Raw genomic sequence first — 288358 nt, 5'->3', positions numbered from 1 at the left:
GTACACATCAATTAACATCAGTTATTTCAAACATTAAACTTCTCATTATCTTTGCTCTCAGCACCATGGACATCATCATCCTGGGGGCAGAAATGGACCATGAAGTCCCCCAGAGACAGTGACGACTGAAGAAGAAGAACTCCAGGGACGGAAGTGGACGAAGCTGACAGAGGACCATAAAGGCAAGTACACATCAATTAACATCAGTTATTTCAAACATTAAACTTCTCATTATCTTTGCTCTCAGCACCATGGACATCATCATCCTGGGGGCAGAAATGGACCATGAAGTCCCCCAGAGGCAGTGACGACTGCCGAGAAGAACACCAGGCATAGAAGTGGACCCAGGAGGGAGGGAGGGAGGGAGGACCACTCCCACGAAGCCGACAGAGGACCAGGGAGGCAAGTTTTTCAATCTTTTCATGTTCACCATGACGTCATGTGCCCGTTAAAACATGCATTTCAGGATACAACTTTTTCCATAATTCTGTATACATATATATACATACTTTTCGCTTTTATTACCTCTCTAATCAATATGAATGATTTGAAACATGAATTTATTCTTTATGTATACAATTAGGACCATGGACATCATCATCCTGGGGGCAAAAATGGACCGTGAGGTGCACCCAAAAGGGAGGGACGAAGGACCACTGCCACGTAGCTGACAGGTGACCATAAAGGCAAGTAGACATCAATTAACATCAGTTATTTCAAACATTAAACTTCTCATTATCTTTGCTCTCAGCACCATGGACATCATCATCCTGGGGGCAGAAATGGACCATGAAGTCCCCCAGAGACAGTGACGACTGAAGAAGAAGAACTCCAGGGACGGAAGTGGACGAAGCTGACAGAGGACCATAAAGGCAAGTAGACATCAATTAACATCAGTTATTTCAAACATTAAACTTCTCATTATCTTTGCTCTCAGCACCATGGACATCATCATCCTGGGGGCAGAAATGGACCATGAAGTCCCCCAGAGGCAGTGACGACTGCCGAGAAGAACACCAGGGATAGAAGTGGACCCAGGAGGGAGGGAGGGAGGGAGGACCACTCCCACGAAGCCGACAGAGGACCAGGGAGGCAAGTTTTTCAATCTTTTCATGTTCACCATGACGTCATGTGCCCGTTAAAACATGCATTTCAGGATACAACTTTTTCCATAATTCTGTATACATATATATACATACTTTTCGCTTTTATTACCTCTCTAATCAATATGAATGATTTCAAACATGAATTTATTCTTTATGTATACAATTAGGACCATGGACATCATCATCCTGGGGGCAAAAATGGACCGTGAGGTGCACCCAGGAGGGAGGGACGAAGGACCACTGCCACGAAGCTGACAGGTGACCATATAGGCAAGTAGACATCAATTAACATCAGTTATTTCAAACATTAAACTTCTCATTATCTTTGCTCTCAGCACCATGGACATCATCATCCTGGGTGCAGAAATGGACCATGAAGTCCCCCAGAGACAGTGACGACTGAAGAAGAAGAACTCCAGGGACGGAAGTGGACGAAGCTGACAGAGGACCATAAAGGCAAGTACACATCAATTAACATCAGTTATTTCAAACATTAAACTTCTCATTATCTTTGCTCTCAGCACCATGGACATCATCATCCTGGGGGCAGAAATGGACCATGAAGTCCCCCAGAGACAGTGACGACTGAAGAAGAAGAACTCCAGGGACGGAAGTGGACGAAGCTGACAGAGGACCATAAAGGCAAGTAGACATCAATTAACATCAGTTATTTCAAACATTAAACTTCTCATTATCTTTGCTCTCAGCACCATGGACATCATCATCCTGGGGGCAGAAATGGACCATGAAGTCCCCCAGAGGCAGTGACGACTGCCGAGAAGAACACCAGGGATAGAAGTGGACCCAGGAGGGAGGGAGGGAGGGAGGACCACTCCCACGAAGCCGACAGAGGACCAGGGAGGCAAGTTTTTCAATCTTTTCATGTTCACCATGACGTCATGTGCCCGTTAAAACATGCATTTCAGGATACAACTTTTTCCATAATTCTGTATACATATATATACATAATTTTCGCTTTTATTACCTCTCTAATCAATATGAATGATTTCAAACATGAATTTATTCTTTATGTATACAATTAGGACCATGGACATCATCATCCTGGGGGCAAAAATGGACCGTGAGGTGCACCCAGGAGGGAGGGACGAAGGACCACTGCCACGAAGCTGACAGGTGACCATATAGGCAAGTAGACATCAATTAACATCAGTTATTTCAAACATTAAACTTCTCATTATCTTTGCTCTCAGCACCATGGACATCATCATCCTGGGGGCAGAAATGGACCATGAAGTCCCCCAGAGACAGTGACGACTGAAGAAGAAGAACTCCAGGGACGGAAGTGGACGAAGCTGACAGAGGACCATAAAGGCAAGTACACATCAATTAACATCAGTTATTTCAAACATTAAACTTCTCATTATCTTTGCTCTCAGCACCATGGACATCATCATCCTGGGGGCAGAAATGGACCATGAAGTCCCCCAGAGACAGTGACGACTGAAGAAGAAGAACTCCAGGGACGGAAGTGGACGAAGCTGACAGAGGACCATAAAGGCAAGTAGACATCAATTAACATCAGTTATTTCAAACATTAAACTTCTCATTATCTTTGCTCTCAGCACCATGGACATCATCATCCTGGGGGCAGAAATGGACCATGAAGTCCCCCAGAGGCAGTGACGACTGCCCAGAAGAACACCAGGCATAGAAGTGGACCCAGGAGGGAGGGAGGGAGGGAGGACCACTCCCACGAAGCCGACAGAGGACCAGGGAGGCAAGTTTTTCAATCTTTTCATGTTCACCATGACGTCATGTGCCCGTTAAAACATGCATTTCAGGATACAACTTTTTCCATAATTCTGTATACATATATATACATACTTTTCGCTTTTATTACCTCTCTAATCAATATGAATGATTTCAAACATGAATTTATTCTTTATGTATACAATTAGGACCATGGACATCATCATCCTGGGGGCAAAAATGGACCGTGAGGTGCACCCAGGAGGGAGGGACGAAGGACCACTGCCACGAAGCTGACAGGTGACCATAAAGGCAAGTAGACATCAATTAACATCAGTTATTTCAAACATTAAACTTCTCATTATCTTTGCTCTCAGCACCATGGACATCATCATCCTGGGGGCAGAAATGGACCATGAAGTCCCCCAGAGACAGTGACGACTGAAGAAGAAGAACTCCAGGGACGGAAGTGGACGAAGCTGACAGAGGACCATAAAGGCAAGTAGACATCAATTAACATCAGAGTAGTATAGGGAATGATAGTCCGAAAACACTTTTCAAAAACCCCTCTACAAAACCTCATTTATTAAATGAGGCTTTGGTGGGACCCTTAGCTCTTGCTATTATTACCCCTACTACAAAGCTACTCCATCACGTTTACCGTGCCTTGGTAGGAGGTAACACTGTGCCATACGGTACGATCAATAATTCTTCTCTTACAAACCCCCTACCCGGCCCACCCCTCAAGTAGTACAAGTTAGGTTCGTCGGTTTTCATATCCACTTTATCTATGTTGTAAGTTTTGACTGACCATATAGGATCGGTGGCTCGCTTACGGCTATCACCCTCGTGTTCCCCAGGCTGGTACAGATACCTCACTAGGGCCCTATCCGGTATCTGTTTCTCCTTCCCACGCAATGGAGCGGCCGACTCTGCAACTATTGATTTTAGTTTGATAGCGTCTGCCGGTTTCTTACCGGTGAGACGGGTGACTTCATGGTTGATTGCCGACACCACATTGGGTAACCTCGTGACCCATTCAGTCGATCGTTTTCCAGGGGTGGCCATCTCCCTAGCATACTGATAGCCGAACAAGCGCTCAGCCAAAGTCCTATTAAATCTCTCAACTATGGCTTGGCTGCGATGGGCTCCGGCCGTGCCACGTCTGACCTTTGTATCGTGTTTGGCTAGCAGTTGTGACACGGCACCCATGAACTCCCGTCCGGGGTCAACTTGCAGCTCTGTTGGCCACGTCAGCGGGCTGCGTTTGTATATGCGTTCGAATCCTCTGGCTACCTGGGCCGAATCTTTCGTGGTCAAGGGTTCGGCTTCCTTGTAACGACTGGCTATATCAACTACGGTTAAGGCATACTTGTACCTCTTGTCGTGGGGTAGGAACAGTAGGTCTGCCTGGTGAACGCTATTAGGTATGTTAATACCGAACCTCCTTCTAGGCACGTAGCGTGGTGCAGGCAAATAGATCTGCCACAGGGCTTGTTTTTCAAGCCACGCTTTGGCTTCCTCCGGGGGTACTCGCGCTATTTTAGCTAGCTTATCTACTGCGCTAGCTCCTTTCCAGTACCCACGCGGGCTGTAGTAAATAGCCTCAAATTTTTTCATGTCCATACGCGTATGTGTTTATACCATCAATAGCTATCCAACGTTTCGTGTCCATAGGTGATAGTGACGTCTTGTTTATAGTCAGTCCGTATATCTTATGTCCATCACTTCTAAGTGTGTTCATTTTATGTCTAAAGGTACGGGTCTTGAACAGGGCTTCCTTGAATCTGGCGTGTTTGATGTGTTGTTTCACCACATACTTCTTAACCCCCTTAGCCTTCCGGATCTCACTATTGTCGGCTTTCAGTATGGAGTACATCTTAGGTCTCAAACCTATGTACTCGGCTATGGGCGTGCCAGCACACTCGTCCTTCATCTTACCTAGGACCTTTTTATTTACCGTACTGTGTAGGGTATGGGTCTTAGGGTAGTCGCTGGTGTCGTATAAATCAAGGTGTTTTTTCATGTCCTCGTACACGTCCTCGGTTCGAATCTCCATCAGCAGGGAATCCGTGTCAGTGTACAGCACTTCACACCTGTCGCCGTACTGTTTCTTGAGCTCGTTCTAGTAAAAGTCGTACATCAGGTGTTTGGATAAATCGAGGATGCTCATCCCCACGTAAACAGGCCGGTTGAATTTTATGTGGCTTTTCTTCATGTGTATGGCAACCAGGTTGTCTGTGAATATTTTATTACGGTTGAATGCCGGACTGGCTATCAATTTCCTGAGCTTGTCTTCCTCACTAGATCTAACCAGCTTCACGGTCACGCGTTTCCTCAGGTTCTCCATAGTCTTACCAAACACCGAGTTGTTCATGAGTTTGTAGAGATTTTTTTCAAAATCACTGGTGGCTTTTTTTCGTAGGTCTGTGTTCATTCTGATGTAGGGCTCCATCCATGGGCTCTGGTCGAACATGAGCACCCTGTGTATTTTGGTCAGCCTCATACCCAACGACAGGTACAGCTGTAGGTTGCGATAGTGAACGATGTACTTGGTCTTATTCATTAAGTTAGGCACGAGTTTCTCAACGTCCGCCACACGACCACCTGATAAGTTATGTTGGTACTCAGACATCCAGTCTGTGTTAACCTTCATACGTTCGGGTGCAAGGGGATAGCTGTTGTGCGATGTGTGTAATTCCTTGGGATACTCTAAATCAACTTCGAGGATATACCCTTTGTTCGAATCTGGTGCAATGCTCATAATATCAATGTTTGGTACCCATTCGAATCCTCCTGTAGGTAGATACTGGCTCATGGCCCAGCCGTACAGGTTATTTGCGTCGAGGTAGAGAATGTGATTGGTTGGTTTGTTAGGATCGTAACCTTTCATGTATTGATTATTTGCTTTCGCGTATCGTTTGGATACCATGGAAATCCCACCTCGCAAGCCTTTCTCAATGAATAGGTGCATGTCGTAATCTGTGAGCAATTCTAAATTAACTCCTGTCTTTTTAAGCAAGGCGTCCCACGACAGACCTGGGCTGGTGTAATACCATGCGGGGTCGAGTTTATACTGCTTGAAACATGTTTGCCGAAACGTCTCGAACACGTCGGCTAACAGCAGTACATCTGTCCTCAAGTACAGGTCGTGATAATCGCCAAGGTTCTTACAACCAAGTTTATTCCATACGTTAATCGCGTGTGAGTAATCATCTCGTGAGACGGACGCTTCATTCAGCTTGCTATAAAAGCAGTCGATAGGAGGTAGTCTGGTCTCTGTGAACTTAGCCCAGCTATCCATGTACTCATATGGGTATACGCCCTTCCTCATGAGCAGGTGTCTAGTCTCGGCGTCTGTGTATCGATCTGTGATAGGGAAGGTATTGTTGGCCTTGACCAGACTGTCGAGTGACGACAGGAGGAATTGAAACGAGTCAATGAACCTAAGTCCGTTTAAGCTGAAGGAGATGTATCTCTCCATGTTGTTTGGGATGCACGATATATTACCATCGATTTTCGCGATGGCCTGCATGATCAAGTGAGAGTCGTATCCTCTCAAGTTGTGAAAGACAACGGGGATGTTTATTGTCTTAGGGTTGATTTTAAGCTTGAGGTTGCACGCGTTGTGAGCGGCGCCTCTATACTTACCAGTTATGTGACAGTGATCTCTCACCGAATCACCGTTAAGCGGTGAGTCACACACGTGACACTTAGTGCTACTAGCGTGAGCTAGCCTGTCGGCTCGGGTCATACGCATGGGAGCGATTTTATACAATGCATTCCTAATAATTTTTTCTTCCTCCTGCAAGCATTTTAGAAACCTTTCAGCCGCGTCAGGACCCCTATACACTACCGGAGCTTTCGTTTCCCCGTCACAACGGACGACAATGTATCCAAACGAACAGGCTTTATGCTCTTGTGTTTTGTGTGTGAAACTCCCACTAGTGGGTGTGGGGGAATCCCCACCCACAACTAAGGCTTCGAAGTCGGCGTATATGATATAAGGCACAGACATTTGATTCTTGTGATTATCGAATTTTAGGATATTTTCACCTTCCTTAGGCATGTCGACTCGTATGGCCGTCTGCCCAACACCTTGGCAATCCTCCAGGTGGGATTCTAATAAATCAGCCCGACTGAAACAGTGTAGGCATCGTACACAAAAGTGTTTTTCCCCAACGTGTTTCGACTGGTCGTGCAACAACCGGCTGAGATGTTTTATCCACGTGTAGTGATACTTTTCACCTTTTTGAATCATGAATAAATTAATAACTTGACAATCCTTCACCGGGCTGACCCTGTGTACTATTGTTGTGTTACCTTCGTGTCCAAAGACATTTATAGCCAGATTATTCTGTTTTTCTACTTTAGTGATCTGGGATATTGGGGTGGGTTCATCTATACCATCCCAGTTGAGCCCATCGTCCTGTGGATAATTAGAAGGCCTGTTCGGATTAGTGGCAGCTGGAAATAAGGCTGACCTGATAGATAACCTCAGGCAATCGTTTCCTCTATTCTTAACGTTTACTATGGCTTGTTTGTTCTTATAGTAGGGAGGCAAGGCTAGGTATGACCCACCTCTGAACGGCACGTATTTAGCTATATCTAGATAGACGTTATCGATTTTATCTACAACCCACCCGGACCCTAAGTGTGTGTAGCGTTCTAGGTATTCTCGTATCTGCTGAAAACTTGTATCGATTGATGCGTCAATGGTCTCTGCATGTGTGACGACCTCTTGTTTACCTCGGAAGTAAGGCTGAACATACTCAGTGGTACTCCCAACCTGCTTATCGAGCGACATTTTCACTGTGATCTGAAACTTGATACTTCCTAGATTATTTAGTTCCTGGTTGGCCTTATCAGCTATCAGAGGCTTAATATCTGTAATGTCTATGTTTCTATCAATGTGCATGCGCCAACTTCTCAAATAATTGCCTACGGCGTGCTCAGTGCGCACGAACTGCAGGTCAACAGCTCTATTCTGTCGTAATAATTCTACAAGCTGTGGTTTTCTCATACGAGAATACCCGCCTAAACCCAAATCGTGTGCCTCGGCTTTCAGTTGTTTTACAGTTGGACGTGCTACGGGGGTATGTGATAACAATGCGGTTAACCCGGCTCTCCCCAGGTTTGAATAACCCGTGTATCCAAGCTGTTTTGCTTGAGCTTTTAATTGTTTTACTGTAGGAGGGGCTTCTAAACCTAGTAATCTCAACAATGCTGGCTTCCGCATTCTAGAATACCCGATAACACCTCTCTGCTTTGCGGCCCGCTTGAGCTCGCGCACAGTAGCCATAGTGTTTACACCTAAGAGAATCAATGTCTAATTGGTCGGCAGTAAAGGGGAGGTAACTCTTAAAAAAATATTTTCTGGTGGCCGGGTACAATTCTAGACATTCTGTCAAATCATCCCACGTACCTGGTAAAATATATAGTGTGGCTGTTTCAATCCAGTACTCGCCTTGGGTATAGTATTCCTTGTATTCACTTATACTTGAAAAACGTTCTATATGGTATTGAGACGCGATATCCCGCTCCCATTCGAAGGGGTGAGTATACTTAACACCCTCTTTAATCCATACCACGTCCACTATTATCTTAAATCTGAAGCTGCCCCATAAGGCCAGTTCATATTTGAATATATTTTCCACAGACATAGCTATACGTAGGTGTGTATAATCTCTAATTGGAGTCTATCTTGAGCAGTCGCCTACGTTCTTTTATGTAGCCTTTTTTATTCTCGTAGATGAGTTGATGTCTGACTACGTTCGCTCCGTGAGCTTTACATAAACAGTAGTGTCCTTTAACCCCGATACCACACACAGAACACGTGTAGTTAGGACTTCCCATATGGAAACAACAGAACCCCTGATTCCTGCATTTCCTACCACAGGCCTCGGTCTTCCCCATAAGTATATATTCGCATCGGTATGGAGCGGGTCTCATGTTTACTTATATAGGTATTTTAGTTTAATTGCTTAGCAACCAACGCAGTAGTTGCTATACCCAACACTATGAAGCCCAGTTCACGATTCATTTGCCCATTGGATGGTGTGTAGTACTGAGCGAGTGTGGGTTTATTGAGCGCTTCCAATCGTTTACCAGTTAGTAGGTAGTATTCTTTCATTCCTTCATCGACATCGTAGAATGTTTTAATAGCATGGTTTTCACGCTTGAGTTGTTCGTTAATAAAATCGATCCTCTGGAGGCGTTTTTTAACGTACTCGGCCTGTGCTCTTTGTAATTTCTCAGTAGCGAGATCGTGTCGCTTCCTTTCTTCCTGTATTTCAGCCGCGTGATCATCTCGTAGTTTAGAGAAGAGGAAATTACTCCCGGAAAATGCCAGGGCATTCACTAACGCCCCACCGACCATCATAGCTATCGTGGCCATCCTTATATTTATTTCATTATATTATCAGGTATTATTCCTTGTTTTACTAGGATGTCTTTTGTGGCCATCGCCATACCAAGGTTCATTATGAGCATACCCATATCCTGCAGGTTGAAATCTAGCTTGATAGTTGGTTGTTTAAGCACCATTTTAGTCAACCGAGCGTACCCTACTGCTAGACTGGCTACCACTGTGGCGTGGTATGCGTCGTTGACGAACGTTTTCCCCTCAGACATTATGTATATGATATAAAATATTTTAAATTATAACATGATATGCGGGTCTACCATGGGGGATACCCCCATACCCCCACTGTTGGGGGTTACCTCACTGTTGGGTTGTGGCTCACTGTGGGAGGTGTATAACCATGTTATAACCACGGCAGCAGTTACACCTACAGCCAACAACAGTCGGGTTGGGTTAGTCACTTTATGTTGGTTACACCACCGTTTTTTACCGGCAGCTACTCTCTTAGGGTTCTTCTGCCTGGTTACTGTGGGGGGTACCACCACTGGGGTCTCCACCGTCACTGGTTCCTGTGAATCCACTGGGGTCTCCTCCTGTGCAGCATCCATCTATACTATTATTATTATTCTTTCTCTCAAATTGACAATGTTTTGCCGTGATAATCGCCGCCGTCACTGGGGCCAACAACATGCCATATTTGTGGTACAGCCCGCAGCTGATAGAGCTCACGGTATGTTCGATAAAAGGGTCTTTCTCGAGGTCCTCCCACAGGTAAAGTCGGCGCTCTGGTGGAATGGGAAGGAAGTGTGATACAATACCGGTGTATATCTGGGTCATAGCCGATCCTATTGTCTTTGTCATTTCTGCTCCGAGCCGGGACTCGTATCTAGCGTACAGCTTATCGATTTCTTCGGCTGACATTTTGTTAATTTTATCTGGAGTGTAGTCTCCAAAGTAATGTTTGGCTTTGCCGCCAACAGCCAACGCCACCAGTTTCTCTCGCTTGTCATCAGTGGGGCCTGCGGGCGACAATTGTTCGAGCAATTCCTCACACTCCATCTTATAATATAACAAGTAAGATTTAGTTTTAACTATATAATACCCGATACAAACAAAACACAGAGAAATGAAGGTTAAGTTGCACACGATAAATACTTCAAATATCATAGCTATGCTTAGCATTTGCTTAGCTTTGCTTAGCTTTTACTTAGCTTTGCTTAGCAAACTATATATGCTACTGGTTGGTCGGTCTTTAGAACGAGCTTAGCGTGTTTAGTTTCAGCGAGCTGTTTCTTCACCCGTTCCCGTTCTAATTTACTCATCACATCGTTCTCTCTCAAACACTCCTCGAACGAATCCCTGTCCTTGCAGTGAAATAAGGCCACCCATCGCGTCTGCTCCCTGAGGTCTTTCAACACCGAGTTGAACTTCTGTGTTAGCACCCAGACGCTGTGATTTGCATGCCGGCCGGAGAAGGCCAGGTACGATAGCATGTCTCTCTTTTTTGTTATCTCGCGATTAGCGCTGCAGTCGTCCAGTATAAACAGCGTCGGTTCCCCTTTAAATTTCTCGTGAAGAGCTTTCAACCAGTCCTGCAGGCGTGTTCCAGGGTCGATTTTGTGTACGTCCGGGTCCGTCATCACCCAAGGTCGCGCGTACGTTTTATTCATGCTCAGAGTAGGGCACATGATAACGATGTTATCGAACACATCCTTGTAGTAACCCTCCAACATATCCAACACGAAAACGGTCTTCCCACAGCCAGTCTGCCCGCATATGATAGCGCAGTGTGGGTCAGTGGGTAGTTGTGGGTACCCCTGGGGGGTGTGGGGGTCTCCCCCATCAGTAGATGGCTTGCACGAATCTCCCATTGTCTATATTAAGTTGCGCGTCCATAATTACGTACAGATATAATTTCAACTTACCAGCGGTTTGAGCCTTCTTAGTAATCTGGATGGTTATCCCTTCGCTGCCGTTATCTATACGGCGTCCGCTACCGTGCAGTTTATCATCATCCGTGGATCGCATGTCCAACCATAAGGCGTACTTGGTGGTCAGGTATTCACCGATCTGCACGGAGCCTAGGTCCAGGTCCTTTGTTATGTAATCCCCCACTGGTAGCTTTTTTATCTCATCCCACTGCTGGTGTGGTCTCATACCATGACTGAACAGCTGGTTGGGCACGCCCTCGATGGTAACTTCCACCTTTTCAATCTCGGGGTTGAAAAACTTCTCGCTGTCCCTCCGGAATGGCTCATAATCTTCCACGGGGACGACCAGGATACCTTTCATCGATCGCGCCGGTACGTTCAGGTTGATATTCCATACAGTGTCGCTCTTATCTCGCATGACTGATCTATGCCTCAGTACGCGATCGTACAGGATAGCCATCTTCCCAGAGTACTGGCTTCGAACCTGCCTGGCCAGCTCCGGGTTAGTGACCATGTCGAACTCCAGAGAGATGTTGTCTATGGCATAACTGGCCTCATCACCGTTCGGCGTACGCACTACTTTGCTATAGTCGTTAAACGTGAGCTCGTATTCGAGCCTATCACCCAGCGCGGCCTGGTAAAACGGCGCGTGTCCCGTGAGCAACTCGAAGTCTAGCGGCACGCAGAATCGATTCCCGTATGCTAGAGCGATAGCCTTTTCACCGTCCGATAGCTTGTCTTGCTGGTCTGTCGTGAAGACGTATCCTATGCGCGCCCGGGTTGATTTGCTGATACCCTGGTACACATCATTGACTCGTTCTCTCTCGCTTTTCCAGAGATCCTTGTAGCAGTGAAACACGTCGCTGTCGTCGATGCTCAGTACCTCGTTACCGCTGATCTTGACGGTCGTTTTCTTGATGATAGCTCGACCCACGTTCCGCACTAACTCGCGTTTGTCGTTGTCGGAGGTCAACGTGATATTGAACGCCAGTCGAACAGTGCCTGGTACAATGAGGTCATTCTCACCAAGGTTTGGAAATCTAACCAGCAGAGTTTGATTCTGGTCTATCTTGCTGGGGTTGTTGGTGATGGTCACCGACTGTCGCACGGCTCTGGCACCTAATGGCTCTCTCAATCTTCTGAAAGGATCTAATTTTCTACCGTACATTGTTATATAAATGAAATATATTTTTAATACTAATGGATGAAGACATACCTATGGATGATATGTGGGACTATAGTGCCCAGGCATTCAATGATGACCAGGAGACCTCATTCTCGCAAGGTGACGAGCTCCTTAAAGGCGCCGTCGACGGTTATTACGACGTAGTTGAAAATAAATCCAAACTCAAGTCGTCGGGAAGGAACTATTCCGATTTTACCCTCGATAGTAATGGCAAGCTGCGTTTGAAGGCTCACCCGGATATCGATCTCATGCATCAACACACGAGAAAACCGCTTGCCTTATCAACATTGGCCGGTAAACATGGAAGTAAGTTTGTCCAAGATGAACTAGGCTTCACAGATTACGGTGGCGCGCGACCTAAGATTCCTCCGAAGTTAGTTCAAGGCCTGGAAGGCATCAGGGACGCCACATCAGATCAAAACATGACTTATGATATTAAAAAGGTGTTGGCCGACTACGAGAACAAACCATTCCCAGGGCTCGAATTTACCGTTCGGGAACTGCGGGGGTTGGACTTGTTGATGCAAACCATTCGTGGTCAGCTCTGGAAAAGCACAGCCAAAATAAGTGAGATAGACGACCACATCGCCTATGAAAAGAAAAAACTCAGTGAAACTGAGGATGAGTCTATAAAAGCCACCATTGAGGAACGAATACGTAATTTGGAAGATGAAAGGCAGACCTGGTTGGAGACAGCGTCCGGCTACAAAGAAAAGCTTAGATCCCAGGTCAGCCGTATACGGGACACCATCAATCAAGTCCTCCACCGAGACACCACGTTAGCAGACAGGATTCGGATATTGTTCAGGGAGCAAGGGATCACCATCGCCAGCATTCTGACTGCATTGGGTTTCATCATATCAACCTTGGTGGTGTCACTGGTGGGGGGTGCCCCTGTTGGGTCTATAGGAGGCGGCGGAACTCCAAGTGGCGGTGGTGGTGTTAAAGACTGGATTAAAAAACTCGGGGAAGGCCTAGCTAAACTGGCTGGTAAAGCCGCCGAAGCCCTTCCCGGCATCCTGGGTAGCATCGTCTCGTGGTTGTTGGGCGCTCTGTCTAAAACTGCCATGTGGCTCAGTCAAAACCTGTGGGCAGCCATCGTCGCCGTGGCGGGTCTGGTGTACGTAGCGGCTAAGAAATCTTTAACCAAATAAGTCCCAAAGTTACCCCACCAACCACTAGGGTTGTTTTATTATCAATATGCTGCTGAGCCTGAATATGAGAGTGTGGGGGGGGTACCTCCACATGAATTTTAGGCCCCGGGGGCGGCGCAACTATACCCTTTTCACGTGGTGGGATGTGTGGGATATGTGGGGTGTTAATATCGGGGTTGATACCCAACTTTTGGTCCGCCGTGGCTATGACTATTTTGTTGTTATAACCCACCACTTTTTTTATTCTCAGTTGCATATCACTCGGAGCCATGTACAACCCCACGCCGAACACGTAGTTGACTTTCGATCTGGCGTATTCTAACACGTTTTGGTAACGGTTGATGGCCCGCGGGAGATCAATTGGAGAATTGATAGCATCCTCAACGTTGGAAACGAATTGTGTCTGAGCGTCGAAAGCAGTTCCCTTACCGATAATGTTGGAACGCGTCATCGACTGAGCACCCAACAGCGCCCACACGTACGTTCGAATCGAGTCGTTCAACCTGACTACCCCGGCACGAGTGAATCCCTTCGACGTGTCCAGCATGAACATTTTCCACCCGTCTGCGTTTGACTGGTCCTGCTCCACTTTCTGGATTGTGAAAGCAACACCACCTTTAAAGTCCATACGATCATCCCTCCATTCATTACTCGACAAAGCAAAGTCCTGCCTAAGTATACCTCGTTTCAGTAAATCATCACTGGCATCTTTCACTGGTTGTGGTCCATATTTGGTAGGTTTAGGAACAATATCATCTAATGCATGGAAAAAATTCTCAGTACTAAACATTTTTCGTTTCATAAAGTTTGCTATTAAATCTTTCTTAAATGCTTTTACTGAGAGCCCATCGCTGTAAGGAATACCCAACCCGTGGTTCAGCCCCGGCAAACGCCAATCCGTCTTAGGGTTTATTTCGAATTCATTGCAAATACGTTCGTAGACCAGTCTATCGTACGGGTTGTTTGTTGCGTCCCACGCTTTGTCCTGTGGGAGGGGGGCGCTGATCTCTTTAAGGATACGTCTGACCTGGTAGTACACGTGGAACTTGAACACAGACTGACTCAGCGGTCCACGCCGAGTGTCGGTCAATGTCACACCACATCCCGTTGTAGCGCACCACACGGCAAAGTTTAATTGATTCTGCCAGAACTGCATAGGGTTGTTGAACCAAGCGTGGACTACCTTGATGTTAGTCACCGAAAGTTTATACTTATCGAACACATCTAAAAGCTGGGCATTGAAATACAACTCAGGAGCAACCACGATCTTCATGGGGGAGAAATCTACGTCCAGTTTAGGGTAAAACACACCAGGGGAATACATTTTAAAACTATTATATAAATAAATATATATGTAATATGTACATAACACTTCCAGGAATAACGAGCGGTGAGGCCGTTCAGCTGACGCACGCGATCGATAACACGTCAGGTCAACTCGAAGTCGCACTCTGCGATATCACCTACCTACCGCAATGGACTAACATTAATATCAGCAACAATAAACTGTTCGTCAGTGGAACTCGCAGTCAAATAACTGACGGCTACTACAGCGTGTGCTCGCTAAACGACGAGGTCTTCAAACCCCTGGGAGCCGAACTCAAGATGAACGACTCAAACGGCACAGTGGTGTTAATCAACAACGGAAGAACCTCCTTGAGGCTCGGCCGACCATTAGCGAGGATACTCGGTATGTCTCCTGACGAGATAAAACCAACAACAACCGTCACAGGCACGAAGTTACCTGAACTAGTACCGTACCGAGAGCTATACATTCATCTCGGTCAGGTGAGCACAACGTATAACATTCAAGGAGGCCACCCTTCCACTATACTGAGAGCAGTGCCGGTGAAAACTGAGAAATTCAACGACGGTAGAACCGAGTCATTTTCACCACGGCAGTATAAGAGATTAACCCAGGGCAACATACCTGAGCTGACAATATCGGTGTTAGATATAAATCATAATCCTGTAAATATAGGATACCTCAGCTTAACGCTTCACGTAACATGACCAGCGCACAAGGGCCCGGAGTGAAAAAATGCGTCAATATCGGGATCTCCGACCTCGGAGACACACGCGGTTTCGACGCTCCCGGAGTAGATGGTAAATCATACGCCTTGCAACTGAAAAACAACATTTACAAACGCGTTGAAATCCCCTCCGGTGGAGCCCTAAGTGATATGATAGATACCACAGGAGCAACAGCCAACACTAAGTACGCCCTCGTCAACACCGGTGATGACAACTGGAGAATATACCCATCATTCGGAGGTAAACTGTTCGACTTAGACGATGTTGAGAGCACTACCGTCGTCAAAAACAAACCATATAGACTCGTCTCCCCTTACGTGTTCACGGATAACAAAGACAACCACCTAAACAAAGTCGTAAACAATGGAACCCTGCTCGTGGCTTACGTCCCAACTCAGAGGCGTAGCATAGTCGTCAGCCCAGTCAACACTATAGCAGCCCACATGCTATCGAGTAAACCAGCCATACAAAACGTGAAATTGCAGTTGGTGTCTGAATTCGAAGGCGTGGTCAAGATACTAGAGAGTCTACCGGCAAACTCAACACTATTCATCAAAGTCTACCTAGGGGAACCATCGGTGAATGATGTCGAGATTGTGAAGGGGATCAAACTCGGGTGGGTGAAACGACACCAGTATCAAGTTTGCAACGTTTACGTGCGGGTGGGTGTCGACTCCAAGACCAGTCTGCAGGGGGTCAACGTGATCGTGGAAAATAAGATATCACTAATCAATATCTTCCTGCCTGACAACATACACTTCATGGGTATAAAGTTAACCCCTGAATTATTATCAGAAAACCAGTTGGAAATTATATCGTAATAGTATAATAATGACCAGTCATCACCCCAACACTACGCTTAACGACCTGGGAGATACGGAGGGATTCGATCAGCCTGGTGAGGAAGATGAATTATACGTCCTACACTTCAAAGACAACGTGTACAGACTGGTGCTGTTATCAGATTTAAAAGAGCCCAAATGGCTGATCAACTTAACACTCGCCTCACCTTATATCACAATAGATACATATACAAAATATGTCACTAAGATTAGGAACAACGGTATCTGGACCGGGGATTTCGTTCCGGATAGGGTATTCATAGCAACTTCTGAGACTGAAAAAAATAGGTTAATGCCTGGAGAAGACAATAAATTAGCATTTATAAATTATAATCCTAACGTAGGTCTTAGTATAGCCGCCCCTTACACACTCATCATAGAAGTCTTCTTACAGGTTTTAGATAATGAAAACACCTCAAAAGTACACCAAATTTTACCCGGGGTGTCAATACACTGGTTTGATGAACACTTAGATCAATATTGCCGTATTATTATACAACAGGATACCTACGGGGGTCCTATAAACCGCTTAATAAATCTCAGTGGGGTTTTTATTACAACAGAAAAGTTTATTAGCCTCTCACCTATTACCCTGAATACTAGTATACAACTTGTAGACTTCAAATACATTGAAGAACTATTAACTGAAACCCAATTAAAATATCTTTTTAAATATATATTATAGGATGGGTCTGTACCCAGTTGTAGAGGAAGTAGCTAAGACGTTGGAAACCGTAGATGGGTTCCGCTTGAGGCAGTTATGTGATGTAAAACGTCAACTAGAACAAGACCGTGACACGCGGAAAGCACTATGTAAAAAATACAATAGAGCTTTCAATATCGTGGATGGGGCTGACACTACCCTTATGGCAACCAGCATGGGGTTAGGGGCGGCAGGCGTTGGGTTGTTAACCACCATCGTGGCTGCACCTATAGTGTTAGGTATTGAAATAACGGCTGGGGTGACAGGGTTGGTAGGGTTGGCGTTTAAGTTAGTATCACGCAGACTTAATCGTAAGGCATTGAAACATGACGAGATCAGGGTTCTGGCCGAAGCAAAACTCAACACAGTGAGTGAGCGAATTTCCACGGCACTCTCTGACAGTAAGATCTCAGAAGAGGAGTTTAGTTCAATCCTCTCTGAACTCAAAAAATATAACGGAATGAAACAAGATATTCGATCCAAGTCTCGTAAGTCTGCTATCAGCGAGGACGAGAAAAAAAAGTACATAGCACAGGGAATACAAAAAGCCCAGCAAGCCTTTATTATGAACACCAAAGAGATCGTAGGCGGTTCACGTTAAACTGTTTCATCGATATAAATATAACATAGCCGTAAGCGAGCCACCGATCCTATATGGTCAGTCAAAACTTACAACATAGATAAAGTGGATATGAAAACCGACGAACCTAACTTGTACTACTTGAGGGGTGGGCCGGGTAGGGGGTTTGTAAGAGAAGAATTATTGATCGTACCGTATGGCACAGTGTTACCTCCTACCAAGGCACGGTAAACGTGATGGAGTAGCTTTGTAGTAGGGGTAATAATAGCAAGAGCTAAGGGTCCCACCAAAGCCTCATTTAATAAATGAGGTTTTGTAGAGGGGTTTTTGAAAAGTGTTTTCGGACTATCATTCCCTATACTACTATCAGTTATTTCAAACATTAAACTTCTCATTATCTTTGCTCTCAGCACCATGGACATCATCATCCTGGGGGCAGAAATGGACCATGAAGTCCCCCAGAGGCAGTGACGACTGCCGAGAAGAACACCAGGGATAGAAGTGGACCCAGGAGGGAGGGAGGGAGGGAGGACCACTCCCACGAAGCCGACAGAGGACCAGGGAGGCAAGTTTTTCAATCTTTTCATGTTCACCATGACGTCATGTGCCCGTTAAAACATGCATTTCAGGATACAACTTTTTCCATAATTCTGTATACATATATATACATACTTTTCGCTTTTATTACCTCTCTAATCAATATGAATGATTTCAAACATGAATTTATTCTTTATGTATACAATTAGGACCATGGACATCATCATCCTGGGGGCAAAAATGGACCGTGAGGTGCACCCAGGAGGGAGGGACGAAGGACCACTGCCACGAAGCTGACAGGTGACCATATAGGCAAGTAGACATCAATTAACATCAGTTATTTCAAACATTAAACTTCTCATTATCTTTGCTCTCAGCACCATGGACATCATCATCCTGGGGGCAGAAATGGACCATGAAGTCCCCCAGAGACAGTGACGACTGAAGAAGAAGAACTCCAGGGACGGAAGTGGACGAAGCTGACAGAGGACCATAAAGGCAAGTAGACATCAATTAACATCAGTTATTTCAAACATTAAACTTCTCATTATCTTTGCTCTCAGCACCATGGACATCATCATCCTGGGGGCAGAAATGGACCATGAAGTCCCCCAGAGGCAGTGACGACTGCCGAGAAGAACACCAGGGATAGAAGTGGACCCAGGAGGGAGGGAGGGAGGGAGGACCACTCCCACGAAGCCGACAGAGGACCAGGGAGGCAAGTTTTTCAATCTTTTCATGTTCACCATGACGTCATGTGCCCGTTAAAACATGCATTTCAGGATACAACTTTTTCCATAATTCTGTATACATATATATACATACTTTTCGCTTTTATTACCTCTCTAATCAATATGAATGATTTCAAACATGAATTTATTCTTTATGTATACAATTAGGACCATGGACATCATCATCCTGGGGGCAAAAATGGACCGTGAGGTGCACCCAGGAGGGAGGGACGAAGGACCACTGCCACGAAGCTGACAGGTGACCATATAGGCAAGTAGACATCAATTAACATCAGTTATTTCAAACATTAAACTTCTCATTATCTTTGCTCTCAGCACCATGGACATCATCATCCTGGGGGCAGAAATGGACCATGAAGTCCCCCAGAGACAGTGACGACTGAAGAAGAAGAACTCCAGGGACGGAAGTGGACGAAGCTGACAGAGGACCATAAAGGCAAGTAGACATCAATTAACATCAGTTATTTCAAACATTAAACTTCTCATTATCTTTGCTCTCAGCACCATGGACATCATCATCCTGGGGGCAGAAATGGACCATGAAGTCCCCCAGAGGCAGTGACGACTGCCGAGAAGAACACCAGGGATAGAAGTGGACCCAGGAGGGAGGGAGGGAGGGAGGACCACTCCCACGAAGCCGACAGAGGACCAGGGAGGCAAGTTTTTCAATCTTTTCATGTTCACCATGACGTCATGTGCCCGTTAAAACATGCATTTCAGGATACAACTTTTTCCATAATTCTGTATACATATATATACATACTTTTCGCTTTTATTACCTCTCTAATCAATATGAATGATTTCAAACATGAATTTATTCTTTATGTATACAATTAGGACCATGGACATCATCATCCTGGGGGCAAAAATGGACCGTGAGGTGCACCCAGGAGGGAGGGACGAAGGACCACTGCCACGAAGCTGACAGGTGACCATATAGGCAAGTAGACATCAATTAACATCAGTTATTTCAAACATTAAACTTCTCATTATCTTTGCTCTCAGCACCATGGACATCATCATCCTGGGGGCAGAAATGGACCATGAAGTCCCCCAGAGACAGTGACGACTGAAGAAGAAGAACTCCAGGGACGGAAGTGGACGAAGCTGACAGAGGACCATAAAGGCAAGTAGACATCAATTAACATCAGTTATTTCAAACATTAAACTTCTCATTATCTTTGCTCTCAGCACCATGGACATCATCATCCTGGGGGCAGAAATGGACCATGAAGTCCCCCAGAGACAGTGACGACTGAAGAAGAAGAACTCCAGGGACGGAAGTGGACGAAGCTGACAGAGGACCATAAAGGCAAGTAGACATCAATTAACATCAGTTATTTCAAACATTAAACTTCTCATTATCTTTGCTCTCAGCACCATGGACATCATCATCCTGGGGGCAGAAATGGACCATGAAGTCCCCCAGAGACAGTGACGACTGCCGAGAAGAACACCAGGGATAGAAGTGGACCCAGGAGGGAGGGAGGGAGGGAGGACCACTCCCACGAAGCCGACAGAGGACCAGGGAGGCAAGTTTTTCAATCTTTTCATGTTCACCATGACGTCATGTGCCCGTTAAAACATGCATTTCAGGATACAACTTTTTCCATAATTCTGTATACATATATATACATACTTTTCGCTTTTATTACCTCTCTAATCAATATGAATGATTTCAAACATGAATTTATTCTTTATGTATACAATTAGGACCATGGACATCATCATCCTGGGGGCAAAAATGGACCGTGAGGTGCACCCCGGAGGGAGGGACGAAGGACCACTGCCACGTAGCTGACAGGTGACCATATAGGCAAGTAGACATCAATTAACATCAGTTATTTCAAACATTAAACTTCTCATTATCTTTGCTCTCAGCACCATGGACATCATCATCCTGGGGGCAGAAATGGACCATGAAGTCCCCCAGAGACAGTGACGACTGAAGAAGAAGAACTCCAGGGACGGAAGTGGACGAAGCTGACAGGTGACCATATAGGCAAGTAGACATCAATTAACATCAGTTATTTCAAACATTAAACTTCTCATTATCTTTGCTCTCAGCACCATGGACATCATCATCCTGGGGGCAGAAATGGACCATGAAGTCCCCCAGAGACAGTGACGACTGAAGAAGAAGAACTCCAGGGACGGAAGTGGACGAAGCTGACAGAGGACCATAAAGGCAAGTAGACATCAATTAACATCAGTTATTTCAAACATTAAACTTCTCATTATCTTTGCTCTCAGCACCATGGACATCATCATCCTGGGGGCAGAAATGGACCATGAAGTCCCCCAGAGGCAGTGACGACTGCCGAGAAGAACACCAGGGATAGAAGTGGACCCAGGAGGGAGGGAGGGAGGGAGGACCACTCCCACGAAGCCGACAGAGGACCAGGGAGGCAAGTTTTTCAATCTTTTCATGTTCACCATGACGTCATGTGCCCGTTAAAACATGCATTTCAGGATACAACTTTTTCCATAATTCTGTATACATATATATACATACTTTTCGCTTTTATTACCTGTCTAATCAATATGAATGATTTCAAACATGAATTTATTCTTTATGTATACAATTAGGACCATGGACATCATCATCCTGGGGGCAAAAATGGACCGTGAGGTGCACCCAGGAGGGAGGGACGAAGGACCACTGCCACGAAGCTGACAGGTGACCATATAGGCAAGTAGACATCAATTAACATCAGTTATTTCAAACATTAAACTTCTCATTATCTTTACTCTCAGCACCATGGACATCATCATCCTGGGGGCAGAAATGGACCATGAAGTCCCCCAGAGGCAGTGACGACTGCCGAGAAGAACTCCATCGACAGAGGTGGACCCAGGAGGGGGGGAGGGAGGGAGGACGAGTGCCACGAAGCCGACAGAGGACCAGGGAGGCAAGTGTTTCAATCTTTTCATGTTCATCATGACGTCATGTGCCCGTTAAAACATGCACTTCAGGATACAAATTTTTAAATAATTTTGAATACATGTATATACATACTTTTGCCATTTATTACCTGTCTTATCAATATGAATGATTTCAAACATTAATTTATTCTTTATATATACAATTAGGACCATTGACATCATCATCCTGGGGGCAAAACTGGACCGTGAGGTGGACCCAGGAGGGAGGGACGAAATACCACTGCCACGAATCTGACAGAGGACCATAAAGGCAAGTACACATCAATTAACATCAGTTATTTCAAACATTAAACTTCTCATTATCTTTCCTCACAGCACCATGGACATCATCATCCTGGGGGCAGAAATGGACCATGAAGTCCCCCAGAGACAGTGACGACTGCCGAGAAGAACACCAGGGATAGAAGTGGACGAAGCTGACAGAGCACCATAAAGGCAAGTAGACATCAATTAACATCAGTTATTTCAAACATTAAACTTCTCATTATCTTTGCTCTCACCACCATGGACATCATCATCCTGGGGGCAGAAATGGACCATGAAGTCTCCCAGAGACAGTGACGACTGAAGAAGAAGAACTCCAGGGACGGAAGTGGACGAAGCTGACAGAGGACCATAAAGGCAAGTAGACATCAATTAACATCAGTTATTTCAAACATTAAACTTCTCATTATCTTTGCTCTCAGCACCATGGACATCATCATCCTGGGGGCAGAAATGGACCATGAAGTCCCCCAGAGACAGTGACGACTGAAGAAGAAGAACTCCAGGGACGGAAGTGGACGAAGCTGACAGAGGACCATAAAGGCAAGTACACATCAATTAACATCAGTTATTTCAAACATTAAACTTCTCATTATCTTTGCTCTCAGCACCATGGACATCATCATCCTGGGGGCAGAAATGGACCATGAAGTCCCCCAGAGACAGTGACGACTGAAGAAGAAGAACTCCAGGGACGGAAGTGGACGAAGCTGACAGAGGACCATAAAGGCAAGTAGACATCAATTAACATCAGTTATTTCAAACATTAAACTTCTCATTATCTTTGCTCTCAGCACCATGGACATCATCATCCTGGGGGCAGAAATGGACCATGAAGTCCCCCAGAGGCAGTGACGACTGCCGAGAAGAACACCAGGGATAGAAGTGGACCCAGGAGGGAGGGAGGGAGGGAGGACCACTCCCACGAAGCCGACAGAGGACCAGGGAGGCAAGTTTTTCAATCTTTTCATGTTCACCATGACGTCATGTGCCCGTTACAACATGCATTTCAGGATACAACTTTTTCCATAATTCTGTATACATATATATACATACTTTTCGCTTTCATTACCTCTCTAATCAATATGAATGATTTCAAACATGAATTTATTCTTTATGTATACAATTAGGACCATGGACATCATCATCCTGGGGGCAAAAATGGACCGTGAGGTGCACCCAGGAGGGGGGGACGAAGGACCACTGCCACGAAGCTGACAGGTGACCATATAGGCAAGTAGACATCAATTAACATCAGTTATTTCAAACATTAAACTTCTCATTATCTTTGCTCTCAGCACCATGGACATCATCATCCTGGGGGCAGAAATGGACCATGAAGTCCCCCAGAGACAGTGACGACTGAAGAAGAAGAACTCCAGGGACGGAAGTGGACGAAGCTGACAGAGGACCATAAAGGCAAGTACACATCAATTAACATCAGTTATTTCAAACATTAAACTTCTCATTATCTTTGCTCTCAGCACCATGGACATCATCATCCTGGGGGCAGAAATGGACCATGAAGTCCCCCAGAGACAGTGACGACTGAAGAAGAAGAACTCCAGGGACGGAAGTGGACGAAGCTGACAGAGGACCATAAAGGCAAGTACACATCAATTAACATCAGTTATTTCAAACATTAAACTTCTCATTATCTTTGCTCTCAGCACCATGGACATCATCATCCTGGGGGCAGAAATGGACCATGAAGTCCCCCAGAGGCAGTGACGACTGCCGAGAAGAACACCAGGGATAGAAGTGGACCCAGGAGGGAGGGAGGGAGGGAGGACCACTCCCACGAAGCCGACAGAGGACCAGGGAGGCAAGTTTTTCAATCTTTTCATGTTCACCATGACGTCATGTGCCCGTTAAAACATGCATTTCAGGATACAACTTTTTCCATAATTCTGTATACATATATATACATACTTTTCGCTTTTATTACCTCTCTAATCAATATGAATGATTTCAAACATGAATTTATTCTTTATGTATACAATTAGGACCATGGACATCATCATCCTGGGGGCAAAAATGGACCGTGAGGTGCACCCAGGAGGGGGGGACGAAGGACCACTGCCACGAAGCTGACAGGTGACCATATAGGCAAGTAGACATCAATTAACATCAGTTATTTCAAACATTAAACTTCTCATTATCTTTGCTCTCAGCACCATGGACATCATCATCCTGGGGGCAGAAATGGACCATGAAGTCCCCCAGAGACAGTGACGACTGAAGAAGAAGAACTCCAGGGACGGAAGTGGACGAAGCTGACAGAGGACCATAAAGGCAAGTACACATTAATTAACATCAGTTATTTCAAACATTAAACTTCTCATTATCTTTGCTCTCAGCACCATGGACATCATCATCCTGGGGGCAGAAATGGACCATGAAGTCCCCCAGAGACAGTGACGACTGAAGAAGAAGAACTCCAGGGACGGAAGTGGACGAAGCTGACAGAGGACCATAAAGGCAAGTACACATCAATTAACATCAGTTATTTCAAACATTAAACTTCTCATTATCTTTGCTCTCAGCACCATGGACATCATCATCCTGGGGGCAGAAATGGACCATGAAGTCCCCCAGAGGCAGTGACGACTGCCGAGAAGAACACCAGGGATAGAAGTGGACCCAGGAGGGAGGGAGGCAGGGAGGACCACTCCCACGAAGCCGACAGAGGACCAGGGAGGCAAGTTTTTCAATCTTTTCATGTTCACCATGACGTCATGTGCCCGTTAAAACATGCATTTCAGGATACAACTTTTTCCATAATTCTGTATACATATATATACATACTTTTCGCTTTTATTACCTCTCTAATCAATATGAATGATTTCAAACATGAATTTATTCTTTATGTATACAATTAGGACTATGGACATCATCATCCTGGGGGCAAAAATGGACCGTGAGGTGCACCCAGGAGGGAGGGACGAAGGACCACTGCCACGAATCTGACAGAGGACCATATAGGCAAGTAGACATCAATTAACATCAGTTATTTCAAACATTAAACTTCTCATTATCTTTGCTCTCAGCACCATGGACATCATCATCCTGGGGGCAGAAATGGACCATGAAGTCCCCCAGAGACAGTGACGACTGAAGAAGACGAACTCCAGGGACGGAAGTGGACGAAGCTGACAGAGGACCATAAAGGCAAGTACACATCAATTAACATCAGTTATTTCAAACATTAAACTTCTCATTATCTTTGCTCTCAGCACCATGGACATCATCATCCTGGGGGCAGAAATGGACCATGAAGTCCCCCAGAGACAGTGACGACTGAAGAAGAAGAACTCCAGGGACGGAAGTGGACGAAGCTGACAGAGCACCATAAAGGCAAGTAGACATCAATTAACATCAGTTATTTCAAACATTAAACTTCTCATTATCTTTGCTCTCAGCACCATGTACATCATCATCCTGGGGGCAGAAATGGACCATGAAGTCTCCCAGAGACAGTGACGACTGAAGAAGAAGAATTCCAGGGACGGAAGTGGACGAAGCTGACAGAGGACCATAAAGGCAAGTAGACATCAATTAACATCAGTTATTTCAAACATTAAACTTCTCATTATCTTTGCTCTCAGCACCATGGACATCATCATCCTGGGGGCAGAAATGGACCATGAAGTCCCCCAGAGACAGTGACGACTGAAGAAGAACTCCAGGGACGGAAGTGGACGAAGCTGACAGAGGACCATAAAGGCAAGTACACATCAATTAACATCAGTTATTTCAAACATTAAACTTCTCATTATCTTTGCTCTCAGCACCATGGACATCATCATCCTGGGGGCAGAAATGGACCATGAAGTCCCCCAGAGACAGTGACGACTGAAGAAGAAGAACTCCAGGGACGGAAGTGGACGAAGCTGACAGAGGACCATAAAGGCAAGTAGACATCAATTAACATCAGTTATTTCAAACATTAAACTTCTCATTATCTTTGCTCTCAGCACCATGGACATCATCATCCTGGGGGCAGAAATGGACCATGAAGTCCCCCAGAGGCAGTGACGACTGCCGAGAAGAACACCAGGGATAGAAGTGGACCCAGGAGGGAGGGAGGGAGGGAGGACCACTCCCACGAAGCCGACAGAGGACCAGGGAGGCAAGTTTTTCAATCTTTTCATGTTCACCATGACGTCATGTGCCCGTTAAAACATGCATTTCAGGATACAACTTTTTCCATAATTCTGTATACATATATATACATACTTTTCGCTTTTATTACCTCTCTAATCAATATGAATGATTTCAAACATGAATTTATTCTTTATGTATACAATTAGGACCATGGACATCATCATCCTGGGGGCAAAATTGGACCGTGAGGTGCACCCAGGAGGGTGGGACGAAGGACCACTGCCACGAAGCTGACAGGTGACCATATAGGCAAGTAGACATCAATTAACATCAGTTATTTCAAACATTAAACTTCTCATTATCTTTGCTCTCAGCACCATGGACATCATCATCCTGGGGGCAGAAATGGACCATGAAGTCCCCCAGAGACAGTGACGACTGAAGAAGAAGAACTCCAGGGACAGAAGTGGACGAAGCTGACAGAGGACCATAAAGGCAAGTACACATCAATTAACATCAGTTATTTCAAACATTAAACTTCTCATTATCTTTGCTCTCAGCACCATGGACATCATCATCCTGGGGGCAGAAATGGACCATGAAGTCCCCCAGAGACAGTGACGACTGAAGAAGAAGAACTCCAGGGACGGAAGTGGACGAAGCTGACAGAGGACCATAAAGGCAAGTAGACATCAATTAACATCAGTTATTTCAAACATTAAACTTCTCATTATCTTTGCTCTCAGCACCATGGACATCATCATCCTGGGGGCAGAAATGGACCATGAAGTCCCCCAGAGACAGTGACGACTGAAGAAGAAGAACTCCAGGGACGGAAGTGGACGAAGCTGACAGAGGACCATAAAGGCAAGTAGACATCAATTAACATCAGTTATTTCAAACATTAAACTTCTCATTATCTTTGCTCTCAGCACCATGGACATCATCATCCTGGGGGCAGAAATGGACCATGAAGTCCCCCAGAGGCAGTGACGACTGCCGAGAAGAACACCAGGGATAGAAGTGGACCCAGGAGGGAGGGAGGGAGGGAGGACCACTCCCACGAAGCCGACAGAGGACCAGGGAGGCAAGTTTTTCAATCTTTTCATGTTCACCATGACGTCATGTGCCCGTTAAAACATGCATTTCAGGATACAACTTTTTCCATAATTCTGTATACATATATATACATACTTTTCGCTTTTATTACCTCTCTAATCAATATGAATGATTTCAAACATGAATTTATTCTTTATGTATACAATTAGGACCATGGACATCATCATCCTGGGGGCAAAAATGGACCGTGAGGTGCACCCAGGAGGGAGGGACGAAGGACCACTGCCACGAATCTGACAGGTGACCATATAGGCAAGTAGACATCAATTAACATCAGTTATTTCAAACATTAAACTTCTCATTATCTTTGCTCTCAGCACCATGGACATCATCATCCTGGGGGCAGAAATGGACCATGAAGTCCCCCAGAGACAGTGACGACTGAAGAAGAAGAACTCCAGGGACGGAAGTGGACGAAGCTGACAGAGGACCATAAAGGCAAGTACACATCAATTAACATCAGTTATTTCAAACATTAAACTTCTCATTATCTTTGCTCTCAGCACCATGGACATCATCATCCTGGGGGCAGAAATGGACCATGAAGTCCCCCAGAGACAGTGACGACTGAAGAAGAAGAACTCCAGGGACGGAAGTGGACGAAGCTGACAGAGGACCATAAAGGCAAGTAGACATCAATTAACATCGGTTATTTCAAACATTAAACTTCTCATTATCTTTGCTCTCAGCACCATGGACATCATCATCCTGGGGGCAGAAATGGACCATGAAGTCCCCCAGAGGCAGTGACGACTGCCGAGAAGAACACCAGGGACAGAAGTGGACCCAGGTGGGAGGGAGGGAGGGAGGACGAGTGCCACGAAGCCGACAGAGGACCAGGGAGGCAAGTGTTTCAATCTTTTCATGTTCACCATGACGTCATGTGCCCGTTAAAACATGCATTTCAGGATACAACTTTTTCCATAATTCTGTATACATATATATACATACTTTTCGCATTTATTACCTGTCTAATCAATATGAATGATTTCAAACATGAATTTATTCTTTATGTATACAATTAGGACCATGGACATCATCATCCTGGGGGCAAAAATGGACCGTGAGGTGCACCCAGGAGGGAGGGACGAAGGACCACTGCCACGAAGCTGACAGGTGACCATATAGGCAAGTAGACATCAATTAACATCAGTTATTTCAAACATTAAACTTCTCATTATCTTTACTCTCAGCACCATGGACATCATCATCCTGGGGGCAGAAATGGACCATGAAGTCCCCCAGAGGCAGTGACGACTGCCGAGAAGAACTCCATCGACAGAGGTGGACCCAGGAGGGGGGGAGGGAGGGAGGACGAGTGCCACGAAGCCGACAGAGGACCAGGGAGGCAAGTGTTTCAATCTTTTCATGTTCATCATGACGTCATGTGCCCGTTACAACATGCACTTCAGGATACAAATTTTTAAATAATTTTGAATACATGTATATACATACTTTTGCCATTTATTACCTGTCTTATCAATATGAATGATTTCAAACATTAATTTATTCTTTATATATACAATTAGGACCATTGACATCATCATCCTGGGGGCAAAACTGGACCGTGAGTTGGACCCAGGAGGGAGGGACGAATTACCACTGCCACGAATCTGACAGAGGACCATAAAGGCAAGTACACATCAATTAACATCAGTTATTTCAAACATTAAACTTCTCATTATCTTTCCTCACAGCACCATGGACATCATCATCCTGGGGGCAGAAATGGACCATGAAGTCCCCCAGAGGCAGTGACGACTGCCGAGAAGAACACCAGGGATAGAAGTGGATGAAGCTGACAGAGCACCATAAAGGCAAGTAGACATCAATTAACATCAGTTATTTCAAACATTAAACTTCTCATTATCTTTGCTCTCAGCACCATGGACATCATCATCCTGGGGGCAGAAATGGACCATGAAGTCTCCCAGAGACAGTGACGACTGAAGAAGAAGAACTCCAGGGACGGAAGTGGACGAAGCTGACAGAGGACCATAAAGGCAAGTAGACATCAATTAACATCAGTTATTTCAAACATTAAACTTCTCATTATCTTTGCTCTCAGCACCATGGACATCATCATCCTGGGGGCAGAAATGGACCATGAAGTCCCCCAGAGACAGTGACGACTGAAGAAGAAGAACTCCAGGGACGGAAGTGGACGAAGCTGACAGAGGACCATAAAGGCAAGTAGACATCAATTAACATCAGTTATTTCAAACATTAAACTTCTCATTATCTTTGCTCTCAGCACCATGGACATCATCATCCTGGGGGCAGAAATGGACCATGAAGTCCCCCAGAGGCAGTGACGACTGCCGAGAAGAACACCAGGGACAGAAGTGGACCCAGGTGGGAGGGAGGGAGGGAGGACGAGTGCCACGAAGCCGACAGAGGACCAGGGAGGCAAGTGTTTCAATCTTTTCATGTTCACCATGACGTCATGTGCCCGTTAAAACATGCATTTCAGGATACAACTTTTTCCATAATTCTGTATACATATATATACATACTTTTCGCATTTATTACCTGTCTAATCAATATGAATGATTTCAAACATGAATTTATTCTTTATGTATACAACTAGGACCATGGACATCATCATCCTGGGGGCAAAAATGGACCGTGAGGTGCACCCAGGAGGGAGGGACGAAGGACCACTGCCACGAAGCTGACAGGTGACCATATAGGCAAGTAGACATCAATTAACATCAGTTATTTCAAACATTAAACTTCTCATTATCTTTACTCTCAGCACCATGGACATCATCATCCTGGGGGCAGAAATGGACCATGAAGTCCCCCAGAGACAGTGACGACTGCCGAGAAGAACTCCATCGACAGAGGTGGACCCAGGAGGGGGGGAGGGAGGGAGGACGAGTGCCACGAAGCCGACAGAGGACCAGGGAGGCAAGTGTTTCAATCTTTTCATGTTCATCATGACGTCATGTGCCCGTTACAACATGCACTTCAGGATACAAATTTTTAAATAATTTTGAATACATGTATATACATACTTTTGCCATTTATTACCTGTCTTATCAATATGAATGATTTCAAACATTAATTTATTCTTTATATATACAATTAGGACCATTGACATCATCATCCTGGGGGCAAAACTGGACCGTGAGGTGGACCCAGGAGGGAGGGACGAATTACCACTGCCACGAAGCTGACAGAGGACCATAAAGGCAAGTACACATCAATTAACATCAGTTATTTCAAACATTAAACTTCTCATTATCTTTCCTCACAGCACCATGGACATCATCATCCTGGGGGCAGAAATGGACCATGAAGTCCCCCAGAGGCAGTGACGACTGCCGAGAAGAACACCAGGGATAGAAGTGGATGAAGCTGACAGAGCACCATAAAGGCAAGTAGACATCAATTAACATCAGTTATTTCAAACATTAAACTTCTCATTATCTTTGCTCTCAGCACCATGGACATCATCATCCTGGGGGCAGAAATGGACCATGAAGTCTCCCAGAGACAGTGACGACTGAAGAAGAAGAACTCCAGGGACGGAAGTGGACGAAGCTGACAGAGGACCATAAAGGCAAGTACACATCAATTAACATCAGTTATTTCAAACATTAAACTTCTCATTATCTTTGCTCTCAGCACCATGGACATCATCATCCTGGGGGCAGAAATGGACCATGAAGTCCCCCAGAGACAGTGACGACTGAAGAAGAAGAACTCCAGGGACGGAAGTGGACGAAGCTGACAGAGGACCATAAAGGCAAGTAGACATCAATTAACATCAGTTATTTCAAACATTAAACTTCTCATTATCTTTGCTCTCAGCACCATGGACATCATCATCCTGGGGGCAGAAATGGACCATGAAGTCCCCCAGAGACAGTGACGACTGAAGAAGAAGAACTCCAGGGACGGAAGTGGACGAAGCTGACAGAGGACCATAAAGGCAAGTAGACATCAATTAACATCAGTTATTTCAAACATTAAACTTCTCATTATCTTTGCTCTCAGCACCATGGACATCATCATCCTGGGGGCAGAAATGGACCATGAAGTCCCCCAGAGGCAGTGACGACTGCCGAGAAGAACACCAGGGACAGAAGTGGACCCAGGTGGGAGGGAGGGAGGGAGGACGAGTGCCACGAAGCCGACAGAGGACCAGGGAGGCAAGTGTTTCAATCTTTTCATGTTCACCATGACGTCATGTGCCCGTTAAAACATGCATTTCAGGATACAACTTTTTCCATAATTCTGTATACATATATATACATACTTTTCGCATTTATTACCTGTCTAATCAATATGAATGATTTCAAACATGAATTTATTCTTTATGTATACAACTAGGACCATGGACATCATCATCCTGGGGGCAAAAATGGACCGTGAGGTGCACCCAGGAGGGAGGGACGAAGGACCACTGCCACGAAGCTGACAGGTGACCATATAGGCAAGTAGACATCAATTAACATCAGTTATTTCAAACATTAAACTTCTCATTATCTTTACTCTCAGCACCATGGACATCATCATCCTGGGGGCAGAAATGGACCATGAAGTCCCCCAGAGGCAGTGACGACTGCCGAGAAGAACTCCATCGACAGAGGTGGACCCAGGAGGGGGGGAGGGAGGGAGGACGAGTGCCACGAAGCCGACAGAGGACCAGGGAGGCAAGTGTTTCAATCTTTTCATGTTCATCATGACGTCATGTGCCCGTTACAACATGCACTTCAGGATACAAATTTTTAAATAATTTTGAATACATGTATATACATACTTTTGCCATTTATTACCTGTCTTATCAATATGAATGATTTCAAACATTAATTTATTCTTTATATATACAATTAGGACCATTGACATCATCATCCTGGGGGCAAAACTGGACCGTGAGGTGGACCCAGGAGGGAGGGACGAATTACCACTGCCACGAAGCTGACAGAGGACCATAAAGGCAAGTACACATCAATTAACATCAGTTATTTCAAACATTAAACTTCTCATTATCTTTCCTCACAGCACCATGGACATCATCATCCTGGGGGCAGAAATGGACCATGAAGTCCCCCAGAGGCAGTGACGACTGCCGAGAAGAACACCAGGGATAGAAGTGGATGAAGCTGACAGAGCACCATAAAGGCAAGTAGACATCAATTAACATCAGTTATTTCAAACATTAAACTTCTCATTATCTTTGCTCTCAGCACCATGGACATCATCATCCTGGGGGCAGAAATGGACCATGAAGTCTCCCAGAGACAGTGACGACTGAAGAAGAAGAACTCCAGGGACGGAAGTGGACGAAGCTGACAGAGGACCATAAAGGCAAGTACACATCAATTAACATCAGTTATTTCAAACATTAAACTTCTCATTATCTTTGCTCTCAGCACCATGGACATCATCATCCTGGGGGCAGAAATGGACCATGAAGTCCCCCAGAGACAGTGACGACTGAAGAAGAAGAACTCCAGGGACGGAAGTGGACGAAGCTGACAGAGGACCATAAAGGCAAGTACACATCAATTAACATCAGTTATTTCAAACATTAAACTTCTCATTATCTTTGCTCTCAGCACCATGGACATCATCATCCTGGGGGCAGAAATGGACCATGAAGTCCCCCAGAGACAGTGACGACTGAAGAAGAAGAACTCCAGGGACGGAAGTGGACGAAGCTGACAGAGGACCATAAAGGCAAGTAGACATCAATTAACATCAGTTATTTCAAACATTAAACTTCTCATTATCTTTGCTCTCAGCACCATGGACATCATCATCCTGGGGCCAGAAATGGACCATGAAGTCCCCCAGAGGCAGTGACGACTGCCGAGAAGAACACCAGGGACAGAAGTGGACCCAGGAGGGAGGGAGGGAGGGAGGACGAGTGCCACGAAGCCGACAGAGGACCAGGGAGGCAAGTGTTTCAATCTTTTCATGTTCACCATGACGTCATGTGCCCGTTAAAACATGCATTTCAGGATACAACTTTTTCCATAATTCTGTATACATATATATACATACTTTTCGCATTTATTACCTGTCTTATCAATATGAATGATTTCAAACATGAATTTATTCTTTATGTATACAATTAGGACCATGGACATCATCATCCTGGGGGCAAAAATGGACCGTGAGGTGCACCCAGGAGGGAGGGACGAAGGACCACTGCCACGAAGCTGACAGGTGACCATATAGGCAAGTAGACATCAATTAACATCAGTTATTTCAAACATTAAACTTCTCATTATCTTTACTCTCAGCACCATGGACATCATCATCCTGGGGGCAGAAATGGACCATGAAGTCCCCCAGAGGCAGTGACGACTGCCGAGAAGAACTCCAGGGACAGAGGTGGACCCAGGAGGGGGGGAGGGAGGGAGGACGAGTGCCACGAAGCCGACAGAGGACCAGGGAGGCAAGTGTTTCAATCTTTTCATGTTCATCATGACGTCATGTGCCCGTTACAACATGCACTTCAGGATACAAATTTTTAAATAATTTTGAATACATGTATATACATACTTTTGCCATTTATTACCTGTCTTATCAATATGAATGATTTCAAACATTAATTTATTCTTTATATATACAATTAGGACCATTGACATCATCATCCTGGGGGCAAAACTGGACCGTGAGGTGGACCCAGGAGGGAGGGACGAATTACCACTGCCACGAATCTGACAGAGGACCATAAAGGCAAGTACACATCAATTAACATCAGTTATTTCAAACATTAAACTTCTCATTATCTTTGCTCTCAGCACCATGGACATCATCATCCTAGGGGCAGAAATGGACCATGAAGTCCCCCAGAGACAGTGACGACTGAAGAAGAAGAACTCCAGGGACGGAAGTGGACGAAGCTGACAGAGGACCATAAAGGCAAGTAGACATCAATTAACATCGGTTATTTCAAACATTAAACTTCTCATTATCTTTGCTCTCAGCACCATGGACATCATCATCCTGGGGGCAGAAATGGACCATGAAGTCCCCCAGAGGCAGTGACGACTGCCGAGAAGAACACCAGGGACAGAAGTGGACCCAGGTGGGAGGGAGGGAGGGAGGACGAGTGCCACGAAGCCGACAGAGGACCAGGGAGGCAAGTGTTTCAATCTTTTCATGTTCACCATGACGTCATGTGCCCGTTAAAACATGCATTTCAGGATACAACTTTTTCCATAATTCTGTATACATATATATACATACTTTTCGCATTTATTACCTGTCTAATCAATATGAATGATTTCAAACATGAATTTATTCTTTATGTATACAATTAGGACCATGGACATCATCATCCTGGGGGCAAAAATGGACCGTGAGGTGCACCCAGGAGGGAGGGACGAAGGACCACTGCCACGAAGCTGACAGGTGACCATATAGGCAAGTAGACATCAATTAACATCAGTTATTTCAAACATTAAACTTCTCATTATCTTTACTCTCAGCACCATGGACATCATCATCCTGGGGGCAGAAATGGACCATGAAGTCCCCCAGAGGCAGTGACGACTGCCGAGAAGAACTCCATCGACAGAGGTGGACCCAGGAGGGGGGGAGGGAGGGAGGACGAGTGCCACGAAGCCGACAGAGGACCAGGGAGGCAAGTGTTTCAATCTTTTCATGTTCATCATGACGTCATGTGCCCGTTACAACATGCACTTCAGGATACAAATTTTTAAATAATTTTGAATACATGTATATACATACTTTTGCCATTTATTACCTGTCTTATCAATATGAATGATTTCAAACATTAATTTATTCTTTATATATACAATTAGGACCATTGACATCATCATCCTGGGGGCAAAACTGGACCGTGAGGTGGACCCAGGAGGGAGGGACGAATTACCACTGCCACGAATCTGACAGAGGACCATAAAGGCAAGTACACATCAATTAACATCAGTTATTTCAAACATTAAACTTCTCATTATCTTTCCTCACAGCACCATGGACATCATCATCCTGGGGGCAGAAATGGACCATGAAGTCCCCCAGAGGCAGTGACGACTGCCGAGAAGAACACCAGGGATAGAAGTGGATGAAGCTGACAGAGCACCATAAAGGCAAGTAGACATCAATTAACATCAGTTATTTCAAACATTAAACTTCTCATTATCTTTGCTCTCAGCACCATGGACATCATCATCCTGGGGGCAGAAATGGACCATGAAGTCTCCCAGAGACAGTGACGACTGAAGAAGAAGAACTCCAGGGACGGAAGTGGACGAAGCTGACAGAGGACCATAAAGGCAAGTAGACATCAATTAACATCAGTTATTTCAAACATTAAACTTCTCATTATCTTTGCTCTCAGCACCATGGACATCATCATCCTGGGGGCAGAAATGGACCATGAAGTCCCCCAGAGACAGTGACGACTGAAGAAGAAGAACTCCAGGGACGGAAGTGGACGAAGCTGACAGAGGACCATAAAGGCAAGTAGACATCAATTAACATCAGTTATTTCAAACATTAAACTTCTCATTATCTTTGCTCTCAGCACCATGGACATCATCATCCTGGGGGCAGAAATGGACCATGAAGTCCCCCAGAGGCAGTGACGACTGCCGAGAAGAACACCAGGGACAGAAGTGGACCCAGGTGGGAGGGAGGGAGGGAGGACGAGTGCCACGAAGCCGACAGAGGACCAGGGAGGCAAGTGTTTCAATCTTTTCATGTTCACCATGACGTCATGTGCCCGTTAAAACATGCATTTCAGGATACAACTTTTTCCATAATTCTGTATACATATATATACATACTTTTCGCATTTATTACCTGTCTAATCAATATGAATGATTTCAAACATGAATTTATTCTTTATGTATACAACTAGGACCATGGACATCATCATCCTGGGGGCAAAAATGGACCGTGAGGTGCACCCAGGAGGGAGGGACGAAGGACCACTGCCACGAAGCTGACAGGTGACCATATAGGCAAGTAGACATCAATTAACATCAGTTATTTCAAACATTAAACTTCTCATTATCTTTACTCTCAGCACCATGGACATCATCATCCTGGGGGCAGAAATGGACCATGAAGTCCCCCAGAGGCAGTGACGACTGCCGAGAAGAACTCCATCGACAGAGGTGGACCCAGGAGGGGGGGAGGGAGGGAGGACGAGTGCCACGAAGCCGACAGAGGACCAGGGAGGCAAGTGTTTCAATCTTTTCATGTTCATCATGACGTCATGTGCCCGTTACAACATGCACTTCAGGATACAAATTTTTAAATAATTTTGAATACATGTATATACATACTTTTGCCATTTATTACCTGTCTTATCAATATGAATGATTTCAAACATTAATTTATTCTTTATATATACAATTAGGACCATTGACATCATCATCCTGGGGGCAAAACTGGACCGTGAGGTGGACCCAGGAGGGAGGGACGAATTACCACTGCCACGAAGCTGACAGAGGACCATAAAGGCAAGTACACATCAATTAACATCAGTTATTTCAAACATTAAACTTCTCATTATCTTTCCTCACAGCACCATGGACATCATCATCCTGGGGGCAGAAATGGACCATGAAGTCCCCCAGAGGCAGTGACGACTGCCGAGAAGAACACCAGGGATAGAAGTGGATGAAGCTGACAGAGCACCATAAAGGCAAGTAGACATCAATTAACATCAGTTATTTCAAACATTAAACTTCTCATTATCTTTGCTCTCAGCACCATGGACATCATCATCCTGGGGGCAGAAATGGACCATGAAGTCTCCCAGAGACAGTGACGACTGAAGAAGAAGAACTCCAGGGACGGAAGTGGACGAAGCTGACAGAGGACCATAAAGGCAAGTACACATCAATTAACATCAGTTATTTCAAACATTAAACTTCTCATTATCTTTGCTCTCAGCACCATGGACATCATCATCCTGGGGGCAGAAATGGACCATGAAGTCCCCCAGAGACAGTGACGACTGAAGAAGAAGAACTCCAGGGACGGAAGTGGACGAAGCTGACAGAGGACCATAAAGGCAAGTACACATCAATTAACATCAGTTATTTCAAACATTAAACTTCTCATTATCTTTGCTCTCAGCACCATGGACATCATCATCCTGGGGGCAGAAATGGACCATGAAGTCCCCCAGAGACAGTGACGACTGAAGAAGAAGAACTCCAGGGACGGAAGTGGACGAAGCTGACAGAGGACCATAAAGGCAAGTAGACATCAATTAACATCAGTTATTTCAAACATTAAACTTCTCATTATCTTTGCTCTCAGCACCATGGACATCATCATCCTGGGGCCAGAAATGGACCATGAAGTCCCCCAGAGGCAGTGACGACTGCCGAGAAGAACACCAGGGACAGAAGTGGACCCAGGAGGGAGGGAGGGAGGGAGGACGAGTGCCACGAAGCCGACAGAGGACCAGGGAGGCAAGTGTTTCAATCTTTTCATGTTCACCATGACGTCATGTGCCCGTTAAAACATGCATTTCAGGATACAACTTTTTCCATAATTCTGTATACATATATATACATACTTTTCGCATTTATTACCTGTCTAATCAATATGAATGATTTCAAACATGAATTTATTCTTTATGTATACAATTAGGACCATGGACATCATCATCCTGGGGGCAAAAATGGACCGTGAGGTGCACCCAGGAGGGAGGGACGAAGGACCACTGCCACGAAGCTGACAGGTGACCATGTAGGCAAGTAGACATCAATTAACATCAGTTATTTCAAACATTAAACTTCTCATTATCTTTACTCTCAGCACCATGGACATCATCATCCTGGGGGCAGAAATGGACCATGAAGTCCCCCAGAGGCAGTGACGACTGCCGAGAAGAACTCCAGGGACAGAGGTGGACCCAGGAGGGGGGGAGGGAGGGAGGACGAGTGCCACGAAGCCGACAGAGGACCAGGGAGGCAAGTGTTTCAATCTTTTCATGTTCATCATGACGTCATGTGCCCGTTACAACATGCACTTCAGGATACAAATTTTTAAATAATTTTGAATACATGTATATACATACTTTTGCCATTTATTACCTGTCTTATCAATATGAATGATTTCAAACATTAATTTATTCTTTATATATACAATTAGGACCATTGACATCATCATCCTGGGGGCAAAACTGGACCGTGAGGTGGACCCAGGAGGGAGGGACGAATTACCACTGCCACGAATCTGACAGAGGACCATAAAGGCAAGTACACATCAATTAACATCGGTTATTTCAAACATTAAACTTCTCATTATCTTTCCTCTCAGCACCATGGACATCATCATCCTGGGGGCAGAAATGGACCATGAAGTCCCCCAGAGGCAGTGACGACTGAAGAAGAAGAACACCAGGGATAGAAGTGGATGAAGCTGACAGAGGACCATAAAGGCAAGTAGACATCAATTAACATCAGTTATTTCAAACATTAAACTTCTCATTATCTTTGCTCTCAGCACCATGGACATCATCATCCTGGGGGCAGAAATGGACCATGAAGTCCCCCAGAGACAGTGACGACTGAAGAAGAAGAACTCCAGGGACGGAAGTGGACGAAGCTGACAGAGGACCATAAAGGCAAGTACACATCAATTAACATCAGTTATTTCAAACATTAAACTTCTCATTATCTTTGCTCTCAGCACCATGGACATCATCATCCTGGGGGCAGAAATGGACCATGAAGTCCCCCAGAGACAGTGACGACTGAAGAAGAAGAACTCCAGGGACGGAAGTGGACGAAGCTGACAGAGGACCATAAAGGCAAGTACACATCAATTAACATCAGTTATTTCAAACATTAAACTTCTCATTATCTTTGCTCTCAGCACCATGGACATCATCATCCTGGGGGCAGAAATGGACCATGAAGTCCCCCAGAGACAGTGACGACTGAAGAAGAAGAACTCCAGGGACGGAAGTGGACGAAGCTGACAGAGGACCAGGGAGGCAAGTAGACATCAATTAACATCAGTTATTTCAAACATTAAACTTCTCATTATCTTTGCTCTCAGCACCATGGACATCATCATCCTGGGGGCAGAAATGGACCATGAAGTCCCCCAGAGACAGTGACGACTGAAGAAGAAGAACTCCAGGGACGGAAGTGGACGAAGCTGACAGAGGACCATAAAGGCAAGTAGACATCAATTAACATCAGTTATTTCAAACATTAAACTTCTCATTATCTTTGCTCTCAGCACCATGGACATCATCATCCTGGGGGCAGAAATGGACCATGAAGTCCCCCAGAGACAGTGACGACTGAAGAAGAAGAACTCCAGGGACGGAAGTGGACGAAGCTGACAGAGGACCATAAAGGCAAGTAGACATCAATTAACATCAGTTATTTCAAACATTAAACTTCTCATTATCTTTGCTCTCAGCACCATGGACATCATCATCCTGGGGGCAGAAATGGACCATGAAGTCCCCCAGAGACAGTGACGACTGAAGAAGAAGAACTCCAGGGACGGAAGTGGACGAAGCTGACAGAGGACCATAAAGGCAAGTAGACATCAATTAACATCAGTTATTTCAAACATTAAACTTCTCATTATCTTTGCTCTCAGCACCATGGACATCATCATCCTGGGGGCAGAAATGGACCATGAAGTCCCCCAGAGACAGTGACGACTGAAGAAGAAGAACTACAGGGACGGAAGTGGACGAAGCTGACAGAGGACCATAAAGGCAAGTACACATCAATTAACATCAGTTATTTCAAACATTAAACTTCTCATTATCTTTGCTCTCAGCACCATGGACATCATCATCCTGGGGGCAGAAATGGACCATGAAGTCCCCCAGAGACAGTGACGACTGAAGAAGAAGAACTCCAGGGACAGAAGTGGACGAAGCTGACAGAGGACCATAAAGGCAAGTACACATCAATTAACATCAGTTATTTCAAACATTAAACTTCTCATTATCTTTGCTCTCAGCACCATGGACATCATCATCCTGGGGCAGAAATGGACCATGAAGTCCCCCAGAGACAGTGACGACTGAAGAAGAAGAACTCCATTGACGGAAGTGGACGAAGCTGACAGAGGACCATAAAGGCAAGTAGACATCAATTAACATCAGTTATTTCAAACATTAAACTTCTCATTATCTTTGCTCTCAGCACCATGGACATCATCATCCTGGGGGCAGAAATGGACCATGAAGTCCCCCAGAGGCAGTGACGACTGCCGAGAAGAACACCAGGGATAGAAGTGGACCCAGGAGGGAGGGAGGGAGGGAGGACCACTGCCACAAAAGCCGACAGAGGACCAGGGAGGCAAGTTTTTCAATCTTTTCATGTTCACCATGACGTCATGTGCCCGTTAAAACATGCATTTCAGGATACAACTTTTTCCATAATTCTGTATACATATACATACATACTTTTCGCTCTTATTACCTCTCTAATCAATATGAATGATTTCAAACATGAATTTATTCTGTATATATACAATTAGGACCATGGACATCATCATCCTGGGGGCAAAAATGGACCGTGAGGTGGACCCAGGAGGGAGGGACGAAGGACCACTGCCACGAAGCTGACAGGTGACCATAAAGGCAAGTAGACATCAATTAACATCAGTTATTTCAAACATTAAACTTCTCATTATCTTTACTCTCAGCACCATGGACATCATCATCCTGGGGGCAGAAATGGACCATGAAGTCCCCCAGAGGCAGTGACGACTGCCGAGAAGAACTCCAGGGATAGAAGTGGATGAAGCTGACAGAGGACCATAAAGGCAAGTACACATCAATTAACATCAGTTATTTCAAACATTAAACTTCTCATTATCTTTGCTCTCAGCACCATGGACATCATCATCCTGGGGGCAGAAATGGACCATGAAGTCCCCCAGAGACAGTGACGACTGAAGAAGAAGAACTCCAGGGACGGAAGTGGACGAAGCTGACAGAGGACCATAAAGGCAAGTACACATCAATTAACATCAGTTATTTCAAACATTAAACTTCTCATTATCTTTGCTCTCAGCACCATGGACATCATCATCCTGGGTGCAGAAATGGACCATGAAGTCCCCCAGAGACAGTGACGACTGAAGAAGAAGAACTCCAGGGACGGAAGTGGACGAAGCTGACAGAGGACCATAAAGGCAAGTACACATCAATTAACATCAGTTATTTCAAACATTAAACTTCTCATTATCTTTGCTCTCAGCACCATGGACATCATCATCCGGGGGGCAGAAATGGACCATGAAGTCCCCCAGAGACAGTGACGACTGAAGAAGAAGAACTCCAGGGACGGAAGTGGACGAAGCTGACAGAGGACCATAAAGGCAAGTAGACATCAATTAACATCAGTTATTTCAAACATTAAACTTCTCATTATCTTTGCTCTCAGCACCATGGACATCATCATCCTGGGGGCAGAAATGGACCATGAAGTCCCCCAGAGACAGTGACGACTGAAGAAGAAGAACTCCAGGGACGGAAGTGGACGAAGCTGACAGAGGACCATAAAGGCAAGTACACATCAATTAACATCAGTTATTTCAAACATTAAACTTCTCATTATCTTTGCTCTCAGCACCATGGACATCATCATCCTGGGGGCAGAAATGGACCATGAAGTCCCCCAGAGACAGTGACGACTGAAGAAGAAGAACTCCAGGGACGGAAGTGGACGAAGCTGACAGAGGACCATAAAGGCAAGTAGACATCAATTAACATCAGTTATTTCAAACATTAAACTTCTCATTATCTTTGCTCTCAGCACCATGGACATCATCATCCTGGGGGCAGAAATGGACCATGAAGTCCCCCAGAGACAGTGACGACTGAAGAAGAAGAACTCCAGGGACGGAAGTGGACGAAGCTGACAGAGGACCATAAAGGCAAGTAGACATCAATTAACATCAGTTATTTCAAACATTAAACTTCTCATTATCTTTGCTCTCAGCACCATGGACATCATCATCCTGGGGGCAGAAATGGACCATGAAGTCCCCCAGAGACAGTGACGACTGAAGAAGAAGAACTCCAGGGACGGAAGTGGACGAAGCTGACAGAGGACCATAAAGGCAAGTACACATCAATTAACATCAGTTATTTCAAACATTAAACTTCTCATTATCTTTGCTCTCAGCACCATGGACATCATCATCCTGGGGGCAGAAATGGACCATGAAGTCCCCCAGAGACAGTGACGACTGCCGAGAAGAACACCAGGGATAGAAGTGGACCCAGGAGGGAGGGAGGGAGGGAGGACCACTCCCACGAAGCCGACAGAGGACCAGGGAGGCAAGTGTTTCAATCTTTTCATGTTCACCATGACGTCATGTGCCCGTTAAAACATGCATTTCAGGATACAACTTTTTCCATAATTCTGTATACATATATATACATACTTTTCGCTTTTATTACCTCTCTAATCAATATGAATGATTTCAAACATGAATTTATTCTGTATATATACAATTAGGACAATGGACATCATCATCCTGGGGGCAAAAATGGACCGTGAGGTGGACCCAGGAGGGAGGGACGAAGGACCACTGCCACGAAGCTGACAGGTGACCATAAAGGCAAGTAGACATCAATTAACATCAGTTATTTCAAACATTAAACTTCTCATTATCTTTACTCTCAGCACCATGGACATCATCATCCTGGGGGCAGAAATGGACCATGAAGTCCCCCAGAGGCAGTGACGACTGACGAGAAGAAGACCAGGGATAGAAGTGGATGAAGCTGACAGAGGACCATAAAGGCAAGTAGACATCAATTAACATCAGTTATTTCAAACATTAAACTTCTCATTATCTTTGCTCTCAGCACCATGGACATCATCATCCTGGCGGCAGAAATGGACCATGAAGTCCCCCAGAGACAGTGACGACTGAAGAAGAAGAACTCCAGGGACGGAAGTGGACGAAGCTGACAGAGGACCATAAAGGCAAGTAGACATCAATTAACATCAGTTATTTCAAACATTAAACTTCTCATTATCTTTGCTCTCAGCACCATGGACATCATCATCCTGGGGGCAGAAATGGACCATGAAGTCCCCCAGAGACAGTGACGACTGAAGAAGAAGAACTCCAGGGACGGAAGTGGACGAAGCTGACAGAGGACCATAAAGGCAAGTAGACATCAATTAACATCAGTTATTTCAAACATTAAACTTCTCATTATCTTTGCTCTCAGCACCATGGACATCATCATCCTGGGGGCAGAAATGGACCATGAAGTCCCCCAGAGACAGTGACGACTGAAGAAGAAGAACTCCAGGGACGGAAGTGGACGAAGCTGACAGAGGACCATAAAGGCAAGTAGACATCAATTAACATCAGTTATTTCAAACATTAAACTTCTCATTATCTTTGCTCTCAGCACCATGGACATCATCATCCTGGGGGCAGAAATGGACCGTGAAGTCCCCCAGAGACAGTGACGACTGAAGAAGAAGAACTCCATTGACGGAAGTGGACGAAGCTGACAGAGGACCATAAAGGCAAGTAGACATCAATTAACATCAGTTATTTCAAACATTAAACTTCTCATTATCTTTGCTCTCAGCACCATGGACATCATCATCCTGGGGGCAGAAATGGACCATGAAGTCCCCCAGAGACAGTGACGACTGAAGAAGAAGAACTCCAGGGACGGAAGTGGACGAAGCTGACAGAGGACCATAAAGGCAAGTACACATCAATTAACATCAGTTATTTCAAACATTAAACTTCTCATTATCTTTGCTCTCAGCACCATGGACATCATCATCCTGGGGCAGAAATGGACCATGAAGTCCCCCAGAGACAGTGACGACTGAAGAAGAAGAACTCCAGGGACGGAAGTGGACGAAGCTGACAGAGGACCATAAAGGCAAGTAGACATCAATTAACATCAGTTATTTCAAACATTAAACTTCTCATTATCTTTGCTCTCAGCACCATGGACATCATCATCCTGGGGGCAGAAATGGACCATGAAGTCCCCCAGAGACAGTCACGGCTGAAGAAGAAGAACTCCAGGGACGGAAGTGGACGAAGCTGACAGAGGACCATAAAGGCAAGTACACATCAATTAACATCAGTTATTTCAAACATTAAACTTCTCATTATCTTTGCTCTCAGCACCATGGACATCATCATCCTGGGGGCAGAAATGGACCATGAAGTCCCCCAGAGACAGTGACGACTGAAGAAGAAGAACTCCAGGGATAGAAGTGGACGAAGCTGACAGAGGACCATAAAGGCAAGTAGACATCAATTAACATCAGTTATTTCAAACATTAAACTTCTCATTATCTTTGCTCTCAGCACCATGGACATCATCATCCTGGGGGCAGAAATGGACCATGAAGTCCCCCAGAGGCAGTGACGACTGCCGAGAAGAACACCAGGGATAGAAGTGGACCCAGGAGGGAGGGAGGGAGGGAGGACCACTCCCACGAAGCCGACAGAGGACCAGGGAGGCAAGTGTTTCAATCTTTTCATGTTCACCATGACGTCATGTGCCCGTTAAAACATGCATTTCAGGATACAACTTTTTCCATAATTCTGTATACATATATATACATACTTTTCGCTTTTATTACCTCTCTAATCAAAATGAATGATTTCAAACATGAATTTATTCTGTATATATACAATTAGGACCATGGACATCATCATCCTGGGGGCAAAAATGGACCGTGAGGTGGACCCAGGAGGGAGGGACGAAGGACCACTGCCACGAAGCTGACAGGTGACCATAAAGGCAAGTAGACATCAATTAACATCAGTTATTTCAAACATTAAACTTCTCATTATCTTTACTCTCAGCACCATGGACACCATTATCCTGGGGGCAGAAATGGACCATAAAGTCCCCCAGAGGCAGTGACGACTGCCGAGAAGAACACCAGGGATAGAAGTGGACGAAGCTGACAGAGGACCATAAAGGCAAGTAGACATCAATTAACATCAGTTATTTCAAACATTAAACTTCTCATTATCTTTGCTCTCAGCACCATGGACATCATCATCCTGGGGGCAGAAATGGACCATGAAGTCCCCCAGAGACAGTGACGACTGAAGAAGAAGAACTCCAGGGACGGAAGTGGACGAAGCTGACAGAGGACCATAAAGGCAAGTAGACATCAATTAACATCAGTTATTTCAAACATTAAACTTCTCATTATCTTTGCTCTCAGCACCATGGACATCATCATCCTGGGGGCAGAAATGGACCATGAAGTCCCCCAGAGACAGTGACGACTGAAGAAGAAGAACTCCATTGACGGAAGTGGACGAAGCTGACAGAGGACCATAAAGGCAAGTAGACATCAATTAACATCAGTTATTTCAAACATTAAACTTCTCATTATCTTTGCTCTCAGCACCATGGACATCATCATCCTGGGGGCAGAAATGGACCATGAAGTCCCCCAGAGACAGTGACGACTGAAGAAGAAGAACTCCAGGGACGGAAGTGGACGAAGCTGACAGAGGACCATAAAGGCAAGTACACATCAATTAACATCAGTTATTTCAAACATTAAACTTCTCATTATCTTTGCTCTCAGCACCATGGACATCATCATCCTGGGGGCAGAAATGGACCATGAAGTCCCCCAGAGACAGTGACGACTGAAGAAGAAGAACTCCAGGGACGGAAGTGGACGAAGCTGACAGAGGACCATAAAGGCAAGTAGACATCAATTAACATCAGTTATTTCAAACATTAAACTTCTCATTATCTTTGCTCTCAGCACCATGGACATCATCATCCTGGGGGCAGAAATGGACCATGAAGTCCCCCAGAGACAGTGACGACTGAAGAAGAAGAACTCCAGGGACGGAAGTGGACGAAGCTGACAGAGGACCATAAAGGCAAGTAGACATCAATTAACATCAGTTATTTCAAACATTAAACTTCTCATTATCTTTGCTCTCAGCACCATGGACATCATCATCCTGGGGGCAGAAATGGACCATGAAGTCCCCCAGAGGCAGTGACGACTGCCGAGAAGAACACCAGGGATAGAAGTGGACCCAGGAGGGAGGGAGGGAGGGAGGACCACTCCCACGAAGCCGACAGAGGACCAGGGAGGCAAGTGTTTCAATCTTTTCATGTTCACCATGACGTCATGTGCCCGTTAAAACATGCATTTCAGGATACAACTTTTTCCATAATTCTGTATACATATATATACATACTTTTCGCTTTTATTACCTCTCTAATCAAAATGAATGATTTCAAACATGAATTTATTCTGTATATATACAATTAGGACCATGGACATCATCATCCTGGGGGCAAAAATGGACCGTGAGGTGGACCCAGTAGGGAGGGACGAAGGACCACTGCCACGAAGCTGACAGGTGACGATAAAGGCAAGTAGACATCAATTAACATCAGTTATTTCAAACATTAAACTTCTCATTATCTTTACTCTCAGCACCATGGACACCATTATCCTGGGGGCAGAAATGGACCATAAAGTCCCCCAGAGACAGTGACGACTGCCGAGAAGAACACCAGGGATAGAAGTGGACGAAGCTGACAGAGGACCATAAAGGCAAGTAGACATCAATTAACATCAGTTATTTCAAACATTAAACTTCTCATTATCTTTGCTCTCAGCACCATGGACATCATCATCCTGGGGGCAGAAATGGACCATGAAGTCCCCCAGAGACAGTGACGACTGAAGAAGAAGAACTCCATTGACGGAAGTGGACGAAGCTGACAGAGGACCATAAAGGCAAGTAGACATCAATTAACATCAGTTATTTCAAACATTAAACTTCTCATTATCTTTGCTCTCAGCACCATGGACATCATCATCCTGGGGGCAGAAATGGACCATGAAGTCCCCCAGAGACAGTGACGACTGAAGAAGAAGAACTCCATTGACGGAAGTGGACGAAGCTGACAGAGGACCATAAAGGCAAGTAGACATCAATTAACATCAGTTATTTCAAACATTAAACTTCTCATTATCTTTGCTCTCAGCACCATGGACATCATCATCCTGGGGGCAGAAATGGACCATGAAGTCCCCCAGAGACAGTGACGACTGAAGAAGAAGAACTCCATTGACGGAAGTGGACGAAGCTGACAGAGGACCATAAAGGCAAGTAGACATCAATTAACATCAGTTATTTCAAACATTAAACTTCTCATTATCTTTGCTCTCAGCACCATGGACATCATCATCCTGGGGGCAGAAATGGACCATGAAGTCCCCCAGAGACAGTGACGACTGAAGAAGAAGAACTCCAGGGACGGAAGTGGACGAAGCTGACAGAGGACCATAAAGGCAAGTACACATCAATTAACATCAGTTATTTCAAACATTAAACTTCTCATTATCTTTGCTCTCAGCACCATGGACATCATCATCCTGGGGGCAGAAATGGACCATGAAGTCCCCCAGAGACAGTGACGACTGAAGAAGAAGAACTCCATTGACGGAAGTGGACGAAGCTGACAGAGGACCATAAAGGCAAGTACACATCAATTAACATCAGTTATTTCAAACATTAAACTTCTCATTGTCTTTGCTCTCAGCACCATGGACATCATCATCCTGGGGGCAGAAATGGACCATGAAGTCCCCCAGAGACAGTGACGGCTGAAGAAGAAGAACTCCAGGGACGGAAGTGGACGAAGCTGACAGAGGACCATAAAGGCAAGTACACATCAATTAACATCAGTTATTTCAAACATTAAACTTCTCATTGTCTTTGCTCTCAGCACCATGGACATCATCATCCTGGGGCCAGAAATGGACCATGAAGTCCCCCAGAGACAGTGACGACTGAAGAAGAAGAACTCCAGGGACGGAAGTGGACGAAGCTGACAGAGGACCATAAAGGCAAGTAGACATCAATTAACATCAGTTATTTCAAACATTAAACTTCTCATTATCTTTGCTCTCAGCACCATGGACATCATCATCCTGGGGGCAGAAATGGACCATGAAGTCCCCCAGAGGCAGTGACGACTGCCGAGAAGAACACCAGGGATAGAAGTGGACCCAGGAGGGAGGGAGGGAGGGAGGACCACTCCCACGAAGCCGACAGAGGACCAGGGAGGCAAGTGTTTCAATCTTTTCATGTTCACCATGACGTCATGTGCCCGTTAAAACATGCATTTCAGGATGCAACTTTTTCCATAATTCTGTATACATATATATACATACTTTTCGCTTTTATTACCTCTCTAATCAAAATGAATGATTTCAAACATGAATTTATTCTGTATATATACAATTAGGACCATGGACATCGTCATCCTGGGGGCAAAAATGGACCGTGAGGTGGACCCAGGAGGGAGGGACGAAGGACCACTGCCACGAAGCTGACAGGTGACCATAAAGGCAAGTAGACATCAATTAACATCAGTTATTTCAAACATTAAACTTCTCATTATCTTTACTCTCAGCACCATGGACATCATTATCCTGGGGGCAGAAATGGACCATAAAGTCCCCCAGAGGCAGTGACGACTGCCGAGAAGAAGACCAGGGATAGAAGTGGATGAAGCTGACAGAGGACCATAAAGGCAAGTAGACATCAATTAACATCAGTTATTTCAAACATTAAACTTCTCATTATCTTTGCTCTCAGCACCATGGACATCATCATCCTGGGGGCAGAAATGGACCATGAAGTCCCCCAGAGACAGTGACGACTGAAGAAGAAGAACTCCAGGGACGGAAGTGGACGAAGCTGACAGAGGACCATAAAGGCAAGTACACATCAATTAATATCAGTTATTTCAAACATTAAACTTCTCATTATCTTTGCTCTCAGCACCATGGACATCATCATCCTGGGGGCAGAAATGGACCATGAAGTCCCCCAGAGACAGTGACGACTGAAGAAGAAGAACTCCATGGACGGAAGTGGACGAAGCTGACAGAGGACCATAAAGGCAAGTACACATCAATTAACATCAGTTATTTCAAACATTAAACTTCTCATTATCTTTGCTCTCAGCACCATGGACATCATCATCCTGGGGGCAGAAATGGACCATGAAGTCCCCCAGAGACAGTGACGACTAAAGAAGAAGAACTCCAGGGACAGAAGTGGACGAAGCTGACAGGTGACCATATAGGCAAGTACACATCAATTAACATCAGTTATTTCAAACATTAAACTTCTCATTGTCTTTGCTCTCAGCACCATGGACATCATCATCCTGGGGGCAGAAATGGACCATGAAGTCCCCCAGAGACAGTGACGGCTGAAGAAGAAGAACTCCAGGGACGGAAGTGGACGAAGCTGACAGAGGACCATAAAGGCAAGTACACATCAATTAACATCAGTTATTTCAAACATTAAACTTCTCATTGTCTTTGCTCTCAGCACCATGGACATCATCATCCTGGGGCCAGAAATGGACCATGAAGTCCCCCAGAGACAGTGACGACTGAAGAAGAAGAACTCCAGGGACGGAAGTGGACGAAGCTGACAGAGGACCATAAAGGCAAGTAGACATCAATTAACATCAGTTATTTCAAACATTAAACTTCTCATTATCTTTGCTCTCAGCACCATGGACATCATCATCCTGGGGGCAGAAATGGACCATGAAGTCCCCCAGAGGCAGTGACGACTGCCGAGAAGAACACCAGGGATAGAAGTGGACCCAGGAGGGAGGGAGGGAGGGAGGACCACTCCCACGAAGCCGACAGAGGACCAGGGAGGCAAGTGTTTCAATCTTTTCATGTTCACCATGACGTCATGTGCCCGTTAAAACATGCATTTCAGGATGCAACTTTTTCCATAATTCTGTATACATATATATACATACTTTTCGCTTTTATTACCTCTCTAATCAAAATGAATGATTTCAAACATGAATTTATTCTGTATATATACAATTAGGACCATGGACATCGTCATCCTGGGGGCAAAAATGGACCGTGAGGTGGACCCAGGAGGGAGGGACGAAGGACCACTGCCACGAAGCTGACAGGTGACCATAAAGGCAAGTAGACATCAATTAACATCAGTTATTTCAAACATTAAACTTCTCATTATCTTTACTCTCAGCACCATGGACATCGTCATCCTGGGGGCAGAAATGGACCATAAAGTCCCCCAGAGGCAGTGACGACTGCCGAGAAGAAGACCAGGGATAGAAGTGGATGAAGCTGACAGAGGACCATAAAGGCAAGTAGACATCAATTAACATCAGTTATTTCAAACATTAAACTTCTCATTATCTTTGCTCTCAGCACCATGGACATCATCATCCTGGGGGCAGAAATGGACCATGAAGTCCCCCAGAGACAGTGACGACTGAAGAAGAAGAACTCCAGGGACGGAAGTGGACGAAGCTGACAGAGGACCATAAAGGCAAGTACACATCAATTAATATCAGTTATTTCAAACATTAAACTTCTCATTATCTTTGCTCTCAGCACCATGGACATCATCATCCTGGGGGCAGAAATGGACCATGAAGTCCCCCAGAGACAGTGACGACTGAAGAAGAAGAACTCCAGGGACGGAAGTGGACGAAGCTGACAGAGGACCATAAAGGCAAGTACACATCAATTAACATCAGTTATTTCAAACATTAAACTTCTCATTATCTTTGCTCTCAGCACCATGGACATCATCATCCTGGGGGCAGAAATGGACCATGAAGTCCCCCAGAGACAGTGACGACTAAAGAAGAAGAACTCCAGGGACAGAAGTGGACGAAGCTGACAGAGGACCATAAAGGCAAGTAGACATCAATTAACATCAGTTATTTCAAACATTAAACTTCTCATTATCTTTGCTCTCAGCACCATGGACATCATCATCCTGGGGGCAGAAATGGACCATGAAGTCCCCCAGAGACAGTGACGACTGAAGAAGAAGAACTCCATGGACGGAAGTGGACGAAGCTGACAGAGGACCATAAAGGCAAGTACACATCAATTAACATCAGTTATTTCAAACATTAAACTTCTCATTTTCTTTGCTCTCAGCACCATGGACATCATCATCCTGGGGGCAGAAATGGACCATGAAGTTCCCCAGAGACAGTGACGACTGAAGAAGAAGCACTCTAGGGACGGAAGTGGACGAAGCTGACAGAGGACCATAAAGGCAAGTACACATCAATTAACATCAGTTATTTCAAACATTAAACTTCTCATTATCTTTGCTCTCAGCACCATGGACATCATCATCCTGGGGGCAGAAATGGACCATGAAGTCCCCCAGAGGCAGTGACGACTGCCGAGAAGAACACCAGGGATAGAAGTGGACCCGGAAGGGAGGGAGGGAGGGAGGACCACTCCCACGAAGCCGACAGAGGACCAGGGAGGCAAGTGTTTCAATCTTTTCATGTTCACCATGACGTCATGTGCCCGTTAAAACATGCATTTCAGGATACAACTTTTTCCATAATACTGTATACATATATATACATACTTTTCGCATTTATTACCTCTCTAATCAATATGAATGATTTCAAACATGAATTTATTCTTTATATATACAATTAGGACCATGGACATCATCATCCTGGGGTCAAAAATGGACCGTGAGGTGGACCCTGGAGGGAGGGACGAAGGACCACTACCACGAAGCTGACAGAGGACCATAAAGGCAAGTAGACATCAATTAACATCAGTTATTTCAAACATTAAACTTCTCATTATCTTTGCTCTCAGCACCATGGACATCATCATCCTGGGGGCAGAATTGAACCATGAAGTCCCCCAGAGGCAGTGACGACTGCCGAGAAGAACTCCAGTGACAGAGGTGGACGAAGCTGACAGAGGACCATAAAGGCAAGTACACATCAATTAACATCAGTTATTTCAAACATTAAACTTCTCATTATCTTTGCTCTCAGCACCATGGACATCGTCATCCTGGGGGCAGAAATGGACCATGAAGTCCCCCAGAGACAGTGACGACTGAAGAAGAAGAACTCCAGGGACGGAAGTGGACGAAGCTGACAGAGGACCATAAAGGCAAGTAGACATCAATTAACATCAGTTATTTCAAACATTAAACTTCTCATTATCTTTGCTCTCAGCACCATGGACATCGTCATCCTGGGGGCAGAAATGGACCATGAAGTCCCCCAGAGACAGTGACGACTGAAGAAGAAGAACTCCAGGGACGGAAGTGGACGAAGCTGACAGAGGACCATAAAGGCAAGTAGACATCAATTAACATCAGTTATTTCAAACATTAAACTTCTCATTATCTTTACTCTCAGCACCATGGACATCATCATCCTGGGGGCAGAAATGGACCATGAAGTCCCCCAGAGGCAGTGACGACTGCCGAGAAGAACACCAGGGATAGAAGTGGACCCAGGAGGGAGGGAGGGAGGGAGGACCACTCCCACGAAGCCGACAGAGGACCAGGGAGGCAAGTGTTTCAATCTTTTCATGTTCACCATGACGTCATGTGCCCGTTAAAACATGCATTTCAGGATACAACTTTTTCCATAATACTGTATACATATATATACATACTTTTCGCATTTATTACCTCTCTAATCAATATGAATGATTTCAAACATGAATTTATTCTTTATATATACAATTAGGACCATGGACATCATCATCCTGGGGTCAAAAATGGACCGTGAGGTGGACCCAGGAGGGAGGGACGAAGGACCACTGCCACGAAGCTGACAGGTGACCATAAAGGCAAGTAGACATCAATTAACATCAGTTATTTCAAACATTAAACTTCTCATTATCTTTGCTCTCAGCACCATGGACATCGTCATCCTGGGGGCAGAAATGGACCATGAAGTCCCCCAGAGGCAGTGACGACTGCCGAGAAGAAAACCAGGGATAGAAGTGGACCCAGGAGGGAGGGAGGGAGGGAGGACGAGTGCCACGAAGCCGACAGAGGACCAGGGAGGCAAGTGTTTCAATCTTTTCATGTTCACCATGACGTCATGTGCCCGTTACAACATCCATTTCAGGATACAAATTTTTACATAATTTTGAATACATGTACATACATACTTTTGAAATTTATTACCTGTCTTATCAATATGAATGATTTCAAACATGAATTTATTCTTTATATATACAATTAGGACCATGGACATCATCATCCTAGGGGCAAAAATGGACCGTGAGGTGGACCCAGGAGGGAGGGACGAAGGACCACTGCCACGAAGCTGACAGGTGACATTAAAGGCAAGTAGACATCAATTAACATCAGTTATTTCAAACATTAAACTTCTCATTATCTTTACTCTCAGCACCATGGACATCGTCATCCTGGGGGCAGAAATGAACCATGAAAACCCCCAGAGGCAGTGACGACTGCCGAGAAGAACTCCAGGGACAGAGGTGGACGAAGCTGACAGAGGACCATAAAGGCAAGTACACATCAATTAACATCAGTTATTTCAAACATTAAACTTCTCATTATCTTTGCTCTCAGCACCATGGACATCATCATCCTGGGGGCAGAAATGGACCATGAAGTCCCCCAGAGACAGTGACGACTGAAGAAGAAGAACTCCAGGGACGGAAGTGGACGAAGCTGACAGAGGACCATAAAGGCAAGTACACATCAATTAACATCAGTTATTTCAAACATTAAACTTCTCATTATCTTTGCTCTCAGCACCATGGACATCATCATCCTGGGGGCAGAAATGGACCATGAAGTCCCCCAGAGACAGTGACGACTGAAGAAGAAGAACTCCATGGACGGAAGTGGACGAAGCTGACAGAGGACCATAAAGGCAAGTAGACATCAATTAACATCAGTTATTTCAAACATTAAACTTCTCATTATCTTTGCTCTCAGCACCATGGACATCATCATCCTGGGGGCAGAAATGGACCATGAAGTCCCCCAGAGGCAGTGACGACTGCCAAGAAGAACACCAGGGATAGAAGTGGACCCAGGAGGGAGGGAAGGAGGGAGGACCACTCCCACGAAGCCGACAGAGGACCAGGGAGGCAAGTGTTTCAATCTTTTCATGTTCACCATGACGTCATGTGCCCGTTAAAACATGCATTTCAGGATACAACTTTTTCCATAATTCTGTATACATATATATACATACTTTTGGCATTTATTACCTCTCTAATCAATATGAATGATTTCAAACATGAATTTATTCTTTATATATACAATTAGGACCATGGACATCATCATCCTGTTGGAAAAAAATGGACCGTGAGGTGGACCCAGGAGGGAGGGACGAAGGACCACTACCACGAAGCTGACAGGTGACCATAAAGGCAAGTAGACATCAATTAACATCAGTTATTTCAAACATTAAACTTCTCATTATCTTTACTCTCAGCACCATGGACATCATCATCCTGGGGGCAGAAATGGACCATGAAGTCCCCCAGAGGCAGTGACGACTGCCGAGAAGAACTCCAGGGACAGAGGTGGACCCAGGAGGGGGGGAGGGAGGGAGGACGAGTGCCACGAAGCCGACAGAGGACCAGGGAGGCAAGTGTTTCAATCTTTTCATGTTCACCATGACGTCATGTGCCCGTTACAACATGCATTTCAGGATACAAGTTTTTAAATAATTTTGAATACATGTATATACATACTTTTGGCACTTATTACCTGTCTTATCAATATGAATAATTTCAAACATTAGTTTGTTCTTTATATATACAATTAGGACCATTGACATCATCATCCTGGGGGCAAAACTGAACCGTGAGGTGGACCCAGGAGGGAGGGACGAAGGACCACTGCCACGAATCTGACAGAGGACCATAAAGGCAAGTAGACATCAATTAACATCGGTTATTTCAAACATTAAACTTCTCATTATCTTTGCTCTCAGCACCATGGACATCGTCATCCTGGGGGCAGAAATGGACCATGAAGTCCCCCAGAGGCAGTGACGACTGAAGAAGAAGAACTCCAGGGACGGAAGTGGACGAAGCTGACAGAGGACCATAAAGGCAAGTACACATCAATTAACATCAGTTATTTCAAACATTAAACTTCTCATTATCTTTGCTCTCAGCACCATGGACATCATCATCCTGGGGGCAGAAATGGACCATGAAGTCCCCCAGAGGCAGTGACGACTGCCGAGAAGAACACCAGGGATAGAAGTGGATGAAGCTGACAGAGGACCATAAAGGCAAGTACACATCAATTAACATCAGTTATTTCAAACATTAAACTTCTCATTATCTTTGCTCTCAGCACCATGGACATCATCATCCTGGGGGCAGAAATGGACCATGAAGTCCCCCAGAGACAGTGACGACTGAAGAAGAAGAACTACAGGGACGGAAGTGGACGAAGCTGACAGAGGACCATAAAGGCAAGTAGACATCAATTAACATCAGTTATTTCAAACATTAAACTTCTCATTATCTTTGCTCTCAGCACCATGGACATCATCATCCTGGGGGCAGAAATGGACCATGAAGTCCCCCAGAGACCGTGACGACTGAAGAAGAAGAACTCCAGGGACGGAAGTGGACGAAGCTGACAGAGGACCATAAAGGCAAGTAGACATCAATTAACATCAGTTATTTCAAACATTAAACTTCTCATTATCTTTGCTCTCAGCACCATGGACATCATCATCCTGGGCTCAGAAATGGACCATGAAGTCCCCCAGAGACAGTGACGACTGAAGAAGAAGAACTCCAGGGACGGAAGTGGACGAAGCTGACAGAGGACCATAAAGGCAAGTAGACATCAATTAACATCAGTTATTTCAAACATTAAACTTCTCATTATCTTTACTCTCAGCACCATGGACATCATCATCCTGGGGGCAGAAATGGACCATGAAGTCCCCCAGAGGCAGTGACGACTGCCGAGAAGAGCACGAGGGACAGAAGTGGACCCAGGAGGGAGGGAGGGAGGGAGGACGAGTGCCACGAAGCCGACAGAGGACCAGGGAGGCAAGTGTTTCAATCTTTTCATGTTCACCATGACGTCATGTGCCCGTTAAAACATGCATTTCAGGATACAACTTTTTCCATAATTCTGCATCCATATATATACATACTTTTCGCTTTTATTACCTCTCTAATCAATAGGAATGATTTCAAACATGAATTTATTCTTTATACATATACAATTAGTACCATGGACATCATCATTCTGGGGGAAAAAATGGACCGTGAGCTGGACCCAGCAGGGAGGGACGAAGGACCACTGCCACGAAGCTGACAGGTGACCACATAGGCAAGTAGACATCAATTAACATCAGTTATTTCAAACATTAAACTTCTCATTATCTTTACTCTCAGCACCATGGACATCGTCATCCTGGGGGCAGAAATGGACCATGAAGTCCCCCAGAGGCAGTGACGACTGAAGAAGAAGAACTCCAAGGACGGAAGTGGACGAAGCTGACAGAGGACTATAAAGGCAAGTACACATCAATTAACATCAGTTATTTCAAACATTAAACTTCTCATTATCTTTGCTCTCAGCACCATATACATCATCATCCTGGGGGCAGAAATGGACCATGAAGTCCCCCAGAGACAGTGACGACTGAAGAAGAAGAACTCCATGGACGGAAGTGGACGAAGCTGACAGAGGACCATAAAGGCAAGTAGACATCAATTAACATCAGTTATTTCAAACATTAAACTTCTCATTATCTTTACTCTCAGCACCATGGACATCATCATCCTGGGGGCAGAAATGGACCATGAAGTCCCCCAGAGGCAGTGACGACTGCCGAGAAGAACACGAGGGACGGAAGTGGACCCAGGAGGGAGGGAGGGAGAACGAGTGCCACGAAGCCGACAGAGGACCAGGGAGGCAAGTGTTTCAATCTTTTCATGTTCACCATGACGTCATGTGCCCGTTAAAACATGCATTTCAGGATACAACTTTTTCCATAATTCTGCATCCATATATATACATACTTTTCGCTTTTATTACCTCTCTAATCAATAGGAATGATTTCAAACATGAATTTATTCTTTATACATATACAATTAGGACCATGGACATCATCATCCTGGGGGAAAAAATGGACCGTGAGCTGGACCCAGCAGGGAGGGACGAAGGACCACTACCACGAAGCTGACAGGTGACCATATAGGCAAGTAGACATCAATTAACATCAGTTATTTCAAACATTAAACTTCTCATTATCTTTACTCTCAGCACCATGGACATCATCATCCTGGGGGCAGAAATGGACCATGAAGTCCCCCAGAGGCAGTGACGACTGCCGAGAAGAACTCCAGGGACAGAAGTGGACCCAGGAGTGGGGGGAGGGAGGGAGGACGAGTGCCACGAAGCCGACAGAGGACCAGGGAGGCAAGTGTTTCAATCTTTTCATGTTCACCATGACGTGATGTGCCCGTTACAACATGCATTTCAGGATACAAATTTTTAAATAATTTTGAATACATGTATATACATACTTTTGGCATTTATTACCTGTCTTATCAATATGAATGATTTCAAACATTAATTTATTCTTTATATATACAATTAGGACCATTGACATCATCATCCTGGGGGCAGAACTGGACCATGAGGTGGACCCAGGAGGGAGGGACAAAGGACCACTGCCACGACTCTGACAGAGGACCATAAAGGCAAGTAGACATCAATTAACATCGGTTCTTTCAAACATTAAACTTCTCATTATCTTTGCTCTCAGCACCATGGACATCATCATCCTGGGGGCAGAAATGGACCATGAAGTCCCCCAGAGACAGTGACGACTGAAGAAGAAGAACTCCAGGGACGGAAGTGGACGAAGCTGACAGAGGACCATAAAGGCAAGTAGACATCAATTAACATCAGTTATTTCAAACATTAAACTTCTCATTATCTTTGCTCTCAGCACCATGGACATCATCATCCTGGGGGCAGAAATGGACCATGAAGTCCCCCAGAGACAGTGACGACTGAAGAAGAAGAACTCCATGGACGGAAGTGGACGAAGCTGACAGAGGACCATAAAGGCAAGTAGACATCAATTAACATCAGTTATTTCAAACATTAAACTTCTCATTATCTTTGCTCTCAGCACCATGGACATCATCATCCTGGGGGAAGAAATGGACCATGAAGTCCCCCAGAGACAGTGACGACTGAAGAAGAAGAACTCCAGGGACGGAAGTGGACGAAGCTGACAGAGGACCATAAAGGCAAGTAGACATCAATTAACATCAGTTATTTCAAACATTAAATTTCTCATTATCTTTGCTCTCAGCACCATGGACATCATCATCCTGGGGGCAGAAATGGACCATGAAGTCCCCCAGAGGCAGTGACGACTGCCGAAAAGAACACGAGGGACAGAAGTGGACCCAGGAGAGGAGGGAGGGAGGGAGGACGAGTGCCACGAAGCCGACAGAGGACCAGGGAGGCAAGTGTTTCAATCTTTTCATGTTCACCATGACGTCATGTGCCCGTTAAAACATGCATTTCAGGATACAACTTTTTCCATAATTCTGTATACATATATATACATACTTTTCGAATTTATTACCTCTCTAATCAATATGAATGATTTCAAACATGAATTTATTCTTTATATATACAATTAGGACCATTGACATCATCATCCTGGGGGCAAAACTGGACCGTGAGGTGGACCCAGCAGGGAGGGACGAAGGACCACTGCCACGAATCTGACAGAGGACCATAAAGGCAAGTAGACATCAATTAACATCGGTTATTTCAAACATTAAACTTCTCATTATCTTTCCTCTCAGCACCATGGACATCGTCATCCTGGGGGCAGAAATGGACCATGAAGTCCCCCAGAGGCAGTGACGACTGCCGAGAAGAACTCCAGGGACGGAAGTGGACGAAGCTGACAGAGGACCATAAAGGCAAGTAGACATCAATTAACATCAGTTATTTCAAACATTAAACTTCTCATTATCTTTCCTCTCAGCACCATGGACATCGTCATCCTGGGGGCAGAAATGGACCATGAAGTAACCCAGAGGCAGTGACGACTGCCGAGAAGAACACCAGGGATAGAAGTGGATGAAGCTGACAGAGGACCATAAAGGCAAGTACACATCAATTAACATCAGTTATTTCAAACATTAAACTTCTCATTATCTTTGCTCTCAGGACCATGGACATCATCATCCTGGGGGCAGAAATGGATCATGAAGTCCCCCAGAGACAGTGACGACTGAAGAAGAAGAACTCCAGGGACGGAAGTGGACGAAGCTGACAGAGGACCATAAAGGCAAGTAGACATCAATTAACATCAGTTATTTCAAACATTAAACTTCTCATTATCTTTCCTCTCAGCACCATGGACATCGTCATCCTGGGGGCAGAAATGGACCATGAAGTCCCCCAGAGACAGTGACGACTGAAGAAGAAGAACTCCAGGGACGGAAGTGGACGAAGCTGACAGAGGACCATAAAGGCAAGTAGACATCAATTAACATCAGTTATTTCAAACATTAAACTTCTCATTATCTTTGCTCTCAGCACCATGGACATCATCATCCTGGGGGCAGAAATGGACCATGAAGTCCCCCAGAGACAGTGACGACTGAAGAAGAAGAACTACAGGGACGGAAGTGGACGAAGCTGACAGAGGACCATAAAGGCAAGTAGACATCAATTAACATCAGTTATTTCAAACATAAAACTTCTCATTATCTTTGCTCTCAGCACCATGGACATCATCATCCTGGGGGCAGAAATGGACCATGAAGTCCCCCAGAGACAGTGACGACTGAAGAAGAAGAACTCCAGGGACGGAAGTGGACGAAGCTGACAGAGGACCATAAAGGCAAGTAGACATCAATTAACATCAGTTATTTCAAACATTAAACTTCTCATTATCTTTACTCTCAGCACCATGGACATCATCATCCTGGGGGCAGAAATGGACCATGAAGTCCCCCAGAGGCAGTGACGACTGCCGAGAAGAACACGAGGGACGGAAGTGGACCCAGGAGGGAGGGAGGGAGAACGAGTGGCACGAAGCCGACAGAGGACCAGGGAGGCAAGTGTTTCAATCTTTTCATGTTCACCATGACGTCATGTGCCCGTTAAAACATGCATTTCAGGATACAACTTTTTCCATAATTCTGCATCCATATATATACATACTTTTCGCTTTTATTTCCTCTCTAATCAATATGAATGATTTCAAACATGAATTTATTCTTTATACATATACAATTAGGACCATGGACATCATCATCCTGGGGGAAAAAATGGACCGTGAGCTGGACCCAGCAGGGAGGGACGAAGGACCACTGCCACGAAGCTGACAGGTGACCATATGGGCAAGTAGACATCAATTAACATCAATTATTTCAAACATTAAACTTCTCATTATCTTTCCTCTCAGCACCATGGACATCATCATCCTGGGGGCAGAAATGGACCATGAAGTCCCCCAGAGGCAGTGACGACTGCCGAGAAGAACTCCAGGGACAGAAGTGGACCCAGGAGTGGGGGGAGGGAGGGAGGACGAGTGCCACGAAGCCGACAGAGGACCAGGGAGGCAAGTGTTTCAATCTTTTCATGTTCACCATGACGTGATGTGCCCGTTACAACATGCATTTCAGGATACAAATTTTTAAATAATTTTGAATACATGTATATACATACTTTTGGCATTTATTACCTGTCTTATCAATATGAATGATTTCAAACATTAATTTATTCTTTATATATACAATTAGGACCATTGACATCATCATCCTGGGGGCAGAACTGGACCATGAGGTGGACCCAGGAGGGAGGGACAAAGGACCACTGCCACGACTCTGACAGAGGACCATAAAGGCAAGTAGACATCAATTAACAGCGGTTCTTTCAAACATTAAACTTCTCATTATCTTTGCTCTCAGCACCATGGACATCATCATCCTGGGGGCAGAAATGGACCATGAAGTCCCCCAGAGACAGTGACGACTGAAGAAGAAGAACTCCAGGGACGGAAGTGGACGAAGCTGACAGAGGACCATAAAGGCAAGTAGACATCAATTAACATCAGTTATTTCAAACATTAAACTTCTCATTATCTTTGCTCTCAGCACCATGGACATCATCATCCTGGGGGCAGAAATGGACCATGAAGTCCCCCAGAGACAGTGACGACTGAAGAAGAAGAACTCCATGGACGGAAGTGGACGAAGCTGACAGAGGACCATAAAGGCAAGTACACATCAATTAACATCAGTTATTTCAAACATTAAACTTCTCATTATCTTTGCTCTCAGCACCATGGACATCATCATCCTGGGGGCAGAAATGGACCATGAAGTCCCCCAGAGACAGTGACGACTGAAGAAGAAGAACTCCAGGGACGGAAGTGGACGAAGCTGACAGAGGACCATAAAGGCAAGTACACATCAATTAACATCAGTTATTTCAAACATTAAACTTCTCATTATCTTTGCTCTCAGCACCATGGACATCGTCATCCTGGGGGCAGAAATGGACCATGAAGTCCCCCAGAGACAGTGACGACTGAAGAAGAAGAACTCCAGGGACGGAAGTGGACGAAGCTGACAGAGGACCAAAAAGGCAAGTACACATCAATTAACATCAGTTATTTCAAACATTAAACTTCTCATTATCTTTGCTCTCAGCACCATGGACATCATCATCCTGGGGGCAGAAATGGACCATGATGAAGTCCCCCAGAGACAGTGACGACTGAAGAAGAAGAACTCCAGGGACGGAAGTGGACGAAGCTGACAGAGGACCATAAAGGCAAGTAGACATCAATTAACATCAGTTATTTCAAACATTAAATTTCTCATTATCTTTGCTCTCAGCACCATGGACATCATCATCCTGGGGGCAGAAATGGACCATGAAGTCCCCCAGAGGCAGTGACGACTGCCGAAAAGAACACGAGGGACAGAAGTGGACCCAGGAGGGGAGGGAGGGAGGGAGGACGAGTGCCACGAAGCCGACAGAGGACCAGGGAGGCAAGTGTTTCAATCTTTTCATGTTCACCATGACGTCATGTGCCCGTTAAAACATGCATTTCAGGATACAACTTTTTCCATAATTCTGTATACATATATATACATACTTTTCGCATTTATTACCTCTCTAATCAACATGAATGATTTCAAACATGAATTTATTCTTTATATATACAATTAGGACCATTGACATCATCATCCTGGGGGCAAAACTGGACCGTGAGGTGGACCCAGGAGGGAGGGACGAAGGACCACTGCCACGAATCTGACAGAGGACCATAAAGGCAAGTAGACATCAATTAACATCGGTTATTTCAAACATTAAACTTCTCATTATCTTTCCTCTCAGCACCATGGACATCGTCATCCTGGGGGCAGAAATGGACCATGAAGTCCCCCAGAGGCAGTGACGACTGCCGAGAAGAACTCCAGGGACGGAAGTGGACGAAGCTGACAGAGGACCATAAAGGCAAGTAGACATCAATTAACATCAGTTATTTCAAACATTAAACTTCTCATTATCTTTCCTCTCAGCACCATGGACATCGTCATCCTGGGGGCAGAAATGAACCATGAAGTCCCCCAGAGGCAGTGACGACTGCCGAGAAGAACACCAGGGATAGAAGTGGATGAAGCTGACAGAGGACCATAAAGGCAAGTAGACATCAATTAACATCAGTTATTTCAAACATTAAACTTCTCATTATCTTTGCTCTCAGGACCATGGACATCATCATCCTGGGGGCAGAAATGGATCATGAAGTCCCCCAGAGACAGTGACGACTGAAGAAGAAGAACTCCAGGGACGGAAGTGGACGAAGCTGACAGAGGACCATAAAGGCAAGTAGACATCAATTAACATCAGTTATTTCAAACATTAAACTTCTCATTATCTTTCCTCTCAGCACCATGGACATCGTCATCCTGGGGGCACAAATGGACCATGAAGTCCCCCAGAGACAGTGACGACTGAAGAAGAAGAACTCCAGGGACGGAAGTGGACGAAGCTGACAGAGGACCATAAAGGCAAGTAGACATCAATTAACATCAGTTATTTCAAACATTAAACTTCTCATTATCTTTGCTCTCAGCACCATGGACATCATCATCCTGGGGGCAGAAATGGACCATGAAGTCCCCCAGAGACAGTGACGACTGAAGAAGAAGAACTCCAGGGACGGAAGTGGACGAAGCTGACAGAGGACCATAAAGGCAAGTAGACATCAATTAACATCAGTTATTTCAAACATTAAACTTCTCATTATCTTTGCTCTCAGCACCATGGACATCATCATCCTGGGGGCAGAAATGGACCATGAAGTCCCCCAGAGGCAGTGACGACTGCCGAAAAGAACACGAGGGACAGAAGTGGACCCAGGAGGGAGGGAGGGAGGGAGGACGAGTGCCACGAAGCCGACAGAGGACCAGGGAGGCAAGTGTTTCAATCTTTTCATGTTCACCATGACGTCATGTGCCCGTTAAAACATGCATTTCAGGATGCAACTTTTTCCATAATTCTGTATACATATATATACATACTTTTCGCATTTATTACCTCTCTAATCAATATGAATGATTTCAAACATGAATTTATTCTTTATATATACAATTAGGACCATGGACATCATCATCCTGGGGGAAAAAATGGACCGTGAGGTGGACCCAGGAGGGAGGGACGAAGGACCACTGCCACGAAGCTGACAGGTGACCATAAAGGCAAGTAGACATCAATTAACATCAGTTATTTCAAACATTAAACTTCTCATTATCTTTACTCTCAGCACCATGGACATCATCATCCGGGGGGCAGAAATGGACCATGAAGTCCCCCAGAGGCAGTGACGACTGCCGAGAAGAACTCCAGGGACAGAGGTGGACCCAGGAGGGGGGGAGGGAGGGAGGACGAGTGCCACGAAGCCGACAGAGGACCAGGGAGGCAAGTGTTTCAATCTTTCCATGTTCACCATGACGTCATGTGCCCGTTACAACATGCATTTCAGGATACAAATTTTTAAATAATTTTGAACACATGTATATACATACTTTTGGCATTTATTACCTGTCTTATCAATATGAATGATTTCAAACATGAATTTATTCTTTATATATACAATTAGGACCATTGACATCATCATCCTGGGGGCAAAACTGGACCGTGAGGTGGACCCAGGAGGGAGGGACGAAGGACCACTGCCACGAATCTGACAGAGGACCATAAAGGTAAGTAGACATCAATTAACATCGGTTATTTCAAACATTAAACTTCTCATTATCTTTGCTCTCAGCACCATGGACATCGTCATCCTGGGGGCAGAAATGGACCATGAAGTCCCCCAGAGGCAGTGACGACTGCCGAGAAGAAAATCAGGGATAGAAGTGGACCCAGGAAGGAGGGAGGGAGGGAGGACCACTCCCACGAAGCCGAAAGAGGACCAGGGAGGCAAGTGTTTCAATCTTTTCATGTTCACCATGACGTCATGTGCCCGTTAAAACATGCATTTCAGGATACAACTTTTTCCATAATTCTGTATACATATATATACATACTTTTGGCATTTATTACCTCTCTAATCAATATGAATGATTTCAAACATGAATTTATTCTTTACATATAGAATTAGGACCATGGACATCATCATCCTGGGGGCAAAAATGGACCGTGAGGTGGACCCAGGAGGGAGGAACGAAGGACCACTGCCACGAAGCTGACAGGTGACCATAAAGGCAAGTAGACATCAATTAACATCAGTTATTTCAAACATTAAACTTCTCATTATCTTTGCTCTCAGCACCATGGACATCATCATCCTGGGGGCAGAAATGAACCATGAAGTCCCCCAGAGGCAGTGACGACTGCCGAGAAGAACTACAGGGACGGAAGTGGACGAAGCTGACAGAGGACCATAAAGGCAAGTAGACATCAATTAACATCGGTTATTTCAAACATTAAACTTCTCATTATCTTTGCTCTCAGCACCATGGACATCATCATCCTGGGGGCAGAAATGGACCATGAAGTCCCCCAGAGACAGTGACGACTGAAGAAGAAGAACTCCAGGGACAGAAGTGGACGAAGCTGACAGAGGACCACAAAGGCAAGTAGGCATCAATTAACATCAGTTATTTCAAACATTAAACTTCTCATTATCTTTGCTCTCAGCACCATGGACATCATCATCCTGGGGTCAGAAATGGACCATGAAGTCCCCCAGAGGCAGTGACGACTGCCGAGAAGAACTCCAGGGACAGAAGTGGACCCAGGAGGGAGGGAGGGAGGGAGGACGAGTGCCACGAAGCCGACAGAGGACCAGGGAGGCAAGTGTTTCAATCTTTTCATGTTCACCATGACGTCATGTCCCTGTTACAACATGCATTTCAGTATACAAATTTTTCCATAATTCTGAATACATGTATATATATGTTTTTGGCATGCATTTCCTATGTAATCAATATCAATGATTTCATACATTAATTTACTCTTTATATATACAATTAGGACCATGGCCATCATCATCCTCGGGGGAAAAATGGACCGTGAGGTGGACCCAGGAGGGAGGGATGAAGAGCCACTGCCACGAAGCTGACAGAGGACCATAAAGGCAAGTAGACATCAAATAACATCAGTTATTTCAAACATTAAACTTCTCATTATCTTTGCTCTCAGCACCATGAACATCATCATCCTTGGGGCAGAAATGGACCATGAAGTCCCCCAGAGGCAGTGACGACTGCCGAGAAGAACTAAAGGGACAGAAGTGAACGAAGCTGACAGAGGACCACAAAGGCAAGTAGACATCAATTAACATCAGTTATTTCAAACATTAAACTTCTCATTATCTTTGCTCTCAGCACCATGAACATCATCATCCTGGGGGCAGAAATGGACCATGAAGTCCCCCAGAGGCAGTGACGACTGCCGAGAAGAACTCTATGGACAGAAGTGGACGAAGCTGACAGAGGACCATAAAGGCAAGTAGACATCAATTAACATCAGTTATTTCAAACATTAAACTTCTCATTATCTTTGCTCTCAGCACCATGGACATCATCATCCTGGGGGCAGAAATGGACCATGAAGTCCCCCAGAGGCAGTGACGACTGCCGAGAAGAACTCCAGGGACAGAAGTGGACCCAGGAGGGAGGGAGGGAGGGAGGACGAGTGCCACGAAGCCGACGGAGGACCAGGGAGGCAAGTGTTTCAATATTTTCATGTTCAACATGACGTCATGTGCCCGTTACAACATGCATTTCAGGATACAAATTTGTCCATAATTCTGTATACATGTATATGCATACTTTTGGCATTCATTGCCTATGTAATCAATATCAATGATTTCAAACATGAATTTATTCTTTATATATACAATTAGGACCATGGACATCATCTTCCTTGGGGCAAAAATGGACCGTGAAGTGGACCCAGGAGGGAGGGACGAAGAGCCACTGCCACGAAGCTGACAGAGGACCATAAAGGCAAGTAGACATCAATTAACATCAGTGATTTCAAACATTAAACTTCTCATTATCTTTGCTCTCAGCACCATGGACATCATCATCCGGGGGGCAGAAATGGACCATGAAGTCCCCCAGAGGCAGTGACGACTGCCGAGAAGAAAACCAGGGACAGAAGTGGACCCAGGAGGGAGGGAGGGAGGGAGGACGAGTGCCACGAAGCCGACAGAGGACCAGGGAGGCAAGTGTTTCAATCTTTTCATGTTCACCATGACGTCATGTCCATGTTACAACATGCATTTCAGGATACAAATTTTTCCATAATTCTGAATACATGTATATATATGTTTTTGGCATTCATTGCCTCTGCAATCAATATCAATGATTTCATACATTAATTTACTCTTTATATATACAATTAGGACCATGGCCATCATCATCCTGGGGGCAAAAATGGACCGTGAATTGGACCCAGGAGGGAGGGACGAAGGACCACTGCCCCAAAGCTGACAGAGGACCATAAAGGCAAGTAGACATCATCTAACATCGGTTATTTCAAACATTAAACTTCTCATTATCTTAGCTCTCAGCACCATGGACATCATCATACTGCGGGCAGAAATGGACCATGAAGTCCCCCAGAGGCAGTGACGACTGCCGAGAAGAACTCTATGGACAGAAGTGGACGACGCTGACAGAGGACCATCAAGGTAAGTAGACATCAATTAACATCAGTTATTTCAAACATTAAACTTCTCATTATCTTTGCTCTCAGCACCATGGACATCATCATCCGGGGGGCAGAAATGGACCATGAAGTCCCCCAGAGACAGTGACGACTGCCGAGAAGAAAACCAGGGACAGAAGTGGACCCAGGAGGGAGGGAGGGAGGACGAGTGCCACGAAGCCGACAGAGGACCAGGGAGGCAAGTGTTTCAATCTTCTCATGTTCACCATGACGTCATGTCCATGTTACAACATGCATTTCAGGATACAAATTTTTCCATAATTCTGAATACATGTATATGTATGTTTTTGGCATGCATTACCTATGTAATTAAATATCAATGATTTCAAACATTAATTTACTCTTTTTATATACAATTAGGACCATGGCCATCATCATCCTGGGGGCAAAAATGGACCGTGAATTGGACCCAGGAGGGAGGGACGAAGGACCACTGCCACGAAGCTGACAGAGGACCATAAAGGCAAGTAGACATCAATTAACATCAGTTATTTCAAACATTAAACTTCTCATTGTCTTTGCTCTCAGCACCATGGACATCATCATCCTGGTGGCAGAAATGGACCATGAAGTCCCCCAGAGGCAGTGACGACTGCCGAGAAGAACTCCATGGACAGAAGTGGACCCAGGAGGGAGGAAGGGAGGGAGGACGAGTGCCACGAAGCCGACAGAGGACCAGGGAGGCAAGTGCTTCAATCTTTTCATGTTCACCATGACGTCATGTGCCCGTTACAACATGCATTTCAGGATACAATTTTTTCCATAATTCTGAATACATGTATATACATGTTTTTGGCATGCATTACCTATGTATTCAATATCATTGATTTCAAACATTAATTTATTTATTTTTTATATACAATTAGGACCATGGCCATTATCATCCTGGGGGAAAAATGGACCGTGAGCTGGACCCTGGAGGGAGGGACGAAGAGCCACTACCACGAAGCTGACAGAGGACCATAAAGGCAAGTAGACATCAATTAACATCAGTTATTTCAAACATTAAATTTCTCATTATCTTAGCTCTCAGCACCATGGACATCATCATCCTGGGGGCAGAAATGGACCATGAATGAAGTCCCCCAGAGGCAGTGACGACTGCCGAGAAGAACTCCAGGGACAGAAGTGGACCCAGGAGGGAGGGAGGGAGGGAGGACGAGTGACACGAAGCCGACAGAGGACCAGGGAGGCAAGTGTTTCCATCATTTCATATTAACCATGACGTCATGTGCCCGTTACAACATGCATTTCAGGATACAAATTTTTAAATAATTTTGTATACATGTATATACATACTTTTGGCATTCATTACCTATGTATTAATATCAATGATTTCAAACATGAATTTATTCTTTATATATACAATTAGGACCATACACAACATCATCCTGGGGGAAAAAATGGACCGTGAGGTGGACCCAGGATGGAGGGACGAAGAGCCACTGCCACGAAGCTGACAGAGGACCATAAAGGCAAGTAGACATCAATTAACATCGGTTATATTAAACATTAAAATTCTCATTATCTTTGCTCTCAGCACCATGGACATCATCATCCTGGGGGCAGAAAAGGACCATGAAGTCCCCCAGAGGCAGTGACGACTGCCGAGAAGAACTCCATGGACGGAAGTGGACGAAGCTGACAGAGAACCATAAAGGCAAGTAGACATCAATTAACATCGGTTATTTCAAACATTAAACTTCTCATTATCTTTGCTCTCAGCACCATGGACATCATCATCCTGGGTTCAGAAATGGACCATGAAGTCCCCCAGAGGCAGTGACGACTGCCGAGAAGAACTCCAGGGACGGAAGTGGACGAAGATGACAGAGAACCATAAAGGCAAGTAGACATCAATTAACATCGGTTATTTCAAACATTAAACTTCTCATTATCTTTGCTCTCAGCACCATGGACATCATCATCCTGGGGGCAGAAATGAACCATGAAGTCCCCCAGAGGCAGTGACGACTGCCGAGAAGAAGTCCATGGACAGAAGTGGACCCAGGAGGGAGGGAGGGAGGGAGGACGAGTGCCACGAAGCCGACAGAGGACCAGGGAGGCAAGTGTTTCAATCTTTTCATGTTCACCATGACGTCATGTGCCTGTTACAACATGCATTTCAGGATACAAATTTGTCCATAATTCTGAATACATGTATATACATGTTTTTGGCATGCATTACCTATGTAATCAATATCAATGATTTCAAACATGAATTTATTCTTTATATATACAATTAGGACCATGGACATCATCATCCTGGGGGCAAAAATGGACCGTGAATTGGACCCAGGAGGGAGGGACGAAGGACCACTGCCACGAAGCTGACAGAGGACCATAAAGGCAAGTAGACATCAATTAACATCGGTTATTTCAAACATTAAACTTCTCATTATCTTTGCTCTCAGCACCATGGACATCATCATCCTGGGGGCAGAAAAGGACCATGAAGTCCCCCAGAGGCAGTGACGACTGCCGAGAAGAACTCCATGGACGGAAGTGGACGAAGCTGACAGAGGACCACAAAGGCAAGTAGGCATCAATTAACATCAGTTATTTCAAACATTAAACGTTTCATTATCTTTGCTCTCAGCACCATGGACATCATCATCCTGGGGGCAGAAATGGACCATGAAGTCCCCCAGAAGCAGTGACGACTGCCGAGAAGAACTCCATGGACAGAAGTGGACCCAGGAGGGAGGGAGGGAGGACGAGTGCCACGAAGCCGACAGAGGACCAGGGAGGCAAGTGTTTCAATCTTTTCATGTTCACCATGACGTCATGTGCTCGTTACAACATGCTTTTCAGGATACAACTTTTTCCATAATTCTGTATACATGTATATACATGCTTTTGGCATTCATTGCCTATGTAATCAATATCAATGATTTCAAACATGAATTTATTCTTTATATATACAATAGGACCATGGACATCATCATCCTGGGGGAAAATGTGGACCGTGAATTGGACCCAGGAGGTAGGGACGAAGGACCACTGCCACGAAGCTGACAGAGGACCATAAAGGCAAGTAGACATCATTTAACATCGGTTATTTCAAACATTAAACTTCTCATTATCTTTGCTCTCAGCACCATGGACATCATCATCCTGGGGGCAGAAATGGACCATGAAGTCCCCCAGAGGCAGTGACGACTGCCGAGAAGAACTCCATGGACGGAAGTGGACGAAGCTGACAGAGGACCACAAAGGCAAGTACACATCAAGTAACATCAGTTATTTTAAACACTAAGCTTTTCATTATCTTCGTGGCACCCGTGGCGAGCCACCTCCTCGTGGTGGGTGCTGGGTAACGCCAAGAGCTCGCCGACATCCCCGTAGTCGTCCCGGGGGCATATTTGGTCCACCAGCCCGTTTGCCGTGGGTTGCAGCCCTGTGTCGGCGGAGGAGGGGATCCTGGTGGTTGAGGGCAATAGGAGCTTGCAACCGTGTTCCTGTTGCTCAATACACCACTTCGGCCCTGACTTCGCCTAGACGGGTGGTCGAATAGGCCCGGTTCGACCAATCGGCTGGTCATGCCAAGCCCTGTGCATGGGGCATTATTATATTTATCAATGCACATATATCATTTGGAATCGTTGTAAATTTGGACTTGGCTTTATAATCTAAAACATTTTGAATTTGAAGTATGTTGTTCTGTAATTTGCCTAGAGTCCTATGCCAGAAGGCGGTGGCTCATGGGCCAATCTGGTAGAATTATTAATCTCTTAATTCTTCTGCTGGAGTATATCATCCGGGTATCCTTGGTGCTGCAAGCTGGAGGCCCGCTTGCTTTAGCATTGTCCTTGTGATACTCCGAGGTGGGTGGGGAGCTCGGATGATGAACCATATGACACCAATCATGGCTTATGAAATACCCCCCAAAAAAACCAAACGTCCACTTGAAATTGATCCCGTTGATACTTCTCATAGACCGTCTCTATCGATTGAGTATTGGCCACGTTTCCTCGTTATTGAGACTCCGGACAAGACACCATTGAAGTTGAACCCTTCCGCAGTATCTAAGGCCATTCAAGGTATTGCTGGGGATGTTAAGAACATTAGACGCTTGCGTTCGGGTGCATTGCTAATAGAGTGTGGCAAGAAACATCTGATGAACATTGAATCTTTTGTGGGCATTCCGGTCACGGTCTCTGCTCACAAGACCTTGAACACAAGTAAAGGTATCGTCAGAGATCGTGATCGGTTGTTTGCTGACATGTCCGAGCTTGATATAGCATGCGAAATGAAGGATCAAGGTGTGCTGTATGTGAAGCGCTTTTCCACCCGAAAAAACAATGAAACAATCCAAACAAATACCTATCTGTTTTCTTTTTCATTGCCGAATGCTCCCAAATCAGTACAGTCGGGTTACTGCAATATCCAAGTTGAAACCTACATCCCCAACCCGCTCAGGTGTTTTAAATGTCAGAAATATGAACACGGTGTATCTACCTGCACATTGTCTGTTGTGTGTGCTCACTGTGGTGAGAAGACACAGACAACAGAAGATTGTGACAGTGACTTTAAAAAATGCACTAACTGCTCTGGCGACCATTCATCTTCGTCAAAACAGTGTCCAATATTGAAAGAGTAAATGGCGATTAACAAAATAAAGTTCACCCAAAATATCTCTTTTTCTGAGGCAAAGAAACTGGTGAAGAGATCTGACCTTCTAGAAAGTTATGCTACAGTTTGACCATTTTCCTACTATATTAAAAGCTGTAACTCCATCTGATGTTCCTCCATCATCAAGGCGGAATTTTACAAAGGCTAACTGGACTTTATATGAAACACTGTGTGCTGAAAAACTTAAACCCGAACTTTTTATTGACGTTCCTGATGCTATTAAATGTTTTACTGATGAACTGAATTCCATAGCTGATGAGTGTATACCAAATTCCTCTGTAGTTCCACACATAAGAAAACCATGGTTCAACGATGAGTGCAAACAAGCTAGGAAGGCAAGGAAAAAGGCAGAACATTATTTTCGTCGCCATCCTATGGTACATAATTTAGATAAATTTAAAATTTTAAATGCTAAAGCGCGGCGTACTTTTAAACAAAACAAACGCCAATCTTGGCAAAATTATGTGTCCAAAATAAATTCTCGGACACCCATGTCCAAGGTATGGAACATGGTCCAGAAAATCAAAGGTAAAGGTACTAAATCTACTGTCCATCATCTCAAACATGGAGATCAATTGCTTACTGATAAATCAGATATTGCTAATAAGCTAGGTGAAACCCTTGCTAAACACTCTTCCTCTTCAAATTATGTACCAAAATTCCAGCAATATCAAAAACAAGAAGAAAAGAAAACTATTAATTTCAATTCCGATAATGGGGAAGATTATAATGAAACGTTTTCTATTCATGAACTCCATACTGCTCTTGATCAAGCTCATGACACTGCTACTGGAGCTGATAACATACATTATCAACTCCTGAAGCACTTACCAGAATCCTGCCTAGAAACTCTTCTCAATATTTTTGATGATATTTGGACATCGGGTAACTTTCCTCCCTCATGGCGTGACGCCATAGTAGTACCCATACCTAAACCTGGACGTGATCATACGGATCCATCCAATTATCGTCCGATTTCATTAACTAGCTGTGTTTGCAAGACCATGGAACGCATGATAAATAATCGACTAGTTTGGTACTTGGAAACAAATAACCTTATAACTGATATACAGTGTGGTTTCCGTAAAAACAGAAGTACTGTCGATCACTTAGTGCGTTTAGAATCATTTGTTAAAAATGCACTAATTAATAAACAACATGCTGTGTCTATCTTTTTTGATCTAGAAAAAGCATATGACACAACCTGGAAATATGGTATTTTAAGAGACCTACATGACTACGGCTTGCGAGGTCGTTTACCTCGATTTATAGCAATTTTTTTAAATGACAGACAGTTTCAAGTTCGAGTGGGTTCTACCCTGTCTGATCATTACAATCAGGATCAGGGTGTTCCACAAGGCAGTATTTTGTCTGTCACACTTTTTAGCATAAAGATAAACAGTTTATCAAAAGTTTTAAACGATTCAATTGATGGATCGTTATTTGTGGATGATTTTAATATTTCTTGTCGTGGGAAAACTATGCATACTATTGAACGACAACTGCAGTTGTGCTTAAACAAAATAAATAAATGGTGTCTTGAAAACGGCTTTAAATTTTCTAAATCCAAAACTAACTGTATACATTTTTGCAGAAAATATAAACCACATAAGGACCCTGAACTATCTCTAGATGGCACTCCCATCAAAGTTGTAAAGGAGGCCAAGTTCTTGGGCCTAATCTTTGACTCCCATTTAACATTTCTGCCTCATATCAAGTCCCTTAAAACTAAATGCTTGAAGGCTCTTGACTTGTTGAAAGTTGTTTCCAGCTCAAAGTGGGGAGGGGATCAAGCAACCCTCTTACACCTGTATCGATCACTCATACGTTCGAAACTCGATTATGGTTCCATCGTATATGGTGGAGCCTGCAACAGCAACCTTAAACTTCTTGATTCTGTCCACCATCAAGGCTTAAGACTTTGCCTTGGGTCTTTCAGAACTTCACCTATTGATAGCTCTACGTTGAGGCCGATGAACCATCTCTTACTCAACGTCGTATAAAATTGTCTTTACAATACATTACTAAATTATATTCTAATGAATCTAACCCTGCCTATAACTGTGTGTTCAATCCCCTTTATGAGGATTTGTATAACAAAAAGTCTTCTCTTGTTCCACCTCTTGGGCACAGAATTAAACCATTTATTTCTTCTGCCGGTATTGAGTTGGAAAGTGTATCGCCTTCCCATCTTCTTTCTTCTCCTCCTTGGCAGTTGGTTAGGCCACAAGTTGACCTAACATTAACATTTTTTAAAAAATCAGAAACAAATGACTTACAATATAAACAAGAATATCATCAATTAAAGCATAAATATAGCAATTACAAACCCTTATTTACAGATGGGTCCAAGGACGGTGGCACAGTGGCTTGTGCCACTGTCATTGGATCCAGAACAATATCTTCTAGATTACCAGATAATAGTTCTATTTTTACAGCTGAAGCTAACGCCATATTAACAGCTCTCAAATATATTCAAAGACACCCGAAACGTAAACAATATATAATCTATTCCGATTCTCTTTCTTGCCTTCAGGCTATTAAAAATATTTCTTGCAAACATCCACTTTTAATAGAAATTATTGAATTGTATAATGATCTTGCTACTGGCCAATACGACATCGTCTTTTGTTGGTTACCCAGCCATGTAGGCATTTCTGGTAACACACTGGCTGACCTTGCTGCTAAAGCAGCACTCAACAAATCTGTGACACCACTTCTTATTCCTTATAGTGATTACAAAGCCACCATTAGATCTTATATCCGTGATCTGATGCAAAAGAAGTGGGACACCCAAGTGGGTATCAATAAATTACATGAGACAAAATCTTACATTGGTTATACCCACTTGGGTTGTCAGTCCAGATTTGAAGAGGTTATTTTGCGACGATGTCGTGTTGGCCACACTAGATACACTCATGCGTACCTGTTAAAAGGTGAAGATCCTCCATTTTGTATCCCTTGTGATGAGAGAGTCACGGTCAAGCATATTCTGCTTGACTGTGTTGAATTCTCCATCACAAGGGACAAGTATTTTACAGTTAAAACAATTAAGGACCTTTTTACCAGCCTTAATTCTCATTTCATTATAGGTTTTTTAAAAGAAATTGATTTTTTGGTTGAATTTTTAATAATATGTTTCTGTAAATAGATGTATTTTAATGACTGGTAGTTTGAATTAGTAACTTGAATTGTTGGTGGCTGTACCCTCAAAGGGGGTTGAAGTATTGTAAAATTATTGTCCTCCTGAGAGGGTACGTAAGTCCACAAACATACAAGGTAAATTCTAAATTTCCACGTTTTTAATGGTAGTGTAAGTGTATTTTTATTGTATGGCTAGATTTCCGAAATTGCTGACGGCTGAGGGGATGATGTAAATCCAGCTAGGGTCCATGCAGGTAGCAAAAGTACTGTAAGTCCCCATGGTCCCAAGTATGGTGATCTACCTTCAGTTGTTGGCAATCTATAGCCCGGTTTTATATTGTATTGTCCTCTATAGATAAATTGTTTTAGGCATAGCTACTAGTTTTACATTCATTTCTGTGATGTTCTAGTTGTTTTACTGTCCTTCGTCGACTGATTGTTATAATACTCATATATTCCATTTTAATGTTCCGTTCCCGTCACGATATGGCTGAAATATTGCCGATGTGACATTAAATTTTAACTCACTCACTCTATCTATCTGGCATGAAACAATTCCATGCCCCATGCTACTAGTATCTCCAAGTCAGGCCTACCATACAAACGGTGAACAAAATCTTAAAACTGAACTTATAGACACCAAAACAGAAAACAGATTTTAAAGTTTAAAATAAACAAGACCCTGCAGTGGAAAACTGATCGATTGAAATGGACACAAAAGTAACTTCACCCTCAACCTACACCTACAACTACAACTACACCTACACCTACACCTACACCTACACCTACACCTACACCTACACTTTCACCTACACCTACACCTACTACACTACCTATAACTACAACCACAACTACACCTTCACCTACAACTACACCTACACCTACACCTACACCTACACCTACACCTACACCTACACCTACACCTACACCTACACCTACACCTACACCTACTACACTACCTATAACTACAACCACAACTACACCTTCACCTACAACTAGAACTACACCTACAACTACAACTACACCTTCAAATACAACCACAACTACAGCTACAACTACACCTTTACCTAACCTACATCTACACTGACAACTACACCAACAACTAAAACTAAAGCTACACCTTCAATTTCACATTAACCTTCACCTACTCTTACAACTACAACTACACCTACAATTACACCTTCTACTACACCTACACCTACACCTACACTCTCACATTCACCTACAACTACACCTACAACTAGATCTACATCTACATCTACACCTGCACCTGCACCTGCACCTGCACCTGCACCTGCACCTATAACTTCACCTTCACGTACAACTACAACTACAACTACACTACACTACACGACACCTTCACCTACAACTACACCTACAACCACAGTAGGCCTGCACCTCCGCATCAGTGTGGCTTACTCTGACGTGGCCATAGAAAAGAACTCTCACTGACGTCAAACAAAATGGTTTACAAAAATCAATCGTAATAATCGTAAATATCATTAATGATTCACGTCACGATGTGGTTGAAATATTGCCGATGTGACGTTAAATATTAACTAACTCACTAAAGTTCGGTCGGAAGTAAAACAGAGTAAATGAAACTTTGAATTGTTCACGTGTAATGTATATCTGCAGATTTAAGGATCCCATTGAGATCCATCCTGGCGACGAACTGTGGACGCGGTGTGAGTTCGAGTCTTCCAAGAAGTCAACGACAACAATACATGGCGACGCGACGTCCAACGAAATGCGCTACAGCTTCATCACCTACTACCCTCGACAAAACGCCAGGAGATTATTCTTCAACAGTTTCCTGAGTATTCATTACTGTATGCTTGACATGCAGGACACATATGAAGGTTGTCCTTGGAAGGCAGCATTGTCGTTAACTGATCCCAAACTTCTGAGCCTGTATTTCCTCATCGACCAAAACTGTAACCTGTTCGAGAAGTGTTCGCCCTCATGTTACAACGCCATTCAGACGGCAAAGCAGCACAAGTCTTTGCAGGTGTAGGTATATCAGCTGTCGGTTTGATTTGACAAAAGACTTTGAAATCCTAAAAGTACGTTTAGATAGTAAAACCATTCTGTACGACAGTCTTAGTCTGACAAAAAATATAAATGAAAATATTTGAAGCCTCGTCCATAAATTCATTGTACTTATTATAAGCGTTTCAATTAATGTGTAATGTATCTTGCCATGTTCCATTGTCCATTACATGTATTTTTCCATGTAACTGTCGGTAGAGGGCTTTAATCAGTTGAAAAATATGTGCCCAATCCCTTTCAATGCTAAATAAAACAAACAAACAAACAAACAAGACTTCTTCATTTTCATCAGCTGAGACTGAAATCTACACTTGGAGCACAATCTAGACTTGCCACATAATCTGGACTTGCCACATAATCTGGACTTGCCACATAATCTAGACTTGCCACATAATCTAGACTTGCCTCATAATCTAGACTTGCCACATAATCTAGAGTTCCATGTGATTTCTTGGTTGTATTTTTTCAGGGTCTGCATGACAGACTATTATGTTTGTTATTCGACCAGTTCAAGGGGCGGTAGGGTAGCCTAGTGGTTAAAGCGTTCGCATGTCACCCCGAAAACCCGGTTCGATTCACCCCATGAGTACAAGGTGTGAAGCCCAGTCATATTGCTGGAATATTGTTAAAAGCGGCGTAAAACTAAACCCACTCAATCTCATCTCCAGAGAGAAGTGCCTAACTCGTTGTCTTTGTTTCCAGATGTCATCCAGTGCTCTGGCCATGTCTTTTGACTTTCTCTGAAATTTTAACTGTGTGCAGTTATATCATATCATTTATGTCATCAGGAACATGCATTACATGTTAGCTTCAAAATATGTCATTAAACGACGATGGAATTATTATTTTATTTAAGAGTAAATTATGGTACTAGTTTTAAGGTTTCTAACTAACTGAGTCACAAGAAAGCGGAATATAAAGGGTAAATAGAACCTCACTCACTCACTTTCTTACTCGGACACTCACTCACTCCCCCAATCTTATTCGTAAGGACCAGCCACCCGTGAAGGTCCCGGGGTAGAAAAGGCCTTCAAGAAACCTTGCTTGCCATCAAAGGCGACTCTGCCTGTCGTAAGAGGAGACTAAGGAGATCGGGTGGTCAGACTCGCTGACGTGGTTGACACGTCATCGGTTCCAAATTGCGCAGATCGATGCTCATGCTGTTGATCACTGGATTGTATGTTTTAGAGTCGATTATTTACAGACTGCCGCCATAAAGCTGGAATATTGCTGAGTGCGACGTAAAACTAAACTCACTCACTCAAAGGACCAGCGCGTTTAGTGTCCAGTGGCCTTTGTAAACAGTACAACAAACGTCAGCAGGTTTTACTTTACGAGTAGTGAAGTCACTCAACAAAATTATTTCGTGCATTTGGCTTCTTACTATGGTCCAATAAATATTTCTATTCTATTTGTTGTGTATTTATTCATGCATATGACAGCAACCCATATTATGAGAAACCCTAATCAGTGGCAGTCCCCACACCCTTCGCCATGAGACAAACACTCTGATAGGGGATGCACTTTTGACCTCGCCAGAATATACAGACAGTCCAGACAAATGTCCACAAAGGGACTGGGACACGAATAGTCTTAGAACACGGATGACCACTGCAGTAGGAACGCAGAGGATTGCTGATCAGGTACTACTGATCTGGTGGTATAAACCTAAAGTGTGCTTCTCACTATATATAAGGTCATCTCTTGTTTTCCCAGAATAACCGCATTTGACGTTTTTGTTTTAGAGGGACATGGTTTACTTTTCATTATTAAGACCGCTTCCCAGGGTTTACTTTTCCTAACTTCATATGAACATCAACATTCAAATGATAGATGACTGTTTGAAATCAATTGAAAAACCACACCTTCTCACCAATCCCTCCCCCTCCGGTTTTACATTGTCTACCAAAAACCTCGGAGGCGTGTTTTCTCCCATACGTATAACCTTTTCAGGATCATGGTTAGGAATGTAAAATATGTTAGTAGTATGTATATCTAGAATTATTGTGAACCTGAGCGCCAAAGCTACTTCTGTAACTTGCTCCGGAATAAAGCTATTGTGGACCCACAGACGGACATGTGTCGTACATAGAGAGGACGAGACGTATCCCCTAGAAAAGGACATTTTACGGCGGATACTTGAGTGAGCCTTGTAACACGTAGATGTCCCTTGCGTGAGATATATTTGATATGTTGCACAAAGTAAACAGGAAATGTACTGTATGTTACAAAATCAAATGACGAATGGTCAGACTTCTCCATATTGTAGAGTATCCAGCTTACATGTAATCTCATACCTGCTGCCTTACGGGGCTCTGAGGAACTCTTTTCAATTGCAAGTTGAGCACAGTCAGCTGGAGATATTTTATGCCCGTTTCATTAGGTTAAAGTATGTTTGAAACTTCAAATTGTGCTTGTTTTGTTTGTTTCTTTTCTTTTTCTTTTCTTTTCTTATTGTCTCCGTTTGCTATTTGTCATTCTTTTTATGTCATCATTCTTATGTTTTAAGTGAAAAAAAACCACTGCCCCTGGAGGATTTATGAACTTTATACCCCTTTTATTCGTGCTGTGGCTCCTGCGTTTTACACACCGGGTTCGTATTTAAATTTCCATTACAAAAAACAAAACGAAAATATAAATTTAAGTAAAACAATACGTAACGTTAGGAAAATGAGAACGATTACCACTAGAAAGAAACACAAGAAAACGTATCATTCATCTGATTAAATAGTAAACATAATCTAGTGCTCACGTGCACAACCAGTGACATACAACTTAACATACCCTGTAACTCACATGCATTTAAACAAATATAACAACATTATCAGAAGGTAGTCGTCATCACCTTCAGTAGACATAAAGTATATTCACAAAGAGAGTGACATTATTACTGAATGGATAGGATATAACATAAGTCATTGAGTTGATGATATATGTTGGGTAGAGATAAACAACAATGTTTTACTGAATTTTCAAGACAGCCCATCTAAACTTAGAGTCATACACATAACAGTGTTATATTTCCAGTCAAACGGATTCGAACTGATACATGCTACTTTGTGTGTTCTCTGTGTTTTTTACGCCGCATTCAACATTTCATTTCTAATATTAAATTGGAAATATTCATAATTTATCATGGAATTACTACAAAAGTTTTCTGAGAAATGCCATGGGTGTACCCAGGACAGAAATGAAGAGTAGGCACAACTGGACGTGATATCATTTAAACAATGACAAAATAGCTTTCAGCAAAAGTCATTATTCTATTTGTTAATGAAATGTTATGTACCAGCTGGTTTACTTTTTATCAAAATGTATAAAACTTTCCAAGCATTTTCTTATGTAATCTGTCAGTATACCGTTACTTATATAGAAATCCTGCAGACTAGTGCTAGTAATAGACCAATAATAATTGTTTAATGTAGTGTTGGATTTGCTGAATAAACATTAAATGCTAGGATGCTTACTTCTGATCACTTTATATAAAACATAATTTAAACAAATATGTGGACCAATAAGAAAAGAAACTTATGTTATGTACAGTCTTAAATGAAATCCACGTGTCTAAATCCACGTGTCTAAATCCACGTGTCTTGTCTTCCGAGCAGCTCAATGGCATGGTGTGTGTGTTCACTGGCATGTCTCTAAGGACATTGATAGCTGCATCCATGACTTCCATATCAAGATCAAGATGGTTTATTGCACATAGGGCCTCTGGCCGGTATACATAGTGTTATAATGACAGCCAGCATATTGACATTGCAAAGCGTGAAAAGCATCACAGCATTGTGAAATTAGTTAGCAGGCGAAATGAGACTCTGCCTTAACGACAATGAATGTATTAGAAACAGAGCTAGTTTAACATGGACAGATTCGTCTTTTGGTGATAGAATTCATATAAGTGATTCCCTTGTAGAGTGAGGCAGGTATTTCTGTGGAATGTACTCCTTTCTTAACTCTGTATAAGCATCATATATAAACAACAGATGATATTCATTCTCGATATTCGCCATACAGACCGGACAAGATCTTAGATGTTTGGCCAGAGACTTGTTACGGCCAGTATTGATCATTATATCTGTTAAGCCATGTCTAAATCTAATAATTGTATTTCTAAGTTTCTTGATTGTAATGTTTGTCAAATATGTCTCAGGTTCTATCAACGTTTTAAAGGATCTATATACATCAAATCTAGAACTTAGATTAAGGGTATTCATCCAATTCTATAAACATATACACGTCTCTAACGGAATTCGTTCATAATTCGTTACCGACCCCTTGGAAAATCCACACATACCCGCAATCCATAAGAAAATAACAGATGTCTTACATTTGATGCCCATGGTACACAACCAATATTATCTAGATACAGTAACATGTTATAAGACATTTTGGGTAGACGCTGTTCATGCATTTTCAGTATTTTGAACCAATATTTAATACAACGAAGATGAGAGTTTGTGTATAGTGGGTATCTTCCACTTTCCCCATATACCATATAGTTTTTTGTTGTAATATTGACATTAAGGAACTTCTTACATGCTAGCAGATGTATTTTTTCAATCTGTTCGAAAGTCTGGAAACCCCATATTTCTGTCCTATACAAAAGCATTGGTTGAATCTGTGCATCGAAAAGTTTAAAAAAAACATCTTTGGCGTTATTGGCGCTAATAGATAGAGTGATGACAGTAAATATACTAGAGCCTTTTTCGCTTTTGCCGCTAAGGCAACGGCAGTTTTACCCATATTCAATGTATAATTAAAAAGTATTCCAAGATATTTGTATTCAGGAACTATTTGCATTGAAATGCCGTTATAGTACCATTTTTCGCCATAAGCGATATGCCCTCCCCTTCTTATTACAACAATATTTGACTTGTCTAGATTGACGTCTAATTTCCATACTTTCGAGTAGTTCTCCAAAATGTCTAGTTGGTTCTGTAAACCTACCACTGTGTCTGATACTAATATCACGTCGTCGGCAAACAGCAGCATTAAAATCTCCAACATATCAGGGTATAGTTGTACTCCATGTTTCCCTTCAGTACAAATTAAAAGGCTTTCTATCGTTGTCTAAGCATCCATGACATACTCACCACCCTGGACTGAAGGTACTTCTTGATCCTACTCATTGTACTGAAGGATCTCTCACTTGATGTTGATGTCACAGACATGTGGTGGTGAAATGCCCAAACATTATGTGTAGGCACGTGTTTAAAATGCCTAATGGCGATTACGCTACTGAATGTATAAAAAAAAACTTTTGGTCCCATTGCACATTTAGGGTGTACACTTAAAACGCATAATATATACATTCACTGATCATAATTTTACAAGAGTAATTTCCCATAAACTCAGGTTTTCGACGGGCTTTACAGTTCCTCATCTGAGCATGTCAAACACGTGGAAGTCCAAGAACTGGTTTCTGTAGGGGAAAGCGATGTGTCTAAAAATAACGACCAATCCATCTCTTTGGCCTGTGTCGGCTCTTGTGTTTTGCTGGATGAGAGACGGGATGACTGTTTGTTAAAACATCTGCAGCGCAAACAGGACATGGTATAGCTACATTCGTGCCCCACTCGTCTTAATCCCGGAGAAGCCGAATTTCGATTTCTTGGAGGGCTTGTTGTGACGAATGCATGATTACAGCTCATTATATTCGTAACTACTCGCCCGTTTCCGTAATCTCCGGGAAAACCACGAGTTGGTCACGAATGGCTATAAATAACCCTAATAACCCGGCGCATTGAATGCTGGGTATACTTGGAATTCCCCGGCTATGAATAACAATGATGGTGTAATTTCGATATTTGAGCGAGAAGAGAGATTGCCATACGTTCCAGTAAGTGGGATATCATCCAAACAATCAGGCCGCCAGGTGAGCACATTAAGCTAAAGTATCCACAACTTAATATATCTTCATGCTACAGTGATGTGTTGTATCAGCGCTAAGTCTACTGTACCTTAATTCGTGTAAACAGAGATTTCATTGCAGTGATCATGTCATTTAAACATCCAGTTTGAATATTTAATCTGTAAGTACAACTGTATATTACAGTCAGGTTGGAAAAAACAGACTGATTTTGTATCGTTCTTGTTTCAAGCTCCCTAGAGGCGACCTGACTGCTTGGGATGCCTAGTACATTCCAACTTCCACGTCCTGCCAGACCTCGACTATATATGTTAGCATCCCCGTGTTGACGTACCCTGACTGGTACCCTGGTAACACCTTGCCGGTTATGCTTGTCGTTGTATAAGCATCACCGCGTTCACAGGACTAGTACCCTGTCATGATGCACACCCCGACGATCACACCTGTCGTTTTATAAGCATCACCACCCTCACCTGACTGGTACCCTGTCATGATGCACCCCGACGACCACACCTGTCGTTTTATAAGCATCACCACCCTCACCTGACTGGTACCCTGCCAAGATGCACACCCTGCCGACCACACCTGTCATTCTATAAGCATCACCGCATTCACATGACTGGTACTTTGTCAAGATGCACACCCTGCCGACCACGCCTGTCATTGTATAAACATCACCGCATTCACAGGACTGGTACCCTGCCAAGATGCACAGACTGTCGACCACACCTGTCGTTGTATCGGCATCACCGCGTTCGCAGGACTGGTACCCTGTCAAGGTGCATACCCCGACGACCACGCCGGTCGTTGTATAAACATCACCACCTTCACCTGACTGGTACCCTGTCAAGATGCACACCCTGCCGACCACGCCTGTCGTTGTATAAGCATCACCGCATTCACATGACTGGTACTTTGTCAAGATGCACACCCCGACGACCACACCTGTCGTTGTATAAGCATCACCGCGTTCACAGGACTGGTACCCTGTCATGATGCACACCTCGACGACCACGCCGGTCGTTGTATAAGCATCACCACCTTCACCTGACTGGTACCCTGTCAAGATGCACACCCTGCCGACCACGCCTGTCGTTGTATAAACATCACCGCATTCACAGGACTGGTACCCTGTCAAGGTGCATACCCCGACGACCACGCCGGTCGTTGTATAAGCATCACCACCTTCACCTGACTGGTACCCTGTCAAGATGCACACCCTGCCGACCACGCCTGTCATTGTATAAACATCACCGCGTTCGCAGGACTGGTACCCTGTCAAGGTGCATACCCCGACGACCACGCCGGTCGTTGTATAAACATCACCACCTTCACCTGACTGGTACCCTGCCAAGATGCACACCCTGCCGACCACGCCTGTCATTGTATAAACATCACCGCATTCACAGGACTGGTACCCTGCCAAGATGCACAGACTGTCGACCACACCTGTCGTTGTATCGGCATCACCGCGTTCGCAGGACTGGTACCCTGCCAAGATGCACACCCTGCCGACCACGCCTGTCATTGTATAAACATCACCGCATTAACAGGACTGGTTCCCTGCCAAGATGCACAGACTGTCGACCACACCTGTCGTTGTATCGGCATCACCGCGTTCACAGGACTGGTACCCTACCAGCTTGTCCCGGGAGATGTTTGGGTACTCCTTGCTATGGACAACTGGAAACTGTCATCACACCCAAATAGAAGAAACTGAAAAAAACACCCCAAAGCTTTAGGTTAAAAAACACGCTTTGACTTTTAAGGAAATTTATGGGCTTACAGTTGCTGTGGGTAAAACCGGTTTTAAAAACTCTAGTTATACAGATTTTTATGCTTATTGAAACATTTTAACAGCTGTTTATAGATCCAGTCTATATATCAGTTTATAGATGAGTCTATTTTCAGCGATTCGTCGTACATACACGACTTTTCCTAACTTTTTCAAAATGCCCAATGGGAAGCACGAGCTGTCAGATATTTTATGCAGCGGAAGCATCAACAATGAACAGAACATATTGGTTTTAATGATCACACAATCAAAATCCTTCTGAAGCGATCATGTACAGATATTACGAGCTGTGGTAAATTTGGTAACCATGAAGATGCCTTGTACGAAAAAGACGAAACACCAGATAGGTTTTTTTTCTGTTTTGCTTTGGGTTTTTTGTTTTCACCTTCTTGTTTTATTTGTTAAATAAATGAAGATCTGAAGGAGGCGAGACAAGGATTTGTGCGAAAGTGGTCTTTTCTAAACTGCAGGAGCCATAGATTGATGTCACTTTCCTATCATTGCACATGCGTAATCATTTGCACCTGGTCCTGACCACGCGTATTTTTGATTCTAGTGTATATTAACACACGTGAGTAAATGCGTTTACATGACACATGACACACGTATGTATAATTTGCTCGTGTGTATTCATACATGGGTGTGCAAACAGATGCATGTGAATGGGTCTTATTAAGTTACTATACCCAGAAATGTAATATGTCATGTAAACGGGCAATAATGTGCACAGTCAGCTTGTGATGCATTTATTCAATAAAATGTAGAACTCAAATTAGTGACTTTCTGTAGCTAATTATACTACACAAACATAAATGCTGATTCTCACGAATTAATTTCTTTATATATTTCTTCTTCAGAGACTTAAGGTTGCGGCACGATGGCTGAAAGTGGACAAAGGATAGGACGACGTGTTCGACATGTGAAAAAGAATGCTGAAACATTATACATAGATGCGTGCAGGCCGAACGTCTTTGAGACAACGGATTTTGTTGTTATAAATGTTATGCCTAGCGAGATTTTGACTCATTCGTGTTCATCTAAAGGAAAACCACACATTGAAATGTCTGGTTCCACTGAACGTTGTGGTTCTGAATCTACCTTGGACCCGCTTTCGTCATGGCACAGACCAGAACACGCAACATCCCGCAGACACAGAAGAAAGAAAATACTTTTGGAACAAAGTAAAACTTTTTTCGAGGACCTCTACGAATCTGCAAGATGTATTTCTATGAAGACACGCCCTTTTTGGTTAGATTACCACAGTGATGGGTTCATGACATCTCAACTGACAGTAAATATGCTTCACTCTTCCACACCCCACATCCAGCCAGGTCCACACAAAGCCATGCACGATGCACCCTCTGGTGTGGATAGGCTGGACCTGAGCCGTGAACTCTTGAGGTATGGAACTTTCCACACCTGGACCAACCCGTCTGCTTGGCCAAATAGATTAGCAGCGGCTGGGTTCTACTACCGTAACCAAGGAGACGAAGTCGTCTGCTTCAGCTGCGGTTGCACGTGTAGTGGCTGGCAGCCGGGGATGGAACCTATGGTCGTCCACAAGAGACAGTCCCCGTCTTGCAGGTTCGTCAATGGAACGGCTGGGAATATCCCGGTCATAGCAAGCAATGAAGCCATCAACCACTTGATCCAGGTCAGCAGAAATGAATCACCCCACACAAGTCCACATACTGCCGACACACCCCATACCGCGGGCACAGCAGTCACAGCACAGCAGTCGCATCCACAACGCCCACAAACAAACACAGTAGCTAATTCGGCGAGATTTCTTTCTTTATCTCCACCTTCCAGACGACCAGACTCAACTGCTGGTCCACAGTCACTTGCACCTGCCCAAATACCAGTTCCAGGTACACCAGCAATGACAGCGCCAATAACTCAGATCCCGACACCAACACTACAGACTACTCAACAAAATGAAACAGGCCATGACAGTAATATGGGTATAAGCACTGACCGACCCAAGAATCCCACTTATGCTGTCACCTCCGCCAGGATCAAGTCCTACGTAGCTTGGCCGCATTCATGTCCGACGCCCGTCGACCTTGCCGAAGCAGGTTTCTTTTACACTGGTATGTATCCTCTCAAAACAGAACTTGCTCTGTATTCCGATCTTCTGCTAATGAAGATAACTGACCGATAAAGATTCGCATAAGATTTGATCTTATACATGTTCTACTTTGGTCTCATGTATGTTCTACTTTGGTCTTATCTACGAGACGACAAGCGGGACCAAGTGGTCAGGTTCGCTTGATGTATGTAATTGTCGCCTCGATTGATGCGTGTCATCGTATTCTATTTGCGCGGATAGATGCTCATGATGTTGATCACATGTCTGTCTGATACAGATTCCATACCTTACAAACCGCCGCCATGCAGATGGGAACGCTGTTGGAAACGGCCTTTAAGTGCAAACAAATATATAGCGATAAGTTTGCACAATTTCTCGATGGTGTTCACAGGTCAGGGAGACAGCGTTCGGTGTTTCTTCTGTGGAATAGGTCTTCGGAATTGGGACAGCGGCGACAATGCTTGGGTGGAGCACGCCCGCTGGTCTCCCCAGTGTGTGTACCTGGTCCAGCACCAGGGGCGGGACTTCGCGGACCTTGTGCTGAGTCTGTCATCAGGTGGCAATCAGGTAGTGCAGTAGGAGATTTAGAGTGAGTGCGTGAGTTGAGGTTAGCGCCGCTGTTAGCAATGTTCCAGCACGGTAGGGGACACTATAAATAGGGTTCACACGCTGAACCCATTTGAAGAATCGAACCCGTGTATACCGCGAGACGATCAAACACGCCAATCACTGCAAGAAGGCTTGCTACCAGGGATGTCACGTTTCACCGATGCACTGGTGCTTCGTCGCGAGCTTTGCTTTATACGATACATGTGATTTTAAAACGATTTGAGTTTTTCTTACATTACTGTTTTGAGTCTTAACACATTTGTCTCTTGTATTTATTACAAAAAACAGCAAACACGACTTGTTGAGAATGAGTGATCGGTACTTGGCAGGTGACTTGTTGTCCTTTGTCTATTAACCTCTACCTATGACAGAAATGACTTGGATTATTTGTCAAGAGTTTGGTTTCAACATCAGATAACTTCCCATCAAGGTAATGGCTGGTAAAAACTATATCGCGAAACGTATCGTACCGTGACCCCAGTATCGAGATACGTATCAGATGGTGAGGCACCTGTATCGTGACACCCCTACTTGCTACCGCCCCCATGTTTGAATACTTACGCGCAAGTATATATGTATATTCTCATGTCAAGTTAAAGATACAAACAGAAGATTCAGTGGTTTGGTTTATCTGAAAGATACCTGTCATCACTCGTTCTGTTATAGGTTGAATACAGCCAGGTGCAGGACATTCTACGGGACATGCGCCCCAAAGCCGTCTTCGTGCCACAGAAAGGTACAGATACAATGAATTGGTTCCAAAACCACAGCCACAACAAAACCCTATTGTTGACCAATTGCTACATGTTGATGACCATTATTAAAATGTCTACATTATGCAGTACGCTTTTTAAATCACTAGATGTACAACCTTGCACATTGTTCTTTCTGCTTATGACCCAGGTTAGAATTGGTCGGTCTTTAATAACCTATGCTTATCGCAAGAGGCGGCGATCGGGATAGTCTCCTTCTGTGGCAAGCATGGATTGCTGAAGGCCTATTCTATCCCGGGTCTACAAAGCGATGGGTTATGGTTGTTGGAAGTACCTGCACTGTCTCGTGTCATCTATAGCATGACAGTATATTTAGTAAAGGCGTCATCACAGCTAATTATATATAAATTACGTCTAACTGGTTTCCTGCAGGGTGTTAGTTTGTATGTATGTGTATTGTAGGGGCAGATGGCGTGGCACCAGCGCCTCAAGAAGCAGCAGGCAACGCATCGGATGATCAACACGAAGGTGAGTTTTATGCATGAAATACATTTGTGTGGCGCCTAAGATGCGAAGTGGTGCACAAAACGTATAGTTGATCCTGTGGGAGCCTGAGACTACAGGCTTGTGTTGTTGATCCTTTGGAAGGCTGAGACAAAAGGCTTGTGTTGTTGATCCAGATGGAGACTGAAACAAAAGGCTTGTGTTGTTGATCCTGTAGGAGATTGAGACAAAAGGCTTGTGTTGTTGATCCAGATGGAGACTGAGACAAAAGGCTTGTGTTGTTGATCCTGTAGGAGACTGAGACAAAAGGCTTGTGTTGTTAATCCTATGGGAGACTGAGACGACAGGCTTGTGTTGTTAATCCTATGGGAGACTGAGACTACAGACTTGTGTTGTTAATCCTATGGGAGACTGAGACTACAGACTTGCGTTGTTAATCCTATGGGAGACTGAGACTACAGGCTTGTGTTGTTAATCCTATGGGAGACTGAGACTACAGACATGCGTTGTTAATCCTATGGGAGACTGAGACTACAGGCTTGTGTTGTTAATCCTATGGGAGACTGAGACTACAGACTTGCGTTGTTGATGACTGTTAGGTGGAATACGACTATAAACTACATCGTGTTGCAGATGACTCTCTGCTGGAGGAGAACGAAAGGTTGAAGCAGCAGACGATGTGTAAAATATGCCTGGACAAGGAGGTCAGCATCGTCTTCCTGCCCTGCGGTCATCTCGTCTGCTGTGTGGAATGTGCCCCTGCTCTCAGGAAGTGCCCCATGTGCCGTGCAAACATCAGGGGCACCGTCAAAGCGTACATGAGTTAGAGACATGCCTTCCATGCTCTTTGACATTAAACATACTGTTGTGATAACCATAACATATACACTTTCACTGATAAATAATCAGGCAACAAAAAATACCATCCCAGTATTTCCTGTGTGTAGAATGATGCCTTTTGTATGGGTGTGCACACATTCTCATCATAATTATCCTACTACCAGTTTTGCAGATGAACATCAATATATCATGTCAACCTCATTCTTACGTAATTCCATATTTGGAAATATGTTTTTGGTAAGAAATCTATCAGCTATAGACCTCACAGCATATTGTTATTCATAAAATAATCATATGTCAATGCCACCACGTCACACTATATTCAGTATTTGATTAGAATGTGTCATCACCTAAAATATAATGTCAAGAGCCTGTCATAAGTTACTACGTCAGTTTTCCAAGACTTGTTCACTTGACCATAAGCTTTAACAATTCATCATTATAAGCCTCAAATAAAGCAAATTAACCATCAGTGTAGATATTTTTACCTTCGTCCTTTAACAAACTGATCACGACCCGTTGTCGACTAAACTGAGTCTCTGACATATTTTACAAAAATAATCATTCCTATATACAGTTAAAAGAAGACCAGAGACGTTTCCTGAAAATGTGATAATGTAGACTTGCCCCACATTTTAGACTTGCATGAGTTTCTTATGGTACATTTGTTTCGGGGTCTCTATGACAGACTAAACCACTTATATCTGTTCTTTGTACATACCTTCGTGGAATTGTTCCTAATTCAATAACGCCCGCAATCCTAACTCTGTGTCACCCTGCCTATGTGGAAATGAGACTACCACTGTTGTCTCAGGCTAATATTTTTCAATTTGATGTTTATGTATTACTATGAAATATGTACAGAGGAGCACAGAATCTTCATTCTCTTCCCACAGAGGTTACTTGTCATATCTTCCTACGAACCTCTGTTCTAATACGGCCATATTTCGCGGTTCTCATAAAATCCCCTAGCGGCAAAAAATGGCAGCAGATTTATCTCCCATTTTTTCTGTCCAATCAGAACACGTATTACATCGATCTAGTTTCAACTTGACGCATGTAAGCAATGTGGAGAAACAAATACGACATGACTGGGTTCTGTCTAGAAGAAACATTTGAGTATCGCGTTCGGGAAGAGGTTCTAGTGTTCAGGATGCATCCGGAAATTACCGAGATCTTGCGAACGATCACTTTTGAAACAAGGTTGCTGATTGCACAACTAAATCTGATTGCCTCCAATCACGATTCTTGAACACTCGCACCATGAAAGGGTCGTATTAGAACAGAGGTTAGGTAGGAAGATATGACATGTGACCTCTGTGGGAAAAGAATGCAGAATCCTATGCTATGTCAAACCATGTTTTAAAGCTTCTGCTAATGCTTACAACAGCAGCATGACATTTTCGTTTTTGCATCAATTGCTTGATTGTCCTCATAATGAATGCAATGATCCAAAGATTTTTGCCTTTGTCAGTTATATATATATATATATATATAGAGAGAGAGAGAGAGAGAGAGAGATAGTGTGTGTGTGTGTGTGTGTGTATGTATGTGTGTGTGTGTAAAGCAATAAACCTTCAGTTGTTCAAATGCCAGTCAAACAGGTAGGAAAATAAAGCCTAAGATCACAGCTCCTCAGTGACGAAACACCTATAAGGATTCAGGTTAGGAATGGTTTTCAGCCACCTTTGATTGTCGTAAAAGGCGAATAACGGGATTGCATGGTCTATCTCGCTTAAAGAGTAAACCGTAATCCAATAGCAAAGATTGATGCCCATGAAATCAATCACTGGATTGTCTGGACCAGACCCGATTATACACAGATTCTCGTAATATAGCTTGAACATTGAAAACAACAAAGAAACAGTGGCGATGTTGTGAAAGGTATTATTGTCTTGTTGGCCTCACAGCAGGCCACTGGATCCTGCAATTCTTTACACAGTTGGTGGAAGCTGTGCCTGGCATTGTTGTCCATGAAGATGCGGGACATCAGTCCCCTCAAAGATCTCATGTTGATACGGAGGCCTGTTACCACGAATGGTAATGAGGTCTGCCTCCCACACCAAGGAAATGGATCCCCATATCACGATTCAGCCTTACCCTATTGCAGTATGAAACAAATTTCATTGGATAAGTGACCCCACCTCCATGATGCAATGTTCCTATTGATAGAGACAGTTTCATATGCTTGATGGGTCTTCATGCAAGTATAGCAGGGCATGGAGTCATCCCACAGATGACATCCTTACCTTGTCAGCTTGCTAACGGGGTTAACCTCTTTAGTCATGTGGATAAGGCGTCCGATTTTGGAACAGACGGTCTGTCGTTCGAATCCCAGCACGAGCCTCGGAAAGTTTGAGGCCGCGACACAAGGAATGACTCTCGCTGGTAACCACTGTTGTGCTTGAGTCCCATGAACGGTGCTAGAAAAGCCTTAACAAAGCTCCACCGTCTCTTATTGCTGTCTAACGGGGTCTGATAGGTTTAAAGGATTTTTAAAAAGGTCTCTCCACATTGTATATTTTCGATCTTAATGAACACCTAGATACATATAATATACGCAAAATACAGCTATAAACAGTAACATTTCATAATACAGCTTACATTGTGAGTGTCCTTAAATCTGTTTTATGGACGTAATGACATACACTACACCAGGATTAAGCATTAATGTGCACTAGGTCGCTTTTTGCACAGTGAAAACTGTATTGGAGCTTGTTCAGTACTGGCATTCACGGCAAAAAGGTAACATTATCTCATTGACTGCCCAACACTCGTGAACTCAGTATCAGGCAGCCTACGCCGTTGCTGTACCAACATGGTGCCGAGCTCTTGAACATCCTGGGGTGGACATCTCAAGGTACGGCTACTCATTCCAAGAGCATCCCATATATGTGTTCGGTGGGACTGAAGTCAATTGATCTCGATTCCCACTCCATGACGCCAATAGCCGCAGGAAATTAAGCCCTCAGCAAGACCATTCGTGCCCACTGTAGACGCCCACTACTGTTTCCTTGTGTCACAATCAGCCCAACATAAGGACCCATACAGATATCGTGCGTTACTGGTTAACGTTGCGGAGGTAATGGCTTCGACATGTGACGTCACACGTGGCCATCCAGATCTGTGACAGTCAGATGCCGTACCTGTTTGATGCGCACGTGTCTTCAGGTTGTGAAACGCTACTGAATATCACGCACGTAAGGTTTGGTTTTTTTCTCAAAAGATCTTGCTGCGTGCATGCCAGATGTTTCACCATTATGATATTCGCCATTAACTACCTTGTATACTACCCGTTTTCAGTATAATTCATCTCTCCAAGTGTCAGGTGTCTGTTGTTTTTTTTTCAGCATATATAGTTCAGAGTTCTCGTAAGCCTAAGATCTCGTATCGTGAATATGCTGAACCAACCATGTTGCTGTTTATTTGACAAAATCAGATAGTTGTTGTTTATTTGACAAGGTCAGATAGTTGTACCTTTAACTCATTCTATACATACATACATACATACATACATACATACATACATACATACATACATACATACATACATACATACATACATACATACATACATACATACATACATACATACATACATACATACATACATACTGTAACCTGTGGCAGCACACCTAACGTAAACCTAGATAAAATTACATTTAGGTGCGGTCCAGCAAAACACTCTAAGCTGAAGTCCTAGAATGGAAATACGTCGATTGACACTGTAGATGATTACATTTATCTTGGAGAGACTTTCAACAGTAGTCTAGTGGCTAAAGCGCTCGTCACGCCGAAGACCCGGGTTCGATTCCCCACATGGGTACTATGTGTGAGGCCCATTTTCTGGTGATATCGCTGGAATATTGCTAAAAGCGGCGTAAAACCAAACTCACTCACTCAGTTCAACAGAAATCGAAAATTCAATAAAACAATAACAAAATCTCACAGACAGCGCATCTAAAGCTATGTTTTGCCTTTTGAAAAAAATCAGGAAGCTTTAATATACCTAGAGATTGTCTACTGAAAGCATTTGATGTTATGATCTTACCGATTTTGCTTTATGGACATATGAAAATGTTCAAGTTATGGAGAAGATTCACTTGAAATTTTTTAGCTATTGGTTTACGCTCCTCTACCCCAATATATATGGTATTTGGAGAACTAGGAAGAGTTCCCCTTTATACAGTAGCCGCTAAAGGGAGTAATCTGTTATTGTAAAAGCTACATTCTGTTGGAACTACAGCAAAACTATCAGAACTGATTGATAATTATGCATCTTATCCAAGGTGCTATAGAAAGCGAATATGATATTTGGACCAAATATGTAAAAGAAATACTTGATAAATGTATGTCTGTCCTATATCTTTAATGCCCCGTGTAAATGTTTCAATTCATTGGTTAGCTTCTCAGGTGGAATCAATCCTTAAAGATCAGTTTTGTGAAAGTTTGAAAGTTGAGAAAGAAAATAGCCCTAAAGGTTTTTTATTACAAATACATAAAAAAATCTCCCGATTTTACGAAGTTATTTTCTCCTGTCCGCTTATATGTATATCTACCAATTTTAAAATACAGAACCTGTACCCATAATCTGCCTGATGGAACTGGCCGTTGTCATGGCATTGATCGTGAAAATAGAACCTGCAGCCTCTGTCAATCACCTGCTGTAGCAGAGGAATTACGTTATCTATATAAATGTGAAGCTTTTACAGAAAGACATACATTCCCATTAAATACTTATCCTTCCCTAATCTAATAACTTATAAAATCGTATTCCTGCAGCAAAATCTTGCACAGTCAAAACAAAGTAGCAAAATATCTAAACCTAGTCGATACTAATGTGATAAAGACGAAATGGGTAAACTGTGATTATCTTGTATTTAAATTGTAAAACTATACTTGTACTTTCTGCCATCTTGCCTTAAAGTTTACATTTATGCATATGTATTGAAAATGTTTCTCTTGTACCACCAAGAGTGTTGGTTTTTTTAGAATAAAAGAGAGTTTTGAGTTTGGGTAACTTTCCTCGTAGCATTCCAACCTCCTATATTGTGACATTGACTTACGGTAGGGCTTTGTGAAAGGGGACCCAGCTTGTTACAGCAATGGTCGTGTTATGCATTGCAGTATTAGGCTGAACATTACCTCTTCCTTGTCAACATTTTCTTTCCGATTACATACGAAGTTTGTGAATGATGTAACCTTCATTTGTAATAATTCACTTGGTTTATTATTTTGCATTTACGGATAAGTAAATGTATAGTAACGTAAGTACATAGCAGAGCGATTAACAACAAGGGCGTGACCAGGTGGAAATGCACCCCCCGCACAAAAATAAAATATATTTAAATCTGTAATCATAAGTCATCATGTTTATCATTGGATGTGCTTTTCAAGACTATACTAGAACCTGTTGATGTATTTGAATAACCTCGTATTGTGTCCACAAATCTTAATCGAGGCGACGCTTAATGTAAATGAGGGACTCTATGCAGCTGTAGCTGATAACGTGAAACAAAAAGCAACTGAACGAGTAGTGGTGTTGACGGTGGCTCCACCAACGCTGGCGCGTGAACCAGAGTGTTTGATAAACACGGTTGGGGATGTCCAGAACTTTCTTATACATTTCCTTTCATAACCACGACATCGGGGTACAGTGTGGGAAGCACGTTTCTGGTGTATCCCGCCGTGACATAGCTGTCATGTTGCTAAAAACGGCGTAAAGGTGTACTCACTCACTACATCGCCGCAAGTGTGAAAGTATCAGCTGTGACGAATGTAGCTTTCTTGTGGTCGTTTAGGCCTAGGAAGACTGAAATTTCACAAATTACGAATACCCGTATGTATTGGTATCCGTGAGTAATAAAACTACCTGGTTGACGATTTAGTGAAACTAATATAATATAATATAGTTGGTCAATAACAAGAGATTTGTTGTCACTAATACGTCATTTGGTCAGATAGTTGTTGTTGTCTATTTGACAAAGTTTGACATTTGTTGTTTATTTGACAAAATCAGATAGTTGTTGATTCTCAGAGAGTTGTTTATTTGCCAAGGTCAGATAGTAGTTTGTTAATTTGACAAATGGACTCTAAATTATATTAGTTAAGTTGTTTTGTTGTTCGGCATTAACGCGATTGGACCTTATATGGTTATGAGTGAGTTTGGTTTTATGCCGCTTCTAGCAGTATTCCAGCAATATCACGAGGGGGGTAATCAGAAATAGGCTTCACCTTATTGTACCCATGTGGGGAAACGAACCCAGGTTTTCTGTGTGACAAGCGAACGCTTTAACCACTGTACTACCCCAGCGCCTTTAAACAGTTACGTTATGAAAACCAAGTCATTTGATAATAAAAGAAATCACAATTTCATAACATATAATAATATAACATGCCCTTCCGCTTTGTTACACCCCACACCAACACCCCATTTGCCCTCCCTTATGAGAAAACTCGAGGTTATAGACAGAAACGTATAATTTGTGGAGATACGATGTGACACTTGGCCTTTGTGAGACTTTACGCTTGCTGTCCTAGTTGTGTTGATTCTACCGTCTGCTCACAAACCCACCTCCCGTGAGTCAACTTCAGCTATGTGGAGTGTTTTAGAGGCAAATATATACCACTAGCTACTGATGTCTCCGTTGTTTGCTCGACAATATTTTCAATGTTGTCTCATACGTCTACACAATTAATATTTGGAGTAGTGTTGTGACATGTTTTTACGCCTGCATCGAAACGCTGCACTCCCGATGAAATGGTCACCTGACAGGTATGTATGTCGATTAATGTATTTTAACATGATTAACTCGTGATAGTTATGTATTAATTTATATATATATTTCGATATTAATTTAATGTATATATGACATATTCCATTGTGACAAAACATAGGGGGTAGTTCTTCATCCACTCATACGTGTTTTGTGTTATAAAATATAAAATATGTTTACCAGGAACATTACTATATGCACTCGTCAAACACATAGTTGATCTTTCAAATAAACAATTGCATTATAAGATCAAGTTTGGGTAGACAGACAATGAAGGTAAAATAGTTGGTAAAACGAAACGGAAATGACGATCCGGGAAACATATCCGCGTTATATCCGAGGTATACGGGAGTATACTTTCAAATCCCAGATCGTTCGCCTTTACAATGTGTACGGTCCTAGCCTTGTCCATTACACACAGAGCGCTGTTATTATTGTCACTTTAAGTGTTCTAAACATGTCAGGCTGTTACCTATGACTCTTGTATTTCACACACAAGGTGGATAAGCGGAAGTATATAAAGATTTGCTGGATGACAATAGCTACTCATGTTAAACCGTGAAATCAATTAATAACATTATTTCTTAGCTGTTCTGTAACAACACAAGCCGCGTTTTCTATTTAGTGATTTACTTCAAACTACGATTAATTACAGATTATCTGCCCCAAATACATTAATTATGTGTTGCATAAGTAATCTTACGCGAGGCTGTCCCACGTTTTACACTCAGCAAGTGTTCAAGTGTTTCCTTAGGGCAGGTTTGGTAGGGGTTCTGTGTATCCTAGTGACGAATGGTGTATAAATAGACATATGTTGGTTTCAGTTCTAACACAATGTGTCACCTGAAGCGGCGGACAGACAGATACTTTATTCACGCCTCACCATATGTTTATTAAAATGAATAACACATATAAATATATAAAGAAAAATTTATATACGTACACATGTCACTACACCTGGATTGAGTGAGTGAGTGAGTTCAGATTTACGCCTCACCCAGCAATATTCTAGCTATATGACACCGGTTTGTAAATAATCGAGTCTGGACCAGTGATCAACAGCATGAGCATCGATCTGCGCAATTGGGAACCGATGACATGTGTCAACCAAGTCAGCGAGCCTGACCACCCGATCCCGTTAGTCGCCTCTTATCGCCTCTTACGACAAGCATGGGTTGCTGAAGACCAATTTTAACCCGGATTTTCACGGATCCATTTATTCCAAGTGCAATATATAACGTCTGTATCATGGGCTGAACATTTCATGAATTCACACTTATATAGACCTGATATTGATATTTCAGTTATGGGTCCAGTAGGTACATTACTACAGTTACTTCCTTTAATAGTTTAGTAGTGATTTTAGCGGATGTATTCTATCAATATATTTCATAAGAGGAAAGACGCAGAGCATTGATTACTTCCGTTGACAACCATACAGCAAAGATGTGGCTTGAGTGATATTTGTACACATGTATCTGATTGTACAATGACATTTCGCAAGGTAGAGTATACACAGAATTTATTCATGAGGTAGACGAACCTATGTTATCACACGCATTATAAATGTTACTGAGAAAATCTTCAACTATCGCAATATAACATGATGCCACTCAGACCCAACAATAAAGTGTATTCTTGTATATCTTAACTCTTTAACTCATATGTGTGAGAAATATCTCTATGATATTTACTTCTCAGATTTCTTCTCACCATCATCATCCCGTCAAAATAAGGACGTGGAGCACTTTTGTTCTTCAGAACTGGGAGCGGAGGGGTAGCCTAATGGTTAAAACGTTAGCTCGTCACGACGGAGACCCGCGTTCTATAATCCACCTGGGTACAATGTGTAAAGGCCATTGCTGGTGTCTCCCGCCACGCTATTTCTCGAATACTGCAAGAACGTAAAACTAAACTCACTAAGATCTTTGGCGTTTCCTAATTAAGAGGAACATTGGGATGTTTATGACGTTTAAGATGCTGACAAACATAAAGTCGTGATTAGGGGATACCGGGATTCGAACCCGAGTGTATCTGAGCCGGGATCCGGTCGTTGAGTTTAACTGATAGCTTGATGTATTTTAACATTATGGCAGCCTCAACGGCATCGCAATAAAGCAAAAAATCATTACTCGTGCACTCATTCGTCCAAGGTCGCTGTTAGAACAACGGCAAACAAGTTAAGTATGTAACTGATCTGTTAGTCAAGGACTCACTACATTAGATGGCGAGGGACTGTGAGCTGTACGCAATCATGCAAAACATAGCCATATGATGCATTTTATCATTGATTGGATATGTTATGTTAGTCCATCGCGGCATGAATCGAAACCCCAACGAGCAAACTGTACACATTCATGTGTACAGCCGTGCAAACCACGCACACGCACACGCACACGCACAAGCACGCACACGCACACGCACAAGCACGCATACACTCATTAGCTGATGTGAATTAACTTTGAAGAAACATAAACTACCCTCTACCCTGAAGCTACCCATCCCAACCCTACGCACCCACCCAACACCCAAAACCACCCAAAAATATAATTTGCTATAATTCTGTATTATCACTTCAAAATGAGCTAAAGTTTACATGCCAGTGGTGTGTTCACATCTACGATGGTGGTTGAAGCTGACATCGATTTTCAAGGAAAAACCGGTTTCGCTTACATATATTTAGCTGCCAGGTGTGCAGGTAACGCAATGACACCCACATTGGCATCGAGACATGACTGTACCTGTCACATGCATCAGTGTCAGTCGCTTTGAATATTTGTTAAAATTGATCAGACTTTTGAAAAAACTGCCGCCAGCTGTGATAATCCATAACTACAACACGTCTGCCGGTTTGCTCTGTCAGACATTCAACATGTCCTAAATTACAGACAGGGACTCTACAAGCTTGACGGAAGGGTTACCTCGATAGTATGTGTCGATGTCGATGGACAACGATCAAAATGGATACCTCTGTCCATTGTTTCAGCACCACGAGCTCAGGCAAACGACCCAGAAATGAAGGTATGCTCTAATGCACAAATTGTCGACCCGTCGTTGTCGTGAACACTTGTGTCTTGTTTTGTGTCTAACACTTCTTGTGAAGACATTTCATAACTTTGAGCAAACCTTTTGTTATCTAAGCTCGATTCCGTAGATAAGTGTACGAAATGGAGTAAAGAACTGTCTATGATTTCATGTTGCACCCATAATATGTGCTTGGGGTTTTTCTTTAAGGTCGATTTCATAGCAGGATATTATAATGACGTGCTCACTGTTTCCTAATTCTGCGTGTTCCAGTGTTGACTGCAGATAGCCGAATGTCTTTTGTTTTCTTCTGGGTGTGTAGCGAGGGTTATAATTAAATACAGGTATTCCAGCAATGATACAGTACCTTGAGCACATGAAGAAGTCAATGCGTTATTGTATAAATATACTGGTCTCAGACAAAGTCGTATACTGACCCCGTCTCTATATTAGTATTGATCGCAAACTCTACATTATGTACCAGTTCTCATATAGATTTGTGTTTATGCGTATAACATGAATGGTGCACAGTTCATGAACTGAACACGAACATTATTAACACTACTCAAAATGTGAATAGTATCAACATGAGTACTGGCTGAAAGTGAATGCGACTATTTTCTTTGCCTGTGGTGTTATAGTAATATTTGATGTTGCTATAAAGTGAATGAACTGACGAAATTTTCGTGTCATTTCAAGCTAGAATGTTATTGTACTTTTTGAGATGGCGACAGCTGCTCCTTCCTAACAATTCACTCTCCAGAGTTGCCTTAATTCGTTGTTCCAGGATCCGCTGAGTGTTAGGTATTCCTGGTTTGTCAGGACTGTGAATGCATGTACGCTTCCCCATTTGGTGGTTAACGTGTTCCATCCATAGGTACACCGTTATACGTCTGCACAATTGTGGAACAACTGCCCAACTAAGATGCTTAGCTAAGGTTCCAGTCTCAGGTAGTTCTCACTAAGACATAATTTTAGCTTGTGATATTTATTAACGGTGATGCTGTTCGAAATGGCAGTATAACAACACGCACCCAGAGTGAGCCTTTAAAAGTTCATCTTCACATTCATGTGCTTAAAAAGTGCTACAGAAAGTTATTAATATGTCTTTAAAATGATGTTTTATTCGATTATGACATTTGAATCTCCCTGTTACGATGACGGTTTTACCTAGTTTTCAAAACAGAGATGACTAGAATAGATACGTGTTATTTTAAACCTTCTGATTGGCAGGTTTTAACGCCTACCTGTATGTTCCATGTGTGTCGGGCGACAATGTAACGATTTATATAAAACAGGACACCCAGACGAGGTAGTGTTTGTCCAAATATATCACCTCAATATGCTGAAAATAAGTTTTATGTAGAGTTAACTTCGTGTGAGAAGGAAACAGATTGTACCAAGTACGTTACGTGTCTCACGTGCTGTTTGACATATGTTTTTCTGGCACTAGTATTTTACCACTCATGTAAGGTCCGCATTGCAAGAAGTAGTGACAGTAGCCAGGCCTCTGCAGCGATACCGACAGACAGGAAGTACAGATGACAGGCCCAGAACAGGAAGACCACCACTCACAACACAACGGGGAGACCGGACCATTCACTTGCGAACTGCTTGGTTACGGCGACGGCGACGGCCCCTACAGCTGTGGGACATCGCATCAGCCAACGCACAGTACTTCGTAGACTTCGTGCAGCAGGAACCAGAGCATATCGCCCTTTCCGAGGAATGACCTTAGCTGCACAACATTGACCCCAGAAACTACGATGGGCAAGAAGAGTTCTAGTCTGACAAGTGAAACAGTGGCGCCGAGTGCCGTTTACCGACGAGAGTCGCTTCAAGTTGTTTCAGAATGATGCCAAGGAATGAGTTTATCGTCGTAAAGATGAAAGATTAGCTCCAGGATGCATTCGAGAAGTCCAATCATTCGGTGGAGAAGGTATAATGGTGTGGGGCGGTATTTGTGGGGAACAGAAGACTGACCTGGTGATTGTGCAGGGGAACCTGAATGCTGTGCAGTACCGAGACCAAGTCATACAGCCAGTTGTGCTTCCATTCCTACAAACCCAACCAGAAGGGACGATGTTTCAAGACGACAATGCCAGGCCCCATAGAGCGAAACTGACATGAACCCGATAGAGCATCTGAGAGACCATGTTTAAAACAGACAGATTATAAGACGCTTACAACCCTTTGTGAAGAGACATGAGCTGGAACGTGACCTGGGGGAAGAATGGCAAAGGATTCTACCAAACGTCATCAGACAACTGACGTCATCGATGAGGCGACAGATCACAGCATGCATTGGGGCACGTAGGGGCCATACACGCTACTGAAACTCTAATTGTGTCAAGGTGAATTGCTTGAGAACCTGAAAAATCTTACACATTTGTTGAGATATCACTGAAAATCGGTATTTCGTACCTCACCATTGTCCCATAAGTCGATCCCCACTCGTCATGTGTCGTCAATGCCTCCTTCAGAATGTGATTTTAAAACGATGATCTATAGTTATTCTTTAGCATAAATTTCAGATTTTAACCAAAGCCATTTGTTCTGTCTTCACTATACTTCTGGTAGGGTGGATTGGGTGTTTAAAGCCTCACCCCATGCGGGCGCCGACGTCAATTTAAGGGAGACAACTGCACCTGTTGTAGAATCGAACGACGTTAGTTGTGTCATACCGTAATCAAAATCTATTTTAGATCTACTTTGTTTAATAAGATATAGCGCCACGATCTTGCTTTAGTCCTTCGAAAGTACCAGACTGCCACGATTCGATCAGCGGGTTGCGCCCCTAGGGTACGTTAGGATCCGCTGAGGATAATACCACCCGATTGGTTTGAGTTCACCTGTACTCGAGTGCTTAACGTAATCTTCATTTCAACGACTGCACAATCACGTGAATCATTTCGCGTGTGTCAGTCAACCGACTCAACAAAATACAAATGTATTTACCGAACATTACATGTAAACTGGTAAATATAAAACTTGTGTTAACCCGTTAAATGTGGGGCTCGTGAGTACTATAATCCCGTAAGGCTGATTACATTATAGTAGATGAACCATGGTTGGTGTCGTTACCGTTTCAGATGTACGACGGGTTTTGTTAAAAAAGATATATACAGTTTAGGAACAACTATTTATATTATGTCCGAACTAATGGAATGTAAATCAAAACTTCATTTACTCTATTGCTGATATTAGTACCTAACTAAGACAAGAGATGTTACATATTACTTCATAATAATTAATTAATTGATAAACAGAAAAACATCATAAGGCAAATTTTATTTGTATAATTCATGCATAAGTTTTAGGCAGCTATGACACGAAATCACAAGCGGGTCTTTCAAGCAAAATGGGTAAACAAAGTGAATGTTGTTACAGATACCTTCCTAAAAAGGAATCTGCCAAAAAGTAATGGGTTATTCGTTTTTAAATCGAATATTAGGTTTGGAATGATAGATTTAATAGTTCTTATCAATGTACGGTTTGGGAAAAAGTGCCGTCTGGAGGCAGACGACCAATCGTTTCGGTGCCTTGTGGGCGTGTCAACATCAATACCATTCGTGCGTAAACCCATAAGCACGCAACAGTTCTATATACTTGGGAATCTATGCAGTATTGAAACAGTGGTATGCTTTTCGTTTGAGTTACTTGCAGAATAGGTTTCCATGCAGAACTATTGACGTAACGATAAAGGTTGACGTTCGTAACGTCAAGTTATCTCCCTTTCTGTGTTCAACCAAACACAACCCACCTCCTCAAAGCTGAAGTAAACACAGTCTTCCGAAAAAGAGTAACGTCAAAAAACCTTTCATCCAGCGGTATCCAAAATTGTGATAAGCATGGTTTAGGTCTAGATCAACCTTGTTTTGCTTGTACTGTAGGATTTCCATCATGATTTTTCACTGGAACATGTTGACTAGTTATAATCCCAAATTCTATTTGGCAATAATCTTTAAGAGTTAGAAAAGTTAGTGGTATTCTGTGCTTTGTTGTGTTGTCAAAAGAATGAGTGAACAGACTGTACTTCAATAACCAAAATGAATGCTTATGTGAAAACGGTCAGTTTTGAACTGTAAGAAAGGTTATTGTATGTTCCTATTTGCATATTACACTTATATCTGATGGAGAGCTTGAATTCAATTTACCATGGACTATTTTGATTTGCCAAATTTGAAAGTCAAGAATATTTTCTTGACCACAGGCACACCATAATGAAGATAGTAGCTGGAGCTGAAGGGACTTACTAACCACGTTGAAGATAAACATGTCAACAAACATGTCAACGGACACTGTAACACGCCTCATACCTGAGGAAGATTTGATTGATGGATTATTTTACAAGTGTGATGTCAACAAAAATGGAAGGGTGTGTGTGTCTAGACTGATCAGATACCTTACTTCAACAGCTGGTCAAGACAAACAGGTATGTTGATGGATCAGCAGCACATATGTTCTTATGTGACATCAAGTGTTTGTATCAGCAGTTCATGGTAAATCATTGGTCCTCAATCAAGTTGAATTGTTTAGGGTGCTTGTGAAAAGATTTACCACAACTCAATTGTATCAGGAATATTATGGAGTTTCATGAAACTACATTCACTCCTAGATGTCTCCAGTTCTTAAGAATTTGGCTAGTCTCTGTGTGCATGGTGATTGGGAGGCATTAATTCCTTGTGACCATTTTGATAGTATGTGCTTTAGTACAAGTATGTTTACTTTGTGGAGCTTGACTCGACTAATGTAAAAAATAATCATTGCTAACCAAACTTAAGAATTATTTATATTTATCATGATGACCACATAGCTATTGCCATCTACTCTTCATTATCCTAATTAATTTTTAGTTCTGAAAATCAAAACCATGTTTTTATAGCAGACTGCATACGCTTGAATGTGGAATGTTCACATGTGCATATCATCAAGCTGTTCGATTCTACACATGGGTTCAATATGAAGGCCATTTCTGGTGTTCCTGCTGTGATGTTGCTGAAATATTGCTAAAAGCATAAAATCATACTTGCTCACTGTTTTTTTGTTTGTTCGTTGTTTTTTTTGCGTGCGTGCGTGCGTGCGTGCATGCGTGCACGCGCGTGTGTGTGTGTTAGGGTATGTGAGTGTGGGTGGGGTGGGGTGGATGGTTGGATGGATGCTGCATGCATGTATTAAACTTATCCTGTCTTATGTTATGTACTTTCCCTTTCCTTTTGGAGATACAATGGAAACAGGCTAGTGCAAAGTTTTCAACCTCTTGTAACACTTTGTTCAAACACATCAAGCTATTGTCTTAGGTAGCCACATGAATAAGAAGCATGCCGAGCAGGCACATCAATGTCTAATAGGCGTCTGAATGACGTCTACACAAGACTTTGAAAAGATATCTAAATATAGTTTAAAATGAAAGTCTAGAAGACATTTTTTAAGCCTAGGCATGGTTTAAACATCTAAAGATAGACTTCATCTAAATGTTTAAAAGAGGTTCAACCTTTATGTGTATGGGTGCATAAAGAAGTTGTCTGCCCCCTATTAGCATTATGTGTTGCAATGTTGATTCATCTCCATCTGGATTCAAGTTACAATACCAAAATGGATACAGTGGTATAATAAAGTAATACTCACACTTTTCGAAGTAAAATTTGATATAATGGGGCATAAATACCTGCTTTAGATACCCACTGATGCTGTTAGTTATAATATACAAAACCCCTGGTAGAACAGGCCTTCAGCAACCCATGCTTGCCACAAAAGGCAACTATGCTTGTCATAAGAGGCGACTAACAGGATCGAGTGGTCAGGCTCGCTGACTTGGTTGACATGTCATCGGTTCCCATTTGCGCAGATCGATGCTCATGTTGTTGATCACTGGATTGTCTGGTCTGGACTCGATTATTTACAGACCGCAGCCATATAGCTGGAATATTGCTGAGTGCGGCGTAAAACTAAACTCACTCACTATAATATATAACAGAATTGCAGTCATGTACATGTAAGGGAGGGTGTGTGCAATTATGCCTTTACAAGTAATTAGTTATTGACAACAAAACACATGTTTGTAAATGAATACAAAAGAAATTTATTAAGTGAACAATATGATGGCATCTTTATTCTGCCTAATTTGTACCAGTTTTGCAAAACCTCACTTCAATAGAAAGATGTTTGGAACGACAAAGCAAGTTTCAACATTTATTGTCAATGTACATTATTCAAATATAATTTAAAATTTTGAAACAGTAAATAGTGAATTAAATTTTACATTGCTTTCAGCAATATTCCAACCATATGGCGGTGGTCTGTAAACCAAGTATGCAAGCTTTGACCACTCATTCCATTAGTCGCCTCTTACAACAAGCATGGGCTACTGAAAATTAATTCAAACTCAGACCTTCACAGGGCAAAATCATACATAAGGAGACATTGTTATTTAGAGCTCTAGTGAGATTTTTAACACACAAAGTCATTTAGAAAGCGGCCAAATGTAATGCATTATATATTTGGGATTATGCTTCTAAGTTAAAAACAGATGCTGGGTCTGTTTTGGGGTTGAGTCCAATTAGGGATTCAAACACACACCTTAAAGAGTTAGGAATCTAATGACCAGCACACAGTTTGCTGCTCCGCCACTGTGGCTAATGGAAACAATCTGACCATACATACTGAGTTCTTACTCCATACATACATATATACTGAATTTCATACGTAAAACTCTCATATCCACAAAATATTGCAAAACCATGAAGTTCCTTAATTGTACACATGTAACTTTATAAACGTCGCCTGATGCACATTTAGTGTGCTGAAAACATGTTTCAAGAAGGAATGTAAAATAATTAATAACAAAAAAATTAAGAAAATGCTGGACGATATTTAGACATCTATTAAACATTGAATCAACCTCTAAGCATAGACATTGAAATGGGTACTTTGTTTTACATCTACACCAGATTTAAACCTCATGTAGTACACATCTTTTGCCTGCTGGGTGGCTTAAGATGAAGTATGACGGGCAAGGTGTTACAAGAGGCTGAAAACTTGGCATATCCAGCTTTGTAGACGTTATAATGGATGTGTTTGTCACAAGTTCTTTCAGCTTCTAGGATACTGTGTATATTTCAGTCCATAGCAGCGATAGCAAACCTGTCTGAGATGTTGGATCCACATGCTTCAGACATAGCTATTGATCTGCTCACTTATCGTAAGTGCATCAACAAGTGGATTCAGCAAGTCCGACAGAGTAAAAGGTAAGATGTTATTTCAATAGAGACAGAAAATTGCAGTCATCCAAAATGTATGTTTTTCTGTTTATAACTGATTTTAATTCCTAAGGAAGTAACTTTGCAGAAACAGTTTGAATTACTGCTTGGAAAATGGGTTGCTTGAAAACGTAGCATGAAAAGACAAATGTTTACAATATGCATTTTTTATATTACAATGATAACATAGAAGACAAGTTTGTTCTTTCTTTACAGTAATCTCTGATAATGAGTTATTTCAATATCAACTCACTGACACAGACTCTTGCAGAGAACTTACTTGACTTTTAGTTTGAACTAGTCATTTGTTAAGAAAGTATTTGATTTTACAAAATTTTAAATGGTAAATATGCATAAAAACTGACAGGAAACACGCCCAACTGGCCAGTGAGAGTCAGGTTCCTAGATCTAATACAAAAATTTGAAAGTCCACAATGAAACTATCAGAGTAGCCAAACCTGCTTGTACATCTGCATACCAAGCAAGCTCATGGAAACCCGCTCACATTCCACCTACACATTTGGACCATATCAAGACTTGCTTGAAGAAAAGAGAATACTCCACCAGATTAGTGAAAGCATCAACCTTAGCTCCCTGCAGATCAACTCGCAACTTGCATGACAACACGTGGCAGGGATTTGAACAATATGCATGGTGGAAAGGCTTCACAGCAATGAAAGCGTCTCATCCTCAAGTGGCAGATTATCAATGTCACCTTAGACATATGAGACAATTCAAAGGCTCGATACAATCTACATATCTGGCATTGATCAGTACAGTCATCACACTGAAGATGGGTATCAAGCTGAAAGTGCCAGAACTACTCACTCTGCTACACTCCTCCAAGCTGTAATACCAGCAAAAGAAATTGAGTGATGTCTACAAACCACTAGCGCAAATTAACGACCTTTGAGCTGCTCACATAGTCTGTTGTACAGACCCTGAAGTATATATATCCAAGAAAGTCTAGAAATGTGGCAAGTCTAGATTTCCTTAGTTTCAGGAAAATGAAGAAAGTCTCAGGGCTCCATTTCATTATAATATTTTTTTTTTCACTATGAACATTTTTTCAGTAAAATATGTTCATTTCAGAGACTAGCTGTTAGTCTACTGCTCACACAGAAAACTCTCTTCCTCCTTGCCCTATCCAATAGCAGCTAAGGATGTCTGAGACATATGCTCTAGACTTGGGACGAACTGGATTTGACACAGGACACCATGCTGCAGTGCATCTAGGACTTAGATGGGACTTCATGGCAAAGAATCATTCACCTGGCCAACTGGACAGACAGTTCTATTCCCCAGCACTATCTACAATCCTCAGACTAGTGGACACCCAAGTCTTATCCTTGTGTCCTGTCAGAACCCTGAAGATATATCTTCAAAAGACTAAAACAAGGAGAAGAAAATTCAGTGTCTATTCATCCCCTTGTCTACAGAGACAAAGTCTCAACAACATTATCGTTTTGGATGAGAGTTGTTACACTTATGGCCTACAAGCAGCTGGACTTGAACCTGGCATCCTCCCAGCACTGGCATCCAGACTGGCTCTGAAAGGAAACAGCCAATATCATTGATATTGGAGGGCTGCTTTTGGAAGTCAAACGCAGTCATGAGTGTGTGCTGATGACTACCTCAGAGACATCACCACCAAAAACGGCTCTGGCTTTCACCAGTATGGGCCACTTGATGTATCATAGCAACTAAAGGTTCAACAAATGCGCTGAGTTAGAAATCTCACTTTTTATCATGCTGACTTGCTGATAACCTTCACTCTGGAGAGTTTGGGTTGAGCGTCCATGCACACCACTTAGACCAGACTGGTATGAGTGATGAAGACTCTGTATGAGTTGCAGCTCATTTATTAGTTGTTATATATACCTAGTTACTAAAGAAGAAGATACTAGTATATGTAAAATCCACATGAATCCTTAAAATTCACTTGTCTTAGAGAAGTATGACCAGATGTAGTCTCCCCAAGTTGACAGCTGAAGTCTGAAGAACAGGATCAAGGAAGTGTTGTTGTGCGGTTCCCATGAAGAGCTCAGGATAAGGAAATATATGTAGTTTTTCAGATAAAATTGAGATTTTATACCAATCCTGACTCATGGTGTCAAGCCCTTCCAACCTCCCCACAGAAGGCTCTTTGGTTGTGGTTGGAAAGTACTCAAGGGAGGCAACTCATGAATGAGTGAACTTTTATGTCCTCTTCAAGGGAACAAGGGATTCAAGTGTTCCGCTATCATTTGCATAGAAGAGGAAGATATGCATAATTAGCATGAGTCAGGATAAGTATAAAATATCAATTATATTTTTTAAACAAATTATTATTATTATGATTATTGATATAATACCTGGCTTCATTTTCCAACCTGTTTCCCATGTGAATACATATAAATCCCAGTGTGTGTTGCTGTGGTTACTTGACACTTTATCCTGTTGTCATGTTGATCACGCAAGTAACATTCACTTGGGGTCAGTTTGCTATGTGAAAAAGAAGAATAAATCTGTCATGAAAAAAATCTGGATTTTTCATATATTCTTAGTACAGCTATTCAATTCCCTGCAAATTTTAGTTCCCCTGGGTGAGTAAAATTCCATGTATGGATTATTGTTGTTCAGGTTTCCAAGAGAAAAGATTTCAATCGTTCAACAGTTATATTCTAAGAAACAAAACATCTTAAGTGTTTATCAGCCATCTTCTTTGATGTAGGTATTCAAATTCCATATGTTTACCAGTGTAAATAAACAGCCACATAGTACAAATCCTTTTGAAATATTTGTGTGAAGGTATGTAATTTTCTAGAGTTTGCAATAAAATGATGTAATGCTGTTTAAATAGCTATTTTATTCTTGTTGCTGATAAAACTTACTTTTAATGTGAAGGGAAGATAAGATAATTGTCTTTTCAGAACTCAGGTTTAGATTAAGTGGCTAATACAAAAGCAGCAACAGAACAGATGAAATGATAGTGAAGGTGTAATAGTAATAAATGTCTAAAAAATTTTGGGGGGGAATGAATGTGCATGTGTTTAGTCCAGATGCATACATTGATATTAACCACCATTCTGAGCATGCAAAGTCTGTGGCATACTGTCCACCTGAAAACATCCCACAGATGCTCTATTGGGAACATGTTGGTGGATATATGGTGTACACTTTCCATCTGGTATCATCTATTGGGGCTTTCGGTGGGTTTCTGATGTATACTCTCCACCTGAGAACATCCCACAGATGCTCTATTGGGAAAATGTTGGTGGATATGTGGTGTACTGTGACTCTCCATCTGATATCATCTATTGGGGCCATTTTGGTGGGTGTCTGATGTATACTCTCCACCTGAGAATGTCCCACAGATGCTCTGACGTAGGAAATGCTGTGACAGTGTAATGATTTTTCATGGCATTTTACCACTTAGTATATCTACCTTTATGTCAATTCATATTGCACTTTAAGATTAAACAATCAATGTTGTTCTATCCTAACAATCACTGCAAAGCATCCTTCAGTTAAAGGTATTCTGTTCTAAACAATCATTTGTCAATGCCTACAGGAGGGCATAATGTCAACTTGTCTATACATGTCGAAAATTGTCACAGCGCACAGTGAATTGGGAACTAATAAGAAAATGAGCAGTTGGACCCTTATTTGTATCATTTCGAAAGCAGACTTGTCACCAGTCAGAGAAAAATATCATCCACTGAAACTATATATTTGAGTTCAATAAATAAATGACCATTTGAAACTTGTTAGTCATGTAACAATAGACTTTCAGTAAAAATATAGTACTTGTGAAACTTACATTGTAAGAAGGTTATGCTCCCTCGTTAAAGTAGCAGCAGTGAATATGAAATATAATATTTCTTCTGTAACAGATGTCCAGATTTAGTTGTGGTAATAACAATGTAAGCGTTACTGAATGTATATGATTCAAACTTGGATGCAGAATTAGATGCAGAATGTTATAGGATCTTGGAAAACAACAGTCACCCCTTTCATTTATCAAGTCTTCGTCTTTTAATATTACAGTCATGACAAGCACTTGTTCATAAGAATGAAGATTTTTATGGATATCAACTTCTTTATGAGAGAACACAACGTTTCGGAGTTAATGCTTACTGGAGGAGCATTAACTCCGAAACGTTGTGTTCTCTCATAAAGAAGTTGATATCCATAAAAATCTTCATTCTTATGTATTTTCACTTCTAAATGACATTCAAAGACCCAAGCACTTGTTCATTTTCATGTTTGATATGGTTATGTATGACAGTGGAAAGAGTTGGTCATTTTGTTTTTGTTCAGGGGCTTGTAAGTTCTCCAGTTCTGAATTAAAATCATTCATTTCAACTTTATTTCAGCGGAAATAGTGTCTCAGAAGAACTCATGCCTCACAATCCCCTAAGGAGACAAAAGAACACTTTGTTCTATCCAGACAATTTTCAATCATTCCTCAGCCAGGACAATGATTCAAGCCAAATGGAAGGTAATATTACACAGTGATAAAAATTTTGTACTTTGAAATTATGTCAGCAAGATACACATGAGTTTGAAGAAGAATGACAATTGTTTTTCATATATTTCAAAGTACTTTCAAGATAGCTTATATTCTATTATTTCAAGATTAGATTTGATTCTGTCCAGTGATGCATCCCAGCTGTCAGGATTTAAATTTCCATTTGTTGTAAAACCAATGAATATGTTCCCATGCTATGCTGTCTTATTGATATGACAGTGCAGTGTTCTTGTTTAATAAAATTTGTCTCAAGAGGCCTGATTTAATCAGTACAGTGATAATTCTGTATACAGAGAACCCAAGTGCTTCAATATAAATTTTCAAAATAATTTACAGGTGCTTCACTCAGTTCTGTTACATTACAACTTCAATCAACTATGTTGAGATGTAAAATATGTATCTTGTATATTTGGGACTCCTCTCTTACAAACTTGTAACATGCAATAAGTAAGAGAGAAATTTCATTTTCAAATAATCTCATTGCATTTCATAGAACCTCTTGTTAAAACTTCTGAGGAAAAATAATATTTCAGGATAACACCAGGCTATAGGTGCTTGGAGAGTGGTTAAATGATAAAGTAAATACAAAAATGGTATGAATTGTCTGCTTATGTCAGAGTGTTGTAAGAGCTTACATGAGAGGTTTTCCTTTACCTTGTGCATTGGAATAGCCTAAAGGCTAAAGTGTTGGTTTGTCACACCAAAGACCTGGGTTCATTTCATCACATGGGTACAGTGTGTGCAGTCCCCTTAATGTGTGTTCTGCTTTGATATTGCTGAAAGTGGAGTAAAACCTCACTCACTCACACACTCACTTTACTCACTCACTCACTCACTCACTCACACACTCATTCACTCACTTTTCCAGATGCAAATTTGTCAGCTTCAGTCCTGGATGCATCTTCTCTTGATACAAGTACCAGGCATTTTGAAAGGTAAACCAGCTCAAGAAGCACTTACTGTTATGCAACGGAAAAATGCTTGATAATACAGGATTGATAGATCAGGCTTAGCACCTTTATTGATAGTTGTTTGGGTAGACTGTTGATAATGCTTAGTCACTTGTTTGTCTGGTCCAGATTAATTCCTTAGGGTGGTGTTGCTTCTCTTCCCATACGGCAGCTTGTCGTAAGATTCGACTAACGGGATCGGGTGGTCAGGCTCGCTGACTTGGTTGACGCGTGTCATCAGTTCCCAAATGCGCAGATCGATGCTCATGTTGTTGATCACTGGATTGTCTGGTCCAGACTCGATTATTTACAGACCGCCGCCATATAGCTGTAATATTGCTGAGTGCGGCGTAAAACTAAACTCACTCACTCACTCACTCTTCCCATACGAACAGAATCAGGAAAATATGCTGCCCTCGGGATCATCTGCGCTGAAGAAGTTTTAGAATGCAGTGTTGCATGGCAGGACAGAAAGACATGAACTGATAGAGGAGTTGTCTCTTTTTTACCCATCAACTACTAGATCTGTATTATGATCAAATCAGCAGAGTAGTTTGGTTACATAACACTTGTCCTACTTCATTCTATCATCATGTTACTCAACCCAAATCCTATATTTTGGTGAGATGATGTAAGACATGATCAGTATCTTTTGTCCACAAGTCACTGCAAGACATTATCACTGTCATTCACATACATTGTAGCTTTGGTTTACAGGATAGGGTAGTGATTTTATGACTATCACATAGATACAGATACAACAGATAGATAGAACACGTTATCACATTTGAGCATAAATCTTTCATCAAATTCATTCAGTCTATGATTGTGTCAAGATTGCAGAATGACTTCAGTTCAACCGACCATGTGGGTGTGAAGTGATTTGGAGATTATTACATCTGCATTCTAGAGCTACAACTATACGGTTTGATTTATTTCATTGAAAATTAAATCTGACACCTTAGTTTCCATTTGAATTGAGGGTCCAGTGTTGAAAATTGAATCGAATCAAGGTGTGGGTGAATTGTTGCAGCCCTGCTGCATTCTGACATGATGCTGATTTTGCACTCAGAATAGTACATTGATGTGAAGCACAAAACTGAGATGGGTTGATGTGAAAATAATTTAAGTAAATATATGTAGCAGTAGTAAAAAGTTATCCATATTCCCCTAGCGAGATCAGTGAGCTGACAAGTCGAGTGGGAGACCTACAGCACCAGAACCGGAAGCTGGTTGAGGACAATGTCAAGCTACAGCTGCAGCTGGAGGCCCAGGAAGAGAGTATGAACACCATGAACCAAGACTATGTCATCACAAAGAAGAAAATAAAGAGGTGGGTATACATCAACACCCTTATGCAGTGAATTTAGGTTTAGGCCACTTTTGGGTATAACCCAGCAACATTATGGTTGGGACACCAGAAATGGCCTTCACACATGGTGTCTATGTGGGGGATTGAACCAGGGTCTTTGGCGTGGCAAGCAAACACTTTAACCATTAGGCTACCCCACTACCCTAAGCTCTCTTCAAGTAACAGTTTCATTTATACTAGTTGATTAGCACTGATACAATTATTATACCATGCATGTCAGCATTTTCACTGTATTTTTCCAGCCTTCAAGAACTGGTTGACCTCCGCTCAGAGACACAGGAGGAAAATGAAGAATTGAAGATGACCCTAACTAAATACCAAGACAAGAGGAAGGAGCTAGAAAACAGACTGAACCAGGTGGAAAGAGAAAATACAAGTTTACTGGCACAGATAACAGACTATGAGAGCAAGGTAAGTGTTGGAATATCTGTACGTAGATTTACCAGTTGGTCAGTAAGTATACCACAGTGATGCAGATATAGGCTAATGAGACCATCCTATATACACTCAAGGAAATGCATGAAGGAGGGTAAGCAATTAGGCAAGTGTTCCTTTATTTCTTTCCATTTTGTCACCCACAGTGCAATATAAAGCATGATAAGAGACCTTGAAAAGTGTATAGGAACCCTTGCACTTTTGTGTGTTCCTTTCTATGAATATATGATGTAGTTTCACTGATCTGAAACTTAGAATTGGACTGTCAAACACCTCAAAGAGAATCACACAACCCTACTGTATGTGTAGTCCTTGCGGTTCTGTAGCAGATACTTCACTATTACTGCCTATGCCAATACATACTCCATCTAATACAGGGCATGTTAGCCAGTATTATGTCAACATGAATGTGTGATCAACAGGTAGGTTCCTTCAGTCACAAGATGGGTTAAATATGTCTTGTCTTTGCATTTTATGGTGAAAAATAAAACTGCATATATGAGATATTGTATGGGTGCTTCCAACACTACATGATGGCCCACTGACACTGATATTCAGTCTTGTTTATGATACATCTACATTCTAGATCACTTTACTGAGTATTAGAGGTGATGAAGCTGTAAGAATTAAATAATGTGAAGACGGTATTTAAACCATTCATCTCTTCCCATGTCATTATCTCTTCGTTATTTGTACATTGTTCATTGTTGAAAAAGTCATGCTTGTTTGTTGTTATTCAAGTAGTTTTTTCATATTGTAATCAGTTTTAAATCATACCTATTTGTATACCTTAACTTTCACAAAGAATTAGGAAATGTGGTTCACTATTTCATGAAAGGAAACAGCTGGTCATTTATGGTTAGAAGTTTTATGTCAACATTTTCTGAATTTCACTGCAGTAATTAGAGTTCACCATAGACTATCTGTTCATTTGTAAAATGCCATTTTTGTTGTTACTGAGATAATCAGGTGTCTGTCTACCTCTGACAGAGTATAGTTGTAACTGTCAGCTCTAAACCTGTACGAATCTCAGTGTTGACACCGTTGCATTACCAGCGAGAATAGTACAACCAGCAGCAATATTACCTAATGGGGACCAGGGTCTGCGTGGTTTGGAAATTTTGTCTCTAATTCAGGGACCCCATAAATTTCACATTAGTGTTTTGACAAGAACATTTGCTTTGTATAATTTTGAACTCTGGTTAATGTAAATAAATAAGATTATGAACAATCTGCTTTTCACACACACAAAATGCATGCAGTTCCAAAAATAGTATAACTATATATAGTGTGTACTATTGTTATCAGATATTACACACTATCAGTCTCACTTCTCAGTTTTCTGCATGACCATAAGCTGATAATACCACAGCATGGTGTACATCTTTGTGATTCAGATGATAAGATAGTAAAACATTTAATTCAGTCAGTGTAGTATGTTAGGGCTAAAGGTAGGTGACTGTAACACTGGCTGGAAGCTTGTGGTGTTTGACATCCTCTGCTGTTCTTGAAGTAAGTTTGACATTTGAGTGCTTTTCATCGTCATGCAGAGTGAATCTGAACATTTAAATTTGGTACCACATACACTGATATGATACAGTTGTGGATACATCTGGATTCTTTAACCTCCTTTAACACTGTCTGAATATTGTTGTATTGGAGAATTACTGGTACAGAGGTCCCCTAAACTGAGGATTGGGTGGCAACAAGATGTGACCTGTCTGAATTTCTGTTCCTGAGTTTGACCAAAATGAAGATTGTGTGGGCATATTGTGTGTGTGAGTAAGTGATTTTATTTTTCCACCACACTTGTGAATGTTCCATCTATATGGCAGCTGTCTGTGATCACTTACTTGCTTAATAACTGTGTTACAATCTACACTGAAACATCACTCTCATTGCAGTAAAGAAGTTGTTCACCCTTATAAATGTATTGTTATCCTTCTGTATGGTGACTCCTTTAATTCAGTGTTACAATTACATACCAGAGGCATCACGTGTAGCAGGATTGATTGCAGGAAGAGTAGACGAATATTTCAAAAGACAGCTTTTCTATTAATGAAATGTAATCCTCACAGGAGCACACATAAAATCAAAATGGTAAATGTAATATATTGTTTTCTGTTAACACTTATAAACCTTCAATCGAGCTTCAATCGCTTTAGTGGGCATGGTGTTAGATGTTGTGCGTGTCCGTTTTGTAAGGAGAGTCAACACAACCTCAGACAGATGCTTACAGGTCCTTACAGCCTCGCTTCGCCATTCTGTAAGCTATGTATATACTTTCAAAGAACAATTTTACGAGGTTTCCGCTTCATTGCAGCGTTTTGTGTGTTCTGAACATATAATGTGACTATTAAATTGTTTTATCCTACACAAGTTGTTGGGAATATATTATTTTACCACACTGATGCATACACAGAGATTATAAAGAGAAAAGTCTGTTGCAATTGACACATATATTTGATGATAAAAGGATGATATTGTGATTAAGAAGACCAATTGTTTTTAGCAGATTGCGGCAAGAGGATCACATGGTCCTCCATAGTTTTTACAAATGTTATTAATGAACCTGTTACATTGTAGGTCAGCAGCTCTTCCGCATTTCCCTGGGCTAGTCGCATGGCCCCCATAGCTCACATGGAGTGATTGGTTTTGCCTCTTTTCCCACTTGCTTCACACAATTGCTTGATAGTGCCCTGTAGTGTGTTGTGCCCATCTGGATATTTTATGAACCAATTGCCAGGAGTTGGTTTAGTACCTTGTTGATTTTGGGACTCAGATTTTAGTGTTTTGTGGGGTTCTTCTCTCCGGGTAAGAGGCTTTCCAAAATGGTACTTAAAATCATCATCTACTGTCTCGTTTTCACCACTGACCAGTCTAAACAAAGATTGAGTAATGAAGACATTATCATCTTCGTCTTTCATTTTCACCATCTGCTAAAACCGCTATCGAACAAAACTGAGACAGAACACCACATGATTCTCTGTTCAATGCACATGCATAACATGCGCTGGTTGAGACTTTGAAAGATCACCTCACTGTACCACTCAACTTGGTATACTGAAGCCAATTGTTTTTCAGTTATCAAAAACTCTATAATACACTTTAATGAATGATGTTTGTTAATAAGTGAGATAAAACATGTTCCTTTGGGTTTTTATGAGTTTTAAAACCCATAACCCTTGGTGCAAAGTCTTGTTGCTTATGCCCCTCAGTTTTATCCCTCCAGTTATGAGTTAATCCATAAAAACTTTCAGACATGTTTTATCCTACACTTAATTTTTCAACACCCATCAATACTGACCTTATTGAGTACAGTTATGAAGCTAAAATTAGATGTATGTGACACCTGCTTACTTGGTTCCTGCCTCTAAACCATGTCCCAAGACAACACCATAGTGCTGAGGGATGTTTTTGTTTATTTATTTTTTTATAAGTCATATCATATTTTGTTAATGGTTGTTGAGATTGTCAAGGTTCTAATAAATGAGCTTTAAAAACTGGACCATAAGTGATAACGACATACTCACATTCCTGATAGGAATTGTGTTAATTTCATGATATGTAAGTTAAAACTAAAATGAAGCGACTAAACTAAGATCAAGTTGATCTTGATCAGAAAGACACCAGTTTTATTCACAATTATATGCTTTGACTGGTATGACTAATTATTAAGTGTTTTGTACTCTAACCTATTGTTGCATTCTTATCATTTGAAATCATAACTAAGCTTACGCAAAGTTACAAATCACAAAGCCAGATATGAATCAACCCACTGAGTGTGTCACACATGCATTTCTCACAGCATGTCATCCCTGAATAATCTATGATAACTTATGTAAGTGTTTATGCTTTGGATAGGTGTGTATCCAGTGGATTTGTCTTAAGGACCAGATTACATGGCAGGTCAAGTAGAGATATATAGGGCTATAACAGGTAGGGGAGTGATCCGTGTCAACAAACCCCCCTCTCCACACTGCCACAGCGGTCTCACTAGTGTTGACACACGCCTCCCACCTTGTATTGTACCTGGACCATATTCTAGTGCAGCACTGGTACATGCACCCAGACATGGACCTGTGGAAACTATAGCCATCCAGGATGATGGTGTTGTGTTTGGAGAATGGCGGCATCGCTATGTTTGGGACAGTTGTGAGACTGGCTTGCTGCTAGTTATCAGGACTAATCAGTGTTAATTAACTGAGGCTGAGAAAAGGTGAAATGCTAGACCTTGGGATTTAGTTCAGGTTTGTTCCGCATGTTCTGTCAACAGGTTACTTGTAACTCTTGTGTATGTGAATACATCCTCACTTATGTTTGTTTTCAGTGTAAAACGTTTATGGTAGAAGTCTAGCAAGAGTATTTATATAATTCATTCATAGTTCATAGGAGAGATTTGCTGGTATGTTTTTTCTTAGACACATGCAGCTGTCATGATTTCAAAATCCTAAGGTAACTGGGCGTGTTTCACATTAATACTGTTCCTGTTTCAGCTTGACTTTTGTGAAATATTGTTCTCTCATTTTTTAGTTTGATTGTGTATCTCAATGTCTTCTTGTGTCCTAGTTTTTGAAATTATGAAAAGGATTGGTAATTCAACCTGCTGCTCAAGTTCAACTTACAGTTTGTTTCTAAATATCAGCAACTGCAAGTAAACATTGCATGGTTTAAATGTATGTGGTTTACTGAGCGAGTAATTATTACACAGGTAATAGCTTTTTTCAGTCCACTCTTTATATTACATCTCAAGATGAATTTTGACATTATGAATTTTACTTTTGCAGGTACAGATACTACTGTCTGAACTGGAAAATGCTAACATACAACAGAAATCTCTTCAATCAACTCTAATAGAACAAAAAGTAAGATCTATAGGATTATTCTTTGAGCCAATAATTTGAATAGCATTTGTAATTTTTTTTTTTTTCATTATTTTTATGATGGTTTGAGAATTTCTTACTTTGACCCTGAAAAGTTCATAGGACCAAGATTATGAACTATTGTCACCTTGTGTCATAGTTGCGACAAACTATATACTAAAACATCTAGAAACAGAAAACACAGTCAGAATGAACAAGAATAACAGCACAAGACCCTACCACACTGTTATTTATGACTGTGTATCCTTTATCAGTATTATCGATAATTTGTTACCATTAGAAGGTAATAAATAGTTTCAGCATGCAGGACAGTGGTCGTATGTCATCATGGTTGACAAACCCAATGTGTTAGAAACGTATTCATGTGTGTGTGTGCTTATCTTAAAGTCCTTTCACTTCATAGAACAATGTTAGTCACACATTTTGGCTGACACAAATACATGCCAAATTACCTATCATATATGCTTTAATGATTTGTTTCACTACCTCTTAAACACTTCACATACCTGGCGTCACATTCTTAATATTCAAGGAAAGATATCATCATCTCCTGACAGATTTCAGTATGACTATATATGATATGGGAATCAACCATATCCTTCAAATGTTATTAAGGAAATGTTTGATACAATATGAGAAACAAGGAAAATAGACCATTATGTTTGTGTTCTATTTTAATTCAGATGGGTATCTTTGAATGTAACTTTGTGTTGGATAGGATAGACTGACACTGAGATAAGTAAGGCAATAAAGCTTGATAGCAGATGTGTCTTTTTTGTTTATTCATGTCATAATGTTAAATATTTGGTCTAAGATGTAAATAGATTGCTATTTATTCAAGATTCATATCTCTAGTTATACTGCAATTTCAGAACTATGCTAAATGTGTATATCAAGATAGCTTTGAAGGATTGGTGTTAGGCAAGTGATAATTTACCAATAAATGGCTTCATATTCTTTCATGGGTAATCTGGTTTGTTGTTGAATTTTGTTAAATAGGATGATACAATATCAGTAAGAAATGATTCAAATGAGTATGACTGTCATTATGCATACTAGCATAACTTCAATCAAAATGCATTGTCTGTTTGAAGAAATTGAGATTTTCTTATGTCTGGAGAAATCATTATAACTTAAGGAGAGTTAGCCAAGTCTGCATTAGTTTGTTCATCATAATGAATGTTTGGTTTAGAAATCCTTTGAATCAATAGTTTGTCAGAGGTCTTTTCATTACAAAAATGAAGACTATTTCTTATGTTGAATTTAGGAATGAAAATAAGTAACTACAGACTATACTGACCCATCAGTTGGTTTCCCTTTTCCAGCAGAAAGGTTATTAACTAATGCATGTTTTGGGGAATTAATTATCTGCAGTTTTGTGATTACCATGTGAAATTGACAAAACATGTTTTCCTGAAAAAATTACATTTTCTATTACTTTACCAAATTAGACTGTATTGATAAAGACTCTTATGTGCATAATATTCACAGAGATTTTGATGCTGTAATACTGGAATGGTTATAGCTGTTTTCAACTGTTTGCAGCAACTTTTAAAGAAGTTAGCAGAGGAGAGAACAATGCACGAAATAACGCTGTCTGAAGTAAGTAAACAGTATGTCAGAAAAAGGTTCTAATTACATCACCAATAAAAGTTTTGGTTGTTACTATGACCGTTTCATATTCAAAATATCACTATCAGTTTATGCTTTTGCCAGATCTTCATGATCAAGTGAATTCCCCGGGTAGCAGGCGACTATGCTTGTCGCCTAATGGGATCGGGTGGTCAGGCTCACTGACTTGGTTGACACATGTCATGGGTTCCCAAATGTGCAGATTGATGCTCATGTTGATGGTCACTGGATTGTCTGGTCCAGACTTGAATATTTAAAGACTGCCGTCATATAGCTGGAATATTGCTGAGCGCAGCGTAAAACTAAACTCACTCATGATCAAGTGTTTACATGAAGTCTATTGAACTAGTCAACAATCTATTTCAGACTTCTTTGAATTAGAAACATAAATTTTGTGAAAGCACAAGTACACCTTCCATATTTGTACTGATTCTGAATCATCAGATGGGTTTCTTGAAAGAAATATCATTGTTCAAGAGCATTATTGTTGTTGTTGTTGTTTGTGTTGACCATGACTGATTAACAGAGGTTTAGTACAGATTCATGTTCACTTTTTTTTTCAAAATATATACATTTTGTGGGGAAAATGACTAGTTAGAGAGTAGAGTATGTGTTTTCTTTTTTTCAGAAACATACACAAATTCAAGATTTAAAGATTTGTGTGGATGAGCTCAATAAGATGAATGAGGTATGTGACTAATTATTCTAAAAGGTTAAAACACCATGGTTGTTTTTCTGATCCAGGAACTCGTTTACAAGGCTATCTTAACACAGAGACAGTTTCATGGCTATACAGTAAAATTATTATGAATCTGACACTAAGAAAATTTTAGGGAAAATACCTTGGTTCCCGATCCACAAAGCTTTCATAGCATTATGACCTATCATAATTTTATACTTTATCATGGGCTTACAAATGACATACTGCTACAAACGCTTTGTGGATAGGGACCCAGGATTGATTATGTTCTGTCTGGGAAGTGGTATAGTGAGGTAAAGTTTTCACTCATCTTGTCAAATACCCATGTTCAATTCCCATGGTGGTACAATGTTCGTGGTCCAGTTGTGGTGGTTCCTGTCATGATGTTGGAATATTGTTGAAAGTGGCCTCATGCACTCCCGTTTATGGTAGCTATTGCAATGTAACTGAGCTACTGCTGTCAACTTCTGAAACAACAGACGCACACTCATTCTTCAGTGACTTACAAGATTCACGGCCTATTTACTATATGTTTCTTGGATCCAGTCAGCAGCAGAATGTTCAGGAAAACACAAGAAGCTCAAGGGAAATCACTTATTTATCACAGAAAAGTGAAACACATAAGTTCTATCATCAGACAGCATTTAAAGGGAGTTGCCTCCCTTAGATCATGTGACTTCCAGTGAATGGGAGGTACCATGGTCTCAGTCACAGTCATAAACTTTAATCTCTGACTGAAATATGCCATTAAAAACAAAGCAAATTAATCACTGTATTATTCATTGTTAAAACATGATGAAGGTGGAATTAGAAAATAGTATGTTTCAAAATATACTGATATTTTTAGCTTACAACATTTGCTGTATATAATGTGCCCTGTTCCAAGACTGTACCCTGACAACTGTTAAACAAATATATGAGTAATCTTCACAATCATGCCCCACAATGAATTAAAATTTACAACAGAAACCAAATTTTCTTGTACATAATCAATATTTATCCTAGATAACATCAAGGTGTTCATAATTGCCTTGAAATTCTAAGTGAATCATAGGCATTTGACATAGTTTGAAAATATTAGTTTGATCATTACCACTTTCCCTCCCTAAAAACGATCTTGATGAAGGCTTTCTCAACTTTCTGAGCTCCCATAATGCTTATTTTGTTGTATTAAGTTTGCAGACAGTAAATGTTTCCTTCTTAATTTTCATAAAAGTGTTTCATTAGCTGAGACCAGCTAGACTGCCTGACAAATAATACTTCTAGGGAACCACTACCTGCCATGTCATGTGTTTCACTAGTGAAGTGGAGCAGTCGGTAGCCTTGTAGTTAGAGCATTAACGCGTCACACCAGAGACCAGTTTTGATACCCCACAAGTGTAGAATGTGTGAAGCCCATTTCTGGTATCCCCACCATGACACTGCCAGAATATTGGTTGAAGTGGCATGAAACCATACTAACTCACTCATAACTGAGGTCATACTAACCATTGTGTTCATTCTTACATCTGAGGATCAACTCTGTGGCCAGTGAGCCTTAAACTCAGCCTTCAACTAAACCTGATCAGCCTTTGTTTCATTTCTTTCTAAAGGAATTGAAATATGAACATGATGATCTACAAATGCAGCTTATACAAGCTCATCAGGAAATAACCAAGTAAGGACAAAACTTTCTTGTAATGAGAGTAATATTGTCATCTGATGTAATATATTGAAATGTCAGTTCACTTCCTTCAGATACCAGGAAACATATTCTTGTCCTTGGAGACCAAATTAGTCTATGCAAACACTTTAGTGCAATGTCTTGGCTCAATATCGTCTTCATGGTACACTTAGATAAGACACAATTTCAGCAATATGCTGTTTGTAATCCCTTCAAAAAGTAATGCTGTTAATAAAGTTAGGGAATTAAATTTACCAATCTTCAAGCCATGTACATTTATAGACAGTCAAGAACAACTGTTAATGTCCTGACATAATTGTGTGAATATTTCATCTATATTCCTATGAATGTTTGCAAAGGGTTCCATTGACTATTTAGTACATTCAGCTTATATTTTTTTAACTCAAAATAAGAAGATCAGCAACTACTTTGCACCTTTCTCTGTTTCAGTTACCAAATGAAGGAAGACATGCCAAATATGTCAAGCTCCTCTGGGTGTGTCGATGACCTAGAGGGGGAGGTGTTGGAGGAAGAACCTGCCTTGTCTCACCAGTCTACAGCACACAGTACTCCTGTCAAACAGACGTCTATACATAATGAGATCAAGGAAATGGTGAATATTCCCTCAAGAAAAACACTCAGTGAAAATAAGTACATATAGGGGAACTGATATCGACTGGAGACCCTGGCAGCAGATGCAGGATGCACCATGATTAACCTGATGATAGGATGAGTCAGTATGAGGCAGAAAACCAATATAGATTATAAGATAATTTCTCTTGAGCACTTGTCAAGGGCTGCTTTTCCGGGCATTATCAAAGCCATAGCCTGTGAACATCCTTTGGAACCAGTCGACCAGTGAGGCTTTAACTTCACACCTGGATTTGGTCAAGAGGTTCAAAACTATTTTCAATATGGCCACCACACTGGGCTTTGCTCACACTATACCATAGGTCAGTCGTCTTTCTCTTCTTGATTCCTTTGTAGCACAAATATAACAGAAGATGAAGAATGAAGTCATTAAGTCCTAAGGATGAATAACAAAGTATGAATGAACAGCATTTTTATTATAGTGGGAGCGAAGTTTCAGTGAAGGTTGTAACACAGTTATCAAGCAAATGATCACTGCTCCAATTTCTAAATGCCACTTGTTCAAGATCCTTCACCCCTAAACATCCAAGTTAGAACTGAACTTAAATAACCCATGCTTGTCATTATACAAGACTAATGGGATCGGTTGGTCAGGCACACTGACTTCATTGACTCATCATCATATTCCAGTCATTGATGCTCAATCCCAATTGCATAGATTGATCTTCATGCTGTTGATCACTGGATTTTCTGGTGCAGACCTCTGTTATACAGCTGAGCACTGCATAAAACACCATTTTCCAGCAAGTGATTATATGTTGTTATCCATCATTAATGATCCACTTCTAAGTGCCTCTCAAACAAATCATTAAGTCATGCTTTTCACAATGTCTGTAGTGTTCATCATTAGATATTTTTACATATTTAATATCTAAATTATCTCTATGGTTGGTCTCAGATGAGAACACTCTGTGGCCTTACAGAAAGGTCACTATGAGCATAATTGTCATGACATTGGTGATATGTTGTTTTTTTCTTTTTCTTTCTGAACTGGAGGTGAAGTTTTGAACCAAATATGCAATTAAGGTATCTACATTCATGGGCTCTTGTGGTTTGTAGTTATATTGTACAGGGCATATGTTTCCATGAACTGAAAGTGAATGATGTCATTAAACTGAAGCTTCGTTATTACGGTAGTCAAAGACACATGAATGTTTCTTTTGAAGAGGTTCTCTATGTGCCTTTTAGGTTTCCAAACCAGGAAGCATTTCTTTGAACTGGAGCTGTTTTCAATGTTCCTATAGCAAGGCATCTTGTGACTTGGAACATCCCTTTTCAGTGTTTACCAAGTTAGTCAACATTAGGGGTTGTAGATGTTTTTTTGGCTACCAAACTGTTTACAGAAGGATGGTTCTGGTGACTAAGTTTGGGGTCATTCAGTAAAAGGTTAGTTAGATGTGTTTTCAGCTTGCATCATGTGAGGCAAACGCCTCTCTAGTTTTTTACTACCAGTTGTGTTTCAAGACAACATTCACACATATGCATACTTTTCAGTAGCATTTTGCTTGAGCATTGTGACTGTCAAGGCATAAAGTCAGTGACTGAACTTGGTCTGTCTTCAGCTAGAAGAGTCTCTGCACCTCCCCTCCCCACTGAGTGACAAGGAGCTTCAGGAGAGCATCCTGGCTCGGTCCTTCTCTTCAGGGGCTGAGTCCTGGACAACTGAGGACCTCATAGACCTTGAGGCTGCTTCCTTCATGCCTTCAAATGGAGATAATGACATCAAAACACTGGATGGGGCAAAACTGGTAGGTCTTTGGGTTATCTGAAGAAAGGTTCAGACTTGATTCTAGGAAACTTAATAATATAGTGGAATGGGTAGTCATATTTCATATGTGTTTGAAAATCATGAAAATGTTATATCTGGATTACTGAACCTACGAACCACAGTCTTGCTGAACATTATGTTTGCTCAAGCGACTGAATGGATGAAAGAACCTAGATAGCTCTTGCATTTTAGGCAATGTTTCTCAATGTGCAGAATTCAATTCCTCAATCATGCCAAGATCCACAGGTCATTGGTTACACCCCCTAAATATTATGGTTGGTCTGTAACCCCCATGTGCATGGCATTTTTCTCATAATTCTGGCTCAACCATAATTGTAAGAAAAATGCCAATTGGATTTGACTGTACTCTGAGACAGCAGCCAGATTGCAAAAATGTACTCTGAGGTGATATATCAGACTCTGTTGAGTTACTTCCCTTGGTGATGCCAAGATCAGCTATGACTGCCTGACATTCCCTTACTGATGTGTTCCACATGCGACATCCATGTCGCTTCTGTTTGTTAATGTTTTGAAACCACAGGGCTTCAGAAATTTCTACATTGCAAAGTAATTTTGAATGCACTTCCATTAATTGTGTTAATCAGTTCCAATGAAATACTTGGTCACAATGGATATCATTTATAACCCACTTTTGACCATTGTATGTCAAGAGATGTATCTATTTGCATTAAGTATGTGACATGTAATGGCTATATAATTGTACAGTTTGACTTTTCTGAAGCATTTTGTTTGCAGATGATAGCCGATATTTCTTTAGGGTCTTTTTTAGCTCATTGCTTCTTTCTGAATGTGAGTCAAGTTTGTGCTCCATCTAAAATGTTGCAAATGTAAGCTTTACAGCAAATGTAATGTATCTGGACTATCTCCAGTTTCGAAATATTTTATTCTGCTGATTCTGAAATCAGAAAAGACAGACCTAATGCAATCCTTTCATGCACTCTAACTGCGAGACATGATAACTGTGGATGATAATATAGCTGTAGTGACTATTGTTAGTTCTCTTTAGGGCATCAATAGCGTGTGGTACAATACAACCAATATTAACAGAGGATAAATACACAAATGGCGATAGTCTTTCATGTTTTATCATATTTTTGCTATAAATTCAACCATTTCATGAGATACATGTACCTTAATATGCTGTGTTATGCTGTGTTTAGCATCTTAAGTTGACTTTCTAAGATGTAGCAGAGGTACTGGACTTTCCATGAAAGGTCTAGCAGAGAGTTCTACGACATCATGGCTTCATATGGCAATGCCATATGTCCAGTAATCTAGGCTGCGGCAAAAAATTACTCTTATCCTGTCAAACTGGCAAGTTACACGCAATCTCTTTCTTCAGTATAGCATCTTTGAAAAGAGTGAAGAAGTCTCTTGTATTTAAATGAAAAGCCTGAGTCCATGTCCTGTCACTGAATGTCAAATTAAACAATACCAGTTGAGAGCAGCTTTTGAAGGACCTGTTACTGATGGCGAGGATGCCTCTCAAAATGTTTGAGGAATTGCTCTGAACAACAGACCTGATGACTGACTGTCATTCATATTTTTATATCATAATGATGCATTCTGTAAGTCTGTCATTTAAAACTTGGCACCAGGTTGAGAAATTCAGGGAACAACAAGATGCATTTACACAGCAAATCAATGAAGTGATCAGTACAGTGGAGGCAAACCCAGACAGGGGAGGCTACTCTAGACGACTCTTCACTGACAGTGATGGAGAGAAGCAAGAGCCTTCCCCAAATGGAATATCAAACAATGAAAAAGACCATCCAGAGAGAAGGTATATGTTTCATTGTAATTCTCAAACATGAGACACCACAAAAAGACAATCTTATTATTTAAACCTGCTTTATATATATATATATGTTCAGAAAGACTTGGATTGGTCAACAAGCACCACTTGATTATTCTGTTCCTGCACTGGCAACCAAACAATTACAAACTTGTTTGATTATCGAAATTCCAAACAGTCTTCCACATACAAATGAGTTGGCAAAGGCTCTGGCAACCAAACAATTACAAACTTGCTTGATTATAGAAATTCCAATCTTCCACAAACAGATGTCTGAGTTGGCAAAGAGAGATACAGTGTCCAATTGAAAGATCATATCAAGTCATAATCCTAATGAGATGTCATTGAGCTATTTCAGATCGGTTTGTTTTTATAATTGAATCATCAACATTTTATATGCTTAAAGCATTTTCAAATTATATTATATAAAATGTACATTTTATTTGTAATATCATTAGCTTACATGAAAGAAGAAATGAAGTGCATTTTCGGTTTGGTAGCTGTAGGAAGAGTCAGATCTAACAGGAATAAATCTTTTGAATATTTTTTGTTGTACATCCTGTTTTACATGTAAAGTGAAGCTGAGTTTGTTACACTTCTCTTCAAGTCATAGGTCAACATAATAGACTGCTTTGAACCCACTGATCATGTATGTACGAGGCCTCTGGGAGAAGTTACTGCACAGTTTAATTCAAAATGCTTCATTGCTCAAAAGGTTTACATGTGAGGCAGAAAATGCACTGATAGGAAGTCAGCATGCAAATACGTTTCATGGAAAGATTCTCAAGTAATTTTAAACAAGCAAGAAATGCAGTTGATATAGCATTTTCCTTGTTCACATTATTCCTAATGAAAGAGTGACTGACTGACTGACTGTGAGTATGGTTTTATGCCACTTGTGGCAGTATCATGGCAGTTGACACCAGAAATGGACTTCACTTTGTACCCATGTGAGGAATCAAACATGGGCCTTCATAATGACGAGTGAACACTGTAACCACTGAACTACACAGTCCCTTTTTCCTGATGAAGCATTTCCAGTTGATACATAGAAAATACTGTTGAGCTTAACATGTACCTATACATGTACCTATACATGTACCTATACCTGTACCTATACGTGTACCTATACCTGCACCTATACGTGTACCTATACATGTACCTATACCTGTACCTATACCTGTACCTATACCTGTACCTATACATGTATCTATACCTGTACCTATACATGTACCTATACCTGTACCTATACCTGTACCTATACCTGTACCTATACCTGTACCTATACATGTATCTATACCTGTACCTATACCTGTACCTATACGTGTACCTATACATGTACCTATACATGTACCTATACATGTACCTATACCTGTACCCATACCTGTACCCATACCTGTACCTATACCTGTACCTATACTTGTACCTATATCTGTACCTATACCTGTACCTATACCTGTACCTATACCTGTACCTATACATGTATCTATACCTGTACCTATACCTGTACCTATACGTGTACCTATACATGTACCTATACATGTACCTATACATGCACCTATACCTGTACCCATACCTGTACCCATACCTGTACCCATACCTGTACCTATACATGTACCTATACCTGTACCTATACATGTATCTGTGCATAATTTTACCTTAGGGAATTTTCAGCCTTCATTTGTATAGAATCCTCCATCTGATAAAATGTTTGGAAAATGTTTGAGAGAAGAGTGAAAAATTGTACTCCATGATTGGTAATTGAAAGGCTGCATTGTTTACATGGGTATCTTTTGTTCTTTAATATATTTTGTTATGCTGGTGTTTCAGGTGCCAAAGGTTGACACTGGTTTTGCAAAAGCTTAAAGGTAACATGTTCAAAGAATATAAAATTCAAAATAGAATATATCATGAGCTTAAGTCATGGCATATATACCAGTAGATTTATCAGTTCATGACATATGCATATGTTACACCTACATATTGATAAAGACAATGCAACTGCTTTTGTATTCATGGAATTTGCATTCACTGACATTTGACTGAAAAAGGAGTGAGTATGGTTTAATGCCTCTTTTAGCAGTACTAAGAGCAATATCACTTAGCAGGATATCAGCAATGGATTTTATCTTTACATACACTGATTCAAGATAATTACAAACATACTGATTAGTCCTGTGTCCTACTTACAGTATAACCAGAAATTATTGAGAATTTTAGGAATATGTTTAGTTGGATTTCTAGTCTAAAGAACCTTAGCCAGCTATCAAGTGTTTGGTTTCATTTGTAAAATACAACCCTGTTCATCCTTTTTAATTAGTTGTGAAGAGTTATCCCCCCTTTTAACCTGCTAGCAGACGACATTTTCAGTGATCCACAGTATGGATGATTTAGTAAACAGGATGTTGATTTTAGAGAATTATAACAGGGACATCAGATCAGCTAAAGTGATTTTGGTTTATCGTGTTTTGAAAAATATTGCAAATGGATATGGCATTTAGCACCTGGTAGGCGCAGGTAGGAACTGAAATTGACTGTCAGTGACTGTCAGGTGTCATGGTATTCATGTTTCTAAAAACAAACAAAGGATTTTAGAAAACTTAAGGCTGGATATGATTGATAGAGAAACAGTGTAACGAGACAGTTAAAACTGAACTGCATGAGTTGGCAGAAAAGCTGAGAAATTCCATCAACAATCATGAAACCTGAACAAAATAATCAAAGGTTGAACTGGTGCTTACAGCATAGAAATTTTATCTAGGACAATGATGAAAATTCTGTGTGGCTGTTTCCTAATACACTGAACCAAACAAACTGAACAACCTCTGTATCCACACGAAAAAGTGCAGTCCGAAATTTAATGTGTGGCCGCTCTGTGTATTTGGAGGGAATATGAACAGTAAGTGGTATACAGATATTCTCGAGGGACATTTACTTCTATCTGCTCCTGTGTTCTATGGAAGTTTTTGGATTTTCCAGCGGAACAATGACCCAAAATATAGTTCAGAGCATTCACAGGCCTGGTTTCAGACCCAAAATATCACATTGTAAGATTGTCCAATCTGTAGCTTTGATCTAAATCCAATAGAAAATGTTTTGGGACTTACGATGAAAATTGTCAGTAAGAAAACTTTGACAAATATTGCTGAAATGAAAGAGGAGGTGGTCCGATATTTTGACAGCATGGACCACGACTTTCTAACTTCATTGATCAGCAGTATGCCCCATCACATTGAATCCTGCATTACTGCCCATGGTGACTTGACAAAGTACTAACTGTCTTTGAATCTGGAGTTATGTTCTGCTATTATTCATATTTAATACAGTAGTAATAAGTGGAAAAATATACAAAAATTACAATCTTTAAATTCTTAATAATTTCTGGTCATACTATACTATGAAAGAAGCAAAGTCTGCTTTTTTCATAATTTTCGTTAAAGCTAGTCTAGAAAGAATTCTTTTTTTCCTTAGTGGCTTAAGTAAGACTGAGAACTATATGTTATTTTTCCCCCTAATTTTGCTTAATCAGGGATTTTAAGCTTTCTATTTTTGAGGTGTGAATGCCTTTGGTTATGGTTACTCAAGATTGGATGGCAACAATGGCCAACCTATATGACACTCCTGTGACTGTACTCCTACCCAGAGTAATAGTCACATCATAGATTCTCACACTAATGATGCTGTAGAGAATATGTAACTATTCTATCAGTGTCTATAGCTTGAAACACCCACAGTAATTGGTACCTTTTTCCGGTAAAGGCGAAAATGAGCACCTAAAACGGCTCCATGACGAGGCAGTGGAGAGTGTGTCCAACTGGGAGATGACTGCGGACAGTACTCTGGACAACAGGCTTACAGTGCTGCGGGATGTTCTGCTGGAGGAAAGAGCCCTGAAAAAACAGTATCAGCGAGAGGTGAGTAGAGGCCCTGCATGGATGCACTGGCACAGGAGCACAAACCTCACTGCTGTTTATGTTTTATTACAGGATTATTTATCCGCTGAATAAACTGAATAAAGTATAAATAAATTTGATAGCAGTCTTTTGAAAGAGATTGAAAATATACATATGCCAAAACTTATGTATCAAAAAGTAATTCTTTCATATTTTTGTTTTAGTTTAGTCTCTATTTCACCCAACTGACAATATTTCAATGAAGTCTGTTTATGAGCCACATTGTTTTTTATCCAGTGTTTAAGATCAACCACCGGATAAAAGCTTGGAATAAAAAATGGTAAAAACAAGCCTGTATGTCTGTGAGTCAACAGTGTACCCAGATATAAATGGCATACAGTTCATTCCAATCCATTTTTTTCATTCAGTCATTTTCTTCTGTGACACATAATCACTATAATAACTCCCCATGAGGATTCTGTGGCAGAAGTTGACTTCATGAGTAACTACCATTACTTATCATATCTCACAGTGCCAAAAGAAAGGTCATATAAGTGCTGCTCTGGCCTGGCTCAGTAATTGACCATCTGATATTTGCTAATGGTCAATCATCACTTAATATGTTGAAAAAATTAATGACATTTTTTAGATATTTAAAGTAGCTTTGTGAAAACGTGTATGAGATATAGCTCTAATTAATTAGTTGCAGCTTTTTTGCTGTAAATTCAGTTGAAAAGTCCTCACACATCTCATTTTTGGTATGTAAATAGCTAGGTTATTTTGAATGATGTGATTATGTGGTGATTAGTATTCATGCTGAATTCATCTTTATGGCAACAAAATCTCAATAGTCTTCTTTCACAACCTAGTCTTTTTTTGTAAGAGCGAGTCAGTAAGTTGAGGTTTATGCCACTTGTAGCAATATTCCAACAACATCATGACATTAGGTATATGCTTCACACATTGTGCCCAAGTGGGAATTCAAACCCAGGTCTTTGGCATGACAAGCAAACATTTTAACCATTAGGCTTATCCTCCGCCTTTCCTTCAAAAGGATGTTAACTACCTTCAACAGATCTCAAAGTGACATCCAGTCATGTTTTCTAAAATTTTAGGAGCCTTTTATAATATAATATGTTAATATAATACCTTAGAAAAACTATGAAAGACAGAACTTAGAAATGTTAGAAATTAGAAAACTGAATAGAACACGGTTTTGTAAATATTGATGTTTGTTGAAGCGTATGGCCTTTATACTTGAGATAAAAAATGGTGGCTATTCTGTTAACATCAGCTTTGAATTTTGTTTTGATAATCGACTGTTCATTAGAACTTATTTGTGAACTATCAAATTTTCTACACAGTTAAGAATAGAATTGTCAAATAAGAAATTTATGCATGAAACATAGCATATGTCTCCACTATCACTTATAAACACATTCAGATGATTTCCTGAATTGAAATCATTCATTCAGAAATTGATGAATAAATGACAGTTTATGCCATTATTCTTTGAAACAGTATGATCAATGATAATCAGAGATTTCTTGTTTTATTTCTTTAACCATTCAGTTTGAATACTGAAATTATATTAAATTTAGATTAGGCTCTGAGTCATATTGATTTGGTTGGATTGTAAATGGTTTGGGTTTTTTTTACTGTAAAAAGATCATCGTAAAAGATTACATTCTGCTGTGAGCAGTGACTTTGATTGATCTACAGCATGTACATACACTTTAGGAGGGATGTTTTATAGAATCTGTGCTATCAAAGCAGTATTGATATGTGATTCATTCATCTTTCAAACATATCAGTATTCATGAAAAACTTTGTCTTCTCCATTCTCACAGAATCAATAAGGGTTGACCCGAACCAGCACAATCTTATTGAAGGCATCCACTAAAATAGCCCAAAGATTTAATTGAAAACAAAAATTTCTGCACACAGAAGATTCCACAAACTAATCCTGAAACTGTATCTGGGAACATTTTTTTAATTCTTTTTGATGTCTTACAATTTAGAAAACTGAAAATATTTAAGAGCCCCAAATTAGCTCACTGCATCATGGTGTGGGTAGAGCCATGTGACAGAATGTCAATATTTCAGTTCCATGACAGCATTATTTCTAAGGTGCTGAAAGATGGTACTTGTTGTTCCCCTGCCTGGCATTTTGAATCAAGGATGTTTGCTCAGATGACCTTTGAAGATCTTGGTTAGAATTGGACTTCAGTAACCCATGATTGTGATCAGAGGTGACTAATAGGATTGGGTGGTCAGACTTGCTGATTTTTTTGACACATGGCATCATGATCCAATGGCTTAGAATGATGCTTATGATGTTGATCAATGGATTATTGGGCCCAGGCTTGATTATCTACAGACCACAGCAGTATAGTTGGAAAACTGCCGAGAGTGGCGTTAGTTAACAATCATCAGTCCAGTAAAATTGGTATGAGTGAGGTAGCCATGTTAAACTGTATCATGGTACTGCTGCTGCTGTAGAACATTCTCTGTGTTTTTTCAAGCAGCCTTGCACAAAAGTAAGTGAAGCAATCTTGAACGTGATGTTATCCCTTTTCACCTCTCTAGAGAATTGGTGTCTGATGATACAAAATTTTGGTTATAATTTGTTTACAGTTTGAAGATTTACTTCTGAGGTAACTGGACATACTAATAGTTTCTGTCCAAAGTGTTACAGTTTTAAATATGTTATCTGTCATATTGATCACAAGCATTCAGATAGGTTCTTTGGAGGAATCTCATCTCACAGGAATCTTATTGACTCCATCTGATGAACAGGTCATTTCAGTAACAACTTGAATTTGAAACATGAAGGAGGTTCATTCAATCTGAAAAGTATCACTTAATTCTGCAGATGAGACTTTCTATTTCTGCATCACCTACATCAACGTCTGAACATTTATCAGATCAAAATATGGTGTACACAGCTACATCATTTAAACTACCAGTTGTCTTACTTTCCATTTTTGCGCAAGCCACGTTAGCTGAGTGCTGGTGATTAGGTGCCTGAAATTTGAGAGTGATGGTTCAAAACATGGATGGAACTTAACAAAAGTACTAGAAAGTTTTACTAAGTTTTACTTTACTAAGAAGGTATAATCCCAAACTAGGTCACATTTAACCACTTTCTATATGGCGTGTGTGTAGGTATTCAGCAGATTTCATCCCACTGGCTGTAGTTCTTTCTTGACAATATTAAGTAGTTGAGTGTTTGAAAATGTTGCTTTATATGATTTCTCTGTTCTCTCTAATGAAGAAAGACATGATAATTGATGTGCTTTTGTCATTGTAGTTTGGGTGACCTGTACAATCTTAGCATTCTTAAACAATTTTATGTGAACAGGTTTATATTGTGATCACTTAGCCAAAATGGAATACAAAATTGAATCATTTGTATATCATTCTTGATTTCAGCCAGATGCCAGTTTTATCATGTAATATGCCAGCTCAATGACCAATGTATATGTACTTCACACCACATCTCTGTGTGTTGTCAAGGCATAGTCTGATTGTGTTTAATTGTCATGTGAAAAGGCACATATGCATTCAGAAGAAGATAGAACCTTCACTTTTTAAAACATAGATATTGAAAGGTATTTACAAATTCCATTTGAATGTGTTCAAGGATTGGACATCAGCAGTGCTAAAGAAGGAAACATGTGACTAAATTAATGGTATTTCAGAAACAACCTACTGACTTCCTCTTCAGCATGCCTCTTGCCAACTGTTTCCTTGCAGAACAAACGCAAAATGGCTAAAGTTGTTTTTAAGGAAAGAATTAGGAATTTACAGTCAAAACATGTCCTTTGTAATGAGACAATTATGTTTTATGTTCATTGAAGAGAATTAGTATTCTCCGAAGAGTGTAAGAGACAAATGCTCTGCATTTGCTTGCTTCTGCCTAGCCAGTCTTTCTTCTCCATCTGATTAGGTTCAGACCCTGAGGAGTGTTGTTAATGAGACTGAGAGACAATTAAAAGATAAAGAAGAACTGACTCAGCAACTTCAGCAGCAAGAAGTGGACCTGGTGGCACAAATGACCCTGCTGAAAAAGTAAGATACTTGTTGTTTTGTCATTATTTAAGGTATCCCTTGAGTGGTTTCTATTCCTGGTGTTTTATTAGATTGTGACAGTCATTTGACATTAGTGAAAAACTAAAGTGTGAGGACTGATTATTCCTATTTTTGAAAAGTTTGCCATTACTTGTTGATCATGAAGGAACACTAGAATGGTGATTGGATGGTTGTAATAACTGCTGTGTACCAATATACAATAATATACACCTGATGGTTTGAAAATATTTTATTCAGATCAGAAATGAAAAGGATTGGCAAACAGGTCTACATGGCTTATTTCGATTCCACTCCAGAAAATGTATGTTTCACATTTATACATAGTGTTATACATTATATTTATAACAAATTGTGAAAATAACACGTTATCTCTGAATGATAACAATCTTGATTTTGAACAAACTGCCATAGTTTAGTTTTGTGGCCATTTACCCAAATAAGAACATACTAGAAACTACCTGACTTTTATCAATCAAATCGTTTTGATGTAATAATGACTGTAGTGACTGTAGAATATCCATATTCATCTGATATGATACCAACGTATTTAGCATTTAGCACATCCCTCAGGGAGAAACCTTCACAGAATAAATGTGATTTATATTGAATGCTATTATATTTAGGACACAAGAAAATAATAGTGGAATACATTTACACGTAATACAAAAATCAGTACTACTTACAGGCTGCATCAGGTAGTGACTGATATCAGTACAGCTGTTGATAGCTGAGGCTTATGCAGTTGTGTGCTTTCATTTTCATTTTCTTGGTCATTTTTTAAGAATATGTCAGTTGTCTTGATTATTCTTCATCATCATCATCATCATCATCATCATCATCATCATCATCATCATCATCACAACTAAGGAAAGGGGGAACTTTTGCTCATCAGAGCTGACAATGGTGTGAAAGAATTGCTGGGTGTTTATGTGTATTCCAAAACTTAAAGAATCTGAAGGTGAACTAACTTGATACCTTGTGCATTATAAGAACTTACAAGGAGGAGGGTCCTTATTTCTTTGAAATTTTCAGATTTAAGGTTTATGAACAAAGTTTTCAAACTTTTTGACAAGGTCCTATGGACTTAATGTCCTAGTTCATAGAATATTTATGAATGTGTACTGTGTATTGTGCCTGAGTGGTCAAACAGCTATTGAGTGAAGACAAAGTGTCAACTCTCATTCTTTCTATGAATCAAATCATGAACCTCCACCCTATGTCAATACAACCTGACCTGTATAAATGCAGTCATGTCTGCACTTTAATGAAAATGTCATTTCTGGTATATCCCCACCATGATATTGCTGGAAAATTGCTGAAAGTTGGTGAAATTTGGCTTTTCTCGCACAATAAAGTGCAGGCTGTGATACTAACCCACTCACTCTTGTAGCTTATATGCTTCAAATGAAGACAAAATTTAACTTTGGAACCAATGTCAGAAAACAGTTTTCCATCTGTTATTTTTATCCAGCATTTTTTTGCTGTTTGTTGCTTGTAGAATTAGTCTGTAGGCGTTCCTGTGTTTCGCCGTTGCTCTGTGGCATCACAGTGTCCCAGTGTCCTGATAAAATGACAATGTCATATCTCAAAATAAAGATCAACCCTATTAAATGGACATGGTACTACTTGTGACTCTGAACATGCACAATATCAGCCATTTCTTTACTATCTATCTCAGTCAGGGGACTTCACAAATAGCTCCACTCCATAGATAAAGCCTGGATCAAAGATGAAGCTTGTTTCTCATCAATAGGGGTACATGATTACATAGATAAACAGGAAATCTTGACATTGATTTGCTTTAAATATTGTAAATATTTTGTTTGATATTAATGAAGGTTTCAACTCAATCTCCAATCACAATAATATTTCTGATTCAAGCAGTCATATCAGTAAGAGAGACAGTGTTCATGAACATCCAGTGTTTGCTGATCCCAAGTAGGAAGCAGTTCAGATATTGACACAATATTGTAGCTTATATGAGTGTGGTTCTTGCAATACATACTATGGGGTGAAAACATGATGAAAATGACTTGTAGACACCAAATAACCCAAAATGCCCCTTTTGACTCAGACATTTATGATTGCTGTGTTTAGATTCACTGAAGAAGGATGTGGTTTTCAGGTTGAGAACCAATTTCTCCAAATATAGGGTTGAAATTTTTTTGTTTAAATCCACTTGCCAAAACAGGGAAATAAGTCAAACCCATCCACAATGACTGAAATGCGAATTGCCCAAATGTTTTCATTTCAACAATGGGGACATCATGGGTACCCATGCCCGTTTTTTCATGACTGGTTAAACTCTTTCAGACATTTTGTGCTGTGTGTCATGATTGTCAGAATACTTGTAGAGATTTCACTGTACAGTCAAATATTAGATGCCTCCACAATATTCATCTCAATAAACAGTCCCCTACAAGATACATATTGTATGAAATGAGTTTGGCAGCAAAACCAGATTCCAAGACATAATTCACTTTTGTCTTTTTCATTTGGCATGCAGAGAATACACTCAACACATGTTATTGTCTCATAAATATAAGGAGGTGGTTGGGTAGCCATGTGGATAAAGCATTCACTCATCACATGGAAGATCGGGGTTTGATTCCCCACATGGGCACAAAGTGTAGAGCCCATTTCTGGTGTCCCTGATATTAGTGGAATATTGCTGACAGTGGTGTAGAACCATATTATTACTCGCCCGTTGAAGATACTTCAGTGTAATATATTTATGGCAGTATTGCACTAGTGTAATACCGCTTGACGTATGACGTCAAAATGGTTCAAAGTTGTGACGTGACAATGCTAATGCCTATGTCATAATTTTGCTAGACCTTGCTTAACTCACGGAAAGCTGAGAGTGATCACACTGTAGGGAATTTCGCAACAGTTTCTGTCAATTTATGTTGGCGGGTAATAAACAGAATACTAAACACGCTTCCGTGATATATCATTTTCATTAAACTCGTTAAAGATTTAGTATCAAATCATTAACTCGTTTGATAAAAATGGTATTACACTGAAGGTCGTTTAGTATCCTCTATTTCTCTCACTCATTCATAAATATAAGTGCAAAAACTCTACCCAGTCTTGACTTAGTAAGTGGGTGAGTTTGGTTTACACTGCTTGTAGGAATACTTGACTTTTGGGAAAAGATTCTCATTCATAAAATGAGGGAAAAAAGGCTATGAAAATCATGTGAATGGGCCACTAAATCAGTGATGACATTCCCATTCCCCATTCCTCAAAGCAGTCGAAATCCTAAGACAGTCATAACTCCCATACTTTATCATAGACTTACGACAATCATAGCAGTTTGATCTCTTTGTGGAACAAGGCCCAGTTGCTCAGTAAAAGGATAAGCATGTCTTGCCCTATCAGCAGCACACACCCTTCCTATAGTTTTCTAAAACTGTATTTACATCCTGACATCACGAAGCAGTACTCCTTCCAGAGAACAAACCAGACAGTGACGTTATTGGGTTAACCAGAAAGTCCAGTTGTTCTTTTTCAATAATTACTTCTGTGTAATGGAAAAAGATGTGTTTTACAACACAGTGGGGGGTAATTCAAATGACTAGGACCAAACATTTCTTGTGATGTTGACTCAACATTGACAAATGCTACTGAGTTTATGATGAAATCTGGACACTTTAGTCGACCATGTAGAAGTATTTACAAAACATTATTGCGAAAGAATAAGACAAAGACAGCAATCACCTGTTCTCAAGGTAAAGTTATATTGGTGAACAAGCAATGGGCAGTGGAATGTATGAACTTCTGAAGGTTCAGCTAGTTTTCTTCTCAGGATTTCATGGATCAACATCAGAACACACATGGCTCTGTGTTGTCAAAGATACTGAAAAATATCCTTCTGCTTACTGCAAGAGTTTTTACTCGACTTGTTTGGAAATGTAGATCAAGCATTTATCACGATATAAATAGCAGCACTAATATATATCAGTGCATTTCTCAAGCTCAGATTAAAAACATCAATATTTCTGATCTCTGTATCCAAAGCATGAACTTTTTGAACATCAATATTTCAAGCATTAATACTGCTCATTATCTGTGCAAAAAATATCAGTCCATATTTCATAACAGGCAGCTAGCTCACTGTGGACACAATGTAATAACAATTGTTTTTTGCTTTCCATAATGTATGGCTTTTGTTAATGTTTGCTTTGAGGAAATAATGAGCAGCATATGATAGCGTACTCTATTACACACTGTGCCAACAGAAAGCTAGACTGTTTCCTGCTATTCAAACATGCTTTGGAAAGAATCTGGAACACAATTGCCACAAAAGATCATAGCAGTTGCTTCAAAATTGAATGATATTTCCATTTAGTTGGCAAGAATTGGCATTTGAAAATTATCTTCAGCAGTTATATAAAGCCACCATACATTTCGCATCTGCCATGTAAAGTGTTGAAAGGCCATGTCCTGGTCTAGCTGCTGCTACATAAACTAGCTCAGTTTAAATCAAGTTGTTATATCTGCTTGAAAGTAGCTATCAGCCATTATGTTTTATTCATGCTTGATGTTTATATTTAATGTTTGCTTAACTAATCTTTTGTTAAAATATCCTTTTCAAAAAAAGAAACTTGACTTAGGAACAATCTAAATTAAAGAAAATATTTTACACAAACCAATCCGTGCTGAATTCCAGCATCTGCAGGAATAATAGCAGACGACAGAATGTTTTAAAAAACAGAAATGTGGAACAAAAATGTAACATTACACTCATGTTTGTAGGGAATCACTGAAATGCACACTACATGAAATGCATGTGAATCATTAAATTGTGTATCACCCTGATCTGAAGCTTGTGGCTGTGGATTTTAAAACGCCACATCGGCTAAAGGAAGTCAGACTTTTGCCAGAAGACCAGTTCGCCGTAACATCTTGACACAACATCAACAGGGTGTCTTGCCATGACAATGCTTGACCTCACGTCATTGCAAGCATTCACCAGGACTTCCTCCTGCAAAACAACGTTCAGGTGTAACAGTTACCATGGCCTTCTCGATCACCCAGTTTGTTATTGAACATCTATGGTATACTCTTGCACCAGAATAATCTGCCACCTCAGACACTACGAGAACTGCACGCAGTACTTCAACAACAGAATCAAAACATTCCTCAAAACAGCATTCAACATCTCCTTCTTCAGTGGGTCACCACTGCTAAGATGTTATTGATGCACATGGTTGCCACATCTGATACTGGCGTTATACTCTGGCCAAGTGGATTTAACAGGCCTCTGTGGTTTTACCCAACACTTTCTGGATATTCAGGTTTTGGAAATCTGCAAACTGATGATTTTACTGTAACTGAACAATGATGTCGTGTTTGAATCAGATAGATGTACTCAGTCAATACACTCCAAAACAGCATGTCAACTTTATTTTTTTGAAGAGTATTACATTCAACCATGCTTTTGTCCAGTTGCTAAAGTCACTGTTTGAAAGTCAACCTGAAAGCCGTGAGTATAAACAGATGATTGAATATTAAGTGTTTGCAGTGAGTAATTAATGTTAAAGGTGGTGCTCTAATGGGTATACACCACTTTGAAAGGACTATTCAGATAAGTGAGAATAGAAAGATGGAGTGAGATATGCAAGTCATTGATTTTCATTTGATTTTCAGTTTATTGATCCATTATGATACTAAAGACAGTCACTGAGAATAAAGAACATACAGCCAAATCCTGATGAGTCAATTAAATTCATGTATTTGAGACATAGATATGTCTATGAGGGTAGAAAAATAAGATGATCATATATGTAATGGTCAAGAGCTGCATTCCTGTAGTGGATCATAAAATCACTAATCGGCCTTTTGATGATGGAAAGGTGTGAGTCATGCTGCTTTGTTAATTGGATCAGTTACCTACACCAGTTAAATTCTCATTGACTGATTTGGGCTTATGTATGCAAGATTGTTGTTGTTTGAATCTCATGGGACCAAATTACCATCCTGTGTCATCAGGTGCATTTATAAGATGGATTTGTGTAACCAGAGATCAAATAATGACTGCCATAATGGGGAATGGTTGGGACCAACAGGTACTTCAAGTTATGCATAAAATTCGGCATTTGGCTCATCAGGATTTGACTGTATCTTGTATTTGCCCACCCATACTGTATTCAAAATGCTCATCTAATTCATAATATCGAAATTGTGTGTACCTGTTTGAGGTTGCATATTATCCAATCTGAGGTGACAAAGCAAACACCAAAGGTCAACCAGTGTACCCAGTTCAGGTTTCAACCACAGAGCTACAACCTCAGTCAAGAAACAAGAAACACTGAGGTGTTAGCAATAAATACTGAATGTCTTTTACATTACTGGAGAGAGTGAGTATAGTATGAGTATGGCGTGACCATATTCCAGCAAAATCATGGTGGGAGACACCAGAAATGGGCTTCCCACACTTTATCCATGTGAGGAATATAACCCTTGTTGTCAGCATGATAACAGGATTCTTTAACCATTAGGCTACATCACCTCCCCTGTACATTACTGGAGGGTAGGGTGGGTATATGTACAGTATTTATTTTATACCAAATGGGTGTTATTTTTATGTCCAAAATGAAACTTAATGAGACCTTTGGACTCACCTAGGCCCTGAAGAAGAGCAACATGATGACCCATAGTGACTCTGTCTATGTCGTTTCCTGGTTCTGTTATGAAGGCAGTCAGACTTATGCTAACAGAAAAGCTGGTTGGATGAGCTGTAATCAATTGTCAGTATTGGCATCCTTACAATATGCATGGAACAGTCCATAGCTCAAGGCTTTCTCTTTTTGGACAGATATATTGTGAAGTTTCTCATGTCACATTTCTTAATAGTCGCTATACTTGACTAATTCTATCCTGAGACAGAACAAGATCAAATACATTGCCCAAATTATGCATCTTTTTTTCCAACACAGATCAAAATACATTTTCAGGGTGTTCTGAATATGTCGGTTGACAGGATGATAGGAATAAATTACATAATCAGCTGTCAATATCGAACAATATGTGTTTTTTGATCAGTTTGAACAAAGAAATCAAATTTGTTAAAACTTAAATGTCACATCATTTTTGTATTAGTCCAATGTTTTACGAATAAATCATCATAATTTCTTGAATAGGTTCTTTGGAATTCATGATTGCAAATGTGAATGATAGTCTTGAAAGAGAGACTAGTGCAGTGTAAAAGCTGGCACAAATATGCCTGCTGTTTGCATTGAGGTATAAAATGGAACATGCCATGTGTAACAGTTTCCGTCAAATTTAACTTTCCGCAGGGAGATGAAAGTAGCATGTGTAGAGAGCAACAACCGCTGACCTAGATGTGATCAATACTCGGAAATTGAAATCACCGAGACTTCAGAATCAGTTGCACAAATCAATAACTCGCGGGAAGGGTTCTACCTCTCCACAACTTTTTAGATATGGCACAGTTTTCAAATGAAGGGAAGCAGTAGTTTTATGTTATTTAGCCAGACATGCACAACAGGAACCTTACATTGGTTTCCTAATAGACTATGGGAACACCCATAGCATTGAGTCCAGCCAATTTATTGATCAATCAATGCCATTATTACACGAGGGGCATCCCAAGAGCCCACACAGATATAGACAGCTTGACAACATTCAAAGATGTTGATACCAGCACCATCCTAGTGTTGCTTCAGCCAACCTTCTTTCCTTGTATTGCAAGATGTAGCCATGGGAACGTGTGCATCCAAAAGGGCTTTACATACCTCCAAGCATAGTGGATGGTGAGTTCTTATTATGGATTATCTTTTCAAAACACAGGGCTGAAACAGGTTTCATAATTTTCATCCCTTGTTGTTACTTAAGGTAGTGTTTCCAATGAAGAGGGATTTCAAAGTAGGTCAAAATCCTTTATCGATTTTCTCCAATGCCTCAATATTTTTGGGCCTTCCTAAGTAAGATGGTTATCAGTATTTTTTGGAGAATTCTGATGATGGTTTTGAGATAGGTCTTTAACTTTAAAATCAATATTTTGTGCACCTTGTGGTTGAACAAGTGGTAGGTCCAATTCAGTAGCCTTGGTTTTTATTACCTGTTCTCTCATCGTATTTCCTGTGTAAACAAAATACATGGATTTGGGTTGTGTTTGTTGCTGGAATAGGCACCAGTGACAAACAGACTCAAGCTGCTCGTACATTCTCAAAACAACAGTTTGTTTGATAGATGTCGGCTCTTCATGAAGGACAAGACACATTACGATAATTTGTTGTAAAGGAAATATTTTGACTGAGATATCATCTTCTGTATGCACCATTGTATATAAAGATTACTTGGCTGACATCTTTCCAGAACACCATTGTGTGGTTAAGTTAATATTTAGCTTGCTATATAAGGTTGATATTATATACTTACTGAATGGAAATGCTTTGTGGAAAAGCACTGATATGCAGGGATTGGGAAAGGCAGGGTCATGGGTCAATTTGCACATTAGAATACATAATTTGAAGCTGACCATTAATATAAGGACAGTGTCCCATTCTGAATTCAGAAAAAGGCCAACTATCCTGATAATTGTCAAAGTGCTCTTTCCCAATCCCTGCGGATATATATGTACACGTCGATAGCTCACATGTTTCTGTGACTACATCTTTTGGTTAGATTTTATCAAAGCCATGGGTGACAAACTACACTGAAGAAGATTGTCTGTGGTTGCCATGTGTATATTCAGCAGGTTAGCACACAGTCTTAAATTTACACATAACCTCATCTTAACCATTACACATTGCTGCAAGAAGCAGCTAATGACACCTTTCATTCTATCCATTTACCATGTTACAATTATTTTGCTTTACAAAACTAACTGATGCTGTCAACATGTATGTAAACTCGAGTACAGTCCATATTGACCACTCAGGATGCATTGTGAAATTCTCTATCATGTTAGCTGTGTTTGATTCCTCATATTTGGTGCATTGTTGATTGCATTCAACAGAAAAGGTTTACATCATTCAACATCATGTCATCCATTCTTGTGTCTGGTCATGATGTGAGATTCACAGCTCATATTGCTGTAATATGGCTCAATTATGCCACACAAAACATGCACACCCCTTTGGAAGGTGTAATGTATAAAACTATTGCATCAATGTTTAACTTGATAGCTTTCCCATTCTTGACAAGACTGTTGACATCATCAGTTATGCTATCTTTGTTTGCTGTGTGCAGTTTATCATTATGTATAAAATTGCAGTGAAAATCTTTTCTGCAAAAACTTGCAGATTAAGTTTGTGGTGTGTTGTGTTTTATGTTTTCTAGAAATATTTGCAATTGTGATTCAAGTCAAGCACATCTAAAGCATCTATCAAATATGTCATGTTTGAATAGTTGTTTCGTGAATGTTGCAAAAATGCATCATGTGAAACCATACATTTTTACCACCACATCTGTCAAGCAATCAGATGGCATTTCCATCATGTATTCTAAGGATCCTTTTAGAGAAGGAAACTTGATTATTGAGATTGTGTTCAATATCATTACAGTTGGGAAAGGTTACAGGGCTATAGGAGCACCAGTAATGTTCTTCCATCAATACTATTCCAGCCTTGTTTGGCAACAAGACACATTGGGAAAGAAGGCAAACTGCTGCCATCTAGAAACTGGTCAAACTATAGGCACATTCATATATGTCTGCTACCAGACTATTAATGGATTATTGTCAATCTTAACTGAAATGCTGTCTCTTTTATGGCCTATGTGGCACAGCTTTTAATGATGATTTAACATCTCTTTGACCGTTTTGTTGGTACTGTAACCACTGTGGTAATGAAAACCATGATTATTTCATCACTGGGTCTATCGAGGAGACATTATCTATTACAGTGTAAAGAACAAGATGGCAGTATCATTGTGCCTCTTTTCCAGAGCCTGTTTTCTGTACTTTTAAGTTAGGGTGCTGTGAATATCTTTCTAATATGATGTATGCTTAAATTGGTTAGATTCTGATAAAGGATGATGTTATGAAATGTACACAGTACATAATTATCAGTATTAGTGAATGTATTTGCTCAGGTGGGGTCAGTCAGTCAATGACTAATGTCTACCAGCTGTTTTGTGGTGTTCATTTCTGATAAGATAACTGCAACTGTACTTCATCTTGGTGAAAATTATGTACATACTCTTCTTTAAGTTTGACTTTCATGTCACTATCACCATAAAAATTTATTCTGTCTTTTTTCAACATTTCAAAGTATATTATAGCTGACAAATAAAATGAATTAACAGGGATAGAGACTAACATTTTTTATCCACTAGTGCGTATGGTAACAAATACCTAAATCTTTAAAATGGCAGCTAGTGATAGCTCTTATGATACAGTGGCTATTAGGTAGTTTGGCTGTGACTGAAAAAGGCAGTGCAAATTTCTATTGCTGACTAATATCTAAGGAATTTGCTGCAGATTTCAGTATTCATTAATGCTTTTGATTTGTTACAACTCGGCAGTATGCAGCAATATTCATGAGCCCAAGACATTATTGATGCAGGCATGAGCTGTAACAGACTGAGTATTTACTAGTGTGTTTCAGATCAAAGAATTCTTAAAATTGATTTCACTTCTTTGTGAATTTTACAGCTACATTCATCAACAGGTTACAAAAATGGAGGTAAATATGACTGAAAATTAAGGGAATTTTACACATTGAGTGTTATGATACTGTATGTGTCATCATTTTTATCCCCCCGGCACGTAATGCAGGGGGATATAGTCGATGCCTCGTCTGTCTGTCCATCCGTCCGTAATCATTTTGTTTCCAGAGCTTAACTAAAAAACCATTCAATATTTTTAGACCAAAATTGATTGATACAGTAATCTGAACCTATTGTGCCTTTTGCCATTTACAGATTTTTGGCATTTTTATTTTTTTGCTTTTCCATGGAAACGATTCAGACTTAGTCTCAAAATGGAGGGATGGGCTCGTTTCCAGAGTAGACCTCAAAAACCGTTCAATACTTTTCTGCAAAGCTTGGTAGATATATCAGTCAGAACCTAAAGTGTGCCTGTTGCTATTTACAGGCTTTTGTGATCTATTATTTTCTCGGTTTCCATGGAAACATTTCGGACTTAGTCCCAAAATGGAGGGATGGGCTTCGTTTCTAGAGCACAACTCAAAAACTATGTAATATCTTTCAGCAAAACTTGCCAGATATGTGAGGCAGACCTTAAAGTGTTGCCTTTTGCTTTTTGCAGATAGATGACATTTATGTTTTTCATGACTTCCATGGAAACGATTCAAACTTAGTCTAAAAAGCATCAAGTAACTGTCAGATGATTTGTCCTTTCAAATATGTGGGGGCTGGGGGGGATATGTCATCTTCTGATGACTCTTGTTTCAGCCAAGCAGTAAACAATAAATTTATTCCCAGTTATCATATTTCTTGTATTTACACAGATTTTATATGTTTGTGTCACTTGCATTGCTATTTCAATCAAATAGTAAAACCTTTGATAATAAGATATTTTGGTATATGTTTTGTTCAAATTATCATTTGTGACAATGTCTGACAAATGGGGGTTCACCTGCTATATTAAAGACTCAACTTGTGATATTTCTGGAATATAGCTAAAACCAACTTGGAATCATACTCACTGACTCCTGACAGATGTTATTGAGTTCATATCAGAATTCATGTATATCTATCCTCCCCAGTGGTAAGAATAGCTCCCCACGACCCTATTGTTTGTCTTCAAATGAGATTCCTTTTGGTTTGGCATCAGAGTTGGTGGATAATGTATCATAATACCCTTAAACCGTAAAGTGATGTCATCAACCACTGGTTTGTCTGACCCTGACTGGATTTTTTCACAAGCCTCTGATGTACCAGGTGCAGTGTTTCTGATTGGCTCATTTTCTACAAACTACACTTATTGTTTCCCTAATATGTCCTGAGACAAGTTTTCACATTTGGTAAAGATAGAAGATAAAATTTTGAAATGGCCTTGGTGCTAACAGTTCCAGCATGTTCACAGGGGACTGTTGTTCACTGCTATGGAAAACAGCAAGCAATACATGCTTTTTCTCACACTCATTAATAGTTATATACATGTCCTCAAGCAGAAATCAGCAAATTTGTCCATTGTTATTGTACACGTTTCCTTTTTACATGAAAATATTCCTAATAGAAATGTAGACTTATAGATTTGTTCGTTCAAAATATCAAAGATTTGGGTTATTTTTTTCCATGTTATTGAATAATATAAGTTTTGGCTCTTGTCAGTTTTCTGTGCATGGGTTCAAAATTTCTTTTTAAAGCCACTTCCCACAGGGTAAGTGACTTTAAGCTAATAACTAATGTTCCAAATGATTTTATGACATAATCGTGATGATGTAATTATCAAAGAACAGATCAACATGGCATTTGATGTTAATGTTTTTAGGACTATTTATCGAAAAGTGAATAGCAAAGAAGGATAACTCTACTGTTATCATTGTGAAATTTAATAGCTACTTTTAGAGCAGATATCAAACGAAATCCAAGTTTATTTACAGTTTGAAACTGGAAACGGAAAATATCTAGTAGCCCACGGACGAACAAGTAAGATACCACTGTTTGATTTCCCGAAATGAAAACTGACTTGTTCTGGGTGTCAGGCGATGGGATTTTTTAACCCCTGCTGTGTTATGATCTTATATACCGAACCAAACTGAAGGCCTTGTAGTGAGTGAGTTTAGTTTTACGCCACACTCAGCAATATTCCAGCTCTATAATGGCGGTCTGTAAATAATCGAGTCTGGACCAGACAATCCAGTGATCAACAACGTGAGCATCGATCTGAGCAATTGGGAACCGATGACATGTGTCAACCAAGTCAGCGAGCCTGACCACCCAATCCCGTTAGTCGCCTCTTACGACAAGCATAGTTGCCTTTTATGGCAAGCCTGGGTTGCTGACGGCCTATTCTACCCCGGACCTTCACGGATGAAGGCCTAGTAGTGAAATATATACCGTACCATAGTAACAGCATCCTGTTTTGCCCCTTGTAATGAACTCAAAGGGACAACCAATTTTAGTTCTGATTGGTTGTTATCCACATATCAACAAAAATACACAGCACATGACAAGGACCAGAAAATAGTTCATTATGTCCAGTAGTTCATTATAAATATAGTTTTAACTATAAATACTTATATAAGTAAATTATTAAATATATTTCAGTGTGTTATTTCTTACATCTTGTTAAGCTGCAGATGCAGTTTGAGCCTCCAAAACATGTTTGTACCATCCAGTACATAGCACATCCAGCGTTGACGCTGTTTGCTGTAAACATGTTGACACCATGGACTGGTGCCATTATTCAAGTGAAAGTTACCAGGCTGGCCTAAAATGGCCAAGAAGCCATTAACTCATTACTTGAGTATGCAGGAACAGTTTAGTAGATTATCTCTCCTCCGCACTCTCACAAGAACACTCTCGAGACAAACCTTGTATTCATCAACACAGCCAATTAATTTTCTATAGCTGATATCCACATAGATATTTTTCACCAGATGTAGGAAAATCTACTAAATCTGCGACAGCAATGCCTTTTGGGATGTAATTTGGTCATTCTTTTTCTTCAAGTTGGAAATATAGAACCCAAACTGGAATTAAAAACTCATTGATAAGTGATTAAGTCACATGCATTAATTCCAAGCCAGATATTTCTTTACTGCATCAGCCCAAACCTGTCATTTGACAGGTCCTGCACATTTAGTGGATATCTGGGGAAGGTAAACAAATGCTTAGTCTCTGAAGATATATAATTTTGATAATAACAAACAGACTTATTTAAATTTCAAGGCAGCTGCAGGGAGTTCAGAGAGTTAGAACCTAGAAATCTAGACTTGCTCATTTTGGGATTTACTATTGAAAAATTTACTATTGCCGTAGGGGAAATAATATGGTTCATGGACTGGGATACAGTCACTTTTCACAATCAGCCAGTACCATCACTATGAGCAATTCATCAATATATGCTTACACTATGTTTTGAATCGTAATTTAAGTAGAGATATTTTTATGATTAAGAACGTTATTTTTGTTGCATATATTTCATTTGCTAGGTTACTACAATCAACTGTATAAGACACAGGTTTCAGACAAATTGCTCGTTTCACAGAGTGGTCAGAGCAGTTGTTTCCAGCTTGACATTATTGTATGTATTATTATATCAGTGTATAGACTGCTTTCAAGTATACTGTAATGATCACTACCTAAATGCAAAATGCAATAAAACCTTCTTTTTTTCCCCTTACTACGTATTCTACATTTATGTATGTGAGAGTTTACTTTTTATGAAACAGTTGTTATCTTATTACATGAATAAGCTAGTGAAAGAATAACATAAACCACCAACAGCCTTATATAATTCAGCTTTACCAGGTGCTTTCTCTCGGACTGGATAATACCCGGCTCAGCCCACGGTTTCTCCATGTTCCATGAATAAATGCTGGCTCTGGGAGATAGCATGAAATCTATACCAGCAGCCTGCCTTTAGTCTATCATGTCACAAAGTCAGACTCATCACCTTACTCCTCAGCACAGTGTTGCAATCAATATTTTTAAGGGAAACTTCAAATATTTTTTTGAAAACAGCATATATATCAAATTTGAAGGTGTTTTATGCAATTAATTTTGTTTGTATGTTGTTTAGAGTCTCTTTTCATCAGAACACTATGCTGAATTTGCTACTTCATGAATTTAGTTTCAAAGTAATGACACTCCTGTATTATCAGGAAACTGATTATTGGAGTCATATTTGAGGAGGATGGTTACATCCATAGGAAGCATCATTTAAGAAAAACATTGTTGAAAATGGTTTGGCTCAACCGGTCAGTGGGCATGGTTGGGAGAATGTGTGAATGTGGTTTTCAAGACAATGCTAATCCATGTTACCATAAATATTGGATATCAAACTAGATGCATCACGTAGGTACTCAAAGAGAACCATAATTGCTTCAATTATTGGTTTACATTCATGATGAAAACTACAAAAACAAAAAATCAAAAAGAATCACCACTTATTGCAAGAGTATACTGATAAAAAGTCACATGTGTGTCATACATGTGACAGCTGACAACTCTTTCCATTTTTTATGATGAAATTTTTGTTGCCATTGCAGAAATGACAGTTTGATTTTAAGTTGAAAATTTTATGTAAAATTCTTGTCCAGACTTCGCTGCTAATGCAGTATACAAATCATACAAAAACAAAAAGGCCTACCATACAAACGGTGAACAAATCATCAAAACTGAACTCATATACACCAAAACAGAACTAGTATCCACCAAAACAGAACAAAAATTACCAGAAACTGCCACAATATCAGCTAAAACTGAAACAAACCCCCTGTAATGGAAAACTTATCGTTTGAAATGGAGACAAAACTTACGTATCAGCTACAACAGCACCTGAGAACAGTCGCCGAGCGCACAAAACGACAGTCACAGCATCCAAAAACAGCAACCATAGCATCCTGAAACGGCATAAATATCACCAAAGAGGGGAGACAAACAGGCTGTAGTCAACAATATTTTTCGTCACCGTGAGTCTAATCTTGAATATTCAGAGTTAATATATTTTGGTGATTTAAAATGTTGATCACTATCTGTGAATTGTATATCTAGGTGCCATTTTGACTTTCACAATAAAGTGAATGAGTGCAAACTCAATCCACTGATTTGGGCAGGGACTTCTGTTTCAAATCCACAAGAGGCAACATATTGACACTTACAAGAACTAATACGGACAAATGTTTGTACGACAATTTAAGCGTTATTTTATGGTATTTTTTGTTAAATGATGTAAAAATATTTTTATGTATGGAAAATTCTGAAGAATATGGGGATGATAACATTGCAGAATGATAAACCATCCTGATACACACTTCACAGTTGAAATTATTAGCAAGTTTATGTTTCCTTCTCTGATAGAAACGCAATGTTGTCCGAGTTTTAACTTCTTTTTACACTGAATACACTCACACGTTGACATTTTCAGAACAGACCCTATTCAGTCTTATTATTATGATATTTATGCCATTTCAGGATGCTGTGGTTGCCGTTTTTCGATGCTGTGAATGCCTTTTTGTGCGTTCAGCGACTGTTCTCAGGCACTGTTGTAGCTGATGCGCAAGTTTTGTCTCCATTTCAAACAATTAGTATTCCGTTACAGAATGTTTGTATCGGTTTTAGAGGATATTGTGGCAGTTTCTGGTAAGTTTTGTTCTGTTTTGACGGATATGAGCTCTGTTTTGGTGTATTTGAGTTCAGTTTTGATAATTTGTTCACCGTTTGTATGGTAGGCCTGGCAAAGTAGTTTACATGAAGACAAAGATATGAAAAAAATACAAATACAATTTTCTTTAGAGCGAAAGCTGAAATTGCTCTTTTCCATACAATGACTCATTAGCATTTATCATTTTATTTCAGAACAAATTCTGTTCAGAGGAATTAAGAGTAATACAGTCTACAATAAAAGTAAAGAATGCAAGATTAAAGAAAAAAATAAACATAAAAGGATTATTGTTATCATATTTTAACTAAATTCTTCAGCAAGTCGTCCATCATATGTCACCTAAACTAACAAAGGACAAGTCACTAAAACAATTATAATCCATTGTGATCAATGGGTGCTGCTTATTTGAAAAAACAGTAATGATTCCCTTACTCCCTTACTTATTGTGGCTTTTGCAGCAACGGGATTTGTGCTTGAAATATGGCTTTAGCTGCAGTAGGTATTTTTCAAATATGACTTGCCATGGCGGACTTCAGGATGATGACCATAACAAAATTATATGTATGGGGGGGTGTGAGCAGGGACTTTTGTTTTTAGGCTGAGTAAGTTTTTATTCAGCTCTTATTGACATTCAGATTACTCATCAAAAAGGATGCACCACATAATATTTTACACCAACATGTTATTAATCAGAACATACAGTATTCATGGTTTACAGACACCATGAAATTTCTTTCCTGCATTTTAGGGAACAAACTTAACAAAATGAAAGTCCCAGACCTCCCAGAACACCAAATGGCCAGCCAGTAGGTGTGTGACCATGTCTGCTATGTACATTATTGACTAATGGAATTGTGCATCCAACTTATCCATGCTTCAGCAGACATTTTATTGTTGTTTCAAATAGTCTTATTTCCCATGCAATTGTTTTGGGTAATTAACTTGAGCATAATCTTGTCTAGGTGTAGACATTAACTGAAGTGTATGTAAAGCAGTATATTTAGATGAGGAGTGAAGGATGGAGAATTGGACTACGAATCTCAGATGTACGCCAGGAACCAGTTTAGAGTTTAGAGATTTTGCACAAAGGGTAACATCATAATTTAGTTATCTACTAGAAGCAAATTAGTACATGATTACATATAGCATACATAAATATGACCTGTGAAGATTTCAATAGGAATGGGGTATAGATAATAGTAGAGTACCCATCTCTTCTTTCCCTCCTAAACTTGTAGAAAGTAACTTGTTTTGACTAATTTTTCCACTTGCCCTGATTTTTGTGACAAAATCATGATAATGTAATTATGAAAGAATAAATCAACATAGTATTTGATGTAAATGTTTAGTGGACTATTTATTGATAAGTTATAAATAGCAAAGAAAGATCATTGTGAAAATTAATAGGTACATTTTGAGCAGATATATGAAATGACATCCAAGTGTATTTGCAGTTAGAAACTGTAAGCAGAAATTACCCAGTAGCCCACCAACAAGTAAGATACCATTACTTGACTGCTCGAAATGAAAACTGACTTGTCCCAGACATCGGGCGATGGGATTTTTTAACCCTGGTTAATGTCTACCTCTGAATAGCAATGAAAAAGATATTGTGTAATTTCTTGTGGTGGTTGGTGTATTTTCAGATTTTAAAAAAATACACTATTGTAAGATTTTTTGTAAGGAATGTTGACCTGTGAACAGACAGTTTTGAATCCCATAATATGCCATTAATCACCCCAACCTTATGGTACAAGCTTACGCAAGGTGGAGTTGAGACTGTGACATTGCATGACAGGAGCAGGAAGGTGTCATAGTCGCCCTTCACTTCATCACCAACATGGAACATGTAGTGATGTAGAATGGTGTAACTCAGGAAATGAAGAGGGCAGTGGGTCACTGATGTCACAGGGTGGGGGATAGCATGTAACCATTTCTTGACACTCTGTCAGTAGAAATGCTGACACTTGTCATTCTGAATGTGATGGACGGAGTATAGATGACATGTTGAATTCATAACCATTATACCTCACCTACTAAATATTTCCAATCTAGGTTAAATTACAAAGTTATGTCATAATTTTTAATTACCCAGCCCTCATGAAATTCATAAAATGACTGAAATAGGTTACTTCAGACTTTATTGAGGTTTGTATTATATCAGAACATGTACAGATGGGTTCAAAGAAGTGTCACTAGAGTAATTTTATGAGTAGATTTTCCACAAGACTACTAAAGTAGATTTGTGAGTTTAATGTGTCTGAAATGTTATTTCATCTTCAATGATTATTGAAACCATGAAGTTTTTTAAAGCAAGACCACCACCAAGTCTTCATGGATCATAAAAGAAAAGAAAAAAAGTTTCTTTTGTCTTCTTTCCCCCCTGAAGATCTTGGTTTCTATTTACAGACAGCCATGTCAGGAATCAGTCTTGACCTGCTGAGAGACCAATATTCAGGTTTTGTTCAAGAAAACCTTTTTTTTCCAAATCAAAATTTGGGACAAGGTAATGAAGTGTTACCTATTTTCCCACCAAGGTCAGTTTGTTATGGTGGAACAAAAAATAAGTCCTTGGACAATGTCATTTTGCTGTTGATGGTGGCAGTAAATGACCTCATGGTGTTATTAACCTGATGTAGCTCTGGATCAAATTCAATCACATTACAGGTCATTGTGTTACAACTAAGTGATAACTTGCTACATCATCATTTCCCAGGCAGTTGTAATCAATATAAACGCCTAACAGTAGGAAACTTCAGTTTGTGATTATATACGCATATTCAGTAGTAACATTTTTCAGGAACACTGTTGTCAGTAACTATTACCTGTGATTCATATTGTTCTCACTAGTGTTTTGCTTTTTATACCCAGAAAATCATGACAGATTAATACCTGGTTTTGATGCTTCATACTAATAATGAAACAATGTGTGTGAGCATAATGTGAAGACATGATGAGTGATCCAAGACAGAAGTCTCCAGTGTTTGTTGTTAAAGCTGACCATAGAGGGATCATGTGCCTAGGTTTTGTGAATTGCCTGGTTACATGTTATTCATAATCATTGCTCATGCTTTCAGACACTGGTTTGTTTGATCCAGACTTGGTTATGAGCAGGTCACTAGCTTGCATATTGCTGATATCACAAATTTGTCACAATGTCAGTGATATAATGTGTGGATCGCTTCAGAATGATTTTCATTTGCATGTTGGTTACTGTTACTTTCAGCAATATTCCAGCTGTAACACATCAGTCAAATGATAATGAAGTCAAAACCAGACCCTCCGATGATTGACTTCTTGCACATTAGTCTATGCAATTGGATTAGGGTGACATGCACCCAATCCCAATGGTCACCTGTTATGACAAGCATGGATTTCTGAAACCAATTCTGACCCTATTATTTGAGGATTCCAAAATGTAGTCATTGGCAAAACATTGCAAAGATCATATCAAGGTAGATTGACCTTCCTTGCTACCTGTTACCTATGTGAATGGTACTGACTTACATCAGCGGGCATTGTGACCAGGATATATAGTGACAATCTTGATAATCCCAGTTCTGCTGCCTTGTCTGCTTTCTCACAACTCTCAGAATTTGATCCAGTATGTTTGGACAGGGTCTTGTCTTATCTCTTGACGGGGAGACAGATCAATTTGAGCTTCATTTTCTCTTCACATTGTGGTCACGAATGAAATTAACTTCTTTGCCCATAGCATTTGTTATGACAATTCTCATCAGGTTTAAAATTCTTGCATCCATGGAGCTGATAGGATGAAGCAAATTTGCTGGAGAAATTAATTCCGACACCCTAAGGCCTACCTTGCATTCTGGAATATTCACATTCCTGACTTTTCTGCCAGGTCAAGAACATGTGCTAAACCTGTTGGGTGGTGATAACTAGCAAGAAATATTGCATGGGTAATGTTATGTTAAAAGGGACATTAAATGCCTAATTATCGTGAAAGTTCCCATGTGTCTGATATCAATGCCAATAACATATAGCGTAATGACAATTTGCATGCATGCAGCAACAGGACAGTTGAAAATATTTTTCAAGTCACGTGGTGTCACACATGTGTAATTGTTATGGAATTGAATTTTAGACCCAGGATTTAGTATTAGGTTTGTCCAAGCATAGAGGTATGTGTGAATTTTTTCATGATCTTTTGACAGCTAATGTCACAGTATGGTAAGTTGGTGCAAGAAGATTTGGAAAGGAGCCCCAGTGAGATGGGTGATTCAGAACATGAGGAAATTTAGACTTGCTGCATTCAAGGCTTTTGCATTGCAGAAAGGTTTGACTAGAAGAGGAAACGATGTAGTTCAGGGACTGAGACACAGACTAGAAGTTAACCTGTTAGTTTTTATTTACAGACCACTGATGGAGTTGGAATATGTCTCACTAATTCACTGTTTGAATCATGGCACAAGAAACTGCAGTCATTGAGTGAGAGTGAGGGAGGTAGCCAAGTGGTTAAAGTGTTCACTCATCATGCGCTGGACTGGGTTCAATTCCCCACATAGGTACAATCTGTGAAGCCCATTTCTGATCTTCCACTTCATGATACTAATGGAATATTGCTAAAACCCAGTTCACACTATGACAAAATAACTGTTAACTGTTAACATGAGAAAAAAATAATTCTGATACTAGAATAGTCTCTTGATATTTTCCTCTTGCACTACCTTTATCACATATAAACAGATATATTAGCAAACTAGAAACCGTTTGTCTCTGTATCTTTGAAAGTCAAATATTCATTGTACATATATCATCGTTAATTATGAAGTATTCAAGCCACCCACCATGGGGAATCTATTAGTAATTGATAACCATATATGTATGTGTTGTGTCAATCCATCATAGTCTTTAGACATTGACCTTTCAAGGCAAGATTCCCAAGATATTACTTGTAAAGTGCTTATTAATACATCTTCAGCATTATCAGGTGTATTACCCAGTCCTTCTTGAATATCCCTATAATTGCTTTAGGATAGAAAATGGACATTAAATATGCGCCTGAAATTCCCCAGACCAGCATTGATTCACTATTTCTATGCAACACAGTGCCAAGGCTTAAAATCTTGTCTTCAGGCTAGTCTTATACAAATTTCCATGCATAATGTAACTTTCTGAACTGCTCAGTTTTGTTCTGTTTAAAACAAGCTGGCGGTTTGTGCTGAAGTGACTCCTGAAGGCCAGGTCTTGATACTATTGATCAGTGTAAGGAGGTTTGGGGAAGGATGCAGCTCATCAGGGAGGGTTTCAAGTGATGGTATTTCATGCAGTTTATCCCAAACCTCTTATCAGTTATGAATACAGAAGATGGATTGCACAATGTAAGTTGCCTTTTGGTAGGAAATCGGATTTCATCCCTTTGTTCAGAAATTGTGATGGTATTTGGAGCTATTAAACCAATGACTGATGATGTAAGAATAACTGAGTTTTTCTTGATACACAGATGTACTAAAACTTCCAGGATACTGTTGGCTGGTGTTGCTGGATGAAGAAGCATCAGTATTAGCTCTGTGGGTCATCAGTACCAAATCCTTCCATGAATGAGTGCTCTTTAATGACACAATCGGAAATAATCCAGTGATATCACAACAAGCCATCAATAACTCAGTCTGGACAAACCTTTGACTGGATATATGGAACATGACTTATGCCATCTGAAAATGATGACAAGAATCAGCTAAGTCATAGGGCCTGATTCACTTATCCACACATCTGTCAGCTCTGCAGCCTTGAGGCCTTTTGGAACTATTCGCTCTGGGAGGATACACCTAAAATGAACTCTCACTGGGAGCCCAGAGTGCATTATGTCCAGGCTGCTGTGAATACTGATAACTGCAACAGACAAGAGCTTTCACAACCTCGATCATCTACTTGAGGCTAGCATATTACCAGTGTCTGAACACAGGTCAAGCATATACAATCAAATGGGAAATATCTGTTCATGGTCTGGATGATAATATGTAACAATTTTGTCCACTGCATAACATGATTTGACACCGCAGCAGTTCTTAACTACTGGTTCATAATGGTCAAGGTTTCACTGCATGTGATGGGATAAATGTGCATCATCGTCTTTCAAAACAGAGATATATTCAATACATATGTATCATTTGATCATGGATAGCATCAACACTTGTATAATATATCAGAATAGTGTTGATTTAATGTAATTAGGGAATATAGATTCAACAGCAAACATGCCATGATTTCCTGTAACTGTGCTTGAAATGTTATATACAGTATGGGCGGATCAATGTTTTTAATAATTGCTTACCTTTGTATCAATGTAGAAACTAGCTGACTGTATTGCAAATGTGTATGTGTGAGAAATTTTCTTTACTGAGGCTATTTCAAGTACCTGTTTGTTGTTATCAGCTGTTCAATATAACACACAGATCTTTTCATCTTTAGCCCTTCTTATGGTTTTATTCATATTGTGAATCTGAACTGGCTTTGATGTACATATTTTTTAGATTCCCTTTCAGATTTTAGTTTCCATTTTCTCAACATATAAACCTTGTGCATGTCAAGGGAATATTTCATCTCAAGATGCCTGTTGTATTAGACTGTTATTGTGTGGAATTTATTGATCACAAAAGCTTCACATATTGATATTTCTTCATTGTGGAATAATTCACAATTTCTTAAGAGGGAAAATGAGTTTTTCAATTTTGGTTCACACCATGAAATAACACATGCTAATCCTGTTATTATCAAGAAGCATATCTCAGAATAGATTGCCAACAAAGAAGGAATATTGGTTTGAGTAAGATACTTGATTTTGATGAGGGATATTGACCTCCTGTACTGGAAGCTAACATATGAATTTTCCTTTGCTGCTGTGTGAAGTTGGAGTATATTGAAGCATCAATCAAACCAGTAGCAGTGATGCAGCTTAAAACCATTACTCCCTGGCATTGAGCAGAAGGTGCTGTTTATTGATGTCTGTCAAAAGTTTTGCTCATGCATGTGGAGTGCTATATGCTGTAAGTATGGTAATGCCGATACACTTTTGAGAATCAAACATCATTTCATCCCAATTACTAGAGAGCAGTTTTGTTCCCTTGCCACTCATTATGTCACTGTCAGTGGCTCAGTCTGGGGACTCTCCACAAGTTAGGTAGGCAGGAAGATGAGCTGCGTCCTTGCTTCCATTCAAACAATTGGACAAACTCTCTGCCTCAAGATGTATGGATTTTTTGCTGTTATCCAAAGGTCAAGGTGTATGTCTCAGTGACCCAGAGGAATTCTGCATGGTGGTGTAATACCACAGCAATGTCTTGCTATGCTGACATGGAAATTGATTATCAGAACTGGAGTTGAGATATTCCTGTGTTTGGGTGGACTGTGTTCATACTTTCCCTGAACAAAGTGAGATATATGATGAAGATGATGCCAAGTGATGCTTTTGTTTCCTCTGTGTGTTGTTAGTCTTGGGATGTCAGACAAAACAGTCAATGTAATGATTGGATCAGACATAGATTTATAACATGACCCAGTGGTGGGATACAGAATTAACCTACAAGAAATCTGTCTGCATTTACATATTTACACTTGATTAGCCCCAGGATAGAATCACAAGCTGATGTCGTCTAAATTGACTTGCCTCTTCAGACTGCTACAAATGTGACCGGTAATAACCAAGGAAAATTCATCTCCAGATCAAATTACATTATGTGGACTTTGCCCCATGAAGATTGATATTAGTTAAGTCTATCCATTTGCAATTATTTGTATGCAACTGGTCTTACTGGTCTTGCAGATGTACTTGTAACCATTACACATGATATTGGCATTGCGATACATTTTTGCTTAACAAGAAGACTTTGCAGGACATTTTGACAAATCTGCTGTTCAGCCATGAATTAAATATGAATTGATGCAGACACATTTGTGAAAATAGATGCTGTAAAGATCTGCTGAGTAAAATATGACCAAAAGTGAGGCTGCTGGAATCTGAATTAGAGGCATTGAAATGGAAATTGCCCATTCTCCTTACAGTGACTGTAGCGGCGATTGTTCCACCTCCGAAATGTCAGGTTTGTGACCTGCATGCGTGTATTTCCGTGTTCACATGTCTGTGACACTACATGTGTTGCCTCCATTAGGATAATAGAGTTTTACCTGCAGACTCAACTGGATTTTTGGCTTGATTAGGGCTGCAATACTGGGTGATTCTATTACGAATTGATTTGTTTACCGTCTGGGTCTGTACCCACCATTGAGATGTTGTCATTGACTAGTATTTGGATCACTGTGTACACCCAGATTCACTATTCGCTCCTGGATTGCTGTATTACTTGACTGGATCATGTACCAGCAGATTTCTGCTGTGATGGTCGCGCTGACAAGGAAATGTGATTTTAAGTGCATAGGGTTGACGGCAAAGGTGCAGTTTCAGAATATTGTTGTGGGATTAATGAACCTTCTACAAATATCCATTCCATTGCTGTGACATTCTTATGATGGGTCTACTGTCATCATTCATAATGTGTTGTTAATTTTATTTTGAAGAAGTGATTCATGAAATTTCATTTCAAAAAGAATACTAATCTGGTATTGATTGAATAAATTACTTTAAATATAGCATGTAATATTCAGTGATATGCTGTCAAATGTGAATTCTGTGGCAAGGATCCAATTTGATGATGCCTTGATCATGGAAAACACTCTTCAGATATTGAATGTGGTCTTTTTTCTGAAGTGACAGACAGGAGTTTCATTTACTCTGTGTCGTGGAAGGACCTGTGTTTCATGATTGTGTGAGCTGGACAACTACAAAGGGGAACTTCATACAGTCGGTGTCTGTAGTGGAACAAGACATTGTGTCATAGTGTCAGGATGGAGGATACCTAAATACTGTAAATGACCAATGAGGACCCCACTTGCTTTATCATGTTTTCACGTTTGTTTGGGAAGAAAAGCAAAAGCAGGTTTGTGCATGTCTTTTAGGAATTATTCACGTTTTTATGTTGTATAGTTGCAGCTCCTTGTGAACAGCTCCTTGTTGTAGGATCATGTTCAAAAGTATATTCAGGGGATCTTTAAGTTAAAATAATGCATGAAAAAAATCTTTAAGACAATCAGGATCAGTGTGAACTTCTTGAGCAGAATGTTACAGAGACAGTAATGTGTTTGTCACTGTAGTGTGATGTTGGATACTTTGATCAATGTTCTGGATGGTGTAATGGATTCTGATACCAAGCTATAAACTTTAAGGTCTGTCCTCGAATACATCTCAAATGATGATGCTTGTAGTACATTGGACACACACACTATTCATTGTCATGTTTTCATGTTTATCACTCCAATACTGATCACAATGTCCCAAATTACCAACTGAACAGTTCTCAGTTACATTGTTATGGACTTTAAGAGAGTCTGTATATTTTTGCGTACGCTCTGTGATACAGTGTTGCAGCACATGACTTGAACTTGGGGATCACATTCAGGGCATACAAAGCATACTTCACATGATGTCATATCATTGTTTACTGTAAAACCTGTAGTAGATGGGGGATTTAATATTGGATTGAAGAAATCAACAACCGACTTTAAGTTATTTCATACCAGAGTAAAAATTTAGGTTACATGTAATCAACAATTTTGATAAATGAATCTGACAAATCTTTTTCATCCCCACAGACTCACAATTCAATTTATTTTCATTCTTTCCTGGTTTCCATGCATGCTGAATGCAGCATTTGTGCCCATTGTTTTGAGTGATTCAATGTACGTGGATGATCAGAGAAACTACATCCGTGCACTATTGTGTCTATTTCATATTGTCCTTATTCCACTGCTGCTGTACAAATATTATTGGACATCTTAAAATGTTAAAAAGACAAAACAAATCAACCAGGTTTCAAATAGTAATTCTCAGTTGTATATGGATGAGCTATAATGTCTTCTTGTACTATTTAGAGTCATGAAAGCAGTGAAGATGACACACTGCATGTTCAATCCCATTGAGAACTTCATGTCCCCCATCTGATCTTTGTTTTTTTACATTTCAGGACCAATCTAGATTTAGCTGAGAAATGTCATAAATCTGAATGTAAGTACCTATATTACTCAGATCGTTGTGTATGTTTTTATTATCAAGTGTTCTGTTTAACGAGTGACTGAAGTCTAGTGTTTCTGCTGATGCTGATTCATGATAGAAGACTGTGTTCACCCACTCATTCACTTGTCCATAGGAGTAATGCAACTTACCACGATACATTTTTGTAGTTTTCATTTTGTTAATCTTCTAAGAAAATGCTTTGATCGTTTTATTGATTCCTGTGATCCATCATGATCATATTTGTCTGTTTTTTAATATGGAATTAGTCATTTCATATGTTGTTTTCATTGTAAATCATCTCTGGGGTTGTGTGGATGATGCATCATTCTTGAAAGGGTTGGGTAGAGGTCTGGGGAGTGTGGTGAGTATGTTAGTTTTCGGGCCTATTCATCTTGCCTTCCGGATTATGGCTAGCAATGTCTAATTTAGAATCATAAATTCATTCATACTTTAAAAAAGTCTTTTGATTCAAAATGGTTCTTCTAACATTCACCAAACTTCATTAAGAACATATTTATGGTTCAATTTTCAGTGAGGGCTTCCGAATTACAAGATGACATATTACAGTCCACACTAAGTTTTGAAAGGGAGAAGCAGAGGAACAATGATCTTGAGGTGAGTCATGTTTCCATTCTGATGTGGCCTCCAGTTTCCACCAAATGTCAGAAGAAGGATCTGTGGCCTGCAGGAAGTCAGGTGCTGGAGAGTCCTCCTGACATAGTGCTTTCATCATTGAAACAGTTACATTTCCATATGATGGCCACAGCCTTACAGTTATCTTAATACGAAAGGATTGGCAGTGGATCTCTTTGATTTCAGTAATATTTTCCACCAGTAAATCAGGAAGTTGGTGAGGATTACTTCAGTGAAATAGCCTGTGGCTGTAGTCTTAACTAATGAGGCTGGCATCTTCTGACATGATCCCAGTTTTGCATTGATTCCTGTTAGTGAAAATTTACTGTTGTTAGCAAACTGAGCCAAAATTCTCTTGGAAATCGGTCATGATATGGACAAATGAAAATTTTGCAATAATAATTCGCAAACACCATCTTTAAAAGTTTTCTGGTGCCATTTGCCCCAAGCAAAATCACTGCCAATATACATTTCTTTCAAAAAGGTATCTTCAGTCAGCAGTCCATTTGTTTACAGATGATACTTTTTAAAGACTTTTGTTCATGAAACTTTGAGAGTTTGGGATCAACGTCCACTAGAATGATTGTAACCTCAATAATTCATGCTTGAGATACCTTAAGGGTTATTTCAAGCTGGTTTTATAATGCCAGATTTATGATGGAATTATGGTAGCAAATGGTGAGCAAGTCAATAATCATTTCATTGACCCTGAGTTGCTTAAATTGGCTCCAATCGATCTACTATTGACCATAATTCTTTTTTGTTATTGCCAGTAAGATCTTGTTTGGTTCCATGTCAGCATTGTGTCTGATCTTGAATGTGTTATTCCAGTTTTGTAAGTGGAACAAAAAACATAACCTATTCTATATGATAGTTTTATTATTTAGTCCCATGGTCTATTGTCAATTTAATAAGCAACAAGAATTTCTTTTAGAAAGTGTGCTTGTAAATAATTTCAGAGGAGAATTTCATTGCAGTAATGTGCCAGATTATTTCATCATTTCATGTTAAATAGAATATGTCTAAATCAAACAAGAACCAACCAACAATAAGTTGTTCATTCAAGCGAAACTTTAATCCATATATCTACAAATATCTACACTCATGTATATGATTCAGTAGGCTGCAGGAAACTGAGTATGTGCAACTGGAAACCATTACACTGAATAGCAAGTATGATTTGTGGATATACCAAATATGAGCAGTTTGTCTTGTTTTCTTGTATCAAAGACAGCCTCATAATGAATATATACAAAATGAACAAAAAATATGCATGATAATTACATTCACAAATGAATGCTTATGATAATAAATACAAAACTACACAGGCGGAATTAGTGGTTGTTGCAAGCAGGATGACTATTCAAAAACATTTGATGAATAAATAATACGAATGCTGGATGGTGTGAAGGACTGTCAAGCTCTGTTTTAAGTAAAGGTAACTGAAAGCTGCATGCAGATAGAAGTAGTTCAAAATGCAGATATGAAATATGGGTTCTAGTTATACTGTCAGTTGTAATTTTAGTTGCTTTTTTGACAATCTGGCACATATAAATAAAGGGAATATACTCAAAAGACACTCCAGTAATTTTGTTGGCAGAATTAACAATTTTGAAAAGTTTGTTTTTGTTGTGAGCAGACAGACCCCCATACCAACATAAAAAATTGTAGGTCCCCACACTTTGTATAAAGGGTTGATAAAAAAGAGTCATTATGGTTTTGTCAATACAAAAGTTTTTTAAGAGGCAAAGAAAATGAAGTTGTTGAGAATATGTGTAATATAAGTAACATACAGACTGAATGTATCATGTACCAAGTTTGGAGGGAAATTTATACAAATATTTTGGCATAATTTGGATTCCCATATAACAAAATGAGAGACCAGTTAGTCTTGCACATATTTTTATAAGGATAGTTTATTGAGCTCAATACCATTATTTGAGCATGTATGCCAATGCACGAAATATTTTAGCTAATTTTTGTTCAATATCCAGTTCTTGAAGTTACCTGAAAAGTTAATATCATAACAGACTAAGTCTGGGCAGGGATGAGTACCAAGCAAAGTAAATTTATCACAGGTTCAACAACTAGTGGGCAAGTATAATTTGTGTCCATCAATGATGTTCTAACATATTTTCTCTCCTGGGCCTGAATTCATAAACCTCTTGTGTTGTATTTGATCCCTAGTTCCTCCCATGAGGAGAACATCATTCAAGTGCATGTATTCCTTAGCGTTCAGTGCTTGTATCAAACCAGCTAAAATGAAGTGTTGGAGACTATGTGATCTGGGTGTGTACCCATGGCAAATGATTCATCTATTCCACTTCCAATCAACCATTGAGTTTCCTGGACATGAATGTGCCATAAAATACCTTTACATACTGTACTCCCTCATTTTGATATGAATATCACATTGTCCTACCCACCCTAGAGTGATTGCATCTCTCTCGTCCCTTTCCTCAAGGATATCAGGTCTGTCAGAATATGTCCTCACAAGAGCCTTACGTCAGTGCGCAGGACATAATCACTAAGGAGGGAGTCACATCACCTTGTAAACACATCATTGCTTTTAGAGCTGCTTCAAGTGTATCAAATACTGGAGCAAAGTGACCCTTCTAATCCTGTGATCAAATGCAATAATTTGCTGCAATCAATGATCATCTCACACCATCAATTTCACTGAAACGAGCTGCAGATATATCTGTTTGCACAAGCGTCATTGTCGGATCTAGATTTTCAGGGTTTGATCAATTGAGACATAATTTAAAGTAAATTTGTGGCCTTGAAGCAATAAAAGAAGCAGGAGTTATATATGGAAATGGCGGCCCCTTTATTAGCACTTCCATTTCACTATGGTGATCACATCGATTGATTTTTAGCTGAATCCTGATATTCAGAGTATCAATTTGTGTTTCTGTTTTCGCCTGGAGGACTTGACATTGAGTTGTTTACTCATGCCAGATACCTATTTACAATAATTGCTGTCATGGGAGCTTGCAATTTATGATGTCACTTGAAGATTGCTGACGTAGATGTTGCATATTTTGGGATTAAAAAGTATGGTTCTGGTTCTTCTTCATAACATGATATCAGTGCCAGTAAAGTGCCAAGATTTTGTGACATTGACAACATGGGTAAATGCATGAAGCTCACTCATTAGGTCTTCTGTGTATTATGGTGGGAATTTTTATAAAAGTGGCATTATAATCAGCTCATTCACTCCCTCACTCACTCACTCGCTCACTCATTCACCTGTTTATACCCTTTTCCCTTCCTGACTTTCTCAATAACTCATGATATCTTGAAATGCAAAATTAGTTTCATTTCAAAATTCTCTCCTCCTATAATATCCAAATAACCACCTCAGCAGTGTATGGGATAGAGCCCCCGTCCAGACAGTGGACAGTCCAAGTAAACTTATCCTCAGTACTTTTCGTTACACTCCACCACTGAGTCTAACAAAACCTTATGGGAGGTCACGTCAGGTAACCTTTGAGATTGACCAATCAGAACACAGCTTACCAAATCGCGAAAGTGCACATTCACACGTACCTTTTGAAGTTTTTATCTCGAAAAGGTTCGTACCCGAACGATTCTGAATGCTATTTAGCGAAAGATCGCTTCCGGGTGATGCACACGGCTTACGTACTGCCAACGGAGAGTAAACAGTCACTGAAAATAGTGTTTTTGACAATATTCAAGGATGTTATCTTGCGGAAATATTAGCTAATGGTAACCATGTCAACAGAAACCCCAAGGCGTATATACTGCAGGTCAAATAACTGTGTTATATGCTGATTTTTGTTTGTGGAGAGATCTGTGTCGGTGACTTGAATATGTTGAAAGTCCCTCCGATCCCTAAATAGTAGCCGTTGTCTGATTGGTTAAATCTATTTAACCGTCTCACATTTGATTGGACTGTCATTGGTTACTCAAAGGTTACCTTACCTTCTACTATGTTTTGTTAGACTCAGTGGTGAAGTGTAACGAAATACACTGAGACGAAGTTTACTTAGACTGTACAGTGGAAGGATGGTGGTTTGAATCCTAGACACCATACCAAAAGACATTAATAGATGACAAGTATTACCCTGCCTGGGTTTTGCCATGAAGAAGCTACAACATGCATTGCTTGACTCAGGCTGTGTGGTAGTTGGGGATGCAAGTTAAACTACAACATGCTGTGTGGGGTAGGGGGCTAGCCCTATAAAACTTGCATTATTCCGGACAACAACAGGTAGCTGCATGTTCAAGTGCATGCATGTATATAAAAGCAATAGTCTTGAACAAGAATTAACTTTTATCTCATATATCATCTTATCATATGTTTTCAGACATCATGTTTTAGGATTATGTACTTTAACAATAATGACTGGGTAGCATCCGATAGACGTTGTTAATACTGATATGATGGCTTATGTTTAAGACCCATGAAGGTCTGGGGTAGAATAGGCCTTCAGCAACCCATGATTGCCTTAAAAGGCGACTAAGCTTGTCTGCGAGACGACTAATGGGGTTGGAGGGGTCTGGCTGGTTGACACATGTCATCAGTTCCCAATTTCACAGATCAATGGTTATGCTGTTGATGTCTGGATTGTTTGGTCCAGACTCGATCATTTACAGACCGCCATCATATAGCTGGAATGTTGCAGAGTATGGCGTAAAACTAAACTCACTCACTCATGTTTTAGGTTCAGTTGTCTTCAGTAAGTTAGTGACATGTTTTTAGTGGCATTTGTTCAAGTGTTAGTCAAGAGGACAACGAATGTTGAAACCCATAACACAAGGATACCCATCATTGTATGTAACATTTTAGTATGTGTGAGAACTTGCCTATAGCCTGTGTCTGTAATATTTGTTTGAGATTGCCTTGGAGATACCATAGATCCATGTTACATGATAATATCTATGTAAACACACATGATCTTGTGACCATTACTTACCTCATTAACTTGTGACAGGACAACAAATTGAGTTGTGTTAGGGGTGACTTGAGGCCATTCATGTGTGGGAACTAGATCAAATTACATCTCCTCTGCCCACTGACATTTTAGGCTAGTCATTGATTTTTTTAACCCAAGACAAAATAAGTGAAGCTTAAAATTGATTTGAATTTAAGATATGTTTGTTTTGTCCTGCCAGGAGATTTCCATTGCTACAGTTAATCCCAGGGTGCAGATCCCCCAGGGTATGGAGCGGATAGTTTTTCTGGACACAGCCTTTTTTATGACCCTGAGGAAAAGAGCTTCTTAATTTGATACCTCATCCTAACCTGTCATTTTGAGATGATGAGAACAAAGCTGAAAGTTTCAATGTTTCTTTTGCATGAAATTGAACTATTATGAATGTTTTGTTTGGGATTTGACTCGGTTATTGTATTTCTGCCTGCAGTAATCATATCAGATGATTGGATTAAACCATTTGTAGGATGAGTGTTATTTTGTATTTTGTGATATAACTTGGGGGATTGTATGGCTAAAGCTTGTCAGGATAATAATGTAGGCTTTAACAGCAAAATGTCATGTTCATGCTTGGCCATATATCTTTCTTCATTATGAAGTATGTTCATGTGTTTCACCAAAATGTCTCATTATGGAAAAATATTTGTTCTTGGTTTACAGCTGTTTTTAAGACAAAATTCCTTGGCGGCACATTTTGGGCTATATTTTCCTTAAGCATTAAACATGAATATAAGTAGTATGAAGCCAGTCTCATCTCAGAAGCACAGTGAGAGACACTTATTTTACATACAGATCCTAATTTCTACATACTTAGGCCCTAAAATTATGTTATGGTTCTGATAACAGCATTCTCAAAATTACCTGTATACTGGTATACTTCAGTATGCTTCATGCAATACATACTACAATATGTTATTCAGTTATATATTATTATATAATATATAGTTATATAGTTATATAATATTATATTCAATATTATTTGATGAGGAAATATAACAAGTTTGGTTATCTTCTCTATTGTTTAAGATGCAGACTCTCCTTTACCACTGACATTTCCTATCCTTATTTGTGTGGCAAATGGCATACTTTACATACTATAACAAACACCTATTTACCCAACCTAAGTCTGTTCATACCCAGCAAATGGTACTAGTGATTCATTAATTACCTTATTTTGTTTCTAAATACACTGTGAGAAATTGTTGTGTGGTAAACAAGGTATGCCAAGAAACATTAAATATTTGACAAATGTCCAACAATAGCCATGGGGAAAATATCACTGACAATCAATCAATGTTATCAGGATTAACTAAGGATTAACTTCTGACAGAGGTCAAATGATCAGAGAAATAAAAACAGTTGTTGAAAATATTTATTTCAAGTCTTGTTTATTTGTATTAAAACAGTGTAATTCTGCCTTTGGCCAGTGATTTGGTTTGTAATTAGATTGATGGCATAGCCAGGTCTTGTGCTATTCCTTTCATTTCATTATACAATACAGTATGAGCGAGATGATGTAGTCGACAAGTCACCTCTTGTGTTGATGTAGCAGTTACCACCGATTACTTCATCTTCAGTGATTCCCTGGTTTACATAGATAAACCATTATTCAGTTACCCTTCAGTAATTAACTACCTGATGCAAGAGACTAATGGTAATCATTTCAGTAGGAAGTATACTCTCATTTGTAAACGTTTTGTATACGTAAGGTTGGACATTTCAGGTTATAGAACTGCTCTACAAGAGAGTCTCTAAGGTCCATGATTTATGGTTTAATCCTCTGGTATCCTGGTAGGCAGTACCCCTATTCAGGGCACAGTTCAGTCATTGTGTAGTCATTTATTTAGGCTTTGTCACACAGTATCATACTTTGCCCCCGAAAAGTTAGGGATATTGGGAATCATCAGGACATATTGTTTGATCCATATGCCATGGGCAATGGAAATGGTGTGATGCTATCCACTGTGGAGTAGGAGATCAAATCTGATGGGTTCTAATGGTTGTTGTGATGAGATGGTGGCGCACTGAAGAGAATGGGCTCAAATTCAAAAGTCGCATTTTGCTGTAACATCAGTAATAATCAGATAAAGCCACTTCTGTTGGCTTGAAATGCACAAATCATGCACAGCATGCTTCTGATAAGTCAGCAATGTCATCTTGACTCTTGTGGTTAAAGTCATCAGTGAAAACAGCAGTGAGGTCGTTGAGAGCGGTGAATGACTAAATTACTTCTGGCCACATATTTAGTGGATGTTCCTGTAGTGTCACCTCAGTACAAAATATCCTTGACCTTGCAGGGACAGCATATCACAAACGCTTAGTGACTATGAAGCTGGAGGGTTTCATATGGTTCACTCTTACGAGACTGTTGTCCTTGACTAACAACTAGTCTCTGAAATGAACATATTTTAGTGAAAAAAGTTCATAGTTAAACAAAAAAAAATATACTAAAATGGAGCCCTGAGGCTTTCTTCATTTTCAGAAGCTAAGGAAATCTAGACTTGCCACATTTTCTAGACTTGCATGGGCTTTCTTGGATATATTTGCTTCAGGGTCTGTGTGACAGACTCCTGTTGTCCTTGTCTTATTTTCGAACCTCATAATGATACATGAGAATGTCCTATGAAAAGTTTATAACTGTCTAAAAGTTGCCATGTGCTATTTTTAGAAAACCGAATACTGTAAGAAGTCACTCTTTTCATCACTTCTTACTGATATAATATTCTGTTTTATGTTAAGACTTTTTTTATTGTTACTGCATGTCAGAAAACATCACAATTTAAACCCAGTGTCAGTTGTTTTCTGCACCATATCACTGTTTTTTGTGCTCAAGCCATGAAAGGCTGCTTCACACTATATCTTTGGTTGTGTGAAGTAGACTGTCTCAACTGGATTGATCAAAACAATGAAGTAATCAAATACAACAGTTCTGGGATCAGAAAGCTGATTCAGCATGTATTACTTGTAATCAAGCTGACAGTGCATTAATTTTTTTATGAGCTTGCCATGGTTTCCTAAAGACATGGCCGTGTCTAGTGTGGTGTCCATCTGGGAAAGACACATCTGAAAAATACCTATTGCAGCTAAAGCCATATTTCAAGTGCAAACCTTGTTGCTACAAAAGCTACAATGAGTAATCATTATGGTATTTTTTCAAGTAAGCGTCACCCACTGACCACAGTGGATTAAAATTGTTTAGTGACTTGTCCTTTGATAGTTTCGTTGACATATGATGGGCGACTTCTTTATTCACATTGAAGTTTTTAGTTAACATGTTTTTATGTATAGCTTGTTCTTGAATCTTGCAGTCTGTGCTTTTATTGTAGATTTTACTATTTTAATTCCTATGTAAAGAATCTGTTTTGAAATAAAATGAAAATGGAAAATGACAATTTTAGCTGTTTCACTTAAGAAAGTTTTATTTGTATTTTTTGTCTTAGTGTCTTCATGGTTTGTATGATTTGTATAATTGCATTAGCAGTGATGTTGGACAAGAATTTGACATAAAATTTATTGTGACATTTCAACTTCAAATCAAAATGTCATTACAGCAACACAGCAAAAATACACACTTATGAAACGGAAAGAGTTGTTAGGTATCACCTATGTGACTTTTTATAAGTATCGTCGTGCATTAAATGGTTATTCTTCTAAAAGAAGATTATTAGTTTTAATTTATAGCATTGAGTTTCCTCAATGCCAGGGTTTCTCTTTTCTCTTTAACAACATGCATAGACAATTAAAATGTTTCTGCATTGTCAGTCCAAAACTGTGGATCAGACAAACCAAACGTGAGCAATTCCATTCCTTTTGAACACATTGCCTCACAGTCAGCCCCTTCCATCTGATCCATTTCTGTTAGACCAAAGAGAAGACCATGGTTCGATTCCCCACATGAGTACAACATGTGAAACCCATTTGTGGTGTCCCCCATGATGATATTGCTGGAATGTTGCTGAAAGCAGCATAAAACTATATTCACTCACTTATGGCAAGTATTAGTTGCAATGACCACAAAGGAACAAAAAAAAGTACCAGACATTTTACAAGACAAGATACTGATAACTGTCTCATAGTTAAGACCATTCTTCAAGCATATAATATTATGCTTGAGCGTAGTGCTACACTTCTTTAACTGGCTTGGTATGTTGCATTTATGCTCACAGTGGTATGCTAATCAGTCCTTTGTCTGCTTGGGATATTAGGGCTTGAAATCTTTCTATACTCATCTATAGGTTATTCCTTTTTGTTTAAGTTGAATGTATCATATGTAAATGATTATAGAGACCTTCATGTTCTAACTTCTTCTTTCCTTTTAACAAGGCACTTTCGCCATCAGTATGTAGACAGTAAAGCACATTCTTCATTGACTTCCAAGATGTAATCATAGGAAAAAGGTGCAATACCACTTAAATCAACACCCTAACCAGCATTGTTCTTATTAAACTTTCATGGAGTTCTTGTGCTGTCAGTTTTCTTTGCCAAAGAAATGGTGAATGTATTTTGTTGGGGTGTGTTTCAGGAAACTCTAGCTGGCACCAAGCTGGCCCGGCAGCTGGACCTGCGAGACATATGGAGGCTGGTTCAGAAGGATGTGGAAACCGAATTTATGGACGATCAGGTAGGGACAACAGAGTACAGCGCTGAACGCTATTGCCAAGTCTGGACAGGATCAATGAACATTGCAAATGTACAGGCTTTCTCACTGTTGCCTGTTTCGCATTTTGGCTAAGTCTCTAAAGCATCACATCCAGTTTCTGTGCATCTGAACCCAATCTGCTGGTGCAGTTGCTGCCAACTGATTACCAGGCCAGGTAGCTACCCACATCATGTGGTTCATATCAGGTATCAATGTGTTTCTTGGTATGCTTGCTGCATGTGTTCATGGATTCAATTTGGGCAGACATAAAGTGAACAACATCCCTGTTACCTCTGGGTATGATGCAGTTCTGGAGATGTTTCCAGGTATTTGAGTGGGGCAGTTTGAGTGATTAATTTGATTGCTGCGATCACTCAGACATGGATTCCTTTCCATGTAGGGGTACAATTTCCAAAGCCTGTTACTGGTTATTCCTGGAATTTACGATGCTAGAATATTACTTTAAGTTGCAGAAGACTATATACTCATGACCATAATGAATGGATGCAAAAAGTCGCTATGATGACATATTGTTCTGTTGAAAGTCATCAGAGGTATCTTCCATGACTTGGATGGTAAGTGAACAAGTCAACAGTTGAAAACTATGTTGAGATCATTTTTTATTATGGTGATGCCATCAGTGTTGAAAATATGAATGTCTGTTATTGCCTTGTAAAGTGCTGAAAGGACTAGTGATATTCCCTTGTAAACTATTACTTTAACCAGAAAGTGGATGAAAACCTAGTTCCAGAACATCTCTTCAGGCAAACAAACATTAGAATCTTCTGTCCCTATGGTGCCTTATAAACCACTGGCATAAACCTTAGTGTAAGAGCATGTCTTTTGTCTATTATGTATACCTCATGTAAAGCCCTAAATAGGTGCTGGGTGTTACATAGGGTTTTGACAGATAATTCATGCTCACAAATTGTGAGCAACCTTGTTGTTTACAGATCTTCACCTCTTCTCTTGTATAACAGGATGATCAGCCTTAATTACTACTCTGTAAACTGATTGTCTCATCCTCCCATTTTCAGAAGCAGTGTTAGGCACTTAATTAAACTTGTCACAATGTCATTTATTTGCTTAGGGAACTTCAAGCTGTCAGTGGAACCCAACAATTCAATTTAGATCTTTTCATTGAAGAAATTTCCAATTTCAGAATCTCCCCTGTTAGATTTTAACAGCGACATGTTGCTTAGCTAAATTTTTCCAACCCATCTTAAGTGCTGTGTTCTTATGGACAGTAATGATACTCAACATTATTTATCCTTCTTCATGGATTTCTGACTTGTTCTTTGCCTGATGCTTGTTTTAACATGCAAAAGGGAATGACCATTTGAGCACTTGCTTTGTCTTTGGATAAATTAGATCTTTCTCCTTGAAGATTAGATAATGCAAAATGAAAAAGGAAGATTTGAAAAATCTTATGATCCCAAGGATTTATTCAACCTTGCAGAAATTCTGGTAACACGTTTTGAAAAAAAATAAAAGATGTAATCATATTAACTGTCAGAGAAGATTAATTAATGTTACTTTTCAAGACATTTAGATTCTATTAAAATTGGACTTTTTGGCATTTTAACCACATGTATTGATCTCAACTTATTTTCAGCTTGATAATTCCCTGTGCTGGTATTTGTCTGGTTGAATGGACTTCAGTGTCTTCTCAGGAGTGGTTATTACCAGACATCAATCTTGGGTGCCAGGAATGAATTAGACTGTATGACTTTTGTTTGTCTCAGGATAACTTTTAGCCTAGCCCTGATCAGCAGTCTGACCCATGATATATTCCAGGTGTTGTCTGTGATCATGTCCTAGCTATTGTTGCATTTCATACCAGCTCTCACAGCATTGCTGTTTTCTTCTCAAGAGACCAGTTCAAAGAATATGGTCAGAGATGAATTGATGATTTGTGTCTGCTAGGCTACAGAAGGACTTAGGTGTGAAATTATTACATATTTACTGATGAGGACCTACCCCCCGGAGGCTGGTCTGGTCTGTCAGACTTGCATTTAGGTGGAATGCAAAATTTTCAAATGGATGCTGATGCATAGAACATTTTATCCATGGAGAATATGTAAGGTGTCTGTCATATTTTGACTGGTGTCGAGGAGCATGTCAGGCAGATGCTAATAGCTTTGATTTTCAGGTTGATGGAAATAGCACACAATGTCTCCTATTTCATTTCTGATAGTTAGGTTCATGTGTGCGTGCGTGAGTGAGTGTGTGCCTGCATGCGTGCGTGTGTGTGTAATAATCTGTGGTATTGTCATTGTGTTAATTTTATGTATGGCAATATGTTTATGTTTTTGCTTTTTGTTCTGAATGCTGCATAAATCTTTTCCCAAGTGTCCTACTCCAAAATCAGTCATTGAGCTGTGGTCACCATGCGTTAATTTTACAGTTTGGAGTCACTTGTTTTCAGAACAGATACATTGGAAACAACAGAAGACATATTGAAGGTTTAACTCTCCAGGCAGGTTACTGTATTGATGCATTTGGGAAAAACCTATGACATATATTTCTTGATGATTCTTCTGCATGTGAAAGTTGAAGGTTCTGTTTCTGAAATACTGAAACCATTCAAGATTTAGTGATCCCTAAGTAAGCTTGCTTATGTCTCTACTATGATTAGTTTGAGGTGTAAAACGAGGGAATCAGCCTTGTGCAGTTACAGCATTAGGGGCTTTGTGTCTGATAACTATGTAAAAGGTCATCATAACTGTTTTTTTTCACCCAGAAGGATAGCCCACTGTCCAGTTCCACAGACCTGTTGAAGGAGCAGATCTCCAAAGAGATTGAGACCCTGAAAGACAAGCTGGTGAAACGCCAAGTGGCTCTGGGAGCTTTGGTTAGTATATCTCAAACCCATTGTCAGTTGTTACATAATTATATACATGGAACAGAAAGACACAAAGTATCATCTTTAAAGAACCTGTTCCAGTAACAACCCATGTATGTTATCAAGACTAAATACAACTAATCATGCGCTGAAATAAGACACACACCAAGATTTGCCTTCTGTCTGTTCTTTTATTTCTTTTGTTTGTTTGTAATGTACTCAGAAACTAGAAACTTGGTTTAAACCAGTGAAAACAGACGTGAGTAGGTACACTGCTATTCTGAAATGTCCTTTTGAACTTAAAATGTGCCGTTTTGCATGATAAGTTGAATATGTTTTGTTATGTATAATAATCTATTAATCATGTGAATTGTAACCTCAGTTTGGAATCAATTCATAAGTCCCAATCAATATTCTCTTCGAGGAAAATGGTTGATGATTGATCATTGACTGTAGTCTTTACTGTGCATGCTGTTTTTCTCTAGGACTGATATGGATTATTGTGACAAACAATATTTTGAAGAGCATGCCTCACTAGCTAACACTGAAACATAAATGCATTTCCATCACTGTGATGTAATTTTAAGAAAGACATGCAGGAAAGAATATTTTTTAAGTCTCACACCATTATTTGATGGATGAATGAGGTCTATGGACAAGGACTGATTGTGCTGCGACCATTTTTTTCATCAGTGTACAGTGACATATTAAGTCTTCTGTTTAAGAAGATGTGACAAGTCTGTGCCAAAGTCTTCTACAAACCCAAAGCCTCTTGACATCATTTTCAGTCCGCCTTGGTGTTAATGTATGGACTTTCGTTTACAAAACTGATAACATCAAAATACATTTTACCCTACACTAGCTTCAGACAAGTGTCCAAATCTCCCTGTCAGAATCCTTATCAGCACTGTGGTCTGACACCAGTGATCTCCTTGTCTCCAATATGTAAGCCAATATGAAGATAGTTCAGGACTAGCAAGGTTTCACTGTGTATCAACAAGACAGCTTACTGTTGTATCTGAGCCCTGGCTGGGTCAGTGGATAGCCACTCTCTTTCTGCACCTATAATCATATTTATCATCAGATCTCACACCCATTTTGTGTTTGAAAAGCAATACAAGCAATTATACAGTAATTGTTGGTGGGCTTATCTTAAAGATGGGTGTACACTTGTGGGATGAAGGAAATTGGTGGTCACAGTACTGATCGTATGGGTGATGGCACATGTCAAGGCGGTGCTTTGCCCAATTCTCTTTAACAGACATTTTGCTGGCCAGTCACCATGTCTTTTACACATAGTGCAGCTGGGACTCAACACATGTCACCTGATTACTGGAGGTTGTTTATGACCTTACGAACATTTGGTGGATAACTTGAATTAGTTTAATTGTCTGTTTTTTAGCTGTCTGTAGTCAAGTTACAACTGATCACCATTGCTCTTTTGAGAAACTATGATCACAACAATCAGTAATTGTGTCTCTTTGATTAATTTATTGAAGTGAAATCTCTGTTAATGCAGAGTTTTCTTTGAGTGTGTAAGTTTATATTATCTGTTGTAATTTTATAGTAAGTATTTAATGCAATTTGTAAACAAGACAGGTTTTATGTCAGTTAATTTACTGGCATTGAGCATCAATGTGTGACTTATAGGTCATTTTGAATCCTTATTATTAAGATAACCAAAAAAAACAATACCCTTTGTCACCAATACAACACAAAACTTTTGCATGTTCCCTGTTCATGCAAGAGGAAGGTCAATTGTTTGATCCCCTTGCCATCCAAAAAGATGTTGTACTTGATGTCCTGTCTTTTGATCAGCTTTAAGGGTACAAAACAGCTACCAGTTGGATCAGAATGAAAATATTGTGTTTGAATCAGGTATCCATGTTAAAGTGTCATTTGTTATCTCACCAGGCTTGCATTATCAAACTGTGTCTTGTACAAGGTACATGCAACCACACACTCACACACGTCCTTGTACATTACTATATAAATGCTAAAATGATGCACTTCACCTCAATGCATTCCACCTCACATCACATTGCTGCACAACATCCAATCTCACCTCAATTTGCCTCATTCCATCCAATCTCACCTCTCATTGCCTCACACCATCCAATCTTACCTCTCATTGCCTCTCCCCATCCAATCTCATCTCTCATTGCCTCACCCCATCCAATCTCATCTGTCAATGCCTCACCCCATCCAGTTTCACCTCTTATTGCCTCACCTCATCCAGTCTCACCTCTCATTGCCTCACCCCATCAGTCTCCCCTCATTGCCTCGCACCATCCAATCTTTCCTCTCATTGCCTCACACCATGCAGTCTTACCTCTCATTGCCTCACCCCATCCAATCTTTCCTCTCATTGCCTCACCCCATCCAATCTCACCTCTCAATGCCTCACCCCATCCAGTCTCACCTCTCATTGCCTCATCCCATCCAGTCTCATCTGTCAATGCCTCACCCCATCCAGTCTCACCTCTTATTGCCTCACCCCATCCAGTCTCACCTCTCATTGCATCACCCCATCCAGTCTCACCTATCATTGCCTCACCCCATCTAGTCTCACCTCTTAATGCCTCACCTCATCCAATTTCATCTCTCATTGCTGCACCCTGTCCAATCTCATCTCTCAGTGCCTCACCCACATCCAGTCTCACCTCTCATTGCCTCACCCCATCAATCTCATTGCCTCACCCCATCCAGTCTCATCTCTTATTGCCTGACCCCATCCAGTCTCATCTTTCATTACCTCACTCCATCCAGTCTCATCTTTCATTGCCTCACCCAGTCCAGTCTCACCTCACATCACTTCAACCCACCCAATCCCCTCACCTCACCTCAAGTGAGCGTAATTAGTCTTCAACAACTCCTCCTTAAGAGGCATCTATTAGGATTGGAGAGTCAAATTTGCTGATTGGTTGTTGCATTACATGTTATCCCATATCCATGGGTCGATGCTCATAATGTCAGTCACTGGATTGTTACGTCCAAACTTGTTTATACATCACCATCATGAGGCTAGAATATTGTTGAGTGTGGCACTAAATACTGGAGAGACCAAATCTGTCAACACCAAGCCAATGCTCCTGTAATTGTTAGCACCCAAAGCAGTAGGGTAGCTGAAAGGTACAGCAATGTTTCATCAGAGTTTTTGTTGTTGCAGAAGGGCAAGCCCATGAAGCTGAAGCTGGACTCATCTGGCAACTACTGCGAACACATGGACACCTCTCCAAGCTCCCCACTTGTTGGTAGGAGGACTGTCAAATATATTGATCTGGCAGCACACTGCTTAGTATCACTGCTAGTAAATGTCAGAATGATTTTTCCATGAGGTCCATTCAGCATTAAGGATGGTTGGAACATTTTGGATGGTTACTGATTAGTGTGTCCTATATTTTTCTGAAATGGTAGGCAATAAATTATTTGGTTGTTTAACTGAAAATCCAATTTCTGTAGAGGCAACAGAATTATGTTGTATTTTAATGTACACTCTGTGTCACACACAACCTAAAGGGTGCTAACAGAGATGTATTAGATCATAATTATTTTGATTTATTTGTATTGAACAAAGGAAGTAATAATTGCATATCTCTCATATGTGTGTGTGTGTGTGTGTGTGTGTATAATTCGGGAGATCATAAAGATGGACTTTTAACTTTCTGTCTGGCAGGGGAAATGATTTTACTATGTGAGTTGTAATAAATTACTATAATGGGAATTACGGGGAAGAAGCACTTGACAGTGATCACTGCTCAGACGCTGATCATGTGGTATGTTAGGCTGACCCAAGCTAGCATAGGTTCCCAGAACTCAATGGCTAGTCGTATGTGAAAGCTACATTCAGTGGAGTGATTTCTATTATGTTGATTGTTTGATTGCATGGACATTGCTCATGTCTGCCTGGACCTTGGTATTCCTTGACTGTTGTTGCTGACTGTAGTAAAACAAGAAAACACTAACATTGATACATTGCAATGGCATTGTATCGTGATGTAGGTATACCCGTAATCAGTGTTCAAAATAAACTCATTCACCAGTGGCAGGTAAAAAGACCTCTGTTAATTTTGTATTATTCCTTGTGGCCTCCAGGAAATTTACATGTCAAGGTATTTGTCACAGAGCTGCATAGTCTTTATATGACAGCCTGAAAAGTCATCAGGGTCTGAAGTTCCTAGGTATAATGTGTGAAGCTCAAGGACAATATTCTAGTATTAAAAGGCATTGCAGATATTTTGGGTATGTTGAAATAGGGTGTGTATTGCCTGAGATTCCAATGTATCGAGAGGAATTCATTGTTCTCTTTATGTAATAGATGCACTGACCATTGATTTCTTCAATGGCAACTACCCAACCACCAGACCCAACAAGCGTGCAAGCACACTCTCAGCCCTGAACCAGTACTCCTCCCTAGACAGAGACAGCTGTGCCGTGTGCCAGAAGAACAGCAATGCTCCATCACACCACACCCTTTCCTGCCCTTCTCTCCATCAGCGCCACTGCTACCATGACCCCGAGAGTCACAACAACTTCTACACCAATCTCAACACCTCCAGCAGCTCTAGCACCAGCGGTGTAGATGTCAGTCCAAGATGTTCCCGAAGTGTGGATGGACAGAACAGAAGGAGAGACTTCATTCGGAGTTCTATCAGATATGGCAGTGGCAGTCAGACGTCTGCTGAGAGCAACGCAAACTCTGACTCCTCCTACCACAGGCAGCATAAATATTCTCGCAGTGTAGGAGACAGAATGCATAAGAAAGAAAATGTCCATGTCAGAGTTCAAAGTCCAGCAGGATTCCGAAGGCCCAGTTTCACAAATGCCATTGAAAATAGGAAAGACACAAATGACAACAATGTGTCCCAGTTTACCCGAAGTCGGAGCTTGAGTTTCCAAGCCGCCATTGAACGTGGACGAAGGAGCCCAGTTGATGAAGTGGACCTTCTTTCAACCAGTCCAGATTCCACTCCAGACAGACCAGAGTACCCTCAATATGTCCAGCAGGACATGGCTGCAGCCTCCTCAAGGAATGATGGCAAATCTGTCAGTTTCCACCTCTCCACAGAGGAGTACTTTGACAGTTGCAGTGAGCTCCCTGCCCATGACCCAGATCCAAGGTACCATGAGAGAACTGACACAACTCAGACCACAGCACATGATGTGGCATTCTCAGCACAAATTGCAAGGTAAAACATTGCATAGCTGAGGTTTGGGGGACAATAAGCAAGTTGCCTGAGGTGTAAAGGCTGATTTAAAAACTGCCATTGTCCCGTCATCTATAAAATATGTATAGTGTACCTACTTTTTTTAGGACAGTAGGGTAGCCTAGTGGTTAAAGCATTTGCTTGTTATGCCAAACATGTGGTTTTGATTCACCACGTGGGTAAAATGTGTGACACCCATTTCTGGTGTCCCAAGCCGTGATGGTGCTGAAATATCGCTAAAAGTGGTATTAATCATACACACTCATTGGTTTACCAAATTTCTTTCCTTTTAAGTTGCTGCACAAAAATTTGTTATAAACACTTACCAAAAACCCATTCAGTCAGATTAAATGCCATCCACTTCAGATCTTTAAAGGAAAAAGTGTCTTGAGTGCAATGTACTTCTGAGATAATATTATGTGAAACATATTATAATTTTTGTTCTGCATTTTTGTTTTGTCAGGCAAAGTTCTGTTCAGCCGGCAAGGAAGTTGTCGACACTGATAGAGGAGGAGTCAGATCCCTCTGAGGCTCTGAGTGATAAGTTGGGCACACCCAAACTGATCAAACGCATAGTAGATGAGTATGCCACACCCACCAAGAACAGGTGAGTCATGCACAGTGGTTAACCTAGGGTCTGCCTGTTGTGTCTTGAGAGAGCATTTGTTTGTTGGCAAGACTGTATTCAGCCATAAGATCATGGCCAGTAAATAATCAGCTCTGTGGTTGATGTTATGAATGATTATCCATAGTGAACTCACTGATGCTGGCCACCCTGACCCATTTCATCAACTCTTTTGACCATCGTGGATTACTTACTCTCAAGGTTATTGTAAATTGTAACTACATTGCTCTATAAATGTCTTCAGTTATTTTACTAAAACTTGACAGCTGTTATGTTTTTGTAAGAAATATATGAAGACAAACATGTTACATGTAAAAACTGTTTAAATGTCTTTTTGATGTCAGTACACATATACATAATACAGTCCAGACTATCATCAACCAAGCTCACACCTTCTGTGATGGATAAAATACGTACAACTTTAATTTCATGTTACAGGTTTTGTGCCCAGATGTCTGAATCAGATAACTTTGACTCCTTTGATCACACCAGAGAGAATGAGAAGGTAAACTTGAATTCTGATGTTTTTTAGTTCATTTCTAACTCACCAGCACCAATGGTTCAGGTACATTTATGGCATTAAGCTGTGCACATTATACGTCCATTCACATTTCTGTCATCATTTCTATCTTCTTCTCAAATCTTGTTTCAAGGAAGGACTAACGTTTAATGATGCACCAAACTCGACACCAGATATGCTCATAGCATTAACAATGAACAGCACAGCACATTATTACGTATGATAACCCAAGCTCCCTGGTTGTAGTCACACAATAATCCCACCATCACTTGATATGGTAGTACAATAGTACCTCCAGATGTCTGTGTTTATTATATGATCTGGGATAACAACACGCAACGATGAACCAGTTTTCAGCATTCCCCACTCTGCAGCTAATGCTGATGAGTTGTCGCCATGCCCTGTTTGTCTGAATCTGAAGCACCATCAGCAGACTGTCATACTTCTCTATATTCTTCAGTCAGAGTGTTCACCAACATAATCTCCCTAGACACTTAAGAAATTGTCATGAGAGGGTGCCTAGAAAAATCACACATACAGAGTTCAGTTTGTTTTGAGGTGAAGTGGGATTGAACAAACCTAGTTCAAATATCGATGATGTTGAAAGCGATTGGATAATAACATACCACTTTTACAATCTCTGTTTTCTGTAAAAACTTTATATATAGCACAATAATGTGGGCAGCAATGTTTCGACTGAGAAAGGTGGCAGTGACTTACAGATTGGTCCTGGTGTAGCTCAGAAGGGATATACATAAATGGCCAATGCATGAATTGAAAATTTTTTTAAAATCCATTGAAATGGATTATGACAAGCAAGTCTCAATTTTTTAACCTTTCATTTGTTATATTTTGTTAACATCACAAAAAAACAGTGAAAAATATGTAGAAATCTTACTCCTCAGAAAGCACAAGGGTTGGAAACTGAAACTGCGGTGATGCGTATAGCAATACAACAGGTACAGCATGCTGTTAAAGCCACAATGTCACAACACATTTCTCTCATAATACATAACACATTTCTCTCAACAATACTATCAGCCCTCAGGGAAGCTACCATATAATTTATTGCTAACAATATTACATATTTAAAGTTCAAATGATTTTAATGCAATATTGCATTATACCTCCCAAATATTATTTCAACTGAACCCCATAGAGTTATGTCCCTTGTAATGCTCTTTTAAAATATGATGTAATGTATCATGTGATGGAGACCAGTTCGTCACACACTGACAACTCCACATTCAACAGATTTCGAGTCCTTGTTTACATTCCATAAATGGCAAGTGTTATTTGTTTGGAAGCTGTTTGCTTTCAGTTATCGATTTCAGGCAAACTGTTAGAGATAAGGACATTTATTTATTGCATCAGTATTGGCATATTTTTGTGACATTGTGTCTTTAAGAAGAAATGAATGAATTCTTCTTGTGACTTGTGTGAGCACCATCATGGGAGACACAAGTTCCAGAGAGTTGATATATTGGTAGGAAGGGTTCAGCTACAATTAGATAAAGATGCATAAAGTGAGTTACAGCTTTTGCAGTTATGGTTCAGAATGTCAAAGTGATCTAGATAAACTTGATACATGAGAGAGTAATATATTGTTTCAATGTTTTTGCCACTGTGTCAGTGATTCATAATGATCATGCTTGAAGTCATAAACAGTTAATATCGTCACATTTCATTACATTAATACCATTCTGTCTTCTCACATCAAATAAACCAAATGAGAGTGAAAGCCATCACAATTTCAAGCCTATATTACAGAATCAGATCCTCTGTTGATGAGGACATTGAATATTCAGTTCACTGAGTGTCTTGCACTGACTACCATCAGTGTGAGTAGTTTTTATCAAAAGATAGTGGCTTTTTTTCAATGCTTCCAGGTTGATCTGAGATTTTGTGATTTAATTATCTTAATCATCAATTTTCTTTGTACATGAAAACATGTCTGTCTCACACCAGGACAAGTCATGGACTTCCTATTCATCAGTAATAAATTTGACAGATAAAGAAATATCATTTTGAAAGGTCCTAACAATCAAAAGAAACTTGTCTCCAACCCTGCAAATTAGCTTCACATGAAGCTCAAAACTTTTTTGCTCATGTTTTTTTGTGTGTGAGTGTATGTTACACTGTTCCACACTGCAGTTATTCATTTTCATGGTCAGATATATAAAGAAATTCCTACCTACCTATTCAGATTCACATAAGTTGGCCTTATTGCTCAAACCACCTGTTATGTTATTGACCGGCCTCTAAGGGAGGTTATATGCCTCCACATAACAATAGTTTATTTCTTCTATTGAAACAGACAGCATTCAAAGTTTTAAATCTCATTGCCTAGGAAACCATTATTTTCAAATTTGGTAGCATTTAACTTTGTCCCAGAATTCTGAAACAGAAGCAAGTAGCAGTTATGTCCCTTTGGCCATGGGTGATAGTGCAGCTGCCTCGGTGCAGTTGATGGTTTATGTAGGAATAAAATGTCTTTCATGTCCTGATGTCAGTGTTACAAGAGATGATATGTTTACCTCTCTCCTGTTTGTGGTTATATCTCTGGAGAGCTGGAGGCATTAACAAAATGATAGCCACATGCATTACAACCCCAAACATCAGTATTATAGACTGTGTAGTTGCAGTTGCAGTTGCTGTATCAGAACATATGTGCCATTATATGGTTTCTCACTGTACCTCTTTTGTTACTCCTAAATGTGAACCATGTGAGTATATCACCCTACATCAATCCAGGAATTTTTAGACCTTCCAGGAGTTTCCTGCAACAAATTTATTGTGATATATTTATTTCAAATGATGAATGAACATTCTAAGATGCTTCGGTGAAAGATCAAAGGCGCCGACAATACTTTATCAGACGATAATGTGCACTTTTTGCATTGCGTCACAGTCTGTTGATGTCACTGCGCCATTCCAGTCTGCCCCCTCATAATCGAACGTTTTTGCATTACAATGTAACCGACGTCACGATGGATGTCAGATGCCATCGCCTCATACAGCCTCCCACAGTAAACTGCTTCATCACATCCCGTTTCATCCCGCTTGCATCACACAGCTAACATCACTGGTGGAAACATTACATTTATGTTTTCCGGATAATAAATTGTCTCATAGTTTGACTCAAAATTTTACTTTGAATGTACTGATCTAAAACTGTCGGTAGTAGAAATGAGACAGTTATATTGCTGTGTACGGTTTAAGAGAATCACAGATGTAATTAAAATGATCTAGAGAAGATATTTAACCCGAACATAAACCGTCACCAAACTGTTTATCATTTGTTTTTCTAGTAACATTTGTCTTAACGTAGGAGGCTGACACGTCAAAGGAACAACGCGTCAGTTAGCCCTGTGCAAAGGTTCTTAATTTAGGTCACAGACATTGTCGTTTGTTTTCTGCCATAGATTAATTGAAATTAGGCTTAGAAATGACTACATACGGCATCTTAGAAAAGAAATACAGTTCGTTCTACCACCATGTATAGTGCAATAAAGCACACTTTCACCCTGAAGTATTATATCGTTAAAGCACTCAGACTTCATAGTGGTAGAATGAACTGTATTTCTTAATTCAAACAATGGCCAGTCAGCTAAGAAATAGGTGAAAATTCTTTAGGATAATGTCCATATAGCAGAGATACTGAACGTCCTTGTCTCAGTGCTGGTCAGAATTTGGCTGTTGGCCATTTGCTACATCTACAAAAATGTACATGTCATTCTGTTGTAACTCAAACTTACGCTCTGAAACTAATACCAGTATAAGCTGTCAATCTGCAATATGAGGCTAGACAATTTGATATGGGACAGTGGATAGTAAGTCTTAAAGTTTTTCATTATTATGTAAAGTGAATGATGTTTTTTGCCCAACTGATGTAACTAGGTTAGACTTTTCAATTATTATTCATACATAAATGTAAATATGGACTTGTTCACAGGTTACCTGAAAATGATTGTTTTCAGGTCAGCTCTAACCATGGTGCTCTTAAAGGATCACTAAACTCAATTTTTGGGTACTCTTTTTATCACTGCATATGAAAGACTTTTGGTTAGTCATAAACGAAACACCATTTGTTTTTTAAAAAAACTTGTGGTTAATTAATACCAAACGCTTCAAAGTTGCTAAAAAGCCATCTGCTTCTCTCTCGCCCACAAACGAAACTGCAGACAGGTTATGTAACTCTGTCGCCAGAGCCATACAGTGATGTCATAGAAGGAACGATATGCAGTTAAAAGTATAGAAAATGTGTAGGAAGCCTGTCATTTTGCTGATTTCTCGACATCACCAAAGACATGCCCAATTGTTGTGTTGCCGTCAGTTGTTCCTTGGGGTCGGGTGATGGTGTCACTATGCACTGATTTCCACCAGACTCTGTAGTTTGTGCTGAAATTGGATGTTAGTGTGTGCGAAGTGAGCTTTTTGGAAGCCTGTGGTATATACTAAATCGGATGGTTCGCCCCCTACCATGCTTCCAGGATAGAAAATGGAGTTCAAGTTTCATCGAGTTTATAAAATAAAGACTGCTAACTACACATTGCTGACCAAAAGGATTTTGCATGGATATAACGCTTTTTCCCCGGAAACGAGGTTGTGGTCGAAGTGACAATATTATCGTAAGTAATATTATATTGACCCCTTATATTGACCGATTCCAAGAGAGAAATTGTTATGATATAACCAATGTCATGTAAAATCCTAATGTCCATCAATAAAATACATATTTTACTACCAGTAGAAAGTAATTTTGATTTTGTAAGTCGGTGAAAACAAACTTAAATAGCATTCATCCTCAGACAGGGCGCCGCCATTTTTGAAAATCGTGAAGTCATGGGCTAAAGTCCGTTAGAATTATTGAGATTATGATTTGTTCTCATCAAGTTAGAAAATCAAAACTACTTTTTACTGGTAGTTAAATATGCATTTGAATCATGGCCAAAAGGGTTTTGCATGACACAAATTTTAACATAAGGACTTCTTCCAAGGAAGCAAGGTGGGGGTCGAAGTGACATTTATATTGCAAGCAATATTATATTGACCTCCACCTCACTTCCAAGAGCGAAATTGTTATGTTATAAGCAGTGTCATGCAAAATCCTATTGTCCATCAATAAAATACATATTTTACTACCAGTAGAAAGTAATTGTCCTTTTGTAAGTCAGTGAAAACAAACTTAAATAGCATTCATCCCAAGACAGTTCGCCGCCATTTTTGAAAATCGTGAAGTCAAATCCATTTGAATTAATGAGATTATGTATGAAGTTAGAAAATCAAAACTACATAAGTATGTATTTGAATCATTACCAAAAGAAGTTTGCATGACACAACCTGTAACATAACCTAAGTGTGGTCAGGGTCGAAGTGAAAATACTGCGCGATAAATTTCTTCACTTGCTAAATTTACTTGGTTTGTAATGGTCACTCACCGGTATGTAGACACTTATCAATATACGTCTTTATACTTGGTCTCATGATCCTAATTATTTTATAACCATACTTGTATGCATTTTGAAACTTTGAAGAAGCGATCTGCGAATGTATAACAGGAATGTATTATATAGACATTTCATGGGGGCTTTGTCAGGTAATCTTAGTGGCGTTACCACTAATTATACCTGTTATAAATCAAGTGAATGATGACAAATAACATGTAGGTTTATACCACCTAACACAGATTACAACCTAGCGACAGCAAGTGATTTTGACAGAATCGTCTATGAAAACAAGGATTGTAACTCGAAAACTAGGCAAAGCAGGAGACAAAACTAAATGATAGTAGATTGTGAGAATATATGGCTTTCATTTCTCTCAACAGCCTTCACGATTTCAGGTTTGTACAAACCTGTAAACAAAATAGTTTAACCCCTGAAATGTAGATGAATACTGCAGAGACCCTCATTTCTATACCCACTATTACGTCACAGAGACGCACCGCTCTGATTGGTTGAAATTTCGTTTACGGCTGAGAATTGTGCACTGTTGACAAAAAGGTCGATTTAAGGTAATTAAAAATCGAAAGGAGCACTTTTAATGACAGGGTTTCATTTATAACGATGTTAGCAAGTGATTTTGCATTTGTAACCTATTAGAGTATATGTGACCTTTAACGAAGTAGGAAGTCAAGTGTAGCCATGAAAATGAAAAGTACATTTTAAATTATTGCATATATGTTTCCGTTAGAATGCAAAGGTTTAAACATTCTCGGATATGTTTATATTTCTATCAGGTATGGAACCTAACGTAGCTTTTTTATATTAAACATTTTCAAGTCAGCAATTAGCAATTATTATTTATTGAAGCTGAGGAAACGGAATATAGTTGCTGAGCATCCTGAAGTCTCCCATTCAGATGGGCATGTAGTCCAGCATTCTCAAAGCATAATCTGTATGACTGATGCAGTTCCTGTTGAGAGATGAATGTAGCTGTGTGACTACGTCTGTATTTGACATGTATGTGGTAGTAAAACACATTGCCCCTACATCTGGCCTAGTGCCAGGGCAGAGCACTACAACTAGTGCCCGTCTCATGGTGGCACTTTCACTTTCTTCCTGGTGTGGGAGATGAGTTTCAGACTCCTCACAGTTCTATCTGAACCAGAATATTTTATAAGCAGATTCTCTCACTTTCTGTCTTATTGGTGAGTTTCAGGCTTGAGGTGTAGTCTTATGACTTGTTAATTTCTACCTGGCCTATGAGATGAGTTTCAAATTCTTTTACTATTTACCTGGGCAAAGGGATAGGTTTCAAATCTTTTACTATTTATTTGGCCTTGGAGATGAGTTTCAAAGTCTTTTCATATTTTCCTGGTCAATAAGGATAAGTTTCAAATTCTTTCACTAATTAACCTGGCCTTGGGGATGAGTGACATCAGTTCACTTGTCATAACTTATATGTACCTGCTAGGAAATGTGTAGATTTGAGCATTCAGCTCATTCAGGTAGAACATGGAGGCGCTGTTTAAATCCAGTCTGGACCAGTCAAACCAGTAATCAATAGTAGTGCCTGTAACTACAAGCCAGAAATCTTCTAGTCCCTCAGCAAGGGACCAACTTGATTGTAAGCTGCTTTCATGGTGTATTTGTTACTGTGAATGTACTGTAAGTTCTAGTTCCTGATGGTCCATTATGCACTCTTACCACATCTTTGTGAGCAAAGAAACTGATTTTACAGTGGTAGTTAATCTAAAATGGACAGAAGCATATGTACTGACTGGTGAATCTTTGCTGCAAAGGACCATGTTCATGACTTAATTACTTTCGATCGGAAGGAGTTACTATTTCTGAACAGGGTTAGAGACACTTGACTCATGTAAGGAAATATTATGAAAACACAGTACCATACCATCTGTTGGCAAGACTAACAAGAACCCCCACAACAAGTGATACATGTTTAGGCTGAAAATAATATCAGTCATTCTTTCTCTTCGGTTCTTCGGGTTGAGTTAAATGAAGATGTCTTGTCAGTGGCCATTTGTATTTGGGCTGGGTTAAATGGTGACCACTGGCCCATGGCCAATTGTACTGGAGGGCATTATGTTAAAAATCACATATACTCTAGGGGGTACATATACATAAATCATTTATTGATATCATTATAAATTAAACTGCGTCATTAAAACTATTCATTTCGACATTTAATTACGTTAAATCGGCCTTTTTGACAACAGTACACAAATCTCTCCCTAAATGTCTACCAATCAGTGGGGTACACCTCTGTGACGTAACGTGAGGTATACCTATGTGGGCTGCAGTAGTACTCATGTACATTTCAAGGGGGAGATTATCTTGTTTATTGGTTTGTCTATACCTGCAATCGCGACAATTGTTTTGAAAAATCTATTGCCATTTAATCTTGTCATCTGCTTTGCTTATTTTCCGAAATACAACATATTTTCATACATATAGACGATTCTGTCAACATCGCTTGCTATCATTATGGTTATAAACTGTTCATGTAGTTCTGGTACAAGCAGTGTTATGGTCATGATTCAAAAACATATTTAACTACGAGTAGGAAGTAGTTTTGATCTTTTGACTTGATGAAAGCAAAGCATAGTCTAATTGTTTCTCAAACTGACTTTAGACCGTGACACCATGATTTTAAAACATGGCGGCACCCTGTCGCATACAGTTTGGGAATAAATGCTATTTATGATTGTTTTCACAGAGTTACAAAATTTAGACTACCTTTTACTGGTAGTAATGTATTTGTATGATGGACAGTAGCATTTTGCGTAACATTACTTACAACATAACAATTTCACTTTTTGAAGCAAGGTGGGTGTCAGTGTGATTCTGTTTACAATATTATTGTCACTTCGACCACTACCTCGCAACATGAACCAAGAGGTCTGGTGGAAGTCTGCTCTTGGTGACACCATCACGTGACACCTAGGAGCATATGACTGCAACGCAACAATTTGGCATGTCTTTGTTGACGTTGGCAAATCAGTGAATTGACAAGCTTTTTACACATTTTATATACAACTAAATGACAATTCTTCCTTACGTGATGTCACTGCAGTGGTCTGGCGACAGAGTTACATAACCTGTTTGTAGTTTTGTTGGCAGGCCAGAGTGAAGCAAACTACTTTTTGACAACTTTTAATCTCTCAGTATTAAGTAAACCACAGGATTTTTAAGAATGGATTTGGTGTTCCACCCAAGACTAACCACATGTCTTTCATATGTAATGGTTAAAAGAGTGCAAAAAATGTGAGATTATTCGTTCTTTAAATGCTGAACATGGTATAACAGGGATTGGGAAAGGCAGGGGCCATGAAACATTTTGGACATTAGAATCAAAAATGACACATTAAAACTTTGAAGTTTACTATTGATATAAGGGCAGTAGCCCCCTTTGAAATTCAGAAAATGACTAATAATCCTGAAAATGGTCCATTGTCAAAGTCTTCTATCCCAATCATGGGTATAGTACTGAATTTTAAAACAGCCCGATTTGGACTGTATGTAGTCAACAGGGACTGTACAGCAGGCAAAAACATTCAGACAGTGTGAAAATATGATTCTCATATAACTGTCAAAGAGTGAATGAGTAAGTTTAGTTTTATGCCACACTCAGCAATATTCCAGCTATACAGTGTTCACCAATAATTTCTAAGCCTCTGACAAAGGGTCGAAGTCCAACTGTATGTTTTACAATGACTTTGACTGAAGTTGTCATATGTGACTCATGATACTGGTTTGCCGTTTATGAATTGTATGTTTGTTAATAATCTCAATGCACATCATAAGAAAAATATTGAATAGTGTGTTTAATTTCCATTCTATGGGGGCCTGTGAATTTTCAGTGGGTCAGACAGACATCTAAACTTACAGGACCTAATGTCCTGTTATTTTTAACCACTATTCGTGAACACTGCTATATTGCGGTTTGTAAATAATCGAGTCTGGTCTAGACAATCCAGTGACCCACAGCATGAGGATCAATCTACGCAATTGGGATTCGATGACATGGGTCAACCAAATCAGTGAGCCTGACCATCCAATCCTGTAATTGCCTCCTACGACAAGCATGGGTTAATGAAGATCATTTCTAATCCGGATCTTCATGGTAATTCCAACAAAGAACTTCATGGGTCCAACTGCCAAAGAGTGTGTAGTGTTCATTTGAACCCGTTTTTATATTAAGACTCATGACATTTTATCCTTGATTCTGGAAGCATTGTAGTCAGTCTTTAGACCTGATGAATTATTCATCCCAGGTTTAGCTTAAACAACACTGTTTTATCCTACATCTCCTGTCTGTCCTCCATCTCTTACTGAAACAGAACATGTGATTCACAAACACAGTACCCGTTGGCGCACTTTTCCTTACTTTTAATTCCCCCTGCGTAGAAACTCATCTCCTTGGCATCAGCTGATCCCTGTTCTTGATTACATCTCAGTGCATCCTCACAACAGATTTAAACCATCTGAGAGAAGACAGTGTAGCAGTCCTCCCACAAAACACTGCCTCCCTATACAGCTGACTCCTCGGCTGTGTTGCAGATAGTGGACATACACATAACTGAGTCTGGTGTGATAACACCTTAAGCATCAGGGTACTGTATACTTGCACATGTCTCTAAGGTAATAATGCATAATTTAAATCAGTATTTAAAAATAAATCATAAATAGCAGACCGTTCATCCATTGATGTAGACTTTCCTCTTTAAAGGATAGGAGGTTTAGCATTCAGTAGAGCCTTGACCCAAGGCTACATGGTGCCAGTCCTCTTACACCTGTTTTCCTTGTGATAGAGTCTGTTACTGTATTTTGGAAGTGTTATTCTTAGAGTTTCTTCCTCATTTCTGTGTCTCTATTTTACTAGAATCCCATCACTGGGCCGATCATTTACACATCAGTCTTACACTATTGTTGCTTCAATACATTTATTGCAGGCAATATCATTTCAACGTGTTGTGATGTCCATATGACATTCCAAGTTTCCATTTAGTATACTGCAGATACAGGACAGTTTTCGTTTTGGATTAACATGAACAAAATATGAAGTCATGAGGCTAAGATTGATTCTTCATATGCTTGATGCACCAATGAAAATGCATTATGGATTATGAAAGGGGGTTTGTTTTCCAATTTGCTGCTCATTCCTAGAAGTTTACAAGTTGAAACTGTAACAGTGTGTCATATTTGCAATCATTTACTTTTGGATTCACATACATGCTACTGTTTGATGTGTACAGAACAAATTGGAAAAGAACTGACCTGTGTATTTATGTTTAAAATGTTGCCGTCAGAACTCTTTAGACCTTATTCATAGCACAAAACATAAAGATAATGCTTGTCATTGGAGGCAACTACCTGGATCAGAAGGTCAGACTTGGTGACTTGCTTGACACGTCATCGGTTCCTAGTTGCATAGATCAATGTTCATGCTGTTGATCCATGGATTGTCTGGTCCAGATCTGATTATGTATGGAGCACCGCCACATAGGTGGAATATTGCTGAGTACAGCATAAAACTAAACTCACTCACTCACTCAACCCATAAATATCACACTCACTCAACCCATAAATATCACACTGACTCAACCCATAAATATCTGGGTTAGAATTGGTCATTTTGTCATAAGAGGCAACTAATGGGGTCAAGTGTTCAGGCTCCCTGACTTGGATGATATATGTTATTTTATCCAAACTGTGTTGGTCAGTGTTCATGTTGCTAGGTTTACCAGACCAGAGTCAATTATTTACAGACAATTATTTGTCATGTAGCTGGAATATTGCTAAGTTCAGCATGAAACAAATAAATATTTATGAAACAGTGTCCTTAATACTTTGATAACTGCAGCCATAAATTTTGTGAAATTGCACTTGTCTTGGCAATTTATCACATGTCAGACTTTCAGACTATCATGCTACCCACTTCAGTGATCAGAACTGAGGTCAAAATTCCTTGTATTACAGTAGTCCTTGTCATAATCCTTACATTGAAAATGTACAAGTTGGAGGCTCTGATTACCTCAGGATCAAACCTGAAGTACCCCACAACCCTCGTTAATGTTGACAGATACACTGTGAAGAAAAAAAAACGTTCATTTACTACATTCTCTTTGGCATTAGCAGAAACCAAATGGTATCTGGGTCGGTATTTGTATCAATTCAGTGTGCCTATGAGGTTTTAGACAGATAAAGATACCAGTCTCAGCTGATAGTTGGGGCAGCAACCCTGTGGGTGATGACATCACTCAAGCATAAACGTTTCTGCCTTATATCAGTGAAAAGAAAACTTTACCCAAATAGCTGAGGTCATGAGATGCCCAACACAGATCATGCCAAACACAGATCAAAATATCTCCTGATTTAATCTTCCCATTTATTCATACTACAGCTCAGTACTTTGTGTCTCAACATTAACAGATCTGTGATAAAGAATTTCTACTAGAACAATATTACCCTCGAGTGTGTATCAACACATTCTTGGAACATCATTTCTCTATGACTTGTGTGAAGGCTGGTGAGGTCTGATGAGGATGGGGCCACGGTGCTGTATGATTTAGATGCAGTAGTCACAGGGTGTAGTCTAAATGAGGCATACCTTCAGGAGTCCAGCAATCCTGCTATAGGTCTGTGAATTACCTGGAGCACTTGGTGAATGGGTCCTACTCATTAGTCTAGCAACCTTTGGCCTGCCAGCATCTCCAGGCTAGGGCGCCAAGGATAAGCAAGAGGGTGTCTGTCTTCATGGATAATAATGTGGCCTCGAAGTTGGCAAGGTGTGGTGCCATTAAGGACAAGGCTCGAGGACAGGTACATTCTGCTCGTTTCATGCTCAGTTTAGTGTTTATGTTATGTGCACATATGATGACTGGTGTAGTGTTATGATGGTAGGAAGCAGTTGTACAACGGGTATGGGATTGGTATGGGATTCCTGTATTCATATTGCTTCATAGTGTGATTCCTATTGACTGAACACAATCTGTTTTGCTTTTTTTAAAAATTATTGTGCATATTTTGTATGAAATAGAAAAGAAATCATGAAAGTGGCATATTTGGATTATGTTTTTATAGTGTTAACTTACATTTCCAAAAATGTTCTTAACCTTAGAATTTGCGACACTCTCAAATACTGTATACACTGTACTGGAGGTTGACCTGTGACTATGTTGTCATCATTCACTCTGTTCACACTGTTGAAATAATGAATAAAATGAGGTAACTTTTCAGATTTTATGTTTGAAATCACTGGAAAAATGTCATTATCATTCATCAGACTGAAGCCTGATTACCGGTACTGATCAATCATTGCTTTTAGCTTATTGTATTTTCTAGAAATTAAGTTGTGGCTTTTTCTGCTTTTGGAAATAATTTATTTTATTTGATCTTTGGAAATGATGATTGATTGATAGATTAAATTCTGATTGATCACATCTCTCTCACCAGTAATGTATGATGCTGAAAATAGATTTCTGGGGGCTTCAGTCATAGTGTATTTATTTTTTTTAAAAGTTTTTTTTTTTTTTTTGTCCAATTTGTACATTTCATACTCATCATGTCAAACCTGGAAATTATTTATTTCAAGTTTATTTTAAGTGGAAGAAACTTATTGCAACAAACAGAAATACCAACAGAGCTTGAAAAAATAGATAAATAGTTTTCTCAACTAAGACAATGTGTTTCTCACAATTTCTATTCTTTTACCGGTGTCTTCACATAAAACCTGAATGAAGAAACCAGATGTAAACAGAGAGAATGGCTTTGGAGCGCATACATACAATGTTTACGTTCATGCTCTTCCGAATAGCTTCTCGGTGTTGAAAGTACCTATCAAGCACTGTGCACCATGTCTGTAATGATTTACTTGAAATGAAGCAAATCATTGTAAGTGCCATCCAGTTCCTCCTCCCTCACCAACCTCCTCCCACCCTCCCGTAATGTCCCCTTCCCAAGGATGCTCCAATCAGTCTTAATGATGTTACATGTAAGTTATGGGTGTGTCCCAGCAGACTGTAGTAGTTAACACTCCAGTCTATCATGACCGTCTTCATCAGGTACACATCCTGGTGTTTGGTAATAAGAGAAGGAAGTGGGTGGCTGTGACATAGATAGGAGGAATAGGTGTACTTCAACATGCTGCGTTGAAGTATTCCTGATGAACATTCTAATTTCAGCTGTCAGTGTTGGAGGGGCAAGTTTAGCTTGACTTTGATGAGGTGTTGATGAGGAGGCCTGACTGAAGGACATACTTCAGTTGCTACTATTGAAATACATTATGGCTGGTAAATGCTCATAATTTTTACCATTGCTGTTTCATCAGACTTCCACACCAAAACCTGGGGAGACGGACTCTCCGGTGAAGGAGACAAAGCCAGAGAGAGAGGCCAAGAAAAACAAGAAAACTAGTCAAGGTACGTAATACTAGGTAGACTTGTTTCTATAAACTGACACCTAGTGGGATCAGGCGAAGTGTCAGGTGAGAGTTCAGTTTACTCAAGACTTCTGAAATGAACCAAAACAATCCTTGGTAAATATGTATCACTTTGTAAAAACACCACTTAGGCCAGATCAGATGTTTATTATTTCTTTTCTTAGCTTAAAACAAAAATGTTGATAAAATATGATTTTTGTGTAGATGGATGTGAAGCTTCTGCGTTCAGCGAAAATATAACATGTTCAATGGTATGCATACCACTGGTTGATAGCATGAGCAGCAATCAACACCAATGAAAATCACACACTATAACCACCTAATTCACAGTATGTCAGTGTTCATGAATGGTGTTTCAATGTAACATGTCCTGTAGGCTTAAGATGGCTGTCTGACCAACTGAAAATTCACAGGAAATACAGAATAAAATCTTAACAGATATTTCTGATTTAAATTTTTGTATGATTGGCATTGAAATTATTAACAAACATAAAATTTATAAACTGCAAACAAGAATGACGTGTCACATATAACAACTTAAGACAAAGTCATTGGGAAATATACAGTCAGACTCCCACCAGCATGTTGCAGACTTCATCAGACCATCAGTGAATCTGCCAGGTTTATCCGAGGGTCTGACACTATTCACAAGTGCTGGTGTGTTCACGTCCTCTGACCCATTAATTACCTTGGAAATACACAGAGCCAGGCAAAACAGCAAAATAACCTACATAAATTATTTTCTTGTAATTTAAGTACAGTTTTTCTTCAGAAGTAGATATATTTCTTTCTAACTATATATGAACTTTCACAAAATGAGTAAGAAATTTACAGTTGGAATTATGTTGAAAATGTATTAGAGATGAGGCTGCTTCTGTAGGAAATTAACACTGAGTTTGACATCTTGGCTCATATTTGTAGTTCCTAATTATGATGTGAAAGTTGGAAGATGTTTTTCATTACCATTAGTGAGGCTAATAAGTTCAAGAAGACTTACCTCCCTTTGCTGTACCAGAACTAGTCATGACAAGAAGACACTCTTATATCAACTGCAGCTTGAATTAAGAATACACCATATACTTGCGTGATCTCAAAGATGCTCCCAACAAATATTTTGATGGTGGCTAAAGATGTCTTCAAATAACTAACCTCTGATAGTGACACTAGTATTCCATTCAATGTGAGACAATATTCTGTGTTGATGTAATGATTGTGACAGGTTTATTAAAGGAGTTCTTATCACAAAATAGTAAACTTAGTGTGTGTAGAGCAGATGGCTGAAAGCAGGTAAATGGTGGTTTGTTGGCGTATGGTAACACGCTGCTACTGACTCTTGATGTTATTTGACCATCTTTGTGGTGTATTGGTTAGATCGTCCGCCTAGACAATGGAAGGTCGCAGGTTCAGTCCCCAGCCATGTCAAATGAAAAGACGTTCAAAATATGGTACTTTTTGGTCCCTGCCTGTCACTTGGGCATAAATGGCTTCAACAAGGACTGGTCGGCTTTGAGTCAGTATAGTGTGTCTGAGTGAGGTATTTCCTCTTAACTGTGGCTCTGTGCTTGTGCCATAAAACAAGCTGAAGTCTGGGCTTGTACAAGCAGCCACACATACCAACACATTCAATGTCATATGGTTCTGAAGTATGATGTTAAACCACGTTTCCCCTCAGCTTGAAGTTATGGTCAGGCGATGTACTCCCATTTTCCCAACATTTGGAAACTCAAGTAAACAGAGGGATTAGAGAATTAAGAACTGTGGGACAGACCCATTTTCATTTTAGTGGGGACAGGCTGAACAGGTGACTCAAACAGAACAAAATGGTCTGGACCATTATAGACAAGGCTTTCACCTCCATGCTTGTTCTTGATGCACTGATACCAACTTTAGCATTTGCACGATTGCAATGAACCAAAGAGAGGATCCCTAGAGTATATAAATATATACTATATGTCAAGTTTAGAGAACACATTTCAGTTTGACTGAAAGTCCAATCTGACACCCCCACCAAGAATGGGCCCATACTAATCCTTCTATTGTTTTACACCTAACTGATCTGGTTGTGTTAAGAAAACTTATGAAATCGAGGGTAGCCCAGTCAGTCAGTCATATGGAACTCACTGATGTGTACATAGGTAACAACTCTTTAAATAACATTTAGAAAGTGAGCACAATAATCTTGCATCAATAAACAAAAAAATTACTTCTTTATTTGCATGTAAGTTTGGGTTCTAATTACTGTCTGAAACTGCAGGATTTGATTGAACTGCATGCTGATTGTGAAATTAGCTGTAGAACATTTAGTATTCTCATGTAAAATAAGTCTCACACAGAACTGATTGAATCCAAATATATGCTCATAATTCCTGTACATTTCAGATGATTTCATGTATCAAAATACTCACTCCTTTTGGATATTCAAGCATACACTGCTTATTTTACATACAGTCAACCAATGTTTTATCTGGCTCAAACTATTTTCAGGTCATCTTGAAATGCCCTTGATATTTCCCAAGACAATGGTAGAAACTATGTTATTCATTAAAGCTGAGAAAATGTGTGTGACAATAAAATGTACATAATTGTGTATCAGTCTGTTGTGAACTCTTCTCTAAGCGGCACCAATACATGTGACTGGTCTCCATGTATTATTCCCTTTTGACTTGGTTCAACACAGAACACCATGTCCATACTGGTATTTGACATGAACTATACATAGTCTGATGCTCATGGTCTCAATCTCTGGGTTGGTTGCCTAGTCCTGACTCAGCTATTTACTATGTTATATTTCTTTTCATATTTCTGGAAGATTGTTTAGTGATGATTAAAATAACACAAACATACATGCACAAACACACGTGCACACCCCCATTAATGAGTTGTTGGGTGATTCAGCTGACTCAGATCAGTACCTTCCCATTATGGGCCGGACCAGGCAGCTGATCAACTGTTTACATAGATAAGGTTCGGTGTAACTATAGGGTATGTAATAGCGGGCAAAACATACGTGCTGTAAATGTCAAACTGAACTATCTGCAGAAGTGCTTTCATGATCATGTTGAGTTATTTGTGATTCTGGATGTGTTTATTAGCCTTGTTATATAGTTAGTATGCTAGGTACCATGAAGGGATAGTTGTAACATATCATGAGTGTGACAAAGTAGGTTCTATGAAGGCGAAGATCACATACTATCAAACTTTGTCAAAAACATTACAATCTGTCTGAACATATATGGATAAATGTGCAAGAGGAAAAGGTTGAATTTGAAAAGACTCCCAATGTTGCAGGTTACAGATCGCAACCCGACTTTATAAAGCAGGTATATTAGTATATTAGTACATTATATGGATGTTTCAAGCTAAAATACATGCTTCAGTCCTTATGTTTTCAGGTGACAGTGGGCAGACTCCTGAAAAGATCAAGGATAGGTCTATGGAGAAAACAACATTAGTCATATCAGATTCTCCAAAGAACACCAGTTCCAAGGCATCAGAAAAGAAACCCCAGGTACACCTACAAATGTACAAGTGTATTATCAAATTGTGTCCGACCTTTATGTTTCAAGTGTGTAAGGAATATGTCATCACATGTTACAGACATTGGGAAAATAGATCAAGACTCTTTCTTTTGCAATTTCAGATTGTTTTTTGACACTAACATGACACAAAAAGTTCTTCTCTAAATGTACATGCTTTCATGAAGGTTTACATGTTGAAAGGTTGGTCTGATTGGTCAGAGATGTTTTATTGGCTAGCAGTTGAAACAATTCAAGCGAAAAATTGTTGTACTGTATCACCAGTATGTAGAAATCTATTAGACTTGCACAAGTCTCTAACTTGAATATTAATAGTATATTCTATTTTCATAAAGATACTCATAGATTGTAAAGCAATGTCCTGCTATTTTACATGGTTAAAACAACTTTTTCTAAACAAATGTGGTTACCCAGAATATCGGGAGTCATACCAACATTTGAATGATAAACCCTTCCAAAGAAACAATTAATAAAAGACAGATAACGCACATTCATATACGATAAAAGATCGCAACTTGCACAGGAAATGTAATGTCCATTGACATTTTTGAAAACGGCATCTGTCTTAGCATTCAAGTTTAATTTACTATCTATAATTTTGCACAGCTATATGTAATCATTTACAATGTCCACATTGTCACCATTGATACACACTGTGCTTGTAATACTTGGATAGTTCCTGAACAATTGCTGAATTGATTATAAGTTCTTTTGCAGTGGATTTTTGCAAATGGATCATGTAGGTTCATGCTCTTTCCTATACAGTGGAATTGATGGATCTTTTAGGCGGTGCTTTTGTCTTTGATAGATGTTATTGCTTATGATAAGTCATTCTATTTGTAGGATGTTTAATATTGATCTGATTGAAGGATACTTTTTTCATAAATGCCATCGAAATACCATCTTGCAACTGAAAACCAGTCCAAGTAAACTTAGTCTCGCTACACTCCACCACTGAGTCTAACAAAACATAGTAGAAGGTCACGTCAGGTAACCTTTGAGCGACTTATAACTGTCCAATCAAATGCGAGATGGTTAAATAGATTTAACCAATCAAACAACGGCTACTATTTAGGGATCAGAGGGACTTTCAAATTATTCAGGTTACAGACACAGATCTCTTCACAAACAAAAATCTGTATATAACACAGTTATTTGACCAGCTGTATATACACTTTGGGGGTTCTGTTAGCATGGTTACCATTAGCCAACATTTCCACAAGATGACATCCTTGAATATTACCAAAAACACTATTTTCAGTGATTGTTTACTCACTGTTGTCATTGCTGTACGTACGCCGTGTGCATCACCCGGAAGCAAGCGTACGCTAAATAGCATTCGGAATCGTTCGGGTACGAACCTTTTCGAGATAAAAACTTCAAAAGGTATGTGCGAATGTGCACTTTCGTGATTTGGTAAGCTGTGTTCTGATTGGTCAATCTCAAAGGTTACCTGTCGCGACCTCCCATAAGGTTTTGTTAGACTCAGCAGTGGAGTGTAACGAAAAGTACTGAGGATAAGTTTACTTAGACTGAACTGAAAACATTCATGAAGTAATCATTGCATTTGTGTGAATGTTTGAATTTCATAGTAGAAACATGCACAAATATTCTATGTTTACAAACATATTTCTCATATACACTTGTCAGTCAATACAAGAAGGTACAATTATACTCACATTGGCATGGGGAACTTGCGCAAGTCTACATCTGGCATCAATGACAGATCCAGCACTAGAACATCAGTACAGGATCCAGCTGGCTGTAAAAACATAAACGCCCTCACTTTCTCTTTCACCTGTTGCCATTTCCTGAATCAGTGTTTAAAACCAGGGTTGTTCCAGGTGCCAATCTTGTTTACATAACCAGGTGAAGGTAAAATCCTCAAGTGCATACCTCTAGAATCTTCTCATTTCCAAGGACAGCCAGCATTGTAATGAACAGTGTAATATAAATTTAGTGAGAACATAGCAGAAAAATACTGGTGTTGTCGGTAGAGGATGTCTTGTAGACGCCCTTGGTAAAAAGGTCCAGATACAGTTGTGTGTGACATTATGTATGAGACGAATAGAAATATAATGTCATCCTATGTGATTAACCGTTAGGTGAATGTGTGTTTTTGTCCAGTTATAGTAAATTCAGTTATTTGAACTCATCTTTATTTTGACACTTACTTTTCAGTTGCCACTTGTACATGTGATGTTGTACTTTATGACAATTCACAATATGTTTATACTCCAGATGATTGTGAATCTGTTTAGAGACTCTGATTTCCAACCCTAGAAATGATACTTATTGGAATGCTGATTATGGATGTCTATGATTTGGGTTTTTGTTTGATTAAACCAACATAATTTTCGATGAATTCTCATAAATTTGATTTTAGGGCAATTTTCGTGCTTACACAGTGTGTGGACAGGCGTAGTACAAATATGATTATGTAGACAGGCTTTACCGTGTATTGTTGTGGAATTTTAGACAATAAATAAACACATGTGGAAATTTGTCTGCATTTTTTATGACTTCATTAAACAAGTCTAGATTTCCTCAGGTTCTGAGGCTCCCTTCGCACTGGGGTTCCTTTTCAGTTTAAGAGAAATTTCTTTCTTTCAAAAACCCATGAAGGTCCCGGGATGGAATAGGCATTCAGCAACCCATGCTTGCCATAAAAGGCGACTATGCTTGTCGTAAGAGGCGACTAACGGGATCGGGTGGTCAGACTTGCTGACTTGGTTGGCATATGTCATCGGTTCCCAATTGCGCAGATCGATGCTCATGTTGTTGATCACTGGATTGTCTGGTCCAGAGTCGATTATTTACAGACCGCCGCCATATAGCTGTAATATTGCTGAGTGCAGCGTAAAACTAAACTCACTCACTCACTCTTTCTTTCAAAAATGTATATTCAGAGACTTAAGGGCTAGTCTGTGAGATAAGCTACCGTGTGGGAATCTTTTTGATAGTTTCATAATATTCTTGCACATGATGCATAATTTTCAATTCTTCCAAACATAATTTTGATTTCTAGCATTGGATACTAAAACCATCAAACTGCTCTGTTTTGTTATCCTTTGCTATCATATATGAAACATGCAAAGTGGAAGGGTTAAGAAGAAGGGTTCAGCTATCAATCACACTAATGCACCATTACTGGGGACGAAACTTTTATCTGGAGACAAAATGTAGCAAATTTAGTTATGTAAAATGTGATTTCATGTTTTAGTCACCGTAGAGCTTTATTTTTTAGAAAGTACAAAACATAAGTTCGATGTCCAATATTGCCTTCAAATAACCCTTAGTCATCATATGAGGTTGTACATTCACATCCTTTGTCTTAGACTAAGGCTTAGTCTCTGCATGTATATTATTTTGATAGTAACAAACAAACCCATTTTAATTGAAACAGAACCCTAAGGAGACCAGAGATTCAGAACCTAAGGAAATCTAGACTTGCGTCATTTAAGGCTTTAGCACTCCAAAGAAAGCTTGACAGTAGGGGAAATAATGTGATTCAGGGACTGTAAGACAGACTACCTTTGTCTATACAAATATACTTACAAATTTCTCCAACACACATAGACAGATTATTACCACTGCACTTGTTGTGCAGTCTCAACAGTTATACGGAGTATCTGTAGCATGTATCCTCTAGCAAACAATTTGCAACTGCCAAAACACTGGCCTTACCTTCTTAAATTATTGTAGCATTTAACTTGTTTACCTTGATGTACATGTATTATTTTGTCCCTAAATGAAACATCACACATTTCAGACAAGGGCTGAAGAATCGCTTGTGGTGCCAAACAGCCCAGAAAATGGCCTGGTGGAAGAAGCTCGCCTTTCTCCTAAGGCTTCCCCCAAATCCAAGCCACCGTCTAGACTGGCTAAACTCAGGCAGGTATGTCAGTTTGTATGTTTCTAGTGTGAAGCGGTGATCTGCCGCCTAGTGGGGAGGGAGCATCCCTCATCTGGTACTCTGCAGGGGAGAGGAATCTCGCATCTGCTTCGCTGTAGGGGGAGGCTGTTCCTGCTTACCCAAAGAAGATGGGTGGTATATTCTGACAGATAAAGTCATGCAAGAGATGTGCTTCAGGCTCTAAACATACTTCACTGTTTACATTCCCTCTTCCATACATTTACTGCTTGGATTCTTGGGGTTTGGATGCATTCCAGCATTTTTATGAATTTCTATTGCTGTTGCAACATGGAAAATAGTGTCTCATCAGAATATCAGACTACTTCTTTGAAGTTTGATCTTTGTCAGTCACATAATGGTTTGATAGTTTTGTAGTCACAGTTGACTTAGTAAGCACATACCGCTTCAGATTTACCGTCATGAGGAAAACTGAAAAGAGCCTCCCAACTAATTAAAAAATACACAATGTGAATTCTTGTAGATTTCTGTTTTGAAATATACTTACGTGAATTATGTCTTAACTCATTGTCTGCTCTTAAGTGAGAACTTTACTCTGATATTGATACTCATTGCATCAAGTAGACCCACATGCAACTTCAAATAGATTTACAGTTATTCTGCAAAGGAACCTTCAGTGGGATTACAGATTGCTATAGTTGAGATGTGTACCCGATATGTGGGCACAGTGAGTGAAGCTCATTTCTGGTGTGTGCCATAATATTGCTGGAATATTGCTAAGAGCGGCATAAAACCAAACTCACTCGCTCACTGAGATGGGTATTAAAAACGAATCAGGGTGATTGTTTTATCGTATAATGGCTTCTGCTTATGTTCTGCTCTAAGGAATGATTGTTGTTTTGACACATAATTCCTAGATTTAAGAAATAATGATAAGGAGATGTCTTCATAAGAGACTAATGTCCTTATGAAGATCGGATTGCTACACATGTTTGGCCTTATCATTCAATACAACCTTGTCTTTGCCAAATCTTTGTCTACCAATGCTCTTTGGCCCATAAGGCAAAAGTTGAAATGACCAAAGCCTGTGAATTAGATGGCCAGGGCAACAGTAATGTGGAGCTGTCAGATCCATATCACATAGAAATTTTCACTTTCCTGCATCATCGGCGAAAAACCCAATTGTGATAGTGAAGCACTTGTGTGAGAATTCAACATATGTCATATTTGGGATTTCACTTTCTTAGTAAAGTACAAATTCTAGTACCTTTTTCGGTTGAGTCCCATCCGGGATTCGAACCCGCACCCTCAGAGTCAGGCACCTAATCGCCAGCACACAAAGTCAGCCGCCTAGCCCGCTCAGCCACCGCGACTTCCACAAGTGGCTGAGCGGGCTAGGCGGCTGACTTTGTGTGCTGGCGATTAGGTGCCTGACTCTGAGGGTGCGGGTTCGAATCCCGGATGGGACTCAACCGAAAAAGGTACTAGAATTTGTACTTTACTAAGAAAGTGAAATCCCAAATATGACATATGTTGCATTTGACCACTTTCTAAATGGCATCGTGTAATCATTGTGTGAGAATTATTTTGCCATTTAGGAATGATTTCCTGCTGCTGATTTTGGTACCTTTAACCAAACTACCAAGAAACAATCAAATTAATGTTGAAGTTGCAGGGATAAATCTACATATGATCCATCTATGACCTCAGTGTCATGGCATAACTGAGGAAGTTCCTTCTTTGTTTTGATTATTTGATCCTTTCCCTTTGAAGGACTCACACAAATTTCAAATTTTCAACACGAGTGAGTCCCAGGACTCGCACACTAAAATTGTATATTTATCACTGAGTTGTGTACTAGAGGATACAGATACTACTAGAGACTACAAATTCATCTACATTCCCTATATAATAACCCTACTCCAGCTGTGTCATCTAGGAGGTAAATAGCAACTGAAAACATGAAGTTCAGGATGAAGAAGTGATTTGTGAATGTCATGTTGACACAGTTGTCAAAAATATAAGATGTGGTTTTCTGCAATCTGGTCATTTGATATTCCATGCGATCTGGAGATAATTTATGCTAACAGATAATCCAAGGAGCGACAATATTAGCATTGAGCTACACAGTTAGGATATGACCAATCTAGTGATTGTGCCTGACCAACCTTCCTATTAGCTACCTATTGAGACGAGCAGTGTTGCCTTTCATGACATGGTCACCAAAAGAAACTCAAGACACATCTACATGTATTATTAACACTTTCAAAGGTGGCAATATGCCTACATGGTGACTGATTCTTGTTACCTCTCTTCTCAAGCTAAATGTATCAAGATATTTTCTAACAGTTTGCAAGTTCCTGTTCCCATGGTGGCCTTATACTGAGGGTGTAGTTTGCAGCATCAGTTTCAACCTTCCAGGTGGACCCGTATTGTCTTTACTTCTATTTTTACTCAGTCGCCTAAATAGTGCTGAAGAATCATTCAGTTCCTGTAGCAGTGGATTATTGTCAGGTACGTACTGGAAAACTGTAAGTGGATACTAAAGCCCCTTTCAGGCTCTGCTAGTTATTACAAATGTATTCCAATCTGATGATGATGCTCAGGCTCCTCTTGAATTATGAGCTATCATTTACATGACTGATTTCATATTTGTTTGATTATATCAGGAATTTATCACTCTTATATGTACAGTTTTTCGTCCTTGTAGGTGTACAGGTGGAGATTATGTTCTCAGTGGTTTATTATTATCATAACAACAGCTGAAATTGAGATGTTGTAGTTGTACAATAAGACGTGGGCATTATTCCACAAAGCTTTTAATGAGGTAAGATGATTGTAGCTCCTATGCCTTAACATGGGCTCATGTAGTCATAGCAATTAGATTACTTTGTAGAACCGTGCTCATCCACAGGAGTTTGTCATGTTATGAACTATCGTAAATATATTTAAGAAATACAGTTCATTCTGCCATCATGTATAGTATAATAAAGCACACTTTCGCCCTGAACTATTATAGTTAAAGCACAAGGATGCTTGCTATACATGGTGGTAGAACGAACTGTATACGTATTTCTTTTCTAAGATGCCGTATTTAATCATTTCTAAGCCTAATTTCAAATAATCTATGGCAGAAAACAAACGATGGTGCCTGTGACCTAAATTAAAAATCCTCACACATGGCTAACTGACAAGCTGTTCTCTTGACATGTCAGCCTCCTACGTTAAGACAAACATTACTAGAAAACAAATGATGAACAGTTTGGTGACGGTTTATGTTCGGGTTAAATATCTTCTCTAGATCATTTTAATTACATCTGTGATTCTCTTAAACCATACAAGGCAATATGACCGTCTCATTTCTACCACCAACAAAAGTTTAGATTAGTACATTCAGCTGAAGCTAACTAGTCATGTAACATTCCACGATTGCATCGTGGGAATGTAAACATTGCAAACATTACTGTGTCTCTGTAAAATTTTGAGTCGAACCATGAGACATTTTATCTTTCGGAAAACATAAACGTAACGTTTCCACCAGTGATGTTAGCTGTGTGATGCAACTACAAACCAAGAAACAGGATGCGATGAAGCAGTTAATTATGGAAGGCTGTACAAGGCGATGGCAACTGACATCCATCATGACATCGGTTACAATGTGACATAATGCATAAAAGTTTGATTACAAGGGGGCAGATTGGAATGGCGCAGTGACGTCAACACATTGTGACGCAATGCACAAAGTGCACATTATCGTCTGATAAAGTATTGTCAGCGCCTTTGATCTTTCACCGAAGCATCTTAGAAAGTCTATTATAAGCTTACAAATATTGCATGCATTGTGGATGTCCTCCAAGCCCTGTCCTATCATTGTAGACCAAAGATGTGGATTCATTGCTTGTTCTTTCAACTACCTTTTCCTGAGTGACCTAGAAGAACACTTAGTCTCTGAACATACTAGTATATTATTCTGATAGTGATCCCTTATCTCACTTTAACTGAGAAGAAAATATAACCCAAGTGAGATGGGAGATTCCTGAGGAGATATAGACTTGCTTCATTTAGGACTTTAATTTAGGAAAATTATGTTGTTGAGGGACTGTGAGAAAGACTATGACTCATCCTATGTACCTGTACCAACACTACAGACACAACCATTGAATGTGATAGTTTCATAGTTCTAACACTTATTAACAGGTTGCTGTCGTACAACTGATTTCAGTATCATTATTCATTATCATCATCAGTCATTCAGAATAGCAGGGAGTATGGCTATCGACCCAGATAAAACCCATTACCCCTTCTTTTCTTATGAGTATGGGACCCCTGCCTAAAATATTTACAACACATGTCCTTTCATTTTCACAATTAACTAGTCACTGTATCTCAAGTATCGTGGTAGTCAACAGTTCTCATTATGTCTACTACATGTATCTATAAGTGAAAATCTAGTTTCTTCAGCAACCCTGGTGCTTGTCAAAAAGGTGGTCATAATATTCCAGATGCTTTGAATGATGCTGATGATGTCAGTCACTGGATTGTCTAGCCCAAATGCTATTATGTAAAGATCTCTGTCATATATTTGGAATATTGCTGAGTGTTGTGTTTAACATAGTCTGTCACACAGACACTGTCCGTATGCCCTGAAACAAATATATCCAAGAAAGCCCATGCAAGTGTAGAAAATGTGGCAAGTCTAGATTTCCTCATCCTCGATATCTCCAGGGTATATGTTCCAATAAGTCTCCACTATACCCTGGATGCATCTACGGCTAAGCCCGAAAATGTATTGCCTCTCTTGCTTGGCTTTTTGTCCAATCAGATGTATATGCTGGGAAGTTGAGTGAACCAATTACAACTCACTTTCCCTTTTGAAATTATCTAACCAAATAAACTTGGCAGCACGAACCATGCACAAGTTCTCTGAAAGACACAGTAGGAGTTCTGGCTTATGCTTTTTTTTTTTTGTCCTCAGTTTTCGGACCCGTCAATGTGTCTGTATGATTTCCACTAAATCTGAATCGCACTGTGAGCAAACCTTTGCAGTCGCAGACACTATCTTTATTGACACTGGCAAGTTCAGTTGTAACGGCAACTTAGCTGATTGGCTACTGTGAGAATGCGGAGCCAGCAAAGGGAGGTAATGAAATTTTCGGACCGAGCCATAGATGCATCCAGGGTATAGTGGAAATTCATCAGAACGTATACTCTGGAGATATCGAGGATGAGATTTCCTTAACCTTAGAAAATGAAGAAAATCTCAGGGTTCCATGTAATTACATTATTTATTTTTTTTCACTGTGAACTTTTTTTCAGTAAAATGTGTTCATTTTAGAGACTGGTTCTTAGTCTTTGTTTAACACTAATTACAATGAAATATATCAAATAACTATTTAAACTTGATGAGAGAGCACGCATACTTTCTACAAAGAAACATAGAGCACATCGCCATAATAAACGGTTTATATCAATATTCCATCCATATCACAGCCCAACAGAAATAGCTCCACAAATGGTAACCATGTCAGGAATCAAACCCATATCTTTTGCATGACAAGCAATAACCACTAGGTTGCCCCACACATTGTTGATTAAACACGGGCTAGAAAGGTTTTATTTATCTGTCTTATCACCAAGTTTCAAGTAGTTAATCAACTGCAGAAGGTACAGAGAGTTGTCTCACTCTCTCCAGAGATTCAGGCATCAGCGCTCTCATTAACACTCTTCAGGAAATTATATACACCCACAAATTACTTCAGCACTCACCACTAACATTACAAATTTTCTGGACTGTATGTAATACAAATGAGATTTCTGATGTATATCCTTACTTTTACCACACTGACCACTTAATGTATTTGTTGTCCCTTAACCTCTCCAGAAAGGAGAATGGATTTACATGGATTTAGAGACTGAGGAAAAGGTTTACTACATGTGAATGAATACATATTTGAGGCTAGTTGAAAATATGTGTTCATGGCTGGTTGTGGGACCTTGCCTCAATCTTCACTGTGGTCTAGGTCATTTTTGGATTTTTTTCTATTAGTTTTATGGTTTAGTGACATCTAGTATTAGTACTTTGTGTACTACTCACGAGAAGTGAAGAACCATCTATATTTTTATATGACTGCAGTTGATCAAACATGAACATGATAGATTAAATATAGTCAGACGAAAAGTCATACATTCTTAACCTATGACTTGTGCGTTAAAAACGTAAGTAGTCTGCTCTGTCTCATTTTATAAATCAGATAAAAGAAACAGATGTTAGTCATGGGTTCAACATGTCTGCTTTTATGTAGATCTTTCGTTTGTATTGCCTGACATGCTTCCTTTGTTCTTACTACAGAAGTATTTATTTACTCACATGGTCAAAAGATAACCCTTTCAAATTTCAGTCAATAGTATGTTGCAAAATTGCATTGTTTCTACAGTAAACAGAAAATCTGTTTCTTTGTTGACCCAAACCCTCTGCACACACTCTGTGTGTATGTTGAAGTAATTTCAGTAACTCAATCCATCCACAGTTCTTACTCTGATCAGCGTGAACCTTAGTGACAGGGAAAATTTACTGTTACAACACAAAGGGGCATCTAGCAGACAGTGAGAAACATATCAGTGTAACCATGGCTAGAGACCCCACAACCTTGTCCAGACAGAAATACTAGAGCGTGTTTCAGGGATTACTGTAATCTGATCAAAGGGAGCTAATTCTTACAAAGGAGATCTTTTGATATGGATGTTACTAAACTGTCCTATCAGATTTCTTCAAAGAGAAATATGTCTGCTCTGTTCAATACAAAGTACCTTAAAGGTTGATTTGACTGGCAGGATCTTTATTGATGTAATTAGGATTTGCAAATTTATCTAATCTGTTTGTTGTGGTCTTGAAATACAAGCTCATAACACTTATCTCATTTGAACTTGAAATGTGATTGCACTTCATGTATTTTAGATCATTACTAATCACATTACGGTTCAGTAATGTTCTTTCTTCTATTGATAATGACCTTACTCTTAATATAATAATTTGGTAAGATATATTCATTTCCTAGAAACAGGATCTTTCCCTGATTAATCCATAGTGATGTGCTGATAGATCTGATCCAAACTCATCTATACTTAATGGTCAAAGGCCTTATTCATAAAATGTTTGTAGCCCTGTGCAGTTCATATTCCTCCTTCCTTCCTACCTACCTACCTACCCACCCACCTACCCACCTACCTACCTACCTACCTACCTACCTACCTACCTACCTACCTTCCTACCTACCTTCCTTCCTTCCTTCCTTCCTTCCTTCCTTCCTACTTTGTCTGTTCTGGTGCTGTATTGTACCCCAGGTCACTTTTCACTGTTTGTCACAAGGTGTTCTTTGTGGATCAGGATGGTGGTAGTCACACTCAGTGACTTCGTTGCTCATGCTATCAGTCTCTGGATTTTCTAATTCATGCTTGAATTTTGGAAGTCGAGTTTCATACAACTGGATTATTGTGAAATGCTACCTGTCACAACAAACCCAATCAAACAAAACATCAGTGCAGTGCATTTCTCGTCTCTTCCATGTCAACATCTGTCTAATTTGAGTCTCCCTTGATCTTTTGATTGAATTTGAGTGACAGAATATTTCTTAAAACAGCAAAGACATTCCTTGAGATATTTATGGCAAAGGGGCTGGAATTGACATCACAATAAAAGATTCTGAAATTCACAGAGTTCAAGTATAACTCCAGCAAAATATATAAACAAGAGATCAATCTGATAATAAGCAGGACAAACAGGAGCCAAAATACTGAATCAAACTCCCCATCATCAAAGATGAGGTGGTGTTTTTGTAGCAGAGCTCTGAATGCTAGGAATGGATGAGTGTGTTTGTGTTGGTGATCATGTTAAAGTCAGCAGTAGGAGCTGGGAGTCACAGCATGTAACATGATCGTCCCACAGCTCCTGGCCATTGCAGCTTAGTTAATGGAAACATTACTGGCATACACTACTTCCTTGTTCCACGCCTCCATGTTGATGTTCTGTGTAATAGGCTTCATAAAGCTCATCATTGGCACTGTGCATGTTTTATTGTCTTGACCCCAGCATCTAGGAGGGGGGTCTGTACAGATACACAGTTATGTTCTGTTATAGTTGTTTATACATTCAATTTAGCTCATTTGTGCACTGTGGGCCTGTTCCCCTGCATTGTTTAATATATGTAGTGAGTCACTATTACATATAGTCGTGTTCTGTTACAGTTTGTTTATAACTTGAAATTTTCTGAGCTGGCTTCCTATAGGTATAAAACATGATCATATTCCCCTGTACATACTTATTATAAAGGGCAGTGGGGTAGCCTAGTGGTGAAAACATTCACTCATTGTGCTGAATACCTAGGTTTGATTCCCCACTTTGGTACAGTGTCTTTAGCCCATTTCTGGTGTCTCCCACCATGGTACTGCTGGAATATTGCTACAAGCAGAGTAAAACCAAACTCTCTCAATCTCACCTTAGTATGAAATATAACAAGGCATTGTTACATACAATATTTCCTATTGTTAACAAAAATGTTGCTCGCCTTGACCATGTGAATGAAAGTGTAAAGCTTGGCAATGTCTTGTATAGTGAGGCTGTAGTACTTCAGGTATTACTATTCTCAGTAATAATCAGTAATAATAAGATTTAACAGATTCATGAATTAAAAAGCAAGTAATTATCGTAATGTTTGTTTGTGATAAGTATATGTTGCCAGTGATATTACCCAGAAGGTGTTGTCAAGGCTGGTGAAGTTTCGCAGTAAATTGTCACTAGTTCCTGTGGTGATGGACACAGTGTCTACAGTCTTAAGTATTTAAAGTGGTTGATTGCTTGTTTTATTGACATTACTGACTGAGTTTCATTGTCAATGGCTATAGGTTTCTCCACCGTGTTTGATTAACTTTTATTTCTTACATTTTCATTCTTGTTTCTATGTTAACCAGATCAAGAGAGGCTCTTGAATTTTTATAAGCTCCATCCATATGCTACAATGGTTTCTGACACTTTGATGTCCATAGAGTTCATGTTCAAGGGTCTTACCATTCTTTGTATAGAAAGAGATGATAAGAGATTTAAATCTTCAAAAAATTCGTAAAAATTCACACTTGTACTCGTGTGAGGACAGGTTTGTGAGAGTATTGGTTAGTAAATCATATGTGCTCCTTCAAATGGTTATTTGTGAAGAATGTTTCATTCTGATAATTGTTTTTCTACTTTGATTTGCTGCACTGTGTCCCCATATGTTCACACAACTGATATTCTTAATTGATCTGCTGTCAACTACTAGCATATAGTGAAGTCCTGTTGGTCTAGGAGCCCTATATTATATGCTTTTCATGTGAGCTCGCTAAGGAGCATAAAAGTTAAGGGTCCTTATCATAACCAAAATGTTTGGGGATAGGATTCTGAAACTTTGGGACTCCATGACCCCTTCAATTTCAAGCCCTGAATTGAACTGGTAGTTGAATGTCATTGTGACCCCTTGAATTGGTGTGTTCTTTATGTTTTCAGTTACTGGTTTGTCACTAGGTTTGCATTAGTCTTTAAGGTAATAATTGATAGTTTAAACATAACTAACCCCCAAACACAAACTGGCATCTTTTGTAGTGTCTACCTCTTTAAAGAAGGAATAAGGTTATAAAGTTTTGTTTTTTGTACTCTATTAAGTATAACATATGAAAGACTTACTGGAACACCAATTTCATTCTAAAAAAACTGTGGTTAATCAATACCAAGTGATTAAAAGTTGTGAAAGAGTCATCTGCTTCACTCCCGCCGCCAGCAAAACCACAGACAGTTTACATAACTGTGTCACCAGAGCACTACTGCAAACTGCAGTGACATCATGTGAGGAAGGATTTTCAGTTTTAATTATGTTTGATTTTTCGGTTGCATGTCACCTTTAAGTAATTAAATGTCAACATGAGTAGTTTTAATGACAGGGTTTCATTTATAATGATGACAGTAAATTATTTATGTATTTGTACCCATGTGAGTATGTTTGATCTTTAAAGGATAGAATTACTGTACATCTATGGGCTTAGCCTTCAGTACAGCCTTGGAGCAATTCTAGTTTGACATATCAACATTACATAATTTCTTCAAGTGTAGCTGCATGAGAGGATGTGAAAAAAACATTTGCTCTCTCTGTAATGGTATTGTGGGGAAAATTCAGTTCACCCCAATGAAAAAACATGCATCTGAACCAACATTATACCATTGTTTCATGTACAGAAAAAGCTGAAAGTTGAGGAGAGTGGTTATACAGTTATGATCTGTGGTTGCACTTGCTTACCTTGTTACGTTAAGAGGACAATAAGCTGGAAGAGTGTACTATACAAGCGATAGAAACAATGGCTTCTTCCATGCAGACACGCAAGCAGGACATGAGGTTTGGAGATCCATGTGTTAGATATGTTTCACAAATAAGGTAGATCAACAAGATTTTACATCACATTTATGGGGCACACGATTTACATGGTACATATAATAAATCAATACTGAATCACAAATGTCAGTTTGAAGACTTTCTTGGAATATTTAAGTCCTCACAACTTTATTCCCTGCCTCATACTATAGAGAAAAACGTTTTAGTTGAAGCAATACATCTGTCTCGTTTGACTCTGATATAAAGAAGTGGTGATTATCTTACACCTGACCTTGCTATAGTAGTGGAGTGGTCACATCCTCGCCCTTGTACAGGGGATAACCTTCCCAGTGTGTAATAATGAGGAATATGTGGAGGATATAGAGAATATCAGGTTTCCTCTACAGCCCTGGCTACATGAAATACCTAACCAATTAGCATTGCTTGGAACTGCTGCACTGTATGTGTGGATGGGGAGGACATGGAACAACCTGGAGCAGTAACCACCCAGGGGGAACAAGTGACCGCTACACTTTGAAGTGACCAGGAGCTTACTGCATCCAAGGGATGTTATCTTGATTATCACCTGGAGAGTACCAGACCTGACCCACTTTGATGCCTGCTGATTCCGATGTCACAAAGGATGTAATCCCCAAGGATTAGATTTCATCTTGGGCATGAGTGGTAATGTATTGTAATTTGTTTTGGTCAACAGGTGTTAGCTTGTATGAGTTTAGATTATGATCTTGTTATCGCTCATCACTGAAGATAAGACATATATATTTGTTCAAAGTTTATGATGTCCTGGTGAATGTAATGTTTGTTATGAAGTGCATCATGCAAAGTTTACCTAAGATAACACTCTAATTGAAGCATGACTTAATGTGATAGGTTGAAGATAATGTTTGGACTTTTGTGTCAGTGTAACAAGTGATAAATCTCAATCATAGATACACAGTCTTCTTGTGAGTGTCAAGTATATGTACAACAGCTGAATACTGAACTATCCAGGAATGCAAGTTTCTCAGGAGGTGATGCATGGTCTTGGAAAAGTAGGTAGAAGACACCCACAGGTAGAAGCTGTCTCATGTTCTATGGCTGCGTAGATTTACATCAATCACTCTTTACTATGTCCAGCAGTGTTGACAAGTGGACAAATGTAGTCTATCATTCCCTCAGTATAGAATATGAAGGCTAGGTCTTACTCCTCCAGTTTATTATTTCTAAAAAAGTAACTTTTTATGGGCTTGATAAGGTTAGGTATTATACTTGAAGACAGGATGATGACTTGATTCAGCTTTGAAGAATCTTAACATGAAATTATTTTAATATTTTTAGTCCAGATCAAGTTATCTATAATGCAATACATTTATGAATATTACATAGACTTTTTTTTCAGAATTAATGGTGTACATATGTATTTGTATATCTGCAATAGCATGGATCTCCCATATGAATATGATATAGGAGGTTAACAGTAGTGAGTTGATTAACTCACAGGAATGTTTTGTCAAGCAGTGGCAACCTAACAAACAAAGCCTCGGAGGTGTATCAATGTGCTTTGTTACCTATCTTTTAGTCATGCATATGACTCTGTCTCAATACCTACTCTGCTCTTTTTAACTGAATACTTATCAACTGAACTGAAACTGATTGCATTGAAACCATTGTCTGTATTGTTAGAAGAACATACAATTCAAATGCACATTGTGAAGGTCTTTAGAAGACAGGCAAAAAGATAACATGCTACACAGCAAATAATACTTCATAGAAGATTGTAGACATGTTTTCAGAAGTTTTACACCCATGTCTTCACTGAGTTGTGCTCTCACATTTCCAACTCCATGCTGAACAATCACTCACGTGAAATACTTTTTATTCAACATTCATTCATTTTCAACATATTCATATCGCCTCCATTCCCCCTTACAGCTTCCGGTTCTGGCTATTAAAGTATCATTAAGGGTGCAAATATATACATGTCCATGTGCTTCATAGCTAATCAGTATTTTTTATGTCCATGTCTCTATACACTGCCAAAAGCTTCTTAAAAATGTCTAAAAGTACCTTGCTATATGCAGTTCAATTAAAGAGTGTATGTATGTAATCTGCTATTGTGGAATAAGGTATTCTAAAGCCAACTTATGCTTCTGATAAACATACATTCATTTTACATCCTGAATAAAGTCATTTTTATATGAATATATCATAACTATGACTAAGGTCAAGTGACAGCATGTTGGTATTTTGTTGGATACTTTTTCATCTTGCAAGTAACAGAAGCATTATTAATTGACATTTTGAGTAAATTTAATAAACCAGATTAAAAAACATAAGTCCAAATATGCAAAGAACATGTTTTATTATGAGATAGTTTAACAACAGGATTAACTAATGTAATGCAATAGAGATTAGTAGATATACTATTTCCCATGACTGATCATGACAACAAGATGTACAGACTGGTGGAATGACTTCTGTGTCACACATACCATCTTTTTGTACTGAGTTTAAGAGTCAGGCTGGAACCTCATCTTATCTACATTACAATATACAATTTTCAAACACAACTGGTAAAAGTTACCATTACTGGCCAATATTTCTTATGGACCAGACAATTTATAGTTAAGTTTGCAAGTTCCACTGGACCATGAGTTTGGAAGTACTCCTGAATCAAACACTGTGTTAGCGTATACGAAGTTAACACTTTAGGAACCCATGAAGATCCAGGAATTCTTCACCCACCCATGATTGTTAGAGACGATAATGGGATAGGGTGGTCAGACTCTTTGACTTGACTTACACATGTCATTGTATCCCAACTGCATAGATCCATGCTCATGATGTTGATCATTACATTGTCAGGCCCACAGTTGATTATCTGCACACCGGATTAAAGCTGGAATATTGCTGAATGTGGACTTAAATGAACAATAATATTTTGGAAATAATGTGTGCTCTCTTCATTAAAAAAATGCATGGCACCAGCTACGTATCCAGTTTTATCCAATCATGTGTAAACAAAAAGAAAGTAAACATAAATGCTGAGTCAGTATGTTCAAGGAAACTTTAAATCCAAAGAGTGGTTTGACCCCCGAAGATTTAATATATTATTCCATGTTGTTCATTAATAACATACATCAGAGATTTAATTAACTGATTGTGGTCAAACAGTCCTGGAGGCTATCTTAAGCACTTGTCATGAACACTTTCATGCAGAAATCCTAACTGTTTGTTGTAGAGTCCATGAAACAGTTTGCATTGAATATAAATCACATTAGGTGTGTATATCGGCCAGTCTTGTCAGTTGACCTGGGTCAACATATGCCCTTTAGGGGAGAAGCCGGCTGGTAATTCAGTGATAAACGCTGGAATAACAGCTGGACGTAGGTAACTCTTTAACATTGCTGTCAAGGTACGGATCAACACACAGGTAAATGCTCCTCATATAACACGATGATATTTAGATTCAGTGGGAAATCGGTGAAGATATGTCCAGCTTGCAATAATCTTATTGAGGACAGGTTTAGGCCTTGTTGCTACTATACTCATGTTCTGAAGGATGCAGAAGATTCTGTACATATTGAAATTTGTTATGTTCATAGTAATCATAAATGTCTTCATTATGAAATAAATGACACTTTGTATAACAACATTTTAGAAAGGAAACATTTTGTATTGCAGTGACATGGTTGTTGCTTGATGATTTCTTATATGTGAATGATCTCTGTGCTTTAATTTGATGCACATCTTTGTAGACTCATGGAAACAAATAAGGGAACACATGAAAGTACAAGTGTGCCTTTATTCTTTTCCGTGTTTCTGCACAAAGTAAGTATTGCACTGTGGGTTGAAATTCCGGAAATAAAGGAACAGTTGTACATTCATGTGTTACCTTCCATGAATATTCATTAACCTAAGGCCTTCATTCAAATACACTCATCCTTCTCCTCCTCCTCCTCTTCTTCCTCCCCTTCTCATTCTTCTTCTTCTTCTTCCTCCATTGGCAGAAAGACTAGCAGTTTATTATTAATATACATCAATACCGTGATATATTTACTCTCTGTATAGAAAGGCTACCCCCATGTATTTCTAGACTGAATATTTCCATATGCCCTTATTTGCTTGTTTAAGATTTACTATACACTGGCTTGACAGAAAATTATGTGGCTACTTTTGACAAGAAAAATATATGAATTTTGTCATACGCTTTAATTGTCTGTTTCGGGCACACTGGTTGCCTAAACGTATGAAAGTGTAATTGAACATCATTGGCTATCTTGACAAATGTCCTGCAAGACAACAGTTGGTGACAGTGTGCAATCAAGGGTAGTTTAATACCTCAGTTATCAAAAAAAATAGTCAATGTCAGTGTATAGTCCGATTTCAATGGATGTATAGGATTTTCCTCCTCGTTGGCAATTGGACTCAGTTACCTTTACACGGAAGAGTTTATCAAGATATCAGGGTTTGTCAATGCAAGTCAGGCCACTAAGACATAGTACAGTAACTACCTATCCCATTTACCTGTACAAGTTGCATGACAAGTAGGCTTAGCCTTTGCAGCAGAGATAGTACTGTAGATTGAGCATAAGTGTCTACACTGGTTTTTGATAATGGTAACAGAGACTTAGATTTTTTAACTCATGAGAACCAGGCACCTGGATGTTTTAATGTAGTAGACGTATGTTCTAAGTATGTAAGCTTGATCAGAGCCTGAATGTTACAGTCTACACTCCATGATAGATGGTGGTCCTGGGATAACTAAATGTCCATATGAATACACAGTGCTGCTCAGAAAGTACATATTCTGGTACATTTGCGGGTTGAGTCCCTGCCTTCCACTGCAGTGGCTGAGTCAGTTATAGCTGACTTTGTGTGGTCCTGGCAAGTAAGTACATGACACCTAGGGTGTGGGTCCAAGTCACATATGGGACTGAACCCAACAAAAATACTAGAACTGGTCTTTACTGTGAAAGTGTAATCCCATGTTAGATGTAATATAAATGTCCTTACAGCCCGTCCATACACTCTGGTATCATATACTGAGATTACTGGACTGGAAGAGTTCAGGCTGATGGCTGAAGATTGTATAGATTGCATAGATTGTAACAACAATTTTGTTGATACTTGCTGTTTCTCATTATTAAAGTGCTAACTTGTGAGAAGCTGATAGTTACAGTGGTTGACTTGCTGCATCCTTGATATCTCCACTAAATCTCCACTATACCCAGGATGCATCTACAGTTCAGCCAGATAATTTTATTTCGTCCCTTGGCTTGCTTTTTATCCAATCAGGTGTCTACACTGGGAAGTTGAGCATACCAATCACAACTCACTTTCGCGTCATAAATTATCCAACTGATTAATCTCTGCAACACATGCAGAGGAAGTCTGAAAGGTAGGAGTTCTTGCATATATTTATTTAAAGTTTTGGACCTGACAATTTGTCTCTATGATGTTCCCAAAATCTGAGTCGCCCTGCGAACAAATCTTCATAGCTGCAGTTGCTGTTGTGTTGTTCATGCTGTCAACCACTGATTTGTCAAACCCAGATACAGTTATCTACAGCTCACCATGATAAAGCTAAAATATTGCTTACTGAGACATTTGACACCCTGTCATAAGTAACATCTTCTGGTGTGCTTGGTTGGTTCAACAGTGTGATAGATTAGACCAGATCAGTTGGTTTTCTTGTTTTTTGTTAAGGTAATTATCCTAGGGTACTTGGAACAAACAATGCAGTCAGCATTAAGTGATATTTATTGACAAAGAAAAATAAACTTGACTTATAGTTTTTTGATGGATGCCACCTGAGAGGCAGGATACGCTTGCCTTTCTGCAAGTGCCTGTATCATCACTATTTCATAGTGAGTCACAAACATATGCATTGTCATCATATCACATGGTGATAGTCACTGAATTATCAGACCCAGATTTGATTTGTTTACAAACCAAATCATGCTGCTGCAGTACTGCTGAAACAAATATCCACTCATGATATAGTCACAATTGTACAATCAATTGTAGTTGCTTCTACTCTGTTGTATTGGCCTTTTGTATACTGTATGCTAACATTAAAAAGTCAAATTTGTAAACATCATTTTCTTTTGAGATTTTGTAAACTACTGCAGAGATACATGTTAGAGGGAAAAAGAAGTAACTATCAGTGAATAAATTGCAAACTAAAACTCCAAGTTGAATAATGCTACTGAAATGTTCCCAATTTAAACTGTTATTCAGGAATGATATGGTGTGTTATACCTTTTGTACCACGAGGTATGATCAAGCATTTTGGAACCTTGACATCGAGAACCCTCAAGATGATGTTATCACTATATTTTCAGAACAACCTGGCAAAGAAGCGTGATCATATGCGCACAATGAAACTACCTGAGCTCCGAGAACTAAGTGAGGGAGATATGGCACCCCCTCAACTCCTGACGTTATCAGAGAACACATTGACTCCGCCCCCTCCATCTGAGGACTTGGTCATGCCAAGTTTGCCTGATGAGTTCCTGGAAAAACTAGGTCTGAAGATGTCATCACCTGATGAGAAACTAGTAAAGTAAGTACAGGGGCTCCTTTCACGAAGCAGCCTCTACTAAGGTTAACCTTAACTCCCATTCTTTAACATTGCAGTAAGGTTACCTTTATGACTTACGATCACCTTCGTGAAACCAGGACCAGGTTTGCTGTGTACTTAACTTCATGATGCTGCAAGGATCATCTCACAAAGAAAATTGACGTCTGCTCGGAGTACAGCTCCTCTGGGTAATCCAGCATTTTGGTAGACTAATGCTAAGTCTCTGAATATATGTAATTTTGATAGTAACAATTATACCCATAATCTGAACTTTCTTCATATAAGGCATTGCAGAGAGGGTTTGGCAGTAGGGAAAACAGTGTAGTTCCAGGACTGTGAGACAGACTGGCTTTTGGTTACTGGTGCTGGAACAAATTGAATGAAAGTCTCATTTGCAGCATGAGTTATTTTTCCACTGACCTGTGAAAAGTGGTTTCATCAAACTGCTGGTGATCAGTTATCATGTGCTTGATAGAGGCATCATTCATGACTGATGGCGTATAGGAACTATAGTTCCATGAAAATGTACCGATGAATTTCACTTTAAACAAATAGGTAAATTAAATACAGTGAAATTAATACTTTTACCTTGCCAACTGAATATTTAAATCTCAGAATTTTATTCAACTTAGGATAAATGTTGTTTAACAAGCGATCATAATTTCAAATCACTTTATTTGTTTCTATTACCAGGGGATTTGAACAGTAAATTAAATGAACAAGCAGGGTTGGTCCAAGTTAACATTCATCACATACAGCGTATGCTTTTGTGTCACTGTTCCAACTGCTGCTCTTAAACCCCTGGTAATACAAGCCAATAATAATGATTTGAATCTATGATTGTTTGTGAAACAATTTTTATCCTAAGTTGAATAAAATTCAAGGACTTTTTTTTTCAGTTGACAAGGTAAAATTATGAATATTAATTTCACTATATTTGGTTTACTTTCTTGTTTAAAGTGAAATGCATCTGTCCATTTTGCAAAACAGACTATCTAAGATTACACAATGCCATTTAGAAAATGGTCAAATATAACATGTCATATTTGTGATTACACTTTCTTGGTAAAGTACAAATCTAGTACTTTTTTTAGTTGAGTCCCATCTGGGATTTGAACCCACACACTCATAGTCAGGCACCTAGTCGCCAGCACACAAAGTCAGCCACCTAACCCACTCAGCTACCACGACGTCCACAAAAATTAAAGTCGGACAACTGGTAGTCTAGACTGTAGGCTTTGTGTACTCCACTGATAAGTGTTAATCAGCACAGCTGTCACTGCCAAAAGCTATGATTACACAATGCCATTTAGAAAGTAATCACATGTAACATATGTTATATTTGGGATTATACTCTCTTGGTAAAGTACAAATTCTAGTACTTTTTTTTAGTTGAGCCCATTCGGGAATCGAACCCACACACTCAGGCACCTAATTACCAGTACACAAGGTCTGTTGCCTAACCTAAAGTACTAGAATTTGTACTTTACCAAGAAATGGATTCCCAAAGATAACATATGTTACATTTGACTATTACAGGGCTGAAGCAATGAGCTTCTAGCCTAAAACTGATCCTTGGAGAAGCTTTGTCCTAATTCATTCCATGTTGATCTTTCAGTTGCAACATGACAGTTCTCTTCAACTGGGTTTTACCATTCTCTGGAATTGGGTTTTAACATATATGTTGTATGTGATAAAAATCATTCTTACTCCAGATAAGCATTGTCTGTATATGAGTTTTGTCTAGCTAATCCAACAGGGTACAAAATACTGGGAGTGGATTTAGCTTGCAATCATGTGCTGTGACTTTATTGTCTCTGACAAGTTTGTCCACAGAGTGATGCTGCAGCTTGCCTGATCACACTTTGAAACCAGAGAACTGACATGTGGATCATTAATGAACCCATTCTTTTCACTTTGTGATTGTCATAGATTTTGAAGACTGCAGAATACTACTTTCCTAACATTTTGGATAATATAATATTCTGTAGTATCACTTTCCTTAACAGCCTTCCAATAACCCCCTTTTTGAGTAGGTATGTGAGTTTGGTGTATTGTCCCACTAATTAAAGGTTTTCTGGATTTTCTCTCATTTTTGTGGCATTAGATTTCTGGCATATTAGTTCAATACCTGCTGAAGCTTTAGCAAAGGAATTCAGGACTGTTATATTAGTACCTGTCACCAGGTAAATACACTGGGTCCTCAATAGCCTTGCTCTAAGGCTGCTCTGAATGCTAACCCCATGGATGTATAGTGATGCTATCCTCTAAAGAGGCAGGTCTAGATAGAGGGACAGTGTGTAAGATATATTGGTAATTTTGAAAAAAAACATAATTCAAACTATTAATAATGACCTTATAGACCTATTCAAGTCTACGTCCTTAGGACCATCCAGCCATTGCCATTACTGATCAGTGTTCAGTACAACCCCTTATTTGACTCTAGTACCGATATATATTCTTAATGAACAGTAAACTTAAATAAAGAGTGAAAGAAACCTTTCAAAATTTCCTCTAGACTACAGGGCCAGCAAGCAGACAATAATTTGGTGGTCCTTTCATTACTCGCTGGTCCTAGATTTACAGTCATAGATTTACTTATCTATCAGTGCAAATTCACAGGCCACCAGGACCACTGCAAACTTATTATCTAGTTGTCCTGATGAATTCTTACCAGACAGTTGTCAGTGAATGCAGATGCTGTGAAATTTGGTTCATGTGAATATTTCTGGTTCATGTTACTGGAACAACTCATGACCTGCAAAGCCTGTGGCAAGAACTTCTGGATCAACATCTTGAATTTGGATTTGAGTGATTTTATAGTGGATGATTGTTTAATGTCTGCTAGTGACTTTTTTAACTTTCTTTAATTAGTAGTTGACCCAGGTATGTGATAACACACTGATATTTTGTATACTATGTCTTGTGTAATGGTGAAATTGTATACTCTGCATCCATGTCTGTGCATGTAATGCCAAACAAAACACATAACCAAAGTTCTTGAACTCTTGGACCTTGTAGACAAATTATCACCATGAATGGTTATTGTTGATGCTGTGTTAAGCAATATCCACTCACTCAAATTAGACAAATAGTTGGCAACTGCAAGGTCTAACTAGACTTGCCATATGTACCTATTCATTCCTGTGACAATACATCTCTGTGGACTTGTGGTTGTTTCAGTGCCATTGTTCTGCGTCATTCTTACAATGCAGGCCATCAGAATTAGACACAGTTCCAAGGCAATCTCTCCCAGATACAACAGAATTGGATAGGGTGATAAGGGCATTTGTTTATGCTCCTAGTCAGTCATACAGACCCAAACAAATATGTACAGCTTCTGCAGTATAATATGTGGCATTGTCTAGATTAAAAGTAGAGTCCTTGGCGCCTAAGTGTGTTGGTTTATTTTGTTAAGACAATTTCCAAACTGATTTTTTTGTGCAAAGAATTTCCATTTCAGAGATGACATTTTTGTGTTTCTTGCTTGACATAACGTAGCTTACACTCGTATCATTTGTCAGCAGTGCCAGTATGTATGGAAATCCTTTCAAAATTGGCTGGAAGAAATACTGCAATATTGTCAATACTGCCCTTTTGTCAAGACACTCTTCTAGATAAATTTCGTATTGTTTTCATCATGGTCAAAAGCTTATAGTAAACCAACACCTTTTGTTGACACAAGTTTCAACTGACACAATCTATCAATCTACACATATCTATCAGCGAGCTACCATTGCTTTGTACTTATTTTCCATAGCGGGAAGTGTCTGTAAATACCTTTCAGCTCCGCCTTGTCAATCTATCTGTGTTGGCCTAGCAAGAGGAAGTTACTTATGAAATTTAGCCTTTGATTTGCTAAGCTGTTGTGACATGTGTTGGTTTTAAACCTTCAACTCTCATGATCTGGACTGACTCCTTGGTAGGAAAGTGGTTCATAAATATATTTCTTAGTAATGCTAAACCCCTATCACAGCATTGCCATACATCTTGTATTCTGGTTGCTATCACATGACATGAAACTTTGAGATGTTCAACAGAAGCACATTTTTCTGTCAATTATACACAACTAGTCATCCCAGCAATAGATATTATGCTACCAGTACATTTCCATGAGAGCTGTAACTGATGGGTTGAGTGTGGGTTGGATGCAGATTGACTGAAGTTCTGATGTGATATCATCACTGTGGGGGCTAAAATCCATATCACAGTTGAAATCAGGTACGGAACACTGGTGCTCTTACTTATATCAGCTTGTTTAGTTCAGTTTAGTTCTGGTTTTACAGATCCACCTATTTATCATTTTTTGAGTCTTCTCAAATGCCTCATCATAATTCCAATGGGCTCTCATATATGAAGAATACTCATAAGCATAAGGAAGGCTACCCTAATGTTTTAATGTAAACAGTCCTGTAAAATAGAAGGCTCAATATTCGACTCTCTTGTCTTTTGAGAGAAATGTTAGCTTGTTACAGTCAAAGGTTTTATGGTATTGTGAAAGTGTCAGAGTTTAAATGTAGTGTAACTGAACTAATTAAGCTATTACTAAAGCAACTTCATTGAATATTTAAAGGATGACCAGGTGAGTTGCCATGCCAACGTGTCATATTTTTTTCCACCTTTTAGAGTAAAAACATCTTACATTGCTCAAGGCTTGTCTCAAGACGTGTTGGCAGAGGTGGGGTAGCCTAGCAGTCAAAGACCCAGGTTCGAATCCTCACATGTGTACAATGTGTAAAGCCCGTTTCTGGTGTGACCTGCCATGATATTGCTAGAAAATTGTTAAAAGTGGAGTGAAACCAAACTCGGTCAAGAATTGTTGGCTACTACTGTTGTGAAATCCTACTGTTTTATGATTCATGCCTTAGGCTATATAACATGGAAGAAAATGTATCATGACACAGACACGCTTGTTCAAGGTTAAATAAGAAATAGTTTTGCCTGTTACTTTTTTTTTTATATGCAGTCAGGAAACTGCCACTTTGGTAATGAAAATGAATGACAATGAGTGAGTTATATGTGAGGAATTCATTTTAATCAAGCTATTATTCTCTATATGAACGTATTGTTTTTCCTTATTTCTGTTATGACAGGTAAAAGATCAATGGCTAACCCTGTATCATGGAGCCTTTTTAATAAAACTTCGCCGTCTCCAGTAACTTATGCCATGTGTTAAAAACTGGTGCTAGGATTTTCAATAAGTTCTTTTTTGCCCATGCCTCAAATGTGTCAAATCTGGCTTCATTCTATATTACTTTACAGTGTATGTTCTCTGTTCCCATGGCAGAGACCCATCCGGAGTAGAATAGGCCTTCAACAACCCATGCTTACCATGAAAGGCGACTAACGGGAGCGGGTGGTCAGGCTTGCTGACTTGGTTGACACACATCATTGGTTCCCAATAGCGCAGATCAATGTCATGCTGTTGATCACTGGATTGTCTGGTCCAGACTTGACTATTTACAGACTGCCGCCATATTGCTGGAATATTGCTGAGTGCCGCATAAAACTAACTCCCACTGAGGAAGTCTCTGTAGCTCACATTTCCAGACTTGAATAAGATATTTTGTGTGGTATCTAATGCCAGATATTTCTTCCGTTTGCTCAAGTCCGTATTATGAAGTGCTGAAACTAATGTGTGTGGATGGATATTGTATGTGTAATTATTTGAAAACCAGCAATTAAATATCAGAAGTATTTTTTTGTCAGTTGATTCCCATGATTGACTAATCTGCATGAAACATGTAAATAATAAAAGTGATGATTACAGTAGACCATTAGGTTCCAGTGACTTTTCCAACACAAGGTGATAATCTTAATTAACTTGTTCATTATTTGTAGATGGATTATGAGAGTATCTACAGGTTATCATTATACAATATGAGGGTATATAGTGGTATTTAAAAAAACAAACCAACTTGCTTAAAAGACATGATAAAAACAAGTAAAACAAAGATCAAAGTATTGAGTTTTGCTTTTTTACTTCCTCTGACAGGTTTATTTGATTGTATGTATGCATATACGTACAGCTACCTGTTTTACAGGTGTTTATCCAATGCCATGGAACATTGACTTCCTGGTTGATGTGATAAGAAGTCAGGATATAAGGAGTTAAGACACAGGAACAGGCACTATGTTAACAGCTGATAGTCATAGGACCAGTGCTGCACCATTCACCCCTAATAAAGTGGGACTATGGAATCTGTTCGCAGTCTCTGCATGAGATTCTACAATGATCGGTAAATTTTTGTTACATATGCACAAAATTGTCAATTTAATGTTTGATAGTTTTGAAAGATGTTAACACAGAATTTGGGTAGCTTTGAATTAAATGGATAAGGCTTTAGTTGTTTGTATTACATGGGGGTATGCACATTAAATGCACATTAAATGAAACAGCAAGAACAAGTTGGTCAAAGTTATCGGTCATCATGTTACCACACGTTTATTTGGTTCATTGTTCCAACTACTGCGTTTACCCCTTGCAATATAAACCAGTAATAATGACAGAATATACGATCGTTTGTTAAACAAATTTTATTAAGTTGAATAAAATTCTGAGCCTTAAATTGTCATTTGACGAGGTGAAACTATGAGGATTCTCGATCTAATTTCACTTCATTTGATTAACTTATTTGTTTAAAGTGAAGTTCATCAGTACGTTTTCACAGCAAACTGACTATATCTACTCTGAGTATGTGTATAGGTTTGGCAGCACCCACAGTATCCATGTTTGTGGGTTTCACCAAAGAGGTAAACATCCAGGACATAAATGAAATATGCCTTTCTAACAATATTGCTGTGATATGACAGAAACACTCACTCACTAACTCACTCACCACCCACATATACCCCCACTTTATCACTCACATGCTCTAACAATTTTGCAATGCTCTATAAGCCATATTACTGCTTCATGTTACAAAACTGAACATGAAGAATCAGATTATTTCTTCAAGCCTTATGTAACACTACGTTCATTATGACTCCAAACAGGATTTGACAGGAGGGCCTTTATCAGATTGTTCCTTCCCTCCTAAAGAAGTGAGTAGTTAGTGCATGTGTCCCTAGTGTTCTGTCATACTAGCTAAATGCATGCAATGGCAGAGCAAGTGGATTATGAACATTGTATTTGATAAGGGGTACTTATTAGTCCTGGTGGAAGTTAGTTATCATGGATATTACATGAAATTCGTTCCCAGTTGTGCAGATCAGTGCTCATGCAGCTGATGACTGGATTGTCTGGTACACAACTCGATTATTTACAGATTAGGGTGGACAATTTTGGGTTTGAATATTCATTGAAGAATACTTCTCACTATTGTAGGCGTGTTCCACAGTATGACTACCACAAAAGGCAACTAGGCTTGTCATAAGAGGCGACTAATCAGTGGTCAGGCTCGCTGACCTGGTTGACAAATGTCATCAGTTCCCAGTTGCACAGATCGATACCCATGGCGTTGATCACTGGATTGTCTGGTCCAGACTCGATTATTTACAGACTGCCATCATATAGCTTGAGTATTGCGGAATGTGGTGTAAACTTAAACTCACTGCAAACTGATCTTGATATTTATGTCAATATGACATCCATGGCCCTATGTAGCATGGTGTTTTAGGATTTTAAACTGTTTTGTGTGTTAATGTATAATTGTTAAAGTTTGTTTGAATTTCTCAAGGTATGTGTATTTGCATGGTATGAATAGTTTTGCTGATGAAAATAAGTGTTCTTCTACTTGCCTTTGTGTACTTAAACGAGAAAATGTTAAGTAAGAATCTATCAGGTTTCTACAATTAACGTTACCAGCTTGTTTGAAAGGAATCTTTAGGAGCTGGATAATGACAAAGTAGTAAGTGTATGGATTACAACTTCTGCAGTATATTAATGGGGATGTTTCAATTAGAACCTTTTATCATTATCAAGCAGTCAATCTTACTAAACCTGTGTCTTGTATCTTGTATTTCTGATCAATAACAATTGATCAATGATCAATTGAAAATATTGTCACAGGTGACAGGTTCTGTCTAGAAGAGGTTTTTGACACAGACTATTCGTAAATTGTAATCAATACATACTGTCATTGGTAAAAAGTGAATCGATGTAGTTTAAGACCACCATGGGCAGTGTTATTTTGACAGCATGTTAGCAAAGTTTGATTTAAAATCCTCTACCTCTCAGATGACTCTTATGAGATACATAGACACATAAAAGGAACTGGGATTTGAGATGACAGAAAAGATATCTGACAAGGCTAATGACTGCACAGTGCCCAACACAACTCAGCTACCAGTGTCTCTGAGGTCACACGAGGAATTTCATCAGTGTTAGGGCTGTCAAGTCAATGGTGTTATATTTGGATAAAGACCTGAGGATTCAATGCACCCTTCTGTCATGTTGATGACTAGCCCGCCCATGCCTCCCAATCAGTAAAGAGATCCTAGGACAATGCGGCCCCTGAATGAAAAATGTTTTGGCAGTAAAATTCTGGAGTAAAGAACCTAGCATCTGATGAGTGAAAATAGTTGTCTGAATTGTCTTCACCTTCACTGAAACAACTGTCCTTGTCATAGAAGGAATATCCACTCAAAATACTTCCTCTTTTTGTGGTTAGATGCATACCATCTTTCTTGTTTTTATTTGACCTGGCATTTTCCTGGGATAAGATAGCATAAGATATTTTGTAGCATTCCTTGAAGATACGTTTAGTAATATTCTAAAAGCCACAAATATAAACACAGTAGTTACAAACATGAATATACAGATATATAAATGATGTACATAACTATAATTTTACAAATCATGTATAGTATTATAATACAGCAGACTATGATTATACACAAAATTCATTTAAAATTGTAAATGTCATGACTTATTTTAGAAATACTTTCAGGACTTATGTTTGAACAAATTGTTTAAAATTGCTTTTTTAGAGAGTAGAAATGTTCTCTCCGAACATTAAAACATGGGGGTTCCTTCTTCAAACCATTTTCAACTATACTGTCCTTTCTGCTGACCTCCTTTTTGCTGTTCCATTACAATTGCAGAGTAATTGATGGTTCCCATAAATTTCATTATTTTCCCCAGACACTGCCTTCTTCTTGTCACCAGGAATATAATTTCAAGGGGTTTGTATTGAGTTAGTGTACGGTAGGAGTGTTAACTCATCACACCAAAGATCCAGGTTCAGTTCCCCACATAGGCACAATGTATGAAGGCCATTTCTGGTGTCCCCTGTCATGGTATTGCTAGACTATGTTCAAACTGTCTTAAAACCATTCTCACTCATCAAGGCAATCTTGTATTTTATGTATCTCAGCACTCAACAATTTTTTTCATCAATTTAAGTAACATTTTACTGATATTGGGAATATTTAAAATAAATTGATTTTTAACATATTATGTTTGCAAGACATTTTTTCTTTAGGTAACACAAAAAGAAGTAAATACATGTAAAATATCTGATCCTTCCTTGCAACGCTTACCAATCAAGTTTATTTCAATTTGTTAACTTTTTAATTGAGGGAAATAAATAGCAATGAAGTAGACTACACAGCTTCTGATTGGGTAGAGTGTATCTGGATTATGTGTTTCGTATGGCGTGTACTCATCAGATGGAGATACCATATGTGTGTGTGCCTTTGTATACTGCATATGATAAACTGTTGTAATGTATATCATTCATGTATCTATATTTATATTATGTTTGTAACTACTGTAATGTTCATATTTGTAGTTTATAGAATATTGCTACTGTTCTTGACGGAATGATATGCAATAAATACCTTACCTTACCTTACCTTACCTCACCTCACCTCACCTCACCTCACCTCACCTCACCTCACCTCACCTCACCAAGGAGAATCTAGGTGGTAGCATCATTGGTGACGTAACAAGTATGTATGTTCTCTTACTGTGACGTCGTGACTACACAGCTTGCCAATGTGGGATTCCCCGTTGGGCGGGGTTGTTTTGTTGTTTATTCAGACTAATAGCTTAGGAATCCGATTTATCAATTAATTAATTGAGACTTTTGCATTGAAGAAAATAATTAATCTAAATTTATCAATGTCAGTAAAAAGGATATCAGAACCTGATACATAAGGGATTCATGTATAACAGAATGTTCAAAGAATCACAATCATTCTTTCAAAAAGAAATACAAATTTCAAGTATCAGTCCTTGTAGGCAGTGTCACTGTCTGGCACATGAACAAATTTATAAAAAGAATTACTGTAAAATACTTTTAAAATTGTCTGCATTGTTGCTCAGTCATAACTCAAAGCTATGCATAAAGCATGGTCATGAATAATCAGGAGATCAGAATATTTGCAAGGTTTTATATATTATGGCTATAGTTTAGCTAATAATTTAAGTACCTCTGCACACTTGTTACCAAGCTGATAATACCAGTCTCATGTCTTATATTTTACTTGCGTTTCACTGTCGTTTCACTTGTCAATTACTTCCTGGTTTACCTGATAAGACGTACATTTCAACACTCACGCAACATACACTATCTGATTAGTTCATAGTCCACACATCCCGACTGCTGAACTGTAATATTGTTCTACGTAATGCATGACACGTCTATGGAATCTGTGCGCAGTCTTTGCCAGAAGTTTGAAGATGAACGGTCAGTATCTTTTTCTAATCAGATAATGTTTAGCAAAATTGGTTTTCTGTACCATGAATAAGCATATTTAGTGTGAGTTTAAAGTAGGAAAAAAAACATTGTCAGTGTCTTCATGATCTTAGACAATGTGTTACATGTTCTTCCTCAAACCATATATCTGAATCCAAAGATGTGGATATTATTACAGGGTCTAATCATGGGGTTCACTGTTACAATATTGCATTCATTATGAGTATCACATAACAAATATTCCATTGTTTGAACTCACATGACTTATTTCATAATTTTGATGTTACGTATTTAGATTTTCAAGGTGTTTTCAACAAACCCATCATTTCATTTCTAAAATATTTTAGAATCTTCAACCTAAAATGGTGATTTCAAAATCTACCCTGAACATATTTCTGTCACTATCTTCCAAGGTTGTATTGCGAATAACTTCACGCAAAAACCAATGCATGTGAAAGGTAACGAGTCATAGGATGATACTTGACCTAGCACAGAAACGCAACTGACACAAGCAATGTTATCAAATATTTGCGATATGAGATGCATGAGGATAACATGCTGATCGGTTTAACGTCATTGGCTATGAATGTTCGTTTATCGTCCAAAAACAATTACTTTTCTTGCTATTATGCAAAGAACATTCATGAGTGGAATTCAGGGTGCCCAGTCCTGAGTTTAAAGAAATCTAAAATGAAACGTTACAAATAATAATGATTTGATAAACAATTTGGGTTTTTTTTTTCATTATGATCGCTAATATATGTAATTTTATCTGTTATCTATCCCACCAACGTGATGGAAGTCACTTTGAAACTGATCAATTTTGGCTTGTACAAATGCAAGCTCATTTCTGCCTTACCAAGTAATGTTTAGTTCAGAAGTGAGTTGAGATTGAGATATAGTATTGAAAAATGTATTTTCTGTAGCTAAAGGTATAACGCCAAATTTTGTTCTAAATGACTTTTATATCATGGCTTATTCAAAGCAGACTGAATTAATTCTATTCATAATTAATCTGTTTGATAATTAAAAATAATATTGTGTTTGTGTGAATGGTGAGTAAGTGATTCGTCTTGATACATAAAAATAAGCACCTGTATCCCATTAGATTGTGGGTAATCTTCTGACTGATTGGTTCCTAGCTGCTGAGTCATGACTGTAACAGGGATTCAAAAATATCATTTAAATTTTTAAAAAAAAAAGCGAAAAAAAACCCCAAAGAAATCTATAATATATTCTGTTAGTGAGTCCCAATGTCAAGGCAGTATGGTAGCAGAATAGTTCTTGCAAGAAAATTCTTGTTTGTAAATACATGCATATATTCAATTTATCAATATTAGGTGATATTATTCCAAATCTTTTCACTAGTTATGTGCATACAGTTTTGAATGTATGTAAGTATGTATATTTGAGGGCTATGTTGTGTGAATGTAACATATATCAACATCAAGTATTCATGGAGAATTATACAGCTGACTTTGAGGCCTCCCAGTGAGCAATAAAACACTTGTGATACGTATTGATTGAACTATATATGGGTGCTTCAGATAGTTTGATATACAGCTTGTGTGAGGATGTGTGTGTACTTGTGAAATGCTGCCCGCTATTAACAGAGAAACTGTAAACTGTGGAAAGAATGTTTACTTCTGCTGCCACTTTTACATTTTGTACTATAGATATGTTGCTATGTATGTCATAGGTTCTACTTTCAAGTGAGACCTGCTGAAATGTTTTATATTTACATTTCAGGGTAAGGATGTACAGTTGAAGTCTATGAACATCCATTTTTTTTTATGCACCTGATGTTGATTTGGGGTTAAAAGACATAAAATTTCCATGAGGTGAACTGAACATGAAGATTTAGAAGTTTTGGAGATTCAGATACCATAAGAAATGCCTTAAAGATACTAGGAGCTCCCTAATTTCAAACCAGTGTATTGTCATTTGTTTCCACCATGAGGACAAACCACATCACCTTATTTGTTAACTCCAGTTATAGAAACAAAGGTCTAGAAAGTCTGTGTTAACACAAGGGCTATTTTCACTTTCATTTATGACATTTTCAGGAACCAATTATCATGGTTAGAAAATATCCTATTTCATGTCTTACTTAGCAGTTCAAGTAATTTACAATATTTCGTAGCTAGTTACTCTCTGTCTTAGAATTTTGATTGAGAAAATCCTTTCCAGAGAGATAATCAAAGACAGGCCTAAATTAACAAAGGGAACATACAGTGGTTTTTTTTTAAGATATGCAGCTTTTGTGGGACACTTTTTGACACCTACTTGTAAGGTAGAAGCCCGAAAGTGCTGAAGTAATGATAGCTTTCCAGTGGCTTAATGCTCAGAATTGACCTGGTGACTGAACATGAAGCAGCCTACAATATTGCCATGATATACTAGGTACCCTTGGAAGGTTTATGTCTTTGGGTTTCAAGATGCCCATGAAACACCCTTGTTGTTTTGTGTTTACACCCTTCAGACAGATGATTACAGCCTGTACTTCATGGTATCGCCAGTATTGATTACATTGTATTATTGCTGTTCCCTTCAGGTTGTAGTGGCATCTCAGCAAGCTTCTGTAATGCTGGTCCTTCCCCACAGCATCACAAACAAAGGGACACACTTTCATTGTGTATTGCAATTATCTTCCTTTGAATAAGATTAACAGTCAAGAAGAATCAATTGATGCAAAAAGAATAATTGAGATATATAGCATGTAATGATGATAAATTCTTTTGATGGTGCATTCTGCCTTTTCTGGAACGACATAAATTTGCAGCTTTGTTTTTGCATTCCTTCAGATAAATAGTGGTTTGTGTGGCTGGTTGACTGAGTGTTATTCACAGGGCATGTAAAGACCAAGGAGGAATATTGATGTTTCCATTCATTTCTTATGAAGCATGTCTTGCAGTGTTCTTGCCAGTTTAGCAAGTCATCTGAGATCTTATGTTGTGTTTTAAATAGTCACTATTTCTTAACTGGCTACAGTCAATTACTTTTGAAGTTATGTTTTATTTGTTGTTTAATGCTGCATTGAGCAATGTCCAGCCATGTGAATGGGCATGGTTTTACCCCGACTTAGTAATACTCCAGCAACATTATGGCATGGTATGGCATGGGACACGGGACACCAAAAATGGTCTGCACACATTGTGCTAATGTGGGGAATCAAACCTGGGTCTATGGTGAGACGAGCAAACGTGTTAGCCACGAATCTACTCCACCACCTCTCCAGCTATATAACAGCAGCCTGAAAGTGTGTAAATCTGGATCAGTCAATCTAGTGATTGATGTCATGAACAATGATCCATATCATTGGGGTATTATGACAGGAGACATTCACCAAACCAGAACAGTCAATCGTATAAGTGAAAAGTAAATAACACTGAAACCAATATCATATGTGCCACACCATAAATAATGTATTCTTATGAAATTATTCTTTTGTGTCAAACTATCTGACTTGATCTGATTAAATTATTTTCAGTGAAAAAAAATATACCATCCCCATGAAACAATCAATTAGGATGCAGGTACAGTTACAGTTCATCAGGTTAATAGACTGTGACTGTGCAAGGATGAGGTCAGATTTGGTCACTTTGATGCTGTGTGCTGAACCCCATCATGGAATTCCATGGAGATTCTTATATATCCAGAATCAATACGATGCAAAAAGTGGTATTATTGATTACTCCACAAGTTACAGTACCCATCCATGAAAGAGCAGATCAACATGACCTAGACTACAACCAAATTTGCGTACTTTTTTATAGATTCCAGTAAGTGTCTGTAAATACAAATTTATCTTTGTAAGCTTTTTTCAAGTTGGGCAGTGTTCTCCATCTGCAGTCTGTAAATCCACAAGGACAGGATGAGGCTGACACACAACTCCATCAGCCTAGTGGCTTCAAATGTTAATACCCATCCACCGTTACACAAAGGGCAATAAAAAGAGACTAAAAATCTTGTTGGAATACCTTAAGCAATAAGAGAACTGGTGTTTCCATGGAAGTCAAGTTGAAGTTCTTATCAAACGTGTTCAGGAAGAAAATGTGACTTATGGGTTCCTTTCTCTTTAAATGACATTAAGTAACTTATTACTAGTTAACACTACTTGATGGAACTTCTTTTTTTCTTTCATTTACATTTTCCAGCATAGGATTGGTCTTCAGCAAAGATGTATTGAGGAGTATAAACATACATCTTTGGTCTTCAGCAACCTGTGCTTGTCATAAGAAACCTCTAATGGGTTTTGGTAGTTGAACTTGATGCCTTAGTTGATGCATGTCATCGTAACCCAATGATCGTGTCAATCACTGGGTTGTCTGTTCCAGACTTGCTTATTTACAGGCTGATGTAATATTGCTGAAATATTCCTAAGTCCTGCATTAAACACACAGAACAAATATAATTGAACAGTTGGTAGGGAAAGGTGTCTTTCCAAATGATTTGAGCCTAGAAAACTAAAAGATATTCTTTTCAGAGATTCAGTGATATGAGAATTAACTACTATATTCCTTTTGAACAACATTCAAAGGAAATTTCTTAAGAACTGTCTTTATTGTGACAGGATTTGAGATATTTAGTTGGGTTGTTTAGAGCTGATATACACTGTAGATAACAGTTATAATGTGCTTTATGAAATGTGGTGCATGCACTACTCAGTAGCATAACATGGCTACATCAGTGGTGTCTGTCACTTTCAGTTTGCTTGCTCATGATACATCAACTGGAGTCATAGTTGTCTGTGCTTACTCTGCCTGCAAATTACACTGTATACTCTAGAGATGGTAAAATCTAATAAAAGAAAAACTGTTTTCTTTCAAATTTGAAACAATCCCCTTAGAAGTGACATCTAGGAAGCCAGATTTAGGTCCAAGAAAAGTCTTCAATGCATCAGTGTTGATTGGAAGAGATAGGTTCTGTATAGATATTGATCAGAGTTGACAGCATTGATCTTAGCTAACCTTTGCCTTTGCCACTTCCCACATAATTGTACCTCCCAGCCCTCTTGGCTATGCCCTGTCTAAGGTCTATTCTGATGCCTTCACCCATGTAATGAGCCCAATCTCCTTGATTTAATCAACAAGTTTGTCTTGACCTTAGCAGTTTGGTTTTGCAATGTTGGTCAACAGGGATCCAGGGAAGGGAATGTTCTTCAGCAGAGATTATGTGATTCCTGACTTGATGTTGGTTCCTAATGTTGTTATGTGTAATTGGAGGGTAGGTGATAGACCCTCTGACTATAAGGCTTGTCTCATTGTACGAGTCTGTGTAGCAAAGCCATATAGAACCGATTCATTTACTGTAACCCTTAAATAGCTATTGGAGGTCCTTTGCATGTGGGTGGTCAGACCCAGCAGAGACGGTGTAAGATTTGATAATAATTATTTCAAGGTTGATATAGTATTTGGAATCAATGTATAATGGTTTGGTGAGACCACAGTTTTCATATCATGTTATGTAGTAAAATGTTTGTGTGTTTGCTGTTGCAGTCTTACTCTAATAGGAGTACAGGTAATTCCATATACATGTAGTGGATTTAATATAACTTAATAGAGCCAACATCTTGTGTGTTAACCAGCCATGAGCAATTTATGCTAATTTCACATAATGCAACTGGTTTTCTACATACAATTTTTCCTTTAGACATCACACCTACGGTACTTTCTATGACATTGAAATAGAATTTCAAAACAAGTACAAACTGTTTCAAATCTTGGTCTGACTCCTGTTTATTGATGGTATTATTATCAGATGTTGAAGAAAAGAGACCACACCTCCCATCCTGTGAAGATAAAGATACAATTTAATGTTTGTCAACCTGTGCTTGTCATACGAGGCAACAACAGTACCAACCTGGTTGACACGTCATCATGTCCCAATATGTAGATCAATGCTCCTAATGTCAATCACTGGATAATTTGAACCAGACTTGATAATTTACTGACTGATATTAAGCTGGACACTGCTGGATTAGTGAGCACACTGTCAAACAAAAGAATAAACAAAAAGAAGATAGATCCAAAATCATCCAATGTCTCATAATAAATTCTGTTCTGCCAAATTGTCAGCTTTCTTCAGCCTATTGTTTATCATGTATGAGTGAATACACTGCATGTATCTTTGTACACCATAACCGGATACTTATGATTCCTGTCACAGCCTTATCACATGAACTTTCCCCAGTGGTTTTTCTGCCAGTCTGTTTTGACATGCATATCTGTTGTCCTTTCAAATTAGATTTAACAGCTTTTTTATACAAACAGAACGGTCCTATTATCAGTGAAATGTATCAACAGCTGTAAAGTATTGATTACCTGTCAAATAAAGTATTCTCCCAAGCTCCAAGCCATTTTTACCACCTACCTGCACTGTTCTGTACCTTAAGTGGTTGCTTGATTGTGAACAGAAAATTAAAATAGTATAAGAAGCTCAATAGAAATATATGTTTTGTGAAATGTTGAAAATTTCATTAATCTATTTAAACAGTTTTTATTATTCATGAAAGATAAACTGGGATAGGTTGTGATGAATAGTCAGATCGAAAAATATCTTCAAATATCCTACTGTGAATATGGCAAATGTTTTATTCCCCTTGGTTAGTCAGTGTTTCTTAGTCAACTCTAATCAAAGAATGGTTCCAAAGTCAATAGTGCTTAACTATTTCTACAAGTAAATAAGCCCTAAACTGAAGACATTTTTTTGTTAATCTTACTGAATTGCATGAAAGTTTTTCATTACTGAAATTAATCAACAGACTGGTAGGAGGTAATGTATGACCACTCTGAAACTCTACTTTTTTCTAACTTCCTTATATTAGTGATCGAAAAAACATAATGCTGGCATTGTTCCAACTATTTGGGGGTGGGATGGGGTGGGGAAGGGGCAAATTTTAACACTTTATATTCTGTGAACTTATGTTTCAGACTTACAATGTCTATCAAAATCGTCACTGTACTCTATGAAACAACCTCACACATCACATATCCATGTATGGTGTTCCTATAAGTAATGGAAATCTGTTCCACAGTCCCATTATTTTCCCTACTTCCAAGCCCTCTCTGCAAGTCTATATTTCCTCAGGTTCTGAATCTCTGCTCTCCTTGGTGCTCCTTTTCAATTTATATGTGTTAGTTTGTTACTATCAAAATTATATATATTCAGAAATTAAGCCTATGGAGGTGAGGGCAAAGTTCAAGTGAAAGACTGATTGGAGTTGTACCACCCCTGTGGTAGTGACATCACGATGTTTTCCTACTGACTTATCTTGTCCCATCTCTCCCCAGGGCATACCACCCACCTTACTGTCAGTGTTACAGGAGCTAGCATCACTTTTAATGAATCACTGAACAGAGGGCAAATAGTTTTAATGGTGTTACAGTTTGTGGGTATGCACTCTTAGAACAGCATGTTTGATGCAATATTCTATTTGTTTCTCCCATAATTTGTGATTTTATTTAATAATCTTTCTATGTAACAAAATATTTGTTTGTAGAATTGTAAATGTTTCTGTTATTTTTGGTAGTATGTTAATCCATTTTATGTGCTGTTTAAGTATGTTTTGGTAAACGATTTTTGTGATATGTTGCATGTCTAAACTAATAAAATTGGTATTCCCTACGGGAGAACTGAAATAAAACATGGCAGACAACCAGCCCTAATTAGAAGCAATTTGAAATTTGAACAAACATGAAAACCCGGTTGGAAAGATATTAGTTCTGATAAAACAGAGGAAAGTAAATAACGCAGTGCTCAGGGATGTCATTTATCAAATATTGTTACTGGAATCCCCTGAAATGGAATTATTCTGAGTCTGCAAACAATTTGGGCTTAGCTCCAAGTCATATGAGGAACTATTAGAATAAACCTCTATCTCTGCCAGCTGACAAGCAATATTATACTGTACCAGGGGAGATATTACTTGATAACAGCCAAAAGCATATTCCCAATGGTGAATTGTTATGAGAAAGATATTCAGATTTCCGTTTTAGTTGATATGACATTTTAGACGGTGACAATGCTCCAGCACAAATATTCCCTTGATAATGATTACATTTTGAACTGTACACACAGTCTGGTCCAAATCTTCAGGTTCAAGATATCGTAAGATTCCAGGTGCTGATACAAACATGTGACCAATATCTTTCAGTTACCATTTTTTTATCCTAAGTACATAACTGGTCATTATTTTACATTTGATGAACAACAAATAAGATTGTATTCAGTTTTAGGGCGAACAGGTAGCCTAATGGTTAAAGCATTCGCTCATTAAGCTTAAGACCTGGATTTGATTCCCCTCATGGGTACAATGTGTAAAGCCCATACTGGTGACCCTCACCGTGATATTCCTGGAATATTGCAACAAGTGGCGCAAAAATAAACTCATTTATGGAATTCAATTTTGTTTAGCTTATTAACAGTTTAGGAATCTCCACTGAAATGTCTCTATACAATAAACATGAAATTTGTATCCATAAGCTCATGCTTCATAGACCCACAAACTTCTAGAATGCTGATCAGATACTTCTTGTTTATATGACTTGAGACTTAATTCTATGTTTGAGATATTGTTTGAATGCAATTCTCAAACTTTGATGTATAAATACAGGTATGATGATATCTATGTAAGGTGAATTTGGAAATGAAGCCTTGGTTTGACATAAGCATGAGAGGAATTTAAGATTGAGGAATTAAGGAAGTTGGCTGTAGCATAAAGACTTGTAACTTTTTATGGTAACAGTGCCTTCATTTTAGCATGCATCTCAATAAAGATAGATTGATTTTTGGATAGATGTAAGTTGTGAAAACTTCTGAAATGGAAACCACTTGTCACTAATGTGATGGATATAGCTGGGTAAGATTGATTTATTCAAAATACTTCGATTGGTGTATAGAAGAACTGTACCTGATAGTTACAGTCATCGTCTATAATAACAGTTACTGTAACACTAATAACAGTTCAAGGTCAACAATGGAAACTCTCACTGATAAGTGTCACATCATCAAATCCCAGTCACAGCCTCATTACCAACCTTAATCCATCACAGAAAATCTAAGGAAGTTCAATAGGGAGATTCCCATCTTTTATCCAATCTGTGTCATACCAACACTTTACCATGTAATCCCCATTGTGCTGACATATGCCTTTATTCAGGACCTAGTGATATGCCATAGAGACTGAAGCAGGGAAAACAATAGCTGTGGAATAATGAGAGTATAACCCAGCTGTGTAATGGCCTGAGGATTACCGGACTAGTTGAGAAGACTATGTGAGTTACTGTCTGCCTGCGGTCAAGTGAGACAAATGACCGATCCCTGCAGAGTTGTATAGACCTCACAAGCTTGTTCCATTCATCATTTGGGAACCTCAACAATAATGACCACCACCAGAACATCACTTTTTGGACATGCCTGTTGCTTTCAAATACTCTAAACATTTGTTGTAGCAATTTATAAAAGGTGTCAGAGTTAGATTTCAGCTGTTGGGCAGTTGCTGGAGTACCATCACAGTGGAGGTCTGAGAATCTCATTGACTTGCATGAAATTCCTGATCGGACAGAGTCTCAGTGGTCATAGGAACGGAGAAACTTGTGTCTTGCTTATCAGTTTAATCACATGCAGAGTAAGCTTTCTTATTACAAAGATTGGAGTCAGGCTAACATTACATTGGACTGAGCAGGCTTGCAGGAGACCGCCAGTGTGATCAATGTAGTTCCACGCTAGGGAAGTGTGACTGACTCTGTCTTTGGCATGTTAACATTGGTGAAATATGGCAGCATTCCACAAACTAGTCAAGCAGGCGCTGAAGGTGGCCAAAGGGTAGGACACTCACAGTTCGGAACACCCTTTTTTCCCACTTGGAACTACGTGTTCATTTACTGTTTTGTTTAATCCTATTCTAGCTGGCATCATGAGTATCATGTCTGACATGAATTGTTCGTTCTGTGGATTAATTTGCTTCGTTTTGATTTCAGTGTTGATGAACTTCCCGAAAATGAGATTGAAGTAAGTATGAATTACTTTCTCCATTGTTGTATATTATTTCCCAAGGAACATATTTTGATGATCTTTTTAAAATTAGTTGTATCTTATATAACACAGTAACACAAAATGCATCTGGAACGTGATCATTTTTCTGTAATTTGTTCATCGTTATGCAGGAAATGTTTATTTTATTGCTGTGGCATTTTTAACTCTTTAACTATTATGTTTGTATAAGGATGCAATGTTATTTTATAAAATCTTCTGGACTGAAAAAATCTACTAAAACTTAAAGTGAAATCAAAACTAATATTTGGCAATTTGTCTCAAAACATGTGAAATAAAATTCATTATTTCATTATCTCATCCCCAATATGCCCAGGAAAGTCATTCAGTCAAATATTACAAAAACTTAAATATATGTTTCAAAGTGAGTCAAGACATAGGCCTGAATGAGCTGAATGAGGTGTTGGCATAACTTGTGCTTAGTGCTATGGGAAACATGACATCTGTGAGAGCAGGCTTGGAGGTATATAATCTTCAGGCCTACTGTATGACAAAGGATTGGCCTTAACTGAGACATGGATAAACAGATTAAGTCAGCAATCCCCTGTAAAAATGCTAAATATGTATAAATGTTAACACCCCAAACAATATGTACCCCGGAATCTGTTGTGACAGGCAATATAAATATAGTCTAATACCTGACAGGTGTTTTCATTGTATTTGTTCAGTCACACTTCTATACTGTGTAAGATACTTGCATTATATGAAACATTTCCAAAGAAATGAAACTTTAAATTCTTATCCTTGATGATTGCAACTGTATTTGCATTTGTTATGGAACTGATATATTATTGATCATGTAACTTTGCAGTTTTACATTTGATCTATCATCATGAACCATGTGTGACTGCATTAGTCTCAGATCCTTAGAAATATTTTCAAATAACATCATGAGTAGGAAGTGTGATAAGCAACTGATCAGTCCTAAAATGTAAATGTGTACATGTTGTTCATAGAGGAAGTTCTGCAGCTTGGCACTGGCCTTCAAAACCGACAAGTTGACCCTCGAAAAACGGAAAGGTATCCAAGAGAGGTCTCGGGATCTGGCGGAGGAGAATGTGGATAGAGAGCTTGTTGGGCTCAGAGATGCAGCCGAGGTGAGCAGATTTTCTCTTTTGCTTAATTGGATTTAAAGTAGTGGATGTTTCAGGTCCTAAATATTCATGGGAAATCTCAGATTCTGGGTGGTTTATAGATTTTCTCTGTGATAAAAGTGGGGTTAGATTATTTTTATTTAGTCCAGCTTCAAGAGGTCAACACCGATAGCCATTAATGGAGGAATGTGGTTAAGAAGATATTTAAATGTCATTGTAGTAAGATTAGTCATTATGGTTCCCATGAAAGTATATTTTACTTTATCTGTTGATGAATATTTGACATCAGATTGTCTGGGTACAAATTTTACCTCAGTTGGAGTCAATGAGGAATAGACTATGAAGTAGATTTATTATCTGATAAATCTGTTACATTTGTGTTGCATTTATGTAAACTGTAGGCAGGTTTGCTGTTGATAAGACATGGCAAGTTAGTGTTTCTATTCCTCTTATATCATCTGCACTCATGTTTTGTAATACATTCAGTATGAAAATAAAGCATGTGTTTCATTGCATTCAGATACAGGCCAGCAACTAAAAGTACTGGTTTGCATGAATATGTTATGTTGCAAATCTCAAAATTTGGGGAGTGCATTACTTAATTCACAATTAGTACAGAGACGGGCTGTCATGGAGGGTCTTAGAAACTGGAAGAATGGTATACAGTTAAGGTTCTGGTGCGGAGACCATGGGGTAACAGGGAGGATTTTGTGAAGGACTGGATGGGGTTTCAGCGAATCTGGGTAGAAGGATTCTGGGTTAGGGAACACAGAGAAGATTCTTGGAAGGAGAGGATGGGTTGACAGGGAGCAATCTTGGAAGGAGAGGATGGGTTGACAGGGAGCAATCTTGGAAGGAGAGGATGGGTTGACAGGGAGCAATCTTGGAAGGAGAGGATAGGTTGACAGGAGGATTCTTGGAAGGAGAAGATAGGTTGACAGGGAGCAATCTTGGAAGGAGAATATGGGTTGACAGGATGATTCTTGGAAGGAAAGGATGGGTTGACAGGGAGCAATCATGGAAGGATAGAATGGGTTGACAGGGAGCAATCTTGGAAGGAGAAGACAGGTTGACAGGGAGCAATCTTGGAAGGAGAATATGGGTTGACAGGGAGCAATCTTGGAAGGAGAAGATAGGTTGGCAGGGGGCAATCTTGGAAGGAGAATATGGGTTGACAAGATGATTCTTTGAAGGAGAGGATGGGTTGACAGGGAGCATTTTTGGAAAGAGGATGAGTTGACAGGATGATTCTTGGAAGGAGAGGATGGGTTGGCAGGGAGCATTCTCGGAAAGACAGGATGGTTTGACAGGAAGGGTTCTGTAGAGGGGAAAACTGGTTGACATGACTATCCCTATGATTGAGGTCAGAGCCACATGTCCTGAGAGCTGTCATATCTTGTTCTGATCTGTTTATAGTCTCTCACATCATCAGCCTTATCACATGTGCACTCCCTTCACACCGTCCACCCTGCTGGTGGTAATGATACCTATAATTTTATTTAAACACAAATTTCTAATAGATACGACTTGTAAGGCACAACTCTTGATTGGTAATAACATGAGCTAGGGGTGCCAAGGTCTACCTGATCCTATCAATATTATTGGTTTTTAGTGCAAATTCACTGCTACTACTACTGTACTATGAGTGGGGCAAATGCAAATAATCCTCCCTTAGGCTACTTATTCTGCCTTCAAGTAGAAGGAATTGCTTGTGTAGAATTTCAAATGCAAGTTATCATTATAGAGATTGACTTCCAGAGGTAACCACTCTTTGTAGTTTCATTGCTATGGTAGAAATGTTAAGTATCACACACTTAAATCATAGAACATATTGCATATGATATCCCTTCTTGAAGTGGAAGTAGTATTTTATTGTTCCTTGGCCAGGAAAGTTGTACCTAACATTTCTGTATGTATCCGCTATCTATAACATATTTAGATGAAATACATTGACATACTGGTATGTTGTCCATGAATGTGTCTCTTGTCAGGCTGATGAAGTTTGCAGGGTTACAAATTGGCTAGGGGCAGTAGGGTAGCCTAGTGCTCATCACACCAGAGGCACAGGTTTGTTTCCCCACATGGGTACTCAATGTGTGAAGCTCATTTCTGGTTTCGTGATATTCCTAGAATATTACTACAACTGGTGTAAAACCAGACAGACTCACTCACTCACTCACTCACTCACTCACTCACTCAGATTTGTTCATTTTCTCAAACACTGACCATCATAAAACATGTATGTTTACCCATATGAGGATAGAATAATCAGCCTGTCTGCCTGCTCATCCATTTGAAATCATTATTTTCCTGCTCTAAAATTTATTAGTAGTATTTTATTTTGTCCTGTTCCATATCAAGTTTGTCTTGGACTATGTTCATATTAGTGGTTTTATGCTAATCACACCTTTGAGGCTAACAGTTACTTGTTTGTAAAACATCTTTGTACAAGGACATTTTTATGTCACCAAGGGTGCTTCTGACTTGGTTCATGGTAACATATTTTTCTATATGTCCAAAACGGGATGGTTTTCTTCAGTATGCACACACAATGACCAAATGGTAAACTGGTGCTTTGAATTCTTTGCAGAATTTCAAGTGTGGTGTGACATCCATGATTTCATGTCTTTGGCAGAATTTGTCTGATGTGCAGTTTTAGAATCCCGATAACATGGGGTTGTTGTGAGAGCTTATAGCCACTCTTGTATACTTACAGACCAATTAGATAGTAATACTCTCATCAAGTTGGGCAGATCACTGTTACAGCACTTGATGTCACAATCAAACTGGTCGGGGCAGAGGGATTTATCATCTTCCGATAGTTCATGTTCAAATATGGTACTGATACAGAAAAATGTTCTATAAAATGAATAATAGAATCAGGGGAAGTGTCTTCACACTTGTGAGTGAGTATGGTTTTACCCCTCTTTAAGCAATATATGTTCTGACAATATCACCGTGGGTCACACTGGAAATGGGCTTCACACATTGTACCCATATGGGGAATCCAACCTGGGCCTTTGGGATGACAAGCGCACACTTTAACCACTAGGCTACCCCACCACTCTATCCTCATACTGTATGGTTATATTACTGGGATTCTGGTGCATACATTTGGGTCACTGTGACCACACAGATTGTTCCTCATGTTTTCATCCACGAGTTTCATCCCAGACCACAGTCGTTTACTGGTCATAGTGTTGTAGCTGGGATATTGCTGACTGAGGTGTACAGTAACATTTACTCACTCATGATCTCATGATAACAGATCTTGTACTGTATGCAGCTGACCCTGTCTACACTGTCCACAGCTTATTAGTGGGGTAGTGGAGTAGCCTTGTTATTGAAGCATTTGCTTATGCTGATGACCGGGGATCGATTCCACATATGGGTACTTTGTGGGAATCTGATGTCCCCCATCATGATATTGTTGGAATTTTGCTTAAAGCAACATAGAACCACACTCACTCACTAGTGGGATAAAGAAGTGGTTAAAGCATTCACTCATTAAACACTGAAGACCTGGGTTCAATTTCCCACATGGGTAGAATGTGTAAAGCCTATTTCTGGTGTCCCTGCTGTGATATTGCTGGTACATCAGCGGCTTAAAACTATACTCTGTCACTCCCTCCACCACCTAATTTTCATGATCTCAACTACTGTAAAATAAACAACAGGAATAACATTTCTAACATTTGTTCCTTTAAGTGATGTGAATGAAGGCAGACAGGTGTGAGTGGTTGACAAATATCATCAGTCCATATTTCATTTGAGAACCAGGTCAGTAAGTTGTATAAGCAGCTGATAACTGTTGAAAGGTCATGTAAATAGACAGAGAGAAGTGTGTGGCGACAGCAGAGCTTTTATGCAACTTCCCTCACCTGTGTGTGGAGCACACACCTGTTGTCATCTTGGATTACTGTCTCACAATACAGAGCGATCTAGTTGGCCTCGGACCCTCTGCGTCATGTAATGCAAACTTGAATGGCAACTTCTGCATCTCTGAGTGGCATTTAGAAGTTGGTGTGATGAACAAGAATTTGTGGATTTACAACTTCTTTAACATAATATGAGCAATGTTTTGGTGTAGCTACTAACTCGCTTGATAACATATTATGTTAAAGAACATGTATATCTTTAAACTCTTCTTGTTCAACTTGTGCATCCTCTGTGTGTAAGACAAAGGAACCTAGTTTTGTACTAGTAGCCACTTGTTGATTTCAGACTGATGTGTTTTTGATCTGAGTGAGTCAGTTCAGTTTTACTCAGCTTTTAGCTGTATTCTTACAATATCCCAACAAGGGACAGCAGAAATGGGTTTCACACATTGTACTCATGTGAAGAATCAAAGTAGGGTCTTCAACATGACAAGTGAATGCTTGAACCTTTTTGTAAAAGGATATTAACAGAATCAATAATATCACACAGAATGTGTAGCATTAGTATTCAATGTAAACCTTGTTATATAGTTGCTTGCTGACTCAGTTCACACATATAACTGTATCCCAGTTGCATTGATCTCTCGATTGTCTGGTCAAGACTTGATTATTTGCATACAGCCACCATATAGCTGGCATATTGCTGAGTATGATGTTAGAACTACATTACACAACTGAACTGCTTATTCACAAAGATAGAAACCTATTTCAATGATACTATTTGTCCCCGCTTTTGTCTCACATGTGAGTACACAAAATACATACAGAGGAGTTTCATATGAGCTCTTATAGTTGTGATTTGTAGCAGTGTGCATTAGACCAGTGTTAATACAGCTTCGTTTTTATAAGACACACAGTTTATGCTCACTCAGAAAGTTTCATTATGATCAGAAACTGACATCAACATATATTCTGAAAGTATTAGCCAAAAGTTCAAAACCAGATAAAATATGTAAAATTAGTCTTCCTGAAGTAATTGGAACATGTTATTATTACTTTAATGCTTTTATCACTTTACAATGTGCGATGATAAATGTAAAGAAGTTTTACATTTTACAGTAGGGAATAATTTCATGTTGTTACTAAATGGCTGATGACCAAAATTATTGGGTTTGAGTTTTCAATGTTTACTTGATAACACTGAGAGGGGTGATATCGTTTAGGAAATCAGGATTTTGCAAGGACCAGTTAAAAATAAAAAATAAATGAGTGGAGACAAGAAATTTTTCTGTTGATTTACCTGTTATATTGTTCCAAAATTAGAGGAACGCCTCTTCAACAGAATATGATTAAAAAGTAATATGAAATATTTGTCCAATATTGTGTTCAATCATTAAAACACAGAACAGATTAATAAGATCTACTGTCAATTCATTATGCAATAAGGAGAGTTTAATCTCTTTCATCATTTTTACTGAACTCAGTAATGTCAGAGAAAACGGCAAAAAAATTGTAATTTTTCTAATCAGTGTTATTGACTGGACTGTAATAAAACTGTACAGCTTTGCACCCTGTTACCTCTATCCTTTGAAGAATCTTAATCAACCCTGCTGTTGGTGCAGGTATTGTCAAGTCATCTATAACATTACAGATGATTATTCTCCCTGACAAAAAAACATGTATATAACTTAATGGGCAATTGCATCCTCTGCTGTAAGATCCTGGAACATTATGAGCTATTTTCACAAAAGTAGGACATTAATGGTTCCATTAAGGTGTGGATCTCAATTAAAATTCCCCTACCATTTCCGACTGAATGCTTAGATATGCAGTGTCAGTTTTCAAAGGAGCCATTCAATCTGAGATTAATGGTGCATATGCATTTGATGAAAAGAATCAAGTCTTGAATTTCTTGTATAGATCTTTATTCTTTTGACTGTACATCCACATAATGTCCTTATGGAAGGCATTAGAATCAAGCAATAAGTTCTTGGACTGACAAATTTCCAATACATGCACAGTGTGTTAAACATGACATGCATAAATGATTTGACAGTTCCCATATAAGATTTTAATTGAAATGATGGTTTATTGGTATGGAAAAGTGTGAAAATGACACAGAAAAATTCAATATATTATTTGATAGTCTTTTGTGTGGATAATTACAAGGCATTTGCTGCCTGAGGTGAAACCAGATTACAGCAAATTGGCATCAGAGATCAGCTAATTAACCTTTATTCAGAATGTTACAAAGACACCATGTACACCATGTGAAATCCTCACTATAGTGAATAGTTTGAATAGCCCATATGCCTTCATGGACAGTTGATATCTTTATTAAGATATGCCATGCTATTATTGTCAGTGTGTTTGACCATAAAGAGGTTGTAACTGAAGTGCTTGCTTGTGCTGCCGAAGACCGGGGACAACCCCTGCAGTGATATTGATGGAATGTTCCTAAAATCACAATAACCTTACTCGCTGACACATCCTTTGTCAGTGTATTAGACCGACACAGTCTATGTCAGTGTATTCTAAAGAAGTAGATGCCAATTTATTTCAGTAACTACCACTCCTGTTGACATCAGAACTTATTAACCTGCAGGAGCTAAGTACTAAAGTTTGTAAGGCAGCTTTTGATCAATAGGATTTTTTTCAGACACAGCTATGATTCAAAATATGACATGTTAGATTTGACCACTTTCTAACCAGCAATGTGTATTCATACAGCAACATTTGAGATTCTGAATGATGGTCAAAGGATTCTTCTCTCATAGTTGTGTTAAACAGTGAGAGATGTGAAAGGGGCTTAGATTCAGATACTAAATACAAATTCCCCATAGTCCACAAGACACGGAAAAATATATTTCTAGAAGAATGTTATGAAGGGAAAGCAGCTTTGCTGTGTGTCAAAGATGAACCTCATTGATTAAATTTGCCTCATTGTTTTGGCAGCTCCAAGATAGACACTGTGCCTCATTCCAATTCCATGAATGTAGAAACTGATTCATGGTTGGAACCTTTCAGGAACAATAGTTCCATCAATACTGAATGAGATAAAATATATATGACCTTTACCACAGGCCTGATTTATCCTATTGGCACCAATGTCATTGAAGGATCAGTGAGTTCTTTGTAGGTTGTGTCTAGTTCTCTGTCATTGTCAGCTTCTTCCTTAATCAGACTACATTTAGGATTCTATTTAATGTGTGTTCAGCAACAACCTTTCACTGAGGAGTGACCGCAGAATGTTGTTAAGATGGGGAATGATTTGGTGGTTGATATTTCTTACTAATTAATCATATCAGATATTTCAGATCATTTGGTTCTGAATCAGGCTAACGTCTCTGCTGTTTCTGAAGGACACTCTCATACTGACTGATCAGTCATGTTTAATTAACTGTTCTCTGAAAATCCTCTTGGAGCTTCTTTGACAGACGTCATGTGGCATGTTAATCATCTTTCCCTGGTATTGTTTCTTCAGAAATGTTTCAAATGTTTTACACCTTTGTGCAACCAGTCACATTCATGAATTGACAGGTGCAGTGTATTCTTGTCCTCCGTACTAGTTTGGGGGCAGACAGGATATTGACCAATCATTTTCCTTGTACAAGATGACAGTAACCTTAGCAGCAAGACAGTCACAAATCCTGTGAGATATGTGAGTTACCACCACCTTTGTGCCTTGATAGCTGTGTACAAGTCCAGAAACCATGAACCAAAAGTATAAGCAGTCATGCAGATATGCCTCATAAGAAAAAGGAAAACAATTTACATCTTCACAATTATGCTATGTCTCAACAATATTTAGTTGTTTTTGAATATTTGTATAATAAGAACACTTGGAGGTGAACAGTCCTTTTTTTGGTGAAAAGAAGAATGACTTTCTCACTGTGAAACAACTTGCTTTATTCATTCTTACCATATGAAACACTGAAGTGTATGGATATGCGTTAATGCTTACTTTATTACATTTGAATAGAAAGCACAGCCTGTACTGTTGAAATTGTCTGACAGAATATGTCAAAATTATCAGTGTAATTTGAAGAATATTGCTGTAAACTCCTACAGGTTCTGAAAAAGAAATGGTGATGCAAATATTTCGTTTGAATAAACTGGTTTGTGTTTTGATGTGCAAATGTCCAGGGGAGAAATAAAGGATCAATACAACCCAGTAAATACCTTACCATATGTATTCATGAAGGTTCTGTCAGCCTTTAGAGGTTATTATTGTATTGATGGCTTGTCAATGTCTAAAGCATAAATTGTGGCTTCTTACACAAGGATGCATAGAAACAACATTACATACCGTACTCTCTCTGACACTGATGGGTTTATGCATTTCATGAGCTTTACACACTGAAGTCACATTGACACTCCAGGGTACATGCACTGAATCAGAAATACAAATTGTACTCACAGTGACAATGCTGGATGTATGCATTACATTACATTAGCATTACATGTTAGAATGTCATTGACACTGTTGCGTATATGCATTACATTAGCCTTACATATTATAGCCTTGCCACCAACAGGCTCCTGTAGTTGAGAGTAAACACTGTCACACTGACACAGCTAACTTTCCACTTACAGGATAGGTTCCTAGCATGAGTCTATGGGCATTTAAGCCTGGTTCCACTTTGGATATATTGGTACCAGAAACTTGAGTCTTCTGTTATATTTTCTCTGGCTGACTGGGCAGACCTGGCTTAAAATATCCAGTGGGCACCAAGTACAAATACTTTGTCTGAAATTGTACGTGACCAACAGAAGATGTTTTCTGTTCCTAATATTGTTCCTCTTGTGAATCTGTCTGTCTTCAGGGGCAGGGGTTAAGCAGGGATGATCTTTTCACCGAACAATTCTTGCATTCTGCACGAAGCCTGGCTATTACTTCCTTCTTTCCCAATCTCCCACATATCCTCATTTCCATTTATTGATTTTCCCTTAAAGCACTCTGGTGCTGTCATGAAGGTTTCCAAGAATTTTGATTGATTCTTGCATTTTGGGAGTTTCTTAATCACCACTGCATGAACATGGGTCAGCAGGTGATAATGTTTAAACATGTCACGATAAATATTTCTTTTAGTTACACATCGTATGAGTTTTTACTTGGAAATCAAATGCTTCATAAACATGCTTAAAATGCAAATAAGATTACATCAACTGTTTTCTAAGGATCAGCATATGTTCTTTAAGCTGCTTTGTGTTAGAAATCAATATCAGTTATATGTGGAAGTTCAGCTTGATAAACATGAGCACTTTAGAAACTGAGAGGATCCTTGAGGTCTGTTGCATAGAATCCAGTCTGGCACCCTTAAAATTTGTTATTAGTTACATTATGGCAAGGAAATGGCTCTTTGACATTCATCCTTCATTTGAAATGCTGATGAAGCAAGGTTTTCTACAGTAGCAATGCTTCATGGAGAGTTCGCAACACTGAAACCTAAACAGCCAAGTTATTATTGTTGGTATTGGACGTCGTGGGACAGAGGGCCTTCTTGGTGCTAGGGAAATGTCAGACTTAAAAGTTGCAGCAGTATTTGAAATATTTTCATAAATATTATCAGACAGGAACAAGTAACTGACAAGGAACCATTTTTTTCTTTCTTTTCTATCAAACATGTTAGTAAGGCCAAAATGAGTGAGGACAGCTGATTTTGTAAACCTTAAGATTGCATGTAATTATGTACATATCTGATAAAACACATTTTTAGCTTTACCAGTTCATTTTGTTGTTAGTTGTAGGGCTTAAACAAACCATAATCCTGATTCATATGAACCGTACCTATCAAAACTATTTGTGAAAGTTATTCTCATTTCTGGATCATGAAGATACTGAGGACAAAATGACTCTTATCATCCCATGTTCTTTTGTCACTGTCAGCAATATTCAACCTACATGACAGTGATCTGTAAATAATTACATCTGGGCCTGATGTTCCTGAGCATTATGAGCATCCATCACAAAACTGGATATGATCACATGCAAGCAGCAAATTCATTCAACCCAAGCATGTGATCCACTGAGCTGCTTTCTACTACAGAATCTTTACTCTTGAAACATACAATGAACTGCATTGTGAACAGCTAATGTTACAAGAGCTGCTACATACTTTCATATCAATGTCATATATCAATGTCAGTCAGACTGGCTATCATCAGTGGAACACACCGAAAACATTGAGGATTTGTGTATACAGTCTCTGTGGCTATATATGAAGCCACTTATTGTATGTCAGAAACTTTGCCATTTCCATGAACTGGGCCCACGTTTCACAAAACTCTCGTATGGCTAAGGTCTCATAACTTTTCTCGTAGCTTTTGCACCTCATATGTTACAGTATGCCAGGTACGAATGCTACGAGAAAAGTTACGAGACCTTAGCCTTACGAGAGCTTTGTGAAATGAGGCCCTGGTTTTCAAATGTGACTTCTGAAATTAGAAGCTACGGAGCAGATATGTTCTGTTATCATGATTCCTTGACATACAACCTTTAGGAACATAGCTTATGAAATCCCAAAGATGTATGTCTAGAGCAGTAGCAATGCTACACTAATGCTTAGTCTCTGAATATATATATACTGAAATGGATCCCCAAGTGATATAAAAACCTGAAGAAATCTAGACCTTCATTTAGGGTTTTAGCATGGTAGGGAGGGCAAGGGGTTTAAGGGAAATAATGTGGTTCAGGTACTGTGTCACAGAATAACTCTGGTTGTGTGATACTTGTCTCAAAGCAGAAATATGTGATGCTTGAGTGTGTTTTTTTATTTCAGTTTGTGTTTTTCATAATGTAAACAATGTCAGAAAACCAAGATTTTGGATTTAAGACTCTATTGTTTCATGTTGTCGATGCACATGATGGCTATTGTTTCAGGAGCTCAACCAGTCTGTGACTGATGCCAAGTTACGAGATGTTATTCAGAGGATCCAGGTTCACATTGAAGTCTTGGAACAGTCAGCTGCCAAGGTGTCAAGTAGAGCAGAGGTGTTTGGTGCCGTGCAACAGGTAGTGATGCATATGAAACTCTCATATCTAATGTAGTTGTCACTCTGCTGAACTTATGGAATGAATGTGCCAGTTGACATGGACAGTATGCAGTTGTGTAGTTAATATTAGTAATGAATATATTGTTTGGCTTCAAAGTGAAGAATAATGAACTAATGCAGTAATTATGGTAGTAAAATCCATGCCTAGCAGATATAACAGGGAAAAAGGTATAATTGACTGGTGTGCTTTTTTAAAAAAAATAACATTTATCAACATTCATATGTAATTATCAATAACAGTAATGATTATTCCTTGTGCACTCTGTATATATTGATACTGAAAATATAATAAGATGGGAAATAATAAACAAATACATTTGAAGCTGGATTCCCAAGGTATATAAGTGTATATGTAGAGGAGAAATTACCATTTTTTTTATTATTTTTTTTTGTATTTGTTTTTGAAAGATTTTCCTGATGAGTAGTGCCTGTTCTGCAGGTTAGCATGGATTGTTTTTATTTCAAATTTAGTGCTTCATGGAACATGGATTATTCCACTCAATCATTTCAGTTATATCAAAATTAGATTGATTTTGTCCCACATGATCTTTGCTCTCTGTCTAAATTCAGGATAGGATTACAACAGCTATGTAGCTAATGATATGACATGATCCATTTTAGCACAGAATTTGAGGAATTCATCCAATTTGCAGTCAGTACATCCATGATTTGATTGAGATCAGACCCATGAATTCATTGAGCCTTATTACATGAGCTTACATTCAGAGTTCTGTATAGCATTTTCAGATTTAATTAGCAGGTATAAAACTGGTCAGTAATACGATGTAGTGCATTGTTGGAAAATGACAACAATAAAATCTAATAGCTGCTAACCCAGGTGTAGTCTGATATTGGTGTTCAACAGCCATCAGTGCAGATTACCAAGTGTAGTGCATTACAGTACATCAGGTAACATACTATGTAACCTTGCCAAATCTTCATCAACTCTTTGGTTATATTAGCAGCTAAACTGTGTGTAAACTTGTATGTTAAGCCAAAGCTTATGTAAAGTTAGGACCTAAAGTATTCAATAAAGAGGTGTTCAACTCCTATGGACAATCATCAAACAGTATTGAGAAAAAGGACTATGTAAAAACATGCAACAGTGGTGTGTTTTATGTACAAGTTACCCCACAGGGATAGTCTTTGTGCTGTACAGTCTACTGGAGATTGCAAGGTGTGATGTAGTCTTTATATAATCACACTACTAATGAAGTAACAGAAACTATTGGCTGATCTTTATGGGCCATCAAGATTCCCTACTTTGTGTCCCCATAAATGGAAGGCTACTGATATATGGCTGCAGTGGTACTGAAACTGTTTTCTATTACACTCTAACCACATGCAAGAGAGAATCTGTTACAGGCCATTGGGGAGAGGGGTCATATCAGCAACACTGTGTCATAAGAGTGAAGTTGAATCATAGGTTATGAGTAGATTTGCATTATGGTTTTTCTGATTCATGAGATATTCTCTGCACTAAATTTTATTTGGAACCAAAGTGTTTGACAGTGGATATTGAATTTGTTAACTTTATGCCAATTCTCATTGCATATCTATGCATTTCTGCACCAATTATATCAGCTGTTTAATAGGTTTATTTCAAATAAACAGTCTGGTCATGATATTGAAACATATACCAGGGTGGCATTCCAGATAGTAATGGTAGCAAGTTATACTAATTGCAAATGCCATATCACTACGAGCTCTTTGTTGAACAGCCCTGATTTAGTATTATGGGTGACCTTTTTGTAAAAGAGATCCTTGTACAAAGGCATAGCAAAATGGATGAATTGCCAGCTCCATGATATATTTTTCATAGCAATATTGTCAAAGTATCAGTATTTTCAGGCTCAAAATGAAGATGAGACTCAGACCAAGTCATATTTTTATAACAGAACCTTTATTTAGACAAAAAATGTTTTTGATTATAAGCATCCAGTGTGTTTCATTTGTACATGGTTTTGAGATAGCCCCTAAAGTTCAAGAGCAGCAATGTCATGGGTCAGTGGGTGGTCACTCTATTAGCCACCTCTGACTGGTCAAGGCTATTGAACCTCATTCTGTGGTCAGTTTACAAGCAAGCTCAAATTGTCATCCTAAACAACTGGCTGAATGGGTTCCACCTAGCCATTGAATCAGTAGGTTTTGATATCCCAAGAACCGCCTTGTCTGGGGACTTGGGGATTTTGCCTGCTGTCGTTTAAATTCAGCATTACTGTTTAATAGATTTGAAGCACAGCTATAAATTACTCCACAGAATGTTTGGAGACTTCAAACTGTGCATCATTGAATTTTGTCAAATCCATGTAATCCCTGGTAGTAAAACACCAGTCCAGTGGTTTTATGTCTATCATTGGAGTCATTTTATTACCAACAGGTAAAAATGTCACAGCTTAGTGTTTTTACAAGCGATAAATGTCAGATTAGTTGATGTCTAAAGCAGATCAGATATCAGGAATGAAATTCAAACGTCTGATGTAAAAAGACAAAATATTTATCCATTAGGCCATTGGACATATGTATTTAGAGGACTTAAAATTAAGGGATCAGGAGAGTGATCATTGTGTACCATTTAGATTATGTAGCTATCGATTGTGTTTGATAAATCTGCAAAGAAACAGCTCAATAGGATATTGTGGTTATGCTTATCATTAAGGATGCCGTTCTGGGTACTTTCGTCCTCCCCAAATATAACCTTGGATATTCATTTAGTGTAGTCAGTTGATGGTTTAGATGTCTGATTGAAAGATAAACATAACTGGACTAGCCCCCATCCGATCAGCATTTGTAAGGCATAAGCTGTTGAGTTATGGCCATGCTACGTGCTTGATGGGCCATTGACATTTGTAACTCTTAGCCCAGTGATGAGAACCTAATCAAAGATGAAAAGGGAAGAGGAACATTCAGTCATCCTTGCATTGATTAATAGCATTCAAATCAATCAAGGAACAAAATTTGTGCAAATTTCTCCATGGAAAATCATGAAGAGGATATATGATGAAAGAGAGTTAATTTCTTCTGATCTCATTTCTTGAGTCTGATATCAGAGGTCCTCCCTTTGGGTTCAGATGTAGAAATTTATATATATCAGGGATTTAAGGTATTGAGTCCTGTATGCATCAAAGCAGATAATTTGTATGAATGGTCCCTTGGGCTGCAAATTATGTTTCTCTTTTGCATCATTACAACAAATTCAGTTGTAGCCATAGGTGCAAGCAACTGTATGTTACAGACCATATCCAGTTTCGCAGTGGCTGTGTTTCAAACAAGGAAAATCTCATCTGCATGGCTGATACGGAGGTCACACTCAAACCCCATTTTGGTGTCTGGGACTCCTGACACAAGCCTGAGACCTCCTTCCACTCAAGTAGAAAGGCCTGGGTAAATCCCTGGTGTGTGTGCGTGGCATATTTTTAGTAAAAGATATGAAAATGGAGTGTTGTCCTTATGTCAAATAATCTAAATGTTTATCAGGTTTGCCACCTTTATGGCTGCTGGTTCGATGGCAAAACATACTGAGGTCATTTACTTTTGTATGCAAGGTATTTAATTGCTTTGGTTCAAAGTCAGTTTGAGTTTCTTTAAACATCCTCCAGTCCAGAAGAATGAGGACTATGATTTATGGATATACAACTTCTTTTATTCAGTGAGTGCGATTTTTCAATATAGATACTAATGTCGATGGAGATACTAATGTCGTCAAGCAAATGGTACAGGGTATTACAAGAACTGGATAAAAGAAGTTGTATATCCATAAATCGTAGTCCTCATTCTTCATTTACTGGACTTCTAGATTGCCTATCAAAGATATCCTCCGGTCCAAATACCCCACAGGAAGAGAGATGAGGTTGGTGATATGGTGGGTGACCGATGATATAAGTAAACAAGGTTAAGATTTTCATTGAACTACTAAACAAGGATTGTTTTGAAATGCTCAACATAATGATAGGATAAAAGCATACATGGAAAAACTATTTTGGGTTATCCATTAATTTGGTCAGTATTAATGGTAATTTTGATGTGGAAACATATCTTTAATTGGCCATTAACTTGGTCAATATTAATTTTAATGTGATACAAAACAGGACTGTGTCCAGAGCAGAAGTTGCTAGGTTGTGGTCAGTTTACTAAGTGCCCTTAGCCTCCACCTGTCACCTCAGAGTTCAGTGCAAGTGTTTGGGGTGACAGGTGACATAAGTTTCAGGCCCATTGTGTCATCTGACCATAACAAATGAGATCACTGGACTTGGCTATCTGCATGCTCCCATGTAACACAGGGCCTAAGGCCTCTGCAGATACAGATAACTGATATTCAAAATTATAACAGTATTTGTTTTTTAATTCTGAATTTAAAGTTTAAGCTATGCATTACTGTCCGATGACTATACGCCAGATATGGTCATGATTGCAATTACGTTATTATAAAAAATGTGCAAACTAAGCAAAATACCAAATTCAAGACTGACTAAACCAAAGTTTGTTCTCCAACCGAATGACTTCCTGTTTACTACATGGTAAATGTGTCCTAGAATTCCAGAAGCAATGGATTTGCTACACCTTTTCAAAGTGTTTCAAAATGTCACTCATTTATATTTCAGGCAGGTAGTCTATTCCTATTCCTGTAATAGGACATAAACATTATTTGGTCTTCAGGGCATCAACATGTTTTTTTCCTAAATAAAGAGAAATGAGCTGATGATGACCTGACATTGGGATGCATGGTAGATCATACCAGCTGAACTACAAAATGTATCTGGTATGGACCAAAAGCATTCAAAACCTTGGATAGAATACATGATGCTGTCTTCTCAACCACTTTGATAATGTTACAAGTAAGGAGAATGCTTTGCATAATCTTCTTAAATTTAGCGTAAGCTGAAAGGTTTCAAAACTGTTGTTGTTGCTGGATGGTTTAGCTGACCATCTCTCGTCTCTGACTACACCAACTGGTGAAGTAAACAACATTAGCATAACTAAGTAGATCCTTACACCAACAGTTCCACCCACCCATGCAAGCCATGTTGGTACGTTTGACATACACACAAAGTCCTCATTGCCAATGAAGATGTAAAACCAAGTTTGCATTGATGTCATAGTGCAAGGAGTATTGACAGTTGGGTGAAGCAACAGGGGATTGAGGACTGTTCCAGTGTTCACAATACCCCATGTCAACATTCACTTGTCAGCCTCTCTGTTTGTCCAAGGATCAATGACTCAAACAAACACCCTTATCAACCTGTTCGATCTTTGTCTGGTCCACAGTTATATTGAGAAAATACTGACTTTGGATGCAAGCCTCGCAATGTGATTTACTGGTTACACAGCGTTAGTATCTCTTGCATTGCCGAGTAGCCATTTGGTTTACTTTGCCCTTCCAATCATGTACGGATGTGTACGCATTGTAATTCTAGATTTTGATCAATGACATGTTATTTCAATTAATTCTAGCATTTTGTTGTATTGTTACAAAATGTGATAAGGAATAAGGAAACCACCATGTGTCCTATCAGACAGGGAATTAATGATGATCATCCTTATCGATAGATTTTGTTCAAAAGATGAAAAATGGGAAATAATGTCATACAATAAATTGTATTATTATCAAAATCAAACAAACATAAATAATGGTGTGTTGCTGACGTGATGCAGCCCTAGTCCTTCTCCCAGACACTGATGTAAATGGTGTCAGTCTTGAGATCAAAATAATGGTGTAAACGATAGCTAAGTAAGGGTTTCTCCAAGTCAAACACAGACTACTGTCTCAGGCCTGAACAGTCTTTTCAGGCAGAAAACACATCTCCATGACTCACTGTGATTGTGTGGAGACTATACTGTAAAAATTATGACTTGTGAATAATGAACACATATATCTAGATAAATAGTTCATTGGCAAATAACAGAAGTGTATCTCACTCAACCTTTTCTCTCATTTCTTTTTTTCCAAATGCTGTTCCTTTCTCTCCATCTATTCAATCATCATATTTTTGGAAGGCATTGATGAACATTTTCTAGAGCACTACAATTCGCTGTGGAAATGCATCCAGGAAACATAAGATGCTGGATTCAGATCCCCTATTTAACACTGGTTATAGTTATCATACTATGTACATACTCATTATTGTGTGCGTCACTGAAGTGACTAGAGGAGGAGGGAAAGGTTTGATGTCAAATTCTGTATTATGAGGACCACAGGGTTCGGGGTATATTCTTACTATTTCAGGTGTTGGAATATACACCAAAACATTGTGTTGTTCCTCATAATACAGACGTTTTCTTCAATAGATGTTTTTTCTTCACATGTATCAGTTTGAAGTGCCATGTGAAAAATTTAAAGGAAATGTCACTTGGGGCTTTTTTACCACATCAAGCTGACTATGAAAGCAACGAAACCTGACCAACCTGACTTACTCACTTTAATATTTCTCTTAGGGCAGTGGGGTAACCTAGTGGTTAAAGCATTCAAATCCCCATGCGAGTACAATGTGTGAAGCCAATTCTGATGTCCCCAGTGATGATATTGCTTGAATATTGCTAACAGCAGTGGAAAATAATACTCATGCACTCATATTTCTACTTTCAATCTTCAATCCTGTTCATATCTTTCTATCTGCAGTAACTCACGCTTGTCATGAGAGGCACCTATCAGAATCAGGTGGTCAGACTTGCTGCCTTCATTGACACATTTCATCATATCCCAATTGTGGATGCTCATGCTGTTGATCACTTGATTGTCTGGTTCAGACTCGATTATTTACATAACACTGGAATATAGTTAGAACACCACTGAGTGTTGCTTAAAACTAAATTCACTCACTCACTTTCTATCTGCCTAGCTTCATCTGAGTGTGGCACAACACAGAGAGAAACTGGTGTCATCTTTACATCCAAGACCTTCATAGCAAATCATTGAATAACCATATATGTCATACAAAACACTTAAACTGTTTAATGTGACAGGAAAACCGGATGAGTACAGCCATGGAAATCATGATCACATATGTCAACCACCTCCGGTCCATGTATGACAAAGAACATGCAGAGCTGGAGGATGCCAGGTGAGTGTTCTAGGTATCAGTCATACACACAACTAATGAGAGAGCTGAACTCCACTGTCTGTCAATAGCTGTATATAAGGCCCTTTGGTATTTTGTCAGTGACTTTTCCAGCTTTATCACAATAACCTTAAAACAATCAACTCTATTCCAGGGAAAGAGGTGGATGACAACATGAGGACAATGTGTTAAGACCATTCCTGGTGTCCCATGCCATGATGTTGCTAGAATATTGATAAATGCAGCATAAAACTCACTCGCTCACTCACTCACTTATTTTTGAGGAGCAGCTTCGTACCCTATAAATATGTTTTTATGTAACTATGTGCCTGTTATGTGCAAGGTGAGATGTTTAAACACATTATCTGTCCTTATTAGTAGCTCAAGTTTGATTACTTGTGAATTATCAAACAAGGAAATCAACACATGGCAGTAATTTTAGTTTTGTTTTTCTGTTCCCAGTCAAAGTAGTATATAGAAATTGATTTTACCATCAATGTGATCAACTATGAATGACAAAAAGAAACAGCAGTGATTAATTTTGCTGGGTGTTTTTTTTATTTTCATAGATGTTTTCGTGCATTGATGATTCAAACTATACTGATGACATATCAAAAATAGGTATAAATTGTATTATCTTTTGTTTTAACTCATTGACTGCCACCATGAGTATACTCCTAGTATCAGTTTGACACTATTACCTCATAGCTTTATCAGTGATATTGTAATACACACACAAGAAGCATTTGGTTCCTGGCAGTAGCAAAAAACATCAGGAGACCATTGCTTCTTGTGCCTGTTTTGCCAGCATATGAAACACCATTGATGTAGCAACAAGGTAACTCTTAGTGGCAAATTTGACAAGAATTGATTCTACAAGTTTACTTCTGAGGGGCAGTCAACAGGTTAATGACCTAAGAAATATATATTCACCACTGCATTTCATAAGGTGTCATGCATTTATTTCTTTTTCTTTCTATCTTTTTTTTCAGAAAAATTTTGCAAGACAAGCCTTTTGGTCAGACAGTTCTTCATGATTTAGGTTTGTTGCCTTACTGTGTACAATGTTAAGTAAAGGGTAAAGATTATTTGTTCTTATGCAAAGCTGAATGGGCAAGTTACACCATTCTACATTAGTCACTTACTGTCTTTTACAATAGACTGTGAATACTGTAGTCTTTGCTATAACTGGATTTATGAATCCCCAAAGTCTCAATAATTTCTCTACACTTTGTTCCTGCGAGTAACATGTATTCTTCCCTTACAGATCGGTCCAATCGGTCAATGTCAGTTGCAGCCTTAACTGCCCCTCTCAGGGTAGGTATTGCCCTTACTCAAACATGAAACTTGACCAGATCACATTGATTATACACTGTTTTCAGAATCTAAATTATTGATACATTTTAGACATTTTTCTATCAATCTGAGATATTGTGTATTTATAGAATTCACATAATGTTTTTGTTTCTGAGATTACTTTTAAACTATTGTTAACTTTGAGTAAATTGTGTCATCATATTTGTGTATATTATCTTTTCTTCAAAGACATTAGTGTTTATTTGTGGTAGTAGTCACTTTTCGGCTTCAGTTCATATTTGCTGAAGCTGTTATATTTCAGTATCCTGTTCTGCAAAGGGCAATGCTGTGGATGTCATAACTCACATATATTCACAGACTTATGACAGACACAATTCCTTTGGTGGAAGAGGACCTAGGGATTTTATCAATGTTTGATTGCCACACACTAAATATCAGTTTAACTTGACAATTTAGCTTCCTCATCTTCGTAGCCGATCCCCTAGCCCAGGTGGTTCTAAGGAGAAGGTACTGGATGGTCCACAACCTTGACCTTGCTCTCTCTCTTCTCTCTATCAGTCAGCAGTGTTGTATAGATCTAGATCTGCTCAGTCAGCTATAGATGTAGCTATTATGGTTGACCGTTGGTTGACATATATAACCTTATCATTGTCCTGTAGATTAAAAATCAGTTTTCCTGTTTCCACTGTAGTTGTCCAACAGGGTTGTCAGTTTGTGCCATTTTGCCACAATCAAAGCTTTTATAGTTTTATTTTGCTTCATACTGTTGATGTCCTGCATCAAATATTTCCAGATTTATCATTTATTTGTTTATTTTTTTGCTTTTTTTATGATATGTTTTGTTGCATCCAACCATACAGTGAATGTTCTTTGAATGTGGACATATATTTGTTTGCTGTGATTTGCGATAGCATTCAAAATATGATTTGCTGCTAGATGTTCCCATGCATTGTTCATGCTTTGAACTGATTCATGCAGTAGTAACATCCAAGTTGCGTGGAATGAATGACCTTACAATAATTTGATACAGTTATCGCATCACCCAGGTAACCGCTCTTTTTATTTGCAATCCACACCATTGCTGCTCTTCTTGCAGAGAAGTCAACATTGGATTTGATTATTTTCCAAACAAGAAAACTGACAAACTTCACCAACATCTGTTCCTGTCAATATTTCTAGTTGTATCTGTCAATATCTTGTCGTTCAACAAGTTTAATACATTAGAACAAACAGACAATACCGGCATCTTGCAGTGGTGACATATCAGTTTCAGGAGGAGGCAGCCCCCCACATGCTTCTCCATCCATAAGAGCATTGATAACTCATCAGCCCAATCTCCATAAATATCTAGATGTTTACACAGGTTTAGGATCAGTTCCTCTCAGCAAGGATACTTCAGGTGTCCCTGGTGCTAGATTCTATACAGATGGTGTTACAAGTGTCAAGATTTATTGTCATCAAGATCAGGCCTCTTGGAGTTACCTCCCTTGTGTTGGCACTGCCCACTGAATGAATGCAGTTCACTGTTGTTTTGGCACAGGTGGTTTTCATTAGGGGAGGGTGTTGTTGAATGGTCCGTGTCATTGCTAAATTACAGTTGCAGATTCTGTAATAACAGATTTCAAGATGTGAATCTTTTATTGCACATGGAGTTTAGACTGTTATTTCTTGGTGTCCCATGGGAATTGGTCTGAAACACATATTTAAGAATGGCAGCAAGAACATGTGGTCAGATCGTTTGTGTGGTGTCAGTTGGTAGTCACTTGTTTACATGAAACAATCGTATTCTTGGTATCCCAGGTTTCTAGGTAACAAACATAACAACATGCATAGATTTGTTGATGGAATAAATAGATTTCCAGTTTCAACAGAGCAGAAAATGGACTGGCAATATATTTAAATGTCAATCTTTGAATCAACCATGGTAAGTATTAACTCAGGGTTTTATATGAATCCAGTGGCAGAAGAATTTGATAAAGTTTGTCTTCAAATTTATGCTTAAAAAAAAAAATGAAATTCCTGTTAGTCAAAGTAAAGATATTTCAGATGAGTTTGAATGAATTAGTTCTGAATAATACCATTTTCTTTTCTGATGTTCATATACTCTGCTCTAAACAGGTGACAAATAAAACCCTGTGTGATTATGAAATATCCCAAAGGAATTTGTTAGAATATAAGTGAATTATATGATGTGTCCTGTAGACAAGGTGGAGAAGTGAGGTTGTCTTGCCGCGGATGTGTGGTGGCGCAGGTAGCCCCCTTCTCAGACACTCAGCATCATTGGTAAGGATCAACACTCACCCCACAAACAACGTTGTTGGTAACGTCTGTGCACATCCCCTCATTCAACCACTTTGCCTGGCTCTACAGTGCTTCTTTTGGCAAAGTGCCATTATTTCTATCAACCAGTGTGGTATCACATGCTTCAGTGCATATTGTTACTTATCTTACTATTTTACTTTTCTACTGCACTTCTCACTTGTCCAAATCTTCACTGCATTGCTATCGTTCTAATATGAAACAGTACACAACAATAATTATTCTTTTCTAACCTAACATTCAACATTCATCTAAAGCCATTCATTTTTCGATAAAATATTCTACTGTAACACTTATGTAATGTAATTTAAAGTTTTAAAAATATTTAAAGTGCTGTAATATTTTCTTGAGTTAATTTGTATGAATTACATAAGAAACATTATATTTAGTGCCATCTGTTTTCAAAACACATTTCATCAGATATGTCAATAATGTTAAAGCTCTTTATTGTGCTAAGAATTCATATAACTCCTGGATCTTTTTTATGATATTTGTGTATCTCTGTTCACCCACTGGCCATCTTTGCTGATTAATACTCAATTAATTACTACCATCAACTGTGTTTCTTATCTCACACAAGGACTAATGACTACTCTGCATTAGTGCCAATCTGTGTGCACACTTGCCGATATGCCAATACTCATCTGTATCTCACATCATATCTCTCTCCTATGTTAACACCTGCCTAATCCACTAACACTGTATTCCTATAACAAATGGTAATAAATCAGGTGGTATTTGTAGAAGTGATTATGAGTAATTTAGATTCATCATGCTGACTGTAGATATCCTCCTCCATTACTTCAACATGCAGATACAGTTATCCTGTCTCCATGGAGCTTATCTCGAAATCTAAATAATTATTCATTTCTTCATTAGTGATTATCAGAGATTTGCTGTAATCCCATGTGAGTTTTACAGCATGTCTTACACATGTGCATATCAAATATTTCATAACTCTGCACACAATGTAACATTCAGATGTTATGTAACAATGTTATCAGTCTCTACCATCCTAGTCCGCCTCATTCCAATACTGCAGCAGTTCACGCCCAGCGTTGTTGGTCCATCACATCTGATGATGAGCTCATGCAAAGACACATTCTAACACATCACCCTATTCATACATCATGTAACACTGCATTAAGCCATTCTTCATCCTAAAATATGTTGGCTATTTATATAAAGAATTTTTATCTTGTTCTGATATGAAATTATTCCTTTTTGCTACATATATTCTTCACTACCTGCTTTAGATGCATGCATCTGTTCAATATGTGTTTAGTGGAGGAGATATTTCTATCAGAATGTCCTGCATGTTTTAATCAGTAGATAGATGGAATATTAATGTTTTAGATATGCATGATTTCACAGTTTTATATTAATGATCATCCCATTATGTTCCTGGGATGAAAATGAAAATACCTTCTACTTACTGTAGCCTCGAGAGCAATCATTAAATGTAGTTTTGAGTGACTGAAAACACATTTGAAAGGGTGTCAAGAACACTGAAAAGATTTGCAGGATAATCACAAGCATATAAATAGCTAGCAACCAAATAGTCCATTACTGCAATTTGCTGAAGGGCCTAGATACATGTGTGACAAAAGGGGTGATCATTAGGTCAGTGTTAAGATTCAACAACAGTCTTCACACAAGTACCAATCAATGTCCAATAGCAAAATATCTCTCAAACTGTTTTCACCAAAAGCAATTAGAATTGTCCCAAGGTTAATTTGTTTTTAGCAGTTATGTAAGTGTCAGAAGTATCATTGAAATCTGGTCTCTGGGGAGCTGAAAGTAGGCAGGCACACAAAAAATCTCCAGTCTTTTGTTAATCCTGACATTTAGTGACTGTGACAGACACAAAACAAAAGCAAATCCCTTTAGGTGAGGTGTATCATGTTCCTAGCACCTTCACACAATACAACCCCCACCAGGACAAGCCCTATCCCTGTCCTAGAATGACATATCCCACAAGGGAGTCCTCTCATCCCAGCTACAGTTTATCCCATGGTAGAGGAGGCTCTATTGCCTCATAATTACCTCACAACCTTGTGCCACTTTTATTAAAGGACTTGTTCTTGGACCTTCTGCTTTAAGTATGGGCCACACTTTCTTTCTCCTCTAATTGTGTTACCTAGCCCCTCAGTGTTACCTCTTGTCTGTTGCCATTTGGCTTAAGGCTGTATCCACCTGAACAAATAGCTTCTGCATATTGTCATTTAACAGCATCTTAACCCTGGCAGATCCCTACTGTTTATCCCCTTACCCAACCCATGACGTTTATCCCTATATTGTTTTGTTTTACACCCACTTGTAATTGATTTTTTGTGATAAGGATTACCTCCTGACTAAGGGGTGATAAATTTCAGAATGATTGACTTAATTGAGCATATTTATAGTCTAAATTATTGAATAACATGATTAATTTCATAACATTATGATTTGACAGTCTGGAATTGTTATGTTGTCCATTTACCTGATCATAACCGTCTACTGACCATTTGAAAGTGTAAAATTTTGCAAATATTATTGGCAGTTTAATTCAAAATTAAGGTGCTCCCTTTCAGAGGTATATTTATTGTATTTATAAATAATTTATTTCAATAAATTTTCTTTCATTTTTTTATCTTTAAGCTGAAGCCACACAGTTTACTCTTTATTGAGTCACAATTTTATAGAAATTTACAAATAATAAACCATGTCCCCATTCAAGATCCTTCCACCTGTCTGTGTTATTATGAATAATTTATTACAGTACACCAGGCCCGTAAATAGAGGCATTATGTTGCAGTTTGCCATATGTTATATTTTATCTTGTCAAATGTCTTGCAAACATTGTAGCCTGAACAGGAACGAAACTCAGATCAGTTTTTTTCAGCCCAGTCTTTGTGTGATAATGAGTTGCTACACCTACTCTAGAGTGTTGTTTAGAAAGTATCTCATGCAAGGAAGGAAGGCCTGTGTGTTCCAAAATGCTAAGCTTGCCAGCTGTCATAAGAACCAATTCACTTTCTTTCATAGTGATACGACTTTGGTGACGCTTGACAGACCAGAGATGACAATATTTACAGAGGCTTCCTACAAAAACAGAGTTAATATAACATGTGTGAATAAATCAGTATCTGTGGTCAGTTATTTGACAAGAGATGGATCACTATGAGAATATAAACATAACAAGTCTGTATTGGAGTTTAGCCTAGCCGCCATCTGTTTACATTGCTCACTGAACGAAAGATTTCTCCTGTTATCAATCATGTATATCTGTCATTTCAAAATAACACTGAATCTGGTATAAACGTTTGGTGTTTCTAGTTTCATGTGAAATATTTAATAGTGATAATATCAGTAAATTCTGGTAAATTTTAACATTTAAATATGCAAAATATATGGATTTGGGGTGGGGGGTTCATGTTAAAAATAAACACATTATTTTGGACTGCAATATATTTTTCATTCGATCTCTAATTTACGTTTTGTTGTGTGTATTGAAAGTAGATTTCATGGATGACAGGAGTCTTTTGAAGATATTGACTATTAACCAAATTCAAGAAAACAATAGCAGTAATTACTTGCTGTGTACTAATTGCGCTAGTGTTTCAGGATCTATTGTAGTGCCATATAGCATACTAGTGTAGATGTTCTAACTGACATGCATGCATGTTTCATAGGACTATCCTTTCTTTACGGAATCCAAGCAGCATGGAGGCAGTAGAGAGAATGTAACTGATGACGAGGTGAGTCAGATAGTTGGATAACATGTCAGTTCAACTGGAAGCAAGTCAAGCTGACATCAACAGTTAGCATAGTGTTGTTAATTTACATAAAATGTCTATCTTCTGTTTCATTGAAAATAGTAAAAGCATTGATATTTTACATATTCTATTTCACATTATCTGAAAAATTAGTTTAGTTTTTCAGATCCTTTTTATTACATTTTATTCATAATATTCAAGTACCAATTTTTTCCATAAAATGTGGTAATTTTACAGCCAATATGTTAGCCTAATAAAAGAAATACACTGTGTGAAATAGAATAAGAAGTTAAGAGATATGTTTATTGGAAATTCATAATTTTACATATATTTATCTCTATTTGTTCTGATTTATCAATGACGATATTACTTCAATACACGTTTGTTGCTTTGGAGTCAATACATGTATTTCATGGATTTGGATTTCATTCAAATATGTAGCAAGATCTGGGCTTAAAAGTCTGGTTACATTGAACCTGCAGACAAGTTGAACATGTGATGTTTGCTAAAATATTTGCTAATACTTGCTTAAAGCACCATGCATTTGTTGGCTGAGGTAATGTTCATGTATACTGATAATAGTAACTTTGCAGTTAATGAACAATGTTTTTATTGTTGAAAGACTGAGTTGTCTTCATCAGAAATAATAGTACTCTAATATTACAAATTATGAAATTTTGCCTTTATTAAAAGATTCCTCCCTTGAATGTTTTATTTGCATGTCAGTAGTGTTATTGTGCTTATAGAGCAGATAACAGTAGATATTCTATGAGCGTAGATACATGTGTGTGATGTCCTATGCAGTAGATGCTGTGCTAGATTTTCCACTAACAGTTATGTGTCTAAGTACTTTTGTCTTATTTTCTTTTCACTTTAAAACAACATATTTCCAGATCGATTTTTTCCACTTAACTAGCCATTTAATGTTACAGCATTATTTTTAGATTCAGTATTAGATATGACTGTTCCCACACATTAATTTCATCCTAATGCATCAACAGATGAAAATGTTTTTCTTTCAGGATTGCATAATGCACAACAAACCATTATCACTTCCCATCTCTAGATTTTTCATCCACCACTTAAAATCAATTAGTCACCTTACAAAATATTTCCAGAGATTTCAGGAAATAGCCTAATGACCAGAATGTCATACCCGCTTCATTAATTCTCATCATAATCACCGTTTATTCCTCCTCTGTCAAAAGTAAATCACCCATAGTGTGCCCATTGTACAGTAGCAGTGTCAGATTTTTCCCATAGACTGTTCCAGCATACATTATCACCCTGTCCCCACTAACAATACCTGTCCCCCCAACTGTGACTGGTACAGGCCTTGAGGGGAACCCCATTGTCCCCCACATGTCACATTTCACAATACCCCACCTGTGGAGATCAATGCTATCGGTCATCCTGCCTCTCGCCCAACTTTCTCAACTGTTGTTTTATCATATTCATTACTTCTCGTGTCCACCTAATTATATGTGTGACCACGCTCTTGAGTACCTTTTGTTCATCGCGATAATTGTGGTTCAGAGATGAGGCTCGGACTTGACTTTTGTTTCAAAGATCGTGTGAAAATTAAATGTGAATACACAGAACAGGATGATGGTGCTTAAGAAATTGTGAAACTTTCAGGGCAATTAAATTTGAAAGAAATATTTTGACAGCAGTCTGGAGTTGTTTTGTTAAATGGATTATAACTCAAACCCACTCTTAGTTCTCACATGACTTGTTCTATTCAGCGTGATGTAAATTCAATGAATATTAGAATTTCCTGTGTTTTGAATATCTTTCCTTTAAAATATCTCAGATTCAGATGAAATTTGAAAATTATTACAATGAGAAATATAATTGTGTCAGTTGAAATATTGTAACTGAACCATGAAAAATAATCAGACTTGCCATAATATTGTGGTAAATTTTGTAAAATTAACAAAATACCCACTTTATCACTCTCATGCATTTTAAAGATGTTGAATACTGCTGTTTGAAATAATACAGTTATTAAAAATAGGTGGTGCAATTTTTGTATTAACTTTGAAATTCATGTTCACAAGAGTGATTTAATTACAAATTATTTCAAATAATACCTCCAAGTGAAATATTTACTTTCAATGTTGAGATCTGTAATGAGGGTTGATTACCTGGAGTAATTGCTGCCATAAGGTCATGTCAAGATGACCTCAGCATGATTATAAAATGATGATTGCAATTTGTCACTCATTAGCATCATTAATTTTATTGTTCAACCATTCGTCATTATGTCAAGCAGTTTGCTCTTGACACCTCACTCTTCAATTTTATAAACATTTACAATTTTTCATAACATATGCATAAATGATTTTGAGAACTACACATTTAAGCATCTTTACATAGTATAAAAACAGTGAATCTGTATCTTTTGCCTGTGTAATTGCAGGAAGTCTATACAAATTAGAATGATATGGACAGTTAACTCATATGAAAATGTCATCTTGATATCAGATTAGTTAATGAGTTGGGTAAGTAGAATTTGTAAGTTGTAAAGTGTCAATGAGTTGATGGGGAAATGTCATCCATCATTGAGCAGTGGAAACAATTACACATGTCAAGGCCTGAGTCCTGATGTGTGTTTGATGTGGTGTCACCAGTCTTGTACTTCAGGTAGTAGCACAAAACCAGACACCCAGGTCACAGGGTGAAATTTGATCCTCCCACCCCTAGCAGAGAAACAGTACAACTAGCTGTCCAGGCACCCCACCCCTCAACTTCCTCCACCCCTTTGAATACACCTCAAGACCCTTCTCAAATCCTCTAACCAACAAACACCTGTGCATTACACAGAACTCTACATATCTAAATACTACAATCATCTCTGTCCCTAAATCAGACAAACTATTTAGTACCTATAATTTTAATGCTTCCCCCTCCTCAGATTCTTCTCTCTTCCCCCCCCTCCTCACCACCTCTACCTTGTAAGGCTCCCCCCAGGTCCCTCTGCTGCCCTGGCAGAACTCTGAGTAACCCCCAGCCCAGGGGGCACGCCAATAAAATTACCATAACAGGGGGAGGAGAGCTCAAAAGGAAGATGGGTACCCTTGTAGGCTTTTCTAGTTTGGATGTTTAAGAAAAGCGTGTGAAAATGTGCATTAGAGGGTATGACAATGCCTGGCTTGTTGATTGTCACTTGTTGATTGTCACCATTTAGAGTGTTTGCCATACAGAGGATGTTGTCAAGTCAGTTGGATTCAAACTAACGGATTACACAGGGAAATTATACCTTGTTTAGAAAGATTTGAATCCCGATCTTCAGTACTGTCATTATTTTGTTAGATTCATCCCTCAATCATGAAAGAGAATTGGAAAAGATGAAAAACAAAATTTACAAAATTTCATACATTGATGCCATAATGATTCTAGTTATAAATTTAACAAGATACACAGTTTTTACACTAAGAATAATATGATTTATAGTAATTCAGACTATATAATTTAAATATTTCTTTGCTCTGCATCAGTTCAAAGAAGGAAAGCACTAGTGGTATGTAAATTTTTATATCTATTTGCAGTACATTATCATTGAGTGAAAATTGTGAGAAACTGATTTAGGTTTTGGAAATCATTGTAACATTATTTATTTCACCACTGATCCTCCTGAAATGTGATTTTAACACCATGTGCTTGTTGTTCAGGATCCCAGACAGCGATTCCAAGCATTAGTGGGCAATACGCAGATGCGAAATACAGTAGCTACAACTTTTAGACGCGGCTCTTTAGAACGCCAAGCAAGTGTACAGTCTTCCAAGAGTTCCACGTTCTCACTGTCCAGAGAGAGTTCCACTGAAAAGTGAGAGAAACACCACATGCATTTGATACACAAAATAATATCTAGCCAGTTATTCTCTGTGCTATGTTACAAATTAGTGAACATGCTGAGGTAGAATGTCAAATCTTAAGTCATATTTTTCTGGATCAAGGTTAATTTCGGGAATAAGATGGTTTGAAAAGATTTATGATAAAATTGGAACCAAAAAAAATATTATTTTGTTTAAGGACTGTCTTCATTTAAGGACATGTTTTTCTTTTGTTTTTCACTTCCAAATTAAGAGTAGGTTTATTTGTTTAATTATTACAAGGAATTAGTCCATACTTATTGTCCATGTGAATGTGCAACATGAACTATAAATATGATCATGCATTTAGAAATGAGACAGCATGTGGTCATACATTTATATTCATTTATGTGCACTACAACAACAATAGCAGCTAGTTTGTGATCAGTAAAGAAACCTTGGGTAGCACCGTAACTGTTTTCAAAGAGAATTTAATTAAGGAGAATTCTTCTTTATATTTTCTTTTCATATAATCAGTATGAAGATCATGTTTATGAAATTACAGTTGTTTACTGTCAGAAGTGTGTCAGTGTTGTCTTGGTTGTGACAGGAGCAAGGAGGGCAAGGAAAGTGGTCCACCAAAACAGGGTTCACAAGAAGAAGAGGCATACCACAGGGGGTAGGATTATCTCCCTTTGTAAAGTTGTATTGTCACCTACTATTCAGCATAGAATATCTGACTTTAACAAATCAAAGAGTTAATCAGACAATAGTCCTGATTTTAAACATACGCTTTGTACTTTTAATTTTAAAAAATGTGAGCAACAAGTTTACCTTGCCATGTCTTTGTGATGTGCAGATTTGAAGATGGTGTGAAAGCCAAACTAAGCCATGAGCTGTCCGACCTCCGAGAGAAACAGAACAACATAGGTCAGAGTCTGGAGGACGTCATGGACAAGGTGGAGAGGTCAAAGGAGGAAGATGAGAGGTGGGGCACATGATTTCACTGGATTCTTTGCACCTTTCGTGTACAAATAGCACTATCTTGGACTTTGTTTCTTGCAAGAGACAATACCTGTGAAGGTCCGGGTTAGAATTGGCCTTCAGTCATCCATGTTTTTCGTAAGATCCCACTACTAGTAGTCAGGCATGCTGACTTGGTTGACACATGTCATTGGCTCTCAAGTGGCCAGATCAGTGCTCATGCTGTTGATCACTGGATTGCCTGGTCCAGATTCACCACCATATAGCTGGAATATTGCTGAGTGGCATAAAACTAGACTCACTCACTCTGTAAGACGCAAAGCGTTTTGAAACAGTTGTGACTATATCGTGATAAGTTGATCAGTCAAGACGTTAGAACATATTCTGAAAAAAATATAACAGTAACTCATCTGTTTTTTAATACCAGCAATTGGTTCAACTGAACAACACTTCCCATAACACTAAACTTCAGTTTTTGACAGAAATGTGTGGTTCTTTACTAATGATTTCCCTTGGCCTTGGCAGGATCTGATTTCAGGTTAAGATTCAGATTGGCTCTGATTTGGGCCCTTTCTTAGGATAGAATGTACTTGTGGGTTTCAACAGAAAGATAATAGGTCCTTATTTCATTCCTTTATGTTGATCACATTTAACAACACTGATTAATTGTATTAATTTTCCCAACTCAGGGAGAAGGAGGAAGCTGCTGAAAGACGAATGATGCAGATGCGAGCCCTGGGACTTCACAAGCCAAGTTGGGACAACGCAGGACATACATTTCGGATGGCACTGGCCGGGCTCATCTTCATGATAGCAGTGGGCATGGTCATCATGACAATACTCCCAGGGTCAGCGTCCGGCATGGAAGTCCACACAGACGTCCAACATTTCGGTGTGCCACCTGTATAGAGCCATGTGCTTGCCTTGTCTTTCCTAACTGAACTGATCCAACAGATAGCAAATCCAACAGTGAACAGTGTGTACCTTGAATAATCCTCATCCACATTCGGTGCCAAGTCAAAGGTGTGTGTTGATATCAGCCAAGCCAGAAATATCAACATTATATGATCTTGGTTTGGTTTGACTCACCAGATCAGATGTTGGTGTAAGACAACCCAGATCCATCTACTATAGATACGTTTGGCCAATGATCAGTGTGTCATGTGGTTCCCAGTGCCTGGGGTGGAGGAGGATGGCAATATTACCAATGATGCTGTTACTAGTTTTGAGGCTTGTGAAGACTTTTCTGACCTCCAAGCGAAGTGTACCCTGAGTTGTGTTGAGAACCCTGATAAACAGCTCGCATTTGTTGAAGGTTACTTGTTTCTCAGGTTGTATAGATGATATAGTTTGTCAACATCATCAAATGAAGAGACTATATTTCGAGCCTTGGAAGACTCACTGGCTATATGCTGTGATTGTGTGCATCCTATTTATTAGCCAAATCCAAACCTCTTTATATGGCCTGTAAGTGGTATGAAATAGAATAAAAGCTTATATATCTGTGTATATTGTATTATATTATGCTGTACAAAATATCAAATTGTCATGAGAGTGATTTTTGCGTCAATTCTGTGAATTTTGTGTTCAGATTCTTTCAATCAATATGTTTGTTGGAATTCAGTAGAATTTTGGTGGTTATTAATTTGGTATTGATACAGTTCACATAGTTTTACCTGAGTATTTTTAAAAAAAAGAAAAATGTTTTGCAATGTTTTGAACGATTGTCCTGTGTACTAGTTAATGACTTGTTTCTTATCTCAACATAAGTAATGACTAGCAAATTCTTCAGTACCAATGACTGAATTCAGAATGATTTTCTGATGTATTTTATTGCAAGAATATAAGATTTAACATAGTAAAGAAACATTTAAGAAATCATATTTCCTCAAGGTCTTTCTGTTTTCAAAATATTTACATGAGGACTGATATTACTGAAAGATGATCTCAGTCCACTTCACCTGATGTTTGCATGTCAAATGCCTGTGTGGGAAGATGGACTTACAAACTGAGGTTTTAGAATTAACTGCATCTGTCCCTCACTGTATCAAGAACTGCTGACACTACATTGCATGTAACTGAAGCTGGGTGTCTAGATACTAACTGGAAATTTGTCTCTAATTTAGCCATGATGCCTAATCATTTTGGAAAAAAAAAAGAGGTAAGTAGAAGTTTTTGACCAGAAGTTTAAGTGCATTATGTGAAGTTTAATTTTGGTCAGACCTATTCCAAAGTCTAAATCTTACATATACATGTATATAGAATTACCATGATTTAAACAATATTTATTCAATATATGAATAGACTAGTAAAGAGGCATCATGCCTGTATGAATATATGTATAAATATATATAAATTAACACCCGTCAATACTTACAGCAACAGACCTCCCTATCAAATTTCATCCTGTATTGGAGATCGAAGGATTAAGCTGTACAAAATGTACCATGCTACATTCTGAAACTGATCCATAGCCTCAATAATTTCAGCACAAAGGGTGAAATGGTCCCGTCACTCTTTTCCCCTCAATTTAGTGTTGATCTATTCATGTTCTCTGGTTGTACGACTCGATGTCCCTGTGTGTAGAGCATCCGGGACTAAAGATCCTGTCATTCATGGGTGATCTGGTTGCTTCAGAATATTGGTGAAGTGGGTTGTTACTGCAAAGTTGTAGACATTTGTCTTGACTACAGCTTTGTATTCTGATATGTATCTTTTAGCAATGTTGGTATATAGACGTTCACGAGTCCCAGTCATAACATTTACATTAGAAGGTACATCTAGAGGTTCCCTTGCCTCTGTCAGTACGGGAGTCAACCTTTGGGACACTTCATTATTTAGAACACTGTTTAGGGTGCTGATTACTTAATGTTAAGAAATGTGTAATGTTCATTCATCTAATAAATGACACAACTTTATTCATGAGGTATTTTCTTAAGACACAGTGATGAATTTTTCACATCAATTAAGTGCATTAAATCACCTCCAAAGTGCATTACAAACATATCACATTTGAAAATCAAATCACACATTCATAGAAAATCACATGTATGTATATATATACATTTTAATCTTTTAGTGGGATAAGGATACACATTTGTGTGAATCATGTTGAAATGTTGAAGCGGAGACCATATGATATATATATATGTATTATATGGTCTCTGGTTGAAAAAGCAAACTTTTGAGGCAGATGATATTTTGATTTCAACATTCGTAACACCTTGCCATATCAAATATTGATCCAATATGTGTATCACGTCCAGCCCCACAAAACTATTTCATTGACACATTACTCAACATGCTTCAGAAAATGAAATATTACAATATTTTGTTAAAGTGATAAGGATGTATCTTATTGACAAATATTTTGCACTATGTAGAGTATGTTATAGGAACTCAATCTTGTTTGGTGTCATTCTTCATTATATTCTCATTTAATCAATGACAAAGAATTAAGTTAAACCCTTTCATATATGCATTGTTAGTTATAGTACTTTTACATCTGAGATCTACAGATTAGTTTCTAAGTATGCCTCACCCAAATGCATCACAACTAAAAAAAAACATTAAAATTATAATGTAAAAAAGTGCTCAAGTTGTGTTTTTTGTTTTGTGTATTATTTATTTTATTATTTATAATCAGAAATTAAGAAAGGATTTGAGCAATCAAAATGTGTTTTCAAATGTCCATGTCACATGAATTAGGCCATCCATCTGTGGTAGTGTTCTTAACGAACATAATGAGGTGTGCAATTTCATGTAAAGTATGATGTATAGCAATGCTGTTTAAATTATATTCAATCCCTAGATATTTCTGTGATATTTATTTACTAATCAAGTTCAAACTTTTTTCGTTTTCGAAGTTCGTGCTTGATTTGGTAACTGTTACAATAAAGACTTCAATACCAGTTCAGCAATGTATCAAGAGACAAAAAGAGGCTGTCATAGTAACAGGTGGCACTGACTGCCCTTCTGTTTTCCTTCTGTTTTTATCAGACTTGACATTAAATCTGCATCTGGAGAAAGTAGATGGATTTTGTTAAAAATATGTAATCAGGAAGTTTTGCTTCTGAATGGGTTTTAAACATATTTTATTTCAAGAGAAAAAAAGTGGGATTGGCAAACAAGCTCAGTGGGCTTATATAAATGCTTCTCAATGTTTCTTTTTCACTAATAATCAGAGCTCCAGATAATTTTTCAAGCAATTTGTAAATAAGTCCCGTGTCTGTTTATGTATGAGTAGCTGCATTTGTTTTCAGGAGTAACTAGCATTTTGTATACTTCTACCAGTTTAAAGAATTGAGTACTTGTGCACAGAGTTTCTTATCCTTATTGTGTAATTAACACTTTTAAATATATAAATACAAATGCATCTCAATAGCCGAAAGTTTTTAGTAATTCTTGTATTGACAAATACTTAGCAGCCTTTTTCTCACACTCAACATGGAAGTCATGTGACTACTACAGTAAACTCCTGACAGTGTCTATGGCTATAATAGTATTTGTATACATATCGCTTAACTTTTGCTAACGCTGGTGAAGAGTTTGGGCCCAACAACAAATTATCATATGCAAGCCAGTTCAGTTACTTGAGTAAAGTATGCATGGTATTATAGACCTATTGGATTTGAAGTGATTCTTATGTGCTTTTGTACTCCAATATTTGTAATTAATTGAGCATGTTATTTTGTATTGAGTAAAATACACAAATGCGCACCTTGTCTGGAGCTCTGGTAATATGAGTGCTGTTTATGCACTTGTTCTCGTTGTTTAACATCACATTTAAAACATGATGCAAGTAATTGGTGATTTTGTGTGAAATGGATAGATTGTGAAAAAGCTAATGGCTTAGTACATTGTTGAAAGGATATTGTTACAACGGAATCATTAGCTGCAGGACTGGTGCTGTGTGTTGTACAGTGTTAAGCTCAACACTCCTCAATAGTCCCACAATAATTTATTGTAATTTCAATCAGAGCTATCATTTATCCTTGTTTTATTGACATTTTATTCATGTTGAATAATTGTGTGCTTCAGCCTACAGTTGAAACAATAAATATATTTTTGATCTACCTTAGCTTTGTCATGACTATTGAAAGGAAATAGCTTGAGATCTACAAGATTTGGAGAAAGGGTTTAAGTTCATGAGACACATTAAAATGCATTGATGAGAGTTTTAGTGACTTAGGAGCACAGGCACTTCATCTGAACAGTCCATCACTGTAAAAACCATCAACTGTGACACTTTCATAGGTTGAAAAGGTCAGACTGTGATGTGTTGGATTTTTTATTGCTTCGACAGGCACTTGCTTCCATCAAGTTAGTATAACAGTAATCTGCTACTGACACATCCACACTTCAAAGAAGCCCATGTCAAACAACACTATTGTGAATCTAGTAAGGATGAACATTTCAAACCTCGGATTAAGTTCTGACATTAATTGCTATAGTTGACTATTTTTCTTTCTAAATGTCCCAAACTTCTGGGTTTTGTTACATCATTTACACAAGTCACTTGAATCAATGAATTTTGTTTTTAAGAATATAATTCTAACAACCAATGCCTGGGTGTAAGACACTGTGAATTGTTGGTTGGCATTTTGTCCTAACAAATCACCTTTGCTTAAAAATCAAAGCTAACATTTAAGTGTCAAGCATATAGCCACTTAAAACAAGACTAACATCTCAAAAGATCAGTTTATTGTAAAATCCTTTGTTTAAAGTCCACAGTACTCAGCCAGAGAATACAAGCATGTCACCTTCAGCAGTAGCAATGAAATCTATTCAAACCCACTTAACTGAGTTTTCATAACAGATTGTGTGGCTTGTGAACAGTAACAACATTTAGATTCATTAGCTACGGAGATCAGTGTCAGGGTCTCTTCACACCATCCCATTGTTTGGGTAATTAATGACAGGTTCCCCTGAAAAATCAAAAAGGAAGTTAACACAACATACCTATAATCTTAATTAGGTTGAGTGAAGCATTGTAATTACATGTGGCATAATCTTCAAAGGTTGACCAAACAATAGGCTACTGTTGACAGCTCTTGACGCATTGAACTCCATTGTTTTCACTGCTGACAATAGATTACTGTTGTCAGGTGTTGGCATGAACTTCTGTAAACTTGGGTGAAAAATAATTTTGTGTGAAAATATGTCTACTGTGAAACTAAAAACTAGCTAAGTATTCTGTATCAAATTCCTTAATATTGACAGCTAACATGGCTCTGTCTTGATTTTGTATCCCACGTGTCAAATGTAATTTGTGCACATTCAACATCAGCTGGATTTTTTAGGTTTTCACTGCTCAAATGCAGCATGTCCCTTTCAAAAAGACCTGCAAACGTATTAACAAAATTGGTCCCTGATTGAATTTAGTTCCTTATTAGTGAAAGGTTATGCAGTATGTGGCATTTCTTCTGTTTTTAGCAATGACACCAAAGTACCAAAAATTCGCTGGCAGTCAGATAATCCTTTTACCCCATAATGATATATATATATAGTTTATGTCTTTTTCCCCCTTAATACAGATTTGGTTTAAAAACTTGTTCTCCATCCATATAGTTAGTCCCAAAGACAAGGAAGGTACAAGGTACCAGCATGTGGTGAAGGAATTGTTTCATTTTTTCAACAAAAAAATGAATGAGTCTGTCCCACAGAATATTAGTTCCCAAAGAATATCATGTCAAGAGTGTAAACCCCCTGCAGGGTCCCTTTGGCTTGCTAAGTCCAGGAACATACCAACTATTTCATAAACTGCATTATTGCTATCCCTGTAAAAGGTTGCAAATGTGGAATACATCACAAAAGTCAGAAATTATTTCTTTGATTTTTTTATTTCTTGATTTTTTCATTTTATTGGTTGACACTTGTCATTCATTTATTTACAAAAATTGTACATTAACATCTTTGGCATATTTAATTCCCTAACAATATTCAGCTACTAGACAAGAGAATTACAAATCATGATTGGAGTAATAGTAAATAGCCTACTTGGGGCATTGCCTCCCTTCAAGTGAAGCTTTACAGCACCATGTCTACAACAATCCATACATCAAACGTAACAAACTTTGTTTCAAGAACTTAATACCTTCATTCGGATCAAATGACGTAACTCGGAATGGCATTGCAAAGATGAGAAATACTACAGAAGTGTGACAACTGACAGATAGAAAGATACATAGTTTAGAACTTTGCTACATAGTAAACAGTCTTAGAGATGAACTAATGTCTGTTCAGAAACTCTGCACTGGGCTCCAGACATCCTCTGGCTTATCACAAGTGTGGAAATAAAATTCCAGCCATTATTATCACTGTTCAGTTTCGGGAACCACTGCAGCACACATTTTTCATCCATCCATCCTCGCATAAAAGTCACCAAGAGCACCTGTGTCCACATTATTAATATATACAATCTTCTGGCACATGTAGAAGTCATTGTTTGCACTTTAGTCACAGCCTGGGGCTTGGATGAACCAAGAATAAAAAGTAGAGCACATTAGTATCACATCGTGGGTGGGAGAGCATGGTCTGATGCTCAAAATGCAGATAAACTCATGCTTCTCTTCATCTTATTGCCGATAAGCCGACTTGACCTTGGAAGCACTCGGTTTGCACTGGCTACTGCTGGTACTGCTAGAGGACTGACTTGGGTCATGAATTGGGTGGCTTCAATGAGCTTCCTGGAAACAAAAACAAGACATTATTAAATATTATAAAGTATCATAGATTCATTATGATAGATATTAATAATGATACAAGTATAATCAGTTATATGTTCAAAATACCACAGTTTACGAGCCTTTATTTATAAAGTTGATTTGTAGTGGAGATATTGTGATCACTTACATTGACAAGAGCTGGTTCTTGAATCGCTCCTCATTCAGTTCTTTCCTCAATTGTGCCTTGGTCATCTGAATCTGGGGACACAGAAGTGGGTGCACTGTGAGGGACTGTGCAGAGGGACGGTCACGGGGATCTGGACACACCATACTCTGGAGAAGGCTGTGGAACTCTGCACTGTACTGGGGTAGACTTGGGAGTTGGCCATCACGTATGGAATGCCACTCGTCACCATTCTTGGGAAGCTCCTTGCAGGCAGCCTGAGCAAAGAATACATCAATAAGCACAAGAAAATACTACAGGTCATATTATTGTCTTTGGAAATTTGAGTACCATTACAAAACAGATATGATAGCATTTACTATATATATATATGCATTTGGCAGATACTTACAGCTTCAAATATTGTCAATCCGAGAGAGAATATGTCAGCTTTCGCCAGGTGGCTGAAGTCTTCCTTCAAGATTTGTCTGGACAGGTATCTGCAGTCGCCATCTTCCACCACTGGGTTACTGACTGATGTCACATGACCAAGGTCACCTGAAACACAGAAAACACTAAATAAATATTTATGCTAAATGTATTTACTAACACAATTTACTTATATATTTCACTTTTCTTACTTACATTCATTTACATTTGCCAGCTTCTGAATAACCAGTACACAAACGATTACATGTCTGACTCTGAGGGTGCGGGTTCAAATCACAGATGGGCCTGAACCCAGTACGAGAAAGTGTACTTTACTAAGAAAGTGAAATCCCAAATATGGCATATATTGCAGTACACATACCTATTTTATATGTGACTGCTTCTTCTCGCTCTTCATCTTCTTCACACGATTCCATTCCACTCTCGGGCGAGGCTAGGAACTTAGGGTTTCTGTGGATGAAGATGTTGCCAGGCTTGATGTCAAGATGGACCAGGTTCTGTGAGTGGATGTACTTGAGCCCTTGGGATGTCTGGTACAGGATCTGTCGCAACTCAGACTCCATCAAATGACCCCCTGATCTTCTGTTGTCTTCGATGATGTCAGCTAAACTTCCACCTACAAACATATAAATATTAAATCAATACACGTCATATCTTGGGGTTTTAGTTCTTACACATCTACAAATATTATCTGGGATGACACTTAAGAATTTATTTTATGACTGCATAGAATAACTCACCATTGCAATACTCGTTCTGTATGAACATGTGATCGTCTTCTGCCCACGCGGAATAGTATCTCACAACATGAGCATGCTTTCCCAGGACGGCATGGGCATACACCTCATTCATTGCATTGCGTCTGTAAAAGATAAACATAAAACACTTAATATTACACACTATCATGTTATGCTGACACCAAGCAACCAGTTGCTAGTAACATTTAAGCGAACTGACACACATATTGATTATCATTCGTGGAGGCCCTACCTAAATCCCACATTAACTTGACTAGTGAGTTGTATGATTCCCAGGGAGTTGAAATTGATAATACAATGTGCCAAGACTGACACCCAATATGATAAAATACCTGTGTCTTGAGCATGTACTAGTTACTTTTGTGTACCATATAAATATCCCATATTTGGAAAAAAAAAAATAAATAATACTTACTCATAGACACTGCCAGCTACTGGTGTCTTTGACTTCTTGATGGCGTAGGTACATCCATCGAGCCTGTGAACACATTTGTGTACACTGCCAAACTCTCCGTCACCAAGCTTGCAGACTTCATAGAACTCTTCATTATAGCGGGATGTGTTGATTTCATGAAGTGCAATTTTCTTGTTTGATGGCATGTCAACCATATCTTCTGTTTCATCGCTCATGGACTCATCTAGTAAACTCCTATATAATATAATATAATATAATATAATATAATATAATATAATATAATATAATGTTGGTTGTGAAAAAGATTTATTGCAAAAGGTGTAGTGTGAGATATCTACATTCATATCAAACCTATATGACCAGGGTCCACTGGCCATCTTAACTCAAAAATCACTTTTCAAAAAAAAAACAAAAATAGGAATGATGTGATCCTTTTTTGCCAACTCATTATTAGCCAATACCAAATATGGCAATTTCCACAACTTATTGTTACCGACTGACGTCATAAGAAATGAGTCATATTAGATCCAGGTGTTGGTATCCATCCATTTAAATTTCTGATACACCCACTGGTCAAGTACGATGTGGTCAGTTTAACCCCCTCAACATCAACCAGTTCAAACTGGCTTCGGTGGTCACTCAAGCGCAACCAACTGCTGACTTGTAAACATTCCATAAACTGTTATACAGAGATAAAAATACACACTAGATTTAAAAAATAATGTTACAGACCACAGGAACGATAAACACTTCTTCAAAATATAAACCCGTAGATATTCACATACTAAAGTTCAAACATATTTCTCGATCCTAAGAAGATGCAAATTTGAAGGGGTCAGTCTATTTAAATAGGTCAAAGGGGCTGAACGAACATGGCCGCCACCACCTACCTTTCGAAATCCGATCTGTTTCTCTTGGTCCCTACACTCTGTCTGTTACCGGGTGTGAAGGGATTGACATTAGCTTCTACTTTTTCTGTTGATGGGGATTTCTTCCTAGATTCCTTGATTTTCTGTTTCTGTGCTTTTTGAAGTAGTGACTTGGGTGTGTGTGGGGTATCAAACAGTCTCAAGGCACGCAGTCTTCGATGGGGAGGGGAAATCGATTTCGGGGAAAAATCACATTCACCGGGCACTTGTTGCTCGTCGTCTTCCATATCCTCGAAAGAAAGAGTCACTGCCACAGGAGACATTCTACGGGGTCTAGTAATCCGTCTTCTGGGTCTCGGGCTGGCTACAGGTGATGGTGAAGGAAAATCCACTTCGAGAAAATCCGAGGGCTGTTCCGCAAATGGTGTTGATGTATGTAGACTGGTCTCGTCGAAATCGTCGTATGTGAGAGTTTTCATGATACACCCTTCCTCTCGTCGAAGCATCGATCGTCGACTACGATTCAGTCTTGGTTTGACGCAAGACATCATCACAAATATTTAGCACTCACTGGTAAATTCTCGAAATAAGTAATCCAACGCACTCGATCGATGTGAATCCACACACTGGTGATCACTCGCTCACTCGTCTCCCTTTTAGATTTGGCGGGACCGTTAATCACGTGACAGCATGAGCCAATGAGACAGCAGGTGCCCGTAGCGGTTCACCCAGTCATATTATCCCATGCTCGACTGGCTTCGGTTGGGTGTTGTTTTTGCAGATGAGCAAAGATTGCGGGACTGTTTTTAGACGGCCTATAGGGAAACTTCAAAGAGTATAGCTAATTTCTGATTCTAATTTTGTCCACGCCCAATTGGCTTCAACAGAGATTTAACTATGTATTTACAGCAAAATAACTTGCGCCCAATAATTAGAACTGACATTTTCAATTGTTAACTGAGCATCCCCTTGAAATATTGCCTTTAAAGATCCATGCACTCGGTAATTACCAATTGTTTTCAAACGCTGTCTTAAGAATAAATACCAAAAGAATACAATAATTGTAAACAAACTCTGTAATTATAGATAAAGCACAGATGGACACTATCCTTAATTGAAATGGTTTCCAAAAGACACCTCAATTAGACAAATTATAACGTTGAAGTGTCGGTGTATCTTAAGGAATTTAAAATAGAAGAGATAGCATATGTTCCTTCCGATTGCAGACTGATCACGGGATGCTATTCCATGATTTGATACAGTATATACAGATTTAAATAATAATTTATGTGGACACATTTTGTTGTCTTTCAGCCATAACGAATGAGACTCTTCACAGTTATTTAGATATTTGTCGTAAACATGACAAGGAGTCTTACTGCAGATAACGCTTATATTATACGTACACAACAGTTCAGTCCTTAAACAAGGGTTATGTTCGATAAAGAAGTTGTCATTCTTACTGCTCCTTTTTATTAACTTAATATACCAGATTAGGTGCCTTGTAATTATCTTATATCATATTAGGTGCCTGAGAGTGTGTGGTTCCAATCTCGGATGGGACTTCACCCAACTGAAGTATCAGATTCTGTACTTCACTGAGAATTTGTAATCTCAAATATAACATGTGTTGTAAATATGTAAGTATTTTATTTACCGTCGTATATCATATATCATAGACTTTTGCACAGATTGATTAGTAGGACCATAAAGATCATTGCGATACAAATATTCAAATTTTATAATTTCAGTATGGAAGTATAGTAATGCGAATCCATGAAACAAGATCGGGTACAGTTAAACGATTAATCTTAACACATTGTAACCATTGTGTTAGCTGATGTCGTAAAATTCGATATGGGTGTATGGGTTATACTGGTATATTGCGATTTTATTTCAAATTTGACCTCAAATTCACTGATTATGGGTATGGGAATAAACAGTGCCCGTATGTTGTGTAACCTGACAATGTCGGTACTCTGGTGAGTATGCGGTCGACTTCCGTGCATGTACAGTTGACCCGACAGCGCTGGGGGTCCCGACCTCTGTGTACGTAACCGCTAATTCTTTACCGTTTCTAATTACAACAGAAAGTCTGGTCACAGGATCAACTAAATGCAAATTAATATCTTATAATCTCTGAAAGGATCCATGCTGAGAAAAAAGAGCGGCCTTTGTGTGTAATTTTACCCTACACTTAACGTCTAATTGAAATTCTATGAAAATTCAATGCGAACATCGTTTTAATGGCGTGAATTGCTATATAATGACTGTAACATACATTCACCGCCTTCATATTTATGACACTTACAGTGATATAATTATGTCGATTTCTCCAAAGACAAAGATACTGGTCTATCGTGGGGTATGTTAAACGCATTAGAGGAACATTAGCCTTCATTACGGCCGCTGTAGTTGTCATTAGTCGCCGACTTCAGGATTCGACTTCCTATAGTGAGAATGGCCTATGCGGAAACACTAGAGAAATCGTATAGCTGATGAGAGAATGTGGAATGTTTGTTACATAACGGTAGATGTGTCAGTATCGCCTTTCAAATGTCTACTCGTGCCTTGGGAGGAGACATGACGTATAAGTCTGCCACTTCACCGTTATCACACATGTTGTCTCTCACCGAAATATTTAATTTAAACGTATTTTAATTTTCCCTATTGAACCACATAAAGATTGGTGAACAGCCTACACGTTTATGTAAAGACTTCTCCCTAAAAAAAGACAACTAATTATTAGTTTACATATAAATATATTAGCTGACATACTTTGGTTGTTAGTCCTGTATAAGCTTATGTAGTACCGAAATAATTCAGTTAAATTATATCTTGAAATTTATTATTTAATGCATAATTAATTCAGTTCAATACGCCGAGAGAACATACCATACTGCACTGACTGTACACGTAACAGAAAGGGTTAGAGGTGAATTTGAAATAAGCATTTCCATCCAAATTATCCTAATTATTAGTTAGCATCCCACCAAAATATTCACTGTTTCTCGCCATTTTGTACAGACTAAACTCTCTTTTTGTTGGTGTTGATTAGAGTGATGCTCATACTGGTGACATTTGAATTTAAATATATTTTATTTCGAAAATTAAATCCGGAGTGGCAAACAAGCAAATACACTTATGTGAATGCCGCTCCGGTACAAAAAGATCATATACAATACAGAAAGAATATGTGACATTTCCATTTTCTGAGACAGTAAGACCTGACGGTTCTTTCTTACAACAGATATAAGTTTATTATGGGCTTTATATGCACCTCTGTTCTACGAAGCTGTGTGTAAACGAGTCTCCTAAAAAGACTCGAGAGTATAAGACAGAATGCCAGAGAATATAGTCATTTCCTCTGAGAGTGCTTTGATTTGAAGTGTTATATGCATTTACACACTTTCTGTCTATGTTCCGTTTATTTATACAAATTTAATTACTATTCAAAAGTTGATGCCCCTTTCGGAATTTATACTGTTAAATCACGTTATTTCCTTGTTGAGTGGGCCTGAAGGTACCATCTAACACAACACTCATCGCGTAGATATCCCACACCAAAACACTCACTTTCACACTCATTTCCTTTAACATTAGGTGTTTTAGCAGTTGTTCAAACATTTACGACTCTGTGAAATTGTGTTTTTGTGTAGATGAGTTTACTATCTCTGGGGCACCTTGCGCAGTCTTAATTATGTTGCAGCAAGCTCAAAGTGACACCCCTTTGAAGTTCGCCGCCGCGCTTAAGATAAAAGAAAAATGTTGTCACGGAGGAACCTACGCTGGCTTTGTTAAAACAAATGAATTATTCACCGTAAAGAAATTATAATACAATTCGATGATTGTACAACAGTGCGAAATTAAACTAGTACATTGTCTGACCAGGGACGTGTGTGCATTTGAGGGAACATGTTATAAAAACACATAGGAAATAATGTCTCCTTTCAGGGGACAGTGTCCCGAGGCGGGGGTCAAGCGAAAGATCAAACGGCACTCGCCCCAGCTGACTCTCGCGTAACGTTAATTTACCTCCCGTTTCAATGCTTCATTAGGGGATACAAGTTAGGGGCTTGGTATACCACATGTTACCAGGATGATTCTTTGTCAAAATATGTTTCTACTGCTGACTGTGTTAAGACGACCGCCTTATTGGGAACATGCTGTACACAGAATATGGAACACATGTCTACCAATAACACTGTCCAGCAGAAAAGCCTGGCTCACATCCTGCCGCAACGTTGAAAACTGTATAATGTTTTCATAGAAGCATGTGTTTAATAATGCGTAATTATAACCAACATCTGTAGATTCATCATCAATAGATCATTCAAAACACTGATTACGGACAACAGCATGCGACCTTCAAGAAATCGTATATTCAAAATATTTCTTCAAATGATTTCGGCTGTTTTTAGTTTAGGTTGCCACTGTGTATATACGCTACTTTAGAAGAATACACCTTGGGTTGTTTTTCCTTCTGGATAATGTAACGCAAACAACGTGTCAATTAATTCTAGCAACTGAAATCAGTTGTTTTTTCGACATTTTTGCAAACATGATTGCCTTATCATTACAAATCCTCATTTTATCTGAATATTCCTTCCACAGCTGTTACAACCATCATCATTCGATTACCTACACACAAACTCACGATAGCTTGATTTGTAATCAGACAAAACAAAGTGCTAAAACACCAAGCAATTATTTCTGACATCAATTTTTCTTGTGATCAAATATCGAAGAAATTACTGTGCTCATTAAACAAATGGAGTAGATGTTTACTGTAAATATAGATAAGTGTGTGGTAAAAGGACATCGAAAACAATATACCTTTGTAAATATAGGACATGTAGTCCATCGCTTGTATTAAAGATTTATATCAACGCTATGGTTATCTGAAGTAAGGAAGTAACTCTAAATTATACATTTGTTCATGTGTTCATAAGTTAACCTTGATAGCTAAACAAGCGAAGGATGTATGTAGATACCTCTCTATGTAGGGGTATTATTTTAAAATAAATTCAAGAAGATGTACGAAAGACATTTAAAACGTGCCATTTCCAGTGGGGTATATTTCGAAGCCATGCTCAGAACTCCAAATCATTGTCAGCATTGTCATTGCTCCCTGTACACTTAAAATACAACGATGGAATTTTCATTGTAACGAAACTTAAAACGCCACCCGTGCATCCAATCAATATAATTTCTATCAACTATCACAATAACAATACAATATGTTAACAGATGCATGTATATTGTTTCAGTTAGGCAATGCCGTATAATTCTTCTACCCGAACAAAACTGCAATTAAATCATGTTGTTTGTGCCACAAAACTGACACTCGTGTATCCGCGGTCATATTAATTCTGTGGTGTGGTATACAATTTGAACCAAAGCATTTTTTTTTTCAAACAAAACACAACACTTACAACAATGTCACTTTTCACGAAATAGGCACCAACAACACCTGTGGTATATAAAGAGTCCTATTCGCAAATGATACGTGATTGAGACGTCAGCGTGTTTATAGCAGTCATAAAAGACGTGATGTGTGCTCCACTACCAGCGACAACGCTGTGACCTTTTTATTACTCATGTTGATAGCATGTGTCAAAACAATGATTCGTTGATTTATACTAAACTTCCCACTGCATTTACAACTCGGAACACCGATACGAACCCGGAATTATTATGTCAAAAATTATAATGAGATCATCTTGACGGAAACGTTATCAAATCCAAAGCGTCGCACAATGGTCGCTGTGTTAAACTGACCTCAAAGTGACCATGGTTTATGATGGGTGATAACTGCCTGCATTGACCATTAGTAACACAATATTGAGATATGAGTGGTACTAATACCGGCCAGGAGAGTACAGTCATTATCACACAGGTATTAAGCCATTGCAATACTGTGGAAACGAATTCTTCACAAAAAATATTCGTTGGCACCACGCTGAAGCATCTAAGAGTAATTGTATACAGTACTTTTTTGTTTGTTTGTTTCTTTTATTTGGAAATAATGCACATTTAGAAAAAAATTTCTTTTTTTCCCCCTTTATTTAATCTCCTTTTGAAAATATATATAAACCCTGAATACGTGAATTAACAAAGGGCTACTTTGACTAAGATCAACACTGTTTTGAGAGCTTGTTCAGGAGAGTATGCATATTCGGTCTGGGAAAACAGATGTGTTTTAATTATACTCATTTGCATTCCAAGGTATATACCAGACACGCGACCCTCACGTGTGTCGGCGTCGAGACTACAACTACTCAGATTTCTAAAAACGAGACAAGAAATGATTGCTTGTTCGTCGTGATATGGACACGTACTGCTCAAATTAATCGACAGTATACACAGATTTGAGCAAACCTGTCACGCTTATCTGCGATCAAGTACTCTTAAATGTAAATTGTTGCATTTTTCTTTCTTTGCGTTAGTAGTACATTTCTGGATGTTGAACAATGTCATTTATGATGTTTTATAACGTTCTCTGTGAAATGTTCTACAAACTTTTAATCGCTGGTGTATTTAGAATGTGATCTTGAAACCAAAAGGTACCACTACAGTTTTTCACAGATTTTGTATAAATATATAGATAAGCTTGTGGCACATTCGACGTTCAGGTTTTTCTTTTGCACACATAATAAACGTTACTCAAGAAGAAAAGCTGCATTTGTTTATAAGCCATTGGTCGTGTTATCCATTGAACATGTAGAGTTGAAATAATGTTTATACCTTTTTTAACCACCTTTATCCCTAATCATTTTTTCAGTCGAAGTGTCTTTCTGTCAGTTACTCATTTCGTTCATTCTGGTATATATTTCACGTGTGCGCGTGCGTGTTTGTATCAACGGACTCCGAGTGTTATATATTATCTGTACATC

At 39.3% G+C, this 288358-nt stretch overlaps 4 protein-coding genes across 4 annotated transcripts; 3 read left to right on the top strand and 1 right to left on the bottom strand.

Annotated features, from left to right (window-relative positions):
- The first annotated feature begins 76809 nt into the window (after window positions 1–76809).
- On the top strand, window positions 76810–77202 carry LOC137287753 (uncharacterized). The gene has a single exon (XM_067820143.1). It carries the CDS (start codon window positions 76810–76812, stop codon window positions 77200–77202), a length of 393 nt encoding a protein of 130 aa, XP_067676244.1.
- A 5533-nt stretch (window positions 77203–82735) lies between these two features.
- Window positions 82736–91124, top strand: LOC137286525 (baculoviral IAP repeat-containing protein 7-B-like). Its single transcript, XM_067818440.1, has 6 exons — window positions 82736–83115; window positions 85762–86997; window positions 87388–87563; window positions 88272–88341; window positions 88781–88846; window positions 89456–91124. Exons 2-6 carry the CDS (start codon window positions 85782–85784, stop codon window positions 89647–89649), a joined length of 1722 nt encoding a protein of 573 aa, XP_067674541.1. The 5' UTR covers window positions 82736–83115; window positions 85762–85781; the 3' UTR covers window positions 89650–91124.
- Window positions 91125–99153: 8029 nt separating this feature from the next.
- Window positions 99154–276207, top strand: LOC137286524 (inositol 1,4,5-triphosphate receptor associated 2-like). Its single transcript, XM_067818439.1, has 41 exons — window positions 99154–99459; window positions 103676–103897; window positions 106585–106709; window positions 111080–111204; window positions 112103–112169; window positions 113359–113517; window positions 113799–113967; window positions 118779–118856; window positions 120420–120476; window positions 121135–121194; window positions 122799–122863; window positions 123320–123482; window positions 125083–125268; window positions 126908–127092; window positions 128935–128972; window positions 130864–131018; window positions 134950–135071; window positions 161400–161440; window positions 161982–162064; window positions 171566–171664; window positions 174426–174536; window positions 177697–177781; window positions 178846–179716; window positions 180198–180341; window positions 180798–180864; window positions 194674–194764; window positions 198177–198292; window positions 202093–202218; window positions 218930–219150; window positions 239792–239822; window positions 240821–240961; window positions 251720–251851; window positions 258853–258950; window positions 259940–259989; window positions 260215–260264; window positions 262467–262547; window positions 266258–266323; window positions 270016–270170; window positions 270767–270835; window positions 271016–271144; window positions 271830–276207. The coding sequence occupies exons 2-41, from the start codon at window positions 103739–103741 to the stop codon at window positions 272047–272049; spliced, it is 5190 nt and encodes a 1729-aa protein (XP_067674540.1). The 5' UTR covers window positions 99154–99459; window positions 103676–103738; the 3' UTR covers window positions 272050–276207.
- Window positions 276208–277975: 1768 nt separating this feature from the next.
- On the bottom strand, window positions 277976–282216 carry LOC137286560 (wee1-like protein kinase 1-B). Its single transcript, XM_067818485.1, has 7 exons — window positions 281484–282216; window positions 280594–280827; window positions 280161–280282; window positions 279782–280036; window positions 279383–279528; window positions 278995–279248; window positions 277976–278828 (listed from the first exon to the last, which is right to left on the bottom strand). Exons 1-7 carry the CDS (start codon window positions 282011–282013, stop codon window positions 278684–278686), a joined length of 1686 nt encoding a protein of 561 aa, XP_067674586.1. The 5' UTR covers window positions 282014–282216; the 3' UTR covers window positions 277976–278683.
- Between the last annotated feature and the right edge of the window lie 6142 nt (window positions 282217–288358).

The sequence above is a fragment of the Haliotis asinina genome, chromosome 6 (genome assembly GCF_037392515.1).
Source record: "Haliotis asinina isolate JCU_RB_2024 chromosome 6, JCU_Hal_asi_v2, whole genome shotgun sequence".
Taxonomy (NCBI): domain Eukaryota; kingdom Metazoa; phylum Mollusca; class Gastropoda; order Lepetellida; family Haliotidae; genus Haliotis; species Haliotis asinina.
Note: the sequence above shows the minus strand (reverse complement) of the source record. Positions and strands in the feature narration are given on the sequence as shown.

Bases quoted from the DNA above. Each gene is read 5' to 3' on its own strand.
- LOC137287753 (XM_067820143.1), top strand. From the start codon at position 76,810: ATGTATATCTGCAGATTTAAGGATCCCATTGAGATCCATCCTGGCGAC.
- LOC137286560 (XM_067818485.1), bottom strand. From the start codon at position 282,013: ATGATGTCTTGCGTCAAACCAAGACTGAATCGTAGTCGACGATCGATG. The intron at 279,529-279,781 runs GTATGTGTACTG...TCTGTGTTTCAG, and splicing joins AGCAGTCACATATAAAATAG to GTGACCTTGGTCATGTGACA. The intron at 279,249-279,382 runs GTAAGTATCTGC...TTCTTTGCTCAG, and splicing joins GATTGACAATATTTGAAGCT to GCTGCCTGCAAGGAGCTTCC.
- LOC137286525 (XM_067818440.1), top strand. From the start codon at position 85,782: ATGGCTGAAAGTGGACAAAGGATAGGACGACGTGTTCGACATGTGAAA. The intron at 87,564-88,271 runs GTAGTGCAGTAG...GTTCTGTTATAG, and splicing joins TGTCATCAGGTGGCAATCAG to GTTGAATACAGCCAGGTGCA. The intron at 88,847-89,455 runs GTGAGTTTTATG...ATCGTGTTGCAG, and splicing joins ATCGGATGATCAACACGAAG to ATGACTCTCTGCTGGAGGAG.
- LOC137286524 (XM_067818439.1), top strand. From the start codon at position 103,739: ATGTCAACAAACATGTCAACGGACACTGTAACACGCCTCATACCTGAG. The intron at 131,019-134,949 runs GTGAGTAGAGGC...CCATCTGATTAG, and splicing joins AAAAACAGTATCAGCGAGAG to GTTCAGACCCTGAGGAGTGT. The intron at 219,151-239,791 runs GTAAGTACAGGG...TTTTGATTTCAG, and splicing joins CCTGATGAGAAACTAGTAAA to TGTTGATGAACTTCCCGAAA.